Here is a 288,358-nt window from a genome sequence, read left to right as displayed (position 1 = left end):
CGGTGGAAGAGAACCAGACGGCGGCCCCCACCCACCCGAAGACGTCAAAGAAGAAGCCTCCCCTGGAAAAAGAGCTAATAAAGAAGGCAGGGGAGGCCTCCGGAGCAGAAAAATAAAATATTTTAATACCCTGTGTGGTTTATTTGTGTTTTTACCACTTTTCTTGCAGGTGAATGGGTAGGGGTACGATGTACCCCATACTCATTCACTTAGGGTGGGGGGCCGGTATCTGGGGGCCCCCTTATTAAAGGGGGCTCCCAGATTCCGATAAGCCTCCCGCCCGCATACCCCGACAACCAACGGCCAGGGTTGTCGGGAAGGGGCCCTGTCCTCATCAACATGGGGACAGGGTGCTCTGAGGTGGGGGGGCCGCAGTGCGCCCCCCTGCCCCAGAGCACCCAACCCCCCCATGTTGAGGGCATGCAGCCTGGTACGGCTCAGGAGGGGGGGGGGGCGCTCGCTCGTCCCCACTCCCTTCTTCCTGGCTGGCCGGGTAGCGTGCTTTGGATACGGGTCTGGTATGGATTGTAGGGGGACCCCCTACGCCGTTTTTTTCGGCGTAGGGGGGCTCTCCTTACAACCCATAACAGACCTAAGGGCCCGGTATGCTCCTGAGGGGGGGACCCATGCCGGATTTTTATTTAAAATCCGGCGGGGACTTCCCCCTCAGGATTCATAAACGCCGCACACGTGTAGAATTGGCGGGAATCCAAGTCGGATCTCCCGTCGCTTCTATGACGCGCTTGCTGGGATGTGCTGTCACTATTCCAGTGAGTGCGAGGTGTCGGGGAGATCTCGGCACCCTGTCGCCGAGTATCAGCGCGACGCTGTCGTGCTAAAAGCACAATATCACAAACACCTACTGTATATGAAAGGCACAGTATATATAGGTTTACATACAGGCATTCAAGGTTACACATCAAAGGGGTTAGTGGTCAAACGACACGTATCAAAAGGACTCTTTGATATGTTAATCTTATCTAAGAAGACCTAGGTGTGTGGCCTGGTACTTCCTTACATAAGGAAGTGTTTATTAATGTTAATTAGACTTGGTGGGATATTCATTCAATGGGAACATTTGGTTGACCCCCCCCCCCCCTTCCAGTGTGAGTCCAATATTTGAAGGACTCAAGCTGGCATTCAAGAAGTCTTGGCTAGTCTTGTCTTGTCACTCTATGATGAACATTGCACAGGTCTAGGAGAAGATGGGATTCTGAATTATACTCTGTTGGATTCGTGTATCGTCTGTGGACTTTGTATGTTATTGGAAGATCCATTAAATGCGTTCTCTGGAGAACCTGGTGTGAGTTGCTGCGAAACAACCTAATTTACTCTCTGACTTCAGTACATTGGATCTTATGGTTCTGTGTTGGACACTATACAAGATTACTACAACTCCCAGTACCCACAGCATTCGTCAAATTTTCCTCACTCCCTCTCTGCAATGTCAGCAGTATGTCGATGTCCTTAGGCAGTCCAATGGTGGTCTGATTATGCCTTTTACGTGATGATGTTGGTGATAATTCAGCAGCATAATCAGGAAAAGAAAAGTGTCTCAATGGGACCAGTTGTTTATTTGGAAACCATTAACCCTCCTGGCGGTATCCCCGAGCTGAACTCGGGGTTGATTTTTTTGCCTAAAGTCGGTAACCCCGAATCACGCTCGGGGTAGCTGTGCAGAGCCTGCAGAGCGCGCTGGCTTACCTTCTCCTGGATCCAGCGATGTCACCGCGCTGTGTGAGCGAGCGGGACCTCGCTCGATTCACACAGCGTCCTCCTGTGCCGCCGATCTCCGTTCCCTGCGACGTTACGACGCACGGGAGCGGAGATCGGCGCCAAATTCAAAAACGTAAACAAACACAATACTTACAGTATACTGTAATCTTATAGATTACAGTAATGTATGTAAAAAAAACACACCCCCTTGTCCCTAGTGGTCTGTCCTGTGTCATGCATGTTCTTTTATATAATAAAAACCTTTCTTTCTGCCTGCAAACTGTAGATTGTCCATAGCAATTAAAAGTGTCCCTTTATTTCAAAAATGGTTTTAGAGCAGCTAGAAAACAGCGATAATAAATTATAATCACTTGCAGAATTGTGCGATAGCGATTTGTGGGGGAATTCGTCATAAAAAAAAAAAATAATGACAGCAACAATTCTGCAACTGAGCAAATTTCAGTGATTTTAAGGTTGATTACATTATTGAATAATTTTTATTAGAATTATATTATTACTTGTTATAATTATTTATAATTATTTATTATATTATAATTTATAATTTTGTTTTTAAAAAAATGTCATACCCGGGATGCCTATTAAACTCTGGTTTGGTCAGATTTAAGTGAGTTATTCCTAAAAATTACAGACCTACAGTATAAAACACCAAATTTCCTTGCAAATAATTGTACCGCTTTCAGCATGTTTTTTCTGAAAGAATCATACCGCCAGGGAGGTTAAGAAAGAGGCCTGCAGGAGCAATAAATAAAGTAAGTAATACTCTGAATCACACCCTCCTAGATTATACAATTATACAATCAATAATTCATAAATATACAATTACAATTTAGCAATGTGACCTGAATAGTCACAACTCAAGGTGGAATTTTTATACATATACAGTATAACAAATCTACACATACAGTATATCTCAAAATATCCAGTAGCACTTCTGCAGCGCATCAATGTGAAAGCAGCCTTATAGAGGGCTCAGGACAGTAGGGCTTGTTTACTTTTGTGGTTTGGAGGGGGGGGGGGTCTGTAAAACTCCATAGTTGAGATATGTTATAACCACACACCCCAACAACTAGTGTTGCATCAGGGTCATAAATATGACCTTGTCCCATGCTCCAGGGGGCCCATGCAGACATTCTGTTTTAAACTTGGACAGGAGGGCTGCAGGGGCATCATAAACAGAAACTGATTCCCTCCATTTTCCTTCTGAAACTGCTAAAAACCAGCTCCTCCTCCTCTCCATCCCACAAGAGGAAAATGCTCATTATTCCTTTGAAAATAAAAAAATAAATTAAATTCTGAACCATTCAATTTCATTGTGGCCCGCGACCGGTTACTAAATCACTTAAATGGCCCTCCCTCTTCAAAAGGTTGAGCACCCCCTGTCTTACAATTTGATACCTGAAACCAAAACAGAAAAAGGCTTTGTAAATATTCCAGTTAATGCAATTTCAACATGAACAACAGTCATCTTTGTGGACACTACAGAGCAATTCTTATTAACAGAGATATTATACAACAAGAGTGTACATAAAATCATGCATGGTTTGGTACTTAGATTTCCCAGCAGAGTTTTACATGTAGTTTCTTTTACATTCGTTTCTTCAATTTTAAATGAGCTTTGACAGGGCTGAAATACTGAGACATGGTGCATCCAATGTGATTCTACTTGACAAGCTTCATAGTGCTCTTAATGCACTGAAAACATGTGGTAGGAATTGTTCTTTTACTTTTCACAGCTTGTCATTTCCTTCACAGGACAACCCTTGGCCTCTCAAAGAGAACCTAATGTTCACAAGGAATTACTTCCCAGCACTGCAAAGGATTTTGAAACACATCTTAATGCAGCAAAAGGAAAGGAGAGGAATATTTTAAATGAGGCACAGGCAAAACTACAGCAGACAAGTTTGACGCAAGTTGTTCAGGTTCAATACTCAATTGATGCTTTGTGATTTTTCTGTTTTTGGAGTATTAGATAACACTAGATAACAGTGTTTCCTTAGGTAGAAGAAACATCAGAAGAACGTACAGTAAGACATATCAGGAGAAAAATGCACAAAAAAGGTAATAGAACAAATGATGACTGAATGATGAAATGATTACCTTTTTAAACTCGCTGAACTACTGAAAATATAATGCTATGCTCTGTCGTAATGTTGCAAAGAATGATGGATAATGAGATTGTAAACCTGAACTGGGAAAAATACACAGTATTCTAATGTTGTACTTTACCTTTGAAAAAATGCTAGTTTCTTGGCAGTTTTGGCTATAATTCACAGAGCTAGAACAGATCAGGAGATTTGAATTCTCTCTGACCTCACTAGCATGTGTTTTCTGCAGCACTGATTTAAAAAGTATTAGGGAAAGTGATGACCACTAAAAATGTTTAACAAGGTCAGAAATTGCCATCTCCATACATCACACATATTTTCTTCAAATAGCATTATTAACCAGACCATTTTGCTGGTCAAAGCCCGGGCCACTTTTTGCAATTCGGCACTGCGTCGCTTTAACTGACAATTGCGTGGTCGAGCGACGTTGCTCCTACAAAAATATTACGTCCTTTTTTTCCCCACAAATAGAGCTTTCTTTTGGTGGTATTTTTATTTTTTGTGCTATAAACAAAAATAGAGCAACAATTTTGAAAAAAATGCTATATTTTTTACTTTTTGCTATAATAAATATCCCCAAAAAATATATAAAAAAAATGTTTTTCCTCAGTTTAGGCCGATACGTATTCTTCTACATATTTTTGGTAAAAAAATCGCAATAAGCATTTATTACATGGTTTGCGCAAAAGTTATAGCGTCTACAAAATAGGGGATAGTTTTATGGCATTTTTATTAATAATTTTCTTTTTACTAGTAATGGCGGCGATCAGCGATTTTAATCGTGACTGCGACATTATGGCGGATACATCAGACACTTTTGACACCATTTTGGGACCATTGTCATTTTTACAGCGACCAGTGCTATAAAAATGCACTGATTACTGTAAAAATGACACTGGCAGTGAAGGGGTTAACTTGTAGGGGGCGCTGAAGGGGTTAAGTGTGTCCTAGGGAGTGCTTGTAACTGTTTGGGGGTGTGGCTTGCCGTAACACGTCACTGATCGTTGTTTCCGATGACAGGGAACACGATCACTGACAGTGTCACCTATGCAGAACAGGGAGATGTGTTTACACTAACATCTCCCTGTTCTTTAGCTCTGTGACCAGATCGTGGGACACCGGCAGCGATCGGGTCCGTGGGTCCCGCGGGCCCCGCGGGCACGGTCATGAAACTCATGGCAGGGTGAGCTCCGCGGCGGTGCGCGTGCGACCACATGGCCACGCCCATTTGCGCAGCCCTGCCAGTGTGTCGACGTTGTGCGCCGGTCGGGAAATGGTTAAAATGTGATGTTAGACCCAATCCAGTCTAAATACACACCATGCCCCTTTCCAGTCCTGCTTCTTCTCCTTAGGGTGGGTGCTATCAAGTCTTTACTATAACATCAGGGTAGGTCACTTTCCTATTCTAAGATATTCAAGTCTTGGACTGAACAGGCTATCAAGGTGGCTGGTAACATTTTTTGAGATTTTAGCTTAGTGCACAGGTAGAAGGGCACTAGATTGTTGGTGTGATCAACAGGTATTTTTTCTATTCTTGCAGAAAAAGTTTTTAGGCCCAAACAAGAAAAAATATAAGCAGCCACGACTTCTATAAACTAGTAAGCTATAATATATTTAATTTTTGTTTTTAGGTTTAGATATACCTTATGGTGGACTTAAAATTATGTTAACTCTAACCTTTCAAAACTTGGTCATCAACTATAAAAATACACAAAATAAACATAGAAATACAGATAACAGACTAATACATATAACTTATTTAATTTTTGAAAAACATAATAATATTGATACTTTTTAGAATTTTTTTAGTATGATAGCAATGTCTATGGGCAAATATAATCATAACTACAGCAGTATTTACTCACTTCCACATAAACAAGACTCTTTTTTGATTTGGTGGTAAATTAAGCTGTCATTATACTTACTGTACCTTGAATGTTGGAGACTGGTCTACTTGCTATTAAAGTATGTGAATGTACAAACTTGACACCAATGACATTTTCAGAAAAAGAGTCATGAAATACCTTGTATTTCAACCCTGGCATGATTTATTAGTACCACATACTGAAAGTCTCTTGTTGTTCCTCTGACCCTTGGCACTAAAAAATTTTGTGAGCACATTTTTGATCGGCTAGCAATCTAGTGCTGTTCAAGTCACAACAACAAAGAAATTTAAGTCAGTCAAATGTCGATTTTCCCGATCATGTTTTCTATTCCTTTGTTCAAGATATAAAAGCGTGCATGATTAATCATTTGTGAGCGACTGCAACAATTAAGAAAAAAAAGTTGTAGACTATGCAATGCTTTTCTGATTGCTAGACTCCATTAAAATAGTCTAAGAATAACAGATAGGTTTAATTCCTGAAGCGCAAGAAAAATTATATCATCTATGGATTTTTCATATTTATTGTATCACTTTATTATATCACTCTGCCTGACTGAAGAAAAAAGGAGACAGAGCATACTTTCGTATTGCAAGCTTTACATGGATCAGGCTGAGGTTTACTTAATTAGAACCTCCAGGCAATAAAGGAACCCTTTTTTTTAAATTCTGTGAATCTTAATATGCTAAATAATGCAAAGCTTCAACTCTTGAAGCATGAGACACACATCTGGCAGCTTAACATTTAAATTACAGAATAAAAAAAATACCACTGTTAGTTCTCAAAGAAGAAAAAGGGAAAAGAATTTAAAGCATAATTAAATGTTTTTTGCATGTTTATTATTGTACAAAAAAGTACAAAAATAAGTGGTGTAGCTAATATACGTTTATTCTGTTACTTTGAATTAACATGCGTTATTTTAAAATATGGTGTATAATATAAATTAAGACTTTTTTCAAAGATAAAAAAATATATTTTAAGAATTATTAGGTTATTTCTCAAGGTCTGTAGTGATTACGGTTGATATAAAAAGGTAAATGATGATAATAAGCACCATTATGAATTGTTGTAAAAGGCTGGTTTTACACAAGCTAATCTTTCATAAATTGAAGAAATATTTCAACTATAATATAAACCTTATTGGCATATTTAACAAAATGGTGCCTCTATCCAGCTGATAATCCTGTTTTCCCTTAATGATATTAAAAACATATTATATACGGTACACACCTTCTTTTTACGAATTTGTCGTCATAATTTATTACTTACTCTAATGTCCAGAGCTTTAATGGAAACCAACCATAATGAAGTATGGAGGCTGCCTATGCTGGCTTTCCATCTGTAAATGTTTGTTGCTAGACTGTCATGCTGAGCTTCTTGGTCTAATACTTTGGAGGCTATTTACGAAAGGCAAATCCACTTTGCACTACAAGTGCAAACTACAATTGAAAAGTGCACTTGAAATTGCACTGAAAGTGCACTTGGAAGTTCAGTAGCTGTAGATCCGAGGGGGACATGCAAGGAAAATAAAACACAGCATTTTAGATTACACATGATTGGATAATAAAATCATTTCAGATTTACCCCTCAAATGTACAGCGACTGCATTTCCAAGTGCACTTTCAGTGCAATTTCAAGTCCACTTTGCACTTGTAATGCAAAGTGGATTTGCCTTTAGTAAATAACCCCCTGTGTGTCATTAATCCAGAGCAAGTAGATAGATTAGGACTTTTGACTGTTCTAATCTGCAGATATGTGTCAGGTCAGTGACTCAGAAGGTACAGAAGCCAATGCATCAGCATAACAGCCAAGCAAATTAAATTTTTGGGAGAAGGTTATTAATTGTGAGTTTCAGTTTTTCTCTGAAGGCAGGCTTACTTTAACACAGCAATAGGGCCAAGGTAAACCAAAAAAAATGTATTGAGTTAGGAGGGTTAGGAAGGTTCCCTCAGCAAATATTCAAAGTTTCTCTCCAACAGAAGCTTACATGTTTGTAATGGATGGAAGTGGATTCATTGTTAGCAGAGATAGGGGTGGACTTACACTCTCCGGCTATAGATGGAACTATTTTCTTTCCTGCAACCATAGGTTGCAGGAAAGAACAGCGCTCAATTCCCCCATCAACACAGACATTGATGAAAGGGGAATCCCTCCAGTGGAGCTATAACAGCTGCTAGCATGTAGAATCCGGCAGGTTGGTTATACCCAAGTTGATTGATCGATCAATTTGGGTACATTCAGCTTGCCCATACATGTTTCGTATCTATGGCTGGCTTTAGGCAGTAAGTTTGCTTAATGATGGCTGACAATACAATTTGGTGAGCAACAGGTAGCTGATACCCAGGATTTTGTAGCTTAGAGTACACAGATCAGAATGCATGTGTTCGGATAAACATTCTAAAGCTGGGTGCACACTGATCAATGAAAAAAACAAGACCTGACATATAGCTGTACCAACACAAGAGATCTTGGTGCGGCGATCTTCCCTGCTGTTCTGTTGAATTCTGACAGCTGAGCGACCCCCCCCCCCCTCACCATAATAAAAAAATCAGCACTTGCAGCAGGTGGATTCTTTTTTTCCAGCATGTCTTTTTCGACAAAAGCCAGTAATTTGGCCAGCTTTCCTACTCACAAAATTCATAAGGAAACTTTTTTTGTGCAGTTGATCACTATTTGTGTACTGAAGCTTTATTTTATTTATTGTACTTTTTTATTCCTGTCTGTTCTTTCCTTTCTGCAAGAAAAAGGAAAGTTTAAAAAACAGGTCCACAATGCATTTAACAGAAATGGAGAAATTATACTACAATTTCATGATTTTCATTGTAATTTTGGGGAAATAAAAAACTCTCAATTTTAATAATTACTAATACTTAGTAGGCACCATTTTCCTACAATATAATCCATAACTGCATGTTTACACCTTCATCTACCTTTCTGCTAAATGTTCTAAACAATCAGTGTGCACCTGAATGAATGAAGGCTTTTTCTCAGATTTTGTTAAAAGATTATTTGCTTTCTTTATTAGAAATAGACAGTTTACTTTAAATGATCACGAACTGTAATGATTTTATATCAGTAGTATGGAGTGTGGCATAGCTGATCACTTGTTACTACAGCTCATAAACCATATTTTTCAAATTCACTCTTATGCCATGTACACACGATCAGATTTTCTGTCGGAAAAACCTTGGATGGTTTTTCTAATGGAATTCCGCTCAAGCTTGGCTTGCTGCATACACACGGTCACATAAACGTTCTCTGAACTTTCGACCGCCAAGAATGTAGTGACGTACAACACTACGACGAGCTGAGAAAATTAAGTTCAATGCTTCCGAGCATGCGTCAAATTATTTCTGAGCATATATCAGAATTGTGCGCATCGGAATTGCTACATATGATCAGATTTTTCCATTGGAAAATTTGAGAACCAGCTCTCAATCTTTTGTTGGCGAATATTCCAACAAATTAACAATAAACAATTAACACAACACAGGCCTGAATAGACCCTAATGCCCCGTAAACACGATTGGAAATTCCAACAGCAAAAGTCCGATGTGAGCTTGTGAACGGAAATTCCGACTGTGTGTATGCTCCATCGGACTTTTGCTGTTGGAATTTCCAATCGTGTTTACGGGGCATTAGGGTCTATTCAGACCTGTGTTGTGTTAATAACAAATTGATTATAAGTTGGTTGCCAATGCACACCAATGAACATAAGTCCATGCATAAAGTCTGAACGACCCTAATTACACACCTGTACAGGAAAATTCACTGTGATAGACCAGCAATTGTTTCCAGAGTGATTCAGTGGCAGCATTAAGCACTGGATGGAAGCCTTAGGCCTCGTACACACGACCGAGTTTCTCGGCAAAAACCAGCAAGAAACTTGCTGGGATTTTTTTTTTGCCGAGGAAATCGGTCGTGTGTAAATTTTTCGACGAGGAAACTGTCGAGGATCCCGTTGAGCCAAAAAGAGAGAATGTCTTCTTTTTCCTCGACGGGAATGGAGAAACTTGCCTTGTCGAGTTCCTCAACAGAACTTGATGAGGAAAAGGATGTGTTTCGCCCGTCGAGTTCCTCGGTCGTGTGTACGAGGCTTGAGTTGTGACAGGTAACAGACATCCTGACAGGCTCCCTTTTATCAAAGTCATCGTTTTTACTATATGATGTTAGCGAAGAACTAATCCAGACTTGTCCATTTGTAATTAAATAACAATAAATTAACAATAAAATAATTTTAGCTACGAGCAAAGTACAAATGTAATGTGACACAATCAATTGTACAGCATGTGAGGTACAATAATTGCACTAGAATAGGCAAACCCCCTAAAATGTTTGTAATGTTTTTTCATTAAAATAAATATCAGTGAAATATTTGGATTGTCACTACTAAACCTCTTTTTGAAAACATTCGTTGTCTGGTTGTCATACTGACCTTCTATGTGCAATATTTTTCAACCACCGGCTGAAAAATTGTGCATTTTAGTAGCCTATCTTTCATGAAAAACGTATCAAAAACAAGCAACAGCTTGCCAGACCTTGGTCAAGCTAGGACACATATTGCAGTTAAAAGGGATTAACCCATTTTGTTATTGTGGATGGCAAGATTTTGTAGGATGAATTACTGTTCACAATCATCAGACAAAGGGCCATTGTTATACTGAAACATTGCTTTTTTTTAAATGTTGATTGGCAAACATTTGAAACAGATAATCTCAGGACTCCCTCGGATGAAAAATAATTTGGATGGGCTACGAATTTTCGGCCAGATCTAATCTACTTCTTGTTTTGAATGCAGAGATAAAGTGGTACTTTGGGTCACAGTTTATGGTGTACAATATATACTGACATATGAAGTACATGTGTATTTTAGGTGCATACAATTTTTTTGGACAGTTTGTCCATTTTATAAACAATTCTCATGAGAAGGTAGATATTTGCCAGTTTGTTGGGTGAGTAACAATTTTGCTAGAAACCAATCATGAGTTTTACAAAATAAGTAAACCTAGGCCATACACAATTTAGGCTCTGGCCTTGATTTATTAAATAATTAAATGCCGGTCACTTAGCAATGGAATGGTTGGTTTGCAAGATGTATTTCCGCTTAGCTTAGTAAATAAAGTGAAGCTGTGTATGCTTTGAATGCCAAAAAGATTTTTGCACATATTTGGATGTTTAAAGTTAATGCAACTTCACCTTTATTTTGTTTGCAAAGTGAACATTCACTTTGCAAACTGAACATACATTTTGCAAAGTTAACAATTTCTACTGTGATATTTTAGTAAATCAACCCTAATGTGTATTTACTGCCTTTGAAGAAATTATTACAGCAAGATCTGGATATTGAGATAGGCAGCGTTGCAAGCATCATTGTAAACCAATATCACAATGCTTTTATTCTAGTGTGATGTAGCACATAGCTGATGATTTACTGTACGCTCAGGGTATGTATGTTGGGCTATATACCGACACACAAAAGCCACCAGCAGGCAGGGGAGAGCTCTTACATGTGTATCATATGTACAATATGGTATATTTATACAATATGGCAGATGTACGTTATAAAGTTTTTCTAAACCTTTGTTTATAATATGGCCTAGTATAGTGAAAAGATTATAATCTGGCAATTGTATTGGGAGTTAATACCTGTAATGATAGTGTTCATGATGTGAATACCTGTATTTTTCTTCACATTTACATGCAGACCTAGTTGTTAAGCAAAAAAATACAGGGCAAGCTATGCTGACAATACTCTGAATTACTACTGAATTTATATGGGTTTTTTTGTTGTTTTTTTTCCAAAGAAAAGAAACTGCTACTTAACATATTTTAGTTAGATTTAAGGTTTAATTTCCATCTGAATGATGGGGATTTTTGTGTGGATAGTCTGATCAATATTTAAATTGCACACGTTCCTTGTAAAATGGCTCAACGATTACCAGTTGGGTGCTGCAACGATTACCAGTTGGGTGCTGCAACGATTACCAGTTGGGTCCTGGAGACATCAAACAATCGAACATATTCGCCAGCACACCATGGATCGTACAATTACGTCCAAAAAAGTTTTGTTGCAGAAAAATCACATCACAAAGGTGCAACGTTTCAGAGTCACGCAGGACCCCTTTGTCAGGCATGTGATGAAGGGGTCTTGCGTGACTCCGAAACGTTGCACCTTTGTGATGTGATTTTTCTGCAATAAAACTTTTTTGGATGTAATTGTATGATCCCTAGTGTGCTGGCGAATATGTTCGATTGTTCTGTGTGGATAGTTACATATTGTTTCATATATGTCTTTTTTTACTTTGCTGATATCTCTACCTTGTATAAAAATCTGTTATATTTTTCTTCTCCTTACTCTATGTAAGAGCACTAGGCACTGAAGACACATCATGACATGTCAATACCAGTTGAAAATATTGATTAAAATGTTCACAGCTAAACATCTAGGGTTTGTCCTATTAGTAATAGTTGGCAGTAAAAAAAATTCTCAACACAACTTAAACTGTAATGATCACCTTTTTAAAATGTTTGAACAATTTAAGGCTTCCTTCAGTAATACATAAGATACGTACTGTTCTAACAGTTTAGGGTGTGTCAGAGACAGCAGTAAATCAAAGTGACACAAAATGAGAAACTCCCTTGATAAAATGTAAAACAAGTATGTGCAGGTATGAGATACAAACCAGATGTTACTATCCGTTAATGTAAATTGCACATTTCATATTTATTTTAATTTTCTGTTTAGTGTTTTACCTGTCTGTTTCATTAGACTGTGTGTCTACCTTTAGAAGCATGCTGAATTATTTAGCAAATCAAACGTATGCTTGAATTCGCTGGTTGAAAATGTTTTATCAGCTACAGTATAGAGCATATTATTAATTTTACTTTTGCACAAACAATTGTCACATTGGAAACCTATTGTTTTTTTTGTTGGCAATCTTAGCACTCTTTAGAATCCTAACAGACAAAATAACAAATCATCCACCATAATGTGACAGGATTTATATTTAATGCACTCCTCCACCACTTTGATCTACTGCTAAATGCTTGAGAATTTTTCAGTAACTCTGGAAATAGAGAACTGCATTGAGTACCATAGGTTGATTTACTAAAGGTAATGGTAGGCTATAAATTTTGCAGGGGAAGTTTTGATTTGCAAGGGAATTTTCCCTAGACCGTAGTGAATACAGTAAAATTCAAGTTTGCAAAGAATACCCAATCACATAAGAAAAAAATTTAATAAAAAACATTCTTGCTTGCATGTGCTTGGATGGTGGAATCAGCACAGTCTTATTTCATTAAAGCGGCTGTAAAGCGCTGATGTGTGGCTTGTGGGAAAAAACACCTACAAGGCAATGGCATAATGTGCTAGTATGCATCCCGTACTAGCACATTATGAAAAACTCAACTTGGAAGGAAACCCTCTAGCACTGTACTGTCACCACTGAGAGAGCTGACATGTTCCCCCATCTTTCTTCTGGGTTCATGCGTTCAAGCTATGTGATTGGCCGGAGCCACGGTGACATCACTCCCATGTGAGCCCTCAGTTCCGACATGAAGCTCCGAATGTCTTCAGAGCGCATGCACCAGTGACATAACTGGCCACATCCAGGGTGAATATCTCCTAAATGTTGCACGTTTAGGAGATATTCATTTTACCTACAGGTACTGTAAGCCTTATTGTAGGGTTACCTGTAGATAAAAATGACCAAGTAGGGTTTACTACCGCTTTAACTAAACTCCATTATAAAGTGAACAGTCCATGTGCCTTTGTTAAATCAACCCATTGGTGTCAGAACCAAGCACTGTCACATTGGGGTGGGTTAGGGCAAATCTTTGCAGGTTTTTAAATGAAGAAAGTCAAAACCTGTACAGGAATTGTGGGATATTCCGGTATTGTATTGTGAGTAGTTTCCCTAGTATAAAGAGGTTTACTTTAAAAATACAATTAGAAAAACGTTGTCATGACTGTTAGACCAGTACACAAAGAGTAAAACAATGTACTATGGGGGTCATTTACTAGAGCTAGAAAGTGCAAAATGTGGTGCAACCCTGCATAGAAACCAATCAGCTTTCAGGTTTTATTGCCAACAATAACAATAACAAGTTGAGGTTAGAAACTGATTGTTACAATGCACAGATGCACTGCATTCTCAGTGCACCCGTTTTAGTAAAACTCCCTCCATGTGTATTACAAAAAATACTTTAGCCTTTCCTATTTGATGCAAAGCTGTCTATCCATATCATTATCTAGACCAGGGGTCTCCAAACATTCGCCGTGTAGAGCTGACTGCGCAGGCGCCGTATATCGCCCACTCGCAGCTCGGCTATTTACGGAAAACTGGTGACTTGCCTTGTGCGACATGGGAACTTTTTCACAACACGTCAATCATCTAACCCAGGGATAGGAACGCCCAGTCCCGCGGGAATCAGAACCCGGAAGCCGGGGAGAAAATCACAATATAACGGTATGTACGGTGAAAAAAAAAAGACCTGCATACGGTAAATGTCGTTAGTATGCTGGATGTAATGTTAGAATTTTTTTTAGGGTGAACCCCCGCTTTAAGATGCCAATCACTTTACATATACTTACATTATATTGTTAGTGCTTGAGCACAACTAGGTAGCTCCCATAGGACCAAGTTGTTAAAGGGTAGGGGAGCATCATGTGTTTCCCTATACCAAAATTTTAAAGCAGGCTTGGAGAAAGTGGATGTTAGCACTAAGGGCCCTCGACCAAGGATGGAGATGGATATTATTAACTGAAAGGTTTACATATAAGGGATATTGTTAGAGATATTTTTTTTGTTTATCAATTATTACCTATCGTTTCACAGCTAACATTTTACAGTTTGGATACTTGTTAAATTATTTGCATTATTTAGACTTTGCATTTTTAATAGCATATTTGACACCAATACAAACTATACGTAATGCAAGTGCAAATCTTTCTGAACCTTTTAAATGTGACCTGTTTTTATACTTATGCATATTTAGATAAATTGCTTGAAAATGATAATTAATGAACAGGGATTGTGAACAAATCAAGCTAAATAAGGATAATTTGTAAACTATTGTAAAAAAAAATGGCATATGTAAAGTTGGACACTGCTTTTCAGGACAAATAACAATGCAATTTTTTTTCAAAATATTGCTCAGAGGAGAGCGGGTGTTTTCATGCGGATTAAAGGTAAGCATTGAAAATACAAAAATCAATACATTACATCAGGGCTCAAAATTTCAAGTCCTAAACTACTAGGCAGGCCTCAAGGCTTACTCGCCACCAGTTGCCCCGCCCAACCCCTACCATGTCCCGCCCCCTACTCCCACCCCTAGACACACCCTCATAAATCTCATGAAATGACATTTAACTGTTTTATGCAGAATTAAGTTATAAAAATAAATATTAACAACAACTTTATCCATGCTCAAAAATGCAGCCTGCCCATGTTTACCAATGCAGCATGTGTCCCCAGTGCAGCAAAATGTCCCCAATGCAGCAAAATGTCCCCATTTTGCAGCCAGTGTCCCCCACTTTGCAGCCAAAGTCCCCACTTTGCAGCCAGAGTCCCCCCACAATTGCAGCCAAAGTTCCCCCACATTACAGACAGATTTCCCCCACATTGCAGCCAGAGTTCCCACAATTGCAGCCAGAGTTCCCCCACATTACAACAAGAGTTCCCCCACATTACAGCCAAAGTTACCCCACATTGCAGCCAGAGTTCCCCCACATTGCAGCCAGAGTTCCCCCACAATTGCAGCCAGAGTTCCCCCACAATTGCAGCCAGAGTTCCCCCACAATTGCAGCCAGAGTTCCCCCACATTGCAACCAGAGTTCCCCCACATTGCAGCCAGAGTTCCCCCACATTGCAGCCAAAGTCCCCCCCCCACATTGCAGCCAGAGTCCCCCCACATTGCAGCCAGAGTTCCCCCACATTGCAGCCAGAGTTCCCCCCCACATTGCATCCTACCTGTGCTGGGTAGGAGAGGAGCCGGAGCCGCCGCGTTGTTCAAACCGCTGGGAACATTACAGCTTTCAATTCAATAGCTGTGGTCCCCGCCGCGCGCGTCATATACAGTCCCTCCCCCTTGTCTGGAAAACTTTGATAGACAGATCACCCATCCAATCCTGGGATGGGTGATCTGTCTATCAAAGTGCACGGACAAGGTGGGGGGCTGTATATGACACGCGCGGCGGGGAACACAGCTATTGAATTGAAAGCTGTAATGTTCCCTGCACTCTGAACAACCAGACGGCGGTGGCGGCGACAGCAGCTGCAGCGGCGACTCTGCTCTCCTCTCCTTGCTCGCCCCCCCTGCTCCCAGGCAGCCCACACTCGCCAGCCTTCAAAATGTACTTGCAAAATGCGAGCTGGCAAATTTTGAGGGCTGCAATTACATATTTATGAGATATAATAAAGCTGCACTTGAATTTACAGAATAGTTGTATGTAGTCCTTTAACCACTTAAGCCCCAGAACATTTGGCTGGCCAAAGACCAGAGCACTTTTTGCGATTTGGCACTGCGTCGCATTAACTGACAATTGCGCAGTCATGCGACGTGGCTCCCAAACAAAATTGATGTTCTTTTTTCCCACAAACAGAGCTTTCTTTTGGTGGTATTTGATCACATCTGCGGTTTTTCATTTTTTGCGATATAAACAAAAATAGAGCGCCATAAACAAAAATATATAAAAACATTTTGTTCCTCAGTTTAAGCCAATACGTATTCTTCTACATATTTTTGGTAAAGAAAAATGCAATAAACGTTTATTGATTGGTTTGCGCAAAAGTTATAGTGTTTACAAAAAAGGGGATAGTTTTATGGCATTTATACTAATAATTATTTCTTTCTAGTAATGGCGGCGATCAGCAAATTTTATCGTGACTGCAACATTATGACAGACACACCGGAAACTTTTGACGCCATTTTTGGACCATTTTCATTGATACAGTGATCAGTGCTATAAAAATGCACTGATTACTGTAAAAATAAGGGGTTAACCAGTGGGGGGCGCTGAAGGGGTTAAGTGTGTCCTAATGAGTGCTTCTAACTGTATGGGGCATACGCTGTGTGTGACACGACCCTGACCACCGCTCCAGATTACAGGGAGCTGTGATCAGTGTCCTGTCACTGGGAAGGATGGGGAAATGCTTGTTTACATTAGAATTTCCCTGTTCTTTCTCTCCGTGAGACGATCGCGGGTATCCCCGCAGGCATCGAGTCCACGGGACCCGCGGTCACACTCACGGAGCTCGCTGCTTCCTAAAGGGCAACATATATAATTGTTAATCTACCCAGCTGTGCCATTCTGTCGACGTATATTGGCGTGATGCGGTCTTTAAACGGTTATAGGTGACAAAAAAAAGGGGGAAAATGGTATGGGTTTCACCTAGGGTTCAAGATAACCAGACTGTTATCCAAATAGGCAGCCTAGGTGACCAGGAAAGGCAAGGCAGCAAGCATGTGCCCCTCTTCCTACATTATGCCAGGCCACATGCTTTTCAAGGCACCTTGCAAGGGCCTCTTCCTGTATTTAGTTAGTGATCTAGCTGGTTTATTTACATAAAACAAATCCAGGGACCTGACTGTTATTTAGCAGTGGGAGTTTCAAATATCTTTGGGCAGCAGGGAAGCATCATTAGGCAGTGAGGAGGTGATGATGACTGATGCTTAAATTACATCCCTGGATAACATTGAAGGACAGCATTTACATGTTTTTGTATTTTTATTATAGGATTTTATGACACTGTGTGTTTTATTTACATTTATCTTTTTGTAGGAATGAAGGAAAGGTGTACCAATGTACCCCTATACTCATTCCGCTTGGGGGGTGGATATTTGGAGGACCCCCTACTCTAAATTTGTTTCCAGATTAATATAAGCCTTCCCCACAAACCCCCCAGATGTAGGGGAGAGGCTCTTGTCCCCAAAACATGGAAACAAGGTGCAGGGGAGAGGCTTTTCCACCACTCTTGTAAAGTACCCTTTCAATGTTGAAAGGCATGTGGCCTGATATGGTACAGAAAATGGAACCACACGCATGATGATTCTCCCCCTTTACCAGCCACTCAGGCTAAATGCCTAGATATGGGTCTAGTTTGAATGATAGGGGTAATCCCATACTGTTTTTTTCTGTGTAATGTTTGTAAACAATCCAGCCACAGATACTGAGTGACATCACTAACCCTGAAGCGATTCAGTTCGCATGCGCCGCGCTTTATAAGTTTTTCATTCATTCATTCACTAACCAAGAATGGACATGACCAGTCAGTTTGTTTACAAAAAAAGATTCCTATGTGCTAACAAGTCAAATATGACCAGTTTGTACAGTGATTCACCAAACTGTAAACAGGCTGGATTCAGGTTGAAACTTGAAGCTCATCCCTAGTTTCAACTATTCATAAATAATATAACAGTTGTAAACGTTTTAACATATTCTTTATTATATAATAAAGTTTTATTCTCTGTATTGTGTTGTCATTTTCACTTTCAGTCAGAACTAAGTTATGTTTGTATTTCCAACATTGCCATAAGCCAGCTATACATGGATAAAAATGTGTCCGGTTCAGCAGGGACTGGCCGAATTTTGATTTATATATGTGCAGGCTGGTTTTACACAATTTGATCTATCGACTAATCAGTCTTTGTGTGAAGTTTTCACTAGAGTAGATAACATCAGACTCTTTTTCCATGTGTTTTTTCATCTGCTTATCAAGAATCCATAGTACATAGCAATAGAATTTATGGTCAACAAAGGTGCAAGCCTGTATTGGCAAAGGACAAAAGCATTGTGAGGAATCCAAGATATCCTATATTTACTGGAAATTAACACAGATAAAGAGAGTGTGCCTGAGATTTTAGCAATTTAAAGGGTAATAATAGCCCAACATCAAAGTCCTGCATTTTTCTGCACCAAAACACTGGGGTGATGTGTAGAGAAGAGCTGTGCAAAATTATGCAGGGGTACACTGGTGAGAGGGTTCTGATGATGGGGGCACTGTTGAAGGTGGCAGTGATGAGGGAGATACTGATGAGAGAGCTTTGATAATAGGGACACTGATGAGGGGCTCTGATGAGGGGGATACTGATGAGGGAAGCAGTGATGGGGGAACATTGGTGAGAGAGATTTGAGGAGGTGGGTACTGATGATAGGGCTCTGATAAGGGGACATTAATGAAGGGAGTCTGATGAGGAGTCTTTAATGAAGGGGATGCTGTTGAGGGGGCTCTGATAAGAGGGAAACTGATGAGAGGACACTGAAGAGAGATATACCAATGCATAGATTTTGATGCTGGAACACTGGTGAGGGGGACACTAATGAGGGAGGCTCTGATGAGGGGGATACTGATGATGAAGACACTAAGGAGGGGGCAGTGATGAGAGGACACTGATGAGAGATACTATGACACCACAAAGAGGGGAAACGCCATCCATACGGACAAATCCATACATTGGGACAGAGGGGGAACGAGGACTACAGCGGCACACAGGAATTTCTTTGGAGCCATACACTCACTTGGGGTGCCTTATTGAAGGTCCCAATAGCCCCACACCCTGCCTGCTGAGTCCATACTGCCCCACAGTGGATCTTTTGGAACCCGGCCATTGTTGCCCACTGGTCAATTATAGAACTCAAATTTACAATTTTCAAGTTTAAATTGGTACTGGATTGATGTTCCTCTGCATCTCCATCTCCACAGTTTGCTTTGATTAGCCTTTTTTCGTATGGAACCACTCTCATTGAGTATAAAAAGAACACTGACCATACTCACCCCTTTCTTGTTACCCCTGATGAAGGTTGTATACTGGAAACACGTTGGGTACCAGGGAACATCACTTATAGGAGAGTTTTAGTGTCATCTTTGTTTTTTGTTATATGTTCTGTTGTACAGTTGATGTTTGTATTGTTAAATACATGAACATCATCCATCTTGGTTCATGTTTAAAAAAAAAAAATTGTATATACGTCTGTTGACATTTTCTATGCAATAAATATTGTTTCTACTTATATCACAGTGTCTGGCTTTTAAAGTCCCATCTCAGGGGGAATAATTTTTTGTTCAATACTATGACAATGGGACAATGGTGAGGAGAATACTGATGAGGGGACTCTGATAAGGATAACTTTAATGGATGGCTGCTGATGAGGTGGCTTTGATGAGGGAGACGCTGATGGGGTGGGTCTGATTATAGGGATACTGATGAGGAGGTTTTGATAAGGGGGACACTGAAGAGGGGGATGCCAATGAAGGAGACACTGATGAGACAGGGAAGAATACCAATAGGGGGGCTCTAATGAGGAAAAAGTAAAGAGTAGGACATTGATGGGAGGACATTAATGAGGGGGGCTCTGATGAAGGGCCACTGATAAGGGGAGCACTGATGATAGGGCACTGATGAGGAGGACACTAATGAGGGGGCTCTGATGAGGGGGATACTGATAAGGTGATAATGATAACAGGGCACTGATGAGGGGTCCCTGATGTGAGTGTACTTATGAGGGGGGTTCTTATGAGGGGGCACTAATGACTCGAGGGGGGCATTATTGAGAAATGAGCAATGAGGGGAACACTGATGAGAGGGACACAGATGAGAGGCCACTGATGAAGAAGACATTGATGAGGGGGGACATTGATGACTGACCACTGTTGAAGGGGTTTTGATGCAGGGGACAATGATGAGTGGGGAACTGAGTGGGGAACTGATGGGGGTATGGAGGAGGGGGCTCTGATGAGGGGGCACTGATTAGGGAGAATTTCACGAGAGGACACTGATGAGGGGGCTCTGGTGAGGGAGATATTTATGAGGAGCTCTATTGGGGGGACACTGATGAGGGTAATCTGATGAGGGGGACAATGATGATGGGGAAACTGATGAGAGAGCACTAAGGAGGGGTTTTTTAATGAGGGGACCACTGATGAAGGGGCTCTGATAAGGGAACACTGATAAGAGGGCATTCATGAGGGGGCTCTGCTGAGAGAGACATTGATGAGGAGCTCTGGTGAGGTAGACACTGATGAGGGGCTCTATTGAGGAGGACACTGATCAACAGACTTTGATTATGGGGGCCCTGATGATGGGGATGTTGATGAGAGAGTACTAACGAGGGGGGCTCTGTTGAGGGAGCCACTATTGAGGGTCCATTGTTGAGGGTGACACTGATGAGAGAGCCTTGATGAGGAGGACACCAATGAAGGGGCTCTGATGAGGGGGACTCTGATGTGGGGGGGCTCTGATAAAACATCTTCAATAAGGGGGGCCTCATAGAAGGGCTATAATGGGGGAGACTCTGATGCGGGGGGCTCTGATGAGGGGGACACTTATGGGGGGCTCTAATGGAAAGGTTCTGATGGGGACTATGATATAAATGGAGGTTCTGAGAGGGTCTATAATGCACAGGGTACTCTAATAGGGACTATGAAGTAAACGGGGGCTCTGGTGGGGACAATAATGCACAGGGGACTCTGATGAGGACTATGATGTAAAGTGGGGCTTTGATAGGGATTATAATGCCTAGGGGACGCTTTTGGGGACTATGATGTAAATGAAGGCTCTGATGGGGACTATGATGTAATAGCTCTGCAGTAACACTAGCAATAAACTGTCCAAAATGTTATTTTCTCTCTGCACAAATGATAAGAGGAAATGATGATACAGGATTTGGTGTGAATCTGTTTATAAAAAAAGCTAAACAACTGATGTCAACCTGCATACAAACTCACTGAACATGCATGAACACACATGTAAACGCATACAATTTTTTTCGACAGTTTTTGTGGCAAATACTGTTCTAAAAATACAATTTTTTTCTAAAAGTATAAACACTGGCAATGATGCTAGCAACGATACCTAAAGCAGTCGAACAGATAAAAAACAATACAATTTTTTTTATAATGTACTCAAAGTAGTGTATGTTGCATATATATGTTGTGAGGGATTAGCTCGTGGGGATCACCTTTTCTGAAATCACAGTCTGTAAGCAGGCAATTTCTTTTAAGTCTGGCGGATGCCAGATTTTATTTATAAACGGTTTGCAGATTAAAATAAACAAAACAGTAAATTAAATCCTTGCCGTCCGGCGCTAAACTAAACAAACAGGGTCTCCTCTCTATACAGTGTGGGGCTAGTCCCTGACACCCACAAAACATGTATTAAAGCAAACCTTTTCAGTCCAGCACTCAGCGCTCCCCTCACTCAGGTCCCTTCCTGAGTTTCAAGCCAGAGCCCTGTTGTGCTCTCTTCCTGGACATTTAAAGTCCAGCTGATTGTGGACTCCAGTGGACCCAAACATCCGGACCGGAACCCTAGCCAGGCCCAGAGGCTGTAAAACCCGGAATGGATTCCGGTTCAGTCTCTCATGATAGAACGTATGCGAGGTGAAATGTACCTATGATCATGTATCGCACCTCGCATAGCGTCACATATCCTCCCCCTCTGCTCAAGCCCCTGCGGCTGAGCACTTGACCCTACCATACAGTGCACACGGGAGAGGGCATCTGCATTATTTTGGAGCTTCCCTGGCCTGTGCTCCACCGTAAATTTAAAAGGCTGTAGAGCCAGGAACCACCTTGTCACACGAGCATTTTTCTCCCTGTTATCACACATCCACTTCAGGGGAGCATGGTCTGTGACCAGCTTAAATGACCTCCCCAGTAGGTAATACCTCAGGGAGTCTAAGGCCCACTTAATGGCGAGACACTCCTTTTCTACGATGGCATAATTTTTCTCGTGCTTGTTCAGCTTCCTGCTCAGGTATACCACTGGGTGCTCCTCACCATCCCTGATCTGTGACAGTACGCCCCCTAGTCCCACCTCAGAGGCATCCGTCTGTATAACAAACTCCTGGCTAAAATCCGGGGTTACTAGTACGGGTACCATACAAAGAGCCTGTTTTAACTTCTGAAATGCCCTCTCGGCTTCGGGGTTCCATTTGACCATGACCGACCCCTTACCCTTCGTTAGATCGGTCAAGGGGGCGGCAATGGTGGCAAAATTGGGTATGAAACGCCTGTAATACCCCGTAATGCCCAGGAAGGCCCTCACTTGTTTTTTATTGACTGGTTGGGGCCATTTTTGAATTGCCTCAATCTTATTGGTCTGCGGCTTGACCATCCCCCGGCCAATAACGTACCCAAGGTATTTGGCCTCCTCCAGGCCTATGGCACATTTCTTTGGATTGGCCGTGAGACGTGCTTCCCTAAGGGAATCTACGACCGCTTGTACACGGAGCAGGTGCGATTCCCAATCTGGGCTGTGGATGACCACATCGTCCAAGTACGCCGCTGCATACGAGCGATGTGGTCTCAAAATTTTGTCCATCATTCGCTGGAATGATGCAGGGGCTCCGTGCAGACCAAACGGCATCCGCTTATACTGAAACGAGCCCTCAGGAGTGGAAAAAGCAGTCTTCTCCTTGGCCGATTCAGTAAGCGGTATCTGCCAATAACCTTTCGTTAGGTCTAGGGTCGTTATGTAGCGAGCCTGTCCCAACCTGTCCACAAGTTCGTCGACCCGGGGCATCGGGTAGGCGTCAAATTTGGACACACTGTTAAGTTTTCTAAAATCATTACAAAACCTAATACTGCCATCAGGTTTTGGGACCAGCACTATGGGACTTGACCACTCACTGTGAGACTCCTCGATCACATCCAACTCTAACATATTTTTTATTTCTTCCGCAACTGCCTCTCGCCGGGCCTCTGGAATTCTATATGGTTTTACATTTACCCGAACCCCTGGTTCCGTCACTATGTCATGTTGGATCGTGTTGGTCAGTCCGGGTAAGGGGGAGAAAAAGTCTCTATTTTTCTGCACGAATGCCCTAACGTCACTTTGCTGTGCTACGGACAGAGAATCTGTGATGGGAACGTCAGGTATCACGGGTATCCGGTCTGTTGGAGGCGGGGACGTGGCCAGTAAAGTCTCTCGGTCCTTCCAGGGCTTTAAGAGATTTACATGGTAAATTTGGTGTGGTTTCCTTTTCCCTGGTTGGTAGACTTTGTAGTTTACCTCCCCCACCCTTTGGACAACCTCAAAGGGACCCTGCCACTTGGCTAAAAACTTACTTTCTACCGTGGGAACCAGTACCAACACTCTGTCCCCCGGGTTGAAAGTACGGACCTTGGCACCCCGGTTATAGACCCTCCTTTGGGCCTCCTGAGCTCGCTCCATATGTTCCCGTACTAGGGGCAGAACGGCTGCGATTCGGTCCTGCATCAAGGAGACATGAATGAATGAATGAATGAAAAACTTATAAAGCGCAGCGCATGCGAACTGAATCGCTTCTGGGCGCTAGTTGTTCGTGTCTCATGACATCAAAAGAGCAGAGTTTTGATTCGTCTTCTGAAAGTCAGGTGGTTTTCCTCCAACCGAATGCTGGTTGGTAAAGCGTTCCATAGTCTAGGACCCTGAAAAGCAAACCTTCTTTCTCCTTTGGACTTGTATTTGGTTTTTGGTACCCTGACCAGATTTTGGTCGGTGGATCGCAGAACGCGATTCGAATTGTGAGGTTCTATCTTGTCGCAAAGATATTGCGGAGCCTTCCCATGGATGCACTTATGTGTCAGGCAGAGTGCTTTAAATGCAATTCTGTCTTTTACTGGCAGCCAGTGAAGGGTTCTCAACGAAGGTGAGATTGATTCCCATTTTTTTTTCCCAGTCACAAGTCTGGCGGCCGTATTTTGTACGACTTGCAGACGAGAGATTTGGTACTTTGGGAGTCCGAGGTAAAGGGCATTTGCATAGTCCAGTCTGGAATTCACGATTGTTCCCACCACGACTGCTACGTCTTCTTTGGGGATAAATGGAATAAGTCTGCGTAGTAGGCGCAACAGATGGTGCGCTCCGCTGACTACTGACCCTATTTGTGCGTCCATTGTCATGAAGGTGTCGAAGATGACCCCGAGACTTTTGACTTTGGAGCTAGGGGTGATGATTTGGCCCAGAATGGGCGGGGGTGTCCAGGTTGTTGCCAGTTGACTCTTTCGGCTGGCGTGAAACATAAGGAGTTCTGTTTTTGAACTGTTGAGTTTAAGATAACTCTTAGTCATCCAGTTTTCTATCAAAGAGAGACATTTCTCTAAACTGAGATGATGATCCTTTTTGTTGCAGATGCGAAAATACAGTTGCGTATCGTCTGCATAAGAGTGATAGAGTAGTTCTTGGCTACTGATAATATCAAAGAGAGGGCGAAGATAGATGTTGAAAAGCACCGGTGACAGGGGGGATCCTTGGGGGACTCCACATGACACCGTGCGCTTTTCCGACGTGAAACAACCCAATTTAACTGTTTGTGATCGGTTTTCAAGAAAGGAAGAAAACCATGGTAAATCACCTTCTGCGACTTCTGCTACCTTGGCTAGTTGCATCAGTAACAGTTTGTGGTCTACCGTGTCAAAGGCTGCGCTTAGGTCCAGCAGAATCAGGAGACAAGATTCTCCTTCGTCTGCGGCCTCGAGGGCATCGTCCCATATTTTGAGTAAGGCCGTTTCTGTCCCGTGTCCGGGACGGAAGCCTGATTGTAATGGATCCAGTAGATTGTGGGTATCTAGATGCTGTTGCAGCTGTTGTACCACTACTTTCTCCATTATCTTGGAGAGAACATTTAGGCCTGTTATGGGACGGCGGTGAGTTGGGTCCTTGGGATCCAGGTTAGGTTTTTTCAAGATGGGCTGGATTGTGCCCTCTTTCAACAGGGATGGCACTGTGCCTTCCTTAAATGACTGGTTTATAAGCTGTGTGATGGGTGGTGCCAGGATGTCGGCACATTCCTTCAGCAGTTTGGTGGGGATGATATCATTGGGCGATGTGCTGTTCCGCAAAGCACCAATGATATTTTTTGTGGTATCGATGGAGATCGGTTCCAGAGTGAACTTTGTTGATTGTAGAGCGTTTCTGTGGGTGTTTTGTGGTTGATTGACGGTGGGGTTGAGGGGGGTATTGTTTTGCATGATGCTTTCCCGGATTCTTTCAATTTTGTTGATGAAGAAATCCGATAGTTCATTGCAGAACTCTTGGGTGTCTGAGTTGGGGACTTCAAGACATCCTGGGTTCATGGTCTGGGTGACCATCTTGAAGAGTTCGCGGGGGCGGTTTAGGGCGCTGTTAATCGCCATAGAAAAATGATGTTTCTTGGCTTTGAAGATTTCTTTATGATATCGTGTTGTTATTGCCTTGTAGATGATGAGGTTATCCTCTGCAGGACTTCTTTTCCAGGCGGCTTCCGCCCTTCTGCGCTCTTGCTTCAGAAGCGACAGCTGGTTGTTGAACCAGCCGGACTTTCTTTTTCGGATGCAGGCTTTGCGTTTCGGTGCTACTAAATCGGCTGACTGTAGCAGGGCTGCGTTTATGGCATCCAGTGTATCTGCGGCTGTTTGATGTGGATGGATTGTTTTGATTCTGTTTCCCAAGGTAGATTTGAAGAGTTCCGAATGGAGCTTCTTCTGAGATCTAGCCCAGTGTATTGTCACCGGCTTGGGTGCTTTTATCACTGGGGGAATTTTGGAGATTATGAAATTAATTGCATGGTGGTCTGTCCATGGCAATGGTTCATTTTCTAAAATGCTTATTTTCAGATTTTGTCTGAAAATTAGGTCGAGTGTGTGACCTGAAGCATGTGTTGGCCCGCATATAAGTTGCTGTAGCCCTATGCTCTATGATGCTCCTATATGGGCTGACCTCTCCTTCCCACGTTTCTTTAGCAATATCTAGCAGGCCCCTGGGATGCCTACCATACAAGAGCTCAAAGGGGGAATAGCCTGTGGAGGCCTGTGGAACCTCTCGTATGGCAAACATGAGATATGGTAGCAAAAAATCCCAGTCTCTCCCATCCTTGTCGACCACCTTTTTCAACATACTCTTCAATGTTTTATTAAACCTTTCGACCAGACCATCTGTCTGGGGGTGGTAGACAGAAGTACGGAGATGGGAGATTTTGTACAATCTACACAATTCCTTGGTAACCCTTGACATAAAAGGGGTGCCTTGATCGGTCAAGATCTCTTTTGGGATCCCCACTCGACTAAACACCTGGACTAATTCCTTGGCAATAACCTTGGCGGAGGTGTTACGCAAGGGTATGGCCTCAGGATAGCGAGTCGCATAGTCCAGGATCACCAGAATATGCTGGTGACCCCGGGCAGATTTCACGACCGGCCCCACCAGGTCCATGCCAATCCTTTCAAAGGGGACCTCAATTATTGGTAGAGGAACAAGGGGGCTGCGAAAATGGGGCGATGGTGCTGACATTTGGCACTCGGGGCACGATTCGCAGTACTCCTTGACCTCTGCATGCAAACCGGGCCAGAAGAATCTTTGGGTGATTCTCTCCCTGGTTTTTTCGACCCCGAGATGTCCCCCCATAACATGACCATGGGCCAGGTCTAGCACCACCCTGCGAAAGGGTTTGGGAACCAGTAGCTGTTCTACCTCTTCCTCTCCATGTTTTATCACTCGATATAACAAATTGTTTTTAATTGCCATGTAGGGAAAGGACACCACCCAATTAGGATCCACCGGTTCCCCATCCAACACCTTAACATTTTCCCTGGCATTCATGAGGGTGGGCTCTCGCAGCTGCTCGGTACAGAAATCCTCCCTCCTGACCTCCAAGTCGGGTACCACATTTTGGCTACTCTCCATGTCAGGGTCAGGCGAGGTTTCTTGTTCGTTATCCTCAGGCTGGGTGCTAGCTTCTAAGTCATCCGGTTCCCCAGCCATGGCAGGAAATGGTGGAGGATCTCTGGCCTCCTCGATCCCACCAACAGCATGCCCTTCCCTTTGGCAAAACGGGTCTGGGGAGAGTTCTCGCGTTTCGCCAGTAGGGGTAGCGCTATCTACGGGACTCCCTTCACTCTCCCATAACTTCCAAAAATGAGGAAAGTCTCTCCCCACTAAGGCTTCATGGAGCAGTGAAGGTACCACCCCCACTGAATGTGTTACACAGCCCCAGGGGGTATCAACCTCAACCACCGCTGTCTGGTAGTCCCGAGTGTCCCCATGGATGCATATTACCCCAATACAACTGGGGTGTAGTTTTGCGGGGTCTACACACGCACTCCTGACTAAGGTCACCACACTACCAGAGTCTAGCAGGGCTGTAAGAGGCTTGCCATCTATTGAAATAACGCACATTTGTTTTTCAAGGCGACTCTGACTTGTCGCAACACATGCGACCTGTGCAAACAGAGAAATGCGTCTTACCCTATCAACATAATCACATTGCATAGGTTCATCATTTAGAGGGCAATCTGCAGCAATATGGCCTAATGCATGGCAACGAAAACACCGTATTTGCCCTACCCCCAGTCCCTTTAACGGTCCCAAAAACCTTCCTGGCTTCTTTGGCCAGTCTCCAGGTCTAGGACCTACAGTCTCATCTGCTGTAACAACAGTCTTATCCACTCTCCCCAAACTCTTGAACCCCGGAACAGTCTTACCCGAACCGTTGGGAGATCTTGCACCCCGAGACACACCGAAGTGGGGCGTAGGTGGGTTTATCAAGTCCTCAGTAGCACTGTACCTCTCCACTAGGTCCACCATTTGGGCTGCAGTGTTGGGGTCCCCCTGTCCGACCCACTTTCTCAGGATAGCAGGGAGCGCACGCAGGTACCGGTCCATTACCACACGCTCCACAATCTGGGGGCTGGTCAGAGTCTCTGGCTGCAACCACTTCCTGGTGAGGTGGACCAGGTCAAACATTTGTGACCGGGGTGGCTTGTTGCTGGAATAGGACCACTGATGCACGCGCTGGGCCCGGACTGCCATGGTGACACCCAAGCGTGCGAGTATTTCTGTCTTTAGAGTCTCATAGTCCTGGGCCTTATCTGGTTCTAGGTCAAAATAGGCCTTTTGGGGTTCTCCTGTTAGGAATGGGGCCAATAGTCCCGCCCACTGCTCTTTTGGCCATCCTTCGCGGTCAGCGACTCTCTCGAAAGTCGCCATGTACGCCTCAACATCATCCGCCGGTGTCATCTTTTGCAGGTGGTAGGAAGCACGTACAATCTTTGGTTCCGCTAACACCGGAGGTGCGGACCCCTTTTTCAGTTCCACCAGAGCTTCGGCGAACTGTCGGTTCATCTCCTGCTGGGCAGCGTGTTGTGCTGCAACGGCCTCTGCGACTTGGCGGTGTTGTGCTGCAGCGGCCTCTGCGACTTGGCGGTTTATCTCCTGCTGGGCAGCCTGTTGTGCTGCAGCGGCCTCTCGTTGTGCTGCAGCGGCCTCTGCGACTTGGCGGTTGGTTTCCCGCTGGGCTGCATTGGCCTGTAGCAGGGCCTTTAACATTTCTTCCATTTTCAGAAAAGTGCCCGCATTCTCCACCACGTGTGAGGGATTAGCTTGTGGGGATCACCTTTTCTGAAATCACAGTCTGTAAGCAGGCAATTTCTTTTAAGTCTGGCGGATGCCAGATTTTATTTATAAACGGTTTGCAGATTAAAATAAACAAAACAGTAAATTAAATCCTTGCCGTCCGGCGCTAAACTAAACAAACAGGGTCTCCTCTCTATACAGTGTGGGGCTAGTCCCTGACACCCACAAAACATGTATTAAAGCAAACCTTTTCAGTCCAGCACTCAGCGCTCCCCTCACTCAGGTCCCTTCCTGAGTTTCAAGCCAGAGCCCTGTTGTGCTCTCTTCCTGGACATTTAAAGTCCAGCTGATTGTGGACTCCAGTGGACCCAAACATCCGGACCGGAACCCTAGCCAGGCCCAGAGGCTGTAAAACCCGGAATGGATTCCGGTTCAGTCTCTCATGATAGAACGTATGCGAGGTGAAATGTACCTATGATCATGTATCGCACCTCGCATAGCGTCACAATATATATATATATATATATATATATACATATACAGCTCGATTTTAAACAATGTCAAAGAAAAGCTTAGGACAGAAAATCTCCTCTTCTAAGTATACAATGCAAAAGCCCAGATGCCACATGTTTAACCCTTTGTTAGGATAGAATGTGGTTAATTTACTAAAACTATAGAATGCTAAATCTGGTCCAGCTGTGCATGGTAGCCAATCAGTGTCTAAAGCAGGCCATACACGGCCGAATCAGAAAGTTTGTTTTTTTGTGATCCGATGATGCCACCATTGATTTTCGAAATTCGGCGGACCAAACCTTCATATTGCCGGGAATATTCTTTTCTCTCCGGGAATATTCTTTTCTTGCATATGTGCATTTTTTTTCTATTACATTTCTCGCACGATTCTCCCATCATTGATCAGAAAATCGTTAGTTTTTCAAAAAATTTCCAACATGTCCTCAAATTTGATTGCCACACGAAAATCGGCTGTTGCTGCAGTCTACTAAGGGTGCGAAATTCGTACGAAAATTATTTGATACGATTTTCTACCGTGTATGGCCACCTTAACTTCAGCTTGTTCAATTAGGCTTTGACAATAAAACCTGAAAGATGATTGGTTTCTATGCAGAGCTTCACCAGATTTTACACACTCCAGTTTTAGTAAATCAACCCCACAGTGTTCATATATAGTTTACAACTAATAATAGGACCTGCCAGCACAGTACAGATTGGGGTTAAATATGACAAACACAGATCCCCAGTTCCCCCATAAATAAAATGATCTACATATTTTTCTGTGCTGGAGTTATCAGTAAAGGGCTTTAAAAAAAGTAAATTGTTTTTACATTATACATATGAAGTAAGTACCAATTCTGCTGCTAAAAAGGAAAGTTGTGACATTCAGTAAATAAAAGCATTTTATTTACTGTATTTACTGTTTACAGTAAATAAAAGCATTTATTTTAACTTTAAAAAAATAAACATATGTCTGTGGGCAGTCTTCTAGTGACTTATTTTCTTTCTTTCTTCAGGAATTCCTCGTAATAAAATTGTTCCATACACAGATAAGCAACCAAATGTTACATCGAAAGAAGACATTGATTTCAATAAAAAGGTAACAATAACACTTTATGTACACCATAATATACAACATTTCTAGGATGCATTTCCTGGCAGTTGGTATTCTGGGCTTCAAAGGTAGTTTTGATGTGCCTGACAAGTCAAAGCAATGACATTTTGTGAGATCAGCAATACTACTAAACCTTTTATTGCTCCGAACACGCCTTTTTTGTAGCTGCTGAACACTTCAGCTAAATTAATCAAAGTCCATACCTTTCTGACAGGCTTTGAAGTGGTAATTGGATAATTATTTTCTTTGCTGATTTGGCTTTGTGGCTCCGATTTAAAGGCACTGTGTTTAACCTCAACCTGCTCTGATAGCGAATGTAAGAATTTGGACAGTCATTGACCTGGCTTACCATCAATGTTTCCTTTATATATATAATAAATTGAGATAAAAAAAAATACAATGCTTTGAATTTGATGTGAAATTTTATGGGGCTTACTTTCTTTTGTATAAGTAAAAGGAACATGCAATAATGTCAAAGATACAATTATATTAAAAAGCAAAAAGTTAACTTACCCTCATCAGAAAGTTATACTTTAGATGTCTACTGTATTATATTGTATAGTTTATACAGAAGCAAATTACAGGAGTTTATAAACAAGTAAACCTGAGAAAATGTATGTTTTACAGAATTTATGTTATACCGAAGAATCTTCATTGCTCTAAATGAGTGCTGGCAAAAATTACTTGCTTACAGCACTTTTTTTAAAACGTTTTTGAGTTAAACAAATTTCAAAGAATACCATTGGGTATATTTTCCTCTATCCCTGCTAAAACAGGGGACAGAAAATACGTTCACGGTGTTAGGCAGATTCTTGGATCATTCAGCAAAACAAAGTCAATGAAGTTCAGACAGTTGTCATGAAGATGTAATGTCTATACATAGGATTTCTCTCCATACATATAGATGTTTGCAGCTGCATTGCATTATGAAAAAAATGGATACCTAATTTTCCTAATTCACATGCATTTTGGTGTATTTATAGAATGTCTCAGAAAGGATATGTTTGTTTGTGATGTGTTTCCTAAATGCAAAACTGCAAAGTGGTACAACATTTAAAAAATGCAGTCCTGTGAAATGCATGCCAAAAAAGTACACCAACACATTTCAAAGCACATGTTTTTATAGGAAAACATTGCATATGTGTGGTTCCAAACTAAGAAACCTGCCATTGCCACCCGGGGCATGGAGAAAGGTGGCAGATTGCCTCAGGGGGAGGCCTCCCAACTCCTGCAGTCCGGCTCCTCTCTCGAGTACACGCACAAAATACACTTTAAAAAAAAAAATATCTAGGACCTAATTTATGAAACTTTTTTTCATTTAAACCATACATAAATATAATTATTATGATAATGATAAAGTAGTGTAAAATGTTATTCCAATTCATTGTAATAAATTAATTAATTGCCCTAGAAAAACAGGCAGGAACATGTATTTTAGAGCATATAAAAATTGGAAAAGGTAGGATGTACAATGCTGATCATTTTAATGATAGCCATGCCCTGAAGGATACTAAATAGGTACTGCTGTCGAAGGACCGAGGAACATTTTACATGGAAACAGCTTAATACTCAGTTGAAATATATATCTCTTATTTTACAAAGGAATTGTTATTTTGTTCAGACAGTCCTGTGATGCATGCACCCTTTGCACACTGTATAGCCAGCAAAATTACAGAACTCTTTCCCGATTCAGCTTCCAGTGTGAACTGCTTGGGTAGTGGACAATGGTAATGGTGCAGATACATTATTTTATGAGAAGGCTCTTGCAACAGGAGATGACACTGGAAGTTGAAAAAAGTGTAGGAGAAGGAGTTAGGCCTCGTACACACGATAGGATAGCCAGAGGACAACGCTCTGAAGGACCGTTTTCATCGGTCAAAACCGATCGTGTGTGAGCCCCATAGGTTAGTTAACGTTCGGTTAAAAAAAATAGGAACTTGCTTTAAAATTGAACCGATGGACGCATAACCGATAGGTCAAAACCTATTGTTAGTATGCAAAAGCATCGGTTAAAAACCTGTGCATGCTCAGAATCAAGTCGACGCATGCTTGGAAGCATTGAACTTCGTTTTTTTAGCACGTCGTTGTATTTTACGTCACCACGTTCTGACACGATCGGTTATTTAACCTATGGTGTGTAGGCGTGACAGACCATCAGTCAGCTTCATTGGTTAACCTAAGACAACTGTCCTTCAGACCGTTGTCCTCTGGCTATCCTATCGTGTGTACGAGGCATAAGAGTTTTCTGTCTGTTGAATATGATCTAACTGTATGAATTAAAAAGCTGGCTAAACAGAATTACACATCATTTGGGGTAACAGTTCACATACATGTATTTGATCTGTTTAGCTCTTTACCTTAAAAGTTATAAAAGCAGGAAGAAATGCAGGGCACTTTTATTTGATTGTTTCTAAGAATAAATTGATGTATATTTTAATTTGTTTTAAATATTACAGTTAGTATAGCAGTTATATAATTTTACTGCTTTGAAATGGCAGTTTTCTAAATCAGATTACATATCTGTTTTATAAATGACAAGGTTGCAAATTCAAACAATAATAATTGTATAGTAAAATAAGCAAATGTATTTGTATATACCGAAATGCTTACATTTGTATGCAGAGGGGAGAAAAGGACCCACCAAAACAACATTTTCAATGGACACAAAAAGTTGAAATGGTTTCTGAAAAGCAAATAGAGAAATGCTCTACAGCTACTTCTTATCTGGATGAATTGGAGAAGCATCAGTATTCTGTATGGTAAGATGACATGTGATAATAGCATTCTGGATGAAAGATTTTAGCTGATGTAAGATGGCAAATACAACTCGCATCTAAATTCAAATTACTGTGAAATTTCTTGTGCATAATTGGTTGCGTTTCCCCTTACTTCAATTTTTTATACTTTCTGCTGTTGTTTAAAAAAATTTAAGCAGTTTAAATTTAATAAAAACAGATGATGTTGGAATGCATTTTCATTACATAACCCATAATGTTAAATGTGTATATCCCACTTTTTTAAGGTACGGTGTGTTAACTAGTCATAGTCATTAGCTAATCGGCTTGGGTTCAATTCATTGGCTATTCACAGAACACATAATAAACTCCAGAAAATAATATAAATGACCTAAGCCCCATTAACCACTTGTCGACCGCCGCACAACTATGTACGTCGACACGATGGCACGGGCAGGCAGATGGCTTACAGGTATGTCCCTTTAAATCGGCCGCCCAGCAGGCATGTGCTCGCTCGCCCGCCGCGTGCCTTGCAAGTGCGGCCATGGACCCCGGAAACTCGATGTTAACAGAAGACCCATGATTGCGGTCGGCAAGGGAAGAACAGGGGAATGCCTTTGTAAACAAGGCATTCCTCTATTCTGCCTAGTGACACTGTCACTGATGACCGTTCCCCGTGATCGGGAATGGTCATCAGTGACATGTCAAGTGTAGCCATTCCCCCTAACAGTAAGAATCACTCCCTAGGGAACACTTAACCCCTGCAGCGCCACCTAGTGGTTAACCCCTTCACTACCAGTGTAATTTTTACAGTAATCAGTGCATTTTTATAGGACTGATCGCTGTAAAAATTACAATGGTCCCAAAATGGTGTCAAAAGTGTCCGATGTGTCCGCCATAATGTCACAGTCAAGATAAAAATCGCTGATCGCCGCCATAACTAGTAAAAAAAATATATTAATAAAAATGCCATACAACAGTCCCATATTTTGTAGAAGCTATAACTTTTGCGCAAGCCAATTAATAAACACTTATTGAGATTTTTTTTTACCAAAAATATATAGAAGAATACATATCGGCCTAAACTGTGAAAAAAAACTTTTTTATAAATTTTTTGGGGATATTTATTATAGCAAAAAGTAAAAAAGGGGGAGGATTAGTTGAGTCAGGCCTCGTACACACGACCGAGAATCTCCTCGTAAAAGAAACGTAATTTCCCTCGACGAGGTTCTTGTCAGGCTTGTCAAGAATCTTGTCAAGCTTTCTTTGCATACACACTGTCAAGACAAAATCTCGTCATTCTCAAATGCGGTGACGTACAACACATACAACGGCACTATAAAGCTTCAAACTTCAATTCCACTGGCACCACCCGTGGGGCTGCTTTTGCTAATTTCATGTTACTGCGTGTTAAGTAAAAGTTTGGTGAGAGCCGATTTGCGCTTTTCATTCTGTTACAGCATGACGAATGTGCTATCTCTATTACGAACGCTACTTTTACTGAAGGTGCACTCCCGTCTTATACTTTATTCTGAGCATGTGCAGGTTACTAAGCATACACACAAACTTGTTTCTTTTCGTAAACCAGCACGACGAGAAACACGATGAGGAAATTGAGACTCCCGACGAGAAAAAAGAGAGCATGTTCATTTTTTTTCTCGTTGACAGCCACGACAGTTTTCTCAACGAAAAACATACACACAACTTTTTCTCGGCAAAAATGCTCTGCCAGCATTTTTATTGATGGATTTTGCAGAGGAAAACGGTCATGTGTAGGAGGCTTCAGGATCTTGTGTCATTGAGATCAGGTCCATTCTTCTTTCAATCTCGCTGGTGAGTTATGAGGAGCTGGTTGGTCATCAGTAGAGATTAGACTTAGTGGAGAAGCCCCATTTGTATAGAACTTTGTTATTCAGCAATGTTTTAGTCAGGGGTGAGAGCTTATTCCTGTTGAACATGGTTTACTGAGAGATTTCAGAGTACAAGGAGATACCTGGAAATTCATCCAGTACTACTGGGTTGTGTTTGACCACCATCATCACTCGATCCTTAACATGGTAAAACATTATTTGGGCCAGAACATCCCTAGGAGCAGTGTCAGAAAGGAATTTAGGTTTAGGAATTCCATGGGCTCTGTCCTTACAGAGCTCCAGGTTGGATAGGGAGAGGATGAGGGCCTTCATGAGGCATTGCAGAAAATTGGTAAGACCTGCTGGAGCCACTGATTTGGATATTCCCCTGAATCTAATGTTATTAGCGGTCCACTAGATAATTATGTGCCATATACAGCTTCGCCATTTTGGTTTCCACATTTTCTCATTTGAATTTTCTCAACATGTTCTGTAAAGAGGTCAGCATCTCTGAGAAGTCATTAAATAAAGATCTTCTCAAGGAGAGCAACCCGTCCTTTATTGTGTGCTCTGATATAGGCTGATCTATAGCTGGGAAGGAATCTATAGGGGCCCCTGTCTTCATGCCCTGGGTGGAGCCAGGAAGGTCAGCATGGTTCTGGTTGAGAGAAAGGGAATCTTCATCCCTGCGCTGCCTGGTCTTAGCAGGACTTCCGGTGGTGGCTGTAGAGATGTGTAGAGGGGAGAGAAAACACACCTAGTTTGGGATGGTTGTCAGGTGCTCTGTGGAACTGTGATGTGAAGCCGGAATGAGAGTCAACCGCTCCACTGGATCTGGAGCTGGTGCCATCTTGTCTGTCCCTCGTCCCTGCTGCCGGGTAGAAGTCTATCATCCACTGAGGCAGCTTGTTCTATTTGCAACGCTTTGACATGCTCTCTGTGCATGCCGAAGTCCGGGGAGAGTGTCGGTTTGTCAGGAATCCTCTCCTTTATGTCACTGTGATGCCGCTCAATAGGTAAGGTTGATGGATTATGCGGCCATCTTCCGTGCTGGCCGCACACACCTTTGCTAGTTACTTTAACCCCCTCCAGTTGGGGGGGAATTCTTACATTTCTCTTATATATGTAAAAATCAGAATTTTTTTGCTAGAAAATTACTTAGAACCTCCAAACATTTGACATATTTTTAGAAAAAAATACACTTTTTAATGAATTATAGTGAACCCAAAAACAATGTAATACTACATTTTTGATCAAATATAATAGATGATGTTATGCCGAGTAAATAGATTTGAAGCATATTTTGCTTTAAAACTGCGTACGCCCACCCAAAACTACAGTACCTGAAAATATCCATTGAGAAAGACAAGGAATGTGCAAAGGTCAGACATAATAGTATTAAATATATTGTATTTATTGGTATAAAAAAAGTATTTAAAAGAAATTAACAGTATAAAACTACATTTAAAAGACATGAAAAATTGGGTCTGTGGCCACAAGGCAGAAAAAAACACTAAATGAGAACACAATTGTTGTAAAGAAACCAATCGCCAACACATTTCAGAGTCCTTATTCAGGGAAGGTTTTAACAATCGTAGTACATATGGTCTATAAAACAAAACATACATTAGAGCATTCATCATCATTCACATATGCATGAGATGGTCCGGGTGGGACAAGAATGAGGGTACTTAAAGTGCCTTGATGAAAATTGTCAACACACATCCAACAATGAGATAAAAACAGTGGAAACGGTAGAAGTCAGTCAATAAAAGGTGGTGAGTATGTGAAGCAAAGGAAAAAGACAGAAAGACCTCCCCAGCCTTCAGGGTGAATCAAGGGGGGTGTGCTGGGATCACCTGGCATTGATGAACATGGAAAGGGGCATATGTCTCATAAGTAAAGTACTATATGAATCTAAAAGAGTAATACAAAAACACATAATAAATGGTAAATAAAATGACCTATTAACCACTTACTTATAGGAAGATTTAGCTGCTTAATGACCAGGCCATTTTTTGTGATACGGCGCTGCGTCAATTTAACTGACAATTGCGTGGTCGTGCGACGCTGTACCCAAACAAAATTAATATTAATTTTTTTCCCAAAAATATAACTTTCTTTTGGTACAATTTGATTGGTTTTTATTTTTTGCGCTGTAAACAAAAAAAGAGTGACAATTTTGAAAAAAAAATATATTTTTTACTTTTTCCTATAATAAATATCCCCAGAAATGTTTTTTAAAAACATATTTCTTCCTCAGTTAAGGCCAATATATATTCTTCTACGTATTTTTGGTAATAAAAAAAATGCAAAAGTTACAGAGTCTACAAACAATGGGAAAGATTTATTAAAATTTGGTGGAATTTTTATTAATTTTTTTACTAGTAATGGCGGTGATCTGTGATTTTTAGCAGTACTGTGACACTGCGGCAAGCAGATCGGACACTTTTGACTAATTTTTGGGACCACTGGAGGCAAGATCGTATGCGTTGTATCCTCACTGGAGATTGAGAATTGATTACATCGCTGGAGATCGTGAATGGATTACATCACTGGAATCTTTTTTTTATTTTTTATTTTTTTATTTTTAATAAAGGACTTGTCCCAAGCTGTCTCCTGTGATTTTTAACATTTTGACACTTTTTTTGTGTGAAATGGTAGGGGTACAATGTACCCCATTACCAATTCACATAGTGGGGGGCCAGGATCTGGAAGTCCCCTTTGTTAAAGGGGCTTATAGATTCGGATAAGCCCCCCACCCGCAGACCCCCACCACCACCGGGCAATGGTTGTGGTGATTAGGTTCTTGTCCCCATCAACATAGAGACATCCTCCCCATGTTAAGGGCATGTGGCCTGGTACGGTTCAGGAGGGGGGGTGCTCTCTCATACCCCCCTCTTTTCCTTGCGTGCTCGGATAAGTGTCTGGTATGGATTTTTGGGGGGAACCCCACACCATTTTTTTTTATTTTGGTGCAGGGTTTCCATTAAAATCCACACCAGACCTGAAGGAATTTTTTGAGGGGGACCACTACGCCATTTTTAATGACAAATTGGCGCAGAGTTCCCCTTTATATCCATACCAGACCTAAAGGGCCACATATAGAATTTGGGGGGACCCCCACGCATTTTTTTTGTTTCGAGTTTCCCTTAATATTTATACCAGACTTCCCGCCTAGCATTACCGCTAGTGACTCCACAGTGCCACTAGACCCCACACGGGTACGAGCTAGCCAATTCTTTCGAAACGGAACCATGCTCACCCAGACCGAAATGGCTACCACACTCTCACACTTGAATATACCGTTCTTTAAGTTTCTCCAAATCAGACACTTTTTGGGTGGTGCCCGGACACCCTTGCTATGGTCCCGAGACTTAGCCCCGATAGAACATATTTGTGCTGCTGACTGGCCACAACGCCATCTAATCTCTGCGCTATACTCCCTGCTGCTGTCTAAGGTGCCACCCACTGACCATTTCCGAGCGTCCTGGAACGCAGACCTATCCCTTGACTTGTCAGACGAAGACTGGGACCACATATGGGAGCACGCCCACAAGGGATCCGTTAATGTGACAGCCCAGGAGAATAGATACAAATTGTGTACTCGGTGGTATCGCACCCCGGAAAAGCTACATAAGATCTTCCCCGCAGTTCCTGCTGAATGTTGGCGGTGTGGTGGGGCCACGGGCTCCCTCCTCCACATTTGGTGGGACTGCCCCTTGATAGTGCCATTTTGGAAGGAGGTCCACGAGTGTATCGTCCAGATCACTACTTACTTCTTAGAGTTTTCCCCGGCACAGTACTTATTGCACCATACAGTTGTGCCTAGGAAACATTACCGCAAGTCACTAACATTGCATCTTGTTAACGCCGCCACACAATGTGTCCCCTTGAAGTGGAAGTCTACCTCTGTCCCTACGTTGCGGGACTGGCACCTCAGGGTGAATAGAATTAAAGACATGGAACAACTAATCCATCGTGCTAATGACACTCATGACAAATTTCGAGAAACTTGGGCGTGTTGGATCCACTACAGGGAATCTTGCGCCTTGGTGGACCCAGCTCTCCCCGCGGCCGCGTCCACGACCAAGCCCTCTGGGCAGTGATAGCTCTGACCCCTACACAGCTGGTCTCTTCTTCTCCCTCCTGATATCCCCCCCCTCCCCGTTTTTTTTTTTTTTCTCTCGCTACCCCCCCTTCCCCGACTAGCCTCCTCAAACACTGCTGGTGTCCCGTGCCCTGAGGCCTCGCTTCGTCCACAGATAGCTCCCTCTGGGGTGGGCGGTTAGGGAGGACCCTCTATAGGCTCGGGATCACCTTGAGTTCTTACTATGCTCCTCCACCTGAGGTGTATCGATGTTGCCCGAACAATTACTTACATGCTGTTATTGTACTATTTCTGTTCTGTTTTGACGCTGGACTCAATCTGCTTTTGCTTGCATGTACTTACTCCTGTACCTCCTGTATTGTACTACTGGTTGCACCCAGTACTGGAAACGATTGTATGTCGTGTCAAATTCTTAATAAAATTGTTTTAAAAAAAAATATATATATATTTATACCAGACCCAAAGGGCCTGGTAATGGACTAAGGGGGAACCCATGACGTTTTTTTTTTCAATGACTTTTATCTGTATTGCCAGGACCCGATAATTCATTATAGCCGCGAGTAGTTTTAAATGACTTTTTTTCCTTTAGAAATGTAATTTTGTGTAGAGACTGTTATAAACACAGGAAACATGCGCTACTTTACAGGCATACTATAGACATGGCCTCAATCCACCTGTTCTGGGGTCCCACAGCGGCTCTTGCGGCTCCTCCCCACATTAGATAACCCCCTCTGGGAAGCTCTCTCCGGAGGGGGTTACTTTGCGGACGCACTCCTGAGTCCCTACACACGGCATCCATAGACTCTGGGCCAGATTCATCAAGAGATACGACGGCGTATCTCCTGATCTGCCGTCGTATCTCTGAGATCCGACGGTCGGATCTATGCGACTGATTCATAAGAATCAGTTCCGCATAGATCTCCCTTAGATCCGACTGGTGTAAGTGACTTACACCGTCGGATCTCAGGCTGCAATCTCCCGCCGGCCGCTAGGCTTTTTACACGTCGGATATGCAAATGAGGAGAACCGCCGATTCAGTAACGAACCCCTAGCCCGTTGCTTTTTTTTCACGTCGTTTGCGTTCGGCTTTTTCCGGCGGATAGTTACCCCTGCTATAGAGGGGTAACTGCGGCGTTTCCTATGTTTAGTATGGCCGTCGTTCCCGCGCCGAGTTTTAAATTTTAACGTCGTTTGCGTACGTCGATTCAGAATTCGGCCCGACGCAGGTTACGCTCACGCCGAAACCACTGACGTCCTAGCGACGTCAGTGTGAGCAATGCACACCAGGAAATTTAGCCGGCGGCGCATGCGCATTTAAATCGGCGCAGGGACACGCCTGATTTAAATACTACACTCCCCCTAGCCGCGGAATTTGAATTACGATCCGCCGGTGCAAGTTTCGAGGTAAGTGCTTTGTGAATACTGCACTAGCCTCTCAAAATTGCGCCGGCGGATCGTAAATCAGATAGATTACGCGGATCTAAAGATCCGCTAATCTATCTGAATCTGGCCCACTGAGTGTATGACTCGGCCCCGTCCCTGACCTCTGCATCATTGGATTTGATTAAAAGCAGTGGGAGCCAATAGCTGTGCTGCTATCAATCTATCCAATCAAAGCCAAGACTCCATGGAGAGAAGGATGGCGGAGACCCACCCACAGAAATTTGGGGCTCAGTTAAGTAAAACGGGGGCTAGGGGGCCGGACACTGCAAGGTGTTTTTTCACCTTAATGCATAGGATGCATTAAGGTGAAAAAACACGTAGGTTTACAACCCCTTTAAGTGTACTATTATTTATTAAATAGAAAAGATGTGCAGCAATAACCAAAAGAAGGCTTATCAAAATCTGAAAGCCCCCTTTAACAATAGGGCCACCCGGATCCCACTCCCCCATGTGAATGATTCTGGGGTACCCCTACCCATTCACCCAAAAGTTTAAAAATAAATAAGGTTGGTGACATTGCAAGGGGGTGGTGCCACCAGGTGACATCACCAGTTACCCTACCCTTATCTAGATAAGAACTGTCAAATGGCAAGCCAGCCATTCGGCTGTTTGCCTTAACGGCGGGTGGAGCGTTTTTTTTCTTTGTTGGGTCCGATGGTGGTGTTGGAACCATGATTGACAGTGGATCTACATAGAGGGACACTGTTTATTTTTTATTTTTAATAAAGGAATTGTCAAAAACCTGTCTACTGTTTTTATTTATTTTAACACTTTTTTGGTAAATCGGTAGCAGTACTATGTACCCCATACTCAGGATCTGGGGGCCCCCTTGTTAAAGGTGGGGCTTACAGATTTAGATTAGCCCCCTGCTAGCAGACCCCCACAACCACAGCTCAAGCTCAAGCGTGTCCCCATCAACAAATCAACCCCCCATGTTGATTGATTGATTGATTGATTGATTTAATGGATTTATACTGCGCCCGAATACTAGCCCGTCAGGGCAGTGTCTAAGCACATGAAGCATAGCTGGAGATGGGCAAATCAAATCAGGGAGTGAAAGAAATAGGAAGGAAAAAAAGAGTAAAACAAGAAAAAACTAAGGAACAGATCAACAGGGAGAACTAACATAACTCGGCATGCTTTTTCTCAAAAAAACAAGTTTTTAGCCTTTTACGAAAGTCCATAATTAAAGGGAGTGACCGAATGGGAGCAGGGAGGCTATTCCATAGAGCCATAGCTCTCACAGAAAAGCATCTGCCCCCAAAGGTAAGCAGACGGGCGGATGGACAAGTGACAAGACCAGCTGTTAATGATCTGAGTGCTCATGCAGGGGCATATCGCATTATCAAGGAATTCAGATATTTCGGGCCTGTCCCATGATAAGCACGATAGGCGAGACAAAGAGCCTTAAACTCAACGCGATCTACCACAGTGAGCCAGTGCAGTGATCGCATGGTAGGGGTAATATGTTCCTGCCTGTTTAGTCCGGAGATTAGTCTGGGGGCCTGGTTCTGGACGAGCTGGATTTTCTTCAGCCACTTTAGAGGCATACCCAGGTACACAATGTTGTTGAAGTCAATCCGAGAGTTGACGAGAGATTGAACCAGAACTTTCCGGTGGTTCTGAGAAAACAGATTTTTGACCTTTCTCAGACACCTAATGTAATACAGTGCGTTGCAGATACATTGATTGACTTGGGGTATCCAATTCAGATTACAGTCAAAGATTGTCCCCAGGACATGGACTTGATTCACCGGAACAGGACACGGCCCAGGGCTCGTGGGCCAGTTCCCCAAAAAGACAGCTGGATCGACACATCCAGAGATGAGAATTTCTGTCTTTTTAGCATTTAAACTAAGGGAATTATGATCCATCCACAGTTTAATGTCTAATAGGCAGGAAGCGATCTGCAGGCCAGGAGCAGGGTGGTATAGGCTATCGACGACCAACTGAACATTGTCTGCGTACAGCCGATTAAACACTGCATGGGTGTCCAGCACATGTTGACGGCATGTGGCCTGGTATGGTTCAGGAGGGGGGTGCTTGCTTGACCCCCCCTTTCCTGACCTGCCCCAAATCACTCCCCCCACTTTGAGGGCATGTGGCCTGGTATGGTTAAGGAGTGGGGCGCTTACTTTCCTGGTCTGCCAGGCTGCACGCTTGGATAAGGGTCTGGTATGGACTTTTTTTTCTTTTCAGGGAGAAAAAACAGCCTGATCACAGCTCACAGTACACAAAGTTCTGTGTTTTTGTAAACCAATCCTATGATTTCAGCCAAAATCATTGGAAGCAAGCCAGGGATGTACAGGTTCGTTGTCTGGCCTGCCTGTTTAACCTGCCCGCAGTAATCAGCTGTGGGCAGACAGCAAGTAGTTTCCTTTTAAAAGCTTTCCCTTCACTTCCTGGTAAAAAAGGGACATGTTTATACATTAGTCACTTAAACAGGTGCACACATTGGAACATTAGTTGTTGTAAAGGTGAAGGTCAGTCACCTTCACATTTAAAACAACTAATGTTTGAATGTACTTACATTGGCCCAGGGACGTCTTAATAGCACCATGGGCCCCTGGGCAAAGTAATGCTCTGGGGCCCCTACAATGATGACAGTGCAGGTAAACAGACATCAAATAGGTAGGAGGCAGACTGCCTCCCCTGTGTATCTATCACTCTCAGTGCCATAGTGGGGCCCCCAATTTCGGGGCAGAGTGGGCTTAAGGACCAGCTGCTTTTGGGAAATTGCAGGGGCCCCCCATGCAGCTGGGGCCCTTGGGCAGTGACCAGGTGTGCCCTCTCATTAAGACAGCCCTGCTTTGGCCACCAGGACAATTAGCACAGAAAGTAATACAAACCTGACAGAGACTTTAATCCTTCCCAACTCTAGCCAATGCAAAATAGGTTTCAGTATACATACTTTGACATTTGTTTTTAAATTTCTTATATCACTGTAATGCAAGGCCCTGTTAAATAAAACTTACAGCACATTAACTCCAGGCATGTTTTTTGATGGACTAAAAAAACTGATGTAAAAAATCTGTATCCACCTGATCTGAGTCATACATTAATTTTTTATTTTTAGTTTTTCCTATACAAGCCGTGATTCACATTTAAACAATGTAGATAATATCAGGTAATGGTATATACGAAACCTACATTATAAAAAGCATGATTGGAATATATAAAAATAATAATTAAATATATATATATATATATATATATATATATATATATATATATATATATATATATATATATATATATATATATATATATATATATATATATATATATATATATAAAAATACAGTAATACAGCTATTTGTATGTACTGTTTGCTCACAGATAAAATGTAAGTAATATCATGTACAGTATATCAACTTTATATCTATGTTGATATTATCATATAATTTGCTGCAGAGTTTAACAAGAATAAATATACATATATTCATTCAAAACCTATTCAAATTGAAAATGCATTTAGTGATTTCACCACACAACACTAATCTTTCCTTCCTCAGACTGAAGTCATTTTCTAATTAAGTAACTGAAGAAATGAAGAGTTCTGGCTGATTGCCTCATTTCCTAACGCAATTCCTTCCTTGCACATTTAAACAGCACAAATAACTCTAAGGCTCTTTAATTCTGTGATATTGCATTTCCTTGCATAAATGTTGCTCTGTTCCTATTTCTAAAGCTCTGGACAGTGACAACATAAAATCTCAATTAGCTTGTTTCCCTACACTATAAAAGAGACTCAATTCATGTACTCGGATATTTGGTTATTTGCACATTTTGTTAATATATATTTTTTATTTTTGCTTTATCAGTTAGCTTTTACCAGTCTTTATTTTCTATGCCTTTTAAATTATCACTCCCCAATTAGTTTTTTATAAACCACATCTTAATTTATTGATAGTCCAGTATAAGCTTAAGTTACAAGCGTCATTTTTTTATTTTATTTTTTCAGTTATCATTTGAGCATTAATTATATTTAAGCTCATGCTCAGGTGTTATATGTACATTTGGAAGGATTTTAACAAGCGTTGTTATAGTTTGTACCCTATTCTTTTCTGAAGAAATGCCGTCTGTTTCATTATATCCTTTGAAAACGGATTCTTGAATGGCAGGGCCTAATTCATTATAATCACCTGATGCACTTTCAGTGTTATAATGAGGAATGTTGCAGAATCTGCATCCCTTCAGAAATATGTATCCCTTAGGGAGTATCTCACAAAAAATGAAATTGCTATTGCAAAGGATGGCTAAAATTGTACTTGTATTTAACTGCCAACCTCTCTGCAGTGGATCATGTATCTGATATGTGATCAGCGTTTCCATGTAGGGGGCACATGCCAGTGCTGCCAACCCACCAGATTCAAATTTTCTGACACAACATCCAAAATTTACTGACACAGCCAAGTTTTTACTGGCATTTCAAAAAGTTACAAAATTACAGTTTTAAGTGCAAATTTCAGTATTTAAGCTATAAACAAGTACAATATGCAATTAGCAATGTGACTTAAGGCAGATAATAAAGCAAAATACATATTTCTTATTTTATTTTTGATATAGTAAGGAAGTAGCACTGTGAGTCTTTTGAAGATTTCATTTTTGCCACAAGTTTTTTTTGAAAATTAAGACATAAACTGAAAATGTATTTCAATGGGAACTGGAGTGCAGAAAAATGGCAGCAGGTGCTCTGGACTGATGAGTCAAATTTGAAATATTTGGCAGGAGGCAGTTAGTTTGCAAAGGGCTGGAGAGCGGTGGAATAATGGATGTCTTCAGGCAACAGTGAAGCATGGTGGAGGTTCCTTGCAAGTTTGGGGCTGCATTTTTGCAAATCAAGTTGAAGATTTGGTCAGGATCAATGCTGTACTCAATACTGAGAAATACAGGCAGATACGTATCCATCATGCTATACCATCAGGGTGGTGTCTGTGATTGGCCCCAAATTTATTCTGCAGCAGGACAACAACCCCAAAAATGCAGCCAATGTCAATAAGAACTATCTTTAGCATAAAGAAGAACAAGGGGGGTTATTTACAAAAGGCAAATATACTTTGCACTACAAGTGCAAACTACAAGTGCAAAGTGCACTTGAAATTGCACTGAAAGTGCACTTGGAAGTGCAGTCGCTGTAAAGCTGACAGGTAGATCTGAAATTAAGGGAAGCTCTGCTGATTTTTTCATCCAATCATGTGCAAAGTAAAATGCTGTTTTTTATTTTCCTTGCACGTCTCCCTTTGGATCTACGGCGACTTCACTTCCAAGTGCACTTTCAGTGCAATTTCAAGTGCACTTTGCACTTGTAGTGCAAAGTGGATTTGCCTTTAGTAAATAACTCCCAAGGAGTCCTGGAAGTTATGGTTTGGTTCCCACAGAGCACTGATCACCATTGAATCTGTCTGGGATTATACAAAAAGGTATAGCCAGATTCAGGTAGCTTTACGCCGGCGTATCAGTAGATACGCCAACGTAACTCTGAATCTACGCCGTCCTAAATTTAAGCGTATTCTGGAAACCAGGGTGCAATATTTAGGCTGGCCACTAGGTGGCGCTTCCATTGAGTTTGGCGTAGAATATGTAAATGACTAGATACGCCGATTCACGAACGTACGTGCGCCCGGTGCATTTTTTTTTGTTGTTTACGTATGGCTTTTTCCAGCGTAAAGTTAGTCGAACAAATAGCTGGACTAGTCAATGTTAAGTTTGGCCGTCGTTCCCACGTCGAAATTTGAAAATTTTACGTTGTTTGCGTAAGTCGTCCGTGAATGGGGCTGGACGTAATTTACGTTCACGTCGAAACCAATACGTCCTTGCGGCGTACATTGGAGCAATGCACACTGGGATATGTACACGGACGGCGCATGTGCCGTTCGTAAAAAACGTCAATAACGTCGGGTCACCCCTCATTTACATAAACACGCCCCCTCATCCTCATTTGAATTAGGCCGGCCCCATTTAGGCTACGCCGCCGTAACTTAGGAGGCAAGTGCTTTGTGAATACAGCACTTGCCTCTCTGACTTACGGTGGCGAAGCTTAAATACGATACGCTACGCCGCCTGAAAGATGCACCGCCGTACCTGAATCTGGCTAGTAGAAGCATTTGAGGCTTCCTACATCTACAGAGGCTATGTGGCTAGTTCTCCAAGATGTTTGGAACAACTTACCTTTTGAGTTCCTGTGTGCAAGTGTATCTAGAAGAAATTAAGTATTGATGCTGTTTTGAAGGCAAAGGGTGGTCATACCAAATATTGATTTGAATTGGATTTCTCTTCTGTTCATTTACTTTGCATTTTGTTCATTTATAAAACTAAACTATTTCTGAAAACATTCTTAAATTACACCATTTTTTCACACCTGCCTAAGACTTTTGCAGAGTACAGTATATATTTTTTTAGTTATCATATTCTTTATTCGTTTTCTTTGTCATATAAAAACAGGTTACAGCCATTTTAATCCATTTAATTAAGATTTCTTCTCATACATATATCATAACCTTTTCAGTATCCCACATCTATTCAGTTTCCTTTCCCCGGCCCTCCCTTCTCCCTCCCCTCCACTTTACTATCCAAGTTAATGGGTTTTCCTTTCACATGGGGTATCCCATTTTTTCCAACCAAGGGTTCCACATTTTACCAAATTCCCTGATGTTTCTTCTCTTGGTATATGCTACCTTCTCCTTCCATATTGATTCGGAAACTGCATTAACCCACTCTCTTACTGATGGGGGATTCTCTGCTTGCCATCTTTGAGCATTACATTTTCTTGCTTGAAAGAGGCACCTCAGCACTGCTTTTATTGTATTGTCTACTCCACTTATTTCTTCCCCTAAACCCAAAATACACATTCTGGGGTCCATCTCCAACTTCGTTTTATTAGTCATATTTATAACATTGAGGATCCCCAGCCAATACCTAAACAATTTTAGGCACCTCTATAGCATATGTATTAAGTCCCCCGTATCCTGGCACCTGGGGCATCTCGCGTCTACTCTCCACCCAAAATTAAATAATCTTTTTGGTGTATAATACGTCCTGTGTATCATCTTCAAAAATGAAAACTTCTCTGCGGGCAAGACTGTCACTGTGTGTCCTCTCTCCATTATCTTCCTCCATTGTCCATCTGTTATGGTCCCCAGGTCTTCCTCCCATTTCTCTCTGCTTTTAAGCTGTTCTGGGCCCTCAATACTTCCCTCACATATGTATGGGTAGATTTCGGAGATAAACCCCTCATCTCACTCCCACCGCCCAATTTCTACGAGATGAAGGTCCTTTTCTTATGTTGGTCCTACTCTGTCAAACTGGACATTTAAAGAATGTCTAATTTGAAGATATCTATAAAATGTATATTTGGGTACATCGTATTCCTCTCTTAAAGCAGCAAACGTTTTTAAGGTTCTTCCTTCGTATAACTGAGCCAGTCTAACTATCCCCTTTACTGCCCATTCCCTAATTTCCCCAACTGTCTTGAGCTCCTGGAAGTTCCTGTTATTCCACGTATTCTGTCACGCCACCCCGTCCTCTTGAGCTCCTGGAAGTTCCTGTTATTCCACGTATTCTGTCACGCCACCCCGTCCTCCAAGTGACCTTACTGCTTTTCATACCTCAATAGCCATCTTAACCGTGGGGGTTTTATTAATGAATGAGTTGGCCTCTAACACCTCTACTACTGTTTTATGGGGTGCCCCTAAGATCATTAGTCCTCCGTTTGTATCTCCACCTGGCTCTGTTCTTACTCCTATATGCTGCAGTTGTGCTGCCAAAAAGTAGCAAAGTGGGTGTGGTACTGCCATACCCCCTCCCTTATTGATAGTTGCAGGGTTTGTAACTTAATCCTAGCTTGTCCTCCTTTCCATATTAGTTCTCTAAACAAAGTATATATTTTCCTAAACCATTTTTTGTGTATCCATATTGGTGCGTTATGCAATACATATAATAATTGTGGCATCCACAGCATTTTGACTGTATATATTTACTGACAAACAAACCCTTTGCATAGCTCCTCACTGTACCTAATTTCTATGGACTGTCCCTGATTTGGAACAAGGTCCCTCTGTCCCTCATCATTTGTCCCTCATTTTTGTCTGATCTATATACAGGCGGTCCACTAGTTACAAACATCTGACTTACAAACGACTCCTACTTACAAACAAAGGGAGACAACAGAAAGAGGGGAAATCTACCCCTAGGAAGAGAAATTCTCTCCTGTAAGAGTAATTATGGGAAACATGTGTCTCCACTGATGCTTTATCACCAATCCTTGTTTCCACAACAACACACAATTTTCAAAATCCAATAGTCATTGGCACAGAAAGTGAGGTGAAATCTTCTGAACATGGGCACAAACAGCAAAATAAATATTACAGGGGTGTTAACCCTTCTCTATGCTATCCAAAAATCTTAAAAATCTTTTTTTTTGGCTGGAGCTACACTTAAAAAATCTTGTTTGTAACCCGGGGACCACCTGTAGTTGTATATAAAATGCAATATTTATCTTTTAAAAAGTGTTTCCCAGTGCTAAACCTTTCATCCAGTTTCTAAATTTCTGCATTTGTAAACGTCAGAATCCAATCAAAAGGAAAAGCAGTGGTAAAAAAAAAAAGTGGTGGTGTGTTTAACCGCTTCAGCCCCGGAAGGATTTACCCCCTTCCTGACCAAAGAACTTTTTGCGATTCGGCACTGCGTCGCTTTAACTGACAATTGCGCGGTCATGCAAAGATTTTGAAAAAAAAAATGTTTTACTTTCTGTTATAAAACACATCCACATTAATTTAGGCCAATATTTATTCTACTACATATTTTTGGTAAAAAAAAAAATAAGTGTGTATTAATTTTTTTTTGCACAAAAGTTATAGCGTCTACAAACCATGAGATATTTGTATTTATTTCTTTTTACTTATTTTTTACTAGTAATGGTGGCGATCAGCGACTCATAGTGGAACTGCGATATTGCATCGGACACTAACTGATACTTTTGACTCTTATTGGGGACCAGTGGCCCTAATACGGTGATCAGTGCTAAAAAGATATGCAAGATATGGGTTCCAATCACATTTTGCAATTTTTAAAACTAAGTTATTTCATCAGGCAATTCTATTGTACAAATAATTTGACCTACTGTGTCCAAATCCGCCGCCGATCGCCCGAGTTTTTGTGTAACCATACTTTTAAAAATTCATTGCTGTAGTTCTCATTTTGCTTGTGGGCATGTAAAGCCCACAAGCACTTACTTCCTGAATAGTGCTGACCAGCCGTGACAAGCGGTGACCATCATGCACCGCCCGTCCCGCCCCATTCTCGGGTTGCCATCACAACGGGCGGCGACATCAGAATGGCCCGCCCAGTTGTGATGGCAACAAGGATAACACAAACAGTGTAAGAAGCCGTGATCTTTATTGAATCGCGCCACTTCCTGTTTTGAAGTTCCGCGATTCTAGCCCTAGGGGAAGTGCACTGCATTCTGGGAAATGATGACACACATTTCCCAGGAGCAGTAGCGCGCTGAGGAGCCGAGGGAGATGACATCACAAACCAAGGTGATTCAGAAGGCAGATTTCATGGGACCACATAGCAACAGGTATTTCCAGGTAAGTAAAAAAAATATATTATCCCCAAAAAAAAATTCAGGGTATTATATGCACATTAATAGTAAATTGTATTTTTGATGGAAACTCCACTTCAATACAGAAGAAAAACAGTTTGAAAGTGTCAAAACTCTACAAGGTCGTAAATACGTTGCTGTTTATGGGAGAGTGTTGCAGGTTAATTGATGGCATGCACTCAAATACTATGTCTGAAATTCTGAGCACTTGATGGTAATCTATACACCACTATGATTATTTGTATCAAGTGGTATGTAAATAAAACTGTGGGTAACCACACTGTTAATGGTGTTCTGTTATGACCTTAATTTATTTCCCCTAATTCACTGTATATAAAACACATTTCCCTAAGCCTTTAGCCCCTCATATGGTCCTTAATGATAGAAACTACACAAACCACAGTAGTGTACAATTTGTTTTCCCCGTCACAGTGAAATTCATTGACTTTCCATGGTGTAAAATCAATCTGTTCTGTTTATATGGCATAAACAACATGCAGTTTCACAGGCACAAAGCAAACCATATGTGGAGGTGTTTAAAAAGGCACAATAGGGAATACATGAATCATATGAGCATCTGCACCTTCAGTGTTTCCATGTCAAATCACAGGTGTGTTGTAAAGAGAAAAAGTGTATAGTTTTATTGTTTTATTGAAGAATAACATTACTATTGTGTTTTTTACTGTTATTAACCCCTTTATTGTACTATATGAAGGAAGAAACACGAATATCTAAGTTCCTGTTTATCTTTGGTGCCTCTATGTCATCTAAAAATGCCACAAAATACTCAGGAAAACCTGCTTTTGGGAATAGCCCAGAATGCACTGATGCCACCGTGATCAACTCAACTCTCCTGACACACAAAAAGCTTTTTGTGTTTCCTACATTCAAGTATTTAGCATTTTTTGTGTATCAGGGGAGACAATCAGTTTGGTTTATTATTTAAAAGGAGAACATGAAAATAGTTGCTACAGTAGAAATCTTAAGCTGTACTGAATGAATAGCAAGAATAAGTTCACATTCAGCAGCCAGAGGGGCTTTTCATATCCAGAATAAAAAAAGGCACATGAACGCAAACTGGGGATATACTTTATACGTTTATAGTTTTTTTTTTTTTCCTTGTGTGTGATTGGATATACCGTATTTATCGGCGTATAACACACACAGGAGTATAACATGCACCCTAACTTTAACCACTTAAGACCCGGACCGAAATGCAGCTAAAGGACCAGGCCCCTTTTTGCAATTCGGCACTGCGTCGCTTTAACTGACAATTGCGCGGTTGTGCGACGTGGCTCCCAAACAAAATTGGCGTCCTTTTTTTCCCACAAATAGAGCTTTCTTTTGGTGGTATTTGATCACCTCTGTGGTTTTTATTTTTTGCGCTATAAACAAAAATAGAGCGACAATTTTGAAAAAAAATCTATTTTTTTTACTTTTTGCTATAATAAATATCCCCCAAAACATATAAAAAAAATGTTTCCTCAGTTTAGGCCGATACGTATTCTTCTACCTATTTTTTTATCGATTGGTTTGCGCAAAATTTATAGCATTTATAAAATAGGGGATAGTTTTATTGCATTTTTATTTTTTATTTTTTTACTACTAATGGAGGCGAACAGCGATTTTTTTCATGACTGCGACATTATGGCGGACACATCGGACAATTTTGACACATTTTTGGGACATTTTTTTTAACAGAAAAAAATGCATTGAAAATGCGTAGTTTACTGTGAAAATGACAATTGCAGTTTGGGAGTTAACCACAAGGGGGCGCTGAAGGGGTTAAGTGTGACCTCATCTGTGTTTCTAACTGTAGGGGGGTGTGGCTGTAGGTGTGACGTCATCGATTGTGATTCCCTATATAAGGGAACACACGATCGATCACGGCGCCACAGTGAAGAACGGGGAAGCTGTGTTTACACACAGCTCTCCCCGTTCTTCAGCTCTGGGGACCAATCGCGGGACTCCAGAAGCGATCGGGTCCTCGAGTCCCGCGGCCGCGGTCACGGAGCTTCGGACCGGATCGCGGGCGCGCGCCCACGACCCACGGCTGGGCATTATACAATCATGTACAGGTACATGGTTGTGCCCAGCCATGCCATTCTGGCGACGTATATCGGCGTTAGGAGGTCCTTAAGTGGTTAAGAGGAAGGTTTCAGGAAAAAAACTTTCCACAGCCCCCTGCGTATAACACAAAGGCACAGTTTACCTTCTATTTTCAGGGTAAAAAAGCCAATAAATACAGTACTTTACAAAGTGAAGAGTGCAATTGCATTTGCAAAGTGCATAGTCTATTTGTCTTTGGTAAACCAATCCCTAAATTTCTGGTGTCATTTTGTTCTATCTACTAAAATCAATAAGAATCAATACAGAAGATAAATGTAACCCCTTCACGCTGACCGTACACAAATATGTGGCCCCACTGGACTGGGCTTTTTTACATGGGGCGACATATTTGCACATCTCACCATTATGCTGGCAGAAACCGGGGTCTCACTCAGAGCCCCAGGCCCCGTTCTAACGATTAGGACCCGGAACAGCCGATTCCGGGTCACCTGATCACTGTGATAGCCTCTAATTGGCTATCACAGTAACCAATCACTGTGAAGCCCGCCCCCGTGTTTTCTGTCCATGTGAATGGGTGAGGGCGATACATTGTATCATTCTCTGTACTTTCAGAGATAAAAAAAAATGTGTGAAATAAAAAAAATATATATATAAAAATAATTAAAATAACTTTTATTTATTTTTTAAATACCTTTGTTTGATCTAGGTCATGGGTGCTCAACCTGTGGCTCTCCAGCTGTTTCAGAACTACAATTCCCATGAGGCATTGCAAGCTACTGACTGTTACAAGCATGACTCCCAAAGGCAGAGGCATGATGGGACTTGAAGTTCTGCAACAGCTGGAGAGCCACAGGTTGAGCACCCATGATCTAGGTCATCACCAGGGTTAGTGTTTAGGTCAAAGTCTGACGTCAGGGTCGAAAGTCAGGGTCAGTATTGTTGAACAGGATTTATTTTTAATTAGTATTAGTGTCAGTTAGTGTTAGTGTGTTTTAGGTAGGATAAAAAAAGTGTGCACTATTGTTTCTGGACTGAACTACTACACACTTTGAATGACAGTTGCACACTCATGCAACACTGTACCCAAATGAAATTTTTCCCCACAATCAGAGCTTTCTTTTGGTGGTATTTGATCACATCAGCGGTTTTTATTTCTTGCGCTATAAACAAACGAAGAGGAAAAAGTTTGAAAAAAAAAAAAACACAATATTTTTTACTTTTTGCTATAAAAAATATCAATTTTTTTAAAAACAAACTTTTTCCTCAGTTTAGACCTATACGTATTCTTCTAAATATTTTTGGTAAAAAAAATCGCAATAAGCCTATAGTGATTGGTTTGCACAAAAGTTATAGGGTCTACAAAATAGGGGATAGATTTATAAAATGTTTATTATTTTTTACTAGTAATGGCGGCGATCAGCAATTTTTATCATGACTGCGATATTGCGGCGGACACATCAGACACTTTTGACACATTTTTGGGACCATTCACATTTATACAGCGATCCGTGCTATAAAAGTGCATTGATAACTGTATAAATGTTACTGGCAGGGAAGGGGTTAACACTAAAGGGCGATCAAGGGGTTAATGTATTCCCTATGGAGTGATTCTTACTGTGGGGGGAGGGAGTGACTGGGGGACATGACCGATGGTTGTCCCTATGTACAAGGGACACACCATCGGTCCCCTCTCCCTGACAGGACGTGGATCTGTGTGTTTACACACTCAGATCCACGGTCCTGCTGTTACTGGGGCGCCCAGAGGTGATTCAGTTTGCATGTGTTGCGCTATATAAGTTTCTCACTCACTGGGCAATCGTGGGTGCCCAGAGGCCATCACGGCCCCTAGTGGCTTGTAAAGGGGCGACGTCATATGACGTCTGCCCAGGACAACAGGGTCTTCCTCCCACCGTCTTTTGACGGCGGGCGGGTGACAAGTGGTTAAAGGAATTAGACATTGGTAATGTTCCACTTTACCCATTTAAAAAATCACTGCTCCTGGCCGAAATTATAATTTTTTTACATTGGTACATATTCCCTAGGGCAGTGCCCCACCCCTATGTTTTAACACCCCCTTGCATATAAGCTCAGAAAATGGGCACTTTTAATTTGACAGATTCAGCTCCTATTAGTTTCAATGGAGTTTGGGTGCAGTATCCGAACTTCTTTGCCAAATCCCTGATAAACTGAACCCAAGGCAATTTGGCTCATCACTAGTAATGAACAAATATATTTAACCACGTATACATATATAATTAAGAGTTATGTATGAAAAATCATTTAAACCTCTAAAAAAAATTGAATGTCTCCTGCAATAGTAAAGCTATACATGCTCACGTGTCTAACGGCTCATACCATCTGTGTCCCATGCTGCATGCTGTAGTCCAGGCATGTCCAAAGTCCAGCCCGCGTGCCAGTTGCGGCCTGCAGCCTGGTTTTATACGGCCCCCACTTGCAATTTACTTGTATCACTTTTGTGGCCCTCAAGCTCCGCACAGGGTAAGCATGAGCTTGGTTTAAAAAAAATATATATATATATATATATATATATATATATATATAAATATATATTCACCACACACAGCCACAAAGGTATGAGAATTATTTTTGGGCAGTGTATTTGTGCTCAGACGAACACACTTTCACCAAATTTTAATGGTTCAAAGAATGTCAGGCAAAATTGTCGGCCCTCACGCACATTCACTTTATCAAATCTGGCCCTCTTTCAAAAAAGTTTGGACACCCCTGCTGTAGTCCATCTTTTGACTCCTGCTGTATGTCACTGCTGTGTACTGTAGTGATGTAATATTCAGAGAAAGAAACCATAGTTCACAGTGGGAGACAAAGGCATCCAACAGTGCTAAATAGACACTGGAATAGAGGGGAGGTAGTAGACACAGGTCACTCACTGGAGAGGTGAGTATAAGCTCTTCTATGGCAGGGAACTTCAGCTAGGATTTTTTACATACCAATAGCATCTCTATAACCTTAATAACCCTAGATATATTAACTTGATCATTTTCACACACATATATAAAGTTTGTTTAAAAAAGACGTTAAATACGTTTTGTGCCAGAATCTTAATTTGTTAAAATCAGAGGTATACATGGAGAGTGATTTTGTCAAATTAATCATTCCTGCCCTAAGATTTCACATAGGAATGAGCAGGGAAAAAGAAGCTCATTCACATTTTCCTCAGGCTAAATAAAGTTTGCATGCATTTTTTACCTATTCCTTCAATGATAACTAGTGTGCAGCAAGGAATTCTGGTACAAATATGTACATCTGTATCTGATGCTAAGGAGGGAGATTTTGTTGAAAATAGCTGTCAACAAGTGGATATTAAGAAAATATAAAAATGCATCTTAATGAAACTGAAACTTGATCATGCTCAGTGGAGTTGGAAGTAATGTATTCAATAGCTTATAAGACCTGGTGGTCAGAAACCAATTCCCTGGTGTGTAATTAGGTACACAGCATATGCAAATTGCGGGAAAGTTCAAAAAGAAAAAGAAATGCTCTCTGGTCTCAGAGCTGACTTTTTCGCAGATGTGATCTAAATTTATACCTCACAAAGAAATCTTCAAGGAAATGGGGTCTGTCATTTGGAACTTATTTTCCTGGCTCTTGCACACACACATGACATTAGAGAAATTAGACTGTTGTTTTCATGATAACATTGGGTCATGGCTGATCAAACAAAACCAAATTGTTATACCCATGTGGTCTACACTACATTAGGACCTAATCATTAAATCCAGGTTAGTTGCTGTTCAGTCCCTAGCATAAATGTTTTTTTCTGTAATAGTCTTTTTCTGTTGTCAATGCTATTTGCCCTGTGCCTTCTAGACAACAGTGGTTCCTAATGACAGCAGAACTGTTTATGTAAGTACATGCTAAGATCTAACACAAGCACGTTTATGAATTTTCGTGTTTAAGTGTCACAACGACTACATTTTTTATTGCAATTTACATATATACATATATTATTCATGTGTGCGTGTAGAGAGAGAGTTTTTAAACCATACCTAAAAGTTAAACAATGGTAATTAGATGTGAGTGAAATATTAAACATTTGCACTGCCAGCCATCCACTTCATCACCAGTCTGATCTGCAAGTTTCCATGTTGATTGGTCAAAAAAAGATATGGTGTACAAATCCAGAACATAATATAATCATTATGCAGAATACAAGACAAGGGGGTGGATTCAGGTAGGGGCGCGCAAAACTGCGGCTGCGTAACGTATGACATTTACGTTACGCGGTTTTATGGTCAAGTGCTTGATTCACAAAGCACTTACCTGTAAAGTTTCGGTGGCGTAGCGTAAAAGGGGCCGGCGTAAGCGCGCATAATTCAAATGATCCCGTAGGGGGCGTGGATCATTTAAATTAAGCGCGTTCCCGCGCCGAACATACTGCGCATGCGCCGTCCCTAAAATTTCCCGACGTGCATTGTGGTAAATGACGTCGCAAGGACGTCATTGGTTTCGACGTGAACGTAAATGGCGTCCAGCGCCATTCATGGACGACTTACGCAAACGACATAAAATTTTCAAATCGCGACGCGGGAACAACGTCCATACTTAACATTGGCTGCGCCTCCTAATAGCAGGAGCAGCCTTACGCCGAAAATGACGTACGCAAACGACGTAAAAAACGACCGCCGGCCGCACGTACGTTTGTGAATCAGCGTAAGTATGCAATTTGCATACTCTACGTTGACAACTACGGGAGTGCCACCTAGCGGCCAGCGTCAGAATGCACCCTAAGATACGACGGCGTAAGAGACTTATGCCAGTCGTATCTTAGGCTACAGTCGGCGTATCTAGCTTTCTGAATACAGAAAGTAGATACGCCGGCGCAACTTAGCAATTACGCGGCGTATCTATGGATACGCCGGCGTAATTGCTCTCTGAATCTACCCCAAGAACTTTACTAAATATATCTGACTTTCTTATGAAAACTATAAAAAAAGTTATAAAGCTTTACAATTATTCAAAAACACTAGCGGAGTAAGTTTACTTTTTATCTTAAATATTTTTTCTTTTATTCTAATTGATTTTTTTTATAGTTTTACAGACATTTAAATATTATGATCACTTTATCAGACTAATGCCGCGTATGCACGATCAGAATTTCCGACAAGAAATGTTCGAAATTTCAACCATTGGACATTTTCTGTCGGAATTTCCGACAGCAAAAATTTGAGAGCTGGTTCTCAAATTTTCCGATGGGAAAAGTTCTTGTCAGAAATTCCGATCGTCTGTATGCAATTCCGATAGACAAAAATCCTACGCATGCTTGAAATCATTGAACTTAATTTTTCTTGGCTCGCCGTAGTATTGTACGTCACCGCGTTCTTGACGTTCGAAATTTCCGACAACATTTGTGTAACCGTGTGTATACAACACAAATTGGAGCCAAAATTCCGTCTGAAAAAAATCCACTGTTTTGTTATCAATTTCCGTGTGTATGCAGCATTAAAGTAAAAAAAACATAAACATTTTCTCGTTTTAGGTGCTAAGCCTATGTATAAAAGATTTGCTTTGTGATTTGCACATCAAATGTTTGCTGGGCATACATTTGTCAGAATTCATACATCCGTTACAAAGAAGATTTACCTCCATTTGCCCATCATTTATGAAAAGGCTATTCACCCATCATTTTTAAAGAGAATTCGCTCTATTTTACAATTACTTTTAAAAAGGATTACTTTGGTCACATGTCACATGTCACATGAAGATTCACCCATTAGCAGTCAAATACAAGTTAAAAGAGGGTTTTCAATAACAAACAAGATTCTCTCATTTGACTATCATTTCCAGTCGATATACCATACTGAATATGTTATTATTGAAATGTCTTTATTATGCTTTTAGCAACTGCTGATTGCTGATCGGTGAATATTCTTAAATTTGATTGTCAAATCTCTTAGCATTGAAAACTAAGCTATCAAGATGCAAGATCCTTTAAGCATACCTAAAGCCCAACTGGATGATATTTAGTTTGAGGAGATAACAGTAAATTAGACAGTTGTCACTCAATTAGATGATTTACTTTCACCCCCTTTTTCCTGGTTTGCGGAACAAATAGAAATTGAAGATTTAAATATATTAAAAATAACTTTGAAATTTGTCTTGACATGTTAAACCTACACGCAATTTTAGTTACTTGGGCAATGCCTACTTTAACACTTCTGTCTAGCACTCTGTTTAAACTTAACCAACATACCCTAACCTTGAAAATTAACCCTTAACATAACCATCAAACTTTGCCAAACCCCTCCTACTTTTTAACCTTAACTTCTAAGCTAACCTTAACATTTACTGTACCTAACATAAAGTATATTTCTACTATTGCAACCAAATTGGGATAACACCTATTTTTATATTTGTTACATGTCCCCATTCACAAAGCATAATTAAAAAAAATATATTTAAAACTTGCAGCTTAAAAAAAATGTTTTAAAACTTGCAGCTTATGTTTTTTAGATATAATATTCTGCACCCTCCAGGAAGCACAATTGCTACTTTAGTTCTCTTTAGTTGGGGGCTGAGCAGTCTTGTTAACCATAATTAACCCTGTTTGTAGTGTGCAGTCAGATCTTCATTTTTAATTAAACCTAGATTTGAACACTGTCTATTCTAACAAAGGGTTAGTAATGTAGAAGCTGCCCTCCTGCAATGTATGTTCATGAAGACAGACCTTGGGACAGATTCACTCTGACATTGTACTGTATGAAGACCTTGCAAATAGCCATGACACCTTGTCCTGGGAAAAATCTAAAAGGTAAAAAATAAGACAAAATAAAACAGTTTAGGCATGCTGTGTGAATGAGAACACATAACACACATGTAGTAGGGTTTTCTTCAAATTTGACTGCAAACGTGGAAATATGATTTAAACACTTATACAGAATCCCTCACCTAAAACTTGACATTTCAACCAGTAAAACCTACAAATCTTAATTGTTTCCCTAACACTTAATTAACTTAAAGTGGTTTTAAAGTCTTAAGTTTTTTTTTTACCTAAATGCATTCTCTGCATTAAGGTTAAAAAAAAAACTCCCTTGTCCTAACACTTCCCTAATAGTGATGTCGCGAACCTAGAATTTTCGGTTCACGAACGGCGAACGCGAACTTCTGCAAATGTAAGTGAACGGGCGAACAGGGCTGACCGCCATATGGGCAGGCAAATTTTAAAACCCACAGGGACTCTTTCTGGCCACAATAGTGATGAAAAAGTTGTTTCAAGGGGACTAACACCTGGACTGTGGCATGCCGGAGGGGGATCCATGGCAAAACTCCCATGGAAAATTACGTAGTTGTCGCAGAGTCCGTTTTTAATCCATAAAGGGCATAAATCACCTAACATTCATAAATTGTTTGGAATAACGTGCTTTAAAACATCAGGTATGATGTTGTATCGATCAGGTAGTGTAAGGGTTAGGGTTAGGGTTACAGACAGGGTTGGGATTAGGGTTACAGATAGGGTTAGGGTTAGGGTTACAGACAGGGTTAGGGTTAGGGTTACAGATAGAGTTAGGGTTACAGATAGGGTTAGGATTAGGGTAACAGATAGGGTTAGGGTTAAGGTAGGGTTAGGGTTACAGACAGGGTTAGGGTTACAGATAGGGTTAGGGTTAGGGTTACAGTCTGTAACCCTAATCCTAACCCTGTCTGTAACCCTAACCCTATCTGTAACCCTAACCCTGTCTGTAACCCTAACCCTATCTGTAACCCTAACCCTATCTGTAACCCTAACCCTAACCCTATCTGTAACCCTAACCCTATCTGTAACCCTTACCCTGTCTGCAATAGGGTTAGGGTTCACAGTGACAGACCAAACTGACTATTTCCTCAGAACTTTTTGAGTTCAGGGTGCGTGGCCTCTGAACACTGGGCATTATTCTAGGGCCAAAGGGAATCACAGCACCATGACCACGACGGCCCCTGCGGGGTGGCCTGCCTCTGCCTGTCATTTTTTTTAGATTAGTTTAGTTGTACTATGCGCGCAAGCTACTGTGCCACCAGATATGAGATGTGGCACTGGCAGGTGGGCACAGTTTACCCTGTGAGGCAAAGACACCCTGCCTGGCAGACAAAAGACTACTATTTAGTATTGCAGTGAATTTTGTTTTTATATCTTATCAACTGTGCCAACACAATATAGATGAGATGTGGCACTGGCAGGCAGGTGGGCACAGTTTACCCTGTGAGGCAAAGACACCCTGGCAGACAAAAGACTACTTTGTTTAGTATTGCAGTGAATTTTGTTTTTATATCTTATCAACTGTGCCAACACAATATAGATGAGATGTGGCACTGGCAGGCAGGTGGGCACAGTTTATCCTGTGAGGCAAAGACACCCTGGCAGACAAAAGACTACTATTTAGTATTGCAGTGAATTTTGTTTTTATATCTTATCAACTGTGCCAACACAAAATAGGTCAGATGTGGAACTGGCAGGCAGGTGGGCACAGTTTACCCTGTGAGGCAAAGACACAATGGCAGACAAAAGACTACTATTTAGTATTGCAGTGAATTTTGTTTTTATATCTTATCAACTGTGCCAACACAATATAGATGAGATGTGGCACTGGCAGGCAGGTGGGCACAGTTTACCCTGTGAGGCAAAGACACCCTGGCAGACAAAAGACTACTATTTAGTATTGCAGTGAATTTTGTTTTTATATCTTATCAACTGTGCCAACACAATATAGATGAGATGTGGCAGACTGATTGATTAGCCCTAACAAGGGCTTTTTGGGGTGCTGTTCTAACAGCAGAGATCAGATGAGTCTTTCAGGACTGGAGTACACTGGCCTAGCTAGCGCTTTCCCTATAAAATCAGCAGCAGCAACTCTGTCCCTCCTCTCACTAAGAATGCAGGTTCAGAATGAATCTAAAATTGATGCTGCCCTAGAGGTGGGAGGGTCAGGGAGGGAGGGTATGCTGCTGATTGGCTGGAATGTGTCTGCTGACTGTGAGGTAGAGGGTCAAAGTTTGCTCAATGTTAATTAATAGGAGGCGGGTCGAACATTGCATAAATCGCCGCAAACTATTCGCCGGCGAACCATTCTGTACATCTCTATTCCCTAATTCTTGTATCGATCCAGCACTGTGCCCAACTGAAGGGCTTCTATACCTATCTTCCTGGTCTCAAAGACTTTGCTGGGAAAAGTGGGAACCACTGGGTTCTCCTGTTCTCAGTTAAATCCAGTGAGCAGATAGCATCGAGGGGGGGGTTGGTATGGACACACACAGCTCAGGAGGAAGCCCGCACATCTGCCCCCATAGCAAGTTACTTAGCAGACATAGAAGAAAAGAAACCAAGCTCACCGGCGGGGGACCCCAGAAGAAGAGGTAGCTCTGTGCAATACATAATAAAACAAAAAGCAGTAGATATATGTGAAAAAGCAAAAAAAGACTAATAAATGATAAAAAAACAGCTGCTAGCATGGGTCAATAGATTAAAACACCCAATAGCAATCAATATAACATATAGTTCTTAAACTAAATCTCTCTAAAACTGAGTTGCTAATATTCCCCCCTGCCCGTGCCCCCCTCCATGACTTTTCCATCAATGCAACCATCAGTCCCTCCCCTCACGCCAGGGTACTAGGTGTAATCCTAGACTCTGACTTGTCATTTCAGCCTCAAGTCCAATCGTTGTCAAAAGTTTGTAGAATTCACCTCCGTAACATCTCTAAAATTTGCCCCTTTAAAACAAATGAAACCACCAAACTCCTCATTCACTCCCTTATTATCTCTCGCCTTGACTATTGCAACTGCCTTCTTATTGGCCTGCCTCTCTATAGGCTATCCCCTCTTCAGTCTATCATGAATGCTGCTGCCAGACTTATCCACCTTACCAACCGCTCAGTGTCTGCCAAACCTCTCCTCCAATCCCTGCACTGGCTCCCGATCACCCAGCAAATTAAATTCAAAATACTAACCACAACCTACAAAGCCATCCACAACTCTGCCCCGAGCTACATCACCAATCTTGTCTCCAAACAAATCCCAAACCGTCCTCTCTGCTCTTCTCAAGACCTCCTACACTCAAGCTCTCTTGTCTCCTCCTCCCATGCTCGTCTCCAGGATTTCTCTAGAGCCTCTTCCATCCTCTGGAACTTACTACCTCAACCTGTGCAGCTATACCCTACTCTTGCTACCTTCAGGCGATCCCTGAAAACTCACCTTTTCAGGGAAGCCTATCACGTCTCCAACTAATATTTTACCACTTCTATTAGCTCATTTCCCACAGTTACAACCTTTTGTACCACCTGTCCCACACTATTAGATTGTAAGCTCTTCTGAGCAGGGCCCTCTTAATCCTCTTGTATTTTATTGTATTGTAACTGTATTGTCTCCCTTTTATATTGTAAAGTGCTGTGTAAACTGTTGGCGCTATATAAATCCTGTATAATAATAATAATAATAATAATAATAATAATAATAATAATAGTTTAGCACTATCAAAAAAAAATTATACATATAACATGATCTCAAAAATTTATAAATAGTGACAACAAATTAATAAAATATTCAAGTTCATCGAAAAAATGTCCATAAGTGTCCAAACAAGAAAAAGGAAGGAAATAAAAATGTATTGAATATGAAATTAAATTACAGTGTCTCAGAAGTGGTGAATAAACCAGATAGCAGTATGCATAGGAGAACCGGCTTCCCCAAATCCTCTGTGAAATCACCACAAATGTAAAAGATAGCAGCTTACCAGAATTCAATGGCTTCCAAACTAATGGAAAATACTGTATAAAAGGTTGTTTATTGTTAATAGAAAGGTGCACTCACATTTTGGTAGTAAAAAATGAGCGTGTAGTCATATTCAAATGCTGCAGCAATGGCCTTGAATACAACAGCAAGTGGCAAAAGAGTGTGGTGATGTGAGTAAGCAGAGTAGGAGCTAGTCAGACAGATTGGGGTAGGGAGTTCCAGAGGGTGGGAGTGGCTCGTTAATTCACCACTCGTGGACATTACTCTTCAGAGACACTGGAATTTAATTTCATATTCAATTAATTTTCTTTTTCTTCCTTTTTCTTGTTTGGTTACTTATGGCTACTTTTTTGATGAATCTGTGCAATACATAACAAGTATAAACCTGTTTAATATTTTATTAAAAATAGACTTTTCAGTCACTTTTAAGTTTAGGATAATAAAAAAAAAAACTTTTTTCTATGTAAAATAAATATATTTTTTCAGGCTACTTCCAGGAATCAGCATGAACAGAATAACAATGTTTTTATTTTGTGCCCATTATTTATTTTTTATTTTTTTGTTCATGAATTGGGTTACATTTGCAAACATCTGGACAAAATAGCACCACTACTGAATCACAATTTAGTCATAACTGTTACACTATATTTCTTAGGTGTCTTTAAAGAGAACTATTTACAATCTGGTAATTGTGAGTGCATAAGCAACAAACAAAGCAATCACATGATCCATAATGTTTAAGGTTTTGACATGGAGACGAGTGAGGGGAAGATGGCCCCCCACCCGTCTCAATATCATTGCAGGGCAGAAACAACGTCAAAACGTCACTTCCGCCCATAGCTCTTAAAGGGACATTTTTGTTTTCAAATTACATAAAATAAAAAAAATGTATTGCATTTCAGTGTAAATATGAAATCTGAGGTCTTTTTGACCCCAGATCTCATATTTAAGAGGTCCTGTCATACTTGGCTTCAATTACAAGGGATGTTTACATTCCTTGTAATAGGAATAAAAGTGACACAATTTGAAAAATTAAAGATAAAAGGTAAAATAAATAAGAAAGAAAACAAATTATTAAACGCCCCCATATACCGTCGAGCCTGAGTGCAGAAGCGAATGCATACGTCAGTAGCGCCCACATATGAAAATGTGAGGTATCCCTGTGATCGGTAGATATAGTATGTGCATTCCCGTTCGTACGAATGTTATTTTCGTACGAAAATGTTCATTTTCGTACCCGCAGAATAATGTGTACATACGAAAAAATTAAAGCACCAAAATACGAAAACTAAGGGATTACGAATGAGCCGCATAACGAACAACCGCAAATACGAACGAACGATCTGACTAAAATACGACAAATGAAAACGGCAAAAGAACGAAAATTACATCTATAACAAAAGATTTGCATTCTGTATCCTGTTTGAATCCCCTCTCTGCTCGTATCCTTAGCCATATGTTCACACGTCATCCACAACAAAAGATTTGCACTCTGTATCTTGTTTGAATCCCTTCTCTGTTCGCACCCTCAGTCGTATGCTCATATGACATCCACAACAAAAGACCCACACTCTGCATTTTGTTTGAATCCTTTCCCTGTCCGCATCCCCAGTCGCATGCTCACACGACATCCACAACAAAAGATTTGCATTCTGTATCCTGTTTGAATCCCCTCTCTGCTCGTATTCTCAGCCGTATGTTCACACAACATCCACAACAAAAGATTTGCACTCTGTATCTTGTTTGAATCCCTTCTCTGTTCGCACCCTCAGTCGTATGCTCACACGACATCCACAACAAAAGACCCGCACCCTGTATTTTGAATTCCTTTTTTCTGTTCGTATTTTGGATTCTACAGAATGCAAATCTTTTGCCACAGATGTCACACGAACACACGACCGAAAACACCAAAAGAAAAAGGACCCAAAACACAGAATGCAAATCCCTTGCCACAGATGTAATTTTCTTTTTTTTTGAATGGGCAGTGAGTGTAGTTAGTAAAGCAGCTTCTCTTTTGTGCTGAGTAGTACAGTAAAGCCAAATAAACTTTTCTGTGGATTTTCATCTGAAGGGAGATCAGTTGGCCAGACTTTTGAACCCAAAAATGGTTTTCTGATGGAGTTTAAAAACGAACAAATTTTCTGAGAACGAACGGAAAACGATCGTTTTTATGTTTGTTGTTAAAAAAGTCTGACCAAGTGTATGGGGCTTAACAATCGTTAATATGGATGAGCCGCGTGTTGAAAGTGCCGCGAATCCCGCAATATATTTACGAAAGTACAAAATTACGAAAATCCTTTTTCTGTTCGTATCTTCAGTTGCATGCCCACATGACATCCACAAAAAATTGTCATTGATGTCACACGAACACACGACCGAAAACACGAACAGAAAAAGGAATCCAAAACACAGAATGCAAATCATTGACGAAAATTCACGAAAATTATTGTCTAACAAGTAACGAACATGAATAACGCATGTACGAAAATAAAACGGTAACGAAAATACGAAACGATCGGAATACGAAAAAATCTCGTCGTACGAAAAACGAACGGGAACGAACAGGAAAACGGGTGTCTTACGAAATACTAACGGAAACGAACCGTGCACATGTCTAGTGATCGGTAGAGCGAAAGCAATAAATGCTAGTTCTTGACCTTCTCTGTAACTCAAAACATGCAAACTATAGAATTTTTTAAACGTTGCCAATGGAGATTTTTAAGGGTAAAAGTTTGTCACCATTCCACAACTTTGAAGCGTGATATGTTGGGTATCAATTCCAATCGTCATAACATCATCTTTCACAATATATAAAAAAATTGTGCCAACTTTACTGTTGTCTTATTTTTTAATTCATTTTTTTTTCCAAAAAAAACTGCGCTTGTAAGACCACTGCGCAAATACGGTGTGACAAAAAGTATTGCAACAACCGTCATTTTATTCTCTAGGGTGTTAGAAAAAATGTATAAAAAGAGTGGTACTACTGCGCTACCAAATAAAACTAATACAAGAAAAAACCAACAAAAATAATTAAATGATAAAAGGCTGCGTATCAAAAAGGTGTACAAAACCGAAAAATTATATATGTGTAATAAGTAAAGATAGCGCTAATATCAACTAGTGCCGATTAGTACAATATGGTGAGTGATATGCATTCAATTAAGTGAATAATATAAATATAAAAATAGAAAACAACAACACTCATGAATAAATATTCTGTCTAATGATAACACACAGTGAGTTCATAATGGGTTAATGAACTACTCCCATCTGCAGCACTCAAGCCACTCAGGTGATGTCTCTTTCCCAGGATGTGTGAGTTGTTACACCGTTGGTGTAGTATCTTGTCCACCCCTCTGGCTGAAACAGTATTGTGCTATGAGGCTTGTCCTCTCTTTTCTTTTCTTTTCTTTTACATATCTCGATTGGAGTGCTTCTGACTGAATTGTTCAAGAAGGTCATTGTCTAAAGAAAAAATGTATAATGTTTTGGAGTTCTAAGTAATTTTCTAGCAAAAAAAAATGTTTTTAACTTGTAAACACCAAATCTCAGAAAGAGGCTCGGTCCTTAAGTGGTTAAGTAAGTATCAAAATGAACCTAATCAGTTTTAATTTTTGCACATATTTTTCTGTGTACAAGTATCAAAAGGTTTATTGAAAAAATAAAACCCTGGGTAGTTTACTTAAATTTTCAGTAGTTACAATAAAAATCTATACAGTACTTTCTTTTTATGTAGAAAGGAAAAAACAGTGCTAATCATAGTTCAAGATCTCTGAAACATCTTGTGACTGAGGATAATATCAAAGGGCTGCTTGATGACATCACAGAGTTAGATATCACAACTTGTTACTCAGTCAAGAAAAATGGAAACAGAGGGAATTTAAAGGTCAAATGTTCTGATATTTTTAGTGTACCATTTCAAATAATTATACTTTACTTTATGTTTAAACTAATTTATATATATTTCTGCTTATCGCTAAAATGTCGAAAAATCCTTAATATTACAGATGTACATTTTATTCAGATATGTTATGTCGCGTACACACGACTGTTTTTCATGATGAGAAAACTGCCATTTTTTAGATTGGTCGTGAAAACCGGTAGTGTGTATGCTCCATAGCAGTTTTCTCAACGCAGGCTTGAGAGGAATCACGACGAATCATGTCGAGAAAAACTAATTTTTTTTTGCATGACAGGAAAAACGGTCGTGTATACGTGGCATTAGTGTTGCATGCAACAAGCTGAGAAAATTGGCAACAGCTTGACTTATTTTAAATCAGCATGGCCTTTAAAAAGTAGAAGGAATAATGTACCACAAACCAGCCACATCAACCATTATAGAGGACCCATCTAATCTGTGTTTAATTAAAAATGAAAAAAAAAAAAAAAAGATTCAGCAGCATGTGCACATATACAGTATATGCATGTCACATCAAAATACTTCTATTTCTCATAGTCCTACTCTAAGGCCCCGTACACACCATAGAATCCATCCGCTGAAAAATCCCAGCAAATGGGTTTCAGCGGATAGATCCTATGGTGTGTACACTCCAGCGGATCTGTTTCCGCGGATATTTCTCCCCTGGGATGGATTCCAGCAGATCGAATATTTGCTGACATGCCAAGCAAATCCATCTGCTGGAATCCATCCCAACGGATGGATCCGCTGGTCTGTATAGACTCACCGGATCCATCCATCCGAAGGGATCCCCCGCATGCGTCGTAATGATTCGACGCATGCGTGGAATTCCTTATATGACAGCGTCACGCACGTCGCCGCGTCATAATCGCGGCGACGGCGCGACACGTCATCGCCAGAGGATTTCGGCACGGATTTCAATGCGATGGTGTGTACACTCCATCGCATGAAAATCCGCCGAAATCCTCGAGAGGATTTATCCGCGGAAACGGTCCGCTGGACCGTATTCGCGGATAAATTCTCTCGTGTGTACGGGGCCTATTGTATAGAGCCAGCCACAGTTGGACATATATTGAATATATCTCTGAAAGAGAATTTTTTTTAATGTTTTTATTATACATTGTCCACTTAGAGTAGCATGCAGATTATTATGTAATACTTTTTGCCAGTAATACAAATCTATCAACTGATCTTATTTTACTACATAGCTGCATGTGTACAAATAGAAAAAAAAAACACTGGCATAGTTGCTGACAACGTATATACACATTTAGCAGCATTAATCACAATACGATTGACTCTGCTGATAGTTTTTAATATTGTTAATATTTTCAGCATTTTTTGTAGATCATTTTTAATTTGATTACATTTTATAAATATAAAAAAAAAACAAAACAGTGATCTTCAAGATTGATAGCTAGATTCAGGTACGTGAGCCTAACGTTAGGCAGGCGTAGCGTATCGCATATACGCTACGCCGCCGTAAGTCAGAGAGGCAAGTGCTGTATTCACAAAGCACTTGCATCCTAAGTTACGGCAGCGTAGCGTAAATGTGCCGGCCTAAGCGCGCCTAATTCAAATTGTGAAGAGGTGGGCGTGTTTTATGCTAATGAATCGTGCCCCGACGTGATTGACCTTTTTTTACGAACGCCGCATGCGTCGTCCGTAGACATATCCCAGTGCGCATGCTCCAAATTACGCCGCAAAGACTTATTGGTTTCGACGTAACATCACTTAAATTTAGGACGGCGCAGATTCAGAGTTACGACGGCGTATCTACTGATACGCCGGAGTAAACCTCTCTGAATCTGGCTATGAGTGTGTAAGGGGGACATTAGGCTCTCAACTGTTAGTGGCTGTGATGAACTTTGCACAAGATAAGCACACACAGGAACAGTGCAGACAAGTTTGTCCTGCACTTTTCTTCAGCAAGGCAGCACAAACATATAGTTTCAGTGCAGGAGAGCTGTGTACAGCGAGTCAATTGCATAAAACAAACAAGACATCTGTTCATCCAAGCAACTAACTAAATTTAGGCTACCAGGTAAGATGTGGACCTAGGAATAGAGGCTTATGCCCACCCAAAGCTCCTCAAAGTCTTTGGGCCAGAGGATCAAAACAGGTATTTTAGAATTCTGAAAAAACAGTACATTCATGGATGATTTCATACCAGTCATCTACACTGGAGCCCCTTACCATGAGCAGATCAAAAAACAAAGTGACCACCACCCACACTCCTGCCAGCCAGTGTCTTGATAATACTAAATATGTATTTAAAACTAATACTGAGAGTCCCAAAATAAATCATAATTGGTTTAACTAAAATATTTCAACAAATATATAATAAAGCATTTTTTTTATATTTAATGTATTTATTATATTAACAACTAACTTAGAACATGTAAAAACAAACTTTAATTTATATTATATATATTAGTATAATATTGGAGCTTGCAGGAATAGTTCCTAACACTTTTTTACATAAAGTATTTTGAGGCTAACATGTTCTGCATCACTGCAGTCTTTTGCTTTTAGCCCTGATAAGCTAAAGCTCAAATCCCACTTTTTCTGTTGCAAACCTCTGTATGGAGTTTCAATCAGAGACAGCATATTCAGTATGCTTTGATAGAGCGGAGTTCCACCCAAAAATGAAACATCCACTTTAGGTGATGGTGACCCCCTGACATGCCACATTTGGCATGTCATCTTTTTGGGGGAGGGAGAAAATACCCTCTTTTTAGAGGCATCCAGCTTTCATTTCCTCCTGGGGCTCTGCGGCGCCAGAAGGAAGTTCACCTCACCCCCCCCTATCCCTGCAATCTTCCAAGGCACGTCATGCACACTGCGTGCTCCGCTGTGAAGCCACAGCCAGACGCCCACAGTTACAATGCCGGAACAGCAGAGAGGAAGGGGAGAGAGGCGAGGATTCGTACACCCGAATTGCTGGACCGCGGGACAGATAAGTGTCTGATTATTAAAGGTCAGCACTGACTCAGCAGTTACACTTTTTGTAGCTGCTGACTTTTAAATAGTTGGAACTCTGATTTACATTAACCTTGCGATTGATTTTTATTTATTTTTTAAAATAAAGATTTTAGATAAATATTGAAATCTGAAACATTGCTTTAAGAATGTGTAACTTTTTTTTAAAATTGAAAAAATATATTTTTCCCAACTTTTACATTTCTCTTTAAATGAGCATGCAATTGTGATGTCAGTGCAATTTATTTTTATTTTTTTGGGCGCTTATTGCTAAATAGTGACATTCTTGTCAACCAGCATAGACCTGCAAATACAATACCCAAGCATAATGGGTGGGAAGATATCTGTATGCCTTCACACACTTTTTATGTGCACCAGGACCCTCTTGAAATATTACTTATTGCTGATAGAAAATATGTTTAGTCTTTTCTTACTTGATAACAAGCACTTATGTGTTTGATCATTTTAAAAGATATTGGGAATCCAAACTAAAACTATTCCTGAGCTGTTAATGGTAAGATTTACTATATGCAAATCTGGTTGGAATGATTCACAAGTAATCATTACTCTATCTGTGCTATTTCATAGAGATAGCTGTTGGATTATTACAGCATATATAGTATGATGAAATTATAAACTATTGTATTGTACTTCTTTTTCACAAATTTAGAGATAATATTAATTGATTGTGTTTTTATAAATGTTAAAGTAGGATAAAGCCTGAGGCCCCATACACACGAGAGGATTTATCCGCAGATACGGTCCAGCGGACCGTATCCGCGGATAAATCCTCTCGAGGATTTCAGAGGATTTCTATGCGATGGCGTGTACACACCATCGCATTGAAATCCGCGCTGAAATCCTCTGCCGATGACGTGTCGCGCCGTCGCCGCTATTATGACGCGGCGACGGGCGCGACGCTGTCATATAAGGAATTCCACGCATGCGTCAAATCATTACGACGCGTGCGGGGAATCCCTTTAGACGGATGGATCCGGTAAGTCTGTACAGACGAGCGGATCCATCCGTTGGAATGGATTCCAGCAGATGGATTTGTTGTGCATGTCAGCAAATATCCATCTGCTGGAAATCCATCCCAGGGGAGATTTATCTGCGGATAAATATCCGTTGGCGTGTACACACCATAGGATCTATCCGCAGAAACCCATTTGATGGGATTTATCTGCGGATAGATTCTATGGTGTGTATGGGGCCTTAAAGTTGGATAGTGTAAGGGAGGGTTATAATCCCTGTCAGGGTTTTTTTTACCACCTGTGTCCTATTGGAGAGATGTCTCTTCACTTCCTGTCCCATAACCAAAACAGGACGTGAGAGGTAATTCCTCTAAAGTGATGGAATTCCTGGTTGTGACCAAGGTCACCAGAAATTTGAAGATTTGAAGATCCCTATCTATTACCGTACTGGGGAAAACCCACATTTTCTTTTACTTTGATTTTCAATGATAACTGTAAATATGGCAAAAAGAGAGGGTAAATCTCCCAAATCGGGACACAGACAGTAATAAAAAAAACAGGTGTTCTAATCCATCTCCACTCTGTCCAAAAATAAAAATTCTTCTAATAGGCAATTTGATGCTTAATCACTTGCCGACCATGATATAGCCAAATAAAAGCTACAGCATGGACAGCCAGTTCTGGGAGGGCATCATATGACATCCTCCTGTGATCGTGCCCACCATGCATCTGCTGCAGGGCGTGGGCAGCATGCTCTGGGATTTCTGTGTCCTGCGAACACACCTGATTACAGACCTGGGTAAAGAGTCAATCAGGGGATCTTTACCATGTGATTAGCTATCAAATCACAGCTGATCACGATGTAAAGACAAGTTGGTTATCAGCATTCCTTTCCTCATGCCGACAACAGGAAAGCCAATAACCGGCTTGTGTTAAAGGGAAATCTGCACTGATAATCAGGACACTGATTATCAGTGTCCTGATCAGTGCAGTCCCAACAGTGCTCACCGATGTTGCCTATCAGTGCCCTTTAGTGCTGCCTATCAGTGCAAATCAGTTCCACCTATCAGTGCTTATAAGTGCCCATCATCAGTGCCCTCCAATGCTGCCTCATCAGTGCCCATCAGTGCAGCCAACCAGTACCCATCAGTGCAGCCTAATCAGAGCACATCAGTGAAGGAGAAAAAGTACCTGGTTGTAAAATGTAACAAACTATATATATAATATATATATAATATATAATATATAACAAACTATGAAAAACTTTTTATTTTACATTTGTTTTGTTTGTGTTTATTTTGCAAATAGAAACCCCAGTGGTGATAAAATACCACCAAAAGAAAGCTCTATTAGTGTGAAAAAATGATAAAAATGTCACATGGGTACATTGTAGCATGACAGCACAATTGTCATTCAAAGTGTGACAGCACTGAAAGCTCAAAATTGGCCTGGACAGGAAGGCGGCAAAAAAATAAATAAAAAAGTGCCCAGTAGGCAAGTAATTAAGCGCTCATTACACAGGCATAGTCATAGGCATAGCCAAGGCCATAACTGCTGTTACCAGCAGGAAATCCTGCTTGGGAAATGCTATACTGCTATCACTGAAGTGTAGGTATGGAGACAGGAGGCGCAAAGAGGCTGTACAAGATCTGCAGTACTGAGATGCAACAAAGGTTAAAAAAGGTGATTTTTTTTCTAAAAGTAAAATTATAACATTTGTTGGTCATACCCTGTGCTTAAGAAAGCTTTGGTCTTTCATTTAGGGTTACATAAAGTTTAAAAGATACAGAATTTAAATCAATATTAGAAAAATTAGATGAATGAACAATTAACACCCTCTGCAAATTATGAGATTGCACTTAGTCTAAGTCTTAAGCCATGTACACACGATCGGTTTGTCTGATGAAAACGGACCTATGGACCGTTTTCATTGGACAAAGTGATCGTGTGTGGGCCCCATCGGTTTGTTTTCCATCGGTGAAAAAAATAGAACATGTTTTAAAATTTTCCTATGGATAAAAAACCGATCATCTGTGTGGAAGTCCATCGGTCAAAAATCCATGCATGCTCAGAATCAGAATCAAGTCGACGCATTGAACTTAATTTTTCTCAGCAGGTTGTAGTGTTTTACGTCACCACGTTGGACACGGTCGGATTTTTGACCGATGGTGTGTAGGCAAGACTGATGAAAGTCAGCTTAATCAGATATCCCACAAAAAAATCCATTGGATTAGATTCCATCAGATATCCGATCGTGTGTACAGGGCTTAAGGAAGTCTTTGAAAATAATATGTAATACATGATCTTTCTTACAAAGAATGATTATGAGGATTACGTTTATATACATGATTTATGCTGCCCTTATAATGTCAAGAATTATGTAGCCTTGTGTTTTAAATTCATATTTAGTAGAATAGAGGCAACAAGACATATTGCTGCCTTTTTGTCTCTTTAAATGTTATAACAAATACACTTCTGTGCTTTTATAATATCTGACATTTTAGAAGCTTAATTGCCTGCAGTGCAATTACATTTAAGTACAGTTTCTTTCTTAATTTTAAGTGCGCAGTGTATTAAAGAACTAGGTTGGCATTTGGCAGCACTAACACAGTGACTGACGGAAACAGAAAAGATGAAAGATTCGGGGAGATAAAAACAACACACAGCATTCATCAATTTAAATATAGTGTAACTTTGAACTGTGTTTTGGATGCAAAATGGGTCATTTATTATGATAATTCAGTAAGAAATATATGACTGGGTTAATAAAATTGCACTATACCAAAGATCTGACATGACCCGGTTGGGCTGAGAGGGCCGAGTGAACATAAAAACAAACACATTAAATATCATACATAATGCGACACAAATTATTTTCAATAGAGTATTATGGCCACAGCTTGTATTAAATAACAAGATAACAGTAATAACAATAACATAATTTAGACACAAATTCTTAAAATTATACATGAAATCTAATACAATCATTAGAGCCCGGTCCTTGATGGCACCATCCAATGTCATGTTCTGTTGTAAACCTATACCAGACACCAGACATTCACAGCCAGCTATGTGGGTACACACCAGTCATTTTACATGACTGGAATAAATCTTAGTAGTTACGTCCTTCATCAACACAGCATAATAATACACATTGGTGACCATTAAGGTTAAACCACCCATCCAAACATTACTAATAATCTAATTTTTTGGCACCATCAAGAACCCACCACAGATTGACTGTTCAATTCTGATTTCCCAGCCACAACTGCGGGGCCTCTCAAAGCCCACATTCATCAAGGCCTACAACATTTAGATGAATCATCAACATCATGAAAATAGTTTGCATTTATTTCCAAGAGACAGTGACAAACTGCAATACACCCATTGGATCTTAGATCAAGGGTGCCCAACCAGTGGCCTGGGGACCACATGTGGCCCACAGAGCCTTTTGATGTGGCCCAAGACCTCCTGCTCTGGGATGGCGATTTGGCAAGCCTAGATTACAGGTTGCTGGCCCACCATCCCAGAGCATCTGTGTTGTGAATGAAGCCAGCGGTAGAGGAAGTAAGCAGCTGCGGAGAAGGGCTTCATAGGCCAATGCTTCCTGTATAGCACTCCTGTCATAGGCAGAGTGATACCAAATGCACTCTGTCTGGGACAGCAACAGCAGGCAATACCTAAATGGAAGACTGTTATTAAAGGTAAGTTTATTACTAAAATCACAATGTATATACAGTATGGGCATATCTGTTCTGCAGTGGTTACTGGGCTGCTTTCAAACTGATCCGCAGGTGTGGCTTACCTGCACTGAGCCATAGATTTCTGTTATTACCTGTGGGTTTGGTGCACTTTCAGAAGGTGCACCACACCTGCAGGATATAATAGAATTCTATGGCAAAGTGCAGCTATCCCGCAAAAAATCCACAGGTGCACTCAGTGCCAGGACAAGGTCATCTAGTGCCCAGGGCGAACATGCCAAACTGTGCCCCCAAAGATGTATAAGCATTGTGTGTCAGCAAAATAAATCCCCCTCCTCCCAGTACAAATCTGCCCCCCTGCTGAACTCCCCCCTCCTAGCACAACTCCTCTACCTCCAAACCCCCCAGCACAAATCTTCTTTCCCCCATCACCCCTCCCAACACAAACCCCCCTTAATCACTCTTAGCACTCCCCCCAAAACAATTCCCAACTAGAATAATACTTCCTGCCACTTTACCAAATCCCCCCTTCCAACACAAATCCCCTTCCTCCAATCTCCTTGTGGTGCCCTGACCACAGTGCCCAGGGCAGCCTTCCCTCCTGCCCACCCCTTGTCCCGGCCCTGGGTGCACTGTACTGCACCCGCAGTGTGGAAAGACCGCAGACCATCACTGTAAAAGCAGCCTTAGGCACTTTTCATATGATCAGTCTGACCCAATCGGAACCTCCATTTACCTCTATGGATCTGAAGATGTTAACAAACTTGTGTCCATTTACACCTGCCTACCTCTAATGCGATCAGCTAAAAAAACAGAAGTGGATCTGACGCCTTCCATCTGATCTGATCAGAGGGCCCATAGAGTAGAGTGAGCTGTGTCTGTATCCGCTTTGCATATGCAGAGTGGACACTAACCTGTCATCCGCCCACTTCGCTCATTGTGGTCCGCGACTGGTTAAGTCTCTTAAGTGGCCCTCATTAGATGGATACATTTTGACACTGTCTGCATTTCATTTTGATTTGGGACCTAACAAAAAAAATCTGTGCATAGTGTAAAACCAATATAATTTCCATCTGCATGTAATATCAGCATGTGGGTGGGTCACACATGCTCATCAACTGAGAAAATTAGGTGACAGCCAATACCACACCAAATTGGGGAAACTGAACCAAAGGACTTTGACCTCTTCTCTCTGAAAGCCAAACGATCTACCATGCAGATGCATTCCTGCACATCATTATGTGCATAAATATATATATATATATATATATATATATGTGTGTGACTAACAACCTGGACTTTACATTTAATAGAACGTAGGTAGAATTGAGAATATCATGATGACAAGAAAACCTTCAAAATAATATGATTATTATTATTATTATTATTATTATTAATATTTTATGATAAATTAGAAAAGTTTTTGTGTGTTTCTACCTCCACCAAATAATGGCACACTTAAGACTGAGACCTGGTGCATTTCCATCAACCAATTCTTCCCGACTGAGTCATCTCCCAGCCCTGACCTGACCACTTCCATAGCTGCTCACAAATTGGTAATGTGACAATGATGAGGGCAGGTAATGCATGACTGTACCCCCTGAAGCGGTATGCAAAAACCTCTCCCATACTGACCAGTTTTAGAGTGTAAAATTGCCAGGTAAAATATTCAATCTATAGACGCGACATTATCAAGAAAAAAAAAACACCCCTCAGATCTCCCTGAGGACTTGCCAATTCACTAATTCAAACAGCTTCAAAAAAGGGAAAATGCCAATTGAAAGGACTCCTCTATCATACTTGTTATGACACAGAGCATGCAATTCACAAAATAAAAACCTTTCAGCCAGTGAAGGTTGCAGGCCTTTATCCTTCCACTAAGCACTTGCCCCTCATAAATCTTTTAGGCACTTGCCACATGAGGAATTGCATAGTAATGTCAGACCAACCTCACAATTTGAACAAGAAGAAATTGCAGCCATCACCCTATCCACCACTGATCCCAATCCCAATTCCACCAAAAGCCAAACATCAAATACATTTTACCACATTGGAGGAGATGTCCTAAGTTTACACATCACACTCCCAACATCTTTTCCATACTGTATTATACGAGTATCAGGCAGTTGCATCTCTAGGGTTGGTGTCACCTGTGGCAGGAAAACATGGTGTCACCACCCTCCTGTCTATCCTGCCCAGTGCCCTGTAGGCAACGCACAGTCATGGGGTGCACCCCCAAACCGACCCTGTAAATTATAGTATAGGGTGGTATAGTGGCAGGTTAGGGTATTATAGGGTGGTATAGCGGCAGACTAGGGTGGTATAGGGCAAGTTAGAGGGGTATAGGGCAGATTAGGGTGGTATAGGACAGGTTGGCGTGGTATAGTGGTAGGTTAGGATGATATAGAGTCAGGTTAAGGTAGTATAAGGCAGGTTGGAGTGGTATAGGGCAGGTTAGGGTGGTATAGTGGCAGGTTGGGGTGATATAGGACAGGTTAGGGTGGTATAGTGTCAGGTTAGGGTGGTATAGGGTAGGTTGGGGTGGTATAGTGACAGGTTAGGGTGGTATAGGGCAGGTTTGGGGGTGGTATAGTGGCAGGTTAGGGTGATATAGGGCAGGTTAGGGTGGTATAGTGGCAGGTTAGGGTGATATAGGGTAGGTTAGGGTGGTATAGTGGCAGGTTAGGGTGGTATAGGGCAGGTTGGGGTGATATAGGGCAGGTTAGGATGGTATAGGGCAGGTTAGGATGGTATAGTGGCAGATTAGGGTGATATAGGGCACCCAGGGTTGCTGTGGCCTCACCTCTTTCTCCTTCTTCTGCTGTGGGATCAGATCAGAGTGAAGGAGTCTGTGGGAGGAGTCAGCCACAGCCCAAGCCCCACCCACCAACACCAACTGCCTCAGGAGATATTGGAGATCCTAGAGGGACAGCTTGAAGGGGTTGTAAAGGTAAAAAAAATCCCTAAATAGCTTCCTTTACCTTAGTGCAGTCCTCCTTCACTTACCTCATCCTTCGATTTTGCTTTTAAATGTCCTTATTTCTTCTGAGAAATCCTCACTTCCTGTTCTTCTGTCTGTAACTACACACAGTAATGCGAGGCTTTCTCCCTAGTGTGGAGAAAGCCTCTTGAGGGGGGAGGGGGCGAGCAGGCATGTCAGGACACTCTCTACTTTGCAGATAGAGAAAGGAGCTGTGTGTTAGTGGGCGTCCTGACTCTCCTGCTCGCCCCCTCCCCCCTCAAGAGGCTTTTTCCACACCAGGGAGAAAGCCTTGCATTAATGTGTGTAGTTACAGACAGAAGAACAGGAAGTGAGGATTTCTCAGAAGAAATAATGACATTTAAAAGCAAAATCAAAGGATGAGGTAAGTGCAGGAGGACTGCACTAAGGTAAAGGAGGCTATTTAGGGAAAACATTTTTACCTTTACAACACCTTTAACCCAACTGGGGAGTGTTTTAGGCAGCCTCCCCCATGGCTGGGTGCCCTGTTCACACTGCTTCGCTGCAGCTCTGCAAGTGCAAGCAATCTAGTACAGTGTGTAGCGGCGGCCCCAGTGTCATCCCTCTGGTGGGTGTCATACAGTGTGGGCCACCCCCCACATCCCCATAGCAATGCCACTGGTCCCAGGTTATGTTTGCCACTTGAGCCTTTTCACTTCTGAAACAAGAATGAAAAGCCATGCATTTGTTTTCCAACAGGGGACCCCAGACTACAACAGCTACCACTAAAGGAAATAATTACAGAAACGCCAAATTTTTGGTAAAGCCACATTCTGTCCACTTTACCAACCATTGACTTTGGTACCACTTTCCTGGAAAATATGCCTCGAACACCCCCCCCCCCCCCCCTTTAAATGCATCTGTGAAATGTTACAGATCAGAGTTTGACTGTGCTGAAGACTGTACATAGCAAGGAACTGTACATAGCAAGGAACATAGCAAGGAACAGTTGCTAAACCTTGATGTTTTGCAGGTCTTCCTTAGTGATACTTATTAAATGGTGGGGCCATGTGCAAAATAATCTGACATAAATAAATCTGCAGGCAATATTAACATTTTCTAGCAATGACTTAAAATATCTTAAAGTCACCTTTTTTTGCTTGCAATACTATTGCCAAATTTTCAGAAAAGCATGTACGTTTTTCAGCTGGTAGTCTATATTCCATTTGAAGAAAGTCAAACTCAATGCCAAGAAATTTGATAATCTCTTTCAGACTCTCCATTTTTTTGAGGGCAAGGGGGAAAGGAAACCACTCAAAAAATAAGCACAACATTTGTAGGAGGTGGTGCCATATCAGTAGCTATAGATTGTTGACCGCTTGGGGTATTCAAAACTGGTCCCTGCACTGGTGAAGCAACTCATACTGCTTCTGGACCTCCACCACCCCCATGAAAAGCCTGCTCAAGTCTGTTTAAATTTGTTCTTAAGGTGGATAAAACTGCCCCAGTTATAGTATTAACTAAAGGGACTCTTGCCTTGTGGAAGTCCTCCTTGATTCATCCAGAATAGGTAAATGAACACGCTTCCTAGATCTCATCGCCTCCTAACCTATGCCAAGCCCAGGAATAACTCCACTCTATAACACAAGAGGTAAAAAATGTTGAGGCTCACCTGAAAGCACATTAGAGGTGGCCAGTGTGTCTCCAATGTTCCCGACTCAACTGATGATCCAGATGACAAACGCCCCCTGACAAATGCCACCTGCAAAGAAACTGGAAGGTGCTTAGCTTGATGGGCTGGAGGTTTCAAGCCTTAGAGGGGCTGACAATGCATCAGAACCCTTGGACTGCCATCATGCTCAGGGACTTGGATCCATAGTCTGCAAAGGGAGCAAAAGATAGGGCAGCCACACTATACTCAAATCTTTGGATCTTATGTAGACCATCATGCCTGCAACCTATTATCCGCTCTGTCTAAGTTGTTGCATAGATCCCCAGCACTGCTCTGCCCTGAGAAAGCCATAGAAACTCCACCAGACATCTCCAGCCTTCTCCATGCTTCTCTTACATGGGCTGCAGGGGTTAACAAAGTCTTTCTTCCTCTTAGCAACTCTGGGATTCTCCCACTCCCTTCACCTGTCAACAGATCCAGCCTGTGCTCTGCTAGAGATAGCAGATACTTTAGCCCTGTGTGAGCTTCCTTCCTGCCTTGGCTGAATCAATAGATCTATGTCCCTGGGACGATCCTCTCCCTCTCCTGTAAGCCTTGTTTGATTTACAGACTGTTGCCTCCTCAGCTATGTGGAGCTCCGACCCCCTCAATGTTGGCACAGTGCATGGGGACTGATCTCCTGGCCAAATAATTCTCTGTTGAAGGGCTTCTGAACCTCTGCTGTTGTGGGGGGTCAGAAGGGCTGGGTCTGAATGGTGGCCTCCTCCTTCTCTGATGTGGCCTGTATCTCAAACATGAAAGAAGCCACTGCATCTATTCCTCCACCTGGGAAGATGCCTGATCCCTAATCTGCTGCAGTTGGGATACAGTCATTATAAAAACGTGCTGATAAAAAAAAAAAAAAACATGGAGTTCACCTAGAGAGTCTGTGTAAAATGAAAAAAAAAATATCACTACACTTGGCTGTCTGTTCCCCCCCAAGGTCTCTCTAAGATATAACCACCTCCTCCCTGCTCTCTACGTCATATCCTTAAACTATTCCGCACCCATTCTTACCCCTTGTGTTGCCTTCCAGTCCACACTGCTTTCTCCTATGTACACAGGGCAGCCAGGGATATCCTAATTCTTAGTGTCTGTGTGTTTATTTTCACCCCAAAAAAATAAAAAATATTAGATACAGTTGTTAGCACTGTCATAGAAGTACAGTAGGCGGATTTACTAAAGGAGCTAAGAATGTTCACACAATATTATTAACATTCACTAATTGTAGAGGGATTATAAATATAACTACTCATTACTGTTTTTTTTTTTTTTTTAGAGAGAGAATTGTTGAGTGTGACACATATTCACACACATTTATATTTCATTTGCATGAAATTGGGAAGGTGTACTGTTTAAGCGCAGAGTAGGTGGCATAGTTTAATGTTCACACAATAACTTGAGTTCATTTTCACTTCAATTATGCAATCATGTGAGATAAAATAAGCCCCATTTTTCCTACTGGTTTTTCAGAAATCTTAAAGCACACCTGTGCATTTCCCAAGTAGGCCAAAGCAATATACAGTATATATATATTTTTTAATGCCATAGCACATACTCATCTAACCCTTACTACCCTGTCACTCTGATATTCAATACTTCTGGGTATGGTACAGAAAATATATCATTCCTTTTGCTGCCATGTGACAATATGGCTGTTAACAAAATGAGTGCACATGCACCCAACACTGTCATATGTGGCAGGGAGGCAGTCCTGTTGGTTAAATAAAGCAGCAGAGGAGAAAAAGGAAAGTAAATATGAACAATGTGTGGGATGGCAATAAAGTGAATATGTTTTGCCCTGCAAGGAATGGAAATTAGGCCAAAAGAAACAATTTTGTGTTCACTTGTATTTAGAATTGTCCATTTTACCCCCACACTCCTCCAACATGTTGTGTCTTATCTCTTTCAGCACCAAACCAACAAAGGAAATGCGTGTATATCAAAGAATAGCAAAGCACACCACATTTGTAATATGGGCAGTATTTTCAGAACTGGACATGGGGCAGTGGAAATCACATGACTTCTGGTTAATTATGCTCATGATGGCCTTGATGTGGTTTTTAAGGCTTTATCTACATTACTGCAGCCAGTGGCTTTTTCTTCAGGCTATTTCCATCCCTGTCCTAAAGTAAGCACAAGTTTGTGGTTAAATCAGAACTGTTTACAGTAATGAATATTTACATACAGTACAGACCAAAAGTTTGGACACACCTTCTCATTCAAAGAGTTTTCTTTGTTTTCATGACTATGAAAATTGTAGATTCACACTGAAGGCATCAAAACTAAATATAAAAATAAATAAAATATATTTCATATTCTAGGTTCTTCAAAGTAGCCACCTTTTGCTTTGATTACTGCTTGGCACACTCTTGGCATTCTCTTGATGAGCTTCAAGAGGTAGTCACCTGGCGCAGCACCCCATCACTCTCCTTCTTGGTCAAATAGCCCTTACACAGCCTGGAGGTGTGTTTGGGGTCATTGTCCTGTTGAAAAATAAATGATGGTCCAACTAAACGCAAAACAGATGGAATAGCATGCCGCTGCAAGATGCTGTGGTAGTCATGCTGGTTCAGTATGCCTTCAATTTTGATTAAATCCCCAACAGTGTCACCAGAAAAGCACCCCCACACCATCACACCTCCTCCTCCATGCTTCACGGTGGGAACCAGGCATGTAGGGTTGGAACCAAAGATCTCAAGTTTGGACTCATCAGACCAAAGCACAGATTTCCACTGGTCTAATGTCCATTCCTTGTGTTCTTTAGCGCAAACAAGTCTCTTCTGCTTGTTGCCCTTCTTTAGCAGTGGTTTCCTAGCAGATATTCTACCATGAAGGCCTGATTCACACAGTCTCCTCTTAACAGTTCTAGAGATGTGTCTGCTGCAAAAGGTGGCTACTTTGAAGAACCTAGAATATGAAATATATTTTTAGTTGTTTCACACTTTTTTGTTATAAATAATTCAACATGTGTTATTTCATAGTTTTGATGCCTTCAGTGTGAATCTACAATTTTCATAGTCATGAAAATAAAGAAAACTCTTTGAATGAGAAGGTGTGTCCAAACTTTTGGTCTGTACTGTATATATGATATATATACAGTATGCTAGTCTATATGACCTAATATGATACAATTGTATAATAGATCTCTCTTTCATTTAGCAGAAAATGCTTAATTTTTGTATTTACAGAAATGTTTTCTGCACCACAAAAAAAAAAAACATTTTATTCTATTCCTAATTTGTGAACTTGAAAAACCTAATATTATTGTTATGTCTATACACATATATTACTATTTGTCAACTACTTTTACTTAATTGCATGGAATTAATTCAAAATACATTGCATTATTTTTTAAACTACAAAAACAAATGCATTAAATTAGAACCTTGCTGAAATCAGTATTTAATAACCAAATAACTATTGACCAATGTTTTTGCAATCCATTTCTATAGACTAGCACCCTAAACACAATTTATTTGTTTTTATTTACAGGTTTGCATTTTATCCTCACACCGTTGAGCTAACCTATCAACATTTTTTAATGCATACTTGGGAAGAAGTGTTTATGGTTGTGGTGGGACCAATGTCCTTAAATATATCAATGCTTGTAATGATTCTACTAAGATGGAGCTGTCAAGTATTGTTTCACTCATTCCCCACTATCTTGTCAAAGTTTATCATTGCTTTGGGTCTCTGGACTGTACTAGATCCTTTAGCTGTATTTATAGTTGATGCATTCTTAGGGGTAAGTCACAAAACTCTCTTAAATGTTTTTCAAAATGGCAAAAAGAAAGCATTGTTTTGTTATTTAAATGATTGCTGTATAGTAATTAAAAAAATACAGTACTGTAAATATTTGTTTGCCATGCACAACCTAAATAATTCGTACTTCTTATTACCTAAAGTGGTGGGAATCACTGGTTTATTTCCAAAAAGCCCACATCTACTAACCAATAGGCTTCCTTTCCCAAGCATTCATTGCAACTTACATATAATGATTCCTCTGCCTTGTACCCTCTCTGACATAACTGCCTAATATAACAAATTTAGGAAGGCACCCAAACATTCTTCAGCATCACTAAACAAGTCCAATTGAAAGTGAATGCTTCTTGCTGTTTATTGAAACATAGAAGAGTGACCGCAGAAAAGAGAATAAAGCCCCGTACACACAAGCAAGAATCACGTCAGGAAAAAAACTTTTTTTTTTCCGACGAGATTCTTGGCAAGAATCTCTTGCCGCCCGACTCTCCTTTCAAAAGAACTGCGGTTCTCTTGAAAGGCAAGAACACGGTGATGTCATTGTGTACGACAAGTCTAAGTAGACCATTGAGTCTGCTAAAAAAAAATCCAATGTATACATGTTTTTATTTTTGAGTATAGACAGAGCCACTATCAGGAGGGTACAGGCAGTACAAATGTAAGGGGCCCGGATGTTCCCAGGGGCCACTCGGCTAGAGAGAGCAGATGTCACTTGTCATATTCGGCAGCATTCCCCCCACTTCTCAAGTCGCGGCGGCAGGAGTGAGAAGAAGTGGGAAATCACCTGTCATATTCGGCAGCATTCCCACCCCGCTTCTCAAGTCGCGGTGGCAGGAGAGAGACAAAGTCAGAAGTCACCAGTCATATTCGCCAGCACTCACCTCCCCCCCCCCCCAGGGTTCTCTGCTCCAGGGGGCCAATGGCTAAAGCTTTGTAAGGGGCTCCAACATTTCTGATGGCTGCCCTGAGTATAGATCTATGTTTGTCCCAAACATATTAGATTCTATGTATTGTTGACTGACTACAGTATCTGCCTCTGCTGGAAGTCTATTCCAAGTATCAACTACTATTTCAGTAAAGTTAGTTTTGAACTTTCCTCCTACTGGGTCATGTCCCCATGTTCTTGATCTTGGTTTCATATTGGCTTCATATTGAAAATACTGCTCTCCTGAATCATATTCACCCCCTTGATGTATTTAAAAGTTTCAGTCATGTCTCCCCTGTCTTTTCTTTCCTCCAGACTATACATATTAAGTTCCTGAAGGACCTTTCACCATTTTTTATTGCCTGTCTCTATGGGGCAGATTCACATACAATTGGACAGGCGCAGCGTATCAGAGAGCGTATCTTACCTGGCGCAAATTCAAATCCAGGAAGAATTTGCGCCGTAAGTTACGGCGGCGTAGTGTTTTTCTGGCGGCGTATTTGAAATTGGGCGGGTTGGGGGCGGGTTTCATTTAAATGAAGCGCGTCCCCGCGCCGAATGAAATGCGCATGCGTCGTTCCTAAATTTCCCGCCGTGCATTGCGCTAAATGATGTCGCAACAACGCCATTTTTTTAACTTAGACGTGACTTACGTCCATCCCTATTCACGGACGACTTACGCAAAAAAAATAATCAAATTTTGACGCGGGAAAGACGGCCATACTTTAACATGGCAAGTCTATCTATACGGCACAAAATAGCAGCTTTAACTATACGCTGGAAAAAGCCGACTACAGACGACGTAAGAGAATGCGACGACCGCGCGTACGTTCGTGGATCGTCGGAAAAAGCTCATTCGCATACCCGACGCGGAAAACAACGCAAACTCCACCCAGCGGACGTCGAAGTATTGCATCTGCGATCCGAAGGCGTACAAAGCCGTACGCCTGTCGGATCTTACCCAGATGCCGTCGTATCTTGGTTTGAGGATTCAAACTAAAGATACGACGCGGGAAATTTGAAAGTACGCCGGCGTATCAGTAGATACGCCGGTGTACTTGCTCTGTGAATCTGCCCCATTCTGTCTTACCTTTTTGTAAGTGCGGTCTCCAGAGCTGGGCGCAGTATTCTAAATGAGATCTAAATAAAGATCTATATGGGGGAATCAGGGCCACCTTTCCCCTGCCGGTGACCCCACTTGTGATGCATTCTAGAATTATTATCTTTTTTCTCATTGCCTGTTTGCTCATTTTGCAATCAACTGAAATAAGTACTGCCATATCGTTTTGATCTGTAGTGCTGGCGAACACTATACTCTCAATATTGTACTAGGATAAAGGATTATTTTTCCCTATACCTCAAAGTTCTCTTAAAACTCTCTGAAGAATACCATCAGAGCACATATAAAAAAAAGCATTGCTTACATCAGAATACAGTGAAGCAGTTGAAGAACTGGGCCTCAGGCTACTGGTGTCCCCACTAGCGCTCGATATAAAGATTCAAGTTGATAAACATCTGGCAACTTGGTATTATCCAATTGCCAAAGTATTTATTGTTTACAGGGTAAATACAACATGAATACACTAACGCATTTCAACTGTGAGGCCTTAGTCATATCATTTTTACTTTGGACAAACATGGCAATGTATACATCCCTAGGATATAATAATAATATTCAGGTGAGTATAATTAGCCTAAATAGAGGGAAATAAGGGCCTGATCCACAAAAGGGATAGCCGGCGTATCTACTGATACGCCGTCGTATCCCTGTTCCTATCTATGGAACTGATCCACAGAATCAGTTTCTCATAGATAGGCAGAAGATCCGACATGTGTAAGGGACTTATCGGATCTTAGGATGCAGTACCGCAGCCGCCGCTGGGGGCATTTCTCGTCGAAATCCAGCGTCGGGTATGCAAATTAGCACTTACGGAGATCCACAAAGCTTTTACGCTTCGTTTTTTCTCCGTAAGTATTAGTTTGCCGTCGCAAAATTAGGGCTGCTTTTACAAAGTGTAAAGTTAGTACACCTTGTAAAAGTAGACCCTTCTTTCCCGCGACGCTGTCAATTTTTTTTTTAAATTTTCTTTTACCCGGCGCGATTCACAAAACTCGGCGTAACGTAACTTCGCGCAAAGCACATCGGGAAAATCGTGTCGGGAGCATGCGCAGTACGTCCGGTGCGGGAGCGCGCCTAATTTAAATGGGACTCGCCCCATTAGATTGGGCATGCCTTGCGCCGGACAGATTTAAGTTACACAGCCGAAAATTATTAGGTAAGTGCTTTGTGGATCGGGCACTTAGGTAGAGATTTTGCAGCGGTGTAACTTAAATCCCAACAATTAAGTTGCGCCCGCTGTACGTGGATCTGGCCCTAAGAGCTCAACATGGAGGAATGAAAGGAAACCCAAATAGTGCAGAAAAACACAAAATGTTAACGTTTGTCCAGAGTAAAAATGCTGGGCCAGATCCTCAAAAGGGATACGCCGGCGTAACTGCTGTTACGCCGTCGTATCCCTGTTTCTAACTATGGAACTGATCCACAGAATCAGTTTTCCATAGTTAGGCAGAAGATCCGGCATGTGTAAGGGACTTACACTGCCGGATCTTAGGATGCAGTACCGCATCCGCCGCTGGGGGCATTTTGTGTCGAAATGCCGCCTCAGGTATGCAAATTAGCACTTACGGAGATCCACAAAGCTTTTCAGCTTCGTTTTTTCTCCGTAAGTTTTAGTTTGCAAACGCAAAATTAGGGCTGCTTTTACAAAGTGTAAACTGTTTACACCATGTAAAAGCAGACCCTTCTGTCCAGCGACGTAATTTTTTTTTTGTTTTGAATTTTTTTTCCCGCCGTATCTTTTTTTCCCGACGCAACTTTATTGACCCGTCGCGATCCACAAAGCTCGGCGTAACGTAATTTCGCGCTATGCACATCGGGGAAAATGACGTCACGAGCATGCGCAGTACGGCCGGCGCGGGAGCGCGCCTAATTTAAATGGGAATCGCCCCCATGAAAAGAGGAACACCTTGCGCCGGCGGAATTTAAGTTACACAGCCAAAAATTTCTAGGTAAGTGCTTTGTGGATCGGGCACTTAGGTAGAAATTTTAAGGCTGTGTAACTTAAATGGGAAAAATTAAGTTACGCCGGATCTTTGTGGATTACCCCCGCTATGTCTAAGGCCTTTCAGTCGAAACGCATAGACGTATTTTTGTTGTATTTACCCTTTAACCAACAAATACAATTGCAATTCGATGATACTGAGTTACCGGCTTCTTGGGCCAAATCTTCAAAGGAGATATGCAGGCGGAACTGCTGTTCAGCCTGCGTATCCCTGTGGCTATCTTTGGAAACGAACCTCAGAAGGATTTTTCCAAAGATAGTCAGAAGATCCGACATCTGTAAGACACTTACACTGTCGGATCTTAGGATGCAGTACCGCATCCGCCGCTGGGGGCATTTCGAGTCGAAATGCCGGCTAGCGTATGCAAATGAGTACTTAAGCAGATCCACAAAGCTTTTAAGCTTTACGATTTACGATTTGCAGGCGTTAAATTAGGGCTGGTTTTACAATGTGTAAAGTTAGTACACCATGTAAAACCAGACCTTTTTTTTCGATCGCCGCGTTTTTTTTTTAAATTTAAATTTTTTTTCCTGGCGCGTATTTTTTTTTTCACCCGTCGCAACTTTATTGTCCTGTCGCAATCCACAAAGCCCGGCGTAAATTACGTTCGCACGCTGCCCGTCGGGAAAAATGACGTCACACGCATGCGCAGTACGTCCGGCCCGGGAGCGTGCCTAATTTAAATGGGAATCGCCCCCTCGAATTAACGACCGCCTTGCGACGGAGGCACTCAAGTTACACGGCGTGTAATTTCTAGGTAAGTGCTTTGAGGATCGGGCACTTAGGTAGAAATTTAACGCCTGTGTAACTTAACTGCTGAAAGTTAAGTTAGGCAGCGTTTTTGAGAATTTGGCCCCTTATTCCTTTGAATACCATCAGAACCTATTGCTTTATGAAGCTTTAATTGAGTTATTTGCTCTGCTACCTCTGCCTTTAGAAATCTTGATCTGGATAAATAAAAATGTTCACACATTTACTGTATTAAAGACATGTATTCCTGTATTAATACTTGCTTGCCCTTACTTGGTAATTAAATTATATTCTTCTAAATATAATCCCTTCATTTAAAAGATTACTGTGATCTAAAGCCTAAATGGACTTGTCTTTGTATTTTGAATCATCTCTGTTAACAAAAGAACACACTGAGTCATTTTTATGAAAGGTGCACAGCACATGCAGTTTGATAGATGGCGTAAAATCCTTAGATAATATTGCCAGTCTTCAATAAATATTTAGCTTTATAAATTGCTGCTAAGCTACCTACACAACCTATACACTGTGAACTACTGTATACTAAAGATCTTCACCTTAATCTCACCGTTATATTTATTTAAATCAACCAACAATATACTTTATGAGGTTTAGACATGAAAAATTCACCCAGTGAAAGTGCATGTACATTTTTTTTCTGTGTGAAAGGGGCAAAACAAATAATTTTGGACTTTATCCTGTGCTTTATTATTGTAAATGACTGATTTATAAAGGAAAATACCACATTTGACCAATAGATGGAGCTAAGCATTATAGGAAATTTCAGTGAATCTTACATTCATCTAGTAAAATCAATATTTACAATTGAAAATCACAGGGTATAGCCTATTAACATTTGTTTTTGGCTGCACATAATGAAGGTACATGCACTTTCACTGGGCAAACAACTATGTGTGAATTCTATATAAATCAATCCATATGTGTAATCAAAAATGTCCTTGTACTTTTTGCATAGAGATTTAATAGGTTTTTGCAGTTGGGAAAGATGAAATGCAAAATGCCTAATTATTCCTGATTGCTGTTCCTTATATAACACTGATAAGTATAGTCACTAACAGCAGTAAAAATATATATATATTTTACTGTTACAAAGTTTGCAACATTTTAGATTAAGATTAAGTGCAGTTAGGTGGGTGAGGATGATATTGTAAATGTATTGGTGGACTTGAGGAACAATAACGTGTAGAGTATTGGGACACATTCTCAGTGCTTGGCTACCTTTTTTCTTTCTGATCAATTTACTACAAGGTGAAGTTAGAACTCTATATCAATTAGAAAAAGAAACCTCCACATAATGTAAGGAAGACAGTTTTCATAGGAATTCTAAGTGTGAAAGACAGTAGGACATGTCCTATTGTTTCATATGATGCTTTTAGGTTCGATAAGCCATGCCTAGCAACCTGGCATAATTTGCAAAAAAGGCTGGCATTTGTAAAGGCTGTCTTTGAAATCTGGGTATTTTTGGTCAGTTAAGAGGACAATCCTTATGTTGTTTGGGGGAAGTACCCATTGGCCATGTTTGATAATTTATGTTGCGGGTGTCTGACTGAGCTTCCATCTAAATAGGTACAGTGTGTATATAAAAGAATCACCCCCCTTTAAAATAATCACATTTTGTTGCTTTGCAGCTTGAGATGAAGACAGACACCGTAGCCGTCCAGCTGTAGGTGTATATCCTTGCATGGCCTAGTCAGAGCCCAGACTTAAACCCCATTGAAAATCCGTGGAAAGACTTGGAGACTGCAGCCCACAAACAGTCACTATCAAATTTAACTGAACTCGAGCAGTTCTGCAAAGAAAAATGGGCAAATATTGCAAAGTCTAGATGTGCAAAGTTACTATAGACCTATCCCAACACACTAAAGTCTGTAATTAAGCAAAAGGTGGTTAACAAAATTACTGACACAAGGGGGCGATCCTTTATCCAACTCCGTGATTCTGTTTTTGATTTTTTTTTTCTGACATGTTAGTGTTATATCTTTTACTTGGATTTTATAAATTGCACTGAGTAAATGCAGCTGTATAAAACAAAAACTGTGTCTGTGTTCATTTCAGGCTGCAAAGCAACAAAATGTGTTTATTTTAAAAGGAGTGATTTTTTTCTATATCCTCTGTATTGGAATCTAGGAAGGATTTCTCACCCGATTAGAAATACAATGCACAATACAGTCCAACCTATCTAGCACCTTCCTAGTGCATCAACAAAATATCTACAATGATAAGCACAGGGGAATGTAAACAGACACAAAGCTTTATTTATTAACTCAATACAGTTTTATCTTTTAGTTTTAGTTGGAATTTTGTTGTGTTTGTGTCCATTAATAATAATGAAATTCAAATCGATTTTTTTTTTTTTGGAGGGGGGAGTTATTAGGTAGGCTGTACTGGGCCCTGTGATTTGATGTTGCCCATGCCTCTGTGCACATTGGGCCAAATCCTCAAAGATCCTGCCTAACTTATCTTTTCCCATTTAAGTTACACTGCCTTAAAATTTCTACCTAAGTGCCTGATCCACACAGCACTTACCTAGAAATTTCAGGCCGTGTAACTTAAATTCTCCCGGCGCAAGGCGGTCCTCTTCTCCAGGGGGCGATTACAATTTAAATGAGGCGCGCTCCCGCACTGGACGTACTGCGCATGCCCGTGACGTCATTTTTCCGACGTGCATCGCGTGTTTTTATGATACGCCGAGTTTTAAGGATCGCGCCGGGTTAAAAAATTGCGACAGGTTAAAAAAAAGATACGGCGAAAAAAAAAATCAAATTTAAAAAAAAATTGCGGCGATCAAAAAAAAGGTCTGTTTTTACAAGGTGTAAACAGTTTACACCTTGTAAAAGCAGCCCTAATTTTACGTATGCAAACGTAAACTTACGCAGAAAAAACAAAGCTGAAAAGCTTTGTGGATCTTTGTAAGTCCTCATTTGCATACGCAAAGCGGCATTTCAACGCGAAATGCCCCCAGCGGCGGATGCGGTACTGCATCCTAAGATCTGACAGTGTAAGTGTCTTACAGATGTCGGATCTTCTGCCTATCTTTGGAAAACTGCTTCTGAGGATCAGTTCCAAAGATAGGCACAGGGATACGCAGGCTGAACAGCAGTTCCGCCTGCGTATCCCTTTTGAGGATTTGGCCCATTATCCTTAGTTTTAAATTGAACTGAATGTAATGTATATACATATAAAACTTTTTTTGACACATCCAGAGTAATATGTTGTTGCAATGCATTTGTTTATTTTTCATACTACAGAGACTTTCTTACAGTGCAGAGAAACCAATAGCAGATGCGGCAAAGCTCTACTGGCATTTCTTTCAAACAGAAAAATATGGAACTCCTGGCATACTCATCACTTTGCTTATATACATCATGATTTTTATCATATCTTCCTCAGTACTTTACCTTTATTTTCTCAGGTAAGAAGTTATTTTAGATTTAGAATTTGTTACCAAACCACATGGCATAAAATATATCAAATTGCAGTTTTCAAGTCATATCAGATTATAATCCATCACAATATTATAGGGGTAGGGGGGTCAGCTGTTGCAGCTGCAACCTAAGCCATGTTCCTTAGGGCCATCAAACCCATGCTGTCATTGTTCATTACTTCATTAAATCAATTGGAAAATAGATGGTCGGACAGAGCATACCAGCTGGTATCAACATGGTGGGAACCTGTCATGCTCACAGACCTCTCATCATAGGGCTATAAGTTTTTCTAACTTAACTGTAAAAATGGTATCCCTTGTGAAGATGGGGATATCCTTTTTATTTAAAAAGTAATAATAGAATACAATGTTATGTCCTAAACTATTTCAGTAATGTGCAGGAGCCACTCTGGACTTAATACTAGCAGCACATGGTTAAAAATAACGTGAGTTGCTTAACTATTTTATTGTTAGCTGTGGAGAGATGCCAATTTTCAGCAAACGATTTGTATTTCCTTAAGGATAGAGTAGGAGTGTGCTATACTCCTTGTTGTGTTTTTTTTTTTTTTGCCATCTTTGTCTTGTTCTGGAGATTTCCATTAAGAGTCTTTATAGAATGGTTTCATTGCTAGCTGGTCCGGTGAAATGTAATTTCCTCTCTCCCTTTGTACTATTAGGAGGGTTTAATAGCATTTCTAGCCAGTGAGGGTGCAATTCCACATAGGTAAGTGGAAGGCTCTTTTTGATGACTCTGCAATTAGCGAAGTGTCATTAGCAGCAGAGTCACTTCTGTGGCATCAGTCTAAGGGTTGGAACTTCTGACATTGTTTTTAATGGTACCTGTGCCCACCTGTCCTGTACTTTTTGCTATAATAAATATCCCCAAAAATATATATTTTTTGCTCAGTTTAGGCCGATACGTATTCTTCTACATATTTTTGGTAAAAAAAATCACAATAAGCGTTTATTGATTGGTTTGCGCAAAAGTTATAGCGTCCACAAAATAGGGGATCGTTTTATGGCATTTTTATAAAAAAATGTTTTACTAGTAATGGCGGCGATCAGCGATTTTTATCGTAACTGCGAAATTATGGCGGAATTATCGGACACTTTTGACACATTTTTGGGACCATTGTCATTTTTACAGCGACCAGTGCTATAAATATGCACTGATTACTCTGAAAATGACACTGGCAGTGAAGGGGTTAACCACTAGGTGGCGCTGAAGGGGTTAAGTGTGCCCTATGGAGTGATTCTTACTGTTATGGGACGTGGCTACATGTGACATGTCACTGATTGCTGTTCCCGATCACAGGGAACAGACAATCAGTGACAGTGTTACTAGGCAGAACGGGGATATGCATGCTTACACTTGCATCTCCCCGTTCTGCAGCTCTGCGACCCGATCGTGGGACACCGGCGGACATCGAGTCGTGGGTCCTGCGGGCACGGTCACGGAGCTTGTGGAAGGGGCCGGTAGTGCTTGCGCGCCCGCACGCCAGGAATTTCAAAGTGACTTATATATACGTCACTTTGCTCAGCCGTGCCATTCTGCCGACGTATATCTACAGAAGCCAGTCAGGAACCGGTTAAAACAAACTTTATTTTCACACAATGTATCAAATCATACCATTTGAAATGGTTTATAATATATGTACTGTATATACTTTTTATTGCATCAGGCCTATAATACCTAAATAGGAATCAGAGAATTTAGATTGGATTCTGAAGGTAACCAGGCTCTGGTATATAGGCAAGTAATACACAACAGCAAGGGAAAAAAGGCAGCGCCGATCTAAGTGTAGTATAAGTTTAAAACAATTTATTTTGTTGAATAACAACTCACATATATAAGGAAGTAAAGGGCATTTAGAGTACAAAGTCCCAGCCACTCTGGTGGCTTTGGAAGCTGGGAGAGAACAGCTGGACAGGAGGTGAGACGTCATCCGTGCATTGGTAGTTTGAGATAGAGGAGAAACTGAGCTTGCATTCGAGTGTCTGTCAAGTAATATACAATATATCTGTCCCTTGTAGCAGCAGAAAAGTTGTTGTTTTTAGAATGTCTTCATTACAATAGTTTTCTAAGCTAAATGAAAATAAATATTTTGTCTACTATCCATTAACCACTTCAGGCACTTTTACCCCCTTCCTGCCCATGCCAAGTTTCAGCTTTCAGCGCTGTCACACTTTGAATGGCAATTGCACGGTCATGCAACACTGTACCTATAAGGCATTTTTATCATTTTTTTAGCTTACTTTTGGTGGTATTTAATCACCACTGGGTTTTACATTATTTATATAATAATGTATACTACAATACAGTGCCTAGTATTAACAATCCACAATTGATATAGTGATAATAACAAATATACATTATAGTGATTGTGCCAAGTCCATATAGATGGTATGTCACCAATCGAATTGCTGTAGAAAAATTCCCCAAAATATAAATAAAAACATGTATAAAGTCCCAATATTAGTGTTGCAGTGAATCCACCAACAGATTCTTTTGGTAACTTGTGAGGTAATTCTTGCTTAAGGTGATGTGATTCCTTCACCAAACATTAATAACTGCCGTCACCCAAAGCGCACAGAAACTGAATGCGCTTACCAGAACCACCTGACCTCTTTGTTGAGAAAGAGTCAGATAGAGCTTTAGCAGCATTATGCCTGCACACATGCCAAATAAGACAGGAGTTGATTCGATAACCTCTCCCTCGGAGTATCAGGTTAGATATGTGAAAAAAATTAAAGAAAAACCCATTGCATAATACTGTTTTATTAAATTAAAAGATGCCAAATGGCCTCTTACATGAAAGGTGCCTACCTGGGGCTGCAAACTTTACTAAATACCAATGGGTTCCGCTCTACTTTCACCTCCGTGGCGGTGTGCGTTCCACCAGATTGAGTAGCATCCACAGCGCCGGAGATGGCGTCAGGCAAACACGTGACCAGGTACCGCCGCCGACGTACGCTTCGTTGGATTACGTCTTCAGGGGGCTTACCTGGTCACTAAGGATCACTGTCTTTGTAGTTAAGTGTGAAATCTCATTGGAACCCAGGCGGGATTCGGATAGCCAATTGTGTAGCAGCCGCAGTGCCGGTTTACTTAACAATTGCATTGCCGTAGGTTGCAGAAACCCTTTAATTGTAACCTAATACAAGATAAAAATACATTTAAAATTGAAATGGTCTGATTCATTAAAAATAGTTTTTCTCATAGAAAGTAAAAAATGTACACTAATGCCGCGTACACACGATCGGTTCGTCTGATGAAAACAGTCTGATGGACCATTTTCATCAGACGAACCGATCGTGTGTGGGCCCCATCATTTTTTTTCCCATCGGTGAAAAAACTTAGAACCTGTTTTAAAATTATCTGATGGTTAAAAAACCGATAGAAAACGATTGTCTGTGGGGAAATCCATCGGTTAAAAATCAACGCATGCTCAGAATCAAGTCGACGCATGCTCGGAAGCATTGAACTTCATTTTTCACAGCACGTCGTCGTGTTTTACGTCACCGCGTTCTGACACGATTGTTTTTTTAACTAATGGTGTGTAGGCAAGACTGATGAAAGTTAGCTTCATCGGATATCTGATGAAAAAATCCATCAGACCATTTTCATCAGATGAACGGATCGTGTGTACGTGGCATAAAAGATTAGCGCTCCAATAAGTATTCCCTAAGAGGGAACTAACATGATATAATCATTATTATTGGTTGTGTGTCCCTAGATTGTTTTTATAGCTTTCTAGTTCCCCATTAAACTTAGAGGGCCAAATCCTCAAAAGGGATACGCAGGCGGATCTGCTGTTCCGCCTGCGTATCCCTGTGCCTATCTTTGGAACTGATCCTCAGAAGCAGTTTTCCAAAGATAGGCAGAAGATCCGACATCTGTAAGAGACTTACACTGTCGGATCTTAGGATGCAGTACCGCATCCGCCGTTGGGGGCATTTCGCGTCGAAATGCCGCTTCGCGTATGCAAATGAGGACTTACGGAGATCCACAAAGCTTTTCAGCTTTGTTTTTTCTCTGTAAGTTTACGTTTGCATGCGTAAAATTAGGGATGCTTTTACAAGGTGTAAACTGTTTACACCTTGTAAAAACAGACCTTTTTTTCGATCGCCGCTATTTTTTATTAAATTTGATTTTTTTTTTCGCCGTATCTTTTTTTTAACCCGTCGCAACTTTATTGTCCCGTCGCAATCCACAAAGCCCGGCGTAACGTAATTTTGCGCGATGCACGTCGGGAAAATGACGTCACGAGCATACGCAGTACGGCCGGCGCGGGTAGCGCGCCTCATTTAAATTGTCATCGCCCCCTGGATAACAGGACTGCCTTGCGCCGGGAGAATTTAGGTTACACTGCGTGAAATTTCTAGGTAAGTGCTTTGTGGATCGGGCACTTAGGTAGAAATTTCCCGCCAGTGTAACTTAAATGGGAAAAATTAAGTTAGGCTACGATTTTGAGGATTTGGCCCAGAGTTACTAATATTTTGGGGTTTCTAGGAGCTCCCATTTTCTTCCTTAATTGGGTCTAGATACAAATCACTAGTTGGGTCACTGGATTACTAGTTTCTTCCCACAATGACACTGGGAGATACAACCATATATTGGAACGAAAAATAAAAGATTGGAATGATAAATTAAAGACCCCCCTCGTGTTCTTCCCATCTAGACACGTGGGGATCGAACGCATCATTACATATGGTAACTCCCCACTATGTGGAATGCTACACTCCCCCAGTCCTAATAATTAAGTTAAATAGTTACTTTTAATGGCTCCCAGCCAAAAATTTACCATTATAATATGTATCAATCATTGGCCAAAAAACAATTTAGATCTAATTTGATATTCATACCCAATGCCTGCATAGTCCTCAACCTGTGCAACCATTTGGTCTTATTTTGAGAAATGATCCTCGTTATGTGCGTCTCCAATATCTGGAGATTTTATCGATCCCATAAAAAGTGCATAGTCTGGGATCACTTGCGTGATGGCTCATAAAGTGTCTGGACACACTATGAATTGGAAAGCTTTTCTTTATGTTCGCCAAATGCTCATTAATCCTAGTTTTGAGTTGTCGTGTAGTTCTACCCACGTACTGGAGTGAGCACGGGCACTCCAGGACGTAGGTCACATGATCTGAGTGGCAAGTGATTAGAGGTTTGATTTTGAATTGTTCCCCAGTTACATTGGACTTAAATTGTGTGACTTTTTTGGGGTCTCCTGATCTTCTAGTGGTTCTACATGCTTTGCTTTGTGCAATGATGAAACCCAGACCCATCTTGAAAAGTGGAGTTTTTTTTTGGAGGGTCAGGTACATTCCGAGCTATTCTATTTCTTAGGCCTGGGGCCCTCTTATAAATAAAACTAGGGGTGGTGGAAATGGAAGATTGTAAATCTTTATATTTCAAAAGAATATGCCAAAATTTCTTAAATATAGTTTCAGTCTTTCTGTACTGTCTGTGTAACTCAGAAATAAACACTAAGGGCCAGGTTCACAAACGAGATACGACGGCGTATCTACTGATACGCCGTCGTATCTCTGTTTCTAACTATGCGACTGATTCACAGAATCAGTTACACATAGCTAGCCCTAAGATCCGACAGGTGTAATGGACTTACACTGTCGGATCTTAGGATGCAGTACCGCGGCCGCCGCTGGGGGGAGTTCTCGTCGTAAACCAGCGTCGGGTATGCAAATTAGCACTTACGGAGATCCACAAAGCTTTTTCCCTTTGTTAAGTCGCCGTAAGTGTTAGTTTGCCGTCGCAAAGATAGGGTACCTTTTACAAAGTGTAAAGTTAGTACACCATGTAAAAGTGTACCCGTCTTTCCCGCGTCGCTGTAAAAAAAATGTTAACATTTTTTTTTTCCCGGCGCAACTCTTTTTTTCCCGACACAACTTTTTTTTACCCGTCGCGATTCACAAAACCTCAGTGCATCGGAACTTCGCGCAAAGCACGTCGGGAAATTTGCATCCGGAGCATGCGCAGTACGTCCGGCGCGGGAGCGCTCCTAATTTAAATTGGACTCGCCCCATTTGAATTGGCCCGCCTTGCGCCGGCCGGATTTAGGATACACCGCCGCAAATTTCCAGGTAAGTGCTTTGTGGATCGGGGACTAACTTGGAAAAATTGCGGCGGTGTAACTTAAATCGGAAAAGTTAAGTTGCGCCCGGGCTACGTGAATCTGGCCCTAATTCTCCTTTATACTCTTTTTTTTGTTTAGCAACTAGTAGGGATTGTCTATCTATTAGGGATACCTGGGGACATACTTTCTTGAGTGTCTCTGCTGGATATCCTTTTTCCAGAAACGTATTAGTTAGATACTTTGCCTGGTACTGCCCCTATCCATTGGGAATGATGGCAACTATGTGTGTGTAAGAACTAATTTCTATCGGTAGCCTTGAAATACTTGAGTGTCTCAAAGCTACTCTTGTTTTTCTTAATGGTAAGATCCAAGTAGTTCACGGTATTGGAATTTCCGCCCTGAACTTTAAACCATATTTATTGGTCCCTTTCCAGAAAAGATTAACATCATCTATATAACGTTTATAAAACAAGAGTGACCCATGCTTATTGAGAAAAATAGTTTCCTGCTCCCACTTGTTCAGGACTATATTCGCTACGCTAGGGGCATAACATGCCCCCATAGCTACACCTCCTATTTGATTATAATATTTGTTATTGGCCCAAAAGTAATTGTTTCCCATGGCCATCTGCAAACCTTTAATTAGGAAGTTTAACTTTCTGCAAAGTAGAGAGTGTCCTGACACTCCTGCTTGCCCCCTCCCCCTCAAGAGGCTTTCTCCACACCAGGGAGAAAGCCTCGCATTACGGTGTGTAGTTACAGACAGAAGAACAGGAAGTGAGGATTTCTCAGAAGAAATAAGGACATTTAAAAGCAAAATGGAAGACTGAGGTAAGTGAAGGACTGCACTAAGGTAAAGGAAGCTATTTTGGGGGGGTTACCTTTACAACCCCTTTAAGCAATAATTACCTCACAAGTTACAAAGAGAATCTGTTGGTGGATTCACTGCAACACTACTTTATATATGTTTTTATTTATATTTTTTGGAATTTATCTACAGCACTACGATAGGTGACATACCATCTATATGGACTTGGCACAATCACTATAATGTATATTTGTTAATATCACTATATCAATTGTGGCTTGTTAATACCAGGCACTGTACTGTAGTATAGCGCCCTCTATACACATTCTCACTATCAAAGGTTTTTAGTAAGAGGTATTGCGTTAATTTTTTTTTAATATACTGTCACTAGTGCAGTACATGGTTATCATATAACTGGTGTGGCAGTGCTCAGGGACACTGACTGGTGACAGTATGCAAACACAAAAATGCTTAATATTTATTCAATTATTTATTTATTTATTTATTTTGAAATTTTTTAACCCACTGTGACCAGAGCCTTTGGCACGACTGCATAATATGTCACTGGCTGTGTCCACACCGGTGGACACAGCCAGTGACATATTACGCGGTCGTGCCAAAGGCACGTTCTGTAAAGACGTCATATGACATCCACTCAGAAGGATAAAAGGCCCATCTAGCCATCTGCTATTTGCTGGGTAGGAAGGTGTTAAGCAGAGGGGCAATGTCTTTTTTCCCTCTCACTACAGTGGCACCAGCCAAAATTATTTGAGTATTAGGTTGGTATATTTCAGGAGGGAAGAAACATAACAGAGGAAACCTCCCCAATGGGATACACAGGTGTTCAACACACATTGACAGGGGTTTTAACACTTTCCTACATATCAAAAACAAAAAAGTAATAATAATATAATATAGTTGTTAATTTTATTGTTTATTGTATGTAGTAATAGTATGTCCACAATGCTATATCCCAACTTGAATATCATGCATGCCTTTGAGAATGTCCTGTATATATGTTTCTCAATTGGTTAGTAAATTCCATAATCTAAGGCTAAATATAGAATGAAATGCTTATCAAATTTGCCTTTGATGTTAAAGAGCCTAGATTAATTTCTAAATTGCATTTCATAAATAAGTACATTTCATAACATTCTGAATTAAAATCCAAAAGCACTTCCACATGTTAGTAAATAGAAAAACTGAGGAAGATTATTAGTATTATAATATGAAAAGCGTTCACATTTGCTGTGCCAAATACTTATCCTTTACTTTGACACATACATTGGAAATCCTGTTTACTTTTGTGATGTATTCGAAAAGGATAATAAACAACCAAACTGAATAAAATTCAGGCCTGATACTTTGAAATTTACAGTAGTTAGACTTAGCTAGATAAAGATTTTATGTAGTGACCAGAAAATCAAGAAAAGTTTGTATGTTGGACATTTGCTGAACACTATACCAAAAATTCACACACCCTGCACTTTATGCCCAAACCTTATTGAAGTCTATTCAATTTGCAAACTTTGATAAAAAGAGGGGGGTAGCTGGACACTGTCATGAGAAACATGAAGCTTTGCAAACTAAATAAATAAATACATAAATAAATAAATACCTTTTGCTTGGGAGCAGGTCTTTTAACCTCTTGCCGCCCGCCGCACGCAGATATACATGGCACGGGCAGGCAAAAGGACGTATATATACGTCCCCTTTAAGAAGCGGCATTGTGGATGTGCGTGAGCTCTGTGATTCCATGATCGTGGGCATACCCACGATTGTGTCATGGTGAGAAAGAATGGGGAAATGCTGATGTAAACAAGCATTTCCCCAGTCTTTCTAGTGACAGGACAGTGACCACAGCTTCCTGTAATCGGAAAGCGGTGATCACTGTTGTGTCACACACAGCCCATCTCCCCTACAGTTAAATGCACTCCCTAGGGCACACTTAACCCCTTCAGCGCTACCTAGTGGTTAACCCCTTCATTGTGAGTGTCATTTTCACAGTAATCAGTGCATTTTTATAGCACTGTTCGCTGTAAAAATGACAATGGTCCCAAAAATGTGTCAAAAGTGTCCGATGTGTCCGCCATAATGTCGCAGTCACAATAAAAATCGCTGAACGCTGCCTTTACTAGTAAAAAAAAAAAATGCCATAATTCTATCCCCTATTTTGTAGCCGCTATAACTTTTGTGCAAACCAATCAATATATGCTTATTGCGATTTTTTTTTAACAAAACTGAGGGAAAAAAATCTTTTTAGATATTTTTTGGGTATATTTATTATAGCAAAAAGTTAAAAATATTGAATTTTTTTCAAAATTGTTGCTCTATTTTTGTTTATAGCGCAAAAAATAAATTTTGTTTGGAAGCCACGTTGCACGACCGCGCAATTTTCAGTTAAAGCGATGCAGTGTCGAATCGCGTTCGTCTGTATGAAATTAAGACACGCAAAAAACGTGCATGCTCAGAATCAAGCAGAAGAGCCAAACTGCCTATTGAACTTAATTGATCTCGGCTCGTCATACATGTTGTACATCACGGCGCGTTCTTAACGTTATAGCAAAAAAGTTATATTTTGTCATTTTCAAAATCGCGCTTGTTTATAGCAGAATTTCAGACAAGATTAGTGTAACCGTGTGTATGCAAGACAAATTTCAGTCGTTTACCTGCTGGAAAAAAAACGTGTTTTTCCTGTCAGAAAAACTGATCGTGTGTACAGGGCATTAGTCTTTTGACTAAAATGGCATTTTAGTTTTAGCCCCATTTTAGTCTTTTGACTAAAATGCCATTTTAGTTTTAGTCGTATTTTAGTCATCTCAGTTGTTTTAGTTTTAGTCATACTTTAGTTGACTAAAATTGTGATAAGTTAGTCGACTAAAATGTTTTAGTCAGTTTAAGTAGACTAAATTAACACTGGCCTACTGGTACATGGCTGCCCCCAGGAATGACATGTTCATGATCATGTACACTGGGACTGGTGTGGCAGTAATCAGGGACACTGTAACTAGTGAGGCTGATCAGGGTTAATATGATTGGTATGGCGATGATCAGGGACAATATGACTTATGTGGTGCAGGGGGAGATTAGTGACACTGTGTGTGGGTGGCAGTGATTAGGGATGATATGAGTGGTGTGGTGGTGATCACAGACACTAACTGGTGTGGCAATGATCGCAGGCAACTAAACTGGTGTGGCAGCGATCACAGACACTGAAACTGGTCTGGCAGTGATCACAGACACCATAACTGGTGTGGCAGTGATCACACACACTGTAACTGGTCTGGCGGTGTTTACAGACTCAGGAACTGGCAGTGATCAGGGACATGTAATTGGTGTGATGGTGATCACGGACACTATAACGTCACTGGTGTGGTGCTGATCAGGGACACTTTAATCAGTGTGGTGGTGATGACGGACACTGTAACTGGTGTGATGGTGTTCACGAACACCGTAACTGGTGTGATGGTGTTCACAGACACAGTAACTGGTGTGGCAGTGTTTAGGGACATGTTGAGTGGGTGGCGGTGATAAGGGGGACTGACTTGTGACAGAGTTTTTTCTTTTTTACACTGTGTTTGCTTTTACAGTCATGATGGCTATAAAAGCAATCATTTCTCAGGCATTGAATGCTCAAGCATTTCTTGCAGCCATTGAGAAATACTGCGATAGCTGTGATTGGTCACAGCTATCATACAGTAAAGGGCTGATGTTAATGGCACAGAGATAACACAGTAGTAAACACTATATTGTTCACTACTGTGGGTGGCCCTGGTACTATATGATCGCTGTTGCCAATCAGCAATCACATGTAACAGTGGACAGGTACAATGATCAGTATTCTACTGTGTCCAGGGACCGCGCACAGTGGTGGATCTGGGGGGACACATCTCTCAGCTAGCCATAGCATAAACGGTAAACAGACAAGTTTATTGTTTGGGTTTACATACACTTTAAACTTTATGATTTGCAACTTTGATACTTGTAAATGTTGTATGCTTTTATAATAGAACTCAAATTTAAGACCTCTCTAAATCTTATACATAAGACAACAACTACATTTTACTATATTTTACAGGATACATAAAGAAAGCTGGATATTAGATGTTTTTCAGCGTATTAGTTGCGAGGAAGCAGTTTGCCCCATTCCTTATGATCTGGAAATTTCAAATCAAGAGTTGAACCACATTGTAAGAAAGGCAGAACAATGGAGAGGAATTAATGGAGAAAGAAGAAAAGTAAGGAAACCTATTTACTCTTCACTTTCTTATGGCTCATTTAAATGATCACTTAGCTATTTAAATGATTCATGCATTTACAAAACTTGTTAATGATATTCTTTTATTTCCAAAATATATATTCTACCTTTTTATAACAGGAAATATACCATAAAGTATCTCTTTAATAGATTTCTTCATTTTTTTATGCTGAAGCCCATTTTGTTTTATTTCTCATTATAGGTAAAATATGAAATGTTGCACAAAAATATGTTATATTTAGTATAAATAAACATTGTTCTGCACATGTTCTGTTTGAAATAGACCTTAAAAGCTAGAGAGATGAGTTAACAAATAACGCTCAATTCACAAAGCTAACACACCAGGACAGTGGTCCTTATTTTCAGAAACTGACAGTTATTTCTAGTTGAGTCCAAAGAAATTGGAGAATTACTGTCATCAAAAAATATATATTTTTTTTAGAGGTGGTACACACCAATCCTTCCATATCCCAGTAGAAATAAGGTAGACAGATCCTACTGGTTTAGTCAGTCAACACAAGGTAAAGCAGGTCTAGGTGTTTGCAAAGTGGTGGTCTTGGATGCACAGGTATGTAGTGTTTTTTGTAACAGTGTTGAAAAGTACAGTACATTAGGAATATTATAACAATTATTTTTAGGATATATCAAAATAAAATACAAGTTCTTTTGGCAACCATGAATTTTAAAAAGTTATTAATCTTGATAGTGTTTCTCAATCTACCCTGTGCATATTAGCTTACTGCAATCAGCACAGGAAGAGAAGATTTTGGCCCGGATTCACAAACAACTTACGACGGCGTATCTCCAGATACGCCGTCGTAAGTCTGAATCCAGGCCGTCGTATCTTGGCGCCTGATTCAAAGAATCAGATACGCCAGAATTTGTCCAAGATATGACTGACGTAAGTCTCTTACGCCGTCGTATCTTGGGTGCATATTTATGCTGGCCGCTAGGGGCGCTTCCGTATATTTCCGCGTTGAATATGCAAATGAGGTAGATACGCCGATTCAGAAACGTACTTGCGCCCGTCTGATTTAGCTACGCCGTTTACGTAAGGCGTCGGTCCGGCGTAACTTTACCCCTCATAAAGCAGGGGTAAGTCATGTTAGGTATGGACGTCGAAAACGTTGGAACAGCGTCGTATTTTACGTTGTTTGCGTAAGTCGTACGTGAATGGGGATGGGCGTAGGTTACGTTCACGTCGACTAAGCATTGAGCCGGCGTAACTTAGGGAGAAAGTTCGACATGATACTGAGCATGTGCGCGCATGCGCCGTTAGTTAGGCGCGTCATTTACGTGGGGTCACAATTCATTTCAATACAACACGCCCCCTACCAGCCTACTTTGAATTACACGGGCTTACGCCGGCCAATTTACGCTACGCCGCTGCAACTTACGGAGCAAGTGCTTTGTGAATACTGCACTTGCCTGTCTAAGTTGCGGTGGCGTAGCGTAAATAGGATACGCTACGCCCGCACAAAGATACGCTCTCCTATGTGAATCTGGCCCATAGTGCTTAAATTAAAACATGGATAACCAGAAATAATTTGTAGCTGTAAAAGAATGGAAATTATGAATTATATTAGACCTCCAATTTCATTGTGATATATTTTTGCTGGACTAATCACTCTTGCATTGCAATCGTTTGGTGAATCTTTGCCAACAGATGCCTAAAATATGTTATGTTTGTATTATAAAAAAAAGCCCCATTTGTAATGAAATTTTTTATGATTTACCCAAGCTTAGTTTTAAAATGTTATTGTGGTTTTAGAGCAGTGTATATATCATTCATTTAGCTAAGTAATGTCTTTCAAAAATCAAAGGTCTTTGATATATTTGTATGCATGCAGATTGAACAATTAGTTATTAACATCGTTAACTACATAATTTTAGCAGGCAAAATAATAATAAACATAAAGATCACAAAAACAAGCATAAATGGACAGATAAAATAATAGGCCTGTGCCTAAGATTTTGTCACTGTAATGAGCTTTGCATCTTTAATTAGATAACAATGTTTTTATGATTAGGTTAGAATGTAAGAGTTTCCCATTATAATACAGTCGGAAACTATACTTGTAATTCCCTCATAAACTGAAATGATCATTCACAGGCAAAATGTTATTGGGCAATGTCTCAAAAGAGGGAAAAAGTGGGAAATATACATTTAATAAAATAAAGCAGAAAACTGTAATTAAAAGGAGTATTCAGGTACAGTGCATAAATTGACATGTCACAATTTCAGTAGTTATATTAGGAATGCATTTTAATAAACTCTTTGAGGCAATAACTGCTTCACACATTTGTCCATTCTAATGGGTAGGCATGAGCTTTATGTTCTGGTCAAACATGAGTTCGACTTGAACATTGGCTGTTCGCCTGTTCGTCAAAAAACTAACATTATATAGCATTCGCGCCAAATTTCAGCGGCGCGGAACGCCCTGTAATGCACTGTGAGATCGCAGTGCATTGCTGTATGATGATTGGCCAAAGCAAGCACTATGACCTGCATGCTTTGGCCAATCCCAGCAAAGAGAGCCATAATTGGCCAGAGGCAGGGTGCCTTTGGCCAATTATGGCTATGGGGGACTAAGTCCACGCCCCACACTATATAGGGCCACCTGCACGTCGGCCCTGTGTAGTGTGTTGCTGGCGTGGACCGAGAGAGAGTGTCATTTAGATTGAGCAGGCAGGCAGGTTATTCACTTAGCTGCAGTGTATTTAGTATATATACATCCAGGTTTGTATTATATATATATAAATATATATATATATATAGATATAGATATATATATATATATACACTGTATCCAGTGTAGCTAGATCTGACTGCAGGCTGTTCCTTCATATATATATCCACTTCATCCAGTCTTGCCAAGCCTATATCTGACTGCAGGCCATTCCTGGTGTACTTTTTCAAATATACTTCAGGCAGGCGGGTGATTCAGTGAGCTGCAGTGCATTATATATATATATATATATATATATATATATATATATATATATATACATATATATTTACAGTCTCCTACATATATATCCACTGCATCCAGTCTAGCCAAGCCTATATCTGACTGCAGGCCATTCCTGATGTACTTTTTCAAATATACATCAGGCAGGCAAGCAGGTGATTTGGTGAGCTGCAGTGCATTAAACATATATGTACAGTCTCCTACAACTATATATATATCCACTGCATCCAGTCTAGCCAAGCCTATATCTGACTGTAGGCCATTCCTGGTGTACTTTTTCTAATAAACTTCAGGCAGTGTTTTGCTAATCAAAATTTACAGCATATACAGAAGGCCACCAAGGAGAGGCAGATGCTCACAGGCCACTAAAAGAGGGCAAGCAGGCTCTGTGTCTGAAGTCAGTAGTGCTGGCCGTAAACGTGGTGCATTCTCAGCACGTGACCGTGGGGCACACTTGTCCTTTTTTTCTGCAGCTGGCCGTGTTATGGAGCCACAACATACAGAAGAGTTAGTGAAATTAATAACAAAGCCATCCTCATCCTCCTGATCCTCTGTCACCCAGGCTCAGAGTAGTTTGCCAAGCAATGCAGTTGCCAAAGCGGCCTATTCCATTGGCTCCATGTCATCAGTCACTCCTTCCCTAGCCCCACCATCATGCACGGAGGAGTCCCCCGAACTGTTCAACCACAGTGGCGGGTACATGCTGCAGGAGGATGCGCAGGGTTTTGAAGGCCCTGATGATGGTACCCAGGTTGAGGAAGGGAGTAACGTGAGCCTAGAGAGAGGGGGTGCCGAAGAAGGACAAGAAACTAGCAGTCATGTTTCCCCAGCTGAAGCATACTGTCAAGTTTGCTCAAGTGACGAGGAGGGAGGGGATGATGAGGTCACTGACTCTACGTGGGTGCCTGATAGAAGAGAGGAGGAGGCACATCTTCAATGAGGCAGGATTCCCTCCAGGGGGCAGCTTAACCACTTGACCACCAGGCCTATTCTGGCACTTCTCTCCTTCATGTGAAAATCACAATTTTTTTGCTAGAAAATTAATCAGAACCCCCAAACATTATATATTTTTTTTTAGCAGACATCCTAGGGAATAAAATGGCAGTCATTGCAATACTTTTTGTCACACCGTATTTGCGCAGCGGTCTTACAAGCGCACTTTTTTTGGATAAAAACAACAATACATTTTGCCCAATTTTTTTATATATTGTGAAAGATAATGTTACGCCGAGTAAAATGATACCCAACATGTCACGCTTAAAAATTGCGCCCGCTCGTGGCATGGCGTCAAACTTTTACCCTTAAAAATCTCGATAGGCGACGTTTAAAAAATTCTACAGGTTGCATTTTTTGAGTTGCAGAGTAGGTCTAGGGCTAGAATTATTGCTCTCGCTCTAACGATCGCGGCGATACCTCACTTGTGTGGTTTGAATACCGTTTTCATATGCGGGCGCTACTCGCGTATGCGTTTGCTTCTGCGCGCGAGCTCGTCGGGATGGGGCGCTTTAAAAATTTTTTTTTTTGTTTTCTTATTTATTTTTATTTAGTTTTATAATTTTTTACACTGAAATAAAAAAAAAAAATTTATCACTTTTATTCCTATTACAAGGAAGGTAAACATCCCTTGTAATAGAAAAAAGCATGACAGGTCCTCTTAAATATGAGATCTGGGGTCAAAAAGACCTCAGATCTCATATTTAGACTTAAATGCAAAAAAAAAAAAAAAAAAAAAAAAATGTCATTTTTTCAAATGACAAAAAAAAAAATGTTTCTTTAAGAGGCTGGGCGGGACTGACGTTTTGACGTCACTTCCGCCCAGCAGAGCTATGAGGACGGGTGAAGGAGATTTCTCCTTCAGTCCCGTCCCCGCTCAGCTGCCGGACACATCCGATCCCCTCCGCCGCTACCGCCGGCTCCGGTAAGCGGCGGAGGGCGCGGGAGAGCGGCGGGAGGGGGGGGGGCCCTCTCCCGCCACCGATAACGGCGATCTCGCGGCGAATCCGCCGTGGAGACCGCCGTTATCGTGTACACCACCGCCCCCTGAAAAGATGAATATCTCGGTTGTGGCAGCAGCTGCTACCGTTATCGAGATATTCAACTTTAAAAACAGGACGTCTTTTTGACATGGGGCGGTGGTCAAGTGGTTAAGGGTAGCCATCCTATTGCATCACACTACAGAGCTAAGCATGTGCAGGGTGCTGCTGACTCCCCGGGTATTTTGAAAAATTATTTTGTGTGGGTCTTTTTTGACACGTGTGCAGCAGATTGCACTGTTGCTGTTAGCAACAAATGTCTGAAGCGTATCAAGCAGAAGCAAGGCAATTAAGTTACAAATAAGCTCATTGCACATTTCCATGTCACCACTTTGGGCACAGGTAAGGCAGAGGACCTAATTTCTAAAGTAAATTTGAGCTTTGATTAACATGACATGGATCTTACATGCTCATAGTGTTACCAAGGGAAGGGGTCCATGTCCTTTTTTTTTCTAAAGGTATTAAAAAAGGTAATATACCGATGGGTCCGCAAATCATTATCTTTCAGTTTGGATTAGATGAAATGTCAATAATAGTAATACGTATAAGAGCAAACAGCATGTTAAACTGTTACTAATTGCATTTAACATTCTAGGGCATGAGCTCAATATTTAATATAAGATCATCAAAATCATGCATACTTACCTATCCTATAAAAGATATACATTTAAAACACCAGTACAGTAGTTAGGATTGTGAGGTAAGAGTCCAGCAAAAAAAAAGCAGTCGGTCTGCACTGTATTCACAAATAAGCAGTCCAAGAACAAACATTTTTGTTCTAAGTATCACGGGCCAGATCCTCAGCCAGCGGTGCAAATTTAGTTTGTCCTAACTTATGTCATTTAAGTTACGTTGCCCTAAGTTGGTGTCGTAAGTGCCGTATCCACAGCGCATTTGCGTCTAAATTTGCGCCAGCGTAACTTAAATTCAGAGGCGTAAGGCGGGGTTTTTGCAAGTGGGAAGGAAGTGGGCGTGCTTCATTGTAATGAGCCGTGACCCCATGCAAATGAGGCGCCGGGCCGTACTGCGCATGCGCGCACGAATCGGGACCTCACTGGGCATGTGCAGAACTGGTCTCGGCGCAATCAGTGAGATAGGTAAAAGGTCAAGTGTACTTAGTTTGAGGATCGCCCTGTGTGTAAAAAGCACCACACACACACACTTCCCTTGCAAAAGTATATCCCATTGTTTCCCTTCCATGAGCAATTTGCTTCTGCTCTGTTTGTTTGTGTGTTGGTAAGTTGTGTTTGTGAGAAAAGTGTTTGAGGAGTTGGAGAGTCTAGTTGTTGTTTGTTTTTGCGAAGTGTCTTTATTTAATTTGTTTGTTAGTGTTTTTGCTGATTGTTTTTTGGTGTTTGTTTTTTGTTTGTTTGTTGGTGCTTGTTTGTTTTTGAATTACTATTAGCTGTGTCCTTGTGTGTTTAGATTTTGGTTCGTTTTTTGTGGTGTATATTTTTGTCTGGTTTTTGGGTGTGTATTGTAGATTGATTGTCGGGTGTGTTTGTTGTTGCTGGGTGGTGTATGTGATGCCCCCCAAACGCAGGAAGCTTAATTTCACCCTGGGAGAGAAGCAAATTCTTGCTCGGGGCATTGTGAAATATGGGCGATTTCTGCATGGCCCTGAGAGCCAGAACACCACCCCGGCCAGGAGGAGGCAGCTTATTAAAAAAATCACGGACCAGAACAATGCGGCAGGGGGGGGGAGACCAGGACCCCCGCTGGCATACAGAAAAAAATAAATGATCTGAGGAGCGTCGTCCGGAATAAGATGGCAAGGATCGACGCCCATACCAGGGGCACTGGAGGAGGGGGACCCTGCCCAGTCAGACTGACGGAGGAGGAATGGGCAGTGGCCCAGTGTTTCCACCCACAGCAGGTGGTGGGCCTGCCTGGCTATACGTCAGATGTTCCTAGGAGGACAGGTACGTTTTTTTGTTTATTCTCTGTTGATTAGCATGTGTGGGTGGGGGAAGGGAAGATGTGCCAAGTGTGTGGTTCCTCAAACATGTGATTGTTTTGTGTCCTCCACAGATGGCCAGGAGGTTGCAGGCCAGGAGGTTGCAGGCCAGGAGGTTGCAGGCCCATCGGGCCAGGCTGCAGCACCACCCCCAAGACAGGCTGATGATGAGTCCCAAGAAGGGCAGGATTCCCCAGGGGAGGGGATTGGCCAAGCCTCCACTCATGAGGAGGTTGAGGGGGAGGAGGTTGAGGGGGAGGAGGATGAGTGGGAGGAGGATGATGAGGGGGAGGAGGACGAAAATATGCAGATTGGCCGGGAAGTCCTCCTGGCCACTGATATGATGACCTTTGAGTCTTCCCCTGAGGCTACCCCTGAGGCTGGCACCAGTCAGGCCACCATCAGGGGTAGCCCCTCCCACTTCTCCCCCAACAGGCCTCCAGTCACAAGGGTCACTCTCTCCCCTCCTCCAGGCCCGCAAGACTCAGCGGCAGCCAGGGGGCCAACCCAGGAGACCGTGGCTGTGGGCGAGCGTCTGTCGGCCAGTGTGGTGAAGGACAATGCCCGGCAGACCCGCACTCTTGGGAAAATACTTGAAAAAATTACGCAGATGGAGCACAGCCAGGGTGAAATGATGGAGGCACTTGGTGATGTGGCCACCAACTCAACGGCGGTCATTACATGTTTGAACGACATACAGACCGCCACAACACGCGTGGCCCATGAGCTGAGTGCCCTGACCCAGGCTGTGCAGGACAATACTAGGTCAGGCCAGGCCAATGCGGCTGCCCTCACTGCCTGTCTCACTCGCATTGCAGGGGCCATGGAGGGCAGGCCAGCAGGGGCGGCTCCTCCTTCCCCAGCTCACCCCCCCCAGGAGGCTCCTCCTTCCCCAGCTCACCCCCCCCAGGAGGCTCCTCCTTCCCCAGCTCACCCCCCCCAGGAGGCTCCTCCTTCCCCAGCTCACCCCCCCCAATGGACATCCTCCGCGATGGCGTGGCCATGCCCGTGGCCGTGGCCGTGCCCCTGCCCGTGCCCCTGCCCGTGTCCCTGCCCGTGCCCCTGCCCAGCCAAGGCGTAGCAATCGCCGCCGCTAATTAATTTGCTGGGATACTTTTGTTTTTTTGTTTATGCATTTTTTTTTTGTATTATTTAATTTGGTCTTCTGTACTTATGATTTGATTTATGTGTGTGAATGATGTGTGAATGTGGGGGGGTGGCATTCCTGAGAAATTAAGGGTGTCACCCTCAGTTTTGGTGGAGTAGGGATCCCCAGGACCAGGGAGAAGTGCAATCCCAGGTTCCTGAATGGTGTATGAATGCACAGTGACATAATTGGAGCCGTGGCGTGGCGTTACTGCTCCCAAGTCCCAAAGGGGGGGGGGGACTTGGATCTAATCCAATTCGATGTGCATGTGATGTGTCTGTGCTAGGAACCACAGTGGTGTGCATTCATGCATTATCATTGTGACTTTATTGATGTGCATTTACAGGGAAAAGATACATTCTTATTGTGACATTAATCATGTACGTTTACTGGGAAAAAATGCCTTCTGCAAGGCGTCTCCTGGCTGCTGTGCCCTCAGCAGACTGGGTAGAGTTGGTTGGGGGGGTATTGCCTGGGTCGGGGGTCAGGTCATCACATAAGTCAATATGCAGTCCCCTTCTCAGGGCAAAGTTGTGGAGTATACAACATGCCCCAATTATTTGGCACACAAAGTCTGGGGAATACAGCAGTGTACCCCCAGACTTATCCAGGCATCTGAAGCGGGACTTCATAAGCCCAAATGTACGTTCAACCACTCCCCGGGTACGTATGTGCGCCTGGTTGTAGCGTTGCTCTCCTGGGGTTTGGGGGTTCCTGAATGGGGTCATCATGTGAGGTCCCAAGGCATATCCTGAGTCACCTGTAAGGGAAAAGACAGGAGGATATTAGTCATGCATGTGCCCCTTGTGATGTCAGCATCATGGGGGGGACATACCTGACACACATGTCACTCACCAATCAGCCAGCTGTCTCCATACATGTTCTGGTCCAAATCTCTGGAGATCTGTGTTTGCCTGAAAATATAGCTGTCATGGCAGGATCCCGGAAATTTAGCACAGACGTGCCAGATGAGGCCATGGGCATCTACGATCACCTGCACATTTATGGAATGCCAGCCTTTACGATTCCGGAACATGTGCTCAGTATCATGGGGTGGTTGTAGTGCCACATGGGTACAATCAATGGCCCCGATGGTGCGTGGAAATCTGGCAATGTGATAGAAGTCTGTCATGGTCTTCAAACGCTGGTCCTCCTGGGTGGGTTTTTGAATTGATTTCCCATGCGCCGCAGGATTGCAGGGACCACTTGGTGCACACACCTGCTGATGGAGGATTGTGCCATCCCAGCCACGCCTCCACTTGTGCGTTGGAAAGAGCCAGTGGCAAGAAAATGCAAAGTTGCCAGTACTTTGGTGAGTGGCTGCAGTGCATGGGAGCGTTGTGTTGGGCTGGTAAGATCATCCTGAAGTATTGTTGTTAATTCCAGGATGGCCTCACGGTTAAATCTGTAGTTGCGGAATACTTCAGAAGCAGGCATGCCAAACAAATCTTGGCGTGGGCGGTATACCCTCTCCTGTGCCCTCCTCCTCCTCCTCTGTGCCCTCCTCCTTCTTTGTGCCTCTATAGACACTAATGCAGCTAGGATCATTGATGGTCCTGGCATTTTGGCAGACAGATTGTAGTCCTGAAAGTGTGTGTGTGCTGAGCTCTTCCTCAATGGTGTTGCTTCAGCAGACATTCAGACGGCATGTGTAAAATTAGGGCTGCTTTTATAAAGTGTAAATTCCCACCGGGAAACTAACAGGTGCGCACAGGGCGTAATCTACGGCGCACACACTTAATTCTGTGGATCGCCCTATCTCCCTCATTTGCATCTTTGCCTATCAAATAAAGCGGCGTGCCTAGCGTAATTTGCGCCCGAGAATGCGCCGGTGTAATTATTTTAGGTAGGACGGAAAAGCCGGAATTTCAGGCGCTTCTCGTTTTGAGGATCGGGCGCAAAGATATACGCCGTGTAAATTTAGAAAAATTGAGTTAAGTCGGCGTATCTCTTTTGTGGATCTGGCCCCACGTAATTAGGTTTGTTACAACTACCAGTGAGGACAAAACAATTAAACAGATAGTGGTAACTGCAGGAGTATGGAAAAAGGAAGTGCAGCGCTATGGTAAATTAATACGTGAAAATGATGTCAAATTCACATGGCAAACAAAGCAAAAAAACAATATATATAGAAATTTCACACAGCAGGAATGCAATGCTATTTAAAGTCCATACATATGTTTCCAAACTAATGAATGGAAACACCAAACAGGTGTAATGAACAATGTGGATAGTTCATAGGTGTGTTTCCAAGTGGATGAATGAATCACTTCACATGTAATGCCAAAACAGATAAATGAAGACAACAGTATTGGCTTGTCTGTAGCAATCTTCAAACTATCAGAAAAGAGAATGGGTACTCTTACCAGCTGTGGTGGACTTACATGTTAATATTAACAGCAAGTCGGATAAGGCATGGTGGTCACACTGAACCCTGGGCTCTGTGTGGATGGTTCTGGGAAGACGGTCACTACGGTGGAGAAGGTGGAACCAGTCTGGATCAGATACCTCACTTCGAAAACAGGAACCCGGATGGAAAAGGCCAATGGTGGAATGGCCAAGCTTGTGAGAAAGCACAGCATGTGTGGTATATGGAAACAAAAAAGGAAATGCTCCCAATGGTGCAGATCAAAAAAAGCGTGAAGGCTTTATTTAAAATATAAATGAATAAAATCAAGTGAAAAAATATAAAAGCTGGCTCACCTCAGATGAATGAATGAATTTTGGACTCAGTCTCACTGTCACATTCTGTCATGGGGGAGTCTTCCTCGCTAGAGCTGGGTGGTTCTTCTGCTACTGCGGTTTGTTTAAATGCTGCCACCATATTACTCCTATTGTCTGTTATAATAACTCTTAGGATCTTCCTATTTGGTATGTCCCACTCATGCAAGCATTTGTCCACACAGTGATTGACTGGAGTGTGTGGGTGGGCTTTGGGCTACTAGTTCCAGGGCCAAACATAAATAGTTGTTCAGGTTTATTTTGTTTAATCAACAACAGAAAAGTAGCAAGCACTTATAGCAATGAATGAAGCAGTGACTCAAAAAAACAATTATTTTGTAACAAAACTTGGTTTTACAGAGTAAAGACATTATATAACAGCTAAATCTGTGTCCATGTAGTTTGTTCAAACCATAAATAATTACATGATATTAGTTTTTTTTTACTCCAGGAGTGTATAATGAGTTTTAAAATTCTAGAGAAATGCTTAAATAATGCATTACAAGTTAACTAAACACATTCAATTTTAATAGATTAAAATGATTTTACTCGACTAGAATATACTGGAGATTTAGATTGACTAAATATGACTAAAACGATTGCAGAAGACTAAAGTGGGCACCAGTGATGCATATCAGTGCAATCTATCACTGCCAGCCATCAGTGCCCATCAGTGCTCCCTTTTAGTGCCCATCAGTGCAGCCTTTCGGTGACCATCAGTGTCCACCAGTGCCACCTATGAGTGCTGATCTGTGCTGCCTATCAATGCCCATCAGTTCTGCATAACAATGCCACCCATCACTGCCGTTGTCAGTGCCCATCAGTGTCATCTCATTGGTGCCACCTCATCGGTGCTGCCTTATCAGTGCCCATCAGTGCAGCTTATCAGTGTCCATCAGTGATTTTTTTTTTTAACAGAAACAAACAAAAATATATAGATTTTTTATTCTGCCATTTTTTATTTATATTAAATAAAAACTGCAGAGGTGATCAAATACCATCAAAGGAATAACATGATAAAAATGTTGTTTGTGTACATTGTAGCATGACTGCGCAATTGTCATTTAAAAAGTGACAGCACTGAAAGCTGAAAATTGGCTTGGGCAGGAAGGGGGGTAAGTGCCTGGTATTGAAGTGGTTTAATACTCCCAATTTTTACATTCCTACGTTTTGGCTTATTTCCAGGACAAAGCAACCATTGGGCTCTCACCACCAGCATTTTAGGAGCACACATGCTTCCTCATTCAAAAGCTACACATATTCAGTGCACTTTCTCCTGTCACAGTAAAGAATCTGCCGTTGCTCATCCCCACCAGGATTCTCACACTGCTGTAGACCATTTCCATCTCATACCCTAAGCTACAACAAAATGTCCACTGTGATTACATCTTTGAAGACAACTAAAGAGATTATCTGTAGCTTTAACTGACAAAAAATATAGCTTCTACAACATAGGGGATATATTATATTTATATAAAAAATTGAAGTTGGCATTAAGAAAGATAGGCTTATTCCATTTTTTGGGTGTTTTTATCTTTGTGTTTTTGATAGTTACTTTATGTGTGTACTATCACTATATATTTCTTATTTTACATTCTTTTTTTGCAGTCTATGTTTTTCTTTTCTTTTTTTTATGTTAAACAATGACACTAAAGAGGGGCCATTTTGGATTTTTTTTCAAGTCCAGGACACCTAAAACTGACTTTTGTAATCCTCAATTAAAGCCCACTGCACTGTTAAAAACAGCCTGAAACCTCCCTTATTTCACATTTTCTTATTTGACTGCATTGTATTTTATCAAATGATTTTTGCTAGAATTCAAGGGCAATGAAAAGTCAAAATGTTGCTCTTTAATTGCTATTTTTTTTAACTACTATAACCATCAGAAATACTTACCTAAATCCATAGTCACATAATGTACCAGTTCCCAGGTATTCTATATTCTACACTGCAGTTGAAAGGAGTCCTTCTACCAGTATCTCCACCTTGGTGATGTAAACGCTTTCTTTTAGCTTTCTAATGGTGGAGTCCTCTGAAGACTGCAGTAAATGATTATGTCAGGAAGAGGCAACTGTTCTACTGAGTGCTGGAACCCCTGGTCATGATTCCCAGCAGTGGTTCCATTGAGGGACACAGACAGCAAACATTTTTTAAAAGAGTGATAGGTGGGTGGGATGAAGAGGTGGGTAGGGTATAAGCTTTTCCTGTAGATGGGTTTTAATGTATAGATAACTATCATGATTTCTTACCCACATTAGATCCTCTTGTAATAGTTAAGGTAGGCATCAATTTTAGATGAAGTGACCTTTTAAGAAAAGTTATGTAATAGATTTTCTTTTTCTTTTAAGTGAAAGCAGTTAAGTTTATTGCTAGTTCAAAGGAAAAAAAGCGGCATATACATATGTGGGAAATATGTGATAGACATTATTGCCCGCACACGAGATCTCTTACAGGATTAGATATAATGCCACATCCATTGCAATAAATTTCATTGGAATCTTTATCTCTCTTTTGGGAAAGAGCTAAAATCCTTTAACACTTCATCACATAAGCTTATTTTAGGGCACATTTCTGGTCTTTTGCTACAGCACATTGAGATTTGCATCTTATTTTCTATAGATTATTTAACACATGGGAAATACAGCGAAAGATTAAATTAACTGTCTTTCCTCGTCAAAAGTCTTTATTTGCGATTTGTCAAAGGAGTTATACAAACATTGTAGAATAAGAACACATTGTAATTAAGGAGAGAGTTCTTTCGCATGTTAGTTATTGTAGCGTTAACTTATAACAATAACAATACGTCCTTGCTAAAAAGGTTTATAAAGATCTTGCAATATTATATTTCCGTGGTGGGATAACTTGAGGTGTAACTTGGTATCATACCAACTATATTAATATTTCCACACACAGATCTGCTTATAGAGTATTGCAGTGAAAGCTTCAATATTGTTATTCTTCGAAGATACCTGGGGTGAGATATGTATCATAAACCTATTAACGATCCATATCACCAGGACGAAGACAAAAACTGAGTCAAAACAAGACAAAAAGAAAAAAAAAGGGGAAATAAGAGAAATAAGGGAAATAAGCGAGAGGAGGGGACAGGAGGGAGAAGGTAGGGCAAGGGAGTCTGCAGGACTAGGCCGGAGGACAACCACCTTCAGCAAGAGATGCCGCTATCGCTCCATTGGCTGGGCTACCATGGCATCAAAACCTCATTATTGAAAGTATTAGACATTGTATAAGTAATCCAAGGTTTCCATTCTTGTTCGAACTTGGTAATCGTGTCCGTTTCGATGGCCGACATTTTGGCGTGAGTCATTGCTGTGTTTGTTCTGGCGTGGACTTCCTCCACTGACAAATTTGGGGATTTCCATGCTTTGGCCATTGTTTGCTTTGCGGCTGTGAAAAGTTGTCTGATAAGTTTGAATTGTGTATTTGATACATCCACCGGTTTTAAATTGAGTAGGGCTATTTTAGGATCTAACGTGAAATTCTTCCCCAGTAAAATGTAAGCTATTTGAAAAATTTTCAGCCAAAATATTTGCGCTTTCGGGCACGACCACCAAGTGTGAAAAAAGGTTCCTATATCCGTGCATCCCCTAAAGCATAGGCCTGAATAGTTGCGAGTAAATTTAGCAATTCTGGCAGGTACCAGGTACCATCTAGCAAGCACTTTGTAATTGGTCTCTGACGCTATCACATTTGGGGATGCAGTTTTGATGTTGAGCCATATTTGATTCCATTCCGATTCACTCAGTTCTGTGTTTAGGTCCTCCTCCCATCGACGCATGTATAGAAGTTTCCCTGTGTAGGGATGTGTGATTATTTGGGAGTATATGGTAGATATCAGGCCTCTAGCATGTGGATCCTTTGTACAGATGGTTTCAAAAATTGACATCTGAGTTGGCGGAGCAGGTGCATCTGCCAGGGGTTGAAAAAAGTTTTTTATTTGTAGGTACCTGAAAAGTTCCTTTTGAGGGATTCCCTGTGATTCACATAGTGTTGGGAAGGGAATAATGGAGGAAGAGTTTAGGAATTTGTATTTTTGTGTGCAATCCCTTTTCACCCATTCTTTGAATGTACCTGGGTATACCCACGCTGGATAGAATTCAGGGTTCTTGATAAATGAGAGTAATGGTGAGTGCGGGGATTGTAGACTGTACTTGGCTTTGATTTTGTCCCATAAGGATAGGGAGTGTTTAAGAATGGGGTTACATACATGTTTGCGTAATTTTGGGGAGATCCAGAGCATATTGGAGATTGAGATAGGATCGCTTTCTAGCGCTTCTATAGCCACCCATAATGGAGCTTCGTGTTTTGCGTGGTACTTCACTAAATTTGCTAGTTGTGCTGCGTTGTAGTAATGTAAGAAGTTGGGGTAACCCAGACCTCCTTTAACTTTAGGTAAATATAGGGTTTGGGGCTTAATTCTCGGTTTGGAAGATCCCCATATGAAGGATGAAACTCTTTTTTGGATTATTCTAAAATAATGAGCCGGGATGGGGATGGGAAGTACTCTGAAGAGATAAAGTAATTTCGGCAGGATTGTCATTTTGATAGCGTTTATTTTACCAAACCATGACAGCGAGAGTAGGGTCCAAGATTTCATAAGGTTTGTTATGTGTTTTAGGAGAGAGGGATAGTTAAACGAATATAGATCAGCTACTGCAGCTGTTAGGTGTATTCCTAAATATGGGATGCTTTTTGTTTGCCATTCAAACGGGAGACCTGACCTAGCGGCACTTAGTTCAATGGTGGATAATGATATGTTTAAGGCTCTACATTTTTTAGGATTTATTGCTAAACCTGAGAATGAAGCGAACTGGTTGAGGATAGGGAATAAATTGGGGCCTGATACCTGGGGCGACGAGAGGAAAAGTAGGATGTCATCTGCATATAAGCAAATTTTGTGCTTGATACCTCCCAGTTCTATACCAAGAATTGTAGATTCAGTTCTGATCCTTTGTGCGAGGGGTTCTACAAGGAGGGCGAACAATAATGGGGATAAAGGACATCCTTGTCTAGTACCTCTTTGTATTTTGAATGTCTCTGATTTGTACCCCGCATATTTAACATATGCTTTGGGATTTTTGTACATTTCCAGAATCCACTGAATATAATTGGGTCCGAAACCCCATTTCCGCAAATTAAATGCTAGATATGCCCAGGAGACGGAATCGAAAGCCTGCTTTAAATCTAGGGAGACAAAGCACGCTGGGATTCCTCTTTTTTTAGCGATATGTGCAATTAAATTCGCCCTCCTTATATTGTCCCCCGCCTGTCTATTGGGCATGAATCCTACCTGATCGCGATGGATCAGTGTTCCAATGAATTTATTAAGACGACGCGCTAATATTTTCCCTAGTAGTTTAATGTCAACATTCAGCATAGATATTGGACGGTAATTTTCACTTAAGGTTGTATCTGTGTGGGGCTTAGGGATCATACAGATAGTGGCCATTAGTGAGTCTTGCCTGAAGGATTTCTGTTTTAATACGTCATTAAATGCATCTGCCAACCTGGGGGAGATTAAGTCCTTGAATGTTTTGTAATATCTAGCTGGGAACCCATCTGGGCCAGGCCGTTTATTCAATTTTAGGTCGTCGATGGCCTCCGCTACCTCATCTTGCGATATTGCTTCATCCAACTGTGATTTTTGGGTTTCGTTTAAGTGCGGTAATTTGATCTGTGAGTAAAAGGTTTCAGCTTCCGATTCATTAAACGAGGTTGTTTCCGAATATATTTTCTTTAAGTGTTCACTAAATTTCTTCACTATTTTGCATGGGTTACTGGAGGTATATTTATTTGCTATTTTTAATTTTATTGGGTTATAAGATTTGTTGGTCGAGTTTAGTGCTCTAGCTAGGTAAGTCCCTGATTTGTTGGCATATTCATAGAATTTGTGCTTAGACCTAAGAAGGGTTTTGTCTGCCGATTCTGTCAGGAATAGGTCATATTCTAAGCTCGCTTTATCGAGCCGCGCTTTGGATGTGGGGGTGTGATGCTGTTGGAAGGCCATATACGCTAACTCATGTTCTGTTTCAAGGGTTTTTGCTAATTGAATCCGTTTGCGCTTAAGGTTTCCTATTTGTCTCTGTAGGGTCCCTCTCAGAACCGGTTTGTGTGCTTCCCAGAGTGTGAGTGGGGAGATTTCTGGGGTTGCATTCAGTTCTAAGTATTCTTTGAAATTACGTTCTATTTCTGCGCAATATGTTGGGTGTTTAAGCAGTATCTCCGGGAGATACCACGTTGGGTCATGGTTCTTCGGAATTGCTGAAGCTACTGTGGTAAATACTGCGTCATGGTCCGACCAGGGGATGGGAATGATGCTGGATGCGATCACCTCCGGCAGCATTCCTGTAGTTAAAAATATGTGATCTATGCGGCTAGAGGACTGATGAGGGTTGGAATAGTAGGTGTAATTGCGTTTTGTTGGGTTAGTTTCTCTCCAGGAGTCCACCAGGTTGTATTTGGCTAACAGATTGGAAAGATTCCATTTGGATTGTTTGTTTAGGGGGGAATAGGGTGTTTTGTCTAGGAAAGGGAGGAGAACCTGATTGGAGTCTCCACAAACAAATAGGGCTCCCCTCTTATGTGTATTAATTGTTTGAAAGAGGTGTGACATAAATGCCAGTGGGTTAACATTAGGTGCGTAGTAGGATACTATGGTCACTGCCAAATCCATGATGAATCCAATCAGGATTATGTAGCGACCCTCTGGATCTTTAATTTCTGACGTCATTGTGAATGGTGTTGTTTTGTGGAATGCGATTAAGGTACCCCTCTTTTTGACAGAGGCTGAAGCCAAGTATGTTTGTGGATAGGATGCGTTAAAGTATTTTGGGGTAGTGGAAGGGGTGAAATGGGTTTCTTGTAAGCAGATTACGTGTGCTTTTTTGGACTGAAAATACCTAAAAGCTTTTGTGCGCTTTTGTGGTAGGTTTAAACCTTGGACGTTCAGAGACAGTATGTTCAACGGGGCCATGGTAGCCAAACCAATATGCCTATCTTACCGTGATTCCATGAGCTGCGGTCTCCCGACCCAATCCGTGCAGACATATAGGGAAGAAGGATAGGGGGGGGATGCAAGAAAGAAAGTGTAACAAAAGAAAGAAAAAAAGGTGCGTTAGTACATGTTACTTTGATAAGCAATAGCATTCTACCAATGCAGTCAAGTGAGTCCCGTGATGGGGAGAAAATATCCCCAACAGGGGAGAAGGTGCCCTCGTCTAGTCCCCGCATATTAGTGCGAGGACCAGAGGGGAGCTCAGTGAAGCGCATGTAGCATCCGTGTCATGGAGGCCCGCGTACTGAAATATTTTATTGTATCCATATGGGTAACTCTAATATAATGCTATAAATAAACATATTATAAGCTGAACTAGCTAGATTAACGTTTGAGCATACCTTTTAACGTGTGGGTGTCAGGGGAGACAATCTTGCTAACAGCAGCCAGTTGTGCTGACTGTGTCTTAACTTTTTAATACTAAATAAGTAAAGTGGGAGTGTTCTTGGAGAATGTGCGTGGTGTATGACCGAATGTGTTAAACTAAAACCTTGTTTTTGTACAGGAGAAAGTGATTTTGTCGTTTCATTATTATCGCCTGTAGGCAGTTATGACCAGGCTTTTTAAGGGTAACTTGCTCTGGGAGTACCCAGGGTGGGGAGGTGGCTAAAATTTGCTGTGGGCACGGGTGGCGAGCCTTGTGATTTATGAGGGGTTGCCTAAATGATCCCTTTTTCCCTTTGAGGGTGTAGGGAGTGGATGAATTGATTGTTTAAACTATGTAAATCCAAAATAAATATTAAAGTCTAAACAGAAAAACATTTAAATTGTAACATTCACTCCATTCTGGGGTATTATGATGCTGAAATGGGAGAGAAAAAAAAAGAGTGGTTAGTAACTTTATGCAGAGTTAATTCAGTCCATTGTGTCCTCTTGGTCCTGGGTCTGCGTGACAAATCTGCCCCTTTTGTGCGTCTGCTGTAGGCCGTTGTTGTGATCCTGCCGAGGTGGGCTGCTGTGGGAGGATGCAGATGCTGGTCTTCTGCGAGCCGAATTAGTTGACGTAGGGCTCTCCATCACCTTGAAATCCATCAGGGCTTGGCGTAGCTGCTCTGGGTTTCTACAGACAATTTTGGTTCCTTGTATTGTAAAGCGTAGGGAGAAGGGGAATCCCCACTGGTATTTTATATTATGACGCTGCAGTTCCAGCAGGAGAGGTTTCATGGCTCTCCTTTTGGCTATAGTTAACTGAGATATGTCTGCAAAGATCTGATATTCATATCCTTGAAATGACAGGTTTTTTTTCTCTCTAGCCGCCTCCATTATTTGTTCCTTGGTCTTATAAAAGTGGAACTTTGCTATAATGTCCCTAGGAGGGCCGTCTGCTCTTTTTGGTGTCAGTGCTCTGTGGATCCTGTCCATTTCCAATCTTTCTACCGCTATTCCTGGCACTAGTTCTTGACACAACGCCAATGCGGTGGCTTGTAAGTCTATGACTGCCTCAGGGATTCCCCTGAACCTAATGTTGGACCTCCTGTCGCGGTTCTCAAAATCTTCCTGTCTATTCTGCAAAATTTCGTTTTCCTCTTTAAGCATGTCTATTTCAGTCATGCATTCTTGTGTGTATGTCTCTATTTCATCCAATTTGGACTCTAAAACTTCTGTTCGATTTCCAATTTCTCTAATCTCTTTTGTGAGGCTAGCAGTTATTTGGTCTGAGGTAATTTTTAGGGCTTTGTGAAGCATTCTTTCAAACTGCTTCAATAAGGCTGAGGGGATTGTAGAATCCTGTTTATTAGCTGACAATATGTCTTCAACCTCTTCCTCCTCACTATCTGTGCCCAAATTACACTGTGCTGCCATAAGTTTAGCTGAAAGTGTCGCTCGTTTCATCCCCTTTCCTGAGGTGATTTTGTCTGTGGAGCCTGGCGCCTTTTTAGCTGTACTTGCGGTCTGCTGTGCTCCGCTAATGGAGGTGGTTTTATTCCTGCTCCTGGCTCCTCCTAACACCATTATGCCTTCGGGGGGTATCCCTCACCTCTCCGGGATATATATCCGTGGTACCGCTCGTTTATATCTCCGGTTACCGGGGTTATCAGCGGGTTTTTTCTCCTACACGGAGCGGAGCTTCAGCCTGACATGTCCGTCCCGCTGGGCTCCGCGCATGCGCCTCTCAAATTAACTGTCTTTCAACATTTTTACAGTTTCTATACCTTGAAGGAAGACAGTTTTCCCCAGTGTGTGAGAAGCACTGAACAGTGATATAAATACACATAGTAACAATAATATTATCAGTTCTTCATCAGAAGTTACACTTATGTGTTAAATAGCAATGCTACTCAATTGCCCTGGAGATATTTTCACTAGAGTCTTCAAATGTATATTTATTTATTTATTTTACATTGCAATATAGATTTTTTTTTCATTTAACCATCTATTGCTACCTATTCATAATTTCCATCTGTGAGAAAATATCCCAGTAATATAAGTTATCTTTTTTAAATGCCTCAACGTAACTATCCTTAGTTATCAAAACATCTAAATAAAATAATTATTGCATCATTACCATCTAAGCACACACTGGGAAAAAGGAGATTTAACACTTCTTTAAGCAGGCTAAAAAATGAAATTAGACACAATTTTTTTATTGTGATATTAACCTACTTATTTGTGACCTTAAATGGGTTGTAAAGACAAAAATATTTTCCTCTTAAATTAAAGTCTGACAGTGGCTGATAAAGTAAAAAGTAATGTTTTGCATTATAACTAGTTTGATACCTGTTCAAATCGAGCTGTTTTATTCACCTCCGTCACTGCTGAATCATTATTCTCACTGACTTTCTGGTTTGCGGTGCGCATCCATTCTTGCTACATCACGGCCTAATGGGAACTACAGTTCCCATTAGGCTTAGCCTCCATGCCTGTGAGGGATAAGAGAGCATCTTCACGCAGGGCTGTAGTCATAGGGAGGGGGTGAGCACATTCTGCTTTCCACCATGCAAAACGGCTCAGATGCTGGTGGAAAGCAATAAGAGGAGTGACAGGAAATGGCATTTTCAAACCTGGATTACTGTATTTTGGAGGTCAAAAGGAAAAACAAGGTAAGTGATATTTAAATGCTCTAGCTTACAGCAATCAATTGATCTAATAAAAAATTAACCTTTAGTGTTACTTTAATGAATGTAGAACTGTGTGTTTCAAGAGAAAAGGAGGGTAGAACAAGGTGGGACTTTAATTGTGCCTCTGAGCAGTGTAGAAAATGGAATATAAATACTTTGATTTATAGAAAAAGAGTTTTACTTTTATGCCACACGGCAGTACAATCTATAAATTAAAAATCAAGTAAAAATGGTTTACAGTCTTGATGTTTGGAATTCGGATGTGCAGGTCCCAAACATTTAAAGCAGTATGGCCTACGCATTTCGCAGACAATTCTGCTTCGCCGGGGCATTGAGAGTAGCACAGGACGATATCACATAAATTCTAAGATATAATGTTAATAGAAAAAGCATAAATGACATGATTTACTTGAACAAAGGTACAAATACATGAGAAACACATAGGTTAATGAATTTTTTGGTATAAATTTAAATAGATATCCTATAATATTGTACCAAGGTTATTACAGACTGTATGTTGTATTTTAAAACATCTGAGCTAAAAACACAGTTACACTGATATACTTAAGGCTGCATTCACACCTCCGCGACAAGCAACGCCGCGTACGTGGCGTATTTTGCCACGAATAGTGTATCTTTTTTTTTTCTTTTTTAAATCCTTCCCATTGCTGTCAATGGCCGAACGCCATTGACAGCAAGGGCGTTCGGCCGACAGACGCCGTACGCCTGTCGCCTGAAAAAAAGGGTCCGGGACTTTTTTTCAGGCGACAGGCGTACGGCGTCTATGAGATGTGAACCATCTCCATAGGCAGCAATGGGAATTCTCCCCTCTAGCGGCACAAGCGTCCGGCGTTGGGCGTTTTGTCACCTAGATGTGAATGGGCTCTAATGGTGTACAGCGATGTCTTGCATATAGGGATGGTTTGGGTAAAAGTACATACTTGGATGTTCATAAACATCTACACATTGAAAATAGGTTCCTTATCAATATAAATAGTTAACTTATATTCGCATGTATGTGAACTCACCCGGAGACTGTAATTGGAGCACGCCGGGCCGGTGGGATAATTAGGCATTTGATGCCTGTGAGGACGCTTATCCTCCTTAATGAATATAGAATACCTAACATGTCCTAAATGTGTTGTAATTTAGGCAAAAGCTTAGGCTGGAGGTTAGAAAATATGTGTAAGATGTCTACGGTTTCTCTTAAAATAAATAAAATATTTAATGTAAAAAAAAAAAAAGATTAGTTATAAAAAAAGAACAAACCACATTACTTACAAAACACATGGTAATACATTATCATAATTCATATGACACCATTACAAGGATAGTCAAGGCAACACACTACTACATCCCATCCATGATTGCTTGCATTTGAACTGGAAAAACAGGAACATGAAAAACAAAAAGTAAAGTCCTATATCCAATATGTAATATACATGTTGCAAATGCAGTGGTATCTTAATGTATCACATGTAATTTTTATTCTGACATCTAAATGGAAATAGATATGAAAAATACCAAAAAGCCAAAATATTCAAACATTACAATAACCCTTATTAAAAGTGATTGCGTGTTTATTACATGTGCATTAGAGGCCACTTTTACAAACTCTGCAATTCTAAACTCCGGGTCGCAGGTGCTCCCTCCTTCAGGGTCCTATACACCATATAACAAAGTGCTGAACAATAAAGTTAATTTTACCATTCAGAAGTTGTATGGGGCTCACAGATCTTGCTAAATGTTGTATAAGTGTTATGAGCTCATTGCGCTACTCGTGCTAGACCAAAATTAGGTTTTCAGCATTCACCTGCTGCTCTACATTGTTGATTCACCTGAGTTTATCTATTTACATACACTTTTTTAATATTAACAAAATCTCCTTTTGATACATTCTTTTTTAATACATGTTGTCATCTGCATAAGCATTTGTTTATGTAAATCTTTCTTAGGATAAATATGTGGTCTGTTCTACTTCTGAACATACTAGTTACCTGCATTTTATCCTGATGCTCCTGGCTAAAGTCTTTTGAGTTAAGCTGAACTGCCCTGGATTCAGCTCGAGCAGGGTTCAGGAAATTTAAATGTTGATGAGGATAAGGGTCTCTTTGTCACATAATAAGGAGACCCCCAGATACAACCCCCCCCCCCCCCCACATATGAATTAGTATAGGCTACATACTACTCCTACTCATAAAAAGTAGTATCCTAGAAATAAAAAGACTCAAATGTTTGACATTTTTTTTTAATAAAAAACAAAACAAACAAAAAATGTCCATCATTGTAAATCTATCATCAATCACATTGCCCACTACTCACTGACTTGCCCAAAAAAAAACTGAAAAAAACAACAACCTGGAACATGCAACCGATCATGACAGTAATCCTTGCCCAATGACAGCTCCCTGAGCAGTCATCTACTATAGGATGGTAAGGGAGGGGATAGTGGTGATGTCTTTGACCAAATTTGGCCAGTGGGGAGGACCACGAGAAAGTAAACAATTAGAATAGGGAGGCACATTTAAAATATAAAGAAGGGTTTTTAGAAACACATAGCCAGATTCACGTAGATCGGCATATGTTTAAGCGGGCGCTACGCCGACGTAAAATAGAGAGGCAAGGCCAGTATTCACAAAGCACTTGCTCCCTAAGTTACGTTGGCGTAGTGAAAATGGCCCGGCGTAACCCCGCCTAATTCAAATTAGGCAGGTAGTGGGCGTGCTACATGTAAAGTAACCGTGACCCCATGTAAATGAAGGGCCGTTGATACGGCGCATGCGCGCGCATGCTCAGAATCACGTCGCAAATACTCAATGCTTTCGACGTGAACACAACCTACGCCCAGCCCCATTTACGTACGCTTACGCAAACGACGTAAAATACGATGGCTGTTCCGTCATCCATACCTTGCATGGACTGTGCCACCTATAGAGGTGTTTTATCTTTACGCCGGCGTATGTCTTACGTAAACGGCGTAGCGACGGGCGTACGTATGTTCGTGAAACGCTAAATCTTGCTCATTTACATATTCAACGCGTAAATCCACGTACACGCCCCTAGCGACCAGCGTAAATATGCAGCCAAGATACGACGGCGTAGGAGACTTACGTCAGTCGTATCTTGGCAACAGTTAGGCGTATCTCAATTTAAGAATGCGCGCAAAGATACGACAGCGCACATTCGGACTTACGACGGCGTATCTACTGATACGCCATCGTAAGTCTCTCTGAATCTGGCTAACAGTGTCTCCCGATACTTTAAAATAAAACACAATAAGGATCCTTCTATGGGAAAGAAAAGGTCATGGGACACTGGAGAGGGATGGACAAGATAAAGGAGGTATCTAGAAAAGAAATCCAATGGGTGTATGAAATGAGTACTCTGCAACCACATAGGTTAAATTAAGATATTGACCTAAATTGTTTTTTTGATAAAGAATGTAATATATTATATGACATCTCAAGTCACAATAACATGCCAACATTCCCCTTTACGTCCCCGTTTATAATAACAATATGGATGTTTCCCCTTTAAATCCTTAACAGCATGTAAACGGCTCTTTTTTTCATTTTTTGTAAACAGGTATGCTTCCTCTTTATAATTATAATTTGTTTTTATGTACTGTATAAGTCTGTTACTTATGAATAGGCAGCCACTCACACCGTGAGAAGGTTACATTGGGCATATAGGCATTGCACTTTTATAGAGTGAGATGAGAGCAATACACATTGTATACAGACTATGTAAATATAGGAATTAAGATAAAGAGATATGATATAGACTAGTTCAGTTTTAGTAAACTTGCTCCGAAATGTTTTTTATGGAATTATAACGTTTTATTATTGAGTTTAGGTGGGATAGTTCCCACTATAAATATGGCATTGAGATGTCATGTGTCCTTACGCTCCATGAGGACGTTGAATTACGAAACTAGTAGAGCGGGGATGAGGACGCATCGCGCTTGCCTGGATCTTGCTTGCGGCTTTCGTTTTGCAGCCGGAGGCAATAGGCATACATTGAAAGAAGGCGTTTGTTCTCTAGTGTCGGGATGACACTTGAATAACGTGAGTGGTTTTTAATTATTTTAATAAACCAGTGATTTTAAATGGTTTTACGCTATGGAGATCCTTCTTTCCTCTTTTATAACCTCATGTATCACCGTGTCTGGCTTTAAAGAGTGATTGACGAGAGGGTACATCAGGAGCAGCAGTACGGGGAGTCCTGTCTGATGGTTAACATAGAACACTTCTGATGGTTTTTCAGTTTGGGGCGAGTGGTGAAGGAGCACACAGGTTGTTTTCTACATGATAAGATTTCCAGTGCTTGGATCTCTGATCACCTTTTTTTGGACTTTGTTTTGTGGGATTTTATATGAACTTGTATTTCTCAGATCACATACGCTTTGTTTGGATCACCTTATGAATTCCTAACGAATAAGGCACTGATTTTACACTTAGCACCTTTTTTCATAAGTGATAATATGTACTATTTTGCACTTTGTTGAAGCACTTTTATTGTTTCATAGAAATTGTTTATTTAACAATATATAGCACTGTTGATTTGATATACAGTATATTAATTTACACATAATGCATAATATTTTAGATGATGGTTGAGTATATGACATTGCATATAGTTTAGCGATAGATCACATATTCCTTTGAGGTAGTGGGTTTCAGCATTAGGTTGTGGAATTATAGATCTGCACCGTTTGTTTCTTTTTTTTCAATACCAGCTGCAATGTTCCTCACATAAAGGGTTTCCTTTAAATACACCTAAATTATAACAACCCACCAGCGAGCAATAACATATTAATCTGTCAATGTAACCATAAGTAGTAAACATCAGTATTTTTTAATAGAGTTTATAATAGTCACTTCTTTTTCAGATTAATTGATGTCTTTGGCGATCAAGTTTTTGATCTTTTTTCCTGACCAGTTTGCTAAAGTGATTGTAAAGGCAGAAGTTGTTTTATCTTAATGAATTATGCATTAGGATAAAAAAAACTTCTGTGTGCAACAGCCCCCCTCAGCCCCCCTAATACTTATCTGAGCCCATCTCGACCCAGCGATGTTGCACAAGAGACTTGGCTGTCCAGGACACTCCCTCCTCATTGGCTGAGATAGCAGCAAAGCGCCATTGGCTCTCGCTGCTGTCAATCAAAGTCAATGAGCCAATGAGGAAACATAGGGGGTGGAACTGGGCCATGGCTCCATGTCTGAATGGACACATGGAGCTGCGGCTTGGCTCGGGTGCCACCATAGCAAGCTGCTTGCTCTGGGGGCACTCAACAGAAGAGAGGGGCCAGGAGCGCTGAAGAGGGACCCACGAAGAGGAGGATCTGGGTTGCTCTGTGCAAAACCACTGGAATGCCCAGGAATGCCTCACTGCTGGTAGCTGATGGGTCAGATGAATAAACACAATTTACACAATGTATGGCAGTCAAGCAAAGTCAAGTCAATGGTCAGTTTTCTCAATTTCAAACAAAGGGTGAAATACCAAAAAAGGGACAGGAGCATGGGCAAGAATAAAGCCTGCCATGGATACAGGAAGGGGGTCTGCCAAGCAGTACCACCTGAGGCAAACTCAGTTTTGTTGAACATTGTTGGCTTGTATAAAAAGGGCCTGTTATAAGGGAAATAGCTCTTCTAGACTGTGAACCATTTACTTTGAATTGTGACTGGGTGCTAGCTTAGTCCCCCCCACCCCAGTGTCTTGGTTTGTCTGTCTAGTCTCTTGTGAATTTTAATTGTCTGGTTTCACAAGTGTCCTTGGCTGACTAACCATTCAAGCTCTCTGATCTCAGCTACACTTTGCTTCATTGCTTCAGCTACTGATCATGATTGTGTCATCTCCATTCCTTTCCCCACATTAGAATTTGCAAACCTCACAAGGCCCCTAAATTAACAAAAAACAAAACAAAAAAACATAGCCAGTTGGTGAAACGGCCAGTACACAGAAGCAATGGCTATGCAACATAGGATGTTTTATCATTATTATTAATACTATTATTGATTATGATAATAATAATAATATTAATTTTGAAATTTGCATTTTACATACAAAGTGTGAAACAACACATTTCTCACTCAAAGTGTGCTTACACTTTCTCAGTTTGCCACCAGTCAATGTGCCTACATTACAAAGTATGTTCAGATTTAATAACTCATTTCATATTTTGTGTTAACACTGCTTTGCTATGGCTTGATGCATGAAGCTTTTATTTTAAAGGGAACTGATTTTTCTCTCTAAGTTTTACCATATGTGTTTTCAATGAGACGGAGAAATGCGTGACAGGAAGACTTTTAGATTACATGGCTTGTAATACTTCCCTTTCTTTTAAGTTCTGCAGCTTTGAACCAAAAGTGGTTTAGATTTAGGAAGTTTGTTATCAAACATGACTGGAAAAACTTAGGGCACTTTTGGCAAATCAAAATCAAATAAAATGAGTCATGCAGGTGTAAAGTTTGCAGGTGACAAAAACATATTTCCGAGAATTTCACTCTTGATTTATTTTAGGAGAAGAAATTGGCAGTCATGTTTTAGTATTACTTCCCCATGCTGTTCGAAATATGTATTTTTTAATACAATTTGCTTTTCAAATTGATTTCTGTAGTCATTTTATGCAAGCCTTGTGAGTCAGAGCTTATGGCTAACATGATTTTTTAACTCCTAGTTTTAAATTGAAGTTCTGAGTGTATAATCAGTTATGTTATGACTCTAATCACCTTGAATTAAGAATTATATGCATTTGGTTTTAAATGCAGGATGGGCACTTTGCTGAAATTTATACAATGTTTTTTCTGTAACCCCAGAATGCTATACCTTTAGGACTCTAAGGAAAGCTCTCTAATTCATAATAGTGAAAAGTCATCATGGCTTGTATGTTTACAGTTTTATTGCTAAAGCTCTGTAAGTGCAGGAAGTGGAAGTCTTTTATCCGGAGGCCAGATATTATACAGGCTTACCCAATTAAAGCATTTTCACCTACTCCTGTCACTCAGCCATCATTGTGAAGTATACCAGATCTGCAGTCACCACCAAGCTTACTGAATTGTAAATTGCTCATTCACATGTATTTCTGTTTTTTTGTGCCTAGATGAGGGATGCATAATGATGAGATGCGGGTTTAAATTTGCATCAATAAAAAGTACTTTCCAACATAGAGTGTCACTGTTTCCAATGGGGTTTCAAATACAAGAATTCATTTTTGGCCACCAGTGTGTACCATAAGAAAGTGTGACAGCTGAGCCCAGGAATCATGGCAGTGTGTCACATGGGGGGGGCAAAGAAAGTGATCAGGAGACATACATTGGAAACAGTGATACTCTATGTTGGAAAGTACTTTTTATTGAAGCAATTTTAAACCTGCATCTCATCATTATGCATCCCTCATTCAGGCACAAAAAACAGAAAAAAATTGCAAATGAGCAATTTACAATTCGGTAAGATTGGTGGTGACTGCAGATCTGGTATACTTCACAATGATAGGAGTGGCAGGAGTAGGTGAAAATGCTTTAATTGGGTAAGCCTGTATAATATCTGGCCACCAGATTACTTTATTCAGAAAATCAGCTTGTGAAGTGTACACCCACTGCTGCAGCAACTGGGATCATGTGTAAAAAGAAAAAAATGCTGCCACCGACATATGGCAGGGTCAGCAAAAGGGTTATTAGAAAATAAACACAAAAAATTCCCACAAATTCCACCATTAATCAATTTTGACGATTGACACTTACTGACTAAAGGACATATCTGATCCTTTCACTTCACTTCACTTGCCAAATGACATCTCCCGGTCCCCACTGCTAATCTAAACAAAGGTGTGGGGGATCCTTCTGATTTCACTGATCAGATTTGGTGATGTCCATATTTGGTCAAGGAAGTCAACAGGGAGTTCTCACCCCTTTGTTTACTTTAGCAGCGGGAACAGGAGATACAGTGCCTTGAAAAAGTATTCATACCCCTTGAAATTTTCCACATTTTGTCACGTTACAGTCAAAAATGTACAGTAAATGTATTTTATTGTGATTTTATGGGATAGACCAACACAAAGTGGCACATAATTGTGAAGTGGAAGGAAAATGATAAATAGTTTTCAAGTTTTTTTACAAATAAATATCTAAAAAGTGTGGCGTGCATTTGTATTCAGCCCCCTTTACTCCGATACCTCTAAATCCAGTGAAACCAACTGCATTCAGATATCATCTAATTCAGTGTTTCCCAACTCCAGTCCTCAAGGCACACCAACAGGTCATGTTTTCAGGCTTTCCATTATTTTGCACAGGGGATTTGATCAGTTTCACTGCCTTAGTAATTACCACAGCCATTTCATCTGAGGGAAATCCTGAAAACATGACCTTTTGGTGTGCCTTGAGGACTGGAGTTGGGAAACACTGATCTAATTAGTGAATAGAGTCCACCTGTGTATTAATCTCAGTAAAAATACAGCTGTTCTGTGATGCCTCAGAGTTTTTTTAGTGAACCTTAGTTAACAAACCGCATCATGGAGGCCAAGGAACACACCGGACAGGTCAGGGATAAAGTAGTGGTGTAGTTTAAAGCAGGGTTAGGTTATAAAAAAAATATCCCAAGCTATAAACATCTCATGGAGCATGGTTCAATCCATCACCCAAAATGGAAAGAGTATGGCACAACTGCAAACCTACAAAGACATGGCTGTCCATTTAAACTGACAGGCAGAGCAAGGAGAGCATTGATTAGAGAAGCAGTCAAGCAGCCCATGGTAACTCTGGAACAGCTGCAGAGATCCACAGCTCAGGTGGGAGAATCTGTCCACAGGACAACTATTAGTTCTGCACTCCACAAATCTGGCCTTTATGGAAGAGTGGCAAGAAGAAAGCCATTGTTGAAAGAAAGAAGTCCCGTTTGCAGTTTGCAAGAAGCCATGTTGAGGACACAGCAAACATGTGGAAGAAGGTGCTCTGGTCAGATGAGACCGAAATTGAACTTTTTGGCCTAAAAGAAGAACGCTTTGTGTGGCAGAAAACTAACATTTCACATCACCCTGAACACACCATCCTCACCATAAAACATGGTGGTGGCAGCATCATGTTGTGGGGGTGCTTTTCTACAGCAGGACAGGGAAGCTGGTCAGAGTTGATGGGAAGGTTGATGGAGCTTAAAGGAGTTGTAAAGAAAACATTTTTTTTGACTAAAATGTCTGTCTGCAGTGAATACAGACAGAATAGTTTAATCATTCCTTTTAAAACCGCTTGAAAAGTGATTTAATTCTATCATCTAATCTACCTGTGGTTTCGAGTTCAGTTTCTTCTTTTCATGTCCTGTATCTTGGTGCTCGTTCATGTGATTGACGTTGCGTAGTGCATTGAACTACATTTCCCAGTATACTTTGCGTATCGCGCATGCACAGTTTAAAAAAAATGGGCATGAGAGTTCGTTCACAGTTTTTGAATAAACCACCCACTATACCTCCCACTATACCGCCCAAAGATTAATATTCATGCTTTGAAACCCACCCATACAGCCATACAGAGCTGTTCAGGAAGCAAGGGGGCGGGGTCCAGGCGGGGCAGTGAAGGGGATGAAACAAAACTGATTCAAAGGGAGGAGGTACTATAGGGTTTTAGACACACACTGCTCACACCTCCTTGAAGTCTCTGGATCACGTAGAGAGCTAGCCTGACGCACTGCTGTAGTCAACAGGACGGGGGCGAGCATGTTTGTGACCACAGAGAGAAAGCTCCCAGTACTGTGGTCATCAGGAAACAGACAACCAGGAAGTGTCCAGAATAGATAAGAGTTACAGCAAAATCTGAGCAAAAATGAACAATGAGGACATGAAACCAGGACTGCAGTAAGGTAAAGGAAGCTATTTAGCTGAAAAAAAAAATCCTTTAGTGACCCTTTAATACAGGGCAATCTTAGAAGAAAATATATTAGAGTCTGAAAAAGACTTGAGACTGGGGCAAAGGTTCACCTTCCAACAGGACAACGACCCTAAACATACAGCCAGAGCTACAATGAAATGGTTTAGATGAAAGCATATTTATGTGCTAGAATGGCCCAGTCAAAGTCTGGACCTAAATCCAATTAGGAATCCATGGCAAGACTTTTAAATTGCTAATCACAGATGCTCTCCATTCAATCTGACAGAGCTTGAGATAATTTGCAAAGAAGAATGGGCTAAAATGTCACTCTCTAGATATGTAAAGCTGGTAGAGACATACACAACTTGCAGTTGTAATTGCAGTGAAAGGTGGTTCTACAAAATATTGACTCAGGAGGGCTGAATACAAATGCACGCCACACTTTTCAGATTTGTTTGGTAAAAAAAAATTGAAAACCATTTATCACTTCCTTCCACTTCACAATTATGTGCCACTTTGTGTTAGTCTATCACATACAGTTAAATCCCAATAAAATACATTCACGTTTTTGGTTGTAACATGACAAAATGTGGAAAATGTCAAGGGGTATGAATACTTTATCAAGGAACTGTATAATTCAGGACAAGTGAAGAGAGCAAACGTATCAATCAGTAGATGAGTTTTTTTTTTTTTGGCACTGCTAGGCATAGTTAACTGTCATTGGAAAAGCACAAAAAATTGGGGGTTGCCCATCCAATCCATGCCAAACCTTTATCCTAAGCAGGTATTAAACCTGGCACTAATTATGACAAATTTTCTGAAGGCCATCTGAGTCCTAGCAGCAAATGACATATTTGTTGCTAGAATGCTGGTGGCCACACACTGATTTGTTTTTATGGTGCACCATAAAAAAACAATAACGTTATACAAAAAAAATACAATGATTTATAAAAAAATATGTGTTTTTAGCTATTGGTCTGGTATGCATTTAAAGCGGAGGTCCACACAAAAAGTGAACCTCCGCTTTTTGGAACCCCCCCAGGTATTTGCATCCACTTCCGGGAATAGACTCCCGCGGGAGTCGCGCCCCTTCCCGTCCCCCCACTGTCTTCTGGGAAACATACTGGTCCCAGGAGACAGCGGTGACCAGTGAAGACGCGCCGCTTCCGCATGCGCAGTAGGGATCCAGACAGTGAAGCCATAACAATTTATTTCCTGATTCCCTTACAGAGGATGGCGGTGGGGGGCAGCCGAGAGACGAGCAAATGCTCAGCTTCAGCTGCTGACATCGCGGGCACGCTGGACAGGTAAGTGTCTATTTATTAAAAGTCAGCAGCTGCAGTATTTGTAGCTGCTGGCTTTTATTTTTATTTTTTTTTAGGTGGACCTCCGCTTTAAAGTGAATACTCCAAGAAATGTTTTTTTTTAAAACATTGGGTCCCTCCCAAAAATTCATACCAGACCTTTATTCGAGCATGCAGCTTGGCTGGGCAGAAAAGGGGGTCAGCAAGCACGTACCTTTCCTTCTGAGCTATGCTAAGACACATGTCCTCAGCTTAGGTAGAGTACCTTGCCAGGGGACACCCTCTGGCAAAGCACTTTGCCTTCAGTTTGAGAGAGGTAATAGGCTCTTCCCAAACATCCCTGGATCTGGGAGTGTGGGGTCTGCAGGGGACACTTATCTCTGGAAGCCCCCTTTAAAGAAAAAGGGCCCCCAGATATCCAGCCCCTAACACATAAATGAGTAAGGGATAGACAGTACCCCGGTTAAAGCAAAATTTAAAGTAGTCACTAAACAAACACATGTGACAAATTATTTTCTTGAAAAAAAATGTAAATCCATATGACAATACAATTCTTGGGTTTTAGGTTTTCCCCCAATTCCACTCCCAGTAACACTTTTAACCCTTTCACTGCAGCCAATGGGAGTGTGTATATATCTGACAAGCAAACTGCAGACTGTGAGTTGGAAGTAATTCAGCAGTTGTGTAGCCACTGGATTGCTCCTTCACACCCCTGTTACTACGTACATCCCCTGCGTGTGCCCATATCATGTATCCCGGGTACAGAGAGTCCATTGGTGTGCCCAGGAATGGCATAGAATCACAAACAGACAAACATTTTCCAGTACACTTACCAGCTAGCCTGCAAAAAAAAAACAGACTGACCATGTCTAACAATTCACATTAAAAACAGGGGGCTAGATTCACATAGATCAGCGGATCTTTAGATCCGCGTGATCTATGTGATTTAAGATCCACTGCCGCAAGTTTGAGAGGCAAGTGGGTAATTCACAAACCACTTACCTCCAAACTTGCGGCGGCGGATTGTAAAACCCCCGGCGGAATTCAAATGACGCGGCTAGGGGGAGTGTACTATATAAATCAGGCGCGTTCCCGCGCCGATTTAAATGCGCATGCGCCGTCCGCAAAATTTCCCGGCATGCATTGCTCCCACTGATGTCGCTAGGACGTCAGTGGTTTCGACGCTTACGTAAATTACGTCCATCCGTATTCGAGAACGACTTACGCAAACAACGTAAAAAAATTCAAAATCGACGCGGGAACGACGGCTATACTTAACATTGGCTGCGCCTCATAGAAGCAGGGGTAAGTATACGCTGGGAAAACCGCTACGGAAACGGCGTAACAACACTGCGTCGGGTCCGCGTACGTTCGTGAATTGCCGTATCTCGCTGATTTACATATTTCTCAGTGTAAATCAGCGAGAACGCCCCCTGCGGCCATTTTTAAAATGCAGTTAAGATCCGACGGTGTAACACAGTTACACCTGTCGGATCTTAGGCATATCTATGCGTAACTGATTCTATGAATCAGTCGCATAGATACGACGGGCCTAAGTCAGAGATACGACGGCGTATCAGGAGATACACCGTCGTATCTCTTTGTGAATCTGGCCCAGAGGGTTTAATTACACACATTTACCAATGTATGTGGAAGCCACAGTGCCTGCACCAAAGCTCCTCTGTAAACTGTATACTATATTTTTGAGGGTCTCCAAGTTGGAGGATATAAAGCAGTAAATAAATTAAGGGAATGTTTGCATGTTTTCAATACCGTTCACTTTTACCCCCTTCCTGCCCAGGCCAATTTTCAGCTTTCAGTGTTGTCACACTTTGAATGACAATAACTCAGTCATGCAACACTGTACTCAAACACCATTTGTATATTTTGAGACAGATAGAGATTTATTTTGATGGTATTTAATCACCACTGGGTTTAATTTTTTTTTTGCAAAATAAGACCAAATATTTTGCAAAAACAAAACCAATTTTTTTCTGAGTTTCTATTATAAAACAAATTCAAATAAGTACAAATAAGTATTTTTACTCCATAAGTTTAGGCCAACCTTTTTATACTGCTACATTTCTTTGGTTAAACAAAAAAAAAACGAATCAGTGTATATTATTTTGTTTGTGTGAAAGTTGTAGAGTCTAAAGGCTATGGTACATAATTAAAAAATGATATATTCTGATGTACTAACCTCCTACTGTATTAGACATGTACAGAATGAAAAAAAGTGTTTAGTTTTGTTTCGTACATATTCGATATGTTACTAATTTTGTTTCATTTTGGAATTCGTTTAGTGTGGTCTCGGAATTTGCTTCCCTACCGACAGCTGAAATGTAAACAAAACAATGCTGGCATTAGAAAAAAGAATGGTGTGGGGTCCCCCTCATTTCATACCAGGCCTTTAGGGTCTGGTATGGATTCTAAGGGGAACCCTACACCATTTTTTTAAATGGCGTGGGGTCGCTCCAAGATCCATAGCAGACCCTTATCTGAGCATGCCCCCACCCCAAAGTACCTTGTCCCCAAAGGCCTCATGCCACAGCCCTGGCCAGTGGTTGTGGGTGTCTGAGCTAAGGGGCAGAGTCCCCCGATGACGTCAGTGAGTGACCCTACCCCATGTAACGTCACGGACTGGGGCATGCTAGGCCCATGACATCACTAAGGGTTGAGGTTACCAGGTAGCCCCACCCCTTCCCTATGTAGAGGTACCCCAGTAGGAGCTGCTGGTGGTTGTGGTCTGTCTCCCACCCTGCACAGCCAGGCAAATAAGTTTCCAGACACACTTTAGTCAAAAAACAGTACTTGTACTTGTTTGTTTTTGTTTTATTAGGGTAATAGAACTTGATGGGATGGGATGCAAATGGGATGCCCACTTGATTGATGTTAGGAAGTTTAGGGACTTTATCATATACACCTCTGGCATATACAACCTCTTCTCTTCACCTCCAGCACACTTGCTTGCAGACTATCACTCCCAGGCTCAGCTAGCACTGTGGTTGGGGCCTGACACTGGCTCAGACAGGCCCAAGACAATTGCACTTTGCAGGCAGGTACTACAGGCTCCTATGGTGTAGCAAAAACAGGTAGTCCTTAGTGCTAGCTGTCCCACGTGTGGCTACAGCTTCCAGTACCACCTCTTCAGGAAATGTCAGTCCCCCTGGCTGCAGCTGCCGCTTTTACTTTGGAGTTCCTGGTGGGAGGGCCTGGACTTTAAGGCTCTTTGAAGAGTTAAAGGCAGAAATTAGACCTCACCCAGAGTTCATCAGCAAGATTGTCCATCCAACTGGCACAGGTCAGGACGGCAGGCCTGACGTAATAAGGGGGCGGTATACATCACCGGTTGGCCCCTCCATCAGCTATATAACAGCTGTCATTGCAAAAAGCCTGCAGTCACTGGACGCCTCCCATCGTCGGCACTTGGATCAAAGATCAATGGACATTGTGGGGCATTTTTTTAAAAAGGCTTGTCCCAAACTGTCTACTGTCATTTTTACCATTTTGACACCTTTTTTGGTGAATGTGTAGGGGTACAATGTATCTGATAACCATTCACATATTGGGGCCAGGATCTGGGGTCCACAATTACCAGGCAAGGGTTGTGGGAAAGAGACCCCAAAACACCCTCCCCATGTTGAGGGCATGTGGCCTGGTAAGGTTCAGGAGGGGGGGGCGCTCTCTCGTCCCCCCCTTTCCTGTGGTCTTCCAGGTTGCATGCTCGCATAAGGGTCCGGTATGGATTTTTGGGGAGACTCCCGCGCCATTTTTTATTTTGGCACAGGCTTCCCCTTAATATTCAACCCAGACCATAAGGGCCTGGTATGGATTTTGGGGAACCCCCACACAATTTTTTTAAGGGCCTGGTATTGGACTGGGGGGGGCATGCCATTTTTTTAATGATTTTATCTATATTGTTGGGATCTGACAACGCACTACAGCCACTAGCAGTTTTGAATAAAATTTTTTCCTTTAGAAACGTCATTTTGCTGTGGTACTGTTCTAAACATGGGAAATATGCACTACTTTACTGGCATACTAAGGACACCCCAGGCACGATATTTAAAGGAATATTTCATGCTCCCGAAAAAAATCAGATTTTAAGACTTTTTTTTGCATTGATACATGTCTCTTGGGTCCCCAAACACTTTTTATGGCAATAACATGCATTTGATTTTTCATGTTCGTGTACCATAGACTGTAACGGTGTTCGCACACATTTTTTGCCTGCAAATATTTACCTTTCGAAATATAATTTTGCTGCTCTCATTCATTACACTATGTACGGCCACTATGTAGGCAGCCTTACCTAGTGTGGGGCGTGAACTTAGCCCTCTGAACCATGATTGGCCAAAGGCACCCTGTTAGGTCAGGTGCATGCTTTGGTCAATCATCACCTGCCAATGCACTACAATCTCGAATTTCCAGTCGAACTGATGTTTGGGCTCATCCCTACTCACAATCCTTATGGCCTCATCAAATGGGGACAGTACAGTGCATGTAACCTTTATGAGAAGCAATTGGCGTGGGAAAAAAAGCAGTGTTAGCCTCAGCCTGTCATTGTGCCATACTCACACAGGTACTCGTTGACAGCCCTCTGTTGCATGTGCAGCCACTGCAGCATTGCCAAAGTCGAGTTCCACCTGGTGGGCATGTCACAAATCAGGCAGTTTACAGGCCAATGGAATTCCCGCTGGATTTCAGCCAACTGAGCCCTGGTCATGTATGATCGTCAAAAATGGCTACAGACTCTTGTAGCCTGCTATAGTAGATCTTCCATCCCTGGATAACTATTTAGGAAATGCTGCACCACCAAATTGAGGACATGTGCTAGGCATGGCACATTTTTCAACTTTCCCAGTCTAAGGGCGGAAAGGAGGTTTATGCCATTATAACACACCACCATTCCTGGCTCCAGCTGGAACTACCTATGGGCCTGTCTCTGCAGAGCTGCAAGTATCTCTGCTCTGGTGTGGTTCCTATCCCCCTAGACACACCAGGTGAAGCACTGCATGGCACCTTTTAGCCTTACTAATTGAATAGCCCTTTGAACGCTTAGGTGATACTATAGGTTCATAGAGGGCATGGAGGAGGAGGAGGAGGGGGTAGAGCTAACAAATCTCTCATAATCACCAGCTGTATGGAAACATGGGACCACAAAAAGCTGCAGCACTGAGCCTTGCCCTGCATCCTTCCGAGTTGCACCAGAGTTACCAGTGTGCTGTGAACTAAATATATTGTCCCTGCCCATGCTTGCTGGACCACGTGACTGCTTTGCCCAATGATGCCACAATATTGCCTTCCACGCAATGGTAGAAAGCTGGAATGGCCTTACCTGAAAAGAAATAGCGACTGGGAACCTGCCATTGTGGTACAGCACATTCTGCAAATTCATGAAAGGGGGCCAAATCCATCAGGCAGAAAGGCAGAAGTTTTAAAGCCAGCAGCTTTGACAAGCTTGCATGTATATGCTGGGCATGTACTGTCAAACAATTTTTTTGCACCTGTTTGACAGGTGCATATCATTGTAATTTTTGACAGCAATGCCAATTTTTGCTTTTATCAAGAGTACCTCAATATGGTTACGGTGTGAAGGCACCACCGACACCCAAAGAACAATTGTATGCCCAATTACTTGCATATAAGCCTTTAAAATGGGCACTTTAGATTTGTCACGTTTGTGTCCCACTTCAATGGGGTTCGTTATTCGGTTCCAAACTTCCCTGATGTTCGAAAGTACTGGTGCGAACAGAACAGGGGTCATTCAGCCCATCCCTATTAGTGGCTATAGTCTCCCAGATACTACACTGTAATGTTTATTTCAAGATAAAAACTGCCTTGTTTCTCCCTTTTGAACCACAGAATAGCCAAATAACTTACACTTTAACCAACAGTTACTGCAAGATAAACCCTGCATTGTCTCTTTTAATTTACTGTCTATTCAAGTGCTTTTGTATTATTCTGATGCTAGTCAATTTTCCAATACCTTTATTTAGAATTTTTGGGGAATATTTTGGAAATACCAGTGTAGCATTGGCTGTAGCTCTGGCTGCCAGCAGCCCCTTTAAGCCATTGCACTATACTGCACAGACATGTTCTCTCTCCCTGTTTTGATAGACAGCACAGGGAGTGGGAAGCAAGTATCTGGATAACTCAAATTGGCTGCTGCTGCTGCTGGCAAATTCGAAAAGTCGCGGAACACCCTGTTAAAGTCTATGGGAGAAATTTAAAGTGCTAATTTTAAAGGCTAGTATGTAAGTTATTGTTCTAAAAAGTGTTTGGGGGCCCGGGTCCTGCCCCAGGGGACATGTATCAATGCAAAACATTTTTTTAAAACTGCCATTTTTTTGGGAGCAGTGAATTTAATAATGCTTAAAGTGAAACAATAAAAGTGAAATATTCCTTTAAATTTCGTACCTCGGGGGGGTGTAAAGTATGCATGTGAAATAGCGCATGTTTCCCGTACTTATAACTGTCTCTGCACAAAGTGTAATTTCTGAAGAAAAAAAGTAATTTAAAACTGACTTGCGGCTATAATGAATTGTCGGCTCCCGGCAATTCAGAGAGAATTCATTCATAAAAAGCAAAGCGTGGGGTCCCCCCAAATTCAATTACCAGGCCCTTCAGGTCTGGTATGGATATTAAGGGGAACCCCACCATCAATTAAAAAAAAATTACGTGGGGTTCCCCCCAAATATCAATTCCAGACCCTTCAGGTCTGGTGTGGATTTTAAGGGGAACTCCACCCCAAAATCCACACCAGACCCCTTATCCGAGCACGTAACCTGGCTGGCCACAGAAACCATACCTGAACCATACCAGGCCACATGCCCTCAACATGGGGAGGATGTCCCCATGTTGATGGGGACAAGGGCCTCATCCCCACAACCCTTGCCCGGTGGTTGTGGAGGTCTGCGGCCGGGGGGCTTATCAGAATCTGGAAGACCCCTTTAACAAAGGGGACCCAAGATCCTGCCCCCCCCTATGCAAATTGGTAAAGGGGGACATTGTAAGTCCTTTATTAAAAATAAAGAAAAAATCCAGCGGTGGTAATCCACTCTCAGTTCCGGCTCCCGCTCCAACGTTGTCGGTATCCAGCGACGGGTGATCTCCTCTCCGGTCCAGCGTTGAGAAGATCATCCGGGATCCAGAGCGGAAACAGCCCGGCGAATGACGCTGCTGAAGATAGTGACATTTCTTATATAGGTGAGGCAGGGCCACCCATCACGTGACCCCGTCCCCCTCTGACGCAGCCTCTGCTATGTCACTGGGGAAGCCCAGGCTTCCCCCTTGCATCAGAGGGGGTGGGGTCACGTGACAGGTGGCCCCGCCCCATCAATATAAGAAATGTCACTAGCTTCAGCAGCGTACGTAGGGCAGAGTGGCGTGCTGTCGTCACCCAAGAGCTCCAAACGTTCCCCCAGTCGACGGGTGTCTGGGAATTTGTGTACCGGCCGGCACATCAGATTCGAGGCATTTTTTTACTGCGTGTTTGTAAGTGCAATACAACTTTTAATAAATCGTTTTTACTCATTTAATGTGCTATGTGGAGCTGTTATTGTTTTTTACATGGTGGGCATTGATGTTTGTGAAGTTTAATCCTTTGTGGATGAGACCCAATGTTAAGGATCATATCTGTCTGAACTTCAAGACCGGGAGTGACTACCTATTATATGCTGTTCATGATCCCCTGTTATAAGGGATCATTGCAATCTGGTAAGGAGCCAAATCTATAGTTCGGTGGAGGATACATCACTTTTCTTTGGACACGTTTTCAACAGATTTTGGAACTTGGCACAGAGCACGGGTGTTTTTTATTTCATGTGTTAAACATTTATGGACTTTATTGCTACAATATTTGTTTTATTTATATGTCTATATATATTTTTATTTGGTTAATATTTATTGATCTAATGATATGATCTAAACAAAAATTGTTGATGTTTATTTATCACTGTTTCACTGTTATTGAGGGACTTGAGAGTGCTATATAGTGCCCTCTAATGGCTATCAACCTCTCTTGTTTTTTGGTATATTAGTGATTTATATACACCATCATATATCACATAGTTTATGATTTATATCAACATATATCACATAGTTTTGTGTGTTTTGTAATTCAAACATTTGTTTCACATGGTTTAGAGGTAGCGCGATTTATATTTTTTCACTGTTTGTTTTTTGTATCTATTGTTTACATGGTAATCGCAGCTCTCGGATTGAATAGACTGCGATTTCATTGCAGTTTTTCTTTCTTTCTTTCTTGTTTGTTTAGTATTTAGCGCAGTTTCTTTCCAATTTTCTGGGTACAGTGGCATGATGATGACAGGAGGAAAGGTGGTAAGAAGCTGACAGTGGGGTACCAACAGATATGAAGATGAGGATGACAGGGGGTAGAGTGGTAGGAAGCCAGCAGTGGATTACAGGGGAGAGGATGATGATGATATGGGGTGGGGTGGTAGCAAGCTGGCAGTGGGGTACCAAGTGGATGATGATGATGACAGTGGGTATATATAAAGTATATACAGAGAGAGAAAGACATGAGAGAGAGAGAGCAGAGAAGGAGAGTGTACAGGGTTAGCTTGGTAGCGGGGTGTGTGACCTCCTGAGTGGGTTCACTACACACTGAATTATACAGAGAAGCAGCCGTGGGTGGTTGAAAAACAAGGGTTATGGTTTATTCTTCCATATTGCTGGAAACAAGTGCAAGCATCAAAACAGCATAAACAAAATAAAACATAAAATAAACCCTGGCCACTTGGGCCGCCTACCTTCACAACACATGAACCTACCTATGGAGTCTGGCACAGCCTACTGCTGGGCAGACACTGCTGGTCTTCCAGCAGAAAACAATAGTCTTTTTTGATTTTCTTAGCACACAGCAAAGATATCAACAACCACTTCACCTTCAGAAGTCTTCCTCAGCTCACTGCTCTCCTTAACTCAACAAGCCTCAGGATGCAGCATTGAGCAGTAATCCTCTGGACAACTTATAGAGGCTTTAATTTCTTCATTCTGAACAGCTGAAGCTATCCAACGTCCTTAAACCTTTCTGGCTACCTCTGCAGCCGACGCCTGATAGTAATTGGTGAATTTTCTAAACAAGGCAGAAATGTATCTCCCGTCTGTGACAACACCCCCAGATTTTCCTGACTTCCTGTCACAAGAGAAAGAAAGAGATTACATACATTTTAAATACATTAAAAAAAAAACATTTCTGGTAGAATTGGAATTATTTATGAATTTATAAATTGCCAACTAAATGTATTTTAAAACGTGTAGAAACATCTAGTGCCTCAATATGCACCTCTGCAGGCTGCACCTAATGCTCTTTAGAGGTCAACATGGCATTTTGTGGTAGTATGTAGTATTATCTAGTGTATTGCAATCACTGCCTCTTTAACTGCCGCCGCACGCACTTATACGTCAGCATGGCACTCCTGGGCAAAAAGGATGTACCTGTACGTCCACTTTAAGAAAGCGGCATTGTGGACGTGCACGTGCCTGTCGTGAGCTCCCTGAGCCTGACCGCAGGTCCCACGGACTGGATCGTCGTGGGCATACCCACGATCGTTTTACGGTGAGGAAGAACGGGAAGATGCTGATGTAAATTAATGTTATTATAGCAAAAAGTAAAAAATATTGTTTTTTTTCAAAATTGTCGCTCTATTTTTGTTTACAGCGCAAAAAATATAAACTGCAGAGGTGATCAAATACCACCAAAAAGAAAGCTCTATTTGTGGGGAAAAAAGGACATACATTTTGTTTGGGAGCCACGTCGCACGACCACGCAATTGTCAGTTAAAGCAAATGGTCCGGGGCTTAAGTGGTTAAATCCACAAAAGTCTGTGTCCACATAGTTACTGAGCATGGAGGAAGAGGAGGGAGGTACTGGGCTGTCATTTAGGATCTGTATACATGCCCAAATGTGTGATGTCAAAGCCATTTGACCTGAATAGCTCTGATCTCTCTAGCTAGACACAACAGAGCAACATGTGCAGAGTTGTCCTTAGCTCTGTACTATCAGCAGATGGATTGGGGAAAGCATAAGAAGGCGAGGAGCAGACAAGACAAGATCAAACTGCCTTTTTTACACAGGGCAGAGGGTTAACCCTTTAGGTTCCACAGTGAATATAACAAGCATTTTACTGCATTTATAGACTGATTTTAGAGTTGTGGGTTTAGTAACACTTTAAAGCTGAGGGGAAAATTCACTAAGGGCAAATAGACTGTGCACTTTGCAAGAACAGTTGCAATCTGAAAGGGTATTTGCTCCAAATGAGACAAAGCTTCACTGCATTGCAAAGAATGCCCAATTACATACAAGGGAAAAAAATGTAGTTTTGCTTGCACATGATTGGATGGTGAAAGTTAGAAGAGCTTCCCCTCACTGAATAACTTATGTAGCAAATGTCCTTGCATAGTTTAACTGCACTTGCAAAGGCATAGTCTATATTTATAAATCCATTCTCAAATATCAAAACTGCACTTGTACATACTGATATCCAGTCACAGATCATCCACCCACTACTTGGTCACCCAAGTGGGTGGATTTTAAGTTTATGTTATTTAAGCCAAGTTCCTCTTGGCTGTTTCTTTGTCACCCTTGAAATTGCATTAAAAGAAGTTTAATACTGTATGGTATTTTTATAATTGTTATGCTTTCTTATGCCGCATACAGACGGTCGTTTTTTGTGATGAAAAAAAACGACATTTTAAAAAACGTCATTTAAAATGATCATGTGTGGGCAAAAACGTTGTTTTATGTCTTCAAAAAAACGACCAAAAAAAATTCGAACATGCTTGAATTTTTTGTGTCGTTTTTCAAAACGTCATTTTTTACTTCACAGAAATTGACCGTGTGTAGCAAAAAATGTCGTTTAAAATGACGTTTTTCAACCCGCGCTTGCCCAGAAGCTAGTTATGAAGCGAGCTTCAATGGAAAAAAGTGGTGAAACGTAACCTCGCTTTGCTAGAGCATTGTGAAAAAAACATAGTGTGTATGCTACATCGTTTTTGAAAATGAAGTTTCAAAAATGTCGTTTTTTTTCATCACATAAATCGTCATTTTTTTTCATCACAAAAAATGACCGTCTGTACGCGGCATTAGATGTTTCCCATGGCAGTTCTCCATATGCCCCATATTTTGATCATATTTTGCCTATTAGCCTAAATAAATAGCCATAACTTAACAACAGGATTTTTCATACTAAGACTTCAATAGAATTCACCACAAAATACCAATCTACCAATCCTGCTGCTAAGCAAACCTAGGTAGACCTATCACAAGTAGTATTATTCAATCGCTACACAGTTGGATTAAATGACTCCTTATGGAGTGAGTACAAGCATAATACTGTACAATGTAGTAGTGTTTAATTGCTACTGATTGCACAGTGCTTCCAATGAGTGTGATTAATGGCTACTGCAAGCTAGCTAAACAAAAGTTTTTCAACATTTTATTTTTGGTACACATACAGACTGGTATTAAGTAATTATAATAACCACAAACATGAGGTGTGTTTTAAATAAAAAGGCACTTACAAGTGTCAGAAATTAGCATTTTGTAAGTTAATTCAATCAGGCATGTTGGTGACCACTCCCTTTGGGGTACACAATACAGAAAACCCAATTTGCCAACTGTAATATCCAGGGAGTCATATACCTACATATCTGTACATGTAATAATAAATTAAATAAATGTTGATAATAATCATAAATTGTTAAAGGACAGAATTTCTGGCCATCTATATAACATAGGGCAGGGGTGTTAAATTTTTTTTGCAGTATCTTGCCTTTGTGGCTGTGTGTGGGGAAGAGAGTGTTATTTGGATAAACCGTATTTATCGGCGTATAACACACACACACCTTCCACTTTAAGAGGGAAGTTTCAGGAAAAAATCTTACATTTAAAATAAAGAACTGTGAAGCAAAATAAGGTGCAGTGCCTATCAATGCAGCCTAATCGGTTCCCATCTGCAGCCTCAGAAGTGCCATGAATGCAGCCCCACCAGTGCCAATAAGGCAGCTCACCAGTGCCATGAATGCAGCCCCACCACTGCCATGAATGCAGCCTCACCACTGCCATGAATGCAGCCTCACGATTGCCATGAATGCAGCACCCCCATTGCCATGAATGCAGCACCCCCATTTACATGATTGCAGACTCACCATTTCCATGAATGCAGAACCCACGTTGCCATGAATGAAGGACCCGCATTGACATAGATGGAGCACCCACATTGCCATGAATGCAGCACCGACGTTGCCATAAATGCATCACCCCCATTGCCATGAATGCAGCACCCACATTGACACGAATGCAGCACCCATATTGCCATGAATGCAGCACCCCTATTGACATGAATGCAGCCCCACCATTGCCATGAATGCAGACCCACCACTATCATGAATGTAGCCTCACCACATTGCCACAAATGCAGCCCCACCACTGCCATGAATGCAGCCCCACCACTGCCATGAATGCAGCCTCACCACTGCCATGAATGCAACCTCACCATTGCCATGCATGCAGCCTCACTACTGCTATGAATGCAGCCTCACCATTGCCATGAATTCAGCACCCACATTGCCCTGAATGCAGCACCCCCATTGCAATGAATGCAGCACCCCCATTGACATAATTACAGCACCACCATTGCCATGAATGCAGCACCCCGTTGCCATGAATGCAGCACTCCATTCAAATGAATGCAGCACCAACATTGGCATGAATGCAGCACCCCACATTGCCATGAATGCAACACCCCCATTGACATGAATGCAGCACCCCCATTGACATGAATGCAGACTCATCTTTGCCATCAGTGCAGTCTAATTTGTGCCCTTCTCCAGCCTTGGAGGAGACAGGGAGGGGGCAGGACAATCCCCAACAAATTACATACAGGAGAAACTCCTGTTTTCTCGGCAGCCTCTTTAATACAAAGTCCCGTCTCCTAAGATGGACAGAACAGTCATCTAATTGCAGCGCAGGAGAAAGGACTTTACAGAGGCTGCTGTGTAAACAGGAAATTCTCCTGTATGTACGGCACCCGTCCCTCCGTGTCCCCTCCAAGGCAGCCAGAATATATACTGTATCCTTGGAGGCCCCCGGCGCTCGGGGTTTTGTTGGGTGGCACAAAAGAAATAAATACATGTCCAAATTAGCAGGCGTGCCATTCAAAACCGGAACGTGGGCCGCAATTGGCCGCGGGGCCATACTTTGGACATGCCTGACATAGGGTTTTGGAACTTGTGGCTTATCATACAGGATTTGAGCGTTATGAAAAAAACTGATTGGTTTAAGATTTTTTGGTTTGGGTTGAGTCCATAAAAGCAGGAGGGTGGAAGCTGGGATAAAAGCCAAAGGAAAAACAAGTGTATTTTTAAGAATTTGGGTATTAATAGAGCTATAAATGTAAGTTGCTTTTTGGGAGACAACTAGGTAATGTAACCTATGTCTTGTTCTTCCATATGGGAAGCATGGATTGGTAAAGGTCTTTAGGATCTGAAATATATATGTAAAAATGCTAATACGCTTATATGGGCTTTTGTTTATTGCAGTCTTGTTGACCACTGAATGCCTATTTTCTAGTGTTTGGCTACTTGATGGGTTCTGAAAATTTGTTGTGGCTTGAGTGCAATTGCCACCACTACTGTTTATTTATTGAAGTCACCCATGAATATTGGTGGCATGTTAGCAGATTTCTGAATTAACAATTAATATGTAATTGATGGATTGATTGAGATACAGAATTATGTTTAAAATATTAAGGATAATATTGGGTATATATATTTTATTTGCTGGTTTCCCTGACATGCTACAAGGAAATATATGGATGTCTATGAGATGAATTGGAATTATTGACTATGATAAGCATTAATTATGTTATGAAATAATGATATAGAATTCAATGGAATTATGCTGAATCTATATATAGATATTTTAATTATAGAGAGAGTTTTTCTGCATACAAATATCAATGATTATTGATCCCTCTTGTCCCTAATGATCACTGATCTCCTTAGGCTCTACATTTCTGCTTTTAATACCATTAAGAGTTCTCAATCCTTCATTTAAAATAAATGAATTGTTAAAGAGCTCAGTCATATGTTTAATGCCCCATTATGTGGATGGGTAATTTTGTGATTTGTATTTTCCCTTTACTATAGATGCCTGATACATTAAGTTTAAAAGGGGGTGGGGGAGTGTGAAATGTGTATTGACATTCTGTGGGTGGATCCCAATTTAGGAAGGAGGATCAGCTTGTAAAGTGAGGACAGATATTTTAGACACTGCAATCAGTGATCAGACCAAGGCTACACCCCTTCTGAGTAAGTCCCTAGGGAGAGAAAACACATCAGAAAACTATTGCTTGGCATCTCCCTGTCAATGCAATGAGCTCTATGCAATTGATTGATGAGAGCAGCCTGTGGTTGTTGTTTAATATACTGTACCTCTTGGGAATCATCGCTGTTACCTGAAGGCTGATGGGTGGCATTGGTAATACATAGAATAAAATATAGAAATACTTATGCACTACTATATGCTTAATTTCCATTACTCTCCCAATGAACAGCCACAACCATTAATGAGTGAACTCAAACATGGCAAACAAATGATAAATATAAAAGTAAATGGTGTGCTTGTTCCACAATTTAAGTATTGTGTATCAAATGTGTATCAAAAACTTGTTAATATCACCAAGATATCATTTAGAATAGTGCACCTATCTTAAACGCAATAGCCACATTCAGCAGTGAATCCCTACAAAAAATTGCAAACAAATTTATAATAAACAATGACCAAAAAATTGGTTGTATTGCACAGACATATTGGCCCAGATTCACAAAGGAGATACGACGGAGTATCTCAGATACTCCTTCGTATCTCTCAGAGTATCTATGCGACTGATTCATAGAACCAGTTACGCATAGATATCCCTAAGATCTGACAGGTGTAATTGTTTTACACTGTCGGATCTTAGGATGCAGTACCGCGGCCGCCGCTGGGGGAGTTTGCGTCGTAAACCAGCGTCGGGTATGCAAATTAGGAGTTACGGCGATCCACAACGGTTTTTCGTGTTCGCTACGTCGCCGCTAGTCTAGTTTCCCGTCGCAAAGTTAGTCGTCGTTTTGGGTGCCTTAACTTTAGACAGCAAACGTATTGCTGTCTAAAGTATGGCCGTCGTTCCCGCGTCGAAATTTAAAATTTCACGTCGTTTGCGTAACACAACCGGGAATACGGAAGTACGCTACGCACGTTGCCGATCGCAAAAATTATGTCAGTTCGCGCAAAGCACGGCGGGAATTTCGAAACGGAGCATGCGCAGTAGGTCCGGCGCGGGAGCGCGCCTAATTTAAATGTTACCCGCCCATTCGATTTGGACCGCCTTGCACCAGACGTATTTACGATACACCGCCGCAAGTTTCCAAGTAAGTGCTTTGTGGATCGGGCACTAAAACTGAAAACTTGCGGCGGTGTAACGTAAACGGCTTACGTTACAAGGGCGCAATTGTACCTGAATCTGGCCCTTTATGTCCACATCCAGTGTAATATCCAAAAATATAATAGAAAAAAATAAGTCAAAAAATTTATTAAAAAAAAATGGATTAAGTGATCTCGCATTGAGTGGAGATCCTCTATTAGTAGACTCCTGTCCTCTATTTGTTATCGTGCCTAAATAATCCTCTAAAGTAAAATGAAAATCCACCACCAGCCACCAGTGAGTAAAATGGCCACTTACCTTAAAATATGACCATAAGGTCAAAAAATGCCCTTTTGATCTCAATAGGGTCTGGAGGTCCTGTATACTTTCACCTGCTATTATCCGTCTCGCCAAAGATCCTCTTGCTGGGACTAGCTGGATCCACTCCTCATGCCTCCATTATCTGTACATAGGCTTGCTTCATCTGCACCACTCCTTTCCAGTGATGGTGCAAAATTATCTCACACAGCATAACAAAGCTGGACGAATCCTTTTAAAAATCCACCTTTCTATACTTCAGCTCACATGGGACAGACTTAATTTGATGAAAATCAGAGATGTGTAACTAAACTAGGTCCAGGGCAGCCACTTCTCTCTCCTCACTGCCCGCACACCACTATAGAGGATTGAATGTGCCACTCTCTAAACTTGGCATTGGTGCTTCAGGCTGCAGAGTCTGCAATAACAACTGCTTTGGGAGGCAACCTTTGTAGTCTGGAGGGGTTCAGGTAAAGCTGTCTAAGACAATTTGATTGGTGGATTTATGCACCTTTGGGAGGAGCATATTCTGGCTCTATATCGCGTGTATATGCTTCAGCATATGAGCTGAGGATTATTTATACTTACCTTGGTGAGCCTATACAACATTCACTGAATCAGCTCCATATTCTAGTTGAGGTACACCCTTTGAATTACAGTCTGGATGCTGTGGCATCTCACAAGGGATGTGGCATATGTTTATTAGACATTTATTGGCTGGCTACTGATTTACAACGTCCTTTAGCAATGACTACCTGTGGCATTTGTACTTAATAACAGGGTATGATTATCATCTGTGGATCCTCGGGAATGTTGTTATATTTATTTTGTGGGTAGTATCAGTTCACACATATGCACAAATGTCCTAGACATTCTAAAATATGTATACAGTAAATAAATCTTTTTACTATTCCCCCATGTTAATTCCTCCAAATTATTCTTAAACCTGTAATGTGTATGTATTAATAGCTAATGTGTATTGTGTATTGAGTTGTAAGCCCTGCTCTCTCCCCCTACTGGCGTATCAATAATGTGTGCAGTGCATGGCCTACTGTTTGCTCACTGCACAGATTGTGGTTACTGTGGTTGTGATTGTTGTCCACACAGGGTACCACCACGTCCTCACTTTTTAAGTGTCCCAACTTAAAAAAGCTTCTGTTCAATGTCCAGTCAAACACTGGTAGATTGAAACAGGTGCAGGCGACTCTGTGCTGAGGGGTCTCCTTTTGGAAGCCTAACAGTTCAATTATCAGAGCTACTGCAGTCTCTCTCTGATACCTGTAAAAGACTTTCAGGTAACAAAGGTAGGATAGTGTAACAGCACTGGGGAACAGGAGTGAACCACAACTACAACTGCGGATGCAAAGATTTCAATGCGATTCTCTATGTGACAACTCAGTATTGGGCCCCAGGCATCACTCCTCGCAACAGGAGTTTGGGAGATCTATACATCATCTTTGTGACGAATAAAGGAAGGCGTTGAGCTGCTAAGCATGGACGCATTACAACATGCGACCAAATTAGCGATTCAAATTATATTATGTTGTAAAAGGTTCTAATGCACAAGGGAGAAGGTACGTCAACCCTTAGCATAGGAAGTTTAGGCGAACATGTTCCGCAACTTTAGGGCATGTGCCCACATACAAGTAGCACTTATGCCAGCACATAGTAAATATGCGTTATAGCGACAACTGAGTTGCATAAGAAAGGTAATGTAGATCAGGTACTTTGCGGGTATACGTTGTATTACACGAGTTGTACTGGCAATTAATAGTAATGTATGAGAGGCAATATAGCTCAGGTACTTTGAGAGTACATATAGTAGTTAGGAGCTGTAGTAACAACCATTAGTTATATATGAGTGGTGAATAGCTCAGAGTATTTGAGTACAGATATGCCTTTAACATATTCCTTAGCAGACAGTCCTACAACACAACAGTATATCCTAGATATGTAGAGCAGCAGTAGACATGATAAGCAATAGCAATTGTATAGCTGATATATATGAAGCAGATATTGCTATAGCACTACAAGTAACAGAATAACAATGTATCCTTTTTGCTGGCTTCAGTATAGGTACTAGGGATGCTGTGGTGAAGGATGTTCCACAAGGCCTCAAGGTTGTAGTAAGTGCAACTGCACTAAAGGAGTAGTTGATACCAGGAGCGGTGTTGCAGCATAGGGAGCTATGCTGTCCAGGGATTGCTGGGAGCTGTAGTACCTCTGTAGAGTTAACAGTGAATGCCTCCAAAAGCCTAGAAAGGCTGGTAGTCTAGGCGGCTACGGCCGAAAAATAATAGAACAGGGATCTTGTGTAAGATCAATGCCTTTATAAGCAGGTATCAGGTGTTAGCCAGGTGAAGTGCATAGCACTGATTCCAAAGCAGGTGTATGGCGAATAGCCATACACCATGGCGCACTTCCGCGTTCCAGGCTGGAACGCATCACAGCGCCGGTCGATGACCCCCCTCTTAAGAGATACCCTCTGGGGATCTCAAATGAAGGCCCATCAGGGCAAGGGGTTCCCCCCCCCCAAAAAAAAATGTTATCCCCCTTTAGGAAAACCAACAAGGGGTAAGAAGCATAATAGTCTGTTTAAAGACAACACTTCCGGAGCATGGCGTGCAGGAATAAGCTCTGAGTCTTGCAAGTAGTCATCCAACGTATTTCTGATGTTGCAAAAGATTCAACTGAGCAATAAAATATGTATTTAAGACACCCCTACGCACAAGTCCAGAAAATCTGTTGAGAAATTATTCAGAAGGCTTTGAACAACTTCTGGAGAGTTGGTCGCTGGTCGGTCCCAATATCCATTCCTTCCTCAAAAGGGGGTAGACTCAATACTTGAGGTGTTGGGACTGATGCTGGGGAAAATTATAAAGATTCAGATCGTCTCTCTCTTAACCTATGATCTATTATGATCGAATGTTGAATGATGTCGTTAAGAGCAGGAGGGATATCTGATCGAGCCAATTCATCCTTGAGTGGTTCGGAAAGGCCCGAGGCGAAATTGGTTACGTAGTGTGACATCATTCCACTCAGTTTCAATAGCCCACCTATGGAATTCCGCAATGAAATCTTCAACTGGTCTGCTACCTTGTTTAAGATTCCTAATCGCATTTTCAGCAGTAAGTTGCTTATTGAAGTAGTCATACAGCAATGACATAGTTGCTAAGAATTGGTTACAGGAATTCAGGATTGGATCCTCAACTACACCAGATTTTGCACTCTCCAGTTTTAGTAAATAAACCCCATTGTGCCTGGACATTACATTACATTTTGGGTAACAATTTCAATGTTCTTGGACAAGATTCTTACTACTTTAGTACCAGGGACCAGATCTTACATTAAAGACTAACATCATTTTGGGTAACCCGTGACATTACTAGCCTATATATATATCAATTTCACAACAAGAAGGGGCACAAATGGTAATTGCTTTTAAAGTAAGAATAGATATTCAGAGGCAAAGATATAATTGTTCAGAAAACTGCTTGATGTAATATTGAGTAACAGCTTTCTTTTCATTGAAACATTATTTTCAATCTGATGGAGTAGTGACAGTATCTATTGTCACCACATCATTTGTGGATGATTCATGCTAATTTTAATACATTTACAGGGTCTAAACAGAATAGCAATAGGTACACACGCCAAAAATCAGCCAAAAACTGTCGGTTTGACAATTGCTGGATAACTTTTGGCCCGTATGTACAGCTTCTCATCTGACAGAAGCTGGTCTCGTGACTGGCTTTTGTCGAACAAGTATGCTGGAAAACCATCAGCCAATTGGCATCCGATCAGTACTTGTCCCCCAATAGCTGCGAGCACTGAACTTTGGGTTCTGGCGGGGAGATTGCTGTACTAACATCACATAGTTATTACAGAAAATACTAGCATGTTTAACCCGCCGGGTTAAAGGGAACAAAAAATGCCTGTGTGTACCAGGCCTAAGTCGTTCTCTTGTTTACATATCATGTTCTTTAATGATATAAAAAAGAAAGATTGTACACCCCCAGAATAAATCAGAGTTACCAATTAAAGGGGTTGTGAAGGTTTGTTTTTTATTTTCTAAATAGGTTCCTTTAACCACTTAAGCCCCGGACCAATACGCTGTCTAAAGACCCAAGGTGTTTTTACAATTTGGCAATGCGCTGCTTTAACTGGTAATTGCGCGGTCATGCAATGTTGTACCGAAACGAAACTTGCGTCCTTTTCTTCCCACAAATAGAGCTTTATTTTGATGGTATTTGATCGCCTCTGCGATTTTTATTTTTTGCGATATAAACGCAAAAAGACCGTAAATTTTGAAAAAAAATGATTTTTCTTATAACAAAAAGTAAAAAAAATCGAATAAACTAAATTTTAGTCAAACATTTAGGCCAAAATGTATTCAGCCACATGTCTTTAGTAAAAAAAATCGCAATAAGCGTATATTTATTGGTTTTCGCAAAAGTTATAGCGTCTACAAACTAGGGTACATTTTCTGGAATTTACACAGCTTTTATTTTATGACTGCCTATCTCATTTCTTGAGGTGCTAAAATGGCAGGGCAGTACAAAACCCCCCCAAATGACCCCATTTTGGAAAGTAGACACCCCAAGGAAACTGCTGAGAGGCATGTTGAGTCCATTGAATATTTAATTTTTTTGTCCCAAGTGATTGAATAATGACGAAAAAAAAAAAAAAAAAATGTTTACAAAAAGTTGTCAATAAATGATATATTTCTCACACATGCCATGGTTATATGTGGAATTGCACCCCAAAATACATTCTGCTGCTTCTCCTGAGTACGGGGATACCACATGTGTGGGACTTTTTGGGAGCCTAGAAGCATACGGGGCCCCAAAACCCAAGCACCGCCTTCAGCATTTCTAAGGGCACAAATTTTTGATTTCACTCCTCACTACCTATCAAGGTTTCGAAGGCCATAAAATGCCAAAATAGCAAAAAAAAAACCCAAATGACCCCATTTTGGAAAGTAGACACCCTAAGCTATTTGCTGAGAGGCATGTCGAGTCCATGGAATATTTTATATTTTGACACAAGTTGCGGGAATATGACAAACTGATTTTTTTTTGCACAAAGTTGTCACTAAATGATATATTGCTCACACATGCCATAGTTATATGTGGAATTGCACCCCAAAATACATTCTGCTGCTTCTCCCGAGTACGGGGATACCACATATGTGGGACTTTTTGTGAGCCTAGCCGCATACGGGGCCCCGAAAACAAAGCACCGCCTTCAAGATTTCTAAGGGCATACATTTTTGATTTCACTCCTCACTACCTATCACTACCTATCACAGTTTTGAAGGCCATAAAATGCCAAAACAGCACAAAACCCCCCCAAATGACCCCATTTTGGAAAGTAGACACCCCAAGCTATTTGCTGAGAGGCATGTTGAGTCCATGGAATATTTAATTTTTTTGCCCCAAGTCACTGAATAATGACCAAAAAAAAAAAAATACAAAACGTTGTCACTAAATGATATATTTCTCACACATGCCACGGTTATATGTGGAATTGCACCCCAAAATACATTCTGCTGCTTCTCCTGAGTACGGGGATACCACATGTGTGGGACTTTTTGGGAGCCTAGCCGCGTACGGGGCCCCCGAAAACCAAGCACTGCCTTCAAGATTTGTGTGAGTGAAATCAAAAATTTATGTCCTTAGAAATCTTGAAGGCGGTGCTTGGTTTTCGGGGTCTCATACGCGGCTAGGCTCCCAAAAAGTCCCACACATGTGGTATCCCCGTACTCAGGAGAAGTAGCAAAATGTATTTTGGGGTGCAATTCCACATATAACCATGGCATGTGTGAGAAATATATAATTTAGTGACAATGTTTTGTACATTTTTTTATTTAATTTTTTTTTGGTCATGATTCAATCACTTGGGGCAAAAAAATTAAATATTCCATGGACTCAACATGCCTCTCAGCAAATAGCTTGGGGTGTCTACTTTCCAAAATGGGGTCATTTGGGGTTTTTTTGTGCTATTTTGGCATTTTATGGCCTTCGAAACTGTGATAGGTAGTGAGGAGTGAAATCAAAAATTTGCGCCCTTAGAAATGCTGAAGGCGGTGCTTGGTTTTCGGGGTCCCGTACGCGGCTAGGCTCCCAAAAAGTCCCAAACATGTGGTATCCCCGTACTCAGGAGAAGCAGCAGAATGTATTTTAGGGTGCAACTCCACATATAACCATGGCATGTGTGAGCAATATATCATTTAGTGACACATTTTTTTTTTTTTTTCTCATTATTCAATCACTTTGGACAAAAAAAAAAAAAATCAATGGACTCAACATGCCTCTCAGCAGTTTCCTTGGGGTGTCTTCTTTCCAAAATGGGGTCATTTGGGTTTTTTTTGTGCTATTTTGGCATTTTATGGCCTTCGAAACTGTGATAGGTAGTGAGGAGTGAAATCAAAAATTTACACCCTTAGAAAGCCTGAAGGCGGTGATTGGTTTTTGGGGTCCCGTACGCGGCTAGGCTCCCAAAAAGTCTCACACATGTGGTATCCCCGTACTCAGGAGAAGCAGCAGAATGCATTTTGGGGTGTAATTCCACATATGCCCATGGCATGTTTGAGCAATATATCATTTAGTGACAACTTTGCGCAAAAAAAAATATATATATATATATATATTTATATTTCCCGCAACTTGGGTCAAAATCTAAAATATTCCATGGACTTAAGATGCCTCTCAGCAAATAGCTTGGGGTGTCTACTTTCCAAAATGGGGTCATTTGGGGGGGTTTTCAATTGTTCTGGCATTTTATGCACAACAATTAGAAGCTTATGTCACACATCACCCACTCTTCTAACCACTTGAAGAAAAAGCCCTTTCTGACACTGTTTGTTTACATAAAAACATATTATTTTTTTGCAAGAAAGTAAAGTTGAACCCCCAAACATTATATATTTTTTTAAAGCAAAGGCCCTACAGATTAAAATGGTGGGTGTTGCAAAAAAAATTTCCACACAGTATTTGCGCAGCGTTTTTTCAAACGCATTTTTTGGGGAAAAAATACACTTTTTTTTATTTTAAAGCACTAAAACACACTATATTGCCCAAATTATTGATGAAATAAAAATTATGATCTTAGGCCGAGTACATGGATACCAAACACGACATACTTTAAAATTGCGCACAAACGCGCAGTGGCGACAAACTACATACATTTTTAAAAGCCTTTAAAAGCCTTTACAGGTTACCACATTAGATTTACAGAGTAGGTCTACTGCTAAAATGACTGCCCTCGATCTGCCCTTCGCGGTGATACCTCACATGCACGGTGCAATTGCTGTTTACATATGACTCCAGACCGACGCTTGCGTTCATCTTTGCGCAAGAGCAGGGGGGGACAGGGATGCTTTTTTTTATTTTTTTATTTTTTTATATATTTATTTCGCTTTTTTTATTTTATTTGTTAACTGTTCCTTCCATTTATTTATTTTTTTACCATTTTTATTGTTATCTCAGGGAATGTAAATATCCCTTATGATAGCAATAGTTAGTGACAGGTACTCTTTTTTTTTTTTAAATGGGGTCTATTAGACCCTAGATCTTTCCTCTGCCCTCAAAGCATCTGACCACACCAAGATCGGTGTGATAAAATGCTTTCCCATATTCTCAATGGCGCCGTTTATATCTGGGGGGGGGGACATTCCCTCCCACTGAATGTAAAAGCAGTCTAGAGGCTAATTAGCCGCTAGGACTGCTTTTACATGAAAGCCGACCGCTGGCTGAAAAGAATGATACCAAGATGATGCCTAAACCCGCAGGCATCATTCTGGTATAACCATTCAAAGTCCTGCAACATACCAGTACGTTGATGGTTCTTGTTGGACATGTATTGTAATCTTTTTTTTTTTTCATGCAGCCTGTTGGCTGAACAAAAAAAAGATTGATCGGTGGGTATGCCCACCATTAGAATACCTCCCTTCATCCACCCACTTCTAATGATGGGCATACATGCACCATTTATATATGCCGAAGCATGGGGGCATCCTCCCGCAAAAAAGTTATGCCGCGTACGGTCGGACTTTTCTATGCCGCGTACACACGGTCGGACTTTTCTATGCCGTGTACACATGGTCAGACTTTTCCACAGGAAAGCCTCCGTAGGAATGTCAACCGTATGTACGCGGCATTAGGAGCAAAATCGCTCCTCCGCCCCTGCTGCCCGCATGCTTCGGCATATATGCTCTTTTTTTTAACTGTGGTGGTGAAATCACCTCCTACAGCACTGGAGTCGCGGCTTTATATATCGTGGGAGCAAACGCTGTTGCTGTCAAGATAAATAAGTCCGCGCAACAGCTGAATGGCGTACCTGAAAACAGTAAAATAAATTACATACCTGAAAAGCAAGCATGAAAAAACATAACAACAATAAAACTTTGCAGAATAGAATACAGTAAAAAAGAGCAGAACAATAGAGAGAGAATAGAGAGGGAGAGAACAATAAAACGACAACTATTTTTGGTTTTTTTATTTTATATTTTTTTGTGTGTTTTTATTTTTTACTTTTTTTTTTTAACACTTTTTTTTGTAACTGTGAACTGTAACTTCAACTTTTCGGTTCCAGGTTTGGGTCTCTCAAAATGCGATGGCATCTTGGGAGACCCTGTGTGAGTGTGCCTAGCCTGTGAAATGTTTCACCCTACACTAATAATTAACGTGTGTGTGGAAGCGTTCAAAACATTCACCAATACAAAGACCAGGATTGCCAGGACATTTGGGACAAAAATAACGGGTGTCACGCCTAAATCCGCGCTTGGTACAGACACGACATTTTCTTTGGGGGGCTCGTTGGGTAGGGGTACTCTGGAGGACATAAGAAAAATGCCTCTCATGCAGTCGGCTTACTGCATTTGGTAGGAGATGGTGAGGTACAATACCGCCTGGATACAGGAGTTCTGTGATGATATCCCTCTGGAATTGAAGGAAGGATTCATTCCGTCCTGAAGCTCTGTATACGACATGAGCATTCAGTAGAGCCAATTGAAATAAATGTAGAGACACTTTTTTGTACCAGCGTCTCGTCTTACGGGCAATATGATACGGCGCCATTAACTGGTCGTTGAGGTCCACCCCTCCCATGTTTTGGTTATATTCGTGGACACAGAGGGGTTTCTCCACAACACCAGTCGCCGTACGAATTTGGACTGTCGTGTCTGCGTGAAGGGTGGTAAGAACGAAAACATTCCTATTGTCCCGCCACTTCACAGCGAGCAAATTTTTACATCTGCAGCAGGCTCTCGCCCCCGGCCTAACACGGGCATCTACAAGCCGCTGGGGGAAGCCCCGGCGATTAGGTCGCACGGTGCCACATGCTCCAATCTGTTGATCAAATAAGTGGCTAAAAAGTGGCACGCTGCTGTAAAAATTGTCCACATACAAATGGTACCCCTTTCCGAATAAGGGTGACACCAAGTCCCAAACAATCTTGCCAGCGCTCCCCATGTAATCTGGGCATCCTTCCGGCTCTACCTGACTATCTTTTCCCTCGTAAACCCTAAAGCTCCATGTGTAGCCTGTGGCCCTGTCACAGAGCTTATAGAGCTTGACCCCGTATCTGGAACGCTTGCTGGGAAGGTACTGTTTGAAAGACAAGCGGCCAGCAAATTTAATCAGGGACTCATCAACGCATACAACCTGCTGGGGATTAAACAAGGCTGCAAAACGTTCGTTGAAATGGTTTACGAGGGGCCGAATTTTGTAGAGCCGGTCAAATTCAGGGTCTCCACGTGGACGACACTGAAATGCAGGAACCGCAGGATCGCCTCGTATCGTTTCCTGGCCATGTGAGCAGAGAAAATGTACATATGGTCAATGGGATGTGTGGACCAATACATCCGCAATGACGGAAATTTGTGTATGCCCATGTTGAGGGTAAGGCCCAGAAAGGTCTTAAATTCGGAAACCTCGAGAGGTTTCCATTGTTTGGCAAGGCGAGACTGGGGGTTAGCGGCGATGTAAGTACCAGCATATAAATTAGTCTGGTCCACAATAGATCTATAGAGATCTTCCGTGAAATACAGCGAATAAAAATCAAGTGACGTAAAGTTCGCTGTATCCACCTGAATACCGGGTTGGCCAGTGAATGGGGGAAGTACAGGTGCTGTAGAAGTGGTGGGGACCCAATCAGGATAGGCAAATTCTACAGGAAGGGCACTATGGGCACGACGGGCCTGTCTCTGTCTTCTTCTTGGTGGCAGCGGGACACTACTTGTGCTTGCCACATCGCCAGCTTCAACTGCACTTATGGGACTCGCCACGTCACCAAGTGTTACTGCAGTGCTGGATAAACGACCAGGGTGTACTAGGCCGCTGGTGCTTGCCAATTCACCAGAAGGAATAGCGGCACTAGTACTGGATCTCTGCTCCATACGAGGGTCCTGCGGTTCTTGCTGCTCAACAACATCAGAATGGGATCGGGTACGCCTGGCCTTAGCAGGGACCTCAACTTCGTCGTGCGAGCTATCTGACATGGAGCCGCTGTCGTAAATGGGTTCATATTCTGAGCCAGAATCTGTCAGATGCGTGACCTCCTCCTCTTCACTATCTGACATGCACATGAACTCCAAGGCCTGCTTATCATTGTACCTTCGGTTTGCCATTTTGGACTCTAAATTTAGTGGTACAATGGTAAGGATTCACAGGTAAAAAAAGCACCTGACTATAGAAAAGCAAATGTAGAAAACGCTTCAAAAAAAACTGTAAGCGATCGCAGGGATCAGGCCTGTCTCTGCGAACGCTGCAGTTATGTGTCTTGTGTTTTGTAAGTGACAGTGATCGATCGATACTGCACTTGGGTGGGTTGGGCTGGGCAGAGGGGGAAAACGCAGGTGCTAGCGGGTATCTGGGCTGATTCCGCTAACAATGCGTTTTTGGGTACCCTAAACTGCTGGGTACGCTAGTATAGATCTGATCAGATCAGGTATCGATCCGTTCAGATCCTATACCACTAAGGGGGGTGTATGCTTAGCGAGTGGGTGTAAGCGGTACTGGCTCTAACCTAACGCTGCCTGGGGCGACGCAGACCCTGACTGGCGCTAAAATTAAATTTATATCACCCGCCGGGTGATCAGGGGGTTAAACCTATTGGGTTATATACGGCGGGTGCTCTGATGCTATAAACAGCAAACTAACCAACCAGCGTCAACCGTAACACTTATACGGTGATCACTGGTGAAAGGGTTAACTAGGGGGCAATCAGGGGGTTAAAACCTTTATTCGGTAATATATGGGGGTACCTAACGCTTTCTAAAAACCTGGTGGCGAACCTAAAATAACTAAATAACTAACTGGCTAACCACGTCACCAGTGACACTTATACAGTGATCAGTGGTGAAAGGGTTAACTCTAGGGGCAATCAGGGGTTAAAACCTTTATTTATGGGGGTACCTAACGCTATATAAACCTGGCGGCGAACCTCAAAAAAAACTAACTGCCTAGCGGCAACAGTGACACTAATACAGCGATCAGAAACCGATCGCTTAGTGACACTGGCAATAGGGGTGAAAGGGTTAACTCTAGGGGCAATCAGGGGTTAAAACCTTTATTTATGGGGGTACCTAACGCTATATAAACCTGGCGGCGAACCTCAAAAAAAACTAACTGCCTAGCGGCAACAGTGACACTAATACAGCGATCAGAAACCGATCGCTTAGTGACACTGGCAATAGGGGTGAAAGGGTTAACTCTAGGGGCAATCAGGGGTTAAAACCTTTATTTATGGGGGTACCTAACGCTATATAAACCTGGCGGCGAACCTCAAAAAAAACTAACTGCCTAGCGGCAACAGTGACACTAATACAGCGATCAGAAACCGATCGCTTAGTGACACTGGCAATAGGGGTGAAAGGGTTAACTCTAGGGGCAATCAGGGGTTAAAACCTTTATTTATGGGGGCACCTAACGCTATATAAACCTGGCGGCGAACCTCAAAAAAAACTAACTGCCTAGCGGCAACAGTGACACTAATACAGCGATCAGAAACCGATCGCTTAGTGACACTGGCAATAGGGGTGAAAGGGTTAACTTTAGGGGCAATCAGGGGTTAAACCTTTATTGGGGGGGGGGTAGGGGGCTACCCTGGACCTAAAGGGGCCTAAACCTAACTGCCCTGACACTTTTTTCTGTCACACTGACACTAAAAGCAGTGATCAGAAAATAAATGATCACTGCAATCAGTGACACTGTGACAGGGGGTGATCTGGGGGTGCTGGGGGGGTGATCGGGGGGGGTTATGTGCCTATGTGTGCTGTGTCAGTGTGCTGTTGGTGCAACTCACAGTACTGACGTCTTCTCTCCTCTGGAACCGGACGAAAAGACCGCCAGAGGGGAGAAAACGTCACTTCCTCCCTGCCTGTGTTTACAGTTACACAGGCAGGGAGGGCTCAGGTGGAATCCGATTCGCCGAGGGAGATCGAGAGGGGACGGCTGGAAACCAATAGCCGCCCCCTCCTCCCGGACCTCCCGTACACCGTTCCCGGCCCTCGCATGTACCGGAGGGGGTCCCGATCGGACCCCCGAACCCAGGTAAGGCGGGGACGTACCTGTACGCCCATGTGCCTGTACGTGCCATATTGTGGACGTATATGTACATGCGGGGGTCGGGAAGTGGTTAAGCTACTGCATTGTTGGTTCACTTACCTTTTCCTTTAATTTCCCTTCTAAATGTTTTTTTTCTTTGTTTCTTTGTCTGAATTTCTCACTTCCTGTTCCTCCTCAATAAGCTGCTCAGCAAGCTGTTCTAAATTGCTTTCCACCACTTGGATGATAGTGGAAAGCTTACTGAGGAGAAACAGGAAGTGAGAAATTCAAACAAAGAAAAAAAAACATTTAGAAGGGAAATCGAAGGAAAAGTTAAGTGAACCAACAATGCACTAGCTTAAAGGAACCTATTTAGAAAATAAAAGAGAAACCTTTACAACCCCTTTAAGAGGTATTATACAAGTCAATCTTTTTTTATAATTTATGCATTAATGTGTCACTGTGAGTTACTGTAAGCTTAGGAGAGGACACAAGAGGTATATAGCCGAGCACCAGTGTTTTTCTAGACAATAATAATAATAATAAATTTTATTTATAATGTGCTTTACATCAAAAGATTTCAAAGTGCTACGTATCAATACAACAAAGAAAAAATAAGCACATTATACAATGAAACAAATATCCAAAAGGAACAACAGGCTTTACTAAAAATAAAAGTCTTACAACCTTTTTTTAAAACAATCAACAGATTGAGGTGTCCTCAGAGTGTCAGGTAGGGCATTCCACAATCGCGGGGCAGCTGCACAAAATGCCTTATCTCCCATTGTTCTGAGTCTAGTTCTAGGTATAAAAACAACTTGGTTCACTAATAGCTAGACATTTTTTCTGAGAAACAAACATGATGATCCTCCTTTGGAGTGCTTTGATTTTTTTGGGAAAAGCTGGTTAGGAATAGGAGGGATGGATATAGAAAAATAATATTTAACCACTTGAGATCCGCGCTATAGACGAAAGACGTCAACAGCACGGCTCTCAAGTCCTGGGTGGACTTCCCTGGACGTCCTGTTGTTTACATTCCCCGTGCGCTCCGCTGGGGGCGGGCAGCGGGGAAACACTGTGCCCGGTGCATCGCTGGGAAGCCGATGCGCGTGCCTGGTGGCCGCGATGTCCGCCAGGTATCCGCGATTGGTGGTGACAGCAGGGACGTGGAGCTCTGTGTGTAAACACAGAGCTCCACGTCCTGTCAGGGAGAGAGGAGACCGATCTGTGTCTCTTGTACATAGGGACACAGCATCGGTCACCTCCCCCAGTCAGTCCCCTCCCCCCACACAGTTAGAACACACCCAGGATACACATTTAAGCCCTTCCTCACCCCCCAGTGTTAACCCCTTCACTGCCAGCCACATTTATACAGTAATTAGTGCATTTTTATAGCACTGATCGCTGTATAAATGTGAATGGTCCCAAAATTGTGTCAAAAGTGTCCGATACGTCCACCACAATATCGCAGGCCTGACAAAAAAAACGCAGATCGCCGCCATTACTAGTAAAAAAAAAAAAAAAAAAATCATAAATCTATCCCCTATTTTGTAGGCGCTGTAACTTTTGCGCAAACCAATCAATATACGCTTATTGCGATTTTTTTAACAAAAATATGTAGAAGAATACGTATCGGCCTAAACCGAGGGAAATTTTTTAAAATGGGATATTATTATAACAAAAAGTTAAAAATATTGTGTTTTTTTCAAAATTTTCTGTCTTTTTTTGTTTATAGCGCAAGAAATAAAAATCGCAGATATGATCAAATACCACCAAAAGAAAGCTCTATTTGTGGGAAAAAAATGATAAAAATATAATTTTGGTACAGCGTTGTATGACCGCGCAATTGTCATTCAAAATGTGTCAGCGCTGAAAGCTGAAAATTGGTCTGGGCACGAAGGGGGTTTAAGTGCCCAGTAATGAAGTGGTTAAAAAGAGGAAGTGTTGTGGATTAACAAACTCTCCACTTTACATTTCTGTGGCTTAAACTGAGATTACGATCTGTATCTTCACCTTTAATTATTTAGTTATTGCTTATTCTGTGTTTTGTGATGATAATAATTTATACTACATTATATTTGCATGAACTTTGGAACACTTTGACTCCATTGGAGAACTTATTGTTTTGTATCCGAAGCTGTGAATGTATAAATGGGCTTCACAATACTTTGTTTATACTGGTTACCTAGTGATGATATGTTTCCTCTTGGGAAGTGATTAATTTTAACACGTATGCATGCATTTGAACTTGAAGAAAAAACATTGTTTATGTCCAAAGTCCGGCCCGTGGGCCAATTGCGGCCCACGTTCCGGTTTAATGCGGCCCCACTGGTAATTTGGATATATAACTCTTTTGTAGCCCCCAACGAATCCCAGAGCATCGTGCATTCAGAGGCTGCATTCATGTAAATGGTGAGACTGCATTCATGGCACTTGTGAGGCTGCATTCATGGCAATGGCCGGTCTGCATTCAGAGGCTGCATTCATGGCAATGGTGAGGCTGCAGATGTGCACTGATTAGGCTGCATTGATGGGCAATGACCCTTTTTTTGCTTCACAATTCTTTATTTAAAATGTATTTTTTTTCCTGAAACTTCCCTCTTACAGTTAAGGTGCGTGTTATATGCCGATAAATACGGTATATATCCAAATAACATGCCCAAGCTCATCCTTAGAATCTTGACCACACACAGTCAAAAAGGTGAGAGAATTCTTCTGGGCAGTGTATTAGTTTATTTGCATTTAATTTTAATGGTTCAAAGAATGTCAGACAAAACAGTTGGCCCTCACGCATGTTCACTTCATCAAATCTGGCCCTCTTTGAAAAAAGTTTGAACACCCCTGGTTTATTTGCTGTGTATAGATTTTCCTTGTCCCACCCATGAGCAAAATAATTAAATACAAACTGCATATGTGAAGTGGTGTCTGACAACTTTATTATATTATATTGTGGGGGTGAATAGGAGCCTGCTTGGTGCATGCATCTATGAAAACACATGTAGTTTGTCCTTTGAATATATATATATATATATATATATATATATATATATATATATATATATACACAGGCATACCCCGCTTTAAGTACACTCACTTTACATACACTCGCGAGTAAGGACATACCTGCGAGTGTATGTAAAGTGTCTCACAAGTACTGTACGGACATTTTGCAGCCGCAGTAGAAGGAGCTGAAGCTCCGAGAGCATACCCCACCCTGTTCCAGTGTGCCCCTGACACCCCCACTACAGCCCCTGAGACCTAAACTACAGCTCTTGACACCCCCACTACAGTCCCGGACCCCCCATTACACCCTAGAAGTGAAAAAGGGTACATTTTCGTTTTACATACATGCTCTGGTCCCGTTGTGTACTTAAAAGTGGGGTATGCCTGTGTGTATATATATATATATATATATATATATATATATATATATATATATATATATATACACATATATATATACTGTACGTATAGTAAACTTTTCATCATTTGTAAATGATTAGGCTTCAATGTTAAGCTTTCCTTTTGTGGTGACATGAAAACTGTAATTTTTTCTGACTGAATAACAATATATTGTTTATTCACAATATATCTATAACATAAACAAAATAATTTAACGTTGTTTATCTACCTTGGACATTTTCAACATTTTCAACATTTCCCAATACCATTCAGTAGTTTTTATGTGTCTTATTTTCTTGATTTACAGTGCTGGAATGTCTATATTTTACATGGACTTACATGCTAATTCTGCTTTTACTGGTCTTTGCTGCTAATGATAGATGACCTCAGGGAGGGATCAAGTGGTGTAATGAGGCAGAGTTACTGCATGAGTCTTCTGTAGGCTCCCATTAGAGCCTAACTGGGACAAAATTCCCTGAGGGAGAACAATAGACACCATACAGTGGCAATCATTGAGTTCTGGTTCTACTTTTCCTTCATATGTTTGAAACGCATGACAGAGGAGGTCAAAAAGGTTAGAGACTCGCACCTCGGTGACTGATAGCACACATTGCTCCCATGAGAGAAGGAATTGTTCTATGTTACTTCCTGATGATCTCTTCTCAGACCACTGATTCATGCTGACACCCACTGAGATCAGATCATTATGCTGACATAAATACCTTATCTGGAAAACAATAGTAAACAAAAAAAGATACACTATGACAGCAAAACAAGGCATTTACTTAATGCCTTAAGCATACATTTTATTCTAAATTGTTCTAAATATGAAAGAATAATGCTATTGAGCATAAAATACTGATACAAAGATATATTGTATTTACGGTATACATTAACCAAGTAATGCAGTACCGTATAATTGGAAACTGTAAGGTTTTACATGTTTTATTTATTTATTTTACCAATGCATCAAGATAAAATTGCTACCTAGAGTAAATATATTCCCTGTATATTTGTAATGTTATTTTTAAGGAAACCAATTCTGTAACAGTGGAAATACTACCATTAATATCACATCCAAAAAAGCTATAATTGCTACAAATACTGTTGCACTAACCTTTAATAGAGATGTAAGCTACAAAAATGGCAAGGCAAAAAGCTTTTGACCATGTGACCATTTTGAACCATCCAGGGAACTCTGTGGCAATTTGCTATTCTATGTGTTAGTTTTGGTTTCCTGGTCTATTTTAACACACCTTAGCTATTGTACAACGATAAAAATAAGCCTTATTTACAGGGACATCTTTCAAATACGGCATGATGGGCTAGAGTTAGAAGAGCTTTGTAAGTGTATTATTACAGCATTGGAGTGAGTGAATCTTAATGACATTGCCTTACATTTTGGAATGAATGAAAATACACCATGGTTCTGACAACTTAAAATTACCTCTTTTCTATTTCCTCAGCTTAAAAGCTAGTCATTTTTTTCTACAGTTGAGCCATTGTTCTCAAAATGTAGCACATGTACCCTCTAGTAGCCAAAGATAATAAGTTGATTGTATCATTTTTGTATCTGTGACATTTTTTGTCATATTGATATATGATCTCATTGACTTTAGACAAGGCTGTATGCTTTTGTTATGGATCTGGAGTGCCCAGTAAGGTTTTAGCACACTTCACTATTGTTATAGATTAGTGTGATCTGTGGAAACAAAATATAAAATGATTAGCCGTCTGTCTCATTCATTAGTTGCATGTTACTCAAGACTTATAATGATCTTCAGTCACCCTCAAAAAATGTAAAATCAACAACTACAAATACTTAAGCTGCTGAGTTTTAATACAAGTAAACACTTATCTGTCCAGAGATCTAGTGTTCCCCTCACCTGGGCTGTTTTTTCACAGGTTATTGGGTCCCCGATGCCAACATGTTTAGTGTGGGAAGCTGTGTAAGACTCCTTGCGGCTTCAAAGATGCAAGTGCGCGAACTGTGCTGTGCATTGTGAATGGTCCCACAGCCTTCTGGGACCTGTGTCGTGTCCTAAGAAGGTTGCAGGCAAAGAGGGGTGGGGGCGGAAACACTGCTTTGTTAAAACTAGGTACCCCCCCCAAAAAAAAGTGCCAAAAAATTCAAGAATTGGGTGAGGAGGCAGAAAAGTGGAACCTCCACTTCTGGGTGAAGTATGGCTTTAAAGAAGTCTGTATTGCAAATCCAAGGCATTAAATTGGTGCAATAGTTATAAAAGACTAATGCCGCGTACACACAACCGTTTTTCGGGTTGTAAAAAATTACGTTTTTGTATTGTCATTAAAAACGATCGTATGTGGGCTCCAGAGCATTTTTCACGATGTAAAAAATGGGCATTAAAAATTTCGAACATACTTCTAATTTGTTGCCGTTTTTAACATTGTAAAAAATGTTCGTGTGTGGGCTTTAACGACGTGAAATAAACGCGCATGCTCAGAAGCAAGTTATGAGACAGGAGCGCCCATTTTGGTAAAAATAGCGTTCGTAATGGAGATTGCACATTCATCACGCTGTAACAGACTGAAAAGCGTGAATCATCTCTCACCAAACTTTTACTAAAACAAAATCAGCAAAAGCAGCCCCAAGGGTGGCGCCATCTGCATGGAACTTCCACTTTATAGTGCCATTGTATGTGTTGTACGTCACCGCGCTTTGCTAGAGCATTTTTTTTTACGATCGTGTGTAGGCAAGGCCGTTTTAATGATTGGGTTGAAAAAAAACTTTGTTTTTTCTAGACCATTAAAAATGTCATTTTTTACAACCCAAAAAACAGTCGTGTGTACGCGGCATAAGAATTACAATTACAAAAAGGTCTTAGTATAAAGTAACCAAAACTACCCCACCCTACCTGCACAGGACTGTGGACTGTTCTCCTCAATATGTAAATGGTAGCTAATGGAGTTCCAACATACTTAAATTATATGTAAAAACAAAAACCCTCAAAAGGGGTCTTTAACGATACTGGGTCATTATAGTGTCAAGTGAATGAACAATATTTCTAAGCAGTTTAAAAATTAACAAATCTTTAATAATACAAATTGCGTAAAACATTACAATACATCTTAAAACTAAGGGCCCTTTCACACGTACCGTATGTCCGCATTTTCATCCGTCCGTTTGCGGATGAAAACGGGACATACATGGGTCCCTATGTGATTACGGATCCGCTGACACCCGTAATTGTCCGCCTTTGCAAAGATCCGCATTTGCGGACGGAAGAAAACCCTATTTTTCTTCCGTCTGCCGGATCGGATCGGATGAACACGGACATAAAACCTGCCAGCTGACGCGTTTTGCACTGGAACTAATGCTTAGTCATAGCAGTTCCAGTGCAAAACGCGTCAGCTGCCAGGTTTTATTTTCATTTTTTGCTGTGACTACAATAGTGCTGTCCTTCTTTAAAAAAGGCTACAATTTGTTCAGAGTGTGGCTGTCCAGAAACATATGTTTTATTCCTACTAGAGCCTAGTACACATGGGCCAAATGCCAGGTGACATCAATAGACACCAGCCAACATTCGGCTCATGTGTAAGGCAGCCGGTCGTTTGGCCCCCTAATATCTAAGGGTCATGGCCGAAAAACGTCTGCCGATCGGCATTCAATCAGCACTCTCAGCCAATGGCTCAGAGTTCTGAATGGTGTGTTTTGGCAGGGGCCCCTGTCAGAACACAGTAGCTAAGCAGTAGACATTGCTGTATTAATATTGGATTGTTAGTACGGTGGCTCCTCCTGAGCTCTTCAGTTTTTTTTGTGTTCAGCCCGCTGGGTTGAACAAACAAAAAAATGATAAAGTAAAAGATGAACTAAAGCGCTGGCCAACAGTGAATTAAATCAATGACTGGTGTAAAAAACAAATTGCTGCTCAAATCTAGTATGTGCTAACAACAAAACAAAGGTATAAAAATTAAAGTGATGAGCGCAAATTGAAACACTAAAAGTAAACAGTATGACAGTAAATACTGATATAATTACAATCTATAATGTGTAAACATAAAAGTTATACAAATAACGACCAAACACTAAACAGTGAAAAGTGTAAAAGTTCTGCGGTGAAACAAAATAAAGTCCAAAGGATAAGGTAAGTGCAAAACTGATTCAAAAGCTCCTGCCCATGGATGACAATGTAACAATCTGGATGAATCTTCACTGGAATTGAGCTCACAGAGCGCTTACCTCCCAACAGCAGAAAATGCGCCTGCACAAATTCCTCAAGCCACTGGAATGGAGAGTGGGGCATCCTCTGTATGTGGAAGCAGTCAAGGTCCAAACACGACACCTGATCTCTCGGGGGGTCGGCTCCCAGCAGGACAGGATTTCAGGATCTCCGTTTTTGCACTTACCTTATCCTTTGGACTTTATTTTGTTTCACCGCAGAACTTTTACACTTTTCACTGTTTAGTGTTTGGTCGTTATTTGTATAACTTTTACACATTATAGATTGTAATTATATCAGTATTTACTGTCAGTGGGCCATATTCTCTCTAAATATCCGCCTGCTGCGCTTAGGGCACTTACACTCCGCTGTCCCAACTTACTGGAGCAGGTGTTGTATTCCCCAAACACTTGCTCCATAAGTTGGGACAGCGGAGTGTAAGTGCGGATCTCCAAGGGGGTGTCTTCTATTCAAATGAAGCGTGCCCCCGATGCGAAAGAACTGGGCATGCGCCGGGCTGCAAAAAGCCCAGTGCGCATGCTCCAGTTCTCGGCGAAAAACGTCAATGACGCCGACGTGTGCGTCATTGACGTAAAGTCGTATTCAAGAACGACTTACGTAAACGACGTACCCGACGAAAAAACACGACGGGGACCCGACGCCATCCGTAACATGGCCTACGCGAGACTTGCGGAAACTTACCCCTCATATAGCAGGAGTAAGTTTCCGCTTACGCAAACGACGTTAGCGACGGTTACGCGACGCGAACTCGTTCGGGAATCGGCGTAGAAGGATCATTTGCATACGCAAATGACTCCTTCACGTAAATGCCATCTAGCGGCGGCCGGCGTCATTGCATTTAAGATCCGCCAGTGTAAGTGACTTACAGATGGCGGATCTTAAGTGTATCTATGCAAAAATGATTCTGAGAATCAGGAGCATAGATACACTGGCCAAAAAAGGGAGTTACGATGGAGTATCTGACTTACTCTATCGTAACTTCACTGAGAATATGGCCCATACTGTTTACTTTTAGTGTTTCAATTTGCGCTCATCACTTTAATTTTTAAACAAAAAATGACAGTGTTTATCAGGCTTAAAGCTGCTTGTAGTATAAATCAGGAGTCATCAGCTAGTCATCAGTGAGGTAGGTGGATAAACATTGATGGTATTATTACCTGAATGCAAGACATAAAACAAGATTTAACTCTATGGCCTCGTACACACAACCGTTTTCCTCGACAAAATACATCAAGAAACTTGGTGGCAGAGCTTTTTTGCCAAGGAAAACGGTCGTGTGTATGTTTTTCGTCGAGAAAACTGCCGTGGTTCTCAGCGAGAAAAAAGAGAACAAGTTTCCTCGTCGTGTTTCTAGTCGGGCTGGTTTACGAGAAACACGTTCGTGTGTATGCTTAGAAACCCGCGCATGCTCAGAATAAAGTATGAGACGGGAGCGCACCTTCGATAAAAGTAGCGTTTATAATGGAGATAGCACATTCGTCACGCTGTAACAGACTGAAAAGCACGAATCGTCTCTTACCAAACATTTACTTAACACGCAGTAACATGAGATTAGCAAAAGCAGCCCCAAGGGTTGTGCCAGTGGAATTTGTCGAGGAAAACAATGTTTCTTTTACGACAAGTTTCTCGGTCGTGTGTATGAGGCCTTTGACATTACAAGAACACATATGGGTTAAGTGTTGGGTTTATGTACACTTGTTTTTAAGGGAAATATTTTTTAGTGTTTGTAGTTACCAGTAAAACTATGCATGCTCAGGATGTCACGTATAATAGAATTTTATCACAGAAAGTGTGGTTTTACTAATTTTGGGAATCGCTTAGCATCTTCTCAGGTATGCATATTTGCATATACATATAGAGCTGTAACATCATGTCTGCTATGTCTACATTGTACTGTAGATGGGTTCACTTGTTATACACAAATCAGTAAAATAATGATCTCCAAACTTTAACTGCGTCTATGTGCTGTAAATCTTTTGGATTTGGATTCATAATGGTACATTATGTCTATTAGAGGTTAAACAACTTGTTCACATTTATTATTTCCAAGTAAGCGTGGACCCCTCAGCCAAGGGGTCCATAATTTATCTTTTTTTTTTGGACAAATAAAAGTCTCTTAGAGGCAGTTCTGTAATATCCAAGTCTATTTTTGTTTTTTTGTCACCACAAAAATTGTAATAATAAAGGCTAAATCCCTCATTAGATAAACAGTGCAAAAGACAAACCACTGATTGCAAAGTACAGTGACACATAACAACAAGTGATAAGAAAACCAGTTTGACAAAACATGGATGTGCTGTGAAATCATGCTTACCATTTGCAGTCAGATGTTCATTCTGCTGGGATTATTAATATTGCACACGCCACAGAGGCCATCTTGATTGTGCTTCTATCCTGATCATCATTTGCCTCATCTTCCATCACTTGCAGTCACCATATGAGCTGACAATAAGAAAATGATCCCTTTGTTAATGACATGGCTTTAGACTTGGGTGTACCACGTTGTGATAAAGTACAGTAGATATCCTATTTTGGATTTTACATATATATCTATGTATAGGGTATTATTTTGGGCTGTGGATAACATCATCAATAAAAGGATGTCTTTACTGAATTCTTTATTGCTAGAGATCCACTACAGGATCAAATCACAGGTTTGGATAGTAAGAGGTGAAAATTTTTGAGAATTTACTGATCACTACTAGTAAGCAGTCAGAATGTGCTTTGAGTCCTTAAAATGTTTTATACGGTGTTTGAATGCAATTATTGAAATTAATAGAAATCAATAGCAATACTTTTTCAGTGTTTTGTTAACTTTTAAACCTCATTATTTACTGATTGTTTGTATGATTTGTTTTTGTTTTTTTGTTTCATAAAGATGATTTTGTATCTTTACATTCATTGCCAAACAGAACTTGCAACAGCAAGTAAAGGGTTATTTCACCTTTGCACAAAAGAATGATTGATTGGTGCTCATCTCTGCCATCAGAAGAGCTTGTTCCTTCTCAGATTCAAACACCTCTCATGCTTAGTGTTCCATCTACCTTATTGCAGAAGCGCTGAGCTCAGAGTGCCTGCAACAGATCAGAGGGAATGCATATGCAGTGTTTGAATTTGAAAAATTTGAATTTGAAAAAAGTGTGTTCTTCTGATGAAAGAGGAAAGCATCAATGGCTGGGTAGCCAGAGAAAGCATCATTGCATTGTCCTAGCTACAGAACAGAATGGCAGTTTTTCAGCTAGGTGGCAAAAAGTGGCCTACAGTAGTAGGCACAATATTCAATATGGTTCATAGCAGCACAGTTTGTTATATCTAGTGATGCCCTTTACTGCATACACAATATTTTTGCAAAGGTGAGCTAACCCTTTAATATTCTTGTTTTATGATTGAATCAATAGGGTTTGGTACACTTTCCAGTTTGCCTGCAGATTTGATGTTGTGCATTTTCAAGCCATGCAGTTATACTATACTCTACTAAAAGCCATGAAGTTCTATATTGGGTGAAAAAATTAAAATATAATACATCTGGCTGAACTTCACTGCCAACAGCACACCTGCTGACCTGTAAAAAATATTTTATATATGTTACAAGCACAGATGTCTATTTCAGCTGAGAATTCTCTCGTTTAGTACTTTCTGGCCATGTAACTTTGCAGAAATCTGTCCATATAGCTGGCTTTCATAGAGTTAAATTGTGACAGCTAAAAAGTAGAGCTAAAAAACTGTTTGATTTCTTATTTATCACTAGGGATGAGCTGAACACCCCCCGGTTCGGTTCGCAGCAGAACATGCAAACAGGCAAAATGTTTGTTCGAACACGTGAATACGGTTGAAGTCTATGGGACACAAATGTAAAAAATCAAAAGTGCCACTTTTAAAAGTTAATATGTAATTTATTTTCATAAAAACTGTTTGGGGATCTGGGTCCTGCCCCAGGGGACATGTATCAATCCAAAAAAAAAGTTTTACAATTTTTGTACCTGGGGGGTGTCTATAGTATGCCTGTAAAGTGCCACATTTTTCTCGTGTTTAGCACAGTCCCTGCACAAAATGACATTTCTATACGCCAGTGCATGTTATACGTCGATAAATACGGTAACTGCCAAAGATATGATAAGAATTTAATATGAAGCTACCAAGTATCCTCTTATCCTCCTGTGCTGTCATATTCCAGAACTGCAACCTACCTGGAGTGTAGGAAGTACAAGGTGTTTAGTGTTTAGAGACATGGCTAAGGTAAGGAAGGCTGAAACTCGACCACCACTGAACAAGACACAAACGTTGAAATGTCAAGACTGGGCCAAGAAATATTTATAAGACAGATTTTTAAAGGTTTTATGGCCTGATGAGATGAGATTGACTCTTGGCGGACCAGATAGATGGGCCTGTGGCTGGATCAGTAAAGGGCACAGAGCTCTAGTTCAAATCAGACGCAGGAAGGTGAAGGTGGGGTACTGGTATGGGCAGGTATTGTTAAAGATGAGCTAGTTGGACATTTTTAGGTTGAAGATTGACTCAAAATCAACACTTTCTTCAAGCAGCGGTACAGTAAAAAGTCTGCATCTTTCAAGAAGACCATGATACAGTATTTATGCAGGACAATGCCCCATCACATGCATTAAAGTACTCCACTCTGTGACTAGCCAGTGAAGACCTTAAAAATGAAAGAATATTAACATGGCCCCCCTCCTCATTTGACCTAAACCCTATTGAGAACTCTTGGGCCCTTCTTAAATGGGATATTTAAGGTGAAGGAAAACAGTACACCTCTCTGAACAGTGTCTGGGAGGCTGTGGTTGCTGCTGCACAAAAAGTTAATTGTCAGCAGATCAAGAAACTGAAAGGCTCAATGAATGGAAAGCTTATGACTGTTATTGAAAAGAAGGGTAGCTACATTATCACTGATTTTATTTTTATTTTTGAATGTCAGAAATATTTATTTGCACATTTTGAGTTGAACAGATGAAAATTAAGGAGTGAGATGGGGAAAAAAATGTTTTTCATTTAGTTGCATAATAATTATGCACACCAATAGTTGCCCAATAATTGTGTGTACAGTACATAGATATTCACCTAGGAAAGACAACACCTCGCCTTTACCTTTTAAATATTCAGGTTTGAGGTTTATAGACATTTTGGTTTGACCAAGAGCACTGTAGTTGTTTAATAACGAAATTAATCCTCAAAAATATAACTTGCCTAATAATTGTGCAAACAGTGTATATACTATACTATACGATACTATATTATAATATACAGTAAATAAACCTAATAATGCTAATATAGTAAATAAGACTCAATGTGTCTTATTTTTCTGGAACCCTATAGTACTGAGATATGGAGATGTTTATACCTCAAAGTAATGGTGGACCTCTTGTGTTGATGTATGTAATGTAAATGGACATAATTATGACCTTACTAGCATAACAGACCCAATATTTGGAGTTTCAGGAAGTAATACAGTAAAGGAAAGCTAGTCATAGAACATATATCCTTGTCCTTATGGAGGAATCTATTCTCATTCAAATCAGATGATTGCAATCCTAAAGATTGATATTAGTTAATAATCCCTAAATTGGCCATATATCAAACCCCTCCATCCACACAAACAAGGTGGATGGAGGAATCCCCTCCAATGCAAAATTGTATTGTGACAGTGGCACCTGCAGCTGTCAGACTACACTGATCAGTGGCCATGGGCATCCGCAGAACTTTTTCAGGGGGGCATCATTTTAGGGTCATCCATGATCCGCCCCTTTTCGAAATTGTCATGAAGGGGAGTAGCTTAGTCATTATCACATAAAGCACAGGCATGTGCCCATCATATGCAGCCTCACTATGACCATCACCTGCAGCCTCATTGTGCCTATCAAATGTGACCTGTCCAGTACAGAGGGTGTTTACAATATGTGTATATAGAGTGGGTGGATGGTATTAGTTTATATAGGAAGGAAGGAAGGTGGGTGTATGTAGCTGTAAACAGGACAGATGATGTACAGCATATCTGCAGTCAGTGATGATGGAGGAAGGTCTCTATATACAGGAAGATAGGAGGGTATATATAGCTACCTATATTTACAGCTACAGTATCTCACAAAAGTGAGCACACCCTTCACATTTTGTAAATATTTTATTATATCTATTCATATGATCACACTGAAGAAATTACACTTTGCTACAATGTAAAGTAGTGAGTGTACAGCTTTTATGGGCAGGGGAGATTTAGGAGCCCTGTATACAGTGCCCCCAAACCACCCCAAAGATACTGTTTGCAGGACTTTTTCTAAATCCTGCAAGCGCACCGCCCAAGTGTGAAACGCATGAAAAATGCCTCAGTGTGAAAGGGGTCTGACTAACATCTGGGCAGTGCGAGGAATTTCACAAACAATCATTTCAATTTAAATCCAACAACATTGGCCACATCGTATTCTGTTTGGTAACTAGCGGTGTTGAACAGTAATACAATATACAGTATCTCACAAAAGTGAGTACACATTTTTGTAAATATTTTATTATATCTTTTCATGTGACAACACTGAAGAAATTAGACTTTGCTTATCACTCTCACTCTCTCATACTGGTCACTGGAAGTTCAACATGGCATCCCATGGCAAAGAACTCTCTGAGGATCTGAAAAAAATAATTTCTGCTCTACATAAAGATGGCCTAGGCTATTAGAAGATTACCAAGACCCTGAAACTGAGCTGCAGCATGGTGGCCAAGACCATACAGCAGTTTAACAGGACAGGTTCCACTCAGAACAGGCCTCGCCATTGCTGCTTGAAGGGGTGGGGGACAGCCTGTCAATGCTCAGACCATACGCCACATACTGCATCAAATTGGTCTGTATGGCTGTCGTCCCAGAAGGAAGCCTCTTCTAAAGATGATGCACAAGAAAGCCAGCAAACAGATTGCTGAAGACAAGCAGACTAAGGCCATGGATTACTGTAACCATGTCCTGTGGTCTGATGAGACCAAGATACAATTATTTGGTTCAGATGGTGTCAAGCATGTGTGGCGGCAACCAGCTGAGGAGTACAAAGACAAGTGTGTCTTGCCTAAAGTCAAGCATGGTGGCGGGAGTTTCATGGTCTGGGGCTGCATGAGTGCTTCCAGCACTGGGGAGCTACAATTCATTGAGGGAACCATGAATGCCAATATGTACTGTGACATACTGAAGCAGAGCATGATCCCCTCCCTTCAGAGACTGGATCGCAGTGCCATATTCTAACCTGATAACGACCTCAAACACATCTCCAAGGTGACCACTGCCTTGCTAAAGAAGCTGAGGGTAAAGGTGATGGACTGGCTAAGCATCTCTCCAGACCTAAACCTTATTGTGAATCTATGGGTCATCCTCAAACAGAAGGTAGAGGAGTGCAAGGTCTCTAACATCCACCAGCTCCGTGATGTCATCATGGAAAAAGGCTCCAGTGGCAACCTGTGAAGCTCTGGTGAACTCCATGCCCAAGAGGGTAAAGGCAGTGCTGGAAAATAATAGTAGCCACGCAAAATATTGTCACTTTCGGACCAATTTGTGCATTTTCACTTAGGGGTGTACTCACTTTTGTTGCCAGCGATTTAGATATTAATGTCTGTCTGTTGAGTTATTTTGAGGGGACAGCAAATTTTCACTGTTGTACAATTACAATTACATAGATTTGCTATGGAGCTGATGCAAACAAACACAGAGAGCCAGCACAGCTACAGATGCGGACTCTTGCCGATTCCAGGGGGGTCACTCGTCCCACCCCCTTGCCCCTACCTACGGACGCCCATGTCAGTGGCTGCTGCTGTTTGGCTGCAGCTGCTGTCTGAGGATACTTTTCCAGCATTTTCTTTTGACAGAAATTTATCAAAAAACTTCTGTCAAGCTGGGAGTGCCATGTTCAAAATTTCAATCAGTGTTAAGGCAAGCTTTGGACAAGTGCACTGTAAAACAGTGTAACATGCAGTGATGACGTACATGGTGTAATAATTTAAAACTACCAAACCGAATTAGATTACTGTTGTTATGGACTTTATAATGAAATTTATGAAAAAGTAAAAATACAGTATCTTTAGTGAAAGTCTCATATAATCATGATTGTCTATTGACTGCAAACTGCGGGCCAGATCCACATACATGTAGAACGGCGCAGCGTATCAGAGATACACTACGCCGCCGTACCTTACCTGGTGCATTTTTGAATCCTCAGCGAGTTTGCGCCGTAAGTTATGGCGGCGTAGTGTATTTCTGTCGGCGGATTTGAAATTGGGCGGGTTGGGGGCGGGTTTCATTTAAATGAAGCGCGTCCCCGCGCCGAATGAAATGCGCATGCATCGTTCCTAAATTTCCCGCCGTGCATTGCGCTAAATGACGTCGCAACGACGTCATTTTTTTAACTTAGACGTGACTTACGTCCATCCCTATTCACGGACGACGTACGCAAAAAAAGAAATTCAAATTTCGACGCGGGAATGACGGCCATACTTTAACATGGCAAGTCTATCTATACGCCGCAAAATAGCAGCTTTAACTATACGCCGGAAAAAAAACGACAGAGACGACGTAAGAGAATGCGACGGCCGCGCGTACGTTCGTGGATCGTCGGAAAAAGCTCATTTGCATACCCAACGTGGAAAACGACGCAAACTCCACCCAGCGGACGCCGAAGTATTGCATCTGCGATCCGAAGGCGTACAAAGCCGTATGCCTGTCGGATCGAACCCAGATGCCATTGTATCTTGGTTTGAGGATTCAAACTAAAGATACGATGCAGGAAATTTGAAATACGCCGGCGTACTTGCTCTGTGGATCTGCCCCTGCATGCTTAACTTTTTCCAAGTCAGTGTTCTTATGTAACAAATTGGAAACACGCGCACTCATTTAATTAACTTTCCAGCATAGAAGGCAAATCCAGTGGCTATGGCTCAACCTGATATTTCATCAAATTATTATTATTTTTTTTCAAAGGCAATAATTTGACAACATGTATCAGTTGAGCCATAACCAGTGTATCTATTTGTGGCTATTTTAATGCTGTGTGCACTGCTTCATATGATTGGAGCAGCTTTCATTTTTAATTTTTTTTTTTTAATTTTATCTTATCCTAATATACACATTGGGGGCACATCCACTTTGCACTACAAGTGCACCGAAGGTGCATTTCAAAGTGCACTTTCAAGTGTAGTCGCTGTAAATCCGAGGGGGACATGCAAGGAAAATAAAAAACAAAATCTTAGCTTGCACATGATTAAATTAAAAAATAAGCAGAGCTTCCCCTCATTTCAGATCTTCCCCCCAGATCTACAGTGCCTGCACTTACAAGTGCACTTGTTGTGCAAAGTGAATTTGCCTTTCCTAAATAACCCACATTTACATTATATATGATGTTTATTTTGCATAATTTATCAGTATTTTCTATATGGGAACTTGATGAGAAGAGGAGTATGAGGCAAAACCTTATACACTGGTTATAATGTAATAGAGAAAGTATGGAGGACCAAAGGGCCTAATCCTCAAAAACCCGGCGCAACGTAACTTTTTCCATTTAAGTTACACCGCCGCAAAATCTCTAACTAAGTGCCCGATCCACAAAGCACTTACCTAGAAATTTTGAGCGATGTAACTTAAATCGGGCCGGCGCAAGGCGTTCCTCTTCTCCAGGGGCGATTCCCATTTAAATGAGGCGCGCTCCCACGCCGGCCGTACTGCGCATGCTCGTGACGTCATTTTCCCGACGTGCATAGCGCGAAATTACGTTACGTCGGGCTTTGTGGATTGCGACGGGACAATAAAGTTGCGTCGGGTAAAAAAAAAGATACGGCGCCAAAAAAAACATTTAAAATTTTAAAAAAATCGCGTCGCGAGCAAGAAAGGTCTGTTTTTACAAGGTGTAAACAGTTTACACCTTGTAAAAGCAGCCCTAATTTTGCGTTTGCAAAATGAAACTTACGGAGAAAAAACGAAGCTGAAAAGCTTTGTGGATCTCCGTAAGTCCTAATTTGCATACCCGAGGCGGCATTTCGACGCAAAATGCCCCCAGCGGCGGATGCGGTACTGCATCCTAAGATCCGACAGTGTAATTCAATTACACATGTCGGATCTTCGTCCTAACTATGGGAAACTGATTCTGTGGATCAGTTCCATAGTTAGGACCAGGGATACGACGGAGTAACAGCAATTACTCCGTCGTATCTCTTTTGAGGATTTGGCCCAAAGTGATTATTTTTTAAGTATTTTTTTCTTGTTTTATGCTCATAATTTAAAAGGATATAAGCACTTTACTATTTAACATATATAGGGGAATATGATCGTATAAGCCCTGCAGATCTTGCTATATGATATGTGTATCTGTGGCTTTAAGTTACAGTACATCATTTCTGTTATGATAACAAATGTTAAATAGTGTCTTTTGCCTTTAACCACTTAAGCCCCGGACCAAAATGCTGCCTAAAGACCCAAGGGGTTTTTACAGTTCGGGACTGCGTCGCTTTAACAGACAATTGCGCGGTCGTGCGACGTGGCTCCCAAACAAAATTGGCGTCTTTTTTTCCCCACAAATAGAGCTTTCTTTTGGTGGTATTTGATCACCCCTGCGGTTTTTATTTTTTGCGCTATAAACAAAAATAGAGCGACAATTTTGAAAAAAATGCTATATTTTTTACTTTTTGCTATAATAAATATCCCCCAAAAACATATATAACATTTTTTTCCTCAGTTTAGGCCGATACGTATTCTTCTACCTATTTTTGGTAAAAAAAATCGCAATAATCGTTTATCGGTTGGTTTGCGCAAAATTTATAGTGTTTACAAAATAGGGGATAGTTTTTTTGCATTTTTTTTTTTTTACTACTAATGGCGGCGATCAGTGATTTTTTTCGTGACTGCGACATTATGGCGGACACTTCGGACAATTTTGACACATTTTTGGGACAATTGTCATTTTCACAGCAAAAAATGCATTTAAATTGCATTCTTTATTGTGAAAATGACAGTTTGCAGTTTGGGAGTTAACCACAGGGGGCGGCTGTAGGAGTTAGGGTTTACTTTGTGTGTGTTTACTACTGTAGGGGGGTGTGGCTGTAGGAATGACGTCATCGATCGTGTCTTCCCTATAAAGGGAATGACGCGATCGATGCGCCGACACAGTGAAGCACGGGGAAGCCGTGTTTACACACGGCTCTCCCCGTTCTTCAGCTCCGGGGAGCGATCGTGACGGAGCGGCTATAAACGAATAGGCGCGCCGTCGTCCCGGATCGCTCCTGAAGCCACGGGGACCGCCGCATGTACGGGGGGGGTCCCGATCGGACCCCCGACCCACGTCAAGCAGGGCACGTATATATACGTTGATGTGCCTGCCTGTGCCATTCTGCTGACGTATATGTACATGAGGCGGTCCTTAAGTGGTTAAAGATACATTGTTTTAATGTTGTATGATAAAGCAATGTTTGCTATTTTTCCAACTTTTAGTATATATTTCATACTTTTTCAAGGAAAAAATACATCACAAAATGATGACCATTTATGCTTATATATATATATATATATATATATATATATATATATATATATATATATATATATAAAATAAACATTAAAACTAGACATTAGTCGGTGCATGAATATTTTTTATGCCGATAGATACTAAAATATAAAGGTGCAAATATAGACATGATAATGCTTATTTGCATGTTTAAGAAAGCAAAGTAATATAATCTTTGTGGCAAAAGTTCAGGAAGTTGCACCTCTTATTTACCGTTAACTAGCTTTATATCCTACCAGGAAGTGTAGGCTATACATTAAAAAGCACCCTTAAATACAATATTTTCAAGTAGGCCTAAGCTGAAGGATTAGTCTCAGACAACCCTTTTGATACAGTCTGTGGTCCATCTTGATGGTTAGGCATTTCTATTAAAATGACATGTAACCTATTTTGCCCCCCGCCCATGGAAATTCAAATGCATCTGTCGAGTTGATAAAGCACTTGCCTGGAGGGAAGTATTGTTTACATTTTCACTGCCTTCAGTGGAAAAGTGTGATTCTAATTATTTTCCCCCTGCTGAAAATTAATCCTGACCATCTTGTTTAGCATATTACTTTGTTATATCTAGAAGAACACTGAATAATGTCTTACATAAGAATCACCATTGTTTTTAATGTATAATATCTGATAACAAGGTGAGTTGCAATTACAAAAAACAAAGTTTGTAGTAATATAAATTGGGGGGTGTTTTTTTACTGCTTATACAGTATTATGGCTAGTTTTAAGCCAATCAAAGAGGATACAGATGTTGCATAATACAAACTTAACATATATTTGGTTAGATTTAATCAAAAGATAATGGAAAACTCAAACAAGGGTTGATAAATTCTTCCAGCACACTGGATAATTTCTGCAATTAAAATACTTTAGGAACAAGCTGTGATCACTCATTTAAATAGCTGAGATTCAGAAATTATGTTTTCTCTGAGTAGGTGCTTTTGGATTACTGGACAAATTATTTACCACTTTGAGATTGTGGAATGGCTAAGCAAACTTTCATAATCCTGCTGTGTCTACCAGGTGCAGAGTAGCTGGAAGTCAACAATAGTGATGTCGCAAACCTAAAATTTTGCGTTCGCGAACGCCGAACGTGAACTTCCGCAAATGTTCGCGAACGGGCGAATTTTAAAACCCACAGGGACTCTTTCTGGCCACAATAGTGATGGAACAGTTGTTTCAAAGGGACTAACACCTGGACTGTGGCATTCCGGAGGGGGATCCATGGCAAAACTTCCACGGAAAATTATGTAGTTGTCGCAGAGTCCGTTTTTAATGTTTAAAGGGCATAAATCACCTAACATTCCTAAATTGTTTGGAATAACATGCTTTAAAACATCAGGTATGATGTTGTATCGATCAGGTAGTATAAGGGTTAGGGTTAAGGTTAGGGTTACAGACAGGGTTAGGATTACAGACAGGGTTAGCGTTACAGACAGGGTTAGGGTTAGGGTTACAGACAGGGTTAGGGTTAGGGTTAGGGTTACAGGCAGGGTTAGGGTTAGGGTTCACAGTGACAGACCAAACTCTGACAGACCAAACTCCCCATTTAACGCACCGCAAACAACCGCAAACAGTCCATTTGCACAACCGCAAACTCCCCATTTACACAAGGTTGGCTACCAAGCTAGCCATGTCCCGTTCCTTGTCCTCACTGACGTCTTTGAATGTCTTTTTCTCCACCCAGCCACATACAACACCAAGGGTCCCTGAAAGTTGACAACAAGCCCCCTGGGACCCCTTTATATTACACAGCACCTTGCACCTCTGGACCCCTTTACATTACACAGCACCCTGGACCTCTGGGTCCCTTTTTTATTACACAGCACCCTGCACCACTGGACCCCTTTATATTACACAGCACCCTGCACCTCTGGGCCCCTTTACATTACACAGCACCCTGCATCTCTGGACCCCTTTAAGCTACACAGCCCCCTGCACCACTGGGCCCCTTACATTACACAGCACCCCACAGCTCTGGACCCCTTTACATAGCACACTGCATCACTGGACCCCTTTACATTACACAGCACCCTGCACCTCGGGGTCCCTTTTTATTACACAGCACCCTGCACCACTGGACCCCTTTATATTACACAGCACCCTGCACCTCTGGGTCCCTTAACATTACACAGCACCCTGCATCTCTGGACCCCTTTACACTACACAGCCCCCTGCACCACTGGGCCCCTTACATTACACAGCACCCCACAGCTCTGGACCCCTTTACATAGCACCCTACATCACTGGACCCCTTTACATTACACAGCACCCTGCACCTCTGGACCCCTTTACATTGCACAGCCCCCTGCACCACTGGGACCCTTACCTTACATTACACAGCACCCTGCCCCTCTGGACCCCTTTACATTACACAGCCCCCTGCAACACTGGGTCCCTTACATTACACAGCACCTTGCACCTCTGGACCCCTTTACCTCAACATTTGCCATCCTACTCAGCCCCTTTCCCTGCATTTTATCTCTGCTGTCATGCGTTGCAGTTTCAGTGCAAACAGCAGAATGGATTCTTCTGTTCTTTGCTTTTTGCCAACAAAGTGGGACCTGAACCCTAACTATAATGTCATTGGAATTCTGATCTTCAACTGGGAGGTGCAGGATTAGCCTTCTTCCCTCCGCTTCTAGGGTATTAATGGCCCGTTAATGCCTCTTGTTCTTTGGAATCCCATAGGATTGGGTCAGGCACTGCAATCTCTTGACCCAATCATCCAAGTTCTCACCTGGACTTGTCTACCTGGGTAATTGTTGAAACATAAATCCTGCTAGGAATAAGGGGGTCATTTGTGTAGGGCTGGTATGTTGACTGTTTCCCTCTTGAGTAGTACTAATGTGTTTTGCACTCCCATCACAACGTCTGACATGGCCAATCCTGTTTGTGGATTCCAAATTTACCAGAATAGGTAATCACCTGAATGATCAGACACAGATTATCTATAATTTACAGTTTACTTAATGGTAAACATACTAAGGCAAAACAGGTTTTGAATGAAAAGAACATGCATAGACACAGAATAATTAAAGCTTTGCAGAATACCAAAAGAAAAATATGGACTGATGATATCTGTTTTTCATTGTTATTCAAATATCAAGTCTCCACATCTTCACCTAACCTGTTGTATTATAATATTTACAGTAACAGCTTATAATGGAACATATTCAGTCATACTTATATATACAACATGTACAGTTAGCCCTTTAACCACTTCCCGCCCGGCCTATGGCCGATTTACGTCCGGGAAGTGGTTATGAAATCCTGACAGGACGTTCTAGAACGTCCTGCAGGATTTCATGCCGCGCGCGCCCGTGGGGGCGCGCATCGCGGCGATCGGTGATGCGGGGTGTCAGTCTGACACCCTGCATCTCCGATCTCGGTAAAGAGCCTCCGGCGGAGACTCTTTACCACGTGATCAGCCGTGTCCAACCACGGCTGATCACGATGTAAACAGGAAGAGCCGTCGATGGCTCTTCCTCACTCGCGTCTGACAGACGCGAGTAGAGGATAGCCGATCGGCGGCTCTCCTGACAGGGGGGGTTAGCGCTGATTGTTTATCAGCGCAGCCCCCCCTCGGATCGCCACACTGGACCACCAGGGATGCCCACCCTGGAGCACCAGGGTGGGCAAAAAAAAAAAAAAATGACAGAAAAAAAATAAAAAAAAAAGTCTAAAAAATAAATAAAAAAAAAGCATAAAGAAAAAAAAAAAGATGCCAGTCAGTGCCCACAAATGGGCACTGACTGGCAACCTGGCAAAAATCAGTGCTGCCACCCCAGTGTCCATCAGCGCCACCCCAGTGTCCATCAGCGCCACCCCAGTGTCCATCAGTGCCACCCCACAGTGCCCATCCATGCCCAGTGCCCACCTATCAGTGCCCATCTGTGCCACCCATAAGTATCCATCAGTGCCGCCCATGAGTGCCCATCTGTGCCGCCTATGAGTGCCCAGTGCCGCCCATGAGTGCCCATCAGTGCCGCCTATGTGTGCCCATCAGTGCCGCCTATGTGTGCCCATCAGTGCCGCCTATGTGTGCCCATCAGTGCCGCCTATGTGTGCCCATCAGTGCCGCCTATGTGTGCCCATCAGTGTCGCATACCAGCGCCGCCAATCAGTGCCACCTCATCTGTGCCCGTCAGTACTACCTCATCGATGTCCATCAGTGCCATCTCATCGGTCAACATTAGTGCCGCCATATCAGTGCCCGTAATTGAAAGAGAAAACTTATTTACAAAAAAATTAACAGAAAAAAATTAAAACGTAATTTTTTTTCCAAATTTTCAGCCTTTTTTTAGTTGTTGCGCAAAAAAAAAAAATCGCAGAGGTGATCGAATACCACCAAAATAAAGCTCTATTTGTGGGGAAAAAAGGACGCCAATTTTGTTTGGGTACAGTGTAGCATGACCGCGCAATTGCCATTCAAAGTGCGACAGTGCTGAAAGCTGAAAATTGGCTTGGGCGGGAAGCTGCGTAAGTACCTGGTATGGAAGTGGTTAAGCAAAGGGTAGGTTTGAAAATGGCAGAAATATAATAATTAATTTTATTATTCAGACTATGTCAGGTAACGTCAAAGTCCACCTTTATTGTTTGTCCTCTACTATTCTTGGGATGTAGTAGCCTGATGTGTATCAGCCCATTTTCTTTTCATTATAAAAGCTGCACAAAAAAGCAAAAAGAGGGTCAAGCTGGGAATCATAATTTCAGTAAAATAGCTATTAGGCCCCATACACACGAGAGGATTTATCCGCGAATACGGTCCAGCGGACCGTTTCCGCGGATAAATCCTCTCGAGGATTTCAGCGGATTTCCATGCGATGGAGTGTACTCACCATCGCATTGAAATCCGTGCCGAAATCCTCTGGCGATGACGTGTCGCGCCGTCGCCGCGATTATGACGCGGCGACGTGCGCGACGCTGTCATATAAGGAATTCCACGCATGCGTCGAATCATTACGACGCATGCGGGGGATCCCTTCGGACAGATGGATCCGGTGAGGCCCCATACACACGAGAGGATTTATCCGCAGATACGGTCCAGCGGACCGTATCCGCGGATAAATCCTCTCGAGGATTTCAGAGGATTTCTATGCGATGGCGTGTACACACCATCGCATTGAAATCCGCGCTGAAATCCTCTGCCGATGACGTGTCGCGCCGTCGCCGCTATTATGACGCGGCGACGGGCGCGACGCTGTCATATAAGGAATTCCACGCATGCGTCAAATCATTACGACGCGTGCGGGGAATCCCTTTAGACGGATGGATCCAGTAAGTCTGTACAGACGAGCGGATCCATCCGTTGGAATGGATTCCAGCAGATGGATTTGTTGAGCATGTCAGCAAATATCCATCTGCTGGAAATCCATCCCAGGGGAGATTTCTCTGCGGATAAATATCCGTTGGCGTGTACACACCATAGGATCTATCCGCAGAAACCCATTTGATGGGATTTATCTGCGGATAGATTCTATGGTGTGTATGGGGCCTGAGTCTATACAGACCAGCGGATCCATCCGTTGGGATGGATTCCAGCAGATAGATTTGTTTAGCATGTCAGCAAATATTTGATCTGCTGGAATCCATCCCAGGGGATAAATATCCGCAGAAACAGATCCGCTGGAGTGTACACACCATAGGATCTATCCGCTGAAACCCATTCGCTGGGATTTTTCAGCGGATGGATTCTATCGTGTGTATGGGGCCTTATGCTCATAATTAGCATTCTTCGCAGAAAAGTCCAAGGTGTCTCTGGTAACAGAGGTGAACAGCTGAAAGGATCCAAACCCCCAAAGACAAAGGACCATCCCACTGAAACTGGAGAATTCTAGTTACAATCAGTGGCTGAATCTTCTGGAGAAGCTGCATGCCATTAAGCTTCCCCCAGCTTCCCACATTCCCAGTTCCAAGAGTGGAAAGGCCTCTAACCTGGCTGAAAATCACTTGCCTAACTACCTCTGTGTCATCAAGTGTGGCCTCCCTGGGCTGTTGAGAGAAGAAACCTGCAGAGTTTATACTTCATGAGCATGTCCAGGGAACCCAGGGAGTTGTGGCAAATTGAGATAAAGGGGCATGCACCTTCATCTGAGCATAGTGTGTAAAAGGGCACTGTGTTACCAATGCTTAACCACTTCCTGCCGGTCGTACGACTTTGTACGGCCGCAGTGTGGATGCCAATTGCCGGGAGGCTGTCTATATATGGCCTCCGGTCTCCAGCCACTGGGTGGCCCGCAAGCGCCGCCGACGGCGGCGCGCGTGCCTGATGCGTCACTAAGATGCCGATGCGTGTGCCTGGCGGCCGTGATGTCCGCCAGGCACCCGGAATCAGTGGTCACACAGACAAGGTTGTGGATCTGTGTGTGTAAAAAAAAATTGGGCCATTTATTATAGCAACAAGTAAAAAATATTGATTTTTTTTTCAAAATTGTCGCTCTTTTTTTGTTTATAGCGCAAAAAATAACAACCGCAGAGGTCATCAAATACCACCAAAAGAAAGCTCTACTTGTGGGGAAAAGAGGCCGTAAATTTTGTTTGGAAGCCACGTCGCACGACAGTTAAAAAGACGCAGTGCCGAAAGCTGAAATTTCACCTGGGAAGGAGGGGGGTATATGTGCCCTGTAAGCAAGTGGTTAAGTAATCTTTAAATTATAAATAGAACTCCACTGCCTGAAAAGGGATCAGTCGATGTTGTCATGTTTTATTCCATCTCAGTAAACAATGGGCATCATGCCAATGATGTGAAAAGGACACTCCACCTCCTGGATAGAAGAATATATAATATTAATATTCCATTTTTTTTTTATTACCTAACTGTTTTATGCCATAATGTGTGGTACAGAAATATGTGAACAGCGTGTTAAGGCCAAGTATTTCAGTATGCATTGGCAATCATTTTTATTGAATCAGTACGACTGTACCTGTAAATTGCATTCATGCTGGAAGCATGGTATTCAAATCAGAGGGAGTTTGTGCTCTTCTGACACCATCTGCAACCTATGGAATAAAGCCAAATGTGGCATCACATAGGATCGCACATGTTATGATATTACAATCTTAGACAATGAGGAATTTTATGGTGGTGATTACTTTTTCATTTTTAAATAATCAACTATAAATATTATAAAATAGTATGTCCTGTTTTGCCTCAATGATTGTGCTTGCTAGTCAATTAAGTCAATGAAGGAATAAGCATTGTTTCTGGAACCTAAAATCAGCTCCTGGCAACAAACTTTCATTGGAAGAATAAAAGAGATACATAGATGGTTGATGTTGTGAGAAACATGTATGCACTTTGATAAACCATGGCTGTGAGTCTACTTTGCAACTATGGATGAGCTGAACGCCCTTGGGTTTGGTACTAGCAGAGTTTGATGAACTTCAAGGAAGTTCGAATGCCATACCCAAACCCCAATTAAAATTAATGGAAGCCTGAATCTGTCAAATTAAAAATGTCCAACAGGTAATAGGGTGTAAGCCAAATAGCAGGGGGATGCCCATTGCACTGGGTAACATTCAATGTTTAAAGTGTAATTCCTTTAAATAACATGCCTGGGGAGCCTTAATCCTGCCTGTGAAGAGGTGTACCTCTGTGATGTACTTAAAGTGCTGCAGAACTGACATTTACAAAAAAATAAAAAATTAATTGCCAGCAAATGACATTTCATGTTTTTTGGTGGACCTTTGGAGGGGTTTGTGTTTTTTTTTCTTCTTTTATTTTATCAACGAAGCTGGCAATTTAAACTGAATATTTTTTTTTATATCTGGATAATGATGTCAGCCAGCATCATCGACTGGCATTCAGCAGCTGGCCAGTAATCTGCCATTTATGGTAAGGTTCCACTGGGGGCAGGATCTTGTCATTAGGTCATCATTCATCAATATTAGGGATGGGACAAGTGCCTCTTCCCCAGATTCTTGGTGCTGTGGATGTGGGGGTCTGTGGGGGGACCTATCTGAAAACCCTTTCAGAAAAAGGAGGCCCCAGATATCCAGCTCCCCCTAATTGAATAATAATATTACCCCTAGTTACTCACTCACAAAAATTGGTACATAGCATATGAACACAAATCTTTTTATGTCCTATGATCGTTTAAAAAATTAATTGGCCCTAAAAAAATATCCCTTTAACAAGTCAGCTCCCCGGTCAGCTGCTGAATGTATGTAATGGTTAGAGGTTATTGATCAAATATGGGTATGACATATTTTCTGAATGAAATCACCCAGGATCCAAGGCCAGTTTGTTGACATTAAACTGGAGGCTGGGGAGCTGTCATTTGAGACGAAGAACTGAAAGGAGAGGATTAGCATGGTTGCACTTGTCATATCAGAGTCATCATGTTCATGTTTGATTTTAGGGAGACTCTACACCATTGTGTTTGCCCTTTGCATTGACTTCCCTTTCAAAATCCATACCAGGCTCTCATTAAAGTGGATGTACACCTCATTCATGAAATTTGACCTAAGCACATATATCTGTAGTATTTACTCTCCAAAGCCCTACATTCTGTGATTTTCTGCTACTCCATTCTTCTGTTATCAGCATGATAACTTCTGACAAGTTCTCCGACAACCAAGATAAAACCAGCCTGAAATTTGTGTCGGGTGGGTGCTATAAATAGATTAGCAGAGAGCTGATCTATTCACAACACATTGCTTTCTTCCTCTGCCTATGTGAAGGGGGGGGGGGGGTTGTGCCTTTCCTCGAATCGGCTGTCACACAAAAAACAGGAAGAAAAAATTTGAACACAATATAGCGGGGTGAAGACAGCAGATATACATGTACAACTTATGTAGGGAGATTTGTTTCATCCCTGTGTATCATCTGAGGCTGTTCACGTCACTGGGTATATGTGAGGGTATACATCCACTTTAACCCCCCCTGGCGGTAAGATTTCAATACCAAAAGCGGTATCCCTGAGCCAGACTCGGAATCGCCTCGCAGAATCCACAGGCATGGTTTACTTACCTTGGATCCTGCGATGCCTCACCGCTGTGTGAGTAAGCGGCGTCCTCCTCGCTCGATTCACAGTGCCTGTGTGCCGCCGATCTCCGTTCCCTGTGACGTTACGACACACGGGGCGGAGAACGGCACCAAATTCTAAAAAGTAAAAAAAACACATTACATACAGTATACTGTAATCTTATAGATTACAGTACTGTATGTAAAAAATACACACACCCTTTGCCCCTAGTGGTCTGCCCAGTGTTCTGCATGCACTTTTGTATAATAAAAACTGTTCTTTCTGCCTGCAAACTGTAGATTGTCCATAAAAAAAAAAAAAGTTTCCCTTTATGTCAAAAGTGGTTTTAGAGCAGTTAGAAAACAGCGATAATAAATTAGAATCACTTGCAGAATTGAGCGATAGCAAATTGTGGGGAAATTCGTTATAAAAAAAAAAGTAATGACAGCGACAATTCTGCAACTGAGCAAATTTCAGTGATTTTGATTTGATTACATTATTGAATATTTTTTATTATAATTACATTATTATTTGTTATAATTATTTATAGTTATTTATTATATTATATTATAATTTATGATTTTGTTTTTCAAACTTTATCATACCCGAGATGTCTACTAGACTCTTGTTTGGACAGATTTAAGTGAGTTTTTCCTAAGAATTACAGGCCTACAATGTAAAACGCCAAATTTTCATGCAAAAATAATTGTACCGCTTTCAGCACCTAAAACCAGAAAGAATCATACCGCCAGGGAGGTTAACCCTTTCATGCCTAAGCCTATTTCTGACATTTGGTGTATACAAGTTAAAATCCGTAGTTTTGGCTAAAAAAATTACTTAGAACCCCCAAACATTATATATATATTTTTAGCAGAGAATCTAGAGAATAAAATGGCAATTGTTGCAATATTTTATGTCACACGGTATTTGTATTTTTTTGCATAATGTGAAAGATGATGTTACGCCAAGTAAATAGATACCAAGGATGTCACGCTTTATAATTGCACGCACTCGTGGAATGGCGACAAACTACGGCACCTAAAAATCTCCATAGGCGACGCTTTAAACTTTTTTTTACGGTTACCAGGTTAGAGTTACAGAGTAGGTCTAGTGCTAGAATTATTGCTCTCGCTCTGATGTTCGCGGCGATACCTCACATGTGTGATTTGAACACCATTTTCATATGCGGGCGCGACTTCTGTATGCGTTTTCTTTCTTTCTTTTTTTTTTTTGTTATTCCCGCTCCTCCGGCATAACAACCGAGCGGCTTTTAGCCGCATCGGTTGTTATGTTTGGATAGCCGATCGCCGGCTCGAAACAACGGTACCGGGATGATGCCTGCAGCTGCGGGCATCATCCCGGTATAACTCCCGAAAGCCGAGGACGCATATATGCGTTCACTCGGCATGAAAGGGATTTACTAAGGAAAGGGATGGTATAGATGTTGAGGAAGATACACATGCAACTTTGTTCAGAAACAAAGCTTATTCAGCCTACAAATATAATTTAGTGGCAACAGTTTTCTCTACTTCTAAATGTCACTCTTACTGTAAGACATTCTACAGGTGTGCCACTTTGTGTGGAAGTTCAAAATGTCACTGAAGGGAAAACATTTTTTTTTTGATAGGGTCAGGTCAGATTATTTTTTTTTTTAAATACATTTTTATTGGAATTTTCACAGTACATTGGAGTAGGGCAGAATAAGTTGATCCGTACACAGTCATGCACTAGTAAAGAAAAATATAAAATAGAAATAAACGCACAATTAAACCAATGGTACAGTGATTACCTGTATAACAATGTTACATTAGCAGGAGGATGTGACAGTACAAAACCTAGTGCTTGAAGGAGCGGAAGCAACATTTGGAGCATTAGAAATGTAATGTAGAGCTAAAACAATGAAACAAACAGTAACCTCGGATATTAAACTGGCTGCTGAGGTGGCAATGGGTGATATTCACAGCTAAAAGGTAAGAAGGGGTCATGAACGTCAAGGAGTAACTAGCATATGGTGCCATGGTTCAGGGTGGCAGAAACGTAGAAGGGTCAGACAGATTGGATACGTTGAGGCTGCCTAGCGAGTTTGCAAGGTTCTGTTTGAGATACCAATCTGTATAGCGGAATGGTTGCATGAGTGTTTGCAAATCCTCTTGGTCAGGTCAGATTTTAATGCTGTCTGTGCCCCCGGTAGTGAGATTCACCCTCTCTATTTGTCCTGTTTACCATTATCATTGAAAGTGAAAGTAAAATAGATTCCCAAATTTTGGGTGGACATCAGAACAAGAATACAAGGGAAACCTTTCAATGGGAACACTGGTGATGGTAACTATGGTGACACTCCAGGATTCCTTCACTTTGGAGGGATTTACACAATTTTTCTGTTTTAGGCCCCAATTGGCACCCAGATGATGTAAAGGGTGGGCAGACATCCAAAAAGAAGATGTGCTAGACTCCATGATGGAGAACAATAATTCTAGTGCCATCATCTATACTTTGGGTATCATAGTTTTTATAGGTTCACATCCATGTACAATTTTAAGGCCTGACATGTTTGGTATCTATTTAATTGACACAACCACATATTTTATATTTTACACCCAAAAAATAATGTAATTTTTCCTGAAAATATGTATTTAATAAACAATTGTACAAATATTGTGCAACATAATAAATCACAACTGCCACCATTTTATTATACAGGACCTGTGCATTTAGACAATATATAATATTTGGGAGTTTAGAGTAATTGTCTAGCAGTTCAAGCTTCAGTTTGTCTGAGACAAAGAACATTGCTAGAAAAGGGCATAGGAACTTTGAAAGAGATCATAGTTTCCGCTGTCACTGCGATCCTTTTTGTAATGACAACTGTTAATGGAATTGTGGGAGATGATGAGGCCTAGGCAAATGCTGAAAAAGACATGGACAAACTATGTCTACCAGATGTGCTAAAGTGTATGGTGTATATATGAAGATATATATGTTGGGGCGCTTACTAATAAATAACAATAATAAAAATAATAAAAACTACCAATGTAATAGTATTAAAGTGCATAAATGTGCTCACTAATAATATATAAAAATTAATCAAATCCAGTGCTAAATAAATAATTATATAAAACAGTGATGACATCTAGGATACGTTACGCCGGCCGGACAAATACGCTCAGGTATCTGAATCCGGCCCTGTAACTTTAACTGACTAGCCTGCCTGCCTGCTCTATCTACCTACTAAAAATGACTCTCTCTCTCTCTCTCTCTCTCTCTCTCTTTCTCTCTCTCGTTCTCTCTCTCTCTGTCTTCTCTCTCTTAAAGCAGAGGTTCACCCTAAAAAAAAAAAAATTATATTACATTGAGCTCACTTCAGAGATTGACCGTATGCTGATCTTTTTTTTTTGTCGTACATACTGTAGAATCGCTTTTTTCCCCCGGGTGGTGAATCCTGCGGGACTGGGCGTTCCTATCCAGCAGGCAAGTGATTGACGTGATGGTGAATCCTGCAGGACTGGGCGTTCCTATCCAGCAAGCAAGTGATTGACATGATGACGAACACTACCCCCGTCGCATACGGAGCATCACGAGTTGCCGAAAGAAGCTGAACGGCGAGTCGGCGCTATACGGCGCACCGACGTTCGGCAACTCGTGGCCAAAGCCAATTATGGCACTTCGTTTTTTGCAAGCTGTGATTGGCCAAGCATGCGGGTCATAGTGCATGCTTGGCCAATCATCAGTCAGCATAGCACTGCGATGCCGCAGTGAATTATGGGCCGTGAAACGCCACTCGAATTTGATTAGAACGGTATAAATTGTCTTCTTGATGTCAGAGGTCAGAGGAAAATGAGCAGACTGGTTGAAGGTGATAGAAAGGCAACAGTAACTCAAATAACCACTCGTTACAACCAAGGCATACAGAATACCATTGCACATCGAACCTTGAAAAAGATGGGCTACAGCAGTAGAAGACTAAACCAGGTATCACACCTGTCAGCTAAGAACAGGAAACTGAGGCTACAATTCACACAGGCTCAACAAAATCAGATAACAGAAGATTGGAAAAACATTGCCAAGTCTGGCGAGTCTTGATTTCAGTTGTAACATCAGATGGTAGGGTCAGAATTTTGTATTAACAACATGAAATCATGGAGCCTTGTATCAATGGTCCAGGCTGATAGTGGTGGTGTAATGGGAGATTTGCATAATGGATGTGCAGCGACAAATCTACAGCAACTTTGTGATAGTATAATGTCAATATGGACCAAAATATCTGAGTAATCTATGTCTTAACAAAGTTTATCTTGGACAGGGTAAAGTATGACAACAAGAAAAAGGATGAGAAAATACATAGGTATTATCTTATCCAGAGGCCCTTATGAGACAGCATACAGGCTATTGACATCATGGCTAGTGTCATCAGTGCAAAAACCCCAGAGCATTGCTCTGCATTTTTCTGTTTAGATTTAGATGCTATTAGTGAAGAATGACACGTCAATGGTGAAGTTGCATGGTTGCAGTATGACGTATAATTTCGTCTGCTCAGGTCACTGCATTTGGCAATTAGATGTAATCATGAAGATATTAGACTCTGGATAAAAACAGTTCCGTCTGCCTATTTATTCAATCAGTTTTTTCAAGGTAGGGGGTGTTTCTTCCCCCACCCCAGTACAATTGAACCCAGGTGATAAGGAGCATTGCTGGCTGTTTAAGAAAGGTGACTGTAAGTTCACTCAAAATGTTTAATATTGGCATAAATATTTAGGCTGCAGAAGTTCTCACTCTTTTGTACTGTGTTTTAGGCTTGGAAGGGTTGTTCTTTTTGATGTGATATAAAAGACTACCATTGCTGATCGTGAAGGATCTCAGCTCCCTCCTGTGGCCAAGTTGGGTTAGAGCCACCTGTTGTTTACATTTTGTTCTGGTACCACAGAGAATGTTGGGCGATTGAGTTCAGGAGGAGAAGAGACTCCATTTGCCCTGGCCTGTAATAAACTACATTACCCAGAGAGCAGCTGTACAACCCCAAGATGCTTTGCCTTCCACGCCACCTGCCAGGGAAGGTCATTTAAGGGGAAGGACGTGTTTGGCGCGCTCTCAGGACCACTTTTTCAACCCAGGAGGACACTGCCAGAAGTGTCTACACGGGGAGTAGGCCACAGCTAAAGCCTACATACGCCCGGGCTGAGCGCCTTTGAAAAGAAGAGACGGAGCCTCTGCCGGAGTGATTGGTCGAGTTTCCAGTACCCCTGCGACCTGTCTGAGAACCGGAGGCTGCCGGCTAACAGGACTGTGGCTGGAGATCGGGGATGGAGTGCCACAGAAGGACAAGGCCTGAGTCGGTTGGATGAGACCACATGCCCTCAACATGGGGGGGTGGGTGCTTTGGGGTAGAGAGGCTCTGCCCCCCGCCCCAAAACACCTTGTCCCCATGTTGATGTGGAAAAGGGCCTCTTCTCGACAACCCTTGGCTGTGGGGGTCGGGGTCTGCAGGCGAGGAGCTTATTGAAATCTGGAAGCCCCCTTGAACAAGCGGGGCCCCAGATCCTGACCCCCCCCCATGTGAACGGGTATCGGGTATATCATACTCCTATCCATTTACTTAAAAAAGTGTCAAAAAGTAATAACCACAAGAAACAGTTTTTGACAAATCCTTTATTAAAGAAAAAAAATTGTGTCCCTCGATGTAAATCCATTGTCAATCACGACGCCTGCCGGACCAGAAAAATAGAGAAAAAATAACGCCCTCGCCTCCTGGGAGGCCTCCCACCGACTGCCAGCTCTGCACTTTGAAAGTTCTTATATAGGGAAGGGGTGGGGCCACCCAGCTACGTCAGCCGGAGGCACGGCCCCCTTCTGATGTCACGTGATGTCAGAAGAGGGAGGTGCCACTGGGTGGCGTACCTGGGTGTCCCCGCTCCTTGCATATGTAAGAATAAGAACTGTCAAATAACTAGGTAAAGGAGGCTTCCAGATTCTGATAAGCCCCCCACCCATAGATTACGACAGCCACAGCCCAGGGTTGTCAGAAAGAGGCCCTTGTCCCCATCAACATGGGGACAAGGTGTTTTGGGGCTTGGGGCAGAGCCTCTCTACACCAAAGCACCCACCCCCCCCCCCATGTTGAGGGCATGTGGCCTGGTATGGTTCAGGATGGTGGAGGCGCTCACTCATGCCCTCCCCTTTCCTGACCTGCCAGGCTGCCTGCTCAGATAGGGGTCTGGTATGGAATTTGGTGGTGGCCCTACACAGTTTTTTCTTTTAACTTTGACGTGGGGTACCCCTTAAAATCCATACCAGACCTGGGAGGACTCTGCGACTTTTCTTCTTTATTTTTTCAATAGTCAGGTGCTGGCAATTGTAACCGCGAGTAACAGAGTCATTTTAAATGGGATTTGACCATTTTTGCCGTAGCATGTTTTATGCATGCTACAGATGCACCACTTTACAGGCACATTAAGGAGACCCCCAGACACTATATTTAAAGGGATTTTTCATTTTTATTGTTGCCCTTTAACCTCCCTGGCGGTATGATTCTGTCTGGAATTACGTACCAAAAGCGGTACAATTATTTGCAAGGAAATTTGGCGTTTTATACTGTAGGCCTGTAATTTTTAGGAATAACTCACTTAAATCTGACCAAACAAGAGTCTTGTAGGCATCCCGGGTATGACATTTTTTTAAAAACAAAATTATAAATTATAATATAATAAATAATTATAAATAATTATAACAAATAATAATATAATTCTAATAAAAATTATTCAATAATGTAATCAAATCAAAATCACTGAAATTTTCTCAGTTGCAAAATTGTCGCTGTCATTATTTATTTTTTGTTATGACGAATTTCCCCACAAATCGCTATCGCACAATTCTGCAAGTGATTATAATTTTTTATCGCTGTTTTTTAGCTGATCTAAAACCATTTTTGACATAAAGGGACACTTTTGGTTGCTACTGTATGGACAATCTACAGTTTACAGGGAGAAAGAACATTTTTTTTTATATAAAAGAACATGTAGGACACTGGGCAGACCACTAGGGACAAGGGGGGTGTGTTTTTTTTACATACAGTACTGTAATCTATAAGATTACAGTATACTGTAGGTATAGTGTTTGTTTATGTTTTTGAATTTGGCGCCGTTCACCGCTCGCTCACACAGCGCGGTGGCATCGCTGGATCCAGGACAAGGTAAGTCAGCGCACGCTGCAGGCTCTGCACAGCTACCCCCGAGCGTGACTCGGGGATACCGATCGCAGCATAAAAAACCCACCCCGAGTCACGCTCGGGGATACCGCCAGGCAGGTTAAGCGTAATTGAAATCACTGCTCCCGAAAAAACGATCATTAAAATAAAAATGATACATGTCCCCCAGGGCAGTACCCAGACCCCCATACCCCTTTTATGGCCAATTACTTGCACATAAGTCTTCAAAATGGGCACTGTTGATTTCTCTTGTTTGGGTCCCATAGACTTCAATGGGGTTCACCGTTCGGGTTAGAACATTTCCCTTGTTGGGGAGTTCTGGCCCATCTCTAGCTTACAGCTGGGAATCCCTGGCTGACAGCTGAATGGGCCAGGTGGACATGAATCACTGGTTGTTAGGATTCCTGTGGCCACTGGCTTTTTAAAATCCTAAAACCCAAGTGGGTAGCTGTCACATTTAGCAGCAGTAGTAATACTGCTGCTAAATACTGAAATGCTGAAAAATGCTAAAGACAGAGGTTTCACCCAGCTAATCATTTATTTAGTTAATTTTTTGAATCTCCAAACAAGCACAATTTGGTTTGGTGGCTCATCTCTACATGAGAGTGGAAGGGTGCACTCAAGCCTAAAGTGTTGCTTTCACACTGAGGTGCTTTACAGGCGTTATAGCACTAAAAATAGTGCAGGCATAGCGCCTGTGAAGAACCTCTCCTCTCACTCCAATGTGAGCTTTCATACTGGAGTGGTGAGCTGGCAGAATGGTAAAAAAAAAATCCTGCAGCGCTGTAGGAGCAGTGTATTGAAATCAATGGGCAGCGTCGCCGAACCACTGGCAAAGTGCAGCTGCAGCGGTGCTTTGCGGGCAACTTCAACCCCTTTTCAGCGGGGGGTTAAAGGGCCCCACTAGCAGCTGAAAAGCGCCACAAAAAATACGATAAAGTGCCACTAAAAATATCTGCGCTTTACCGCCGACGCCCCCAAAGCCTCAGTGTGAACGTAGTCTTATGCTTGAGGCATTGTGGTGGCTTTTGAGGATGTTTGAATATTTTTTTTATATAAAGTGATGGGGAGTCATCTAAGGTATGAGGTTCCATGTTCTAATGTGGTTCAGTTGTGTGTGAACTAGGACTGGTGTACATAGGGGTATTCTGTGACAAGTTTTCTGTTATCATCCCAGAGGCAGTGTTATCCAGCTCGGAGCCTAGCAAGTAACAGATTGGGCCACAGATGTGATGTTCTGGCTTGGATGTTATTTTGTTTTTGCACCTTTAGGGACTATCAACCCATTTAATTTATTATTCATCCTAAATACAGTTATTGGTATGGGATTTTGTAATTAAGGCCAACTGGGTCCATTAAAATCCATTATTTTGTCAACTAAGTTTGTTTTAGGAATAAGTGGTGGGGTTGTGTAGAGGCCTAGTGGTAATAGGGGCAGGATTCCTCTGGACTATCCAAGTTATGTGTTCATAGCTGTGTGAATATGCACCAAACTAGTCAAATCTCCAAAATATGGTTGTGTAGTGTTTCTCAAGGAAAGGTCTTTTTTTCAGATAGGCATATGTAGGCATAAATGCCATTTTTTTTTTTTGAAAAAGAGTAACAAAAGTACATCATTCTCAAAGTTACAATAATATTTTAGAAGAAATTATGAAAAAAATGAACTTGGATACATATGACTGCAAAGGTATGAAGTTCTTTAGTTTATCAAATTTGGTATATAATGACATCATTTCTACAATTTCCCATTTTAACATAATTAATCGAATTCTGGAAATACTGCTAAAACACTATTGTCTAAACCTGATAACATGCTACAGACTGGACGTTTAATATAACTAATGCTTGTTAGGAGTGACAAGCACTGAAATATTCCAGGCCTTTGAAAAACCAGACATCAATGAAACTACAATAAAGTTTTTATTGGCATTACAAGAATAAATTTAACAGCATTTAAAACATAACAAACAAAGTGAGTGTGGGCATAACTGCCAAGATTTTTTTTCTGTTTTTAATCACTTTCCAAAGAACTTACATCTCAAAGCACACTGTTTTGCTGCAGTACAGTACCAGTGTTCAACTATATCAATGTCATCACTTGCAGTCATTAAAACCTATGCAGAATTAGCCAGCACTGTTCAGAGGATTTGTTTGAAGATTGACATTGTGTACCATTACGTAATTTCAGTAGCTTGGATGAATGATAATACAGTATACAGTACTAACATCATGTGCCGCTTTGGCAACTTCTAATATGAGCTGTTTTTTGACCCATAATGCTGAACTCCAGGTAAACAACTGAATACACAGTTGAAATACAGATACATATATACATAAATGGTTTTAATTTTTGAAGTATTTGTCATTGCGGACAGTCAGGCCCCGCTGACAGACAGAATTTTGTTTTTGCTAATGCAAATAATCAATACTTGGTTTCCTGAAAGTATAATAGTTGTATTGTTTTTTCCCCCAGCAAAAACTTAACCAGTTCCAATTATTGACAGTAGCTTCTCCTAAGCATTTACATATTAGAGCCTTTCCATCAACATTATTCATTCTATAACAAATGCTAAATGTAAATTTAGACAAGCTCCATAAAAATAGCATCTACTACATTCCAATTTTCCAAATAGTAAAGTGTTGAATTAAAGACATATAAAGGTATAGATTAGTGTTTTACATTTTATTAAACAATATGTAGGATTGTGTAATATTACATCATTAAAGGCATTTACTGATCACTGACTTTGTTCAGATTGCAGTATATGATTACATTTGGAAAAAAGAAGCAACCAACAAAAGCTCAATCTCAAATTCTGATATCCAGCACCTGGAACCTCATGATTTAGGAAGTTATCGGGATGGATCAAAAGACATTACCACTCACATATTGATTTATACCATACACCTTAAGGGTTTTCAGGAACTTTATAGACAGTTTCTTCGACTACCTGATGGAGCTATTGTTGAGGTATGTTATAATGTAGTTTTACTGGTATCATTCATTCCTAAGTACATGTGACGTTTTCCTTTAAATACAACACTTCCAAGACAAACTAAACAACTTCATACATACACCTTTTGCAAATTTGTCTGTTGTTAAAGTGCTAGTTAGATTAAAGCCTCGTACACACGATCGGATATCTGATGGAATCTAATCCGATGGATTTTTTCGTCGGATATCCGATGAAGCTGACTTTCATCAGTCTTGCCTACACACCATCAGTCAAAAATCCGGCCGTGCCAAAACACGGTGACGTAAAACACTACGGCGTGCTGAGAAAAATAAAGTTCAATGCTTCCGAGTATGCGTCGACTTGATTCTGAGCAAGCGTGGATTTTTGACAGATGGACTTCCACACAGACGATCGTTTTTTTCTATCGTTTTTTTTATCCATAGGAAAAATTTAAAACATGTTCTATTTTTTTTCACCGATGAAAAACAAACCGATGGGGCCCACACACGATCGGTTTGTCCGATGAAAATAGTCCATCGGTCTGTTTTCATCAGACAAACCGATCGTGTGCACAGGGCTTTATTCTCCACTCTTCAGAGACTGTTTTGGCTTCAGCAAAATGCATATGCAAGATTACACCCCTTTCATTATCTATGGAAAGTGAAACAGCCTCTGTACCATCAGATGCATTATCATGTTTCTGTGCTTTTCCATAACTTATAAATGGAAAGATGTATAGGCACGTATAACCATCAAAATGAAAAGTCAGGTGATGTTTAAATATTATATTACATTAGGGTAGTATTATATTTTTATTATAATATATTATATTATAATATTTAGTATTATAGTATTATACCACTTTCAAAGGTATTATGAACTGGAAAAAAATCCAGTTTCCTCCACAGAAAAAGTGTGACACTGTTTTTTTCTCTTTAAGTCTTCATGAATGTAGGAATTCAAAAGAACAACTGCTAAAAGCAACTAAACTCTTACAACAACAGGCAGTTTTGAAAAGCATTGCTGAATACATTACATTTATAAGACTTGATTAAAGGGCATCTTCAGGATTTAGCATGTCAACTGTTGTGCCACTCTTGCTAAATGTGTGTTTGTCGCTAAAGTGTTGCCATCTACATTAACGGATACTTGCATTTGCTATGATAACAGGTGCCACAATAGGTCACATAATTAGAATAGCAATTCTAGCCCCAGGTTCCTTTGATTTTTTTTTTTTTTTTTTAACTGTCCACCCCATCTTTTCTCCCTTAATAAAAACAAATTAGTTTCTGTATATTCTTAGGCTCATGCTCGAGGTTGTTTTCTCTCATAATGGAATTGGCTGTGAACTGTGTTTTTTTCTATACCTAGTAAATTTAACATCTTTGAATGTTACCAAATTAATACTAGCAAAAAGTGAAATCTTCATCTTCTTTATCAAAGGTTACAGCATTTCTAGTGACAGTTGATGTTCCAGCATCTCTCAGTAAACAAGCTTATAAAGGGCAAGGAATTACATTTCTTCACTCACACTGTACAAGTAAATTAATTCAGATTTTGTATATCATTTAAGCTCCAATTATGCTAGGAAAATGTTCAATTTTCAGATCCCAGTATTGCATCATTTACATCATCACATGTAGAGTTTAACATATTTGGTTTACTTAAAAATGGCTGTACACAACATGAAACCCAAAAAAAAAGACCACTTGGCACTATGGGCACTCTCCCCCGACTCCCGTGCGCGTGCCCGGCGGGCGCGATTACCGCTCGGGCACATGCGATCACTCGTTACAGAACGAGGATTGGGAGCTGTGTGTGTAAACATACAGCTCCCGGTCCTGTCAGGGAGAGAAATGCTGATCTTCTGTTCATTAGACATGTGCATTCGTTTTCGTTAGAATGCATTTTCGTCCGAAAATCGGGTTTTTTCGTTATTGTTTTAACAAATGATAACGAAAGTGCAAGAAACGAAAACCGAAAGATCCGACATAAAAAATGCTTTATTTTCGTTTTCGTTGCGGTAAAAATTCGATATAGAGAGATTCGACATTATATGGAAAAGATTCGACATCATAGAGAAAAGATTCGACATTATAGAGAAAAGATTCGACACTATAGAAATAATAGATTCGACATTACAGAGAATAGATTTCGATTTATGAGAAAATAGATTCGACATTATAAAGAATAGATTCGACATTATTACTAGTCATACAACATTAGAATTCTTGTAGGCGGAATATTCGAACGGAAATGTACGATTTGTCGTAAAGATTCGACCATTAGACAGAAACCAACAAAGATTCAACGTTCCGGCGAATATTCTTTTGACCATTCGACAGAAACCAAGTATTATTGGATTTTTGGACGAAAGCTATTCCCCAACGAAAAACAAAATAAATCAAAACGATTTTCGGGGGTAACTAAATAAATTTATTTTCCAAACGAAAACGAAAAAATGAAACGAAATATTCCAGTCTGCACATGTCTACTGTTCATACAATGTATGAACAGAAGATCAGTCATTTCCCCATGTCAGTCCACCCCCCCACAGTTAGAACACACCCAGGGAACATACTTAACCCCTTCCCCGCCCCCTAGTGTTAACCCCTTCACTGCCAGTGGCATTTTTATAGTAATCCAATGCATTTGTATAGCACTGATCGTTATAAAAATGGCAATGGCCCCAAAAATGTGTCAAAAGTGTCCGAAGTGTCTGCCATATTGTCGCAGTACTGATCACCGCCAATTACTAGTAAAAAAAAAAATATTAATAAAAATGCCATAAAAATACCCCCTATTTTGTAAACGCTATAACTTTTGCGCAAACCAATCAATAAACGCTTATTGCGATTTTTTTTATGAAAAATATGTAGAAGAATACGTATCGGCCTAAACTGAGGAAAAAAAATATTTTTTTTATATATTTTTGGGGGATATTTATTAAAGCAAAAAGTAAAAAATATTCATTTTTTTCAAAATTGTCGCTCTATTTTTGTTTAAAGCACAAAAACTAAAAACCGCAGAGGTGATCAAATTCCACCAAAAGAATGCTCTATGTGTGGGGAAAAAAGGACGCCAATTTTGTTTGGGAGCCACGTCGCACGACCGTGCAATTGTCAGCTAAAGCGACGCAGCGCCGAATCGCAAAAAGTGCTCTGGTCTTTGACCAGCAATATGGTCCGGGGGTTGAATGAATGAATGAATGAATGAAAAACTTATAAAGCGCGGCGCATGCGAACTGAATCGCTTCTGGGCGCTAGTTGTTCGTGTCTCATGACATCAAAAGAGCAGAGTTTTGATTCGTCTTCTGAAAGTCAGGTGGTTTTCCTCCAACCGAATGCTGGTTGGTAAAGCGTTCCATAGTCTAGGACCCTGAAAAGCAAACCTTCTTTCTCCTTTGGACTTGTATTTGGTTTTTGGTACCCTGACCAGATTTTGGTCGGTGGATCGCAGAACGCGATTCGAATTGTGAGGTTCTATCTTGTCGCAAAGATATTGCGGAGCCTTCCCATGGATGCACTTATGTGTCAGGCAGAGTGCTTTAAATGCAATTCTGTCTTTTACTGGCAGCCAGTGAAGGGTTCTCAACGAAGGTGAGATTGATTCCCATTTTTTTTTCCCAGTCACCAGTCTGGCGGCCGTATTTTGTACGACTTGCAGACGAGAGATTTGGTACTTTGGGAGTCCGAGGTAAAGGGCATTTGCATAGTCCAGTCTGGAATTCACGATTGTTCCCACCACGACTGCTACGTCTTCTTTGGGGATAAATGGAATAAGTCTGCGTAGTAGGCGCAACAGATGGTGCGCTCCGCTGACTACTGACCCTATTTGTGCGTCCATTGTCATGAAGGTGTCGAAGATGACCCCGAGACTTTTGACTTTGGAGCTAGGGGTGATGATTTGGCCCAGAATGGGCGGGGGTGTCCAGGTTGTTGCCAGTTGACTCTTTCGGCTGGCGTGAAACATAAGGAGTTCTGTTTTTGAACTGTTGAGTTTAAGATAACTCTTAGTCATCCAGTTTTCTATCAAAGAGAGACATTTCTCTAAACTGAGATGATGATCCTTTTTGTTGCAGATGCGAAAATACAGTTGCGTATCGTCTGCATAAGAGTGATAGAGTAGTTCTTGGCTACTGATAATATCAAAGAGAGGGCGAAGATAGATGTTGAAAAGCACCGGTGACAGGGGGGATCCTTGGGGGACTCCACATGACACCGTGCGCTTTTCCGACGTGAAACAACCCAATTTAACTGTTTGTGATCGGTTTTCAAGAAAGGAAGAAAACCATGGTAAATCACCTTCTGCGACTTCTGCTACCTTGGCTAGTCGCATCAGTAACAGTTTGTGGTCTACCGTGTCAAAGGCTGCGCTTAGGTCCAGCAGAATCAGGAGACAAGATTCTCCTTCGTCTGCGGCCTCGAGGGCATCGTCCCATATTTTGAGTAAGGCCGTTTCTGTCCCGTGTCCGGGACGGAAGCCTGATTGTAATGGATCCAGTAGATTGTGGGTATCTAGATGCTGTTGCAGCTGTTGTACCACTACTTTCTCCATTATCTTGGAGAGAACATTTAGGCCTGTTATGGGACGGCGGTGAGTTGGGTCCTTGGGATCCAGGTTAGGTTTTTTCAAGATGGGCTGGATTGTGCCCTCTTTCAACAGGGATGGCACTGTGCCTTCCTTAAATGACTGGTTTATAAGCTGTGTGATGGGTGGTGCCAGGATGTCGGCACATTCCTTCAGCAGTTTGGTGGGGATGATATCATTGGGCGATGTGCTGTTCCGCAAAGCACCAATGATATTTTTTGTGGTATCGATGGAGATCGGTTCCAGAGTGAACTTTGTTGATTGTAGAGCGTTTCTGTGGGTGTTTTGTGGTTGATTGACGGTGGGGTTGAGGGGGGTATTGTTTTGCATGATGCTTTCCCGGATTCTTTCAATTTTGTTGATGAAGAAATCCGATAGTTCATTACAGAACTCTTGGGTGTCTGAATTGGGGACTTCAAGACATCCTGGGTTCATGGTCTGGGTGACCATCTTGAAGAGTTCGCGGGGGCGGTTTAGGGCGCTGTTAATCGCCATAGAAAAATGATGTTTCTTGGCTTTGAAGATTTCTTTATGATATCGTGTTGTTATTGCCTTGTAGATGATGAGGTGATCTTCTGAAGGGCTTCTTTTCCAGGCGGCTTCCGCCCTTCTGCGCTCTTGCTTCAGAAGCGACAGCTGGTTGTTGAACCAGCCGGACTTTCTTTTTCGGATGCAGGCTTTGCGTTTCGGTGCTACTAAATCGGCTGACTGTAGCAGGGCTGCGTTTATGGCATCCAGTGTATCTGCGGCTGTTTGATGTGGATGGATTGTTTTGATTCTGTTTCCCAAGGTAGATTTGAAGAGTTCCGAATGGAGCTTCTTCTGAGATCTAGCCCAGTGTATTGTCACCGGCTTGGGTGCTTTTATCACTGGGGGAATTTTGGAGATTATGAAATTAATTGCATGGTGGTCTGTCCATGGCAATGGTTCATTTTCTAAAATGCTTATTTTCAGATTTTGTCTGAAAATTAGGTCGAGTGTGTGACCTGAAGCATGTGTTGGCCCGCATATAAGTTGCTGTAGCCCTAATCCCTCCAGGTGATCAATGCAGGCGTCCGCAATGGGATCCTGTGCGGAGTTGGCCCACAGATTAAAGTCCCCGAGCAGCAAAAGGTGTTTGCTGTTAAGGGTATAAGTGGATATAAACTCCGTTAATGATGGCAAAAACTGCGATTTTGGCCCAGGTGGCCTATAGCAGAGGAGAATGTGAACAGTCTCCTGGGGGGAAGTTTGAAGTTGAAGAGTAAGGGTTTCCATGAATGGAAGAGGATTTTGAAGGGCTGGCTTAGTGATTGTAATGCGATTCTTGTGGATCACCGCCAGGCCTCCTCCTCTTTGCCCTATTCTGGTTAAGCATTAAAAGTATGTAGGATGTTATATAGCATAAATATCATGCCACTGTATTATTATTTTTTTTTTAATCCTCTAAGTACTTTATTCATGCAGTGCTGTTGTGTGGTCACATGATATTTTCCCCTGTTGTTTGGCATTTGCAGGGAAAGATATTTGGGAAGGGCTACTATTATTCTGCTAATATACAGGTATGCTCTATGCAGTGTGAGCCTATATCTGGCTAGGCCTGATTAGTGCTGCCCCAGTCACATGGCTAACAAAAAAAGTTTCAAATGAACGTTTCAAATTAGATTATAAAAATCAAAAAACTGTTTTACAGCTACCTATAAATCCTTATTGAACATCTAATGTTTACTATTGTGAATGAATACGGTTTAGGCAAGAGTCCAGGATGATGGACACTAGCTTTCATTTTGTTCAGACTGCATCTGCATCCAAGGCTCTTTCTTTACTTTACAGGTGTTAGAAATTACATTTGACAAATTTAATAGCGATTTATATTAAAACTAAGCTATTTTGTGAGTTTCCTAGTGAATGTAATCAATCGGCACACTAAATTCTTCCCCATAGTGTTTAGCAATAGGAAAACCTGGAGTGTCATTTATCACTGGGTATACACCCACATGTGTGACTCTATATTCATGTGGGCTGCACAGATAAGAAAAAGAAGATGAAGAGCTTTGAAGGGAACTGAAATTAAGCATGTTCAGTAGAGGAAACCAGCTGGTCTACATAATAATATGCTGCAGTGGGAACACAGAGAAGATGGGGTGGACAGCCGAAGGCAGGATCAACCAGGTATATTTCACTTTACATAAAACAAATGCTTTAGTGGTTTTGTGAAAACGTATACAAGAGGGCAAATGCCTAGTGCATTACCTCCAAAATTGTTTATTTTAAAATCATAGAAAGGTAATATACTCACAAAGCAGAATAGGAACAAGCTAGACCAGGGGTGTCAAACTGGCGGCCCTCCAGCTGTTTCAAAACTACAAGTCCCATGAGGCATTGCAAGGCTAACAGTTACAAGCATGCCTCTCACAGGCAGAGGCATGATGGGACTTGTAGTTTCGGAACAGCTGGAGGGCCGCCAGTTTGACACCCCTGAGCTAGACAAAAGCAGCAATCCAGCACGTGAGATGGTCATCCCCACAGATGCCACACCCCCTTCCTCAACAGCGTGCTGATAAAGATGTTGGATGTTGGAAATACACACAATTGGCCTTTAGACCGCTATTGTCTATTTGTAATGGGATGTAATATTGTGTTTTTTTTTTTATATTCTTTGGGCTAGATTCAGGTAGCTGCGCCCATTCTTACGGCGGCGCAGCGTATCGTATTTATGCTACGCCGCCGCAACTTACAGGAGCAAGTGCAGTATTCACAAAGCACTTGCTCCGTAAGTTGCGGCGGCGTAGCGTAAATGGGGCCGGCGTAAGCCCGCGTAATGTGGAAGGGGGGGCGTGTTTTATGATAATATGTGATGACCTGACGTGATTGACGTGTTTTACGAACGTGCGCCGTCCGTGTACATATCCCAGTGTGCATTGCTCCAAATGACGTCGCAAGGACGTCATTGGTTTCGACGTGAACGTAAATTACGTCCAGCCCTATTCGCGAACGACTTACGCAAACAACGCTAAAAATTCAAATTTTGAAGCGGGAACGACGTCCATACTTAACATTGGCTGCGCCACCTAATAGCAGGAGCAACGTTACGCCGAAAAAGCCTTACGCAAACGACGTAAAAAACTATCGCCGGGCGCACGTACGTTTGTGAATCGGCGTAACTAGGTAATTTGCATACTCTACGCCGAAAACGACGGAAGCGCCACCTAGCGGCCTGCGTGAGAATGCACCCTAAGATACGATTGCGTAAGAGACTTATGCCAGTCGTATCTTTGGCTAATGTCGGCGTATCTAGCTTTCTGAATACAGAAAGAAGATAAGCCAGCGCAGTTTTGAATTTACGCTGCGTATCTATGGATACGCCGGCGTAAATCGTTGCTGAATCTAGCCCTTTATGTATAACTAATACTTATCCATAGTTATAGCTTACAAAATGGGTATAAAATACACTTTGCATAGACATTTTGAACAGATTACCATATAAAGGTAGATAGGGGAATATAAGTTGATTCAATATAATTGCAGATGTGAAAGTGTTGTTGAAATGAGTGTAGGCTACTGCCTACATTCGTTACTGAGGTGATATCGAAGCCTATTACATAGAACTAAAAATGGTGGAGAAAAATATGGCAGTAAGCCTAACTCCTAGGTATCTAATGTGATATGTAGCTCAAAGGAAGGGAAAGTTGGATTTGAGAAGGCTGAGCCATTCTGGAGGTGTAGAAATATGGATTTAGATGGCAAAATCTGCCAATCCACTGTGTTGAAAGCCATCTCTGCGTAAGTAGAAAGTAATGTCATGGATGGAGCTGGTTTGGGTGGAGTGAAACACATTGAGAATTTTAGTAGTGTTATTTCTAGATTCTAATAAAGGAATGTAATCTACTTGTGCGTATGAGATTTTAAATGCTGGGGGTAAATCTGTTTGCTATACTTTTAGCAGATTGCTTAAGGTCAAGGGGCCAGGTCCCGGGCTCTAAATCCTATGTTAAAATTAAAGCACACATAACATGATGAGAAATACTTAGTCAGAAAGTTCAAGATGCAATGTTATACAGAATGTTTAAAGGGGTTGTTAAAGTAATTTTTTTTTCACCTTAATGCATTCTTTGCATTAAGGTTAAAAAACTTCCGAGAACACCGGCCTCCCCAGCCCCCCCCCTTTACTTACCTGACCCCTCGAAAGTCCCGCACCGTGAACGCGCTGGCATCATCTTGGCTGGCTTTCCGGGTCATTCATTGGTCGATTGAAGAAGTGCAGCGATTGGCTCGCGCTGCTGTCAATCACAACCAATGACGCGTGCGCTGGGGGCAGGGACCGAGTGATACAGTCGGCGGCTATGGCCGTCCGCTGTATCACGGGAGCGTGCCTGCAAGGACTCCACACCATGCGAGCTCTCTTGCATGAATGTGTGGAGTTCTTGCGGGGAGGACCAGAGACAGCCGCCGAGGGACCCCAGAAGATGTGGATCGGGGCCACACTGTGCTAAACGAGCTGCACAGTGGAGGTAAGTATAACATGTTTGTTATTTTTTTTAAATAAAAAATGTTCCTTTACAAACTCTTTAACAATTAAAAATTAACACAAACTGAAGTGTATAAAATACAATGGTTAGATGTGATATTGTATGTCAGCAAGTGCAAAAGCTCTATAAATGGTGCCAGTGGGCACAACAAAACTTTGTCACCAACATTTGAAAATAAATAGTATTCACATTTTAAAGTAATTTAGGAAAAATATGGTTAGCTATGTGGGGCACCCATCTTGAAGGGATTGAGAAGAAATTAGTGGACACACACTTATGGATGTGGACAAAAGTGGGTATGGTCATTAAAGTAGATGTAAACCCACTCTCATCTTTTCTAAACTACTGCCATGGTGCTGATCTATAAGGATATACATGCCTCCTGCATGTATCCTTACCTGTCAAATGTATCCCCTCTGTCTGTAATAAGAACTGAAAAACTGCAGATTCTGTGGGTGGATCTGTTGTCTGGAGCTCTGTGGGTGGAGTTGTGATGTCAGTAGATTCTCCGCCCTCCTCTACACTCCCCTTGTCAACAATCATTTTTTCCTATGTATTCCTTACACTAAATTCTGCTATAATCACTAACATTCAGTCAAAATCCAGGAAAGTAACCACATGACTTCAGAAAAGGAGTGGGGGTGGGAATTAAAAAATAATGCCTGTCTCCAGTGCATGAGATATGTAAATAACCTGTCATTCACAGCAAGGGGGCAGAACGGACTAAGGTTTTTCTCTAGAAAATATGTTTTATTTCACTGAACAATAAAAGAGGATTGCTCAGAGCTGGATTAACTCTGTGTGGCAAGACTGGGCACAGATAATAGTAAATCTTATACTGTGCATTGCGACATAAAAAATAAAAATAATAATTTGGGTTTACATCCACTTTAAAGTGGTTGTTGCTTCACAGTGTATGGCTTATAGTGTACCATCTTTCTTCTTTGCCTTGCTATAATATATACAAAATAGAGCCTGAGGGTACACTTAAGAGAATTTAGTAATAAAATAAGACCCATTGTTTGTGTCAGTCCCGGGAATGATAATCCCAGCATGAGTCAGGGTCAGCTTAAACCCCAGAAATTGTCATTAGAAGCCATAATCCCCAGCACATTAATACCCCCAGCACTGCACAATAATAACCCCCAGTACTTGTTTTCAGTAGTTTCACTTTTCAAGTTTTTCCTTACACTTCATCAATTGCTTTCACACCTCAGTTGCTGTTTACAGGAGCATTGCTAAGATTGTAAAAGACCCGAGGCACCCTTAGGCACACTCAGGATAGGAACTGTGGATGAGGCTATGTTGCATCAAACAAAAGGAGTGGTTTTAATGAGGATACTTAAATTAAACATGATTATTTTCATAAACTTCAGTTTTTGCCACAGTCCTTGTAGTCACAAAATGCACATTAATTACTATACCACAGGCCAAAATCTCAATGCACATAAATCTCTATACAAGTAATCATTAAAAAAAAAAAAAAAATCTATTGTGTATGATTTTCATGCATACAGAATATAGGCATATAACTAAAACTTTACTGACCCTACCTTAAATAAGAACTTCATTATAATTGGTGAGTTAGCATTGTGTAGGTACTAGGTTGTAAAGGGAGTGGAAGTATAGTTTGGGGTCGGGGGAAGGGGCCTAAGGAGACTAAAAAAGGGAGGACTATAGAGGACACATAGTAGCTAGCCTGTCACAGACTTATGAAAGAATTGCTTCTAAGTTGCAATAGGTGTGGGCACGCTAAATAATTACACTTAGATGGGAGAAAGAAGGGTGAGTAAGATAAAAAATGCAATTTCATGGAGCCGTTTTTGTGTCAGTGTGAACCATACCAAGACAAACTAGAAGTGACTAGTGTCATTGTATAATTGTGAAAAAAAAAATTAAAACTATCAGAGGAACATTTCTCCCTGACACATGGTGATTGATTTAATGAAGAAGTAGAGCATGTTCACTTTGAAAAGTCAGCAGGGATTTACCTTATTCATTAAGCTAAGGCCCTTTTCACAAATGCGGACCGTTTGTCTGTTTTCCACCCATCTGTTGACGGATGAAAAATGGACATCAATGCATCTCTCTGGAAAAATGGATGTAAATGGATGATCATCTATTTACAGTTGTGCTCATAAGTTTACATACCCTGGCAGAATTTACGATTTCTTGGCCATTTTTTATAGAATATGAATGATAACACTTTTCTTTCACTCATGGTTAGTGTTTGGCTGAAGTCATTTATTACTCTTTACTCTTTTTAAATCATAATGAGAGCAGAAACTACACAAATGACCCTGATCAAAAGTTTACATACCCTGGTGATCTTGGCCTAATAACATGTACACAAGTTGACACTAGACATGTGCATTCATTTTCATCTGAATGCATTTTCGTCTGAATTTCGGGAATTTTCGTTATCGTTTTAACAAATAAAAACGAACGTGCAGAATCCGAAATCTGAAAGATTCGACATAAAAAAATGCTTTATTTTCGTTATTGCTGCTACAACAGTTCGATATATATAGGAGATTTGACATGATGCTGACAATAGCAATCTGTGTCTATCGAACCTGTCGTCGAACGTCCCTAACCTTAAAGCGGTTGTATAGTAATTTTTTTAACTTTTACCTACAGGTAAGCCTATAATAAGGCTTACCTGTAGGTAAAAAAAATATCTCTTAAACCTTTATGGTTTAGGAGATATTCCCCTTGCTATGAGCCGCTGACTGCAGCGGCGCATATGCACAGGGGATTCTCGGCTTAAGGCTTGGCAGACGCCGGACTTTGCCGGAAAGAAGTCTCCCGTGCACATGCGCGGGAATTACCACATTGCAGCTCCAGCCACTCGCAGCACTGGAGCCGCGATACCCGAAAGGTACGCCAAGGCAACATGTCAGCTACCTCACTGTGGACCAGGTAAGTTACCAATGATCCCCCCACTTAGCCCATAATAAAGTGTCTGAGATGTTATACAAGTGAGAAAGCATTGGGTTTCCCCAGAGAGGTGTGTGTGGGGAAACATGAAATGGTTTCCTGTATATTGCCCTAGCGTCCTGCCAAACCTGTAATGTAGTTCTTATGGGGGAAGTCAGGGAAGGGTAAGCCCTTACCCCCTGAAACACCAAGTTGCTGAGCGCTGTGTAGGAACCTAGAATAGCCGCCTCCAGTGTCACAGCCAGATTCTGTTTGGGCTTGGAAAACCACCACCGTACTGTGACAAGAAAGGCCGCCCAATAGTACAGAGTGAGGTTTGGGAGCGCCAATCCACCTCCTGATAGGGGAAGGTATAGTATACATTTTGCCACCCTGGGGGGCTTCCCAGCCCAAATAAAGGAATCAGCATTCCCTCCAGCTGTCTGAAGAAGGCCTTTGGAATATGCAACGAAGTGTTATAAAAAAAGTACAGATATTTGGGTAAAAATATCATTTTTAGCAAAATACCTCTGCCTACAGGTGTCAGTGGGAGGGTGCACCAGGCAGCATATTTAACAGTGAGTTGAGACATGAGGGGGTGTATATTTTTCTCTATGTATTCATCCAATGTGCCACTTATACTGCTAATACTCAGATGTGAATTCATTCACCCACTGAAGAGGTGTACCTGTGTCAAGAGGAGGGACCGAGGGGCGCAGTGGGAACAATACCGACTTACCCCAATTAATACAAATTCCAGAAAACTGGCTAAACCATTCAAATATAGTCAGTGCAGTTTGAAGAAACGATGAGGCATCCGCAAGATAAAGCAGGGTGTCGTCCGCATAAAGGGACAGTTTTTCCTCTACTGGACCACCACTATGCCTCTCACCCCCTTTTTCGCCCGGAGGATGATGGCCAGAGGCTCTAGCGCCAGAGAAAACAATCCCAGGGACAGGGGGCACCCTTGACGCATCCCATGTCCCAAGGAGAAAGAGTCCAACTGGCTGTCGTTAGTACGGATTCTGGCTCGCTGATTAGTGTAAAACATTCTTAACCAGGTCATAAACTGAGGACCAAAGCCAAACTTATAATGGACCCCGCTAAAAATACCCCCACTCAAAATAGTTGAAGGCCTTCTCTGCGTCCAGAGAGGCCACTACACCCGCCGTGTCCGGTTGTGCCCATGCAATATGCATAAAGAGCCTTCTAATGTTGATATCCGTACCCTGCCCGGAATGAACCCTGCCTGGCCCGGGTGAATTAGTGCAGATATGACTGTGCTCAGTCTATTTGCCAAAACCTTGGCCAACAGTTTTTCATCTACATTTAACAGGGATATAGGGCATTACTATGAACATAAGGAGGGGTCCTTCCCTGGCTTGGGGATCACAACTATTACCACTTCACTCATAGAATATGGAAGTGCCTCAATGACTCAACGACTTGAGTAGCATTGGGCTAGGTCCACAAAAGGGTTACGACGGCGTATCTGCTGATACACCGTCGTATCCCTGTTTCTATCTATGTGGCTGATTCATAGAATCAGTTACGCATAGATATCCCTAAGATCCGACATGTGTAATTGTTTTACACTGTCGGATCTTAGGATGCAGTACCACGGCCGCCGCTGGGGGCATTTCTTGTCGTAAACCAGCGTCGGGTATGCAAATTAGCACTTACGGAGATCCACAAAGGTTTTTCCTTTTGTGAAGTCGCCGTAAGTGTTAGTTTGCCGTCGCAAAGATAGGGCTGCTTTTACAAAGTGTAAAGTTAGTACACCATGTAAAAGTATACCCGTCTTTCCCGCGTCGCTGTCAATTTTTTTTTAAATTTTTTATTTTTCCCGCCGCAACTCTTTTTTTACCTGTCGCGATTCACAAAACCTCGGCGCAACGTAACTTCGCGCAAAGCACGTCGGGAAAATAGCGTCGGGAGCATGCGCAGTACGTCCGGCGCGGGAGCGCACCTAATTTAAATGGGACTCGCCCCATTTGAATTGGCCCGCCTTGCGCCGGACTGATTTAGGATACACCGCCGCAAATTTCCAGGTAAGTGCTTTGTGGATCGGGCACTAACTTGGGCAATTTGCGGCGGTGTAACTTAAATCGGAAAAGTTACGTTGCGCCCGCTCGTTGTGGATCTGGCCCATTGTGTGTAGTCTAGTGGCTTAATCATCAGCATACTGTTTGTAAAAATCTACTGGGATGCCACCAGGCAGGGGTCTTACCCAAATGGAGCGTTTTAAGCGCCATTGAGGTCAGAACTGATGTTAATGGCCTCTAAATAAGATGTCAACTCCACCCCTCCCCAATAGGTCACCCTGGAACATTATATATATAGATATAGGCCTGGATTCACAAAGCACTTACGCAGACGTATCTCGAGATACGCCGCGTAAGTGTAACTATGCACCGTCGTATCTGTGCGCCATGCCCACAATCTGAGATACGCCTGAAAATAGGCTGCATATGACCTAACTTTCCTATGCCGGCGTATCATGGGCGTATATTTACGCTGGCCGCAAGGGGCGCTCCCATTGATTTTCTATGCACATATGCAAATGAGAGAGATACGCCGATTCACGAACGTAGTTGCGCCCGGCGCATAATATACACGGTTTGCGTAAGGCGTACGTCCGGCGTAAAGTTATTCCCCATATAGGAGGTGCAACTCATGCAAAGGAATGGACAAGGGAACAGAGCCGTCGTATTTTACGTTGTTTACTTAGTACGTGAATAGGGCTGGGCGTAGGTTACGTTCACGTCGTAGGCAGTAATCCGTCGTATCTTAGGGAGTAGTTCCGACGTGATTCTGCGCATGCGCACTGGGATGCGTCCATGGGACGGCGCATGCGCCGTACGTTATTCGTATCTTTATGACGCTCAATCCATCATTTACATGGGGTCACGCCTCATTAGCATGGCTCACGCCCACTTTCACCTACGCTGGCTTACACTGAGGAAACCCAGTGTAGATTTAAGAGCGACTGGGGGCGAGTGCTTTTTGAATACTGTGCTTGCCTCTATGCGCTGCGTCGGCGTAGCGTATATTCGATATGCTACGCCGGCATAAATATGCGCCAGTGTCTGTGAATCCGGGCCATAATGTATATATAAATATGCCTATATATATATATATATATATTGTGAAGGACTAGCATCAGATGTAGAGCTTGAAGGACACCGCCACTCACTGGTTCTTCTTTGTAAGGGCTTTGTTTGCCCATTTTTATTAAAAGAAGTTCAAATCAAAATCAAACCTCGCAGAGGTTTCAGCACTCATTTTCATCAACAAAATGACATTCAGCCTGGCTCTTACACTCCTGGCCCTTGTCTGTCTCGTACAGACTGTTTCACCGACCACCTTGGTGCTAGCAGCCTCTTGCTGCACTGGCTCCCCCGTGAAGCCCTCCTGACTCCTGGTACTCAGACTTCCTATCTGCTGGGGTGGAGCCCAGAACTACAGTGCCTGCCGCCGAGAATGTGTTTTTAGCACGTCAGCATCGCGCTGATTCTCGGCGACAGGGTGCCGACATCTCGCACTCGCTGGAATAGTAAAAGCACATTCCAGCAATCGCGTCATAGAAGCGACGGGAGATCCGACTTGGATTCCCGCCAATTCTACACGTGGGCAGCGTTTGTTATGAATCCTGAGGGGGAACTCCCCGCCGGATTTTAAATAAAAATCCGGCATGGGTTCCCCCCTCAGGAGCATACCGGGCCCTTAGGTCTGGTATGAGTTGTAAGGAGACCCCCCCTACGCCGAAAAAACGGCGTAGGGGTTCCCCCTACAATCCATACCAGACCCGTATCCAAAGCATGCTACCCGGCCGGCCAGGAAAGGAGTGGGGACGAGCGATCGCCCCCCCCCTCCTGAGCTGTACCAGGCTGCATGCCCTCAACATAGGGGGTTGGGTGCTCTGGGGCAGGGGGGCGCACTGCGGCCCCCCCACCCCAGAGCACCCTGTCCCCATGTTGATGAGGACAGGGCCCCTTCCCGACAACCCTGACCATTGGTTGTCGGGGTATGCGGGCGGGAGGCTTATCGGAATCTGGGAGCCCCCTTTAATAAGGGGGCCCCCAGATACCGGCCCCCCACCCTAAGTGAATGGATATGGGGTACATCGTACCCCTACCCATTCACCTGGAGGCAAAGTGTTAAAGTTAATAAACACGACACAAGGGTTTTTAAAATAATTTATTAGTCTGCACCGGAGGCCCCCCCTGTCTTCTTTAGCTCTTTCACCAGGGGGGGGCTTCTTCTTTGACGTCTTCGGGTGGGGGCCGCTCTTCTTCGCCGCCGTCTGGTTCTCTTCCACCGCCGGAGGGGGTCGCTTTTATAAAAGCGCCCACCCCCCGGCGGGTTTCCTCCGACGTCTTTGGTGGGGGGTGGTGTGTTTCTGTCGGCCCCCCCCTGTCTTCTTTAGCAGGGGGGGGGCTTCTTCTTCCGCTATCCGGGGGGTCTTCTCCGCTATCCGGGGGGTCTTCTCCACTCTCCGGGGGTAGGTACCGGAGCATGATGGGACTGTGAGGCCTATGTAAGTCAGATGCAAACCGCGCACCTGTCATTGCAGCGAGAAGACGCGTCGGGTCAACATCGGGAGAAGGCAGAAGAAGAGAAGAGAAGAAGAAGAAGACGTCACAGTACAGAAGAAGAAGAAGAAGACGTTCAGCCCTGAAGGAGAAGGCACCGGACAGCGGGAGGAAGAACCGGGGTGCGCCGAGTCAAGAGCGGAGAGCGGCGAACATAGAAGAAGACCCCCGGAGAGTGGAGAAGAGCCCGGAGAGTTGAGAAGACCCCCCAGATAGCGGAGAAGACCCCCCTGATAGCGGAAGAAGAAGCCCCCCCCTGCTAAAGAAGACAGGGGGGGGCCGACAGAAGCACACCACCCCCCGCCGAAGACGTCAGAGGAAACCCGCCGGGGGGTGGGCGCTTTTATAAAAGCGACCCCCCCGGCGGTGGAAGAGAACCAGACGGCGGCGAAGAAGAGAGGCCCCCACCCAAAGACGTCAAAGAAGAAGCCACCCCTGGTGAAAGAGCTAAAGAAGACAGGGGGGCCTCCGGAGCAGACTAATAAATTATTTTAAAAACCCTTGTGTCATGTTTATTAACTTTAACACTTTGCCTCCAGGTGAATGGGTAGGGGTATGATGTACCCCATATCCATTCACTTAGGGTGGGGGGCCAGTATCTGGGGGCCTATTAAAGGGGGCTCCCAGATTCCGATAAGCCTCCCGCCCGCATACCCCGACAACCAACGGCCAGGGTTGCCGGGAAGGGGCCCTGTCCTCATCAACATGGGGACAGGGTGCTCTGGGGTGGGGGGGCCGCCGTGCGCCCACCTGCCCCAGAGCACCCAACCCCCCATGTTGAGGGCATGCAGCCTGGTACGGCTCAGGAGTGGGGGGGCGCTCGCTCGTCCCCACTCCTTTCCTGGCCAGCCGGGTAGCGTGCTTTGGATACGGGTCTGGTATGGATTGTAGGGGGACCTCCTACGCCGTTTTTTCGGCGTAGGGGGGTCTCCTTACAACCCATTCCAGACCTAAGGGCCTGGTATGCCCCTGAGGGGGGAACCCATGCCGGTTTTTTATTTAAAAATTGGCGTGGAGTTCTCCCTCAGAATGCATGCCAAACGCCGGCTAGAATTGGCGGGAATCCAAGTCGGATCTCCCGTCGCTTCTATGGCGGCTTTGTCTCCATCGCGGCAAGCCAGCTCGGCGCTGGCTCCCGCGATGGGGCTCGTAGGTGGTCAATCTCGCCGAGAAAGGGAGCGAGATTGACACAATATCGCGGTCACCCACTGTACGGTCAGGCTACTACTAAAAGCCCAGCACACACCTGACCAATCGGTATGCTGGCTGTTCTTAAAATCAGGGCCCAGGACTGGGGATTTCATCCCACCCGGATCTCTCAGAACTCCCAGGGCTCCAGGTCCCAAAGTGGACCTTTGTAAAAAAAAGGAGGAAACTGAAAAGCCAGTTTCCCCTTCATGTTGCAAGCTGCCTGGAGCCCCTCAACCTGTCTGGTTGAGAATTCTGGGTCAAAACCTCCTTCTAGATCCTGGCAGGGCAACGCTCTGCCACAATATATATATATATATATATATATATATATATATATATATATACAGTTGCAATACAAAGTATGTGAACCCTTTTGGAATGATATTGATTTCTGAACAAATTGGTCATAAAATGTGATCTGATCTTCATCTAAGTCACAACAATAGACAATCACAGTCTTCATAAACAAATAACACACAAAGAATTAAATGTTACCATGTTTTTATTGAACACACCATGTAAACATTCACAGTGCAGGTGGAAAAAGTATGTGAACCCCTAGACTAATGACATCTCCATGAGCTAATTGGAGTGAGGTGTCAGCCAACTGGAGTCAAATCAATGAGATGAGATTGGAGGTGTTGGTTACAGGTGCCCTGTCCTATAAAAAAACACACACCAGTTCTGGGTTTGCTTTTCACAAGAAGCATTGCCTGATGTGAATGATGCTTCGCACAAAAGAGCTCTCAGAAGACCTACGATAAAGAATTGTTGACTTGCATAAAGCTGGAAACGGTTATAAAAGTATCTCCAAAAGCCTTGCTGTTCATCAGTCCACGGTAAGACAAACTGTCTATAAATGGAGAAAGTACAGTACTTCTGCTACTCTCCCTAGGAGTGGCCGTCCTGTAAAGATGACTGCAAGAGCACAGCGCATACTGCTCAATGAGGTGAAGAAGAATCCTAGAGTGTCAGCTAAAGACTTACAAAAGTCTCTGGCTTATGCTAACATCCCTGTTAGCGAATCTACAATATGTAAAACACTAAACAAGAATGGATTTCATGGGAGAATACCACAGAGGAAGCCACTGCTGTCCAAAAAGCACATTGCTACATGTTTACATTTTGTACAAGAGCACCTGGATGTTCCACAGCAGTACTGTCAGAATATTCTGTGGACAGATGAAACAAAAGTTTAATTGTTTGGAAGAAACACACAACACTACGTGTGGAGAAAAAGAGGCACAGCACACCAACATTAAAACCTCATCCCAACTGTGAAGTATGGTAATGGGGGCATCATGGTTTGGGGCCGCTTTGCTGCGTCAGGGCCTGGACGGATTGCTATCATCGAAGGAAACATGCATTTCAAAGTATATCAAGACATTTTGCAGGAGAACTGTCATGGACATGCAATAATGTCTGGTAGCTTACCTTTTCCTCATGTCTCCATTAGAGGCCTGACTCTCTTCTGGCTGCCTTTTTATCATCTCTCCTTCCTGTATGGCCCCACCCCAGGCCGTCCCAGGAAGTCTATATTAACTATTGCACTGCAGGTCTGCTTTGCTGTTCAACTTTGTTTGTTAGCTTGTTCCTGTCTGCTGTGTGCTACGTTTACCTTTCTGTGTACCGATTTTGTCTCGTCTCTGACTACTCCTGTTTGCCTGTGACTCTGACCTTTTGGTCTGTCCCTTGGTTACCCTTGTTTGCCTGTTGCCCTGACCTCGGTTTACCCATCACTATCCCTTGTGTCCTCAGTGACTGCTTCCCCTCTCTCCATACGGAGCGTGACCTGGGGGACCCCAGGGGCCGCGACCTGGGTTCAGTTGCAGCGAAGGCCATCCTCACCACTAGAGGCTCTGGTGAACACCTGCTGGACCTTAGACTCCGCGCCCTGGAGAATCTTGGGTTCACGTTTCCTGTCCATCCGCAGAAGTCTGCTATTGGGTTCACTACCTTGCGGTGCACCCCTGTCTCCATCGGGGTGCATTTGTCACCTGGCCACAGGTGACCTGACAAGAACTTAAGGCCATATGTCCACCAGCTGAAGCGCAACAGAAGATGGGTGTTGCAACAGGACAACGACCCAAAACATAGAAGTAAATCACCAACAGAATGGCTTAAACAGAATCCTGACCTTAACCCGATTAAGATGCTGTGGCATGACCTCAAAAAAGCGATTCACACCAGACATCCCAAGAATATTGCTGAACTGAAACAGTTCTGTAAAGAGGAATGATCAAGAATTACTCCTGACCTGCAACTACAGGAAATGTTTGGTTGAAGTTATTGCTGCCAAAGTAGGTTCAACCAGTTATTAAATCCAAGGGTTCACATACTTTTTCCACCTACACTGTGAATGTTTACATGGTGTGTTCAATAAAAACATGGTAACATGTAATTCTTTGTGTGTTATTAGTTTAAGCAGACTGTGATTCTCTATTGTTGTGACTTAGATGAAGATCAGATCACATTTTATGACCAATTTGTGCAGAAATCCATATGATTCCAAAAGGGTTCACATACATTTTATTGCAACTGTATATATATATATATATATATATATATATATATATATATATATATATATATATATATATATATATATATATATATATACATACACAGTATATTATGGTCGTGACCCTATGACCAAGAGAGATGGGAATCACATAAACACGTGACAAGACTTACAACGTAAACAGACCTTAAGTGTGCCCTGTTGGTCTGGTCGGTATGCCAAGAAAAGGGGGCATACAGGAGAAAAGTAATGGGTAATTTGTGAAGAAGGATGTGTTTGAGAAGTGCCCTGAAAAAGTGAAGGGCGGGAGGGTATCGCGCACTGGATCCGGCAATGAGTATGGGCAAGTGGGCCACCTAAATACCCTCCGGGTTCCTCCCATAAATTCAGGCCAACATACTGGCCATCTTATTTATGCTCGTGGCTCTATGACCGAGAGGGATGTGAATCACATAAACATGTGACAAGACTTACAACATAAACAGACCTGAAGTGTGCCCTGATGGTCTGGTTGGTATGCCAAGAAAAGGGGGCAAAAGACTCAGATAGGGAAATAACTCTTTATTGATTTCTTGTGTTTTTTTGAGCCAGCTTGTTAAAGGCTTGTGCCATTTCTTCCTGAGGATTTGGGATGTAGGTGGCAAAGCAAGCAGACTTCCATCTGCCTAGTTTTTTGATCACGTGGTCTGGTACTCCATGTTGGGAGGTAGCTGAGGCTGCACCTATATAAGTTGCTTAGGAGGATCCTGATATGCTTGACAAACTGGCTGCCACTGAGGGGGCTGGTTTGAAAGGGTAGAAACTGGCTATCTTCAGATTGGTTGGGTAGCTGGGACAGTAGTCTTGAGGACCATCACTGGGAACCAGGCGTTGTTGGTCTGAAATAGGTTGATGTCAACCCCTGAGCTGGTTTGTTGAGTTTTGCTGACTGTGAGATGAAGGGTGTAATGGTTCGGAAAGCGAGTCAGTTGGCGTCATCAGCAATGACCAGGGTGGGACAAAAGTGGTCATTGGGTCGGCTCCAGGCTGCTGCTGCTGCTGGAAAAACAAGGTAAGGTTGAAATGGGACAGCACATCAGCAGCGATATTGTATTTGCCTGGAATATGTCTACAGAAAAAATTAAAGTGGTGACAGAGTGACAGCTGAACGAGCCTGCGCAGGAAGGACATGATGGGGAGCGACTTGGATCTACCTTTGTTAATGATGTCGGCCTGTTTGTCCGTGGTGAAAAGCACCGTCTGTTTTGTCTGCATGGCAGTTGCGACAATGGGATATAGCTCGAAGGACTGGGAGCTTGAGGACTGGGTAAAGCCAGAGATTAAGAAAACTTCTGGAGGCCAAGATTCGGCGAACCAGTGGCATCCAAATATGGCCGTTAAGCCAGTGGAGGCTGCAGTGTCGGTGACCACCTGACACTGCCGGAATGAATATTGAAATGCTGTTACAGCTGTTAAGGAACTTGTCCAACATAGCCAAGTGTGCTACTGCTGCTTGATCTAGTTTGAGAACTCGGTCTGGGTCTTGTACTGGTGTGAAAAAGACTAAACGCAGTGATATGAAGGGCCGCCCTTGAGGAATAATCCTCATCGCAAAGTTCTTCATCCCTAGTAAGGGGTGAAGTCGTGGATAGTTGCCCTGATACAAGCTAGTTTGTCAAGAGGCAGGCTAGCTTGCATAGCTTGGGTGTCGAGAGCGACACCTAAAAAGGTCATGGAATGTGCTGTTCCTTCTACTTTGTGCTTGGCTATGGGCACTTTGAGGTTGTTGAAAACTATTCTTAACTTGTCTAGATCTGTTGGGGGTGTGCCTGGTTGCTCAAAAGGCAGGAAGTCATCAAGGTAGTGGATTGTTGAGTGACAGCGGGCCTGGTCAGACAGAATCTATGTGAGGGCCTTAGCAAAAACAGTGAACAGCCATTGGCTGCTCTAGGACCCAAAGTCAAGTTGGTGGCATAGTAATAGGACTCCCTCCACTTAATACCGTGCCAGCGTCAGAGCAATGGTTCGAAAGGGAGGAGCTTGAATGCATCAGATATGTCTGCTTTGAATAGCCAGGCTCCAGCACCTTTCCCAATGATGGTTTGGATGGCCAAGCCAGCTGAGGGAGTTCAGGCTGGGGATGTGGGAAGAATGAGGTGCAGACAAGTCATACACTAAGCAGATTTTATTACTGAACTTTCCGTTGACAAGCCCAATAGGGTTGACTCTCCAGACTGAAGGAGACTGGAGGAAGGGGCTGATAATAAAGCCTTTATCCACTTCTGACTGTAGTAAGGAGTCAATTGCTTGTGTGTCGATGGCTGAAGTTTCCTGCATTCGTGGGTAATGAGAGGTAAAGTGATGAGGCCTGTGTGGAACCCTTCTGTGAAGCCGTGGACGAGAAATATCGAGAAATATAGCCAGTGAGGGAGTGGGGTGTGCAGAAAGGTAGAACCCCAACCAGCTGACATCTATCCGGCGAAGTGAGGACTTTCCCTCCTGTCTGAGTTGACAGGTTGTGCTTGGGTGAGCTTTATGGCATGCTGTGCAAATATGGAGTAGCCTGCATTGGCTATGGAAGCATCCTCCGTGATTAAAATTGTTGCAAATTTGGGCTCCTGCTAGAGAAAGACTAGGCTGTCCTAGTCGATCCACTGGTCATGGCTGACCGGGGGCTGGGAGATCCTGACTGGTGCTGGAGGAGGAAGGAGGGTAGAAGGGGAGCCTTGTGGTCGCTTCAGAGCACACATTTGCCATGTGATTAGCGGACTGACAAATGGTGCACAGCGATGAGCGGAGGCCTGCGAAATATCGGCAAAATAGCTCCATGTTTGAAACACTCTAGTCTGTCTTGACCTGGAACTGACTGAGCTTGGAGGCCGTCTTGACCGAAAATGAGCAGTGGTAGTCATAAAAGGCATGTCCTCCATACTTGTACCCTAAATCTGTGACTGAATGGAGATATAGATCCAGCGTTTTCCTCCTGCTGGAGGTAGCTGAGCAGACAACATCCCTGAACATCCCAAAAGCAAAAACAAATTTGTTGACTGTAAGTTTGCGCCTGAGTCTGGGGTCTTTCGACTTGATGACCACCGAGTCGTCCCCCCAGGCGTATGCTCTGTTGTCGGCCACATCATGCATCAAAATCAGCAGAAATGCCAAAGTTACTTCCTTGCCCTCGAAGATGTCCTTCGTGAGGCTGGCAGGGACAAGGTGGGCAGGGAGGACGATAGAAGAGGACTCTGGCGTACCTGCAGGAGGGGATGCCAGCTCTGTGACCATGACTGGGTCAGGGAGGATCGTGGGAGGGCGAACCTCCAGTGCTGCAACTCTGGTCTGCATGTCAGTAACTGTTGCAGACAGGGAGGAGACCATGGAGTGCAGCTGGGAGATGGCCCCAGATATGGACTGTAAGGATGCTTGATGGGGGGCGCTAGGTCCTGTAGTAGCTGCCGGCGGGAAGAGAAGCTTGAAGAGATCTGCCTTCCTGGCTGTAGCAGGGTAGGGGATGCCCTTGTGTCTAAGCTCAGCTATGATCTTGGGAATGGTCCATGTGTGGAGGGACTGGAGGCTGCCACTCTCTGAGCCCGTAGAGTGTGACAGAGGAGTGGTTGTGAGGTCATCACTGCTGGCCTGCGACATGACTCAGACTGTAAGAAAATAAGGGGGTGCAAGTGTTTATGAATAGATGTAATATTGGACCGAAAACACGTGGGGCACAAAGAATGTTTTTCTTTTTTTGGAGAAGGATCCGTAAATTACACACCTGAGTGATGCCCTAGTAGCGAGGTCCTGGCACGGATCGAGACTGGGTTGACCGGAAACCTGCGATGAGGGTGACATAAGAGTAACATGTATGTTCCTTTAGCTGAGAAACAACGTGACCTACCTTTGCCATGTGATTGGCCCTGGTGGGATGCTAACTGCATGTTCTTCCTATACATATATATATATATTTCTTTTTTTTTACCTGGGGGGAAACGACCAACTTGGTGTAAGATGAACTGTCCTGAGGAAAACACAGAGAGGATGATGAGTAGCCACAGTACGCCACTGTGGATAAATGTACAACTGGATGTTTCTACATGTATGCAAGGCTGATTGCGTGCCCCTGTGGTGTGTTTGAAGTTGGTTTGTGCCCCAAATGTTTTCTCTGCTACTGGAGAAGAGATGACGTTGCTTGGTTGCAAAGGTCACTATGAGTGTTTAGGCTACTGAGACGACATTGCGTGGTTGCAAGGGTATCAGTCTGGTCTGCTGAGACGATATTGCATGGCCGTAAGGGCCTCAGTTTGGTTTGCTGAGGCAATATTGCGTGGTCGTAAGAGTCTCGATGTGTGTGATGTTAGTTTTTTGAGACAATATTGCGTGGTTGCAAGGATCTCAGTCTGGTCTGCTGAGACGATATTGCATGGCCGAAAGGGCCTCAGTCTGGTTTTCTGAGATGATATTGCGTGGGTCTCGGTGAGTGTCCGGATGCTGAGACAATATTGCATGATTGCAAGGGTCTCAATGAGTATAAGGTTTGATTTGAGACAATGAGTGGTTTCAAGGGTCTCTGCGAGTGTTAGGCTGCTGTTTACAAGCACTGTTACAAGCCATCCATACAGCCATAAAAAGCTTTGGTACAAACATTGTCACAAGCCCCAATACAAGCCATGTATACAGCCTCATCTACATGGAATTTCACTACAAGATCACATCACTACAAGATGCAACAGGTCCCAAAGGACCTGTTGCATTACTAAATAAACTGAAGTACCTGCAATTAATTTGGTTTCTGCTGTAAAAGTATCTTCCCATGATCATCTGCCAGAATGCCCCAATAACTGTGACTATATGTGTGTGCTTGGCATTTGTCTTCTGATTGTTGGGGTATTTCCTAAAGCAGGTACTATATGTTTTAAAAAAAAGCTAAGCAAACTTGCTCCAAATACCCTGCGGGTTAAAGGAAAGGAATATTTTATCTATTTCTCCTAAGCTTGCCTAGCTAGCATTTTGACATGATCACTTGGTCATAGGGCACCCCTTTATAAATTACCTAATAAACTGGTAATTAGTATTCACCACACTGACTGTAAGAGGAAATAAATAGTAACCATGTTATACGCCATTTTATGCCATTTTGCAATTCTGGCTAGCAATTTCTCGGCAGTATATTGTAACCAATTTACAATTTTTTTTTCTAGAAAAGCATGTTCAACACATCTATTTTGTAGCTGTATTTAAACTTGTGAATATGTGTAGATAGAAAAAAAAATACAATAGCAGTAGTAAAAAAGCTAAATAAATAGTACAAAATTCAAATGAAAAAAAAAAAAATGTATTCTTATATGAGAGATAGATCATGTACTTATTTTACATAATTCTTGAGTGGTATGTTTAAATTATATTGAGAGATGTATACAGTACTACCAATGAGCATTCGTGTCCCCCGTGGAATACTTAACAATGATTTTATTGCTCTTTGATGTCATTTACCATACAATATAAACAGATTAGGCTGTTAGATTTAAGCTGTCTTCTTTTGTATGGAAGCTATTTTCAGATACTAAGGCTCAAAGAATGTGGAATATTAATGTGAATTAATGTTAATATTACAGGCATGACAGCAGTTAATGAGGAGGTTCTATATATTCTATCTTGCATTAATCCAAAATGTAATAAAGATGATATGCAAAAAAGTACAACACTTCTAAAAAAACATTATTGTAATCACACAGAAGTACTGAATGCTGATATTACTGAATTACTCCTGAGCTGGACTATGATAAAAATATAATAATGCCTATTAAATTTTATGTAACGCTTTTTTGGTTTAAAAGAGAAATACATTCATGTTAATTAACAACCTTTTCATTAAGATAGAAAATAAAGTAATTTTTAGAAAATCTATTTCACTAAAGTGAAGCTCCACTTTTAACTAATTCATTCACAAATGTCACACCTAAATTTAATTGGACATGACATGTTATCTGCACGCCAGTGTGAAAGCAAGCCTCACTTATTATTCACTTCATTTTTTCAATAGGCACCTAAATGACACTGTTCTGATTTTAGCAAACTGAGGAGCACAAACTGGGATTTGGATTGGACAGTGAGAAAGTAAATTACTGTATTTATTCACATATATTATGCAGCTATAACAGCTTAAACTCGTCCGAGAAGGCAGTCCACAAGGTTTGGGAGTGTGTCTATTGAAATGTTTGACCATTCTTCCAGAAGCACATTTGTGGGGTCAGGCACTAATGTTGGAAGAGAAGGCCTGGTTCTCAGTCTCCGTTCTAATTCATCCCAAAGGTGTTCTATCGGGTTAAGTCAGGACTCTGTGCAGGCCAGTCAATTTCCTCCACCCCAAACTTGTTCATCCATGTCTTCATGGACCTGCTTCATGCACTGGTCCAAATCATTTGGTGGAAGGGGGATTTAGGTGTGGGGTTGTTTTTTAAGGGTTGGGCTTGACCCTTTAGTTACAGTGTAGGGAACTCTTAAGGCATCAGCATACAAAGACATTTTGGACAATTTCATGCTCCCAACTTTGTGGGAACAGTTTGGGGAAAGCCCCTTCCTGCTCCAACATGACTGCACACCAGTACACAATGTTATATCCATAAAGACATGGATGAGAGAGTTTGGGGTGGAGGAACTTGGCTGGCCTGACATCAACCCAATGAATTGGATGAATTAGAGCGGAGACTGCGAGCGAGGCCTTTTTGTCTTGCCTGACCTCACAAATACGCTTCTGGAAGAATGTTCAAACATTCTCATAGACACCCTCCTAAACTTTGTGGACAGCCTTTCCAGAAGAGTTGAAGCTGTTATAGCTGCTAAGGGTGGGCCAACTCAATATTGAACCTTACGGACTAAGGCTGGGATTCCATTAAAGTTCATGTGTGTGTAAAGGCAGGCATCCCAAAACTTTTGACAATACAGTGTATCTCAGGAAACACCACAATGGTGATTCATTTTTTGCGATTTTGTTTTCTTTAGATTTTTGGGGATTTCAGTGGTATGAATCTGTTACCTAATGAAGTCAGTAATGCAACTGAAGACCAGATCTACTCCCAGTCATGTGATGCAGCTACTAAAATGAACACGAGAGAGAGGAAGAAAAGCACAGCAAGCTGCTAAGGTAATATGCTACTGCTTTAATATTATTATTATTATTATTATTATTATTATTATTATTATTATTATTATTTGTTTTTATCACAGTGTTTGTATCACAATCACAAGCTTTGCAGTATTTACTTGTCACCTGTGCTGGTATAGTGATTATCCCACCCACCTATTCTGCCAGCATTCATTTTAGAGTTTGCATTCTCCACAATGGCCATTGGAACACATTAAAGCTGAAATTAATATAATGTCCTTGCTCTCTAGAATGTCTTTCTTTCTTAACTGCTGTTAGAATATGCATATTCTTCTAAAAGACAGCTCTGCTCTGGAACCTTAAGCACTGAAGTATTACCCTTAGGCCTAGTACTCACGGCAGGACATGTCCGATGAAAACGGTCTGCAGACCGTTTCCATCGGACATGTCTGGCCGGGGACTGCCCGGGGACTTCTGTTCGATGGCTATACACACCATCGAACAGAAGTCCGCGCGTAAATAATACGCGGGGCGTGTCCGCGGTGTCAACGCGTCGATGATGCGGTGTCGCCTCGACAATGACGCGGCGGCGTGGGCGGCCTGCCTTTAAAATGCTTCCACGCATGCGTCGAAGTCATTCGACGCATGCGAGGGATGGCGGGCGGCAGGACATGTACGGTAGGTCTGTACAGACGACCGTACATGTCCGGGCGGACAGGTTTCCAGCGGACTGTTTTAAAGCAAGTCCGGGAAACAGTTGTCTGCTCAGAAACGGTCTGTCAGACAATTGTTTGCTGGAATCCTGTCCGCGCGGCTGTACACACGACGGAACATGTCTGCTGAAACTGGTCTGCGGACCAGTTTCAGCAGACATGTTTGGTCGTGAGTACGGGGCCTTACAGTGAGAGTACTTACCACCAATTGACATTTTCCACACTTAGGAGATGTATATTGTCCTAAAGTGCCACTGCTGTTCATACTTTCCAGTTGTAACACGTGAGGTAAATAAAACAGTTATTTTAAAAATGTTTTTCATTGATACATCACCTCATCTACCTGGAGTTAATTATCATAAACCTATTCCCATCCTCAGCTGCACTGAGTAATTGCTCTATATGGATTCCAAGACAATTAGGAGTAGCATTGATCATCCACAAATTACAATATATAACCGTGCAATGCTATATGGTTGTCTTGTTTATTATGGGGGATTATAGCTATGCATAACGGTCTAAAAACCACAATGGCAGTGAATGAAAGTGATTATTTCTGGGAATCTACAGACAGTCGCAAGGGATTAATAGTCATGTGGCTTATGTAATTGAAAATTGCCTGTATTGTTTTGAATTGTATCTATTCCGATAAAAAAAAACTGTGGAAATAAAATAAACTATGGCAAATTTTACATTTTTAATCACTCATCTGACATTCTCTGAAGGCTGGTTCATACCAGATGATTTCCAGTACATTTTTAAAATGTATCTGGAATGCCTGTACAGTAATTGCCATGTATTCCAATGGACCTATATAATATCTGTTCTTTTAACAAAATTACAATCTGCTGCAGTTTTTTTGCCTGGAACTTATCACAATGTGTGTAAACGCATGCGAACACACTGGAACACACTTAATAAATCATTGTCCTAAGATTTTTCAAGTGTCAAATTAAAAAAAGAGGATAAACAATGCACTAGAACACATTGAAAACTTACCAAAAACACACCAAACCATGCCTACACGTACATGCAGAAATGCATCTGAACTTGTGGTATGAACTAGCCCTGAAGGTAGAGGTCTACCCAATATTATGTTTTAGTTTTAAAGAGTATAAAGAAGGGTTATGATTTCTTTCAGTTTTTTATTGCTGTGTATCTGTTTCTGTTGTAATGACTGGTACAACCCAGAACAAGAAGTCAAGGTAAATAAACATAGAAATACAATTGAGTCACTTTTTAGGCTGCTTTTCTTCCTTGACAATTCAAGTTTTTACTGCTCTTTACACAAAACAGAAAAGGAAAATTTTATGTAACTGTAATATATTTTTAGCTGTAATCTTCAGATCAGAAAAAGCTGTTGCTTTGCCATCTCTGCGCTTCTCTTATTTCCTTGTCTTGTTATACTTGTTTGTTCTTTTCATGTTGCAGATCGTTGTGTTCTATTAATGCATACTTTCCAACTTTCTCCGACGGGGAATGAAGGACAACCTTTTGCAAAAAGTATGTAGGCAAAGAATACATCCCCTGACACATCCTGTTACGTGGATCATCAGGAAGTACTAAGAAAAAATGATTGGCTACATTTACAAGTGCTTTTCTCCTTTATACTGTTTTATTATACAGTAAATCCCTAAGTTACAAACATCCAACTTACATTTCACTCATACTTACAAATGGCTAGACAACAGGAAGTTAGAGGAAATCTACCTCTAGGAAGGGAAATTCACTCCTGTAATGCCACCTGCACATGATGGGATTTTCCGTCGGAAAAAACTTGGATGGTTTTTCCAACTGAATTCCGCTCAAGCTTGGCTTGCATACACACGGTCACACAAAAGTTCTCTGAACTTTCGACCATCAAGGACGCAGTGACGTACAAAACTACGACGAGCCGAGAAAATTAAGTTCAGTGCTTCCGAGCATGAGTCAAATTGTTTCCGAGTATGTGTTGGAATTTTGCACGTCGGAATTGCTACAGACGATCAGATTTTCCGTCGGAAAATTTGAGAACCAGCTATCAATCTTTTGTTGGCGGAAATTCCGACAGCAAAAGTCCGATGAATACACACGGTCTAAATTTCCATTCAAAAGTTCACATCAAACTTTTGCTGTCAGAATTTCCGATCGTGTGTACGGGGGAATTAGAGTTATCATGGGAAAAAGGTGTCTCCACTGAAGCTTTATCACCTGTCCTTGATTTTCTACAACAAACCCAATTTTTTCAAAAAAGAAAGTGAGGTGAAATATTCTTAACAGGGGCACAAACAGCAAAGCAAACATTACAGGGATGTTAACCCTTCCATATGCTATCAAAAAAATCTACATTTTTTTTTGGCTGGAGTTACACTTAAAAAAATTACATGTTCCAACTTGCAAAAAAATTCAATGAAGAACAAACTGACAAATCTTCTTTGTAACCTGGGGACTGCCTGTATTAATAATGTGACAATAAAAATATCTGTGTGACAGGTTTAGTGAAGTAAAACACTTTTGGCAGTTAAGTATTGCATTTATTATGGAGGTATGGAGGTCTATACATCTGTTAAAAACAAGGGACAGCTGAAGAGGAAAGAGGTTCAACGGAATTTGACTACAATGAGTGTTTGTCCTTCCAAATGAGAGACAGTTGAAACCTATGTTAAGGATCCATATCAGTCATCCAATCATGTGCAAGCAAAAGTATTTTTTTTCTATTTTCCTGGCACACTTTTTTTTTTTTCAATCCAGTATATTTTGTATATACAAAAACAAGAACAACAAGCAATACACACATACATCCCAAGTACAAGAAAAATAATATAAACATGGTGATTACACACTGAATCACATCAAACACACACACAAAAAAAAAGGATGGACAAACCCATGAAAAAAAATGGTTTCCCTCTCCTTTCTTCTCCTCTCCCCCTGATCCCACCTGATCCCCCTGATCCCACCCACCTGATTCCCAAATTATAAATCTCTTTTCATTTCTGACCCAAAAGCCTCCAACCACCTTTTACAAATATTCTCAAATTTCCAAGGACAACCTCTACGTTTATATTTTTCTTATATTAAACTTTCCTTTATTTGTAATCTCCATTCCTCTATTGTTGGGAGATATATTGAAATACATTTTTGGATTGCACACTATTAAGTATTCTTTGCAATGCAAATTTTCTCCACATCAACTAAACTAAGAGAAAAGTCCTTTGTAAAATAAAAATACCCTTGTAAAGTGAGCAATCGATTTGTCTTTAATAAATCAACCCTGGTGTCTCAGTGTTTAACACCTGTTTTCCTGTGCTATGAAAAAAATATTTTCAGATACTGAAGCTCAAAGAATAATAATAATAACGTGAATTAATTTTAATATTACAGTCATGACAGCAGCTAACAGGGAGGTTCTATATTTTCTGTGCTTTATTAATCCAAATGTAATAAAACTGATATGCAAAAACCAAAAAACAGACATTATTGTAATCTCATAGAAATACTGAATGCTGCTAATACCGAATTACTCCTGAGTTAAACTAAATAAAAAAATATAATTATTCCAGTTCAATTGTATCTGACCCTTTTTATTTATAAACAAAATACATAAATGTATATTTAGAACCTTTTTAATAATAGTAAATAAGATACTTTCAAAAAATCCATTACACTAGCATGATGTTAATTTTGAATGTTTGAACTACTTATTATTTAAAAAAGGCACACATTCTATAACTTTCTAATACATGCACATTTCTCCATGTGTTGTCTCTGTAAAAGTGCTGCAGAAATCCAGTAAGCTTGTGAATCTCTTTACTCTTTACTAACCTGCACAAAGATTACAAAACAGCACATATGTATACCCACCTTAAAAAAAAAAAAAAAAGAGTTTACAATAGAAAGCAGAAAAAGTAATAATGTTAGAAATTTTTATTGTATCTTTAAATAATTATACAGCAATGCAAAAATGAACTTTAAAAGTAATATTTTTAATTATTGTTATGTTTTATTTTTAACTTAGCTTTTAAATGCATCATTACGAATGGAACAACTAGGATCATAATGTTCAAAGCAACTGGATATGCTCAGATGATATCCACATAGACATAAATCACCAGCACGAAAGGCAACTTCAGGTCTCTGTTTAACACCTGCTGAAAAAGTAAAAGAGCCAAACCATGAAAAGAAACTCTGTAAATTGCTTCAGTGGCTTAATAACTGTGTTGAAGAAGTGTATGTAGTCTTATCTTATTTGAATTTGTTTCAAATGCTGGTATTAGGCTTATAAATTAATAATGGGAAAAGTGAATTTTTATCTATGAAAGGAGTTCAATAAATAAAATACATCACCATTGTGATTCCTTATTTTTTTGCATATGTCATCTCACTATTTTCTTTATATGGAGTTTATAAAGCAGTCTTACTTTATTGAATTTTTCTTTACTAACCACATTTTGCTTTCATCTTCAGTTTACCATACATTTAAAACAAACTGTACAGTATTCTTCATACATCTTTATTGTTTTTGCATCATGGTAGTATACTTAATTTTGAATATTTGAACTACTTATTATTTTTAATTAAGGCACACATTTTATAAGATATTAAATGCATAATACCCTTGATGACTTAAAGTGTGTGTATAGGCAAAATAAAAACAAAAAAGATATACTGTACAACAACTTTCTAATACATGCACATTTCTCCATGTGATGTCTCTGTAAAAATGCTGCAGAAATCCAGTAAGCTTGTGAATCTCTTTACTCTCTGCCTGTGCTTCATCAGCCTGATTAGTTATAAGTCCTACCCATTTCACATTGGTGGATTATAGATTATAGAATGCATGCCTCCTATGTTCAGTTTATCTTGCCTGAAAGACAATTTGTCAAAAAAGAATCAAGGAAAAAATAGAAGCACACACCACCAGAGGATTGACTGGTCAAAGGTGTGTTAAGTAGGCTTCAGCTTGTCTCCTCCCAAGTTATGTCCACTAACGCATTTCACCCTTTAACCCTCTGGGCAGTATTCCCGAGTCTGACTCGGGGTTAAATTTTTGTGCTGCGATCGCTAACCCCGAGTCAGACTCGGGCTCGCCTCGCAGCATTCACAGGCAGTGTTTACTTACCTTGTCCCTGGATCCTGCGACGCTGCCACGCTGTGTGAGTGAGCGGTGTCCTCCTCGCTCGATTCACAGTGCCTGTGTGCCACCGATCTCTGTTCCCTGCGACGTTACGATGCATGGGGGCGGAGAACGGCGCCAAATTAAAAAAAGTAAACAAACACATTACATACAGTATACTGTAATCTTATAGATTACAGTACTGTATGTAAAAAATACACCCCCCCCCCTTGTCCCTAGTGGTCTGCCCAGTGTCCTACATGTTCTTTTGTATAATAAAAACTGTTCTTTCTGCCTGCAAACTGTAGATTGTCCATAGCAACCAAAAGTGTCCCTTTATGTCAAAAGTGGTTTTAGAGCAGCTAGAAAACATCGATAATAAATTATAATCACTTGCAGAATTGAGCAATAGCAATTTGTGGGGAAATTCGTCATAAAAAAATAAAAGTAATGACAGCGACAATTCTGCAACTGAGCAAATTTCAGTGATTTTGATTTGATTACATTATTGAATAATTTTTATTATAATTATATTATTATTTGTTATAATTATTTCCCCATTATTTTTGCAGAGGAAACCGGTCATGTGTACATTTTCATTGAGGAAACTGTCGAGAAACTCGACGAGCCAAAAAAAAAAAGCAAGTTCTCTATTTCCTCGACGGGAGTCTCAAATTGGCTCGTCGAGTTCCTGGTCGGGCTGGTTTCCAATGAGAAACTCGAGCGTGTGTATGCTAAGAAACCCGCGCTTGCTCAGAATAAAGTATGAGACGGGAGTAAAAGTAGCATTTGTAATGGAGATAACACATTTTTCAAGCTGTAACAGACTGAAAAGTGCAAATCGTCTCTTAACAAACTTTTACTTAACACGCAAACACATGAGATTAGCATAACCAGCCCCAAGAATTTAGCCAGTGGAATCGAACTTCCTCTGCCGTTGTATGTGTTGTATGTCACCGCGTTTGAGAATGAGGAGATTTTGTCTTGACAGTGTGTACGCAAAGCAAGCTTGTCGAGTTCCTTGACAAGCCTAACAAGGAACTCGACGAAGAAAACAATGTGTTTCGCCCGTCGAGTTCCTCGGTCGTGTGTACAAGGCTTAATACTTTATTAAAGCACCTTTAGATTTTATTACAGCACTCACTCTTTTTGGGTATGAGTCTATCAACATGCCACATCTTGACTTGGCAATACTTGCACACGTTTCTTTGCCAAAACACTCCAAATCTGTGAGATTGCGAGGGCATCTCCTGTGCACAGCCCTCTTCAGATTACCCCACAGATTTTCAATTGGATTTGGGTCTGGGCTCTGGCTGGGCCATTCCAAATCTTGAATCTTCTTCTGGTGAAGCCATTCCTATGTTGATTTGGATGTATAATTTGGGTCATTGTCATGCTGAAAGATAAAGTTCCTCTTCATGTTCCTCTTCATGTTCAGCTTTCTAGCAGAAGCCTGAAGGTTTTGTGACAAAATGTACTAGTATTTGGAACTGTTCATATTCCCTCTACCTTGACTAAAGCCCCTGTTCCAGCTAAAGAAAAGCAGCCCCAAAGCAGGGCCGCCTTCTCATATGGTCACTGGCCAGGGGCCCCAAGTGTTAATGGGGCCCCATCAGGGCCATCTGCGATCTAGGGGGTTGCAGTATGGAGGTCAGGTGGCATGGTAACAGCACTGCACAGCGATTTGACATGGGAGAGGTGGGCTGTGGGTGTATCTCCCCCTTCTTGCCCCCTTTTTCCTGTCAGCCAAACGGGAATTCGAGAGTGAGGCCTTAATCTGGTTTACCGTGACACCCACCTTCCTGCTCGTTTTTCCCATTGGCCACAGCAGAGAAGAAACTGGGGAAGCATCATGGGAAATGTAATCCCGGAAGACTGGTGACCCCAATGTGTCCACAGAAGGTTCATGCTGAGCGGGCATCGGTCCTGCAGTGGCATCAACTGCCTGCCATCTTCAGATTCCAAGCTGTCATCTGAACCTTTGTAATCATTGCCGAATGTCGGCTGCTCTGTCCGCCTCCCAGCCAGAAGTCTGTGGCTGGGAACAGGTGCACAGTGCTCTCTGTGGTTGCCTTGGTGGATCCTGTTACTTAATATCTCACTCACACAAATGCTGTGAGTGAGATATTGAGACCAGTTTCATAGTGGACAGCACAGGGTGCTGAAGAGGCCAATTATTGTTGCCCATCTCCTTGTAATGTAGCCAATCCCTGCTGTACCTGTGCCAGCAGCTCCACCCCTGATGTGGACACACACAGACATGCCTGTCCTGGAAGCATGAAAGGTGTGTGTGCTGTACACTAGAGCCTACAAAATTGATGAGTGACTCCAGTGTCCAAACACCCCTCACCCCCCACCTTCACAATTGCATATGTCCCTCCCTCATCTCTGCTACTCTGAGTCTCTGATGCAAACCAGTGGGTCCCACTCCTCTGAAAAGCAATCGGCACATGGATTGCACATGGATTGTTTTTCAGAGGTATTTGACAGGCAGTAAGGTGGCCCTCACCACCTGTTTTGTCCCCTCTGAAATGCTGCATCACCCCAATCACAACCATTTGCATTGCATGCGGTTTTGGAGAAGATTCAGCATGGACCCTTTTATTTGAATGAGTTGCGTTTGGTGAGCAGTAATGCCCAAATGCAACTGGTAATATAATTCTTCTATAACTCTATAATATAATTCTTGTTGCAGTCATGAAGAAAATAATTGTGGCTGCAGCATGTGCAAAAGCCCAGATAAGGGTTTTCTGGTGTGAAAATACCTTTACCACCTGCCACCCACCAGCACTATTTTTATTGAGCTTGGGCGTCACAGGCATGCCAGACAACATACTCGTATGTCGCTACTTGTTTTCCGTTTTTTTGGGGCACACACGCATGCCCCCACCAACCCATGCTGTGATTGGAGACAGCATCAGTTAATTGACAGGTTTCAGCAAATAATTTTGCCAGAAACCTGCTGATCAGCTGTGTCCAATCACAACACAGAGTCCTGTGTTTACAAACACACAGGACTCTGTACACAGAACAATAACCTGCCTGTTTCTTCTCCCTGGGGGGGGGAGCAGGGGGGAAACCAACCAGATCTGTAAGTAAAAGCAACACACATTACACTTGATGGGCACATAGTTAACCTCTTCCCAGCCAGTGTTATTAGTACAGTGTTGGTGTACAGTATTAAATCTGACAACTGTCTAAATGTCAGTATATATTCCATAATTTGTAGACGCTATAACCTTCACACAAACCAATCAATATACAGTACACTTATTGGGATTTTTTTTTTTACCTAACATATGTAGCACAATACATGTTGGCCTATGTTTACAAAGAAATAAGATTTTTTCAAATTAGATATGTTTTATAACAGTATAACAAAATCTGACATCTTGTAGGGGCCCCCATGCAAAACTTTGCCCAGGGGCCCATATTGCTATTAGGATGGCCCTGCCCCAAAGCATGATGCTGCCACCACCATGCTTCAATGTGGGTATAGTGTTCTTTTGGTGATATGCAGTGATGTTTTTGCGCCAAACATATCTTTCGGAATTATGGCCAAAAAGTTCTACCTTGGTTTTTGTCAGACCATAACAAATTTTCCCACATGCTTTTGGGAGACTCCAGATGTATTTTTGCTAAATGTATCTGGCCTTGGATGTTTTTCTTCATAAGAAAAGGCATATATAGTGTGGGGCGTGGACGTGCACCCTGCCTTTGGCCAATCATGGCTCTCGCAGCAGATCACGCTGTGATTGGTCAAAGCATGCGAGTCAGGTGCATGTTTGGCCAAACAGCAGCTGTCAATGCACCAAGATCTCACATTGCATTATGGGGTGCTCCACGGTGCTTGAATTTTCCGCGAATGCCTCATATGTTCGGTTTGTTTGCGAACAAATGAACACCCGATATTCAAGTTGAACTTACATTCGATTCGAACACCAAGACCATCTCTAATAATGAACTTAATGTGGACCTTAGTTTCCTAAATCATTATCCAACAGTTTTATGGCTACTCTAACATCTCTGACTTCCCCCTCCCATTCCATGGCCCTCTCCTTGCTTTAGCTCACCAACTATCCAAGCTTAGTTATCATTGCTGTGTACTTTTGTTTGTGTTTTTATTTCCTCAGAGATTGTCTTATTAACATTTTGCTAAAACTTTGTGCATTAGCACTGCTTGGACCTTGAAGAATGGATGTTAGTGCAAGTAAAAAAAATAATCACGGACAGTATTTAATTGAAACACCTCATTCATTTAGGGCTGCAAACTATTTTTAAAACTGGGTGTGCTTCCTAGCCAAGACAGTGACAACCAAACATAGTTACTGTACATTTGTTGAAATTTCATGTTGGCCATGGGGCACTAATAATGTTGCTCAGAGGTTTATGATGCATGCAAACAATGACATTGTTGTTGCTGGTTTAGAGGTAAATGTAGAGATTCTCTTGGTTGCAGGATGCAATGACATTTCACATAAATTCCATTTGTATATAATCTCCCTGCCAATAGGCTTCTTAGTATATTTCCATTATGTAGCTCTGTTTCACATAATTCTGTTAAATCACCCTCTGTATGGATTACAAATAATGACATTGTCGTACCCTATGATATTGGCATCACCAGGGATCTGGTGAGCTATAAAGTTCTCTCTGCTCGTGCAGGGGTCTGACTGTTTGTTTTCAAGTGATTAGATTTCTCCATACATGCAGGCATATTATTCTTATAATATTGATCATAGTACATTTGTAGATTTTGCATTCCATCTGCAATAAAATATCAAATATTTTGATACTACATCTAATTATGGTTATACATCAAAAGTAGTTAAATTAATTGATAGTTACAATGCTATGGAAAAACATATCATTGATTAACCTGGTGTTACTGATGTTTACAAGTTTGGTTACTCAGCCTGTAAATAGAATGGTTAATGCCGCAGCATATAATCTGTTACATACCATTGGCTTTACATTTTACCCATACTGCTTAAACGCAAACCGATTGTTGTGACAGCATCTCTGGTTTTCTTCACTGCTCCTTAAAGCGTTATCACTTGATTTATTTAATAAATTTGAAGCCTGAGCAGTGTAGTTTCTATTGGAATGCTTCCATGCTGTGTTCGTTGAAGTGCTAAGTAATTTGCTTCTAGTGGAGGCACATATCATTTAGCACTACAGTGTATATTTAACAGGATGATGAAAAACACATTTTTCATCAATTCACAGGATAATGATGATCATCTTAATTCTCTTTTTTTTTTAACATTAAGTTTATCTCCAAGGGGAAAAGCATTATTTTATATAATCTTTTCCCATGTAGTGTTTTCTATCACAGCTGACAATAAGTAACATTGGCCATACTATAACTATATACTATATCTAGTCACTGTTGTGACTGACAGTAACATTGATGAAAAAGATACAGTATTGCTTGTTAATTAGGGAGCACTAATAACCTGTAGAAAATTTTTAAGGTTCAATATGTAGTTACAGTTAGGGATGAGCTTCGAGTTCGAGTCGAACTCATGTTCGACTCGAACATTGCCTGTTCGCCTGTTCGGCGAACAACGAACAATTAGGGGTGTTCGCGGCAAATTCGAAAAGCCGCGGAACACCCTGTTAAAGTCTATGGGAGAAATCTAAAGTGTTAATTTTAAAGGCTAATATGCAATTTATTGTCCTAAAAAGTGTTTGGGGACCTGGGTCCTGTCCCAGGAAACATGTATCAATGCAAAAAAAAGTTTTAAAAACGGCCGTTTATTCAGGAGCAGTGAATTTAATAATGCTAAAAGTGAAACAATAAAAGTATAATATTACTTTAAATTTCATACCTAGGGGGGGGTGTAAAGTCAGCATGTGAAAAAGCGCATGTTTCCCGTACATAGAACTGTCCCTGCACAAAGTGTCATTTCTGAAAGAAAAAAAGGCATTTAAAACCGGCTTTGCGGCTCTAATGAATTGTCGGCTCTGGCAATTCAGAGATGATTCATTCATAAAAAATAAAAATAAAAAAGCTGGGGGTCCCCCCAAATTCCATTAACAGGCCCTTCAGGTCTGATATGGATATTAAGGGGAACCCCACCGTCAATTTAAAAAAAAATGACGTGGGGTTCCCCCCAAATATCCATACCAGACCCTTCAGGTCTGGTGTGGATTTTAAGGGGAACTCCACCCCAAATTTAAAAAAAAAATGGTGTGGAGTTCCCCCAAAAATCCACACCAGACCCTTATCCGAGCACGTTAACCTGGCCGGCTGCAGAAAAGAGGGGGGGACAGAGTGCGCCCCCCCCTCTCCTGAACCGCACCAGGCCACATGCCCTCAACATGGGGAGGATGTCCCCATGTTGATGGGGACAAGGGCCTCATCCCCACAACCACAGCCATCGGGTCTGCGGCTGGGGGGCTTATCAGAATCTGGAAGACCCCTTTAACAAAGGGGACCCCCAGATCCTGGTCCCCCCTATGTGAATTGGTAATGGGGTATACTGTACCTCTAAAATTTCACGAAGGAAGTGTAAATAGTTAAAAAAAAACACACAGACACAGTAGAAAAAATCCTTTATTAATAAAAAATAAAATAAAAAATCCAGCGATGTGAATCCACTCTCGGCCCGGGCCCCGCTCCAACATTGTCTTCTATCCTGCGACGGATGATCTCTCCAGCGACGGACTGGGCTTTCCCAGTGACGTACGAGGGTGCGTCAGAGGGGGGCGGGTGGCCGCTTCCCCTATATAAGAAATGTCACAGCTCCAGCGCGTCATTCCGCTGGGCTGTGTCCAGCGGAGAGTGGAGCTCGCCTGCTGCGCTCTGGACGGACGGATCTTCTCATCGCTGGACCGGACCGCTGATCACCCGTCCGTCGCTGGAGAGATCGTCCGTCGCAGGATAGAAGACAACGTTGGAGCGGGGCCCGGGCCGAGAGTGGATTCACATTGCTGGATTTATTTTTATTAATAAAGGATTTTTTTCTACGGTGTCTGTGTGTTTTTTTTTAACTATTTACACTTCCTTCGTGAAATGGTAGAGGTACAGTGTACCCCATTACCAATTCACATAGGGTGGGCCCAGGATATGGGGGTCCCCTTTGTTAAAGGGGTCTTCCAGATTCTGATAAGCCCCCCACCCGCAGACCCCCACAACCACCGGGCAAGGGTTGTGGGAATGAGGCCCTTGTCCCCATCAACATGGGGACATCCTCCCCATGTTGAGGGCATGTGGCCTGGTGCGGTTCAGGAGAGGGGGGGCTGCACTCTGTCCCCCCCTCTTTTCTGTGGCCGGCCAGGTTAACGTGCTCGGATAAGGGTCTGGTGTGGATTTTTGGGGGAACTCCACGCCATTTTTTTTTAAATTTGGGGTGGAGTTCCCCTTAAAATCCACACCAGACCTGAAGGGTCTGGTATGGATATTTGGGGGGAACCCCACGTCATTTTTTTTTAAATTGACGGCGGGGTTCCCCTTAATATCCATATCAGACCTGAAGGGCCTGTTAATGGAATTTGGGGGGACCCCCAGCTTTTTTATTTTTATTTTTTATGAATGAATCATCTCTGTAATTGCCAGAGCCGACAATTCATTAGAGCCGCAAAGCCGGTTTTAAATGCCTTTATTCCTTTCAGAAATGAATGTGCAGGGACAGTTCTATGTACGGGAAACATGCGCTTTTTCACATGCTGACTTTACACCCCCCCCCCCTAGGTACGAAATTTAAAGTAATATTACACTTTTATTGTTTCACTTTAAGCATTATTAAATTCACTGCTCCTGAAAAAAAGGCAGTTTTTAAAACTTTTTTTGCATTGATACATGTTTCCTGGGACAGAACCCAGGTCCCAAACACTTTTTAGGACAATAACTTGCATATTAGCCTTTAAAATTAACACTTTAGATTTCAAATGTTCGAGTCCCATAGACTTTAACGGGATTCTAAAGTTCACACAAACATTTGGTGTGTTCCCAAGTTCTGATGCGAACCGAACAGGGGGGTGTTCGGCTCATCCTTAGTTACAGTATATATGTACATCACCATTTTTCTAGGTAAATATATTTGTAAAGGTGCTATTGACATGAAGGTTTCACCACATGTCGGTAACAACCCGTGCAACCCATACATAGAAAGAAACCAAAACAAATACGCTCAGAAATTAAGTTATGTGTAATAAAATGGAATGACACAGGGAAAAAGTATTGAATACGCTAACTGTAATTTATTTATTACTTTGTACAAAATCCTTTGTTGGTAATGACGGCTTCAAGATGCCTCCTGTATGGAAAAACTAGTCGCATGCATTGTGTGATTTTAGCCCATTATTCCACACAAGCAGTCTTCAAATCTTAAAGGTTCTGTGAGCCTCTTCTATGAACTCTAAACTTTAGTTCTTTCTATAGATTTTTTCTTGGATTCAAGTCAGGTGATTGGCTGGGCCATTCTAGCAGATTTATTTTCTTTCTTTGAAATAAATTATGCGTTTCCTTGGCTTTGTTTTTGGGACCATTGTTTTGCTGCAATGTCTACCCTCATTTTATCTTCATTATCCTGGTAGATGGCAGCAGATTTTTTATCAAGAATGTCTTGGTACTTTTTCCATTCATCCTTCCTTCAAGGATATAAAGTTTGCCAGTACTGTATGCTGAAAAACAGCCTCACACTTCACGTTTGTTATGGTGTTTTTGGTGATGTGCCTTTTGACCTCCAAACATGGTGTTCAATTTTGGTCTCATCTGACCAGACTATATCCTCCCAGTATTTCACAGGCTTATCTAAATGTTGTTCAGAAAACTAGCTTCAACATGCTTTTTCTTCAGCAATGTAGTCTTGCGTGGTGAGCATACAGGCCATGGTGGTTGAGTGCATTACTTATTGTTTTCCTTGAAACAATTGTATCAGCTAATTCCAGGTCTTTCTGAAGCTCTCCACAAGTAGTCCTTGGCTCTTGGACAACTCTTCTGATAATACTTTTCACTCCTCTGTCAGAAATCTTGCGAGGAGCACCTGGCCATGGTGAAATTAATTTTTTTCCACTTCCATATTATGGCCCCAACAGTGTTCACTGGAACATTCAGAAGTTGAAAAATCCTTCTGTAACCAATGCCATCTATATGTTTTGCAACAATAAAGTTGTGAAGGTCTTGAAAGCTCTTTGCTTTTAACCATCACAAGATGTTTTTTGTGTGACACCTTGGTAATGAGATACCCTTTTATGGGCCATCAGTAGGGACTGAACCAGCTAATATTAATTTACACTGATAAGGGGCAGGGTTGCTTTTAATTACTGATAGATTTCAGCAGGTGTCTTGGATATCAAAATGAGAGCAGTGGCTGTGTTCATGCAGTTGCTATTTCCCAATTGACTGCCTGCAAAGGGATGCATGAAACACCTGTGCATACCCATGACATGGCCTCATAGGGGGTGTATGCTGTAGAATGCCCTGTGTGAACAAGGTCCTACTATTTTTTTAATTATAATTGTATTTTTATTTTACTTTTTTACAATTTTATTGTCAATATTTTGTACAAACATTTTTTTTGGAAGGGGGCTCTGGTAAGATATCGGGGGTCGAAACAGACCCGGGATGTCACTTTTTTTGAGAAAGAGACAGGGATTGAAGATGTAGAGTCCTCGGCCCCTTTCTCTGCAGCCTCAGCTACATTGAAGTTTCTGTATAGAGACCCCTACTTATTTACAAATTGAAGTATATGATCACTGTCAGTGTTGATTGGAGGATCAAAGCTATTTTTTGTATCTTCAACCTGTAGTTGAAAGAAAGAAACTTGCATAATGTATGTCCTGCCTTAGATTTTTCTTTTCCTAGAGCTACCAATAGTGTAGATATGCTTCCTAATAATAAGACTCCCAGGAGTTAGGTCTTCCAGCATTCTATAAATAAATCCTTTTGTCTACAGAAATAGATGCCATTATTGCATCTTCTCAGATTAATTCCTTTACCAGCCTATATGTATGAGGTGATATCGGTGGCTACTGTACATTGAATAAAGTAAGGATGCAATATATCAGGATTCATATCACCCAATATCATTGCTTACAGTACATGTCAAATTAATAGGCAAAATGTTTGAAAATTACTTGTTCGCAGTAATACATAAAATGAGAAATATAAACCAAACGGGCTTTATTCCTTAATAAATCTATGTCCCTTAGTATTTGACACACCATTTTAAATGTACAAATAGCCCCAGATAATATAGAACCTAAAGCAATATTATCTCTGGATGTAACTCAGACCTATGATGGTATTGAATAATTGTATTTGTGAACAGTGATAGCAAAAAAAAAAAAATGTCACCCCTAATGTACTAAATGGGTTCAAATTCTATATTGTAGATATCAGAGTAAATAATTCTTTGAACAAATTGCCTCCTTAGTTGATATTACATTTTGGCACTCGCCAGGGATGTCCATTGGCAGAGAGGATCAGACATTCATTGTACATCAATGGTTTTAAACATGGTCCAATAAAAGGGAAACATGATTTATGCAAATGGTGTTGTTTTTATTTGATACAAGTCACTCTTTATAAATCATGAAAATAATTTTTGTTTTGGTCATTATTCAGGATAGCCACCTGGCTCTCTTTTCAGCAGTGTCACTGCTTAGGCCTCAACCTTGACTAATTTCCGGTCCCTCAGACTCACCTAGCTCTCCTAGCACTCTGGGCTCTCCTGGCTCTGTAAGACTTTTAGTTGCAGCACCCTGCTGCACATACCCACTCCCTGGTCTCTCAGTAGAGGATCTCCTGGCACTCTGGGCTCTCTGAACCCTCTAAAACCTCCAGATTTCTTTGGCCCCCAGACCCACCTAGTTGTCTCAGCTATCCCAGTCCTCCAGACTCGCCTAGTAATCTCAATGATCTCAGCCCTATGGACACAGAATCTCTCCTCTAGCATGGAGTGCTGTCTCTTGAGTGGAGCACACCTATATCATAACTGGAGCACTAAATTATGCCCAAGTCCTTCATTATAAGGACTGTGTGGACCTGCATTCATAGCCTGAATGTCTCCTGCAAGACCTGGACACTGAGTTAGAGATTTATTCCCACCCAAAACTCTTTGAAATCTCCAAACTCCAGAACCCAATCTGGGAATACCAAAACCTGGAGAAAAACAGGGTTCTCTGCTCATAATAGATATTCTGGAGCCCCATATTCCTCATAAGTGCAAACCCTGCATCATTTGTATATCCATTTTCACAGTGGCAGGGCCCAATCACTGTCACAGGTCCCTATTTTTCAGCTGCTGAATAAAATTTGGAGATTAGTGAAGAAATCACTAGGGATAAAGGTGTTTACACCTATCTGGAGCAAGTATATATATATGTATCTATCTCTATCTATCTATCTATCTATCTATCTATCTATCTATCTATCTATCTATCTATCTATCTATCTATCTATCTATCTATCTATCTATCTATCTATCTATCTATGGAAGTGGCAAACTTAGAGTGATACACTTTTCGAAAACAAGGGATTTAATGAGCTGTTGTATTGTAATGATTCTCTAAAATCCTTAAAAAGGAGTTTTCCTATACCTAGACAGGATTTTTATGAGTATTTACAAATATGCCATGCTTTAGGCTGCCCGGAGAAGATATTACCTACTGTATGATATGCTATTTCAGATTCCAATAAAAGAGAGTCTGATAATACTGATCGTACCAAAATTGTAATTTCCTCTGTATATAAAATAATAATTTGTAAAAGTTTGAAGAAATATACCCTGAAATGCAAATAGCAAGGGTATTAAGACATGTTAAATAGGATAAATAGCTAGAGCTACAAAGACCTATTCCCACTTCCTTGATATCAGACTTCCAGAGAGTAACTCAGATGTTTATTGTTCATAAGTTTAATAGAACTCCTCATTCACTTTATAGTACAGACCTTCTGGATAGTTCTAAATGTCTAAATAAGTAGATGCCAACTGGTACTGGGAGGTTTTATTCACCTTATCAGGAGGTGTCCTAAGTTGGTAAGATACTGGAAAGATACTGTTCAACATAATATTTTTTTTAAACAAATGTTGTATGCAATTTAGATACAAGCATTTTGGTTACATATACAGACTTTCAAAAATCTAGTTATTTTAAAATTGGTGCTTAGTAAAACATTTTTCCTAACTAAAAAAAATAATGGCCCAAAATTTGATTTTACCACTGACAGTGAGGAAATTAATTTTGTCAGTCGATATGAATTTGAAACTAGAGCAGTTGACTTATTAGCATAGGGGATCCTAAAACAAAATTCTAAACATTTGGTTGGAATGGCTTAAGGTATCAAGTTTGGTACTGATTTGGTGAGAATATGAAAGATATTACAAACTCAGAAATGCTGGAGGAATACCTTGTACTTTTTCTTTACTAAAGGGATGGAATAGATTTAAATGATCGATATTACAAACATGTAATGTTGATTTATGTTTCATGCTTTTTATTACTGGTTGGAAGTGGTTTGTTTTGTATTGATATGTTTTATGATATGCGTATTTGTTGGGAACATATTTTTTTTCAATAAATTAAATAGGAATACAAAAAAAAATCATTTAATTAAAAATTACAGTATGATCAATAACTGAAAGAGGAAACTGTATTAGTAAGCTTAGCATGATCATCGCATTGATGAGTTGGAATCAGTCCACAATAAATTTCTTTGTAAACCAGTTTTAAAATATAACAGACTTGTTCACATTAAACCAGATAATATTCAGGTGCTTGATTTGTATTGGATATGTGTCTTGTGCCTGAAACCCACTGTAATGAACTAGCTCACAAATCACTGGGTAATGGGAATCTACTTATACATATTGCTTAATTAAAAGTTGTGAGCTTATTAACATGTGTCTTTGGCAGTGAGCTTTGGAGATGTAATCTCTGTGCAAATCAGACTGGGTTGTAAAAGTTTTATAGATCTGATAACCAATTATTTTGCTAAAAATGAAACATAGTATGAAATATACATTGTGCATGTGTAAACTGCTTGGGATATAGGAAAGAGAACACAATTTAGATGTGTTACTTGTTACTATTCATTATACATTTAAATACAATGTAACGATTAGATCTATCTATCTATCTATCTATCTATCTATCTATCTATCTATCTATCTATCTATCTATCTATCTATCATTTGGTTAAAGAAAGATAGGTCTTTTGTGAAGATGCTCTTGGTTCAGGATAGGTATATACTAGTAGTTATGTTTCCTTAGGAAATGGTTGGTGTTAGGTTTACAGGGAGGAAGTGTTAGCTCTGTGATGAAAATGTCTAATATTGACCCTATATCTCTGAAAGCTAATGCACATATCTAATCTGGATATAACTGGATGCTACAGAGAATAATCTAACATGAGTCTAAAATGTCCCTATTTGCACAGTCCATAATTCCACTGTTTTATTTGACTTGTGAACCAACGTGATGTAACAACGATACAGAATGTTAATTCCTATGCTATTTTCATAGTCAATAAACTACACAGAAATTCAGAATAATGTTTAAACAGCTAAGAAGGGAGATGTTACAAGACATAACTCTGTATCACCCCTGCATTGCATATGCCCTTTTGCAGATGCCTTGTTTGACAGAAAATTTGAAAAAAAAGGTGAACACATAAAAAGTGAACCTATGCAGGGCAAAGCAATACATTTTGGTTTAATGCCAGCCCCACCATCAACTCATACTTACCTTATTTTCACTCTATCACCACTCTGGACACTGGGAGCAAAGAGAGGAAGCCCTGCATGGAAGGTTCACTTTAGGGTAAACATGATTTATTGTAATAAAAAAATAAGTACATTGGTATATTCTTCAAATCACAGCCAAGTACAAATTGGTCTGGCCATGATTACATTTTAAAAATCAAAAACTGACTTGCTCAAGCTTCAAACATAAATAAAAAGTTTGACTTTAAAAAACATAGTAAAAAATGATTTTCTAAGATGTTAAATTAGGGCTGAACGCCTTATAAATGCCTAGGTATTTGTTGTTACAGTAACAGGACATTAGAAGCTGGAAATCTTACCTGTTTTGGATTAGTGCAACAATTTATGTGATTTACTGAACCTATTCAAATCAAACGGTTTCCAAAGATGTAACATCAATGCACCAAAAATAAAAAATAAACAACTGGAAGCCCTTGAGACTCTGCAAAGTTGCCCACAAATAATTATGTAATGGTTCTGTGGTCTGGAAAAGGGGTGGTCCAATACAGAGCTTAAATCAATCAAAATGCCAGGAAACTGTATGGTACCCCATTGCAATGTCAATCAAATCTTTTGTACTGTTATGCACAGTTCCTCCCTACCATGTAGCATATCCAAAAGCATCAAATATACAGCATACATACAACAATTAATCACATATTGAAATCAGTGAGACTTGCCCCCAATCAAGTACTGTCATTTTGCAAGATCTCAAATATTTTTGAATTGCCATCACTGAAGGAACTGCTTGGTAGTTTTGGGTTCCCTGTTCTGTGCCAAGAATGAGCTCAGCCCCTCTTACACACCTGGTTGAATATAAATCGCTGCAAGCTCAGACAGAGACACCAGTAACCTGGCTGTGGGTTGCTACCAGGAAATATACACACACACCAGTTTAGTCAAAGATTTACTTCATTCATGTATTTCAAATGTGTCATGTATTGAAACAGGTTAGAATAAACGACAGTTAGAACATAATGATCACATTGTGGGTAGATTTGAACACAGTCTGTTAGACATAGTAATAACTACACCAACATGACTAAGATCAGGTTCTATACCACTAACTGAAATCAATATCTGAATTAGCAGATCAGCAATAACCAATGCAAATAAACATTAAATGCAGTCTGAATGATACTGATACTACCCTAGTTTATATTGAATGCTAAGGGATTGGCTGGGGTACAGTGTAGTGTCTCCTAAGAGGTGCCTCTTTAACAAGGCAAAGGGGCAAAATGTCTCTAAATAGCAACTGTTAAGTGTAGTCTTTAGTCCTGACTCTTCAGCCAGCTAAATATTGGGGCCCAGTAACTGTTGGCACATTTTAAGGCAGGCAACGAGGCCTGCAGACAGTACTATAGCCATAATGTAGCAATTCCCAATGCCTCTTTAAAAGGAATAGCAAGTAATGGCCATAAGGCCCAAGACCCAGCAACACAGCAGTGGTGGCCCCTCTGGCTGCTCCATGGTGACTCCAATGACAGTGAAGCAAGGTCTGTGTCCTGGCAGTGGCTCTCCATGCTCAAGTCACTGCCCTGTACTGTCCAGCTTCCTCACACGCAGTCATGAGTTTCTGATGGCACATTCTTCCTCTCGACAGTATGGCACCTATAGCATGGTTCTCTCACTCTTGCTGTCTCCATGGCTCTGTTCTCTCAAAGAATTTGCCCAGGTCAAACTTCTTGCTCTCTCCTCATCTGTAATGGAAAGAATCATATTTATTGTACTTCTTGAGCCCATAGTCCCCAATAATTTGTATTTCGCAGAACCCCTAACTGACTATATATCCCATGATCCTTAGTGGCTGCTCCACAACTGTCTTTGATTGGATCCAATACTGCTAGCAGAAATGAGGGGGGGAAGCAGGAGTGGGGGGGAAAGAGCGGGCAGACAGTCACAGCCAGCAGCCAATTGAATTCTGAAAGCTGTAATTACAGTTTGTCCCCTTTACCTGTTTGCTGCTGACTGCTGCTTTGGGCTCAGCTGTATGGTACTACACATTTACAAAACCATAATTTAGAGAACAGAGAAAATAAGACATATGGACATAGCTGACTAGATTTTGCGAGCTGCAGTGGATTAAGATTTTAAGGTACCACACCAAAATGCATAGTACAGCTGGAAAATAGTAGACATGTGCATTTGTTTTTGTTCGAATGCATTTTCGTCCGAATTTCAGGTATTTTCGTTATCGTTTTAACAAACGGTAACGAAAGCACAGAAAACGAAAACCGAAAGATCCGACATAAATAAATGCTTTATTTTCGTTGCGGGCGAATGTGCCTTAGTCCAATATTATTCTACATAAAGAGAAAAGATTCGACATAGAGAGACATGAAGAGTCGAAATTCTTCTTTTTTTTTTTTTTAAAGATTCTATCGAATCTTCTTTTTTTTTTTTTTTCTTAGAACATTCGACAGACACCATAAGCCTTCAATGACAGATTCAACCTTAATTTGGATTTTTGAACGAATGCATTTTTTTAACGAAAAACAAAATAAATAAAAACGAATTTCAGGAGTAACGAAATAAATTAATTTTTCAGATGAAAACGAAATTACGAAACTAAATATTTCAGTGTGCACATGTCTAGAAAATAGGTTGATTTGAGTGAACTGTTTCACCACTGCACCAATGCAATTCCTATTGTTGATGATCCAGTACAGATGCAGTTTTGCTATGCTTAATTAATTTTTTCTTTGTGAACTGGCAAAAATATACTATTAATACTATCGTTCTGAAAAACATTCTTTAGGTGACAGTTTGAGGGTCTGTTCTGATGGGCTTTGGGATTGTGTCAATATCATCGTTTGACATCGGTCTTCGATATTTCTGTGACTTTTCAGAATTCATTGATATGTGCATATGATTTGCAGTTGACCTTTTTTAGGCCTGCTTCTAGCGGGTTTTTGCATTTCCATAAGACTTGCATGGGAATGCAAAACCCATACAATGCAAACAAAATTTACTGCTCTTTTTCTTTAGGTAAGAAATCTTGAACATAATGAAGGAATCAAGGTGGATCCAGCAATCTTTGGAATTCTAATGTGTTCAAGCCTTGCATATGTATCATCACATGCCTCAGCCACTTCCAAGCATATGATCTTCCCATGGAAGAGAATTGCATCTTTCATGGCCAAATGTCACACCAACAATCACCATACATACATAAAAGATAACAAACCAAGAAAGTATTTGATCACCCCCCCTCCATTGAAGAGAAGTTCATATTTCATGACCAAATGTTGTCACACCAACAATCACCATACAAACTGTACATAAAATATAAAAAAGCAAGAAATTCTTTGATCAACCCGCCCCCCCTCCACACACCAAAAATAAACATAAACAAAAAACATTATTCTTGCCCTGTTAACCCTTTGGAGACTTGCTTTTCATTTACCCATGTGATGCTATTTCCCCCTATTGCTATACTCCACATGCTCAGGTGGTTTTGGAGAATAATTATTTGCATTTTATTGTTTACTGCCTGTCTTTGTCTTGAAACCAGCATACAGTATGTATCAAGAAGTAGAGGGAGAAGGCGTTGGCAGATGAGTAAACACTGCTGGCTGCAGCCAGTGCTATGTGACATTTCTGTTTGTTTAGTTTATATGGTTACATGCACTTTACTAATACAGAGGCTAGAAAGAACAGGAAGGGTCAAGGGTCAATTTTAAGGTTAAAATTATTGTATACTATTCTATTATGTAGATCTAAACCTAAGCAATATAAGCAGGTTCACACCTTTAATTACAGTACTAGCAAGTAATAAAATAATTAACCCAAACACAATACACTAGAGACACGCAGTAACAATTAGCTAGGAGGCTAAATATAACATTTACAGCAAATTCTCATGTCAATGTAATTTACAGAGAAATGAGAAACCAGAGTCATTTTTATCAAGGGCAAATAGAGGGACAATCAAATGCTATGGATTTTTGGCCACTATGAGCAAAAAAATGAAAATATAGGCAAATTGATAAATGTTATTGTTTTAGATGATTTTATGACTTGCATTGTAGAGATAATGCGGAAATTGTTAGGGAAGCATATTATGTTAAAAATGCTATACTGTCAACCTTATATAACCCACCAAAAAGATCATCCCTGAATGGAGCAGCATGAATGCTTCCACACTGTGATTTCAATCAAGCTACAGCTGCCACTTTGTATAAATATGCACAGCATGAAAACAATATGAATGTGAAATATGAATAGAAAACAGAAGATTTGGATGTATGCATTTGGATTAGACTCCTTGAAATTTGACCTATAGAGGAATTGAAATGCAGTGGTGATAAATAGAGAGTGTATCCAAAAGTCATGATAACATATACAGCATATGCCCCTCTCCATGGCAAATGCCAGATTTTTACAGCACAATTTACACTTTTGTCTTACCAGAAAAATAGTAATAGAGTGTGTACATACCTACTTTTTTCATGATGTGATGCTCAGCTCAATGCCTAGGTCCAAAACTATAGCTGGTGAGCAGTCAGCAAGGCAGTAGCTTGTAGCATAATTCAGAGAACAGTTTCAAGGTCAGATAGCAGGAAAGTGTAATCAAGTAAATAGTCCAAGGTCAGGGCAGGTAGCAGGCAATCTAAGGTCAAGGCTAACAGCGATTCGAAAGATACATCCTAGTTAGAAATCAGCAACAAGTGTATCCAAAACAGGTTGACAGGCAGAGAAAAGCAAGGCACACCTGGTAGAGATCCACGAAGCATATGATATCACAATCCGAGGGCTTAAAACAGTCCAATAAAATGCCACAGCACCACATCAAGAGGGAAGTGGAGGCAGGTTGGCTAAATTGCTGCCTAGTAATTGGCCATCCATCACCAGTCAATCATAGCAGGAGGCATGTCAGGCCTGGAGAGGAGATCATCAACTGGTTGCAAAGGAGTGGTGGTCACAGCTCTAACAACACATGTTGGCAGTAGGGAATGGTGTGGTTCAAGCCAGGTTCAGCAAATCCAGTGGGATGTCCACTAACTCTCAAATCAACAGCAAACCCCAATTAATAAATATTTTGTTTTCTAATAATTTTTAAAGAAATTAGACCTGCTAAAAGGGGCATGGAGAGATCAGCACTGCCATGGGGCTATGTTTTAAGCATAAAGGGCAACTTTAATTAACATGACTGAGGAATGGCTTATAACTGTATCAGGTGATCTGGAACAGTACAATGTAGTGACAAAAAATAACTAGAAAAAAAATAAAATAAAGTTCCCCTTAATATTCTAACCAGAACATTATGCAGGTAAGTAGTTTAAGTGGCCAGTAAAGAGAGGGCATTGAGTTTCCTGTAAAATACCAGGCCCCATATTTGTCAGCATTGCAAGGGTACTTTGCAAGAGAGGGAGAGGCAAAGCTTTCTGAACCCCAGCTGTTCACAGTTCCAGAAAACAGAAATTATGACCAATATGTTTATTTTACACCATAGCAACCAATTATCAGTCATGAATTTCCTAGCATCTGAGATGCAGTCAGGTATTTAGAAGGGCACAAATGTTTGTTTTTAAATCTGCCAGCCCCCTCCTTATAAAAGTCATATTTCCCAGTAGCCTTTCATCAGTGTGTGCAGGAGTTGGAGTAGATTGACAATGAGTGTTTTGAGGGGAAGATAGTTACTGCTGTACATTGCAAAACAATGCCACATGCAGAGTTATAAAGTAGTTGTGCTGTAATATCCCAACAGTGAATTACAGTGTGGGTGGTTACAAAGTGTTGACTATAGGGTGTACTGCCATTTTATACACTGTGCTGTGTGCTGCATTGTGGCATTGTGGTGGATTACATTTTATTGTATACCACCATTTGTATTCACGGTGAATAGACCCAACAGTACATTTTTTGACACTCCTTATTTGTGTGTGTGTCAGACACAACTTCTGTTGTAATTTAACTGCTTTTTTAAGGGAGTTGTGTAAAAATCTTTCACAGAGTTTCTTTGGTGAACGCTGCCTGATATCTCTCCTTTTCAAAACATGGCAAAGTAAGGTTTTGTAATTGCTGTGTATGGAGTGTGTGCAACAGTTGTCTAAAGTAGATATTTTTTTTATTAAAAGCTGACTGTTGTCCCTCCTTTTCAAGATGAATGCTACCAAAAGTGCTTAAAGAAGAATCCAATTTATGGCATTTTATACATACTGTAATTACATTGGTCCAGCTTGGAGCCTCACTGTATCAACCCTCCACCTCACCCAATCAGAGAATATTTTAAGAATATTAAAATATTTTTAAGAAATAGCAAAGGATTCTTTGAATCTGTGTTCAGAATACAGCAGGGCACCTGCTTGGCATGGGACCTGAAATCAAATGGAAATCACTGGAATAGCAGTGTCTACTACAGTGAATTCCATTTTCCAGAATGAAGGTACAGATATTGTATATCCATAGTTACATTTGTCCAAGTTGGACCAATTTAACTATGTATAAAATCCTTAAATTCTTCTTTAATCACTGTCTGTGGTGTAACTGAAATATTTTTCCTTTTTATGTAAAATATGTACACTTAAAAGTTATTTTTTGGGCTGCAAATATATATGTGGTCTGTCATTTTCAAAATGTGGCTTACAAGGTCTACAAGAAACTGCAGAAATGCTACAGGGTTGATTTATTAACCTCCTGGGCGGTGTTCCCGAGTCTGACTCGGGGTGAGATTTTTGGGCTAGGATCGGTAACCCCGAGTCAGACTCGGGCTCGCCTCGCTGGATGTACAGGGAGTTTTACTTACCTTGTCCCTGGATCCAGCGATGCCACCGCGCTGTGTGAGCGAGCAGGACCTCGCTCGATTCACACAGTGCCTCCATGTGACGCCGATCTCCGTTCCCTGCGACGTTACGACGCACGGGGACGGAGAACGGCGCCAAATTCAAAAAAGTAAACAAACACTATACATACAGTATACTGTAATCTTATAGATTACAGTACTGTATGTAAAAAAAAACACACCCCCCCTTGTCCCTAGTGGTCTGTCCAGTGTCCTGCATGTCATTTTATATAATAAAAACGTTTCTTTCTCCCTGCAAACTGTAGATTGTCCATAGCAACCAAAAGTGTCCCTTTATGTCAAAAATAGTTTTAGAGCAGCTAAAAAACAGCGATAATAAATTATAATCACTTGCAGAATTGTGCGATAGCGATTTGTGGGGAAATTCGTCATAAAAAAAAAATAATGACAGCAACAATTCTGCAACTGAGCAAATTTCAGTGATTTTGATTTGATTACATTATTGAATAATTTTTATTATAATTATATTATTATTTGTTATAATTATTTATAATTATTTATTATATTATAATTTATAATTTTGTTTTTAAAAAAATGTCATACCCGGGATGCCTATTAGAAGCTTGTTTGGTCAGATTTAAGTGAGTTATTTCTAAAAATGACAGACCTACAATATAAAACGCCAAATTTCCTTGCAAATAATGGTACCGCTTTCAGCATGTTTTTTCTGAAAGAATCATACCGCCAGGGAGGTTAAAGGGGATGTAAAGGATTTTTTTTTCCCCCTAAATAGCTTCCTTTACCTTAGTGCAGTCCTCCTTCACTTACCTCATCCTTCAATTTTGCTTTTAAATGTCCTTATTTCTTCTGAGAAATCCTACAGCGCCTACAGCGCTAAGAGAAAAAAAAACGATCACCGGCTCCTGCATAGGGGACATTGATCCCCAGTGGAAAAGACACAACAGCCTCATTAGTACACACCAATGCCCCATGCCAGTGCACACAGTGACCACCAGTGCCACCTGTCAGTGCCAATCAGTACCACCTATCAGTGCCCATCACTGACACCTATCAGTGCCCACCAGTGGTGTCAGTCAGTGTCTCATCAGTGCCACCTAGCTGTGCTGCATATCAGTCTCGCCTACCAGTGTTGATCAGTGCCCATTACTACCACTCATCAGTGCCCATCACTGCCACCTATCAGTGCTCATCACTGCCACCTATCAGTGCCACCAGGCCTGAACTGGCCATAGGGCACACCGGACATTTGCCCAGTGGGCCGGTAGCTGCCGAGCCGCGAGTTCATGTCTCCCAACTCTCAGCTGCTTGGCCGGCCTCTCAGCGACAAGTTCGCGGCCGGCCCTGCATTTATTTCGGGCAGATTTCCGGCCGGGTCCCCACTCTCAAGGCAGCGAGCTGGGCTTCTCCTTGTGCCGGTGCTGGCGCCAATCACCACGGCCAGCTCCACGGCTGTCCAGCCAGCCTTCTTCTCAAGCTTAGAAGGAGGAAATTAAGAGGTCAAGACCGGTCATGTGACCATGAAGGGGGAGGAGATGCCTGGAGGAATCTCCTTCTGTCTGATGTCAGAAAGATGTATCTGCAGCCACAGATACCAGGGCCTGGAAAAGACTGCTAAAACGTAAGTGATGGCAGAATGTCTGTTTTTGCAAAAAAGTATGTTTTACACCTGCATTTACACAGCATGATGAGAGCATGCTTTGGTCTGGCCAGTGGTCTCTTTTACACAGTAAAAAGTAGTTCAGCATCACTCTTTACTGTGTAAAAGAGATCACTGACCAGACCAAAGCATGCTCTCATAATGCTGTGTAAATGCGGGTGTAAAACATTGTGTGAGAGAGGGACAGTTCTTGGGCACAAAATGTGTCCTGCATTTAAAGTGTATATGTGATTTTTTTTCTTTTGTGTTTGTAATTGTGGTATATTTAGTACTGGTTGGCTTGGTAAGTGTGGTGCAGTGTTAACAAAAAAATCATACAGTATATACACTTTAAATTGATTATTTTATATATAATTTTGGGTAATATATTTTTAATGTGCCTTAAAATTAACTGTTATCTCTTAGCCTGGGGTCACACTAGATGTGATGTGAATTCACAGAAAATTTGCTGCGGTTTCAGCACTGAATCTAAAATCACAACCTGTCCATGTGAACCATTTGCAGAGTGTATGTTAAATTAATGACACCCCGCAATCGGTTTACAAAACGCAGCTCAGTTTGACGAATCAGATCGCATGGGTGTGAACACCCATGCAATCTGATTCTGGTGTGGACAACAAAGGGTCCTACACCAGTTTGGTTTGAATGCAGTGCGATTTGAGCCATACAAATCAATGGCTCAAATCGCACCCCAGAGACACCACATGTAATTCACGCAGAAATGTGCTGTGATTCCTGTGCGAATTACATGTGGTGTCTCACACCGCAGTAGTGTGAACCCGAGCTGAGGCCTTAAAGCCAGCTGCAGCATTCCACTTGGCAGGAGTGAGCTCAGGTGTGTATGGATCCCAGTCTGAACTAGCCTGAGCTTTCCAGCCAGGATAGCCCTGCAGCTGCACACTCCTCTTGTATATGTACAGCTGGAGACCATGAAATGTCTCAGATGCTTACAATTGGGGGCGCACTTTGACAGGATGGGGCCGGGGTTTGATTAAATAACAAACATGTCATGCTTCCCTGATCTGTATTAAAAAAAAATGGGCTGCTCAGCATAAAATGCCCGGGCCTATTTTTTGTCCCAGTCCGGGCCTGAGTGCCACCTATCAATGCCACCTATTAGTGCCAATTCTCAGTGCCCACCAGTGCCACCTATCAATTCCCTTCAGTTTCACCCATCAGTGCCACCTCTAAGTGTCACCTCTCAGTGCCCATCAATGGCACCTCTCAGTTCCCACCAGTGCCACCTATCAGGGCCCACCAGTGCCACCTTATCGGTGCCCACCAGTGCCGCCTTATCAGTGCCCACCAGTGCCACCTATCGGTGCCCATCAGTGCAGCCCATCAGTGCCCATCAGTGCAGCCTATCGGTGCCCATCAGTGCAGCCTCATTAGCGTACATCAATGAAGGAGAAAAATTACCCGTTTGCAAAATTTTATAACAGCAGAGGTGATCAAATACCACAAAAAAAAAGCTCTATTTGTGTGAAAAAAATGATAACAATTTCATTTGGGTACAGTGTTGTATGGCCACGCAATTGTCATTCAAACAGTGAGAGCGCTGAAAGCTGAAAATTGGTTTGGGCAGGAGGGGGGTTTAATGCCCAGTAAGCAAGTGGTTACTACTACTGTAATCTAAAAGATGTAGTCCATACATTTTTTGGTCCTACAAACCTATTTGAGGATGTAGAAATTGTAGAAATCCATTGTATGCTGTCCATATGAATGTTGTTTTAATTAGAAGAGAGTAAACTTTAATTTGTTTTTTTGACCTCCAAAAATATGTAGCATATTTAATTGTAATCTGAAAAATAAAAACTTTCAAATGTCTTGGTCTTCCAAAGCTATTTGAGGATGTGGTTTAGGCAAAGACATCTACAAGAAATTGTAGAAGGTATTTTGTGCATAGCATATTACTTCTTCTTTAATCAAAAAAAATATTAACTTTTTTTAACCTCAAAAGTTAACTGGGGATATGGTTTGGGCACTGCTATATATAGTACGCTGTCTGTAGAATATTATTTTTGTTTTATTAAGACAAATATAAACTTTTATTTGTTATTTTGATGTCTTAGGCTAAATGGGGTTACGTTGTAGGCAATGGAGCCCTTAAAGTATTATAAAGAATTATAAAAATGCAATGTTTGCTGTCTAAACCTATTAATTGTCCCTTAATCAGATGAATATAAACCTTAATATGTTTGTTGACTTTCTTAGCTAAATTTGTATGTAGTTTAGGCAATGCAGCCTACAAGAAATTGTAGAAACACTATGGTTGTTGTCTGCAACATATTATTTCTTTCGTTTTTTTCGCAGGTGTGTTTTAGCCAACAAGGCCTCCCAGAAAGTATCTAAAAATTGCCTTTGCAGTGTTCACACCATTCTTTCTTTTTTTTATAGTGATAAAAAATACATTATTGTGTTTGTACTATTGTGTATATTTAGTCTTAACAGATGCATGTGTTATGTCAGTATTAAAATGCAGCATACTCCAACTTCTAAAATGCGGTCTATTTAGTCTGTACTGTATTTCTTCCAATTTTCTGTGACATATGTACATTTATACAGTATAGGGATTTTTGGATGAAACACTATGTGTCTTTTTTTAAATATGGCTCACCCCAACTGCTTCAGTGCTGACTTTAGAGTCTGAACTATGTTTCTGCCTTTTGTCTGGAGCTCCATCTTACATTGCAGCCTAGTACAACCTGTTTGCAAGATGTGCAGCAAGTTTATACTATTTTCTGTAAAAAAAATCCTTATAGTTCCTTCTTACATCATAGCCCAATCAAGCTGCTTAAATGTTCTCCAGTCACTGTGCTACATGTCTAGCTCTTGTCTCTAACTAACATTAGATAGTTTAGTTGCAGCTCTATCCCCCCACTCAATATTAAATCACTTGTGCGCCCATCTTGATATTGTGCGACGGTGGACCCCCCTGACGAACCGGAAGTAGCAGGTGGAACGCACACACACCCGCTCTTCCGGGATCGCCGTGAGATTGGAACGCATTCACCTCCTTGTCTGTTGATGGCGTGTGTGTCAGCGCATGCCTACGGATGGAGGGGGCTATGCTGGGTGCCCTGTTTTGGCTGCCGGTCTATCGGTGTGCCTAGTGGGGGGATGCTCCATGCGTATTGGCCATGCCTGCTGGTATGTTCCCCGTTTTTGGTGCAATATGAGTGGATGGTGAGGTGTGTGCATTCATACATGTCCATACAAATGTGTACTATACCAAGGCCACTACAGCTATTAAGTGGTTATATCCATTAGCCACACCCCCTAGGCCAGGGTTGGCCAGGGGGTAGATGGGTGGGACTAACAGATTGGGGCTGGCCTGTGGTTGGGCTTCCCCACACATGCTCACCTGTATAAATATTTGAGAGCTCCTGTATGAGGGAGCAACTACGGACCACCAAGGTTCTGATGAAAGGTGTTTGCCTCTGAAATGCGTCAGCCATACACCGGTCTGATACCATCTGATCCGTGCTGTCATTGTGTTCGGTGGTGATGCTGTGTACCTGTTATATCATCTGTTAAGCGCTGTTTACAACTCATTTTGTGAGTATGACCATTGTTTTAATATATTCAATAAATCCTTTTTAAACGGTAACACACTAGGTCGGTGCGCCCTTTTTTCCTTTTTTAGTTTTATGAATTCCCATGATTCTGATGAGGGCTGCAAGACCATAGAATCTACACTGTAATTGGACTACGCTGCCCTATAGCAAGAGACACCACAGCGCAGGAGAATTGTTTGTGTGCTAGCTCTTGTCTCTAAAATATGACATGACTGCCTTGTCTCCAGATAGTTAGGATGTGGTTTTGGAGTGTTTTTGTACAGTCTGCGCTAATATTTTTAATAAACGTTGTTGACAATACAGTGTGGTACTGCCCACAAAAGATCACAGGTTGTTCTATGAAACATGATTTGTCACTGTATGGTAGGTTGAGGATTTTAGCTTTATTTTTTCTGAGGGTAAACTTTCTCATAGCTTTTATATCTGTTCTGTCTGATTTTCATTGCTCAATTCTGGCCTATAACTGCAAAAAAAAACAAAAAAAAAAACAGGTATTGCAGCAAACCCTAACTAAAAAAATACTTTTTCCCCCAAGCTATAATGAATCAGATTGCTGTGCTGATGCTGTGTGTAAGCTAAGGAATAATGCCAAAGTTAAAAATATATTACACATGTGAATTGTGATGCCAGAAAACATTATCTTTCATACTATTTACAGGAATCATACTATCCAAGTACACAACATACTGCTTAAAGCCATCTCCCAAGCATGTCATTTGAAGGATTGGTGTTTTTACCATATCACCTGTAAAGTTATATTAAAGTGGTTGTAAACCCTATAAAAAAAACCCTGCAAGACAAAGGCATAATGAGCTAGTGTGCATGAATTACTTACATTACATCGTACCCCCCTCCGGCCGCTGACATCTCTCCCGGGGGTTACTTCCGGAATCGCGTGGGAGCCGCCAGTAACGGCACACTCACATACGTGCCATTGCTTCAGTTTGCTCCAGTGCGCATTTGCCGGTGACATCGGCACATGCAGGGGACAGGGGATATCTTCTAAACCGTGCAGGTTTAAGAGATATCCTGGATAGCTACAGGTAAGCCTTATTATAGGCTTACCTGTATAATAAATTGGTCTGTAAGGGTTTACATGCACGGGCACATGCAGGGGACAGGGGATATCTCCTAAACTGTGCAGGTTTAAGTGATATCCTGGGTAGCTACAGGTAAGTCTTATTATAGGCTTACATGTAGCATAAAGTGGTCTGTAAGGGTTTATTACAACTACTTTAAAACAGAGGGCTCTCTTCCTGCTGAGTGGCACCTTGCCCCAATCTTCATGTGTGATTTATCTGATCCTGCAGTGCTCCTCTGATCTCCATAGTCAGTGCTGGGGGATCAAAGTGGAGGAAATTAAAGTATAATATGGAGCATAGTGCTGTCAGAGTAGGGACTATCTTGCGAGCTGGAACTAGTTGGGAAGAAATAATGGTGTCTCGTGCAAAATGCTTCAAAGCTAAAATCAATACCTGCCTGCAACTTTGTCATGCAGTGCAATTTGAGCCCATACAAAATTAATGGGCTCAAATCACACTGCAAAGAATCACATATGATTTGAACAGGAATGCTGTGTGATTCCTGTCCGGATCACATGTGGTTCCCAGCACCACATCAGTGTGAACCTAGGCTCATTTAATAATTTTTCATTAGTCTAAAAAACCTGTCACATGTCCCTAAAAATAGGCATTGGTAATCGGTATCGATGAGTACTTGAAAACTTGGCCTGGAAAAACTGGTATAGGTGCATCCCTATCAATTACCATATGCTTACTAATGTCAACCCACCACCCATCAATGTTTCCCCCTCCAGTTTACTATCATAAATCACATATCCCTGGCACATGAGAATGCAAAAACAGTGGCATGGAGCCCCAGTGACAACATTGACCTTTATGGTCATATTTGGTCCATGACGTAAACCAGGATTTCCGGCTGTTTATTTACATTTCAGCAGCCAGGGATTCAGGCTCATAAACTGGAAAATCTGACCAAGTTTGTTCAGTGGTTTTACCCGAACTCGAATCTTATCCTTAACTGGATAAATTGGATAGATATACGAGATCTCACATTTTACCTCACATAAATCTACAGAGCTATAACAAAAAGAGTTTTAGTTTATATAAGAATAAGGGATATGTGTAAAAAATGATTTCATTATGTGAAAAATACTAGCCTATTGATCTTTTTCCTGTTAAAAAATGTGGGAACAACCAGGGCTGGACTAACAGAAAAGCATTAGAATCAGTTACCTTAGGCACTGAAGCAAGGGGGGAAAGCTAGGACCACAAAACCACTTTCTTAATACAATCTGTTGGGCTTGTTTTTCAGTTTAAGAGCTTGGTACTGCAGACCTGAAGAAGGTGACAGTCCTAAAACATGTCAGAAAAGAGACACTTCACTGTGCAGGATACGTTTTTTGGGCCAAATTCTCAAAAGAGATACGCGGACTTAACTAAAGTTTTCTAAATTTACACGGCGCGTATCTTTGCGCCCGATCTTCAAAACGAGTTAAGCCTAGATTTCCGGATTTTCTGTCCTACCTAAAATAGTTACACCTGCGCATCCCCGGGCGCAAATTACGCTAGTCTCGCTGCTGTTTTTGATAGGCAAAGATGCAAATGAGGGAGTTAGGGCGATCCACAAAATTAAGTGTGTGCGGCGTATTTTCCGCCCTGTGCGCACCTGTTAGTTTCCCTGTCTAAATTTCCACATTATAAAAGCAGCCCTAATTTTACACATGCCGTGGAAGGGTTTGCTGAAGGTAGTGACTAGAGCTATACTTGTGAAGGATCTGTCTGGAAAAATGCCTGGGACATCAATGATTCTGACGGCACTTGCCACCTTACAGGCACAAAGGAGGAGGAGGGCACAGAGGAGGAGGATGAGGGCACAGGAGAGAGTTTATCGGCCACGGCGTGATCTGTTTCAAATGCCAGATTATGAAGTGTATGGCAACTTCAGGTTTGATAGGGAAGCCACCCTGGAGCTCACCCAACTACTTATGGAGGATCTTATCACCCCAACCAGACGCTCCCATGCCCTGCCACCTCTACATAAAGTTATGGCAACCCTCCATTTTTTATCTACAGGCTCATTCCAGCATGCATCTGGAGGTCTGGCTGGGATGGTGCAGTCGACAATGAGCCGATGTGTCCATCAGGTGGTCCCTGCCATACTGCGGCGCATGACCAACCAATTTGTCATGCCCACCCAGGAGGAGCAGCGTCTGCAAGCCATGACTGACTTTTACAGCATTGCTGGCTTCCCAAGGACCATCGGGGTGATAGATTGCACGCATGTGGCACTACAGCCCCCCCATGAAACTGAACACCTGTTCAGAAACAGAAAAGGGTGGCATTCCATCAACGTCCAGATGATTGTAGATGCCCATGGCCTCATCTGGCACATTTGTGCCAAGTTTCCAGGGTCGTGCCACGACAGTTTTATTCTACGGCAGACCAAGATCTACCAAGACTTGGAGATGAACGTTTATGGAGACAGCTGGCTGATTGGTGAGTGACATTGGTGTCAGGTATGCCCCCCCCCCATGATGCAGACATCACAAGGGGCACATGCATGACTAATATCCTCCTGTCTTTTCCCTTACAGGTGACTCTGGATATGCGTTGGGACCCCATCTCATGACCCCTTTTAGGAACCCCCAAACACCCGGAGAACGCAAATTCAACGAGGTGCACATCCACACCCGGTCAATAGTAGAGCGGACATTTGGCCTTCTCAAGTCCAGATTCAGATGCCTTGACAAGACTGGGGGTACACTCTTGTATTCCCCAGACTTTGTCTATCAAATTATTGGGGCATGTTGCATCCTCCATAATTTTGCTCTGAGAAGGGGCCTGCATGTTGAGATATGTCCTGACCTGACCCCCCACCCAGGCAATCCCCCCCCAACCACCTCTACCCGGTCTGCTGAGGGCCGGGCAATAAGGAGACAACTGGCTGAAGGCATCTTTGCCCAGTAAATGGACCTTAATTATCTTTTTTTTTTTGGTTTGACAACAAAAACTCACAGAGATTATGTGACCTTTAAACATTTACTTTGCACATAAAATGAACATTACTTATATGACAATGAGAATGTCTTTTTTTACACAAAACGCACATTAATTATCTCACAATGAGAATGCATGAATGCACGCCACTGTGGTCCCTAGCACAGACACATCACATGCACATCGAATTGGATTAGATCCAAGTACCCCCCCCCTTTGGTACTTGGGAGCAGTAACGCCCCGCCACGGCTCCAATTATGTCACTGTGCATTCATACACCATTCAGGAACCTGGGATGACTTCTCCCTGGTCCTGGGGATCCCTACTCCACCAAAACTGAGGGTGACACCCTTATGTTATCAGGAATGCCACCCCCCCACATTCAAGAAGAAGGAGCCTCCCCTGGTGTCTGTCCTCCTGCTGGCCTGTCCTCCAAGGCCACGGCTATCCTTGTCAGACAGGCAGTGATGTCAGCCGTATTAGCCTGGCCAGCCCGGGTATTGGCCTGCACAGCCCGGGTATTGGCCTGCACAGCCTGGGTCAGGGCAGTCACCTCTTGGGCCACACCTGTTGTGGCGTTTTTCAGGTCCCACAAACAGGTGATGACCCCCACTGAGTTGGTGGCCACGTCACCCAGTGAATCCCTCATTAAACCCAGGCTGTGCTCCACCTTGGTCATTGTTTTTTTAATTTCACCCAGACTGCGGGTCTGCCGGGCATTGTCCCTCAGCAGACTGACCGGCAGACGCTCAAACCCCCCCTGGTTTCCGGGGTCGGCCTCCTACTTGCCCCTGAGGCTTGTGGCCTTGGAGGAGGGGTTGGAGTGACCCATGGGGGCTGCTGCATGTTGGAGGAGGGTTGGGAGGGGCCACCCCTGATGGTGGCCTGACTGCTGGGAGCCTCTGGGGTACCCTCAGGGGATGACTCAAAGGTCCTATCTTGGCCCATCAGGATTTGCTGGCCAATAACAATATTCTCATCTTCCTCCCCCTCATCCTCCTCCCACTCAACATCCAAATTAGGGGAGTTGTCGGCACTCCCCTCCCATGGCGAATCCTGCCCTTCTTGGGACTCAGCATCAGCCTGTCTTGGGGGTGGTGCAGCAGCCTGCCCTGATGGGCCAGCAACCTCCTGCCCTGATGGGGCTGCCACCTCCTGCCCTGATGGGGCTGCCACCTCCTGGGCTGATGGGGCTGCCACCCCCTGGGCTGATGACCCAGCAACCTCCTGGGCTGATGGGGCTGCCACCTCCTGGCCATCTGGGGAGGACACAAAACAATCACAGGTTGGTGGATCCACACACTTGGCACATCTTCCCTTCCCCACCCACATATGCTAATCACCAGATAGAAAAAATTAGAAACTTACCTGTCCTCACAGGAGCATCAGAGTCAAAGCCAGGCAGGCCCACCACCTGCTGTGGGTGGAAACACTGGGCCACTGCCCATTCCTCCTCACTCATCCTGACTGGGCAGGGTCCCCCTCCTCCAGTGCCCCTGGTATGGGCATGCAGCGTTGCCAGCTTGTTCCGGGACACGCTCTTCAAATCGTTTATTTTTTTTTGGATTCCAGCGATGGTCCTGGTCCCCCCCCCCCCGTCGCATTGATCCGATCGGTGATCTTTTTAAGGATCTCCTTCCTCCTGACCAGGGTGGTGTTGTGGCTCTCAGGGCCATGGAGAAAGCGCCCATATTTTATGATGCCCTGAGCAAGAATATGCTTCTCTGCCACTGAAAAATTTAGCTTCCTGCGCTTGGTGGCCATCACAGACACCACCCAGCAACAGGAAACTCACCCAAAAATCAATCAACAATACACACACAACAAAGAAAAAAAACACAGCACAAAAAAAAATAAACACAAACAGACAGCTACTATAAATTCAAAAACAAACAGGCAAAAAAGGGAAACAAAAAACAATCACACACCAAAAAACAAACACTTATCAAAAACAAACAGGCAAAAAATCAAAACAAATAACAAATTATCAAAAACAAACACCAACTAGACTCTCCAACTCCTCAACAACTTTTCTCACAAACAAATCTTACCAACAAACACTGACAAACGTTCAAAGCAGAAGCAACTTGCTTTAGGAAGGGAACACAGGGAAATACTTTTGCAAGGGAAGTGTGTTTGACTGGGGCTATTTAGACACAGGCCGATCCTCAAACTAAGTATGCTTGGCCTTTTACCTATCTCACTGATTGCGATGAGCAAAGTTCTGCACATGCCCAGTGAGGTCCAGATTCGTGCGCGCATGCACAGTACGGCCGTCCCTTCATTTGCATGGGGTCACGGCTCATTACAATGAAGCACGCCCACTTCCTTCCCACTTGCCATAACCACGCCTTACGCCTCGGAATTTAGGTTACGGATGGCGCAATTTTGTGCGCAAATGCGCTGTGGATACGTCACTTACGACACCAACTTAGGGCGCCGTAACTTAAATGACATAAGTTAGGTAATACTAAATTTGCACAGCTTTTTGAGAATTTGGCCCTTTGTTTCCCCTTCTGCCCCAAATTGGTATGGCTTTCTTGTTTCTTCAGCTTGGTTTTCCCAGTGTCCACTTTGGCTTTCTATCATTCATATACGATGTCTTCATTTATGTAAATTTTTTGTGAATTTTTGGAGAGCCACACACAATACACAAAAAAGTTTTTTTATTTGTAAATAATTTTGCCATACTCACATACTACATAATTCTAGTGCTCTTATGAAAGAGGCAAACAGCAGAATAATATTTACGATTTAGCAAGAGGATTTTAAGATTATAAACTACTTGAATACTAGAGATAAACTTTGGTCATAATGATGTAAATTATGTAACTTAAAATGTACTACTTTTACTATGCACATGACTTTTACACTAGCTTAACCATGCTTGTAAATTCAAATTATATGACCCATGCCCGTTTTTCTTTACATGATGACCATGGACCAAAATTTTGCAACAGGGCTATGATGTGATTTCAGCATCCTCAGTTAGCTCAGCCTCTAGATGCTCTGAAAATTCTCATACAACAGCAAAAAAAAATTGGAAGTGATGTATAGTGTTGTAGTGTATTTGTAACAACAACTGTACTGATTAAACAAAATTTGTATGATCTGGTATTGTACGAAAAAAAAATTCATGCTTGTTGCATCGGAAAATATTGGAAGAACTGTTGTGACCAGCTCTCGAAAGCTGTGTACTAACAATCAGATTATCGTACATTCGATTCAAAAATTGGATTTTCGTATGTGTGCACAGGCCATTAGGCAAACTTATCTCTGGGTGTGGCATGCACTGCATCTTTTTGGATGTTAAAGGATATTGTGCTAGCCAGAATTGAAAAGTGGCATTTTTTAAATCTGTATCAGTAAAATACCAGCCCAGCCGGGTAATAACCTTATTTAAAATACATTATTTTATACCCAAATAATGAGCCACCGGTCCCAATTAGCATGCCTATCTGAGTCCTAATGGAAATACAATTTGGGCATACAATATACTCCTGTTGATAACACTAATGCATACACAATCCTCACATATTACTGCACATTAATGAACATACAAATGTCCATTTGTCAATAGGCAGATAAGCATCTCCCTACTGTCTGTTTACAAGAACACTACTTCGTATACTAATGTATTTTATGAGAGAATAGCGTTCTGCATTAACCACCTCAATACTGGGCACTTTCACCCCCTTCCTGCCCAAGCTATTTTTCAGTTTTTAGCGCTGTCACACTTTGAATGACAATTGCGCAGTCATGCAACACTGTACCAAAATGAAATAAAAAAAAAAAATTCCCCACATATAGAGCTTTATTTTGGTGGTATTTGATCACCTCTGCGGTTTTAATTTTGTGCGCTATAAACAAAAGAAGAGCGACAATTTTGAAAAAAAGCTATATTTTTTACTTTTTGCTATAATAAATATCCCCCAAAAATATATAATAAAAAAAAATCCTCAGTTTTGGCCGATACGTATTCTTCTACATATTGTTGGTAATTTTTTATTTATTTTTTACGAGTAATGGCGGTGATCAGTGATTTTTATTGTGACTGCGATATTGTGGCAGACACATCGGACACTTTTGACACTATTTTGGGACCATTCACATCTATACAGCGAACAGTGCTATAAATATGCACTGATTACAGTGTAAATGTGACTGGCAGGGAAGGGGTTAACACTAGGGGGCGATCAAGGGTTTAAATGTGTACCCTAGTGAGTTATTCTACCTGTAGGGGGAGGGGACTGACTGGGGGAGGTGACCCCTATGTACAGGGGACACACCATCGGTCTCCTCTCCCTGACAGGACGTGGATCTCTGTGTTTACACACAGAGATCCACGGTCCTACTCAGTTACTGGGCAATCGCGGGTGCCCGGTGGACATCGCGGCCGCCGGGCATGCACATCGGGTTCCCAGTTATGCGGTGGGTGTGTTTGCACGCTCCCGGTGGCGCGTGCACCCCCTAGTGGCTCGAGAAGAACGAGAGGCTTATCGTTCTGCCATGATTTAATGGTGGGCGGTAGTCTAGTGGTTAAAGTTGTTGTAACCCTAAAAAAAAAAAAGTTCCTGTTCCTTTAAAGCATGATCAGTAGCATAGTGCTGGTAATAAATGTGAAGTGATATAGCGCTCTAGAAAATACATCAATCAGGAAAACACAAACATCCAAAAATGACTAAATGTCAAAAAGGAATGACCAGTGAAAGTAAATAAAGAAGTGATCACTGGAAGTGGAACAGTGCCAAAAAGGTAGTCACTTAAAAATAGGTGCCTAAACCCAGTAACAAGTGACAAAAAGTAATGAAAATGGGAAATAAACACAATAACAATGGTGATAATATATATAAAGTTCACATATATATATGAAAGGTGTCGATCTTGAAGTAGCCAATAATCAAATGGTATTGTGGAAATAGTCCATAAAGGATAGTGCTCAGTGATGGGTAATCTGGAACGAACAAGAATCCTCCCACCTGTCTCCCAGAACTCTCACCTTAATGATATAGTAATGGGCGTATCAGGATCTCTAATAGGTCAGCCTCGGGCTTCCATTCTCTCCTCCTCCTTATCCACTTCTATGTATCATTCGATCTTCTGTTGGTACAACTCTCCTGGTTTGCGGGGGTTAATGCCTTCCCATAAGGGGCAATATAGCCTCAATACGAACCATAATGATGGAGGGAGGGAGAGAAAAAGAAAAAGGCCTCCAATAGTGTATTACCGTAAAATATTGGGTGTTTAATTGTTAAAATCATGGACACTTACATCAAGGTTTAAAAAAAGTAGCAAAGCAATGAAAAATTAGCATTCCAAATGCTTTCTCACATCAATCCCGGTCACTTCAGGTATGCGTCAGTCTTGCGTGTCCTACATCGTTACGTCACGCACCTCGTGACTTCATCAGGGCAACCTGATTGGTTGTCGAGGCTGTAATTAAATAGTGTATATGCAGGAAGTCTCGTATCCGCCATTTTCTAGAAGCCCGCTATTGGATTATCGATACCGCCACAATGCGGTAGTCAAGGTCCAATTTGCAGCGACCATTTTCTAGGAGTCTAAGTGAGGGTCAATGTGTTATGACTGGTGGAGATAGCCTATATGTATTAGACACATATAACGAGCGTTCTCGTAAATTTGTAAATTTATAGGACATCTCTGTTGTGACTCATATTTAGCCAATCCTATTTGAGAAAATAAAATAAAGAGAATCCATATATTAAAATTGGGAACAGTCTAGTTTTAAAATGCAGTGCTGATTGGTCAAATTAGCAATAACGCACATACTTGCTCCCTATGATGCTGAAAGCAGACTATACCTAAACAATGGATGAAATAATACAAATACCTAGGTATCTATACTGTTATGGTGACATGGCAAAGCGCCGTCATCGGCTGTCGCCTACCATAAATGTCCGGGATATGCCAAATAAAGATGTAATTCATAGACATATCCAACATTATAATGTCTACCATTAGGTAATAAATTTAGAATATAAAATGTAAAATATATATAAAATATATATCCCGGACATTTATAGTATGCAACAGCCGATGACGGCGCTTTGCCATGTCACCATAACAACACAGGAGATAAAACCAGTCTGAAATTTGTGTCGGATGGCTGCTATAAATAGATTAGCAGAGAGCTGGTCTATTCACCACGCAGCTCTGCACAATCCTTCCTTCCTCTGCCTATGTGGAGTGGGGGTGTGTGCCTTTCCTCCAATCAGCTGTCACACAGTGTATGCCCAGAATTCAATGAAGGAGGAAGTAAAAATTCTAACACAATGTTAGAATTCTAAAGAATATAGCAAGCTGAATACAGCAGATATGCATGTACAACTTATGTAGGGAGATTTGTTTTATCTCTGTGTATCATCTGAGGCTGTACACTTCACTGGGTATATGTGAGGGTTTACATCCACTTTACATCCATTTTAAGTGTCTAAATAGTAATATATCTTGGAAGCTCCTGATTGTTCCATACATACCTGAAGTTTCAAAGCTATCTTAATGCAGTTTTCCAGTCCTTAGGTGTGGCGTTTTCTTTTGCAGGTTTTGTTTCCTTTATTTTCACCTGGTTATTTTGCTCAAATCAAACTATCTGGGGTGGCAACAACTCAATCACTATCTGCATTTATAGTGGATTACCACCATGTCACCTTAGGCTGCTCTCTTTATTTGGACACTATAAACACTTCCCCTTTCACATTTATGTTAGATAGATGGGCATTGCTTTGCAGTTCACAGAACTGCAGGTGTGTATTTATTGCAAGATGGCGGCCAGGTGAAAATGAGGCTTGGTTCCCCATGCTGTAATATAAATGGTGATGGCTCAGCATGTCGCCTGTGCCCCAGGAAGACATCACGTATGACAAAACATGTCGGGCGGAGCTACGCACTGACATCATGAAGCCCCACGTGACGGTGTGCGGGCTTTTTTTTATTAACTCTGTGTGAGTACCTTTTTTGCTTTTTTTACAATAAATGTACTTTTTAAACGATAATACACTATTGGAGCCTCTTTTCCATGCGCTTTGTGACATCTGACTCATTGAGATTTCCGGATGAAATTTGGACGCCACCTGGATATCGTAGATGCCGGCCCGTGATGGCCAGTGTGCTCTGGAGACAAAGCCTACCCCGCAGAGGGCTATATCTGCAAGCGCCTATGACCTTGCTACAATAGGAGGTTTACACCTTCAGTAAGAGTTCTTACTCACAGAGTGACCAGTATATGGATAACTCCTTTCCCTTGGTGGCGGTTGAATAGCAATACTCACCTACATTGTTCTAATCACTGGATTCATATTTTTGGGGTTTTAATTTGAATTAGCACAGCTTTTTGTATATATTTTTTTCCACTATGATGAAATTGTATGGTTTTGTCGCTGCTGTTGGTTTAGGTCTATGATCTAGCACGGTACCCCTTTTTGTATATTACTTGGTGTAAACAAAACACATAGGGCCAGATTCACGTAGAATTCCGGCAGCGTAACGTATTGCATTTACGTTACACCGCCGCAAGTTTTACGGGCAAGTGCTTGATTCACAAAGCACTTGCCTGTAAACTTGCGGCGGCGTAGCGTAAATCCGTCCGGCGCAAGCCCGCCTAATTCAAATGGGGCGTGTATAATTTAAATTAGGCGCGTTCCCGCGCCGAACGTACTGCGCATGCTCCATTTTGAAATTTCCCGCCGTGCTTTGCGCGAAATGACGTCGCACCGACGTAATTTTTTGAACAGCGACGTGCGTTACGTCCTTCCTATTCCCGGATGACTTACGCAAAAAAAAAATGTAATTCGACGCGGGAACGACGGCCATACTTTAACATGGCAAGTCTAAATATAAGCCAAAAAAAGCAGCTGTAACTTTACGCCGGGAAAAGCCGACTAGCGACGACGTAAGAGAATGCGACGACCGCGCGTACCTTTGTGGATTGCCGTAAACAGCTAATTAGCATACCCGACGCGGAAAATGACGTGAACTCCACCCAGCGGGCGCCGAAGTATTACACCTACGATCCGAAGGCGTACGAAGCCGTACGCCTGTCGGATCGAAGCCAAAAGCCGTCGTATCTTGGTTTGAGGATTCAAACTAAAGATATGATGCGGCAAATTTGAAAATACGCCGGAGTATCAGTAGATACTCCGGCGTATTTCTTCTGTGAATCTGGCCCATAGTAAACAATTGTTTTCTATGGGCCAGATTCACAAAGAGATACGACGATGTATCTACAGATACACCATCGTATCTCTGACTTACACTGGTTCTATCTATGCGCCTGATTCATAGAATCAGATACGCATAGATAGGGCTAAGATCTGACAGTGTTACACTGTGTTACACTGTCGGATCTTTTTTTCAATTTAAAAATGGCGCCGGGGCGTTCCCGCTGATTTACGATAAATAATATGTAAATCAGCGAGATACGCAAATTCACGAACGTACGCGGACCCGACGCAGTCTTTTTACGACGTTTTTACGACGTTTCCGATTGGCACTGCGCTGACAAGCCATTCACCTCTACAGCTAGGGGTTCGAATCCCGGTCCTGGCTACATGTGAATTGAGTTTGGTGGTCTCAGCCCGGCTCTCGGTGGGTGTGCTATGCGAGGTAAGCCTGCGCTTAGTACGCCCACCCCCCTCCCACAAAAACCACCACACTTACACACGCACTCGAAATTGGGTTAACATGCACGCACTTTGACCACGCGGTCTCTAAAAAGAGAGGCGAAGGACTAATGGGGGTGTTTGAGTGGGCTAGATCCTCTCACTCCCTTGTTGGAAGTCCCTCTGCCCCATTGGGCTTCAAAGCGGAGCAGGTAGGGCGGGCTGTGTGGGAGGACCCCCTCACACACCCGCCATTGCCACCCGGGGCATGGAGGAAGGTGGCAGATTGCCTCTGGGGGAGGCCTGCCTACTCCCAACTCCTGCAGTCTGGCTCCTCTCTCGAGTACACGCACAAAATACACTTTAAATAAAAAAAAAAAAAAGTATAGCCGGCGTTCCCGCGTCGAATTTGAATTTTTTAACGTCGTTTGCATAAGTCGTTCTCGAATACGGACGAACGTCGTTTACGTAAGCGTCGAAACCACTGACGTCCTAGCGACGTCAGTGGGAGCAATGCACGCCGGGAAATTTCGCGGACGGCGCCTGTGCATTTAAATCGGCGCGGGAACACGCCTGATTTAAATAGTACACTCCCCTAGCCGCGGAATTAGAATTCCGCCGGGGGATTTAGGATCCGCCGTCGCAAGTTTGGAGGTAAGTGGTTTGTGAATTAGCCACTTGCCTCCTAAACTTGCGGGAGCGGATCTTAATTCACGTAGATCGAGCAGATCTATAGATCGGCTGAGCTACGTGAATCTGGCCCAAGAAGGTCTCTTGCAGAGACCTGCATTTTCCTAGTGCAGAAAAATACAGGTTTCTGCAGATTGTGTGAAGTGTGTCAGTCAAGTGTCACTATATAGTATTCTCTATATACTCTATTGGGGCCATGCTACACAAAATGTAATAATCAAATTTAACAATGCAAAAAAACAAGAAAAAAAAAAACAAGAAAAAAATTAAATCCAAGCCCAAATAGTGCCAAAATATGCGCAATAGTCCATAAAAAGTCCCATCAATCCAATAAGAGCATGTGCCATAGAATATTGTACAGGAAAATATATCAACCTCCAGTGTTCAACTTGCAGTAATTAATTCATAACTCCATGCAGCAAAACTGCATGCAATTTGTGCACCTTCCACCGTGTAGTAGGGTCACAATGCACTTGTTTCCCTTAGACCCCTTTCACACTAGGGCGCTTTGCAGGCGCTATAACGCTAAAAATAGCACCTGAAACAGCCGCTGCTGTGCGCTAGCAAGACAGTAAAAAAAAATCTTTCTAGCAGCATCTTTCAAGCAGTGAAGGAGTGGTGTGATTACCACTCTTCTACCGCTCCTGCCCATTAAAATGAATGGGCAGTGCGGCCATACCGCCAGCGGGGCGCTTTGCGGTTGGTTTTAACCCTTTTTTGGCTGGTAGCGGGGGTTAAAAGCGCCCCACTAGCGGCCGAATTCCCCCACAAATATGACAGTAAAGTGGCACTGAGAATAGCTACCACCAACGCCCCCCACTGCGCCAGTGTGAAAGGGGCCTTACAGAGTACTAAGATAGATATTTTCCTATTCCTAGGGTTACGGTATGATTGGCCAGCTTCACTTCATGCTGTTACTTCAGATCGTAACTTCATTTAGCTATATATTTAAAAATAAAGACCAATAACACTGGTGCTTGCAGAGCGCCAAGCTGTAGCTCCCATATGAAACATCCAACATTGAGTACTGTATCCCTCTGTTCTAGTGTTTACAGAAGTTCCTCCTTGCGTCGTGACATCATCCAGCCCCTCCCCTACATGTTACGCCACAGGGTCATGTGACATTATCAGGGGGATATGATCATATCAGGAGTGATCAAGAGCTTTCCATTAGCCACCAATAACTGTGTCGGGAGCATGCCGGGTGTGCACCCTCAGCACAGCTGTATTTGCACTAATGCATTCAAATAAGTGGTTGCTCGGCGCCAAGGCCCACCCACCGAGAGGCCGCATATTTGCTTGCGGCCGGCACCAAGTGGTTAAGGAGCTATAATCTGTAGCAGCACAACTTGTCTCACACATATTTGAGCAGTAATAATAAAAAGACAGTCAAACACATCTCTCAAAACCGGTAAGTACATTTTTTAATGAGATAACAATGGAATATATATAATGATCACATTAACCTCTTCCTTACCGGGCCATTATAAAATTACACCGGCAGGAACCCTCCCTCGATCCGGGTGGACGTCATATGATGTCCTTTCTTTCGGGCGATCTAGGGCGTGCGCCCTTGGCACCTCTCGTGGCACCTCTCCTCCCCTTGTGAGTCCCATCCCCCTACAGTTAGAACACACTTTAGGGAACATATTAACCCATTCGGTGCCCCCTAGTGTTAACCCCTTCCCTGCCAGTCACATTTACACAGTAATTAGTGCAGTTTTATAGCACGAATCGCTGTATAAATGTGAATGGTCCCAAAGACATGTCAAAAGTGTCCTATGTGTCCGCCGCAATGTCACGGTCACAATAAAAATCGCAGATCGCCGCCATTACTAGTAAAAACAAAATAATAAATAAAAATGCCAGAAATCTATCCCCCATTTTGTAAACGCTATAACTTTTGCGCAAACCAATCAATATACGCTTATTGCGATTTTTTTACCAAAAATATGTAGAAGGATATGTATCGGTCTAAACTGAGGAAAAAATATGTTGTTGTTTTTTTAATTGTGATATTTATTAAATCAAAATTAAAAAATATTGTGTTTTGGGGCGTGGCTTGGAGCGCGAGCCGGATGGACGCGTGAGACCGGAGCTCCGGACAAGTGGGAACCAGAGCGGCACTTAGCAGCCCACATCAGGCCCGATTTCGCCACAAATTCCGGGAGGATATACCCGAGGACCCAGCGGTCATGACCGGGAAACGTCATGCGGCTCGGAAACCGCAACGGCTCACAGACTTTTTCGTTCCGCACGGAAGAGCCGGGAAGCAAGATGGCGCTGAGGCCTGCACGCCTGCACGATCCTCCACCCAGGGGAGACCATCTCCATCAGGTACTCGGGTAAAACTACTATTATCCCCTGATGACATGACATCTGCTCCCCCAACCCCAACCTCCCGCAGCCCAGCTAAATCCAAGCCTAGGCTTGATGATGGGGGATTCGATAGGGCCGCAGGCCTCGAGGGCAGTCAAGCCTCAGACTCTGGGGATGACACGCGGGATCTACCCGACTCCATAGTATCCTACCCCACACAGAACCAGCCAGTGATGGATACCGTCCTTAAAGACATGTTGATTTCACTGAGAAGCACATTGCAGTCAGACATGGCCTCCTGCATGCATCGCTTCAGTAAGGACATACAAGAAGTGGGCAGGAGGGTGGATCACATAGAGAACAAGATGGAGGAATATGCAACTACAATTAACGACCTGATTGATGCTAGTGAAGACAGGGATGGTGACTCAGAGTGGGTTAAAGCCAAATTAGCAGACTTAGAAGACAGGTCCAGGAGGAACAACCTGAAAATTAGAGGCATCCCTGAGTCGGTGCTACAGCCGGACCTGAATCGGTACGCCACTGACATGTTTAAGGCCCTCATACCGGATCTTGTTGATCTCGACGTTACTGTGGATAGGATTCACCGCCTGCCTAAACCATCTCATTTACCAGAGCAAATCCCCAGGGACGTGCTCCTAAGACTACACTTTTTTCATGTTAAAGAGCAACTCATGTCGGTAATGAGGAAACATGATTCTATCCCTCAACAGTACCAAGACCTGCAATTCTACGCAGATTTGTCCCAATATACCCTGCTGAAACGGCGGAACCTGAATACGGTGACCAAAGTGCTCCGCAACCATAGAATTATTTATCGCTGGGGGTACCCCACCAAGCTTTCGGTCACTAAAGATAATCGCACTTTCACGATCACATCTTTGGACAAAGGCCTAGATTTGCTCAGAGAGTGGGGCATTCTACCCGACAACAGCGAAGGGTCCACAGCGGACCGCAATCCTCGCCGGATAGAACCAGAATGGAGGCAAGTCACAGCTAAAAATGCTAAGTCCCACACATGAGAAGGGCCAGGGCTATATCTATATTTGGGTTCCCCACACCCGGAACCGACTCAGTCTGTTCTAACTTTTCCCCCCCGTGCAAGTTGCAGTTAGCAGCGTGACGCTGCTGAAGGGAGTTACCCTTCGGTCCTAATTACTGCTGACACCGCAGTAGCACTGTTATGGTTAATACAGTTATGTTCTTTCTTTTATGTTTTTTTTGTGTTCTTCCCCACTCTCTCTGGTACGTTGTCCAGGACTTCCCCTTCCTCCTATACTGGATGCCATCTGATACACCGCAATCTACCCCACCAGAAACCACGCCAAGTGTCTCTTGGTCCTATAGGACGTCAGATCTGTCCCAACCATCTGGGCATGTGAGTACTGTGTCTACACCATTTACACCACTGTTTTTTGACCCTACCTCCCATGTAGGAGAAGTTGAGAAGGGCGTTTTAAGCCGGATAACTGAATCCCAACACCCACAGGCAGCGTTCTTTACTCACAAGCATCATGCCGCTTAATATTTTGTCCATGAACACTAAGGGGCTTAACCACCCAGTCAAAAGGAAATCCCTGTGGAAAGAGGGCCTCACCCACCACTGTGATATCATTTGCGCCCAGGAAACACATTTTTGTGCTAAAGCCCCACCGAAATGCACTCACGGAAGTTTCCCACATGTGTTCACAGCCAACGCCGACTCTAAAACCAAGGGAGTCCTGATTGCCATTAGAGACACGGTAGCGTTTAAACTACAGGATGTCATCAGAGACCCCTTGGGAAGATACCTGATATTGACTTGTGACATAGACACTGTCACATATACCATAGCCAGCGTATATTCCCCTAACAAACGCCAAGTACATTTTTTTAATAAATTTATGAAAATACTTCTGAAAGTCCGGAAGGGCTCACTTATTTTATGTGGGGACTTCAACATAACCCCTGATCCAACTATGGACTCCACCACTTCCTCTGCCCGCCACCTACCGGCATTGTCCCCGTCACTTATTCAGCACAATCTGTACGACGCTTGGCGCTGTATACATGACAATGAAAAGGACTTTACTTTTTTCTCCACACCTCACTGTGTATATACAAGAATTGATCTTTTTTTGGTCGAACAAAATGTATTATTTCAGGTTAAATCGGTTAAGATCAATGAAATTTCGTGGAGTGACCATGCCTCTGTGGTGCTATCCTTAACTGATTCTGCTTCTTGTAAACGAACCCCGGTTTGGAGACTGAATGCCTTTCTTCTGCAAAGCGGGGAGGTTAAAGACAAAATCAGAACCCATTTAGCCGAATTCTTTAAGAACAATCGAGATTCGGTACAAAGCCCCTACACATTATGGAATGCCCATAAGGCATTTATGCGAGGCATATTTATTCAGGCGGGCGCAAGGTCCAAGAGGCAGAGGCAGAGGCGACTTACGGAATTGATGAACCAAATCTCAGACCTAGACAACAAAAATAAACAAAACCCTTCTAAGAACCTATCTGAGCAACTCACAAAACTTAGATACAACCTCAGACTTCTCCTATTGGAGAGCTTTGAGCGAACCTCCAAACGTCTGAAGATGACCTACTACACCTCAGGTAATAAGGCAGGGAAGTTACTGTCAAGGGCCCTTAAAGGTCATAGATACAAAACGAAAATACCTTATGTGCTACACCCCGACACTGCCCAGAAAATATTCCACCCCCAGCAAATTGCAGACGCCTTTAGCTGCTATTACGGTAAATTATACAATCTCAAAGACGATCCGTCTACCATCCAGCCTACCCCTGAGCTTATCTCTCAATTTTTAGACAAGATAAAAGTCCCTAAGCTATCCGAGGTTCAGCTAGACTCCCTTAACCTTCCCTTTAACGATAACGAACTCTCTAAAGTCATAGACTCCCTACCTCTCAATAAATCACCTGGACCGGACGGTTTTAGCAGTGAATACTACAAGGAATTTAAATCCTTGCTATCACCATACATGTTACAGCTGTTTCAGTCGTCTGCTGCCTCTGCCTCTTTCCCACCAGAAATGCTAGAAGCCCTCATAGTGGCATTGCCCAAACCCGGCAAAGAACCTACCTCACCAGCAAACTTCAGACCGATATCACTTCTCAACTTAGATATCAAAATCTATGCTAAATTACTCGCCACACGATTAATAGATATTATGCCCACACTGATCCACCCGGACCAATCGGGCTTTACGAAAAATAGACAAACATCAGATGCCACCAGACGCATGGTTAATATTGTCCACCTGGCGAAAGTGCAACAAAGGCCTTCTCTGCTCCTATCTTTGGACGCGGAGAAGGCCTTTGACAGGATTCACTGGCTATATTTGGCTAGAACTTTGGAAGCGTTTGGATTCAGTGGCAATATATTAACGGCTATCTTAGCACTGTACTCTAGGCCTTCAGCTAAAGTATATATGTCAGGTGTCTTATCAACACCTTTTGGTATAACTAATGGTACAAGACAGGGGTGCCCCCTGTCCCCTCTGATTTTCAATCTATTGATGGAACCCCTAGCTATATCAGTTAGAACACATCCTGGGATAACTGGGTTCAGGGTTGGGACAGAGGAACACTCTATCAGCCTTTTCGCTGACGATATTATCATGATTTTGACCAACGTAGACACTTCACTAGCAACCACACAAGAACTACTAGACTTATTCAATAAGGTTTCGTATTACAAAATAAATGGAAGTAAATCATATATTCTGGGCCTAGGACTAGACGATGTGCTAACTGCTAAACTTAATCGCCAGTACCCATACACTTGGAGTGCTAAGGGTATTAAATACCTGGGCATTACATTAACGGATAATACAGACAGATTAGTTGACGCAAATTACAACTCTTTTCTACATTCCCTACCATCCAAACTTAAAGAGATCTCTTGGACCGAATCCACATGGACGGGACGCCTAGCGGCCTTTAAAATGATATTACTACCCCAATTCATTTATCTATTTAGGAACCTCCCTATACTGGTCCCTGAAAAATTCTTCTCCCTAGCCCAATCTCTAGTAAATAAGTTCCTGTGGCAGGGTCGGAGGGCAAGATGTGCCTTCTATAAGCTAGTCAAATCTAAGAATACGGGGGGAGTAGGACATGTGCTCCTTAAGGACTACTATTTGGCTGCAATTCTGGCACAATTAAGATACTGGTTCCAGAGTGGAGGTCAGGCGAGATGGATAACGCTAGAAACCGCCCAATGTCCAAACCTTAGTTTGTCTGAACTACTTTTAGCTAGCACACATATGGGTAACCTACCCCCAAATATATCCACAACCATCAGGGCAGCTCTTAAAGCCTGGGGGAAATTTATGAAGGAACCGATAGGCGAACTTAACCTCCGTACCATACCGTTCCCCATAAATGGCCTGCAGCTACTGATCCCCAATGTCAATGTTAAACATTGGGGGGATAAGGGCATACAATCTGTCGCAGACATCCGAGTTGGACCAGCAACTAAATCGTTTAGATCTCTTCAAATAGAATATGGGTTAACTCCCAGGGATCAGTACACTACCATTCAAATAGCACATCTCCTCAACAACTCCCCAGAACTTTCTGTTGACGTCCCCTGGAGAGTGTTCTTGTACCTCACTAACCCAGTGACCTCAATAAAAGGTATATCTCTATTCTACGGCCTACTGAGCCAAAAGAACCTTATGGCTAGAACGCCCTCTATAAGATCTTGGGAATGGGATCTCGCCAACAAATACGAAATATCCCAATGGCAGTCGGCTATCTCGTCAGTGTATAAGGCTACTAGATGCGCCAATCTATGGGAACTCTCCCAGAAGATTTTATTGAGGTGGTATCTGACCCCCACGAGGTTGGCGAGTTTCCAGGCCCAATCTTCCCCGCTATGCTGGCGAGCATGCGGTCATAGAGGTTCGTTGATACATATTTTGGGAAACTGTCCCAAGATATCGACATTCTGGAGCAAAGTGTTTGCACTCATAAGTGAGATCACCAATTGCGTCTATCTCCCTCGAGTGGACATGGCTATCCTATCCTTAGGCATAGACTCAATACCCATAACATATAGAGCGGTAGTTACACATATACTTTTGAGTGCTAGACTAGAGCTAATGAGAAAGTGGAGGAACACAGAAGTTCCTGCCCTACAAGAGGTAGTGAGATCCACCAACCTTCACATTAACTATGAAATTATGTTCGAAACGTCACACCGTACCCATGGACATGGGACCAAGACCTGGAAACCTTGGGTAGTTTGGTATGAGACTAACGAACGCAAGTACTGAGTATGCTTGGTCATTCTCTTGCTCACATCTACCCTATCTGGTAAGGTAAATAGTGACGCATCCAGCCCTTTTTCTTTCTCCTTCTCCCTCTCTCTCCCCTCTTCTCTCTATTTCTCCTCCTTTGGGCTGTCCTAAGCCCAATCTCCCCCCCACCTATGTTCGTTACTACAATTCCCTCCCTTCTCCTCCTACCCCCCTGTTATGTCTGACCTATGTTCTATTTACATACGCATGTATAGCCTTTCCTTTTCTATTACTGATACAAAGAATACCCAAAGAATACTATGATGGCCGCTGGCTGAGGCTGGGTTGCGGTCCGCGGGGGGGGGGGCTCCCGGCTACTGGCGCAGTATGTTCCCGGAAGGGGCGCCGCTGGTGTGGGGGCTCTCCTCGTCTGGGCTGGGCTTGGATGGGCCGGTGGTATATGTGAATCCTGTAGCACTATGTTATACCGAAGTCATGGTTATCAGTATATAGGTTTATAGGTTTATTGATTTGATCGGTATTTAGACTCGAGACACCATATCTAATTGCGATAATGTTCATCATGTGGTTGATGTATTGTGATATGTATTCTCGGATTCATATTATGGAGTTATTCACTTAATGTATGTAATGACTGTTATATTCTTTCAAATCTTCTAATAAAAATTATTGAAGGAAAAAAAATATTGTGTTTTTTTTCTTAAATTGTTGCTCTTCTTTTGTTTATAGCGCAAAAAATAAAAACCGCAGACATGATCAAATACCACCAAACAAACGCTCTATTTGTGGGGGGGAAAAAACATAAAGATTTAATTTGGGTACAGTGTTGCATGACCGCGCAATTGTCATTCAAGGTGCAACAGCGCTGAAAACTAAAAATTGGTCTGGGCAGGAAGGGGGTGAAATGCCCTGTATGGAAGGGGTTAAAAGAAAAAAAATTATGAAAAATGTTTTCATGGACTTTTCATAGAGTGGAATCTGATTGCTTTGTAAACTGCATTAAACAGGTGGAATCTAGTTGGTTTGTATAATGTATACACACTATTTGACCACCATATTGCTTATATTCATATCTGCAGCATAAACATTTATTTATGACAGCTAGTTCTCTAACGAAATGAGAGTGTAAGACTATGGCACATTGACTTTGATATTAATATTTTATTAAGAAAAATATACCAAAAAATGAAATGTGTCTTTTTACTTTAAAATTTTGCAACTCAATTTATTTGTATTTAAAAAAAAAAAAGTGAGTCCCTTTAACCAGTCAAACATAACAAAACTCCTTAGTAGTTAATTTGCTGGCATAGTTGCATATGCAAATCCTGTCACAATACTAAAATTCAATCGTGTAATGACTGGAAAACGTTACCATCATAAATCACAGAACCGCGATCATCAAATATTGCAGTCATCCAGGACAAATTTAACATCATTTATGTCTTTCCAGTTCCTGGTCCATAAAATGTGATGTTTTTAGAGCATGTTTTACAGAAAAGCCTTAAACTCCTAAGACTGATATAATGAGTTCTCAAGTGCATTATAACTAACTAGTAACTACATTTCAGTGTTTTCAACTTTCTATGGATACTGTTTTATGCAAAAATATTTATACAGCAAATTAGATCTGACACTATGAATGTCGACAATAACCCAGGCTAATTTCATTAACTATAAGGTAAACTCTTTTCCTTCTTCAAATAAGCTATGGCTTGAATGCTAAAGATGTAATGAACTTCATGGTTCATAGCATCTGACATTGCTTAATTAATGGGCGCATTTATAGAACATAGGCCCCTGTAATTGATTTATATGCATGATTTGCACATACAGCTGTTAGTTCCTGTAGGAAAGTCATAACTCAAATGTGTGCATATTTTTAAGATTTGGAGGAGAGAGGAAAAACAACAAACCTGACAAACCCCTGAACAAATTTATAATACAAGTTAATAACTTATTAAAACTACAAGATGCTTTTGCAGTGCTGCTCTACATTCTTAATAACCCTACATGCATAATTGGGAACACAGAAAAAAAGATGGGACAAAGTTGTTTATAGGAAACCTCTTTGACAGTAATAAATGATCAAAGGCAAGCCAAAATATACAGGTAGATTGAAAACATAATAGCTGAAATAAATTGAAAAATGCCTGCTGGTGCTATGTGCTGCCTAATGCTTCTGCATTAAAGACAATAAAAATAGTAATTTTATTACAGGCATTTGTATATTGCAAACAATTTACACAGTGTTTTTACATATACTACATTTACGACAGTCCCTGTAATCAAGGGGCTTAAACTCTAAGATTTCTATCTTACATGTATGGATAAACACACACACACACACATACTAGGACCAATTTAGACAGGAGTTAACTGACCTATAGCATGTCTTTGGAGAGTGGTAGGAAACCCATGTAAGCACAGGGAGAGCATGCAAATGCCATGCAGATAGTGTCCTGGTCAGAATTCAAACTAAGGATCCCAGTACTGCAAGGCAGATGTGCTAACCACTAAGCCACTGTGTTCTAGTTTACAGCTACCATAAAAGGAAACACAGGGTTGCATAGGCAACCTACACCATGGCCAAGGGAGGTGCACAGTCACCCACATACAGGGGTGGACTGACAAGTCATGGGGCCCCCATGCAATAGGAGATCATGAGGTCCTCTGTGTCTCTGTCCACATTCAAGCCACACCCACATAAGGCCCCACTTACATATTGCAGCTCTGCTGCATAGAGTGGGCATTTAAATATCTACTGGAGCAAAGCCTGCATGATAGTTCCCATCTTCTTTTTGTAGGCCACTGGGCACTTCCAGGTTTAAGAATGGCTGCTCTGCATTTTAACAAAGCAATGATCCTGTATGAAAGATCATAATTTGTACCCCAACAGTAAAGGAGGAAGTGTGGCATGTGCGTGGCACACCACAAAAAAAAACTGGGTGTGGGTGGGCCTGCTGATTACATAGTACAGTAATGATGCCCAATAGTTGACTAGTTAACTGCCATGTACAGCTGTTCGGCTCCCACTCAGCTCCTTTCTGACAACCCCCCACAACTTTTTCTTCTACACTGAGAAAATCTACTGAATAGAACACATTTTTTACTGAGAACCTGAAATATGGCAGAATCTCCTATTAGAAACTAAGAAGGGAAGAAGGGGGAGAAGAAAGAGAGATAGAGGGGAATAGGAGAGCGAGGTGAGAGAGAGAGGGAGGCGTGAGAGATTGAGTCAAAGAGAGAGGGAGGGTTGAGAGAGGGGATGAGAGAGAGGTAGGGCGAAAGAGAAAGGGGGAGTGAGAGAGATATAGGGGCGGTTAGAGAGAGAGAGGGGTTGAGAAAGGGAGGGTGAGAGAGAGGGGATATATAGGGTGTGAGAGAGAGGGGGAGATGAGAGAGAGAGTGAGATGGGTGAGAGAGAGGGTTTGAGAGAGAAGGGGAGTGAAAGAGAGAGGGGGTGAGAGGGAGGAGGGTGAGAGAGAGGGGGAAGAAAGAGAGATAAAGGGGTGAGTGAGAGGGGAGAGGGACATGGGTACTCACAGTAGCAGGGCACTTACTGTTGAGTGCAGTGCTCAAATCGGTGAGCTGTTGGTAGTGAGCAGTGCTGTGTGGCTCCAGGGGTTAGGCTGGACACCGGGGTTGTCCCCAGCTCACACATTGAAGAGGCTTTCCCCTGCTACATAGTCCCGAATCAGAGAAAGAAATAGACAGGCAGGGAAGCAGAGCCCAGACTGGGCTGACAGCGTGTTTGGTTCAGGCTTGGAGAAGATGTAACATGAGCACTTAGGATGTAACATGAAAACTTAGCCTGCTTGGTATACATTAAAGCAGTGTGACACACTAAACAGCTATATAGCACACCCAAAAGCTGTGGTAGAGTGCAGAACTAATAGTCCATTACTGGAAAAATGTATACTGAAGACAGTAATTCTGTGAACGGAGCAGCAGTAGCTACCACTGATCTGACACCACACCATGTGAACACAGCGCGTCTTCGCTTCCCCAATCAGATGTACACTCACCAGCACAAGTTCCTCACACTCTTGTATTTTCGCATGAACAGCAGTAAATCCCTCAGGATTTAAGGACATCCATCGGCTAGCGTTCCAAAATGACTGCAATATGTGGAGGAAATAAAACTCCAAATAGTGTGATAACGTAAAACGTTTGGAATTTATTAAACATCTAGCCTAATGGAAATGCACTCACAAGAAATTAATTAAAACCTGCATTGATAATTAACAAGATGCCAGAGATATCAAGTAGCAGCAGATATCAGTTGTGTACCAAATCTCACTCGACCACCTCGTCAAAAACACACGAAACGTCACTTTCGGTGATACGCAAATGTCACTTGCAGTTGCCGTACAGCCATGTTATGATGGGTTTTTTCATATTGATTTCTTCCTGGGATTCCCAGGATGAAGTGAATATGACAAAACTTGTTGGGAAGTGGCTGTTCGGCAACTGAAAGTGACGCTTTGTGTGTTTTTGACGAGGTGGTCGAGTGAGCTATATATTCTTAGCTGATTGCACTAGTGATTAGTGTTCTCTGTGGTGCAGTGTTTAGATCTTTATTAGTGGTGTATTGAGAGATCTTACTGCTTTCTATACTAAACAGCTGGCCTGGCGATCACACACTGACCTGCTGCTGTGTTGCACAATGGCTGACAGCTTCGAGACCAGTCCATGCTGCAGTGCACCATCTCCAGCTCTCTAAGTTCAGTACGGGCTGTCCCCATTGCAGGAATGTGGACTGTGGGCGGGGCTGAGACTGTAACCCTCTTCCCCTTACAGATTCCATGGGAAGAAAGGTGGCCAGTGTGGCTGCCCTTGCCATCATCCCACTGGCTCCATGATCATTCTCTCATCCCAGTCAGCACCTGAGTCCTCTCATATAGCTGGCATGGCATGGCAGGTATGGGCAGGAGGGGCGGACTGAGCCTCTCATGGGGCCCCCTACTGACCCTGGGCATCGGGGACTGACCGAGTGCCCGAATGGTCAGTCTGCCTCTGCCCACACATCATGTTGCAGATTGTCAGTAATGCATTAGCCTGTATTATAAAATGTTCTTGACAACTCCCCTGCCTGCAAGGACTATCTATCTGGATCCTCATTGTTGCTGCCCCAAATAGTTTCTGCAATTGTTTAGCTGAAATAATGCACCCTATAAATAGTCTAAATCTGTACACCTAGAATTAATACAATAGCTGAGCAGAACAGCAGTTTACCAATAATTTGGTATTTGGTTCTACTGTAGGTATTCTGGCATAATGTGTGGAAAAAAGGTGTGTTTTAGTATTGCCGTCCCCTTTGTGGCCATGACACCTGATTATGTTAAGTGATAATAGGGCTAGCCAACTGGCTAAGGTAAGAGGATGTAAAAAAGTTGGCCTAGAGATACAGTAAATATAAAGCTACGGCGGACTGTACATGCATGGTTAGGCAAGTCAAATTCCATAGCAGATTACTCAACCCTGAGATGCTGGGCCTTTGCATCCAATGGTAAGAAATCCCACAATCTAAGCCTCTATCCAATGTGTGCAAGCACATATACGCATGATAACAACATGGGAAAATGCAAGTTTTCAGCTTCTTCAAGCTTTCATTTCTGTATCAACACTTAGGTTGAGGTACTCATTCTGTATTTTCATTTTTTTTATCTTTTTTTTTATTACAGTTAATAAAGCCTTTCAGTTCACTGATACAGTAGTAAAGGGTTTTTAACCTGTTATCCTTCAATTATTGTAGGATGTTTGAAATTTAATTGGTACACTTTATTGGGTAATTTGAGTTATTAAAAAAGTAAGCTTTTAAAATAGCATATGTATAAAGCCTGACAAAGGGATCTACGTTATTCCAAAAGTCTACATCTTTAAAAACACATTAGCCAATAAAAAGATGCCACATACAACTCCAAATGTTCTGTAATTCCTTAAATTCCCTAATTTCTTCCATGGTAGTGGACATATAGTAATGTAGTGAAGCTGACCAAGATCTGCTTCTCACCCAGCCTTGTAATATGGATTGTAGGAGTTCATTTTGCAGGATTAAGGCTCTTTCTGTAGCCTCCATCTTGACAGAATTACAGCTTTTAAATGTAGTTTAAGGAACATGTTTGTAGATTAAGTGTTCGGTCTGAATAATACAGCTACAAGAGAACAATATGACTTTTTTTTTGTCAGCAAATGGCTACATGTGGGAGAACTGTGGATAAAGGCTAGTGTGATTATTGGAATACTTGGCTTAGCCAATAAGGCTTGCTGTTTGTTGCACCAGGGCTAGCAACACAACCCTGCAGCCTATGGCCCAGATTCTCAAAAAAGTGCCTATCTTTAGGCGGGCGTATCGTATCTCAGATACACTACGCCGCCGTAACTTAGAGCGGCAGGTCCCGTATTCAGAAACATCTTCCGCTCTAAGTTACGGCGGCGTAGTTTATCTGATACGGCGTAAGCCCGCCTAATTCAAACTAGGCTGGTAGGTGGCGTGTTGTATGTAAATGTTTTGTGACCCAACGTAAATGACGCTTTTATCGAACGGCGCATGCACGCGCATGCTCAGTATCACGTCGAATTTTCAAATTAAATTACGCCCGCTCAATGCCTAGTCGACGTGAACGTAACTTACGTCCAGCCCCATTCACGGACGACTTACGCAAACGACGTAAAACACGACGCTGTTCCGACGTTTCCGACGTCCATAAGTAACATGACTTACCCCTGCTTTATGAGGAGTAACTTTACGCCGGCGTATGTCTTACGTAAACAACGTATCTTGATACGCCGGGCGCACATACGTTCGTGAATCGGCGTATCTAGCTCATTAGCATATTCGACGTGGAAATCTACGGAAGCGCCACCTAGCGGCCAGCGTAAATATGCACCCTAAGATACGACGGTGTAAGAGACTTACGCCGCTCGTATCTTAGCCGAATTTATGCGTAACTGATTCTAAGAATCAGCCGCATAGATACGACGGCTCTCATTCGGACATTCGCTACGCCGTCGTAAGTCCTTTGAGAATCTGGGCCTATATTCTTAGATAAAATAGACTTAGTGGGCAGCATATTCTAGGATTTCTGCATGCCAAACCTTTTGTTGCCTGTCAGATACCAAAAATGTGTTAGGGTAATAGTGTCATCATTTTGTATGAACAATCAAAATATCTATCCGTGTACCAAAAAGAAGAGCTGTGCTTACCCTATGTG

The sequence above is a fragment of the Rana temporaria genome, chromosome 5 (assembly GCF_905171775.1).
Source record: "Rana temporaria chromosome 5, aRanTem1.1, whole genome shotgun sequence".
In the NCBI taxonomy this organism is placed as follows: Eukaryota; Metazoa; Chordata; class Amphibia; order Anura; family Ranidae; genus Rana; species Rana temporaria.
The sequence above is the reverse complement of the archived record's forward strand: the minus strand, read 5'-3'. Positions refer to the sequence as shown.